We start from the raw sequence: 253,705 nt of genomic DNA on the forward strand, positions 1-253,705 counted from the left end.
AACCAAGTTCCTCTGCCGAGTTTAAACATACTCCGTGTTATCCTCAAGACTGAGGAGTATCAAAGGAAAGGGGGGGAATTGTAACAGAGCCACTGAGCACATCCAGTACTGGATGCAAACAGTCATTTCTGTGCGTGATTTCTCTGTACCCTGTACCAGACAACGGATGCTGCTCAGCCACTGGCTGATGCCTCATAAGCAACCAACCATCAAGAATTGACAGTGAACGGATTCAGACAGCGTGGAGTGGTGGTTCTGAGGAGGAGAATGAGGTAAGAGGCAGATCCCAGCCTTCTCCTCGAGGCCCTCCTGCTCACCCGGCCTTGGGCCAGCAGGTAAGCTGGGGGGTCCCAGGGATCAGCCTGGGGCCTGTGTCCTGCAGGGCTCTGGAGCCCTCAGCAAGGCCCACCCACAGGCCTTGAGGCAGCAGTGAACCTCTCCTCCATCCCTGTCCCTTCAAGCTAATAGCAGTGACCGTCTGCCTGGGTCACAGTTTGGGGGACCTGCTCTCCCTGTCTGGCGACCTGAGGAGCCTGAGGGCCAGCTGAGTTGGGGGCCTGGCTCCCTCAGCGATGATAGCTGGGCAGGGTCTGGGGACTTGGCCCTGAGGGAGCTGCCAGCTGAGCTCTGCCTCGCCTCCTCTAAGCCCGGATGGGGACCTTGGAAGGTGTCAGTTGTCTTGGGACCTGGCCCTTTTTTGTTAGGACGGAGAATGACATTCGTTTGGTAGAGATTTACAGGAACATCATTACCTGACCATGACCTGACTTCAAGAACAAAGAATCTGACACCAAGAAGTTTGCAACAACTCACCACACCCCTCCCTCACATTTTGCTTTAAAGGGGCTTTGGCACCCCGCTCCAGTACTCTTGCCTGGACAGTCCCATGGACGGAGGAACCTGGTGGGCTGCAGTCCATGGGGTCGCTGAGAGTCGAACACGACTGAACAACTTCACTTTCACTTTTGAAACTTCACTTTCACTGAGCAACTTCACTTTCACTTTCATGCATTGGAGAAGGAAATGGCAACCCACTCCACTATTCTTGCCTGGAGAATCCCAGGGACGGGGGAGCCTGGTGGGCTGCCATCTATGGGGTCACACAGAGTCGGACACGACTGAAGCGACTTAGCAGCAGCAGCAGCTGAAAGCTTTCAGTAACTTTGGGGGTTCTTAGGGCATGGCCGTCTCCTTCCATGGCCCTGTAATAAACCTTTCTCTGTTCCAGACTCCAATGTTTTAGAATTGATGGACCTCACTGTACGTCGGGCACACAGACTTCCATTTTTGGTAACATTCTGACCAGTGTGAGGTGGCACCTCATGGTAATTTTGATTTGCATTTCTCTAATGACTGGCGATGTTGAGCATCTTTTCATGTGCCTACTGACCATCTGTATTTCTTCTTTGGAGAAATGTTTAGTTAGATCTTCTGCTCATTTTTTGATTGGGTTGTATTTTTGTTGTTGAGCTGTATGAGCTTTTTGTATATTTTGGAGATTAGGTCCATGTCAGTTGCATCATTTGCAAATATTTTCTCCCATTCTGTAAGTTGTCTTTTCATTTTGTTTATGGTTTCCTTTGCTGTGCAAAAGCTTGTACATTTGATTAGGTCCCATTTGTTTATTTTTGTTTTTTATTTCTATTGCCTTGGGAGCCTGACCTAAGAAAACACTGGTACAACTTATGTCAGAGAATGTTTTGTCTATGCTCTCTTCTAGGAGTTTTATGATGTTACGTCTTACATTTAGGTCTTTAAGCCATTTTTAGTTTATTTTTGTATATGGTGTTAGGGAATGTTCTAACTTCATTGATTTACGTGTGTCTGTCCAACTTTCCCAGCACCACTTACTGAAGAGACTGTCTTTTCCCATTGTACATTTTTGCCTTTTTGTTGAAGATTGATGGACCATAGTTGTGTGGGCCTATTTCTGGGCTCACTATTCTGTTCCGTTGATCCATGTGTCTATTTCTGTGCCAGAACCATGCTATCTTCATTACTGTAGCTTTGTAATATTGTCTGAAGTCTAGGAGGGTTATGCCTTAATACAGAGTCAGATTTGTTCTTCCCAGGACTTCCTTTATGGTCCAGTGGTTAAGACGTCACATTTCCACTGCAGGGGATGCAGGTTTGATCTGTAGTGTAGGAACCAAGATCCAACAAAGCCCATGGTGCAGCCAAAAAAAATAAACAAAGACTTACGCTTCCCTATTACAAATGCCCTGCCCTGGTGGATACCCAGCCTCCTGGAGCCTCCGTCAGCCTGGAACTAACTGGATACTCAGATGGTGGGTGTCCAGGCAGCATGAAGCAGCCTCATGGACATGATTTCTCATCTGTGAACAGAGGAGTTGTGGTACGTGGGAGCCGCCCCTCGTGCTTTTACCCGCCCGCCGCAGCCTCCTCCTCCCAGCCTCCCTGCCTCTGCCCTGCTTCCCTCCCCTCCCAATCGTCTGTCCCCAACACGACAGCCTGAAAGAGCACCTCAAACAGGAGTCTGTGGTGGCGACAGCTCCACTGGAAGCTCCTCATGGCCCCACTGTCGCCCTGTGTTAAATGTCCATTTCTGACCACAGCCAGATGCAGCTCAAGGTGGCTGACCTCACTTCCTGCTCCTGAACACCCAGGCTTCCTGGATCCCCTCCAATGCTGCCACTCCTTGCTGTCTCAGGGCCTTTGCGCAGGCTGTCCCTTCTGCCTGGAAAGCTCTCTCATACTGCTTTTTAGTTAGAAAATTCTTTTAAAAAAATTGTTTTTATTTATTTGTTTTTGGCTGTGCTGGGTCTTCCTTGCTGTGCAAGCTTTTCCCTAGTTGTGGCAAGCGGTGGCTACTCTCTAGTTGCGGTATACTGGCTTCTCATCACAGCGGCTTCTGTTGTGAAGCATGGGCTCTAGGGTGCATGGGCTTCAGTAGTTGTGGCTCCCAGGCTCTAGAGCACAGGCTCAGGAGTTGTGACACACAGACTTACTTGCTCCATTGCATGTGGGATCTTCCTGTACCAGGAATGGATCATGTCTCCTACAGTGGTAGGCAGATTCTTTACCACTGAGCCACCAGGGAAGCCCTAGTTAGAGAATTCTAATGGAGCTTTAACCCCCAGCTCACACATCCAGGAGAAGTCCAGACCAGGCTGCAACCTCTTTTTTGCAATGTATTTAATTTTAGTATTGATCCAATAGACATTTTTAGAAGAGTATTTATTTATTCGGCTGTGTTGGGTCTTAGTTGGGGCACACAGGAGCTCTGTTGCATCATGCAGGTCCTTTTGCTGTGATTCCTTGACTCTCTAGTTGTGGCTCACAGGCTCAGTAGTCTGGCACAAGGGCTTATTTGCTCCACAGCATGTGGGATCTTAGTTCCCCAACCAGGGCTTGAACCTACGTCCCCTGCATTGCAAGGTGGATTCTTAAGTACTGAACCACCAAGAAAGTCCTTGCAATCTGTAATTTTTTTTTTTTTACAAGTTTTCTTACTGGTTATCTCTTTCACCCACTTGCTTCCTGCCATATTCTTGGGGCCTGACACAGCAGGTGCTCAAGAAACATTTCCTGGCTGAGATGGAATGAAGAGGTGGGATCTGTGGGAAGGGAGGGTAGGAGGCTTGAAATTCTCCTCACCTGCCCCTCCCCCACTCCAAGGAACCCCTGGTGCCCCCTCCCCTGCCACGGAAACCACTTTGAGAGCCAGTGATTTGGGTCAGCCCTTTCCCTTTATGGATGGGTCAACTCTATGCCCAACGCCATGAAAGCCTGGAGGCCACACAGGAGGTCAGGGCAGTGACTAGTCCCCAGTTCCCTCCACCCCTCCCTCATCAGGCCATGTGGGAGAGATTAGCCAAGTCCCACCTTTGCTATTAAACATTGGCCTGGCTTGCGTGACAGCATACCCTATATCATCTGACTGCAGGTGTGGTGGAGCTGGACTGACTTGTCCACTTCCTTCTTCCTGGAGTCGCCTTATCCCCTCCCAGCGTGACCAACTGGTCCTCCGCCCGAAGCCTCCTGGTCGGCTGCTGTCTGCCCTGCACACTGCCCCTCCAGGTAAGGCCTCCTGGGGAACACGTCCCCTCTCCCTGGAGGCAGTGATGCCCCCTGGGAAGGGCTTGCAGGCTGTACTCCCAGACATTTTTGGTGTTTTGGCTGTGCTGGGTCTTCGGTGCTGTGCACGGGCTTTCTCAGTTGCGGCGAGCAGGGTCTTCTCTCTAGATGTCGTGTGCGGGCTTCTCACTGTGGTGTTTTTTGTAGAACATGGGCTATAGGCACACGGCTTCAGCAGTCGCCGCTCGAGGGCTCTAGAGCTCGGGCTCTGCAGTTGTGGTACCCCAGCTTAGTTGCCTCACGTGGGATCTTGATTGAACCTGTGCCCCTTGCACTGGCAGGGAGATTCCTGTCCTTGGCACTGGACCACCAGGGAAGTCCCTCCCAGGGGTCTTTCTGGGTACCAGGTGCACCAGAGGTGGGGCAGGTGTGGGCAGTTCTGATTGATTTGCCAAACCAGGAGGAGCTGCGTTTCTCTCCATTTCTGTCGATCTGTCTCTGGCAAAGCTCTGGCTTAGAACCCCCACTGCTTCTTGGCTCCCATTAGCACCCCAGAGCCCTTCCTCTTTCCCACCCCATTCCGTGGGGAGAGGACCTGAGGTGTGGGGAGAAGGGGGTGGATTTTGTTCTGTTTATCTGATCTTTATGGTGTCCTGGCATCATGGCATTTTTCAATTCCTTTCTGGGAAAAAAATATCTCAGGTTCCACTTGGGTGGAATCTCAGCCCTGACCTCCCCAACCCCCATCCCCGGATCCAGGATCCTCCTCCCTGCCAAGGGCCTCAGTGCCTCCTAGGAGGAGTTGCTATAAACCCAGGACAAAAAAAAACTATATTCATTTTAAGTGCATTTCCACACACTAACCTTCTGTGCGTGACCCCAAACCCCAGCGGCATAAAGTAGGTTGTGGTCAGAGTTCAGCCTCCTGAACCTCCTCAAAGGTTTTGTCTTTTGGGTCTCTTTCCAGAAATTCTGGCATGAACATGTAATTCTAAATCCCACTCCCTTTTCATCACCCGAGGCCACCTGCCAGCTCCTCCATCCCACACTTGGAGGCTTATGCCAGCTGTGCCCAACAGAAGTAACCCACCAGCTATCAGAGTCTTCTTTAATTTTTTTGGCTGCCCTGCACAGCATGTGGTGTCTTAGTTCCCCGACCAGGGATCGAACCCTCACCCTCGGCAGTGAGAGTGCAGAGTACTAACCACTGGACCACCAGGGAAGTTCCAAACTAGTATTATCCCAATGTGAAATCAACAGAAGTATTGAGATAATAATTTTAATCTCATTTGCATCCCAAGTCTTGGAATGCGTGCTCAGTCACTCAGTTGTGTCCAACTTTTTGCAACCCTATGGACTGTAGCCCACCAGGCTGTGGGATTTTTCTGGCAAGAATACTGGAATGCATTGCCATTTCCTCCTCCAGGGGATCTTCCTGACCCAGGGATCAAACCCGTGTCTCCTGCCCTGTAGGCAGATTCTTTACCGCTGAGACACTGGGGAAGCCCAAGTCTTAGAAACTGGGTATCTTACACCAATAGCACACCCAATCCGGACACTTGGTTTTCACTGTAGATCCTTGATCTTTAATTAGACTTTGTAAAAATGTCCTGTGGGAGCAGATTTGCCCCTCCAAGGTGTCCCAAATATTCTGTCAGGATTTCCAGTTGTTGAATTGGCTATCAGACGCTGATTTTGGTGGGGTTTTGTTGCGGGGCAGGGGTGCGGGTGGACGTTTGGGTTTGTTTGTTTGTTTGTTTTTGGCCTCATCTTGGGCATGTGGGATCTAGTTCTCTGACCAGGGTTTGAACCCATGCCCCCTACAGTGGAAGTGTGGAGTCTTAAACCACTGGACCCGCCAGTGTTTTTACTTTTTATCTTGAAATTGTCTTCAATGTACAGAATAGAGAAGCTTTTCTTAATTTAATTTAGCTTAATGCTAACAGTTCGTCCAACACAGCTGCTATATTTCGAGGGCTTGAGAGCCAGAGGGGTGCACCCTATGGGGCAGACAAATAATATTTCCATGATAGCAGAACTTGTAGACAGCCTCAGGCTGTAGACTGGAGCTCCATGTGCAACACAGGAGTTCAGTTCAGTTCAGTTCAGTCGATCAGTCGTGTCCAACTCTTTGCGACCCCACAAACCACAGCACACCAGGTCTCCCTGTCCATCACCAACTCCCGGAGTCCACCCAAACCCATGTCCATCGAGTTGATGATGCCATCCAACCATCTCATTCTCTGTCGTCCCCTTCTCCTCCTGCCCTCAATCTTTCCCAGCATCAGAGTCTTTTCCAATGAGTCAGCTCTCCGCATCAGGTGGCCAAAGTACTGGAGTTTCAGCTTCAACATCAGTCCTTCCAAAGAACACCCAGGACTGATCTCCTTTAGGATGGACTGGGTGGATCTCCTTGCAGTCCAAGGGACTCTCAGGAGTCTTCTCCAACACCACAGTTCAAAAGCATCCATTCTTTGACGCTCAGCTTTCTTTATAGTCCAACTCTTACATCCATACATGACCACTGAAAAAACCATAGCCTTGACTAGACGGACCTTTGTTGGCAAAGTAATGTCTCTGCTTTTTAATATGCTGTTTAGGTTGGTCATAACTTTCCTTCCAAGGAGTAAGCGTCTTTTAATTTCATGGCTGCAATCACCACCTGCAGTGACTTTGGAGCCCAGAAAAATAAAGTCAGCCACTGTTTCCACTGTTTCCCCATCTATCTGCCATGAAGTGATGGGACCAGATGCCATGATCTTAGTTTTCTGAATGTTGAGCTTTAAGCCAACTTTTTCACTCTCCTCTTTCACTTTCATCAAGAGGCTCTTTAGTTCTTCATTTTTTGCCATAGGGTGGTGTCATCTGCATATCTGAGATTATTGATATTTCTCCTGGCAATCTTGATTCCAGCTTGTGCTTCTTCCAGCCCAGCGTTTCTCATGATGTACTCTGCATATAAGTTAAATAAGCAGGGTGACAATATACAGCCTTGACGTACTTTTTTTCCTATTTGGAACCAGTATGTTGTTTCATGTCCAGTTCTAACTGTTGTTTCCTGACCTGCATACAGGTTTCTCAAGAGGCATGTCAGGTGGTCTGGTGTTCCCATCTCTTTCAGAATTTGAGCCCGGTGGCTACGAAGGCGCACAAGCGCAGGTGCCGAAAGGAGCTACCCTGCGCCCGAGGTAAGGAGTGGTGGCTGCACTTTGCTGGAGCAGCCTTGAAGAGAGACCCCACATCCAAAGTAAGAGAAACCCAGGTAAGACGGTAGGCACTGAGAGAGGGGATCAGGGGGCAGACAGACTGAAACTACAGTCACAGACAACTAGCCAATCTGAACATGGGAGAGGAGTTTGCAATTACATTAAAAGAGGAGAGTTCGGATTCTGGATCATAAGTGCTCCAGCTTTGTGTTTTGGGGCAAAAGACATACCTATTGCTCAGAACCTCTGTTTTCTCATCTGTAAAAAGGGCAGCTCCATGGCTGCAGGAAGTGGAGGGGCACAGGGCTAAAGTCCTAGATTTCCGTTCCCGCGGTTGGGATCTGGAGTCTGGGAGGGCTTTGTGACCGCATGCAGGAACAGAAAGGACCAGGGAGTGGACCAAGAGACACCCAGAATCCCCTAGTGCATGACCAGGGGTGGGAGGTGTCTTGAGTGCTTATTCCCTGAGCTCTTCCTGTCCTCTCCCCGCAAACTGTTCAGGTTCTCTGTCACCTCCGGGCCTCAGCATTGGCTGCTCTGTCCACCAGGAGTGTCCTTTCCCCCAACTCGTATACTGCCTGGTGAGCCCTCTAACATAATTCCATTGTACTCCTCCCAGCCGGAGTCTTGGCTCCAAGCCTCAACTCCAGGGCCCTGGGGAGCACTCAGTAACCAGCCCTGTCTTCTCCCTAGGCTGGGGAAGACTCTGGGGAAGCTAAGAAAGGGCAAGGGCAAGGGCAAAGTCAAGGTCAAGGTGGGACCTGAGAACCATTAGAACCTATTCTCGGTCAAGAGGTTGCGTGACCTGGTGGGTAGGAGAGCGTGGACTCCGGGGCCGGCTCTGCTGTTTTCTCACTGAGTCCCCTAGCCTCAGTTTTCTCATCCGTAAAATAGAAATAACCCACATCTGCCCGCTAGGCATGTGTGTTATTGGTTTTTTTTTTTCAATATTTATTTATTTGGCTGTAGCAGGTCTTAGTTGTGACACAAGGCATCGTCAGTCTTTATCGCGGCATGCAAGGATCTTTAGTTGTGGCATGCGGGATCTAGTTCCCTGATCAGGGATCAAACCCCAGACCCCTGCATTGGGACCTCAGCATCTTAGCCACTGGACCACCAGGGAAGTCCCTTAGTTAGTTCAGTTGCTCAGTCGTGTCGGACTCTTTGCGACCCCATGAATCCCAGCACGCTAGGCCTCCCTGTCCATCACCAACTCCCGGAGTTCAACCAGACTCACATCCATCGAGTCAGTGATGCCATCCAGCCATCTCATCCTCTGCCGTCCCCTTCTCCTCCTGCCCCCAATCCCTCCCAGCATCAGGGTCTTTTACAATGAGTCAACTCTTCACATGAGGTGGAAGTCCCTAGGCATGTGTTATCCTTCTTGTCAAAGATGCCATATTCACTCTCCCCTCCTCCCAGCTGCTCCAAACCATGTATCCACCTGGTTGCGCCAAGGTGAAGTGTTCCTGGCACCACTGTCTTCCCGGGCTGTTGCTGCAGCTGCTTCTGGCTCTGTGCTTCTTCTCTTATCTGCGTATGTCTCAAGAGAAGCACAAGCCCAAGCCCATGTGGGTCTCTGAACTGGGGGCCCCTTCCCAGGCCACTGAGGGGTCCTCCGCCCACCTGCCTCTGCGTGTCCTGCTGTGGACATGGCCATTCAACCAGCCAGTGGCTCTGTCCCGCTGCTCGGAGTTGTGGCCTGGCACAGCTGACTGCCAGCTGACCGTCAACCGAAGCGAGTACCCTCAAGTGGACGCGGTCCTCGTGCACCACCGGGAGGTCAGCCACCGGCCCCAGATGCAGCTCCCGCCTTCCCCGCGGCCCCCTGGCCAGCGCTGGGTTTGGTTCAGCATGGAATCACCCAGCAACTGCTTGAAACTGAAGGACCTAGATGGTTACTTCAACCTCACCATGTCCTACCGCCGGGACTCAGATATCTTCATGCCCTACGGCTGGCTCGAGCCGTGGCCCAGCCAGCCCGTGGAGACGCTGCTCAACATCTCGGCCAAGACCAAGTTGGTGGCCTGGGTGGTGTCCAACTGGAATACAGACTCTATCAGGGTGCAATACTACAAGCTGCTGAAGCCACACCTCCAAGTGGACGTGTACGGACGCTTCCACACGCCACTGCCCCACGCGCTCATGGCCAAGCAGCTGTCCCAGTACAAGTTCTACCTGGCTTTTGAGAACTCCCTGCACCCCGACTACATCACAGAGAAGCTGTGGAAGAACGCCCTGCAGGCATGGGCTGTGCCAGTGGTCCTGGGACCCAGCCGGGTCAACTATGAACAGTTCCTGCCACCCAAAGCCTTCATCCACGTCGAAGACTTCCAGAGCCCCAAGGACCTGGCACAGTACTTGCTAGCACTGGACAAGGACTACGCCAGCTACCTGAACTACTTCCGCTGGCGGGAGACACTGCGGCCTCGGTCCTTCTCCTGGGCCCTGATGTTCTGTAAGGCCTGCTGGAAGCTGCAGCAGGAACCCAGGTACCAGACGGTGCCCAGTATCGCGTCTTGGTTCCAGTGAGCTGGCCAGCCTGGCACCTGCACTGCTGAGTATCTGGGGCTGGAGCTCTCCCTTACCTGGGGCTTCACCTACTGGGCACCTCTGCTGCCAGGGGTCTTTCCTCCCTGGGAGCTCTCTTGCTAGGAACTTTACCTGGTGGGGACAGGGGTGAGTTGCCAGGGGCTATGGCTGCCCCTGGGGAACTTGCCTTGGCGTCCTGACCACTGGTGATGGCTCTGGTGGACTGGTTTGTGTTTACTGCTGCTGTTGATGAACTGTCTCTGGGGTACTAAGGTAGGCAATACTAACACCATTTTCCAGATGGGAATGCTCTGAGGAAAACTGGCTTGTCCTCCCTTATTCCACACCAGCACTCTCCCCCCAGGGCAATTCTGCTCCCAGGGGTTACTCACAGGGTCTGGCGACATCTGTGCTTGTCACAAATCGGGTGGGCTGATAGCATCCAGTGGATGGGGAGCCAGACATCCTGCCCAAAAGTCTATGGCGCCCAGAACGGCCCTGAACTTGGGAGAATGGACCGGCCCCAAGTGTTCAGAGGTAGGAAAAACCCTCAAGCAGGGTGGGAAGACCGAGGCCTGGAGCAGGTGAGAGTGGGGGTGGGCCTATCTGGGAGGTCATGTAGGGCAAGGTTGAGACAAGTGAATCTTCTATACCCACTGCAGGGATATGGGAGGGGCAGGGCATGCCCCCAAAGGAGGTTTGCGCATGGTTCTAAGCCCCATGTGAGTGGCAGTCTCTGTGTCCTGTGAGTGTGTGTGTGTGTGTATGGCATGCACTGCTGAGAACCCCCAGCCCTGGGTTCTGCGAAGGCAGCTCTTATGTTCCAATTCTCTGGTGGGCTGGGCCAGCGCCTTGTGGTTGGATCCAGGTGGGAGACAGGGAGGCTGTGGTCCCAGGAGGCCACACACACACAAACACACACCCCCCAAGCCATTTCAGGGACCACAGGCCCAAGCACCCAAGTTGATTTTCCTGCTGTGTGTCCTGGGCTGAGCAATTTCCCTCTCTGAGGCTCAGGGCCTTCTAGGATGGGGAAACTGAGGCTCAGCTTCTTCGGCTTCTGGGAACTCTGGCCTCTCTGCCACGGCCGCCGGGCTGAGTCAGCCCGAATGGTGTAGGAATCCACCACCCCAAACCTCAGAGTCAAAAGACTGCGGGGGTGGATGGGGACCCCAGCCAGCCAGCGTGCTCTGAAACTGCCTTCCAAGCTGACCACCCACAGTCTGGGGCCTGGCCTCCAAGTGCTGCTCTTGGGTCTCCTTGGAAGTCCTGCCTATTAGCTGACTCCAGTGGGTCCAGCTGCCGCAATGGCAAAAAAGAAGACTGGAAAGCAGGGAGCTGGGGATGTTCCTGCCCAGCCAGGTGAGTCTCCCTGGGTGGAGCATCTGAGCTGAGTCTCCCAGCATCAGGATGGGGATTGGGTCTGCGAAGGACACCATGTTTAGTAGGTTCTAGAAGGTGGTCCTTAGCGCAGCAGAGAGGAGGCCAGTCTAGGAGACACAACAGTAAAGGAGAGGGTGGGGCTCTTCTTTTGAGAATCCCAGACTAGTGTGGGAGGATGGAAGAGAAGGGACTGTGCCCTTACACAAACTGGGCAAAGGGGCAACTGTGCCTTGGAGACATTCCCCTGCCACCCAGTCTGAGGGGAAGAAGGGTAGGAGTCCATCCATCTGGTCCCCCGTGAGCCAGTCCTGTGCTTGCAGTGGCCACTGTCTTACCCACCCTCCTCAGACCATTGACGAGCAGACCCCTCTCTGCCTGCTAGGAACCCAACACCCTGTGCCCATTCTGGGCGTGCCAAGCATCAAGGTGACACCGTGGGCAAATCTAAACACCGCATCACGCTTTTTCCATCCTCCACGGGGGCTCCTGGAAAATTCTCCCTGGAGCTCTGGCCAGAGCCTTTACGGCCCCAGGACCTAGGTCCCTGGGGACCCAGCTGTGCCCCAGCAGGCGCCGGTTTTGGGTTAGATGGGATTGGCGCCCGCCCCAGACCTATCCCCGCAGGGAGATGGGCAACGTGGATATTTTTAGCTAGTGAAAGGAGATAGTGGCTCCGAGTTCACCCTGGTGGGAGCTGACCAGGCCCGAAGACGTCTGTTGGGTGAGGGAGATTTGCACCACTTGGACCTCAGTTTTTCCATCTGCACTGTGGCTCAATCTTTCCTACCCAGAAGGACACCTTGTCAGGGAGTAGGCTAGGACACACCTGGAAGGGGCAAGAGAGCCTGTAGAGAGAAGCGAAGGAAGGTCCCTGTGGGCATCCCCCCATTCAGCCCCTTTGCTTCCTGCACGCCTGAACAAAACCGTCTTTCTTTCCCCCGAGCCCAAAGCAAACGGGATCCTCCCACTATAGTGCCGACGGTACCTGTCCCCCTCTTCCCAGTGGAGATGGCGTCTCCTCCCCGTAGGCCTTCAGCACGGAATCACAACCCTGGCTGGATTTTCCACACTTTATTTTGGTACAGTTAACGCGAGAGTCCTGAGCCCTGGACGGCATCTTCTGCTGGTGGGCAGTCTGTCGCGGGGCTTGCCAGGCGGGACCGTGGGTGCCGTCGGGGCGGGGGCCGTGGCCTCCGTCTCTCCGGGCCGGCTGAGGTAGGGTCACACGCAGGCGCACTCGCGCGCCGACAGCTCGTGGACCGTGTGGTAGCGACTGTGCGTGTCCAGAAAGGACACTTCGTCCTCGTAGGCCGTCGGGCGGCAGCAGGGCTGAGCGCGCACCCGCTCTCGCCGCACTCGCCGCCGCTGGCGCAGGCGTCGCAGCCCCAGGTCGTAGACGCGCGCGGCCGCCTCGCACGCGCCTGCGCAGTAGCGGAACAGCACTGTCTCTTCCGACGCGTAGCCCAGGCCCAGCTCGCTCACGCGCACCTCGAGCTCGCGCAGCCCGCATGGCCGTGTCCCCGACCGCGCACGCGCGCGCCGCCGCCGGGGCCCCGGCCGACGGCGCGGACCAGGGGACCGCCCGGCCCATGGCGTCAGTTCTCGAAGCTCCACCGCGTCCGGGGCGCCCTGCAGCAGTGCACGGTCTGCGAGGGGATGGAGAAGGGCCGAGGGGTCAGTGGGTGGATGCATGGGAAGGAGCGCCATATCTACGCTGTTCCTCTGCGAAAAGGGACCTTGGGGTGACTCAAGGCCTAGTGCACCCTCTCCCGACCACATCTTATCTTGCTCCCTGATTCCCGCTCATGCACCCTTTCTGGGTGGCGTGTGTGTAAGGGGAGGGTTGCATATCCAGGCCCACAGGCTGGGTCCCCAAGGCTACCAGCACTCTTCTCTGGAGCCTACACCTAAGATGGACTGCCCAGAACCATTTCCTGTACCACATACCAGTCTGCCCCAACTTGAGCTGAGCCGACCCGGTGTCTGTCTCCCTGTGGGCACACCCCTCCACCACTCTCTGTGGACCCCATCCCTATGCAGGGCAGCACTGGAAATTCTTCCCTTTTTCACTGAGCTGCTCTCACCTCACTGGAGAAAAAAAAAAAGGAGGGGTGGCGCTCAGCAAGCGGTGTAGTGAACCAAATCCCTGTCCCTCCTGGGCCCCAGCTGTCCCCACCCCATGCTGGTTGCCCCAGGAAACTGGCACATCCTCTCTGAGCAGCGTTGGGGGCCTGCTTCCCACACCCCAATGGCCCACTCTGGTTGAGTTGTCATGGGTCTCTCACTCCCTCTCTGGGATCCCCACCCAGATCTCCGCATCTTCCCTGAACCTCTGGCCTGTTCACAACGCCTCCCCCTGCCCCCATCCCTCCTGCTCCACCGTGTAGCAGTACTCAAGTTTCCCCTTTCACAACACCAAATCAGGGTGTGTGAGCTTCTCAAAATGCACAGAGGAGCCGCAGACACTGAGACCTGTGTGTTGGCCCCACCACATGGGGTGACAGCTACCATCAGGGGCTCCCCCCATGTTCCAGGTGAGGAAACTGGCATCCAGAGGGGAAAAGAGGTGCCTAAGACCCCACCACTGGCAGGTGACGGAGAGAAAACCAAACAATCTTCCCACCTCCATCCCGTGCCCAAGTTTGGTGCAAGTCCAACCCTCTTCTCCCACCAACTGCCTGGAGGTGCCCTGAGCCATAGATTCCCAGGACTCCATGGCCTAAATTTATTTCCCAAGCGGCTGGTCCTGCCCCAGTGCTCTTCAGCCCCAAGAGAGAAGTGTAGACATCGGAATGGTAGGCAGCACTGAACTGACATTGGGTCTGCAGATGGGGGGCTTCCAGCCCCTGAGCAGGTGGCAGTCACTCTTGTGGTTGAGAGAGGAAATCCCGAGTTTAAGCTCCCACCTGCCCCCAAGGCTGGCGCACCTGGCTGTCAAAAGAAACAGCTTCCTGGGAGGCCCAAGCGGGAAGGGCTGTCTGTCAGCCTGGGAGCTGTCTGTTCCCACAGGGGGTCTCAAGAGCAGACAAGCCCCAGCTCTGAGCCTTGCTCTGCCCACTCTGAGCCTTGTAGTTTCAGGCAGATGACAGCCCTACTTTCGTTGCACCCGCTGTACCCTGCTGTACCCTACTTTCATTGTTTGCTCAGTGAGACTTGCAGAGTCCCTACGTTGGCTGGGGCTGGGAGGGTGGAAATCAGGGGCCACCCAACAGCATCTTCTGGGAGATGGGTGGGAGTAGGGTGACAAACACTGCTTGCTCTGGGATCAGAGTGAGCCTAGCTCACTAACGATGCCTAAAATTCCACCAGTGTGCCCACCCCAAAGATGTGTGTCTAGAGTTAATTCATAGGATTGCCAGGTTAAGATACAGATCCCCGGTTCAGTGTGAATTTCAGATAAACAATAATCTTCTAGTATATCTGTTCTTCCAGCAGGCCTGGCCACGTGCACAGGATCTGGAATACAAGGAGATGATGCCCACATCTCCCTGGCCCAAGCCTGAGATTCCTCCATCAGTACATTAATCCCAGAATCTAGAACACGGACTCTGGGGTATGGAAATCTTTGTCCTTCCTCCAGTAGGGCTAGATCCAGGGACAGGATGCAGGGCAGCCAGGACCCGACGGTGGGCCGAGATCCTCCCCGATGCCTGAAATTCCACTGGGCCTTTGCCCCAGGGCCTGGAGCACTAGCTTTGGGGAGCCCGGGTCTCTGGGACCCAGTGTCCTGGGAAGGACTTAGCAGCCTGAAGCGGGGGAGCGGCGGGGGCGGAAGTGGAGCTTGCGCCGGAGGCCACCCTTGTCCATTGTGAAGACAAGAAAGAAGGATTGTGTGGGCCGGCAGGGCGCGTGTGGACTTGCACGCAGGCGTGCATGCACCCCCTACCCACAGGGGCCCACGCACACTCCCCCGCCTACACCTAATCCCCATCCACCCGTGGGGATGCACGTGTGGACACACCCGTGCACCCACGAAGTCAGGGCCCACGCACTGCTCTGGCCCCACAGAACCTGCAGGGGGCAGGCATCAGGGGCTAGTGGGGAGCTGGACCATGCAGCCACAACCCCCAGGGCTGACATTTCCACTTTTCTACCTCCTGGCCTTTTCCCACATCTTCTTGCTCATCTTCTGTCCCTCTATGTCTGTCTTTCTCCCCATTTCTAGGACTCGTCCTATTTCTCGGTCTCTCTCTGCCTCCCCTGTCACCCCCCGAGCAGGTCACTAGGGCCTCCGGTCCAGCCTCCCTCTTCCTCCACCCCCTGCTGCGCTGCAGGGGCCACCCGGGCCGAATGCCCAGGTCTAATCTCCATCTGGCCCCCGGGCCCCTCAGGGCTAGAGCCTAATTCCTTGTGACAGCTGAGCCGAGGGACCCCAGTTCCCAGCATCCATCCCCTCTGACACCCCTGCCAGGCCGTTGAGGGGATTTGCACCCTCCCTCCACCCCATCTAAAATAAGCCTTTGTGGCCCGCTCCACTGCGTACAACATTCCACCATTATGGTCGCTGTGACGTTGGGGGTATCTGACTCAAGACAGGGGGCGGGGGAGGGCTTACACTGGGCCAGACGGGCGATTCGGGCATCCAGGGTGCGAGGCGGCCGGCGCAACGGGGCCAGCGCAGGTCCGAGGCGGTGGCCGAGGAGCAGGCCCTCCCGACACATCCAGATGGAGAGCACGGAGCTGCAGAGCACCGAGGCCAGGGCCGCCGCCTTCCAGCGCTGCATCCTCAGCCTGCGTCCACGGGATGGTCAGCCACACGGCCTCCGTTGTCTGTCTGTCAGGCAACAAACGAATGGGCACAGGGTGCTGGACCAGCTAGTGGGGATACAGTGGGGCCCCTGGATTTGAACCACTCCTGCTTAATGACCAATAATAATATAGAAGTGATTCATCTAGGAACCACTGAACAAGGTTGTGGGAAATGCTGCCAAGGAGGAGGTGGGCACTGTGCCAGGGGTAACCTGGGAACCGCCCCCATGTGGGCGTCCCAGAGTGCTTTCCTGAGGATTGAAGAAAGTTGAAACTTGAACAAAGGTAGGAGCTAGCCAGGCAGAAGAGAATGGCATCTCAGGCAGGGGCAACAGCGGGTGCAAAGGTCCTGAGGCGTGACCTGGAGTGGCCAATCCAGCCAGGAGGCTGCAGTGGCTGGAATCCAGGGAGTCTGGGGAAGACTGGAAGGTGAAGACATCCCCAGCAGGGGGCACTGTGGGACAAGGGTGGTGAGGAGAGGTGGTGCTTAGAATAGGTAGTCTGGGAGGCTGGAGCCCTGGGGTTGAGCCATATTAATGTCCCTGGAAGTGACTTTCCACCCTGCTCTGGGCCTAGGTTCCCTGCCCCCCCGCCCCCACCAGACAAATAGATGCCCAGAAGTGGGCAGCAATGGACCAAAGCTGCCCTCAACCCACCTCCAGGCCTTTGTACAAGTGAGTCCTTCCGTCCAGAACATTCTCTCCTCCACTGCCGCCCACTCCTTCCACTTTCAGTCTTAGCTTAGACGGTACCTGCCCCAGGAAGCTTTCCCTGAATGCGCCTCCTCCTCAGCCCCAGGCCCGTGCAAGGGCACTCTCTGGGTCCCCATAATGTCTAAGCTTCCCCTACTGGCACCGATTACTCAGTGTTGTGGTTGCCTAGTCGCGTCATGCTCACAGTAGATGTTTAATAACTCCTGCGTACCCCCACACCCCCACCCTGTCTGTGAAGCTCCCCGCCACTGAGCGGCCTCCAGCCCGCGTTTACATTACTCCGCCGGCCGCCCGGCGCGGGGCCTGGCGGCCGGCCCGATGTAAACATTTACACGGAGCGATGAAAGCCGGGCTGGACGACGGTCAGCGCCCCGGCTCGGCCGCGGGGTGCTGGGCGTCCCCGCGCGCGCGCCTCAGGCCGCACGGGCTGACCTGCGCGCTGCCCAGAGCAGTTAATTGCGTGCTATTTGCATCTCATTTGCGTGCGATGTGCCTGTGTCGGCGGAGGGGGACGGGGCGTGGCTAAGAGCAGTAAGTTTGGAACCACCTCTCCCCTCGCCCCAAGGATGCACCCGCACAGGACCTACACCAGACAGTAAGTAACGGAGAACGCTTATTAACCCCCTGTTGTGTACCATAAGCGGTGCTGAGCCCAGGAAGGAGGCATTGTAACCTCCATTTTATAACTGGAGAAATTGAGGCGGGAAACAGAGTGGCTTGGTCAAGGGCACAGCTAGGAAAGGATCTAGAGACTCACACCCTGATTCTTTGACACAATGCACACCACGTGGGTGGAGCAAATGCTCTGGAGTCATTCTGAGGACCTGCCACTGTTGGTGGTATTGGATTTTTTTTTTTTTTGGCCACGAGGCATGCAGGATCTTCTCCAGCTAGGTGATGGAACAGGTGCCCCCTGCATTGGGAGCGCAGAGTCTTAACCACTGGACTCCTAGGGAAGTGGTTAAGTGGAAGATACTGCTGTTATTATTTACTGTGGTGATAATATTATTACTGTCAGTAGGGTGATGGATAATGAGGGCCCCAACCTGGGGCCATGTAAACAAACCCTGGGCCAGCCTGGAGTTCTGAGGACATGTGCAAAGGCCCTAGGGCAGGGCCATGCTTGGCTGGTTGAAGGAATCACCAAGGCAGCCCCATGTCGCTGGAGCAAAGTGAGCAAGAGGAGGTGAAGGCAGGGAGGTGACGAGGACAGGTTGTGCAGGTCATGCAGCCCTGTGGGTTGGGAGGAGAAGACTTCATTCTCAAGGTTGTGCAGCAAACAGGTCAGTCTTGGCCATTTGTCAAGTGCCCAAACCCCCCGCCTTTACTCTTAATGAGCCCCTACTTGATGCCAGATCCCATTGTACAAACTTAATGCATGTTATTAAGTCATTTTAACTTCACAAGAGTCCTTATTCCCATTTTACAGATGGAAAAACTGAGGCCCCAAGTGGCAAAGTGAACTGCCAGGGTCACAGAGCTAAGATGAGAACTCTGGTGGCCTCACCCACCCTGGCAGGGGGAGACATGGAAACCCCCCCAGGTGCAAGACCTCTGGTCATCACACCCAAGTCTTGGAGTGGCGTGCCTCAGTTTCCCTGTTAGATTGGAACAAGGTCCCTGTACAGCACTAGTGTAAAACAGGGGGCTGAAAGGATAGATGGGTCTCCAGTCCCGAGATGGCCCAGCCACAGGAGCCCATGGTGGCCTTGGAGCTGCAGACCTCCTGGAGCTTTGAGGGGGATGGGAAAGCAGGGGACCGCTGGTGGAGGGGACCTGGCAGGCACAGCTGATAAGCGTCTGCAACAATGGGCCTTTCTGTATGGGGGTCACCCAACTGGTTTGTCTCTGGCGTGGACCTGATGGGGAGCGGGTGTGGCGGAGGGCATGGAGGGGGAGACCAGGTGTGCATGAGCTGTGTGCTTGTGTCATGGGGAAGGTGGGCACTCACACAGCACACTTGGAGGCTCATGTTCACACCCAGCCTTCCCAGACTCACACACACTCTGACTCGCTCAGCACATGTGCACGCGCGCGCGCGTGCGTGTGCACACACACACACACACACACACTCTCTCTCTCTCATGTGTGCCCAATCATTGTTGCATGCACACTTTCAGACACTGCCCAGCTCACACATTCTGATATGCTCAGATGCTGTCCTGCTTACACACTCAGTGGTCTCACACACCCTCAAACAGAATTCCACTCACATGCTTGAACACAATCACACACTCCGGTGTTCTCCCACCTAGAACATGACCATGCACTCAAACGTTATCACACCCTCACACCTGAACATCACTGCATTCACCTGCTAGTGTGTTTCATACTCTCACATGTGGGCATTTTACTCACAAACATAGCATTCAAGCACTACCACTCACTACCACACACGTGCACACGCATCCTGATTTGCCCTTGGGAGATCCCCTGATCACACCCCTTACACTCTCTCATGCCCATGGGAGCTCTCGCACACCCTTGAGACTCACACTCCCACACAAATCAAGCACCTTCACACTCAGACACATTGTCTCTTGCACGCTGACACAGAGAATGGGCACTCCACACACGTGCTGCCTCCAAGCCACCCCTTGTGCACTTGAACTTGTGCGTGCACAGGCGTGCCTGTTATCACCTGCATCCTATATTCCAGCCACGCTCGTGCAAGCAGGCATGCAGACACACACATCCTGCCAGTGCTGGGGCCCTTGGCTGCCAAGATTCCAGGCGACATGGGGCAGTGGAGGCACAGCAGGTTGCGAGGGGGGAGAGGGGAATGTGGGAGGCAGAATGACCCAGAGGAAAAGGCCTGCTCTGCCCACACCTGCTGGCCTTTCAAGTGCCACCCATCTGCCAGACAGGACCTGGTCAGGGGTCCCCTCTCAAGCCAACAATGTCCAGACCCTGGAGAATTCTCATTGCCTAAGGAAGGGGGCATCTCCCTTCATGGGGGTCAGGTCAGCCTGAACTGCAGCAAGAGGGTCCTTGAATGACCTCAACTTCTAGCTGGAGGCCACAGAGTCCCCAGGGCTGGGAGGGAGGGGAAACTGAGGCTCAGAGAGGGGTGATGAACAGCCTGTAGACACACAGCCAGCTGGATCTTTCCAGTTATCCAAGGAGCAGACAATTAGGGTGAGGGTGTGAGGGTGTTCCTGGCAGCTTCTTTGATGGTGCCAGGAAACACTGCTCGTTATCTTGATGTCCCGGCAATGCTCCAAGTTTCCACCTTTCCACAGAGCTTCCCAGGGAACACCCACCAGGCATACCTGTTCCCAGGGTCACCAGCCTTTAGCCTGTGGAGCCGCTGGCCTCAGGGAGGAACCTGATTCATGCTTGTTCCCAAGGAGAGGTTGGAGGAGAGGGGAACCCTCCGCCCACACACTCATCTCTCTAGTCTGGGGGAGGCATCCCTGTCTCCATCAGGCAAACTCCTACTCTTCCTTCAAAGTCCTAGCTCCTATAGCCCCTCCTCCCGAAAGCCATGCCTGCTCCCTATCTTGACCATCCCCCCACAGCTGCAGGTCCCTCCCCCTTGCCCAGCTCTGCCAGCATAGTATGTGGGTCCATATCTGTCTTTGCTGGATAGGAGGAGCTTCTGGAGGGGCAGTCTGGGCTGAGTCCCCTCAAGGCAAAGATGGACATTGAGAATTCCATCCACAGTCACCAGGCTTTTGCCCGTGTGGTGCCTCCCTCCACTAGCACTGTTCTCCCCCTGCACCTCACCCCCAGATCTGTCTCTGGTCTTCCTGTATCTCTGTTTCCCCAACTTCAGAAAGGGTCCGAGGGGGTCCACCCCACACTATAGGAATGACCGGGTTGCATGTGGGGCTGTCATTGCCACCCACGGGCAGAACAAGCCAGGCTGGGAAGCCACGTGGGCAGTAGTGGGAGTGGCTGCCCCTGGAGAAGGGTATTTCTGGATGCTGCGGCACCTGGGGTCCAGACAGCTGAACTCACATCCATGTTCTGCCTCTTCCTGGCTGGACCACATGGCAAGCTCCTCCCCCTCTCTGAGCCCGTTTCCCATCTGTACAATGGGCTTCCCAGGACACATCCTCATCTGGAGGGCCATTTTTGTTCAGTGAAGCCCTGCAGGCCTGGCCTATGGCAGCAGTGGGGCCCGGGTGTCAGACGCCTGTGCTTGCACGCCCTTCTCTGCTTCCTCCATCAGTCTTCCAGCTCTGGGGCTGGCAGCTGGGCCCATTCCCCAGGCAGCCTTGCTCATTTTGTTTACCCCAGATGACCCCTGGGGGTTCCCTAGGGATCCACTGATGGGGAAACTGAGGCCCCATTTCATGATGGGGAAATGGGTGGGACTTGATCTTCTCTCCAGACAAGATTCAATGGTTCTGCAAAACGAGAAACAAATTCCACAGCCCACAAAAATGTGCCCCCTCCCTCAGAGGGCCCCAGGGCCCAGCCCCACCCTGTGGTGGGGATGGGGAGGCCGGGGCAGGCGGAAGCCAGCGTCGCACATCTGCAGATAAACCAGGAACATCTGGCTAGCACAGCTGGTTCCGATGTCGCGTCTGCGGGGGCCAGGGGCCAGCCTGTGGGGCGGCCTCGTGGGAGGGTGCAGGCACAGACGCCCCCTGCAGAACCTCCCAGGCCTGGCTAGAGGTGGGAGCCCAGCCTCTCCTCTTTTTCCTCCAACCCAGAAGCTGCCTGCTGGCCGATTGCTAGAACCATCACTGGCTCCCTGCTACTCTGAGAATCAAGTCTCGGGTCCTGAGCTTATCCTAAGGGGCTCTGGGTCTGTCTTCGCCAAAGTGAGGCTGAGGAGTCGACTTCTGGGGAGGACTTCTGTGTTGGTTGCTTTGTGATAATAGTATTAAAGAAAAATAGCTAATACTAACCCTAGTGAACAACACCATTGCTGCTGTTCTAAGTGCTTTACATCTTTTAGTGCCTTCGTAGAAAGGTGTGGACCATTTTATCCCCATTGTGTAGACAGAAAAACTGAGGTCCAAAAGACTGAAGTGTCTTCCTCAGGGTCAAACAGAGCATGAATGGCCAAGCTAGAATTTGAACTCAGGTGGCTAGGCAAACTCCTACTCATCCTTCAAAGCTCCAGCCTCAGTGCCCTCTGTTCCACATTCGTGAACACTGTGCCACATGGCCTTCCTCGTACAACCAGAACAGGAATAATAACATTAACACCTGGCGGTGCTGGCCGTTCCGTTTATTTAGTGCCGAGACCTCTGCTGAGTGCTTTCCACAAGTTTATTTCCGCCCCCCCCCGCCGCACAGTCCCTGGAAAAGATGTTCTTATTATTAGCGCCGTTGACCACATGGAAACTGAGGCTTGGAGAGGTAAAGTGACTTGCTCAAGATCACACAGAAATTAAGTGGCTGAGCTGCAGTTGAACCGGGATCTGACTCTAAACTTGTTCTCTCAATGTCTCCACAACCCCCCATAACAAAGGTAATGCTGGGGGGTGGACGGAGAGAAGCAAGGTCTTGCTGTTTAGGAGGGACTGAGGTCCAGGGAAGGAGAGTATTTTCTCAAAGACACAGAGCAGAGCAGCACTAGCAAGTAAACAGAAGACCCACTGTTCTGCCCCCAACTCATTCACTCAACACATATGGAGTGCCTACTAGGTGCTGGGCTGGCCAGGGAACACAGGATGGCCAAGGCCAACTGGGACTCCGCCTTGGCCAAGCTCAGACCATCCATTAAGGGAGATGGATAATAAAAAAGAGAGAAAGATTTTAGGGAATTCCCTGGCAGTCCAGTGGTTAGGACTTTGCACTTTCACTGCTGGGGCCCCAGGTTTGATCCCTGGTTGGGGAACCAAGATCTCACAAGCTGTGTGGCTACAAAAGTAAGAGAGAAAGGAGGGAGGGAGGGAGGAAAAAAGGGAGAGAGAAAGAAGAAAGCAGTAGAAACTAACACAACATCGTAAAGCAATTATACTCCAGTTAAAAAATAAAAGAAAAAAATAAAATTAAAGCCCAATAAAAAAGAAAGGGTAATTTAGAGGTTGTCAGTGCAACACCAGCCCCCAAATAAAACAAGGTGAAGCAATAGTGACCAGGGTTGCTTTTAGGCTGAGTGGTCAAGGAGGGCTTCTCAGAGGAGGCAGGATTTGCGCTGAGCCCACATGAAGATCTAGAACAGTGTTCTAGGCAGAGAGAAGTGCATGAGCAAAGGCTCAGACACAGGATGATAGCTTTTCAAAGGGACCGGGGTGACCAGAGCAAACTTAGCCAGGGAACAGCACAGGGAGATGAGGAGAGATGGGGGGGCTCCTATTCCCCACCAGTGCCCAGTGCCCACTTCCTATACTGGCCACTGTTCAGGCGTGTTCTTGGGGAGGCTGGGCCGGGGAGCGTGTATGTGGTGGGGCTGCCTGCTTTTCCGACCCGCTGTTTCTGGCCTGGTCCTCTGCGGCTGGCCCATAAAATTCCCACCTCGACCATACCAGGCTGGTCTGGCTTAGCCAAGCTGGCCTGGGACAGGCCTTACAGGCATCTGGGGCGGGCGTTGGGGGGGGACCTCCCCGGGGGAGAATAACAGGATCAACCTAATGAGGCCTGGCACGGCTGAGCAGCTGGCATGGGGCCCAGTGGGTGGCGCGAGGGACATGGGTCCTCTAGGAGGACGCCATACAAACCTGGCCTTGTGACAGAAAGGGAAACCAAGGCACAGACCTCTGACATGTCTCAAACTCTAACACAGGTGTCCTGGGAAGCAGGGGACCCGAGTCACCTTTTCCATGTCCCCAAGTTCAAATTCTGCCTTGGGGTCCTGACATACTGAGCTCTTTAGGCACGGATGGTGGGGCCCTTGCTCTGGGCTTTCTTTCCCCCACTGGGAAGTGAGGGCCACCTGCTGGATTTCTTCCAAGGCCAGACAAAGCCTGAGTCCTCTGGGATTGTTAGTTAAGATCTTTCTGCTCCTGAACACCGATGCCAAAGTGTCCCAGGTCCTACTCAGGCTTCCTTGGTGGCCGTTACACACTCTGAAAGTCCAGGAGGCTGGCTGGCTGTTTTGAGAGCCTCAGGCCTGCCCCCCACCCTCCCCCTCATGAGTGCAGCAGGCACCGGGCCTGTCTTATTTTCTGCTTCGTCCTGGTGCACAGCTTGGCACACGGTAGCTTAGGGCTCAGGAATTAATTACATGGCACATAAGGAAAGATCCCTCCAGCTTGCCCAGCCTCAGTTTTCTCAGATGTGAAATGGGGAGAACCAGCCTCCCACTGTGCCTGCTCAGTTGATTCACTGGGCAGAGGGAAGATCCTGTCTCCCTTCATGGGCCTTGACTCCCCTATCCCACCTTGGGGAACCAGGAAAGCTGCATCTGCAGAAGAATCCCAGAACCTCTCAGCAAAGATGGCTGCACCCGATGATGCCAGATGCATTAAAGGACCTGTTCCTCTCTCTGTGTCTCCAGCTCCCATCTCCAGGAATCTGTCCTTGAAGGCCCCAGCCCAGTTCTCTGTCAACCTTTCAGAATGATCTCTCCCTCCCACACTCAGGCCCCCTGGATTTTCCAAAACCACCCATGCACTTTCCTGCCTCCAGATCTTTGCATATGCAGTTTCTACTAGCTGGATGCTTTTACCTGTCCCACTTAGAAAACTCCTACTCATCCTGCACAGCCCCAACCCCAATGGCTCTCCTCTAGGGAGTCTCCCCTGACCCTCCTACCCGGAGGTAGTGCCTTTGCTCCCCACTTTGGCCTCCACCTTGGATTCAAGTTTGTCTTCCTGGAAGGACAAAGCCCAGGAGCCTGACCCCAAACAGAGTCAGCTACACCATGGCAGTACACGTTGGTGGAAGTGATATCTTGGTTGTGTTCTTTGCCTGGCTGCAAACTGTTTGGTTCCCTCTCTTGTCCCAGACTCTTGAAAGCTGTATCCATTTCTCACCCCCTGAAAACTGAGGCCTATCACCTGAGAGACAAGCAGTGATGGCAGAACCTCAGACACTGCGCCCAGCTGTAGGGAGGCATGATTTGGTTTCTTCCCTGCACCTTTGGAACTAGCTCTTTGCAGCTCTCTGGGAGTGGGCTGTAAGGCCTGGGAGTGGCTATGGAACCTCAAACCTCAGCAGTCCTAGAATGAAGGGTGTGGGGAGAGGTGTCCAAAGGGCCCAAAGCAAGGGGCTGGGGGCGGGGAAAAGCTGGCAAAACTCAAAGTGTCCCCCAACTGACATCCGCCTAGACCAGTCATGCCCTTTTAGGGCTTCCTCAGCCTGGGGCTTTTTTAAAGACAGACAAAGAATGCCATGCAACAGACAGAAAAGGATGTTGGACAGGGTGGACATGCACAAGTGAGGAAAATCAGGGGTCTGGCGTTTCATGCCCCCCACATAGGCCCTAGTTCTACTCCCCAGATCTGGGCTGCTGGCCTCAGCCTTGCAGGTAACCACAGACCCACTGAGCCAGGCCAGTGGCACCATGATATATGTATGCTGGTGCTTCCTGGGGAGGGGACTGTGGTGACACCCACCCCAGGAGAGAAGCCACTTCTGTCTCTGGTCCCAGCCCATATCTGCCCACTGTCTGCAGCCTCCTCCACTTAAAGACTGTGAACTGACAAACCACACTTTCTGGGAGAATTTTGGGACCATCCTGAATATGAGATGTCTTTAGTAAAAAGAGGAAGGAAGACCGCTCTTTCTTCAAATTTGGTCTTTGCCCTTAAGGGACACCCCCCCCCCAAAATGGTTTCGCGCCCTCTTGCGGCTGCATAAGGCTCCAGGAGCCTAGAGAGCTGGGCCCTTACCGGAGGACACCGTGTCCCCGGCGGCAGCGGCGGCGGCGCGCAGGGAACGCGGCTGGAACGCGCCACTGACAGATGTTTACTTCTGCGTGCAGCTGGGCCGCGATGGCAGCCCCCCACTCAGGGTCCGTGGGATCCGGTTGTCCCCCGCGGCCCCTTGTAGACCACAAGGCCGAAGGGGTGTCTGGGTCTCGCCCACCTAAAGGCTGGGGAAGGGTGTCCGGCTGCTCCTGTTTCCACCCCCTCTCCAGAAGCATACAAGGGGGTCCGAGGAGGCAGAAGCGCGCCCGCCCCGTCGGACAGGGACCACCCCCTCCCCTGGCCATACGCTAGCTTAGAGAGGCACTTACATCGCCCTCCCGACCCCCTACCACGCGCGGACCTGTCGCCTCTTGACCCCACCCTCATACACACGCTTGTTCTTGGCTCAAAGCGGGAAGCTACTGGTCTACCGGGAGTCCCTGGACGCCCCCGCAACCTCCGTCCATGGGGGCCAGTCCTTCCCCCGCGCCAGTCCTCTGCGGGCCCCCCTTCTTCCCTTGCTTACCTGCTCTGGGCGCCCTAATAGCCGTCAGTGGCGGCCGCGCCTGCCGCCCGCGCCGGCCCCAGCCCCTGCCCCGGCCGCCGCGACCGCCATCCGGGCCGCCTGGGCCCGCGGCGCCCGGGGGGGCCCGGGCCGGAGGGGGCGGCCGCGGGGGGGTCGCGGCGCGGGCCGGCCCATGGGGCCCCCCCGGGCTCGCTCAGCCGCGGGCTGCGGCCATCCCGGCCCGGCGGAGGCTGGGGCTGAGGGGGTGCCCTGGACGGCCTGCGGCTCGGAGGGCGCGGGGCGCAGGGGCGCACGGACGGCGCGGGCGGCCTCAGTGCGCGGCGCTGGGGTCCGAGGCGGCGGCGCGAGGGGCCCAGACGCTCCGAGCGGCTCCACGGCGCGCTCTCCCGCCGCCTCCGCCGCTCCCGCCGCGGACGGCTCGGCCGGCTCGGGGCCGGGGGGCGGGGCCGGGGGCGGGGCCAGGGGCGGTGGCTCGGATTTCCCGGGACTGGGAGACGCCCCCGCCCAGTTCCGCCCAGCCAGAGGGGGACCTGAACAACGCAGGTGGCAAGGGTGCAAGGACAGCAGCAGCCCCCTGGACGGCGATATCCGCTGGCCCCAGAGGCTCTGGCGGCGCACCTTTGTAAAGCCCCTCTCCAAGGGCCTCTTGCTGAGATAAGAGCCACAGTGCCCCCCATGCCAGTCCCTCGACCTTCAGCGTTCCCCACTCCACAGAGAACCGGTCTTACTGCCAGACCCCTCCCCCCCCCCCCCACGTCCTGCTCGGTCCCCTTCAGGAACGCAGGGCCCCAAGAAGTCTTCTCGCCAAGGGAGCCCCTCGGGGGATTTCCCCCGGGACAGCGTCCCTCCAGGTTAGCTATATCCCACTCCCACTTCAAGAACCCCGACGGCGCATCTTCTATAAATCCGAGACTTCTCCAGACCCCCCTAAGATCCGCCTCCGTGGAATTAAGAGCCACAGCACTCCCCCGACACGGTAATCATGGCCCACAATTTCCCTCTTCATCTCACTGGGTATTACGGGCCCCCCAGCCCCTTCCCAGGTCCTCATTCCAGAAAGCTAAAGGTCCCCTCTGGGACCTAGTTTCCCCCGAAGATAGCAAATGAGACCCTAAGACCGACGTCGGACGGTACCCGCTGTCCACAGAGCCTCTCATCAAGTGGCAGTTCTCCTTAGTCTGGCCTCCGAGCCAGATCCCGCGGGGGGATATCTTCCCACCCCTGGCTCCCTGCGGCGCTCCCCTGGGCACCAAGGCCCAGCGCGGCCCAACGAGCCAAACCCACCCGGCACCCTCCCCGACGGCTCCGCGTTCCCAATGCGCCCCCTAGCGGCTCCAAAGGGCTCAGGGGGCGGGGCTGGGAGGGTGGGCGGAGGCTGATCCGCCATGGCCCCGCCCCACCCCGGCCTAGTTACGGTGAAACACCCGCCCCAGAGTCCCGCCCCCTGCCCCAGCGCTCGGCTCCTGCCCTCTGGGTCCCCGCCGCCGCCTGCGTTCCTGGAGCCGGGTTCTGGTTCTCACTCCCGCGGCCTCCCGCGGCCTGATTTCTTGGTGCCTCCTCACTCTGACTCAGGCCGTCTGCATTCCCCTGATTCCAGCTGCCTGGGGTTTGTATGGCTATTAGGTCTTGAGGCCCCCACCCCCACCCCCACCACACAGGCACCCCAGCCATGGGGGTGTGGGGCGCACTGGACGCGCGAGCTGGGTGCAGCCTGGATTCTGAATTTGTCGTGGAAGGAAAAAGGGTGAGTGTGCGTCAGAGCCGGAGCCCCGCAGCTGCCCGATTCCAGTCCAGGATGCAAAGAACAGGGATCTGTGCTTGCCTCTCCGTGCCTCGGTTTCCCCGTCTGTAACACGGGATGTTAGCAGTAGATCCTGCAAGGGTTGCAGTAAGGATTGAATTGGTAAGTATGAGTAACCATGCCACTTGCTGAGCAATGTCCACGCGTCTGCCACTACTGGTGTCGTTAAGGACTCACTCTCAGCGACACACACACACACCCTGGCCGGGAGGGAAGGGTGAGGCACTGACCACCAAACCTTATTCCAGGCAGAGTCACACCCAGCGCCATGCTTGTTCTCACGCATACCCGCACACCCTTCTAGAACAGCGCCATCCCTACACACACACACACACACACACACACACACACACACACACACACAGAGTTCCCTGTAGAGACACAGACACACGTGCTATTCACGTGCTTAGCAGCCCACTGGCCCTCAGAGCAACCCCAGCGGATCTCCACGGCACGGAGTAGGATTGCTCCTGCACACACGTGTCCACTTGGTGGATTGTTACACATACACACACGCCCTAACCCTCTGACAGTCACACGCAAGGCCGAGCATCGTGTGCCCACTCCACAGCCATGAACGCACAGGAGTCGAGGAGACTCTGTTGTCATGCGTACTCAGGCGCACACGCACACACCGTGCCGGTCCGGGAAGCACAGCCCATCTGCATACCCGTATCCAGACCAGGAGCCCACCCCCACCCCGCCAGCTATCATTAAGCTGTTACCAGCGGCCCCTTGGCCGCCTCCGCTCACGGCACACCGCCTGGACCCCCTCCCTCCCGGCCTAGGCTGGGAGCCATGGGGGCAGGGGCGTACAGACACATGGGGTGCAGGACATACACATGTGCCCACCATGTGGACGCTCGTAAAATGGTTGCCCTGGTAACAGCGACTTGAAAGACCAGGTTCTTCCTCTGGGGTGGGCAGGGGGACAGGGGCGGAGTCGAGGGGCGGGGCCCCCAGGGTGTAGGACTCATGCCCACCTTCCACCACCGTGGGGAGACTCGGTCACGCTCCCCACTTAGAAGGAGACCCCTGCACACTCAGGGACATACACATTGACCCAAACACACACGGAGGAGGCAGCCCCTGTCACACTCAGGCACCCAGAGCCCCGACCCACCTCAAGGCCGGCCCCACGTGATCACACCAGACACAGATGTGACCCCCTCTGACATCAGTGCATGTCACCTCATACAACCCAGCACACTGGCCACTTTCTGTCGCCAACCACAGGCTTTGTCACCCCCTGGACAGGTGGTGACAGACACCCTGTCACACTGGCTGACTCACACAGCAGTGGGAACTGGTGCACACATGACATGCCCCCCCACCTCCGTCAAGGGAGCTGTCTGAGCCGGGCTGCCTGTGAGGCCAAGGGGATTCAGGGGTTGGTTCTATTTGCAGGAAACATGGATATTTACAATGCTTTATTTTTAAACCTTGCTTGTTCCAGACTGGGCTACTGTGGGGCGGGATGGGTGGAACCCAGCCTTGAACCTCCCACGCTAAAAGTCAGCCCGTGGCTAGGGACTGTGGTCTTTCAGTGCACGGATTGGGAGGGTGGTGAAGCTCAGTGAAGAGCAGGGGGCACTCAAAGGCATGTGACCTCTGTGACTGATTTGAGCTGGCTGGCACCAAGGTCAAGGCTGAGGCAGGGGCAGCCAGGCCCAGACACCTGCCCATCGCCACCTCCTCTCCCATGCTTACTGGGAAATTAGTTCTGCTCCTTTACTGACTCCTCCACAGCACATCTCCGCCAGGTAGCTCCAGGTGAGGCCTTCCCTTCCCCAGCGTGCTGTAAGCCCATGGGGCAGTTGTGAAACCTGAGAATCAGAGAGGTCAAGACATCAGCCCCAGGTCACACAGTAAGACAGCAGCTCAACTCTGGGGCTGGATGACTACCAAACATGTAACCACTGTCCCCCAGTGCTCCTCCAACCCTGTCCCTTCTGGTCAGAGGGCCCTCTGCACCCCCCACCCCCGCCCGATGGTCACTGCTTCCCAAGGGAGTGTTCTGTTCCTGGATAGAGGCTGAGGCAGAGGGTTAGGGAGGCTGGTGGCCATTGGCCAAGACGCAGAGACTTGGCTGGTAGAGAAGTTTCCATCTTAACTCCAGGAGCTGGTCCAGGCCCTGCAGCCCCATGGCTGCATTTCGGGGACCCCTCCAGGGACCAGCCCATGGAGGGTGAGGTGGCCTGGCGCCTTCTGTGTTCTCTGTCCCTCCAGCCACCCCTCCAGTCAGAGCATCCTCACACACTGAGTGTTACTCCATCCCCCCCAATATGCTGGTGGCTGAGCTCGCTGTGCCTCAGTTTTCCCATTTGTGAAATGGTTCCCGTGTTTCTTCAGCACAGGGTTGCTGATGCCCAGCCAAGAAGCTCCCTGAAACCAGGCTCTGGGGCTCTGGATTCATCAAAGTTATCCTCACCCTGAGCTGGACAATGCTGAGGGCAGAGAGAGGCCTCGGCTCCTACCGAGAACACAGCTGGACACCCACTCCTGGCCGAGGGTCAGAGCAAGGGCCCCAGGGACCAGGGAAGGAGCCAGCCGGACTGGCCAGGATGGGGACCCATGAGGCCTGCGGGCGGCAGGAAGGAGCAGGCTGATTCCAGGAGAGGATGATGGAAAAAGCAGGGCCGCCAGCTGTCCCTGCAGGGCCATTTGCAGCCCCAGGTCACAGGTCGAAGGCCCTGTCCCTGGGGGTCCCAGGTCGGCAATGCAGGAAAGCCATCAGGCTGGGGGGCGGGGCAGAGGGCTGGGGAGGCAAAGGGGCCTGGGCCTGGGGTTGGGGGACACCTAAGAGGTGGAGCCAGGGCTGAGAACCTTATGGCAGATCACAGACAACCCACACACACACAAAAGCCACAAATGTGTGGACATTGAGTGTGTATCCACACACACATACACGTACAATAGATACACACGCTCACAGATTCATAAATACGCACATCAAAACACAGACACCCCCCCAAAGTCAGTCATGCTCTGCAGATGTGTGTACACCCTCACTAATGCACACACACACACTCAGATGTGCACGGCAGCCCCAGATGCTAAGGCTCACAGGCACCCCACAGCACACACCTCCCAGCACCCTGGCCCTCACCACCCGCCAGTCTGGCCCTGCCTCCTTGCGTCCTTGGCCCAGGCTGCCCTAATCCTGGTCTCGTGTCCTGAAGCCAGAAGATAAGGGGCAGCTGCAGCCCCAGATAAAGGAGGCGAAAGCCGCAAATCCGGAGCGGCCCGGCGGCAGCGGGCAAAGAGCCCGGGCCACACCTGCCCTGCGCTTCCTCCCTCATCCGACCAGCCAAGAGGGACAGAGAGAGGGCAGGGGAGACAGTGGAGGGAGAGAGAGACAGAGTGGAGGCAGGGCAACCATGGGGGCTGGCAACAACAGCAGAGAGATGGAGACAGATGCAGCGAAAGATGAAGAGAGGGAGAGAGATGGAGAGCCAATATGTGGGGAAAAGAGCGAGGCAGAGAAAGGTATGAGATAGACACACTGAGAGAAGGAAATACAGAAAGAGAAGCAAAAAATGCTAAGCCAGAAACAGGAAGAATAAAAGGAAGGGACGGAGGCAGGGGGAGCCCCAGTGCCTGGGCAGAGTGCCAGCGGCACCTTCCCAGGCCCAACTCCACCCCCTCCTGAGTGCCTCAGTCTCCCTACCTGCTCGGGGGCCCCAGGGCAACCTGCCTCCCTCCTGCTTCCTCAGATCAACCAAGGTCAGGCATTTGTATGACTCAGGCCCAGTTCAGTGTTGCAGGAACATCTTTCTTGGTGTCCCCACACTCTCCAGGCTGGCACCTGGGAAGTCCTCAGCTCCTTGCCACAGCCTCAGTGAGGGTGGGACACCCCACCGGGCCAGAGGAGGTATGCCCCCAGTGCCTCAGTTTCCCTAGCTATGACAAGATACAATCACTCAGCAAGTGTTCAGGGAACCCCTACTGTGTGCCAGGCCTGGTACATGCATGCTGAAGACACAGAGGAGCCGAAGCCGACCCGATACCCACCAGTTCTGGACTTAGTTTAATGAGGGGAAGATCCTCAATGCCTCCCTTTTCTAGAGAAGATGATGCTGAGAACAGAAGAGTGAGTGGGGTACCCAAGGTGACTGGGTGTGGGAAACTGTTACTGGGAGAGGGAACCGCATATCTGAAGCCTGGGAGGTAAGACCAGCTCACGGGAATTCTGGCATTAACTTGGTACTTGAGTTCAGGGAGTGAGGAGGTGAAGAGGCATGAAGCTGGGGAAGGCAGCAGGGGCTGGACTATGCAGAAACCTTGGGGCTATAGTCTAGGACTAGGGAAGTAGGGAGCCAAGGCAGGATTGGGAGCAGGGGAGGGTCATGGTCAGATCTGGGTTTTAGAAAGAGGTGTGGGAGGCTGGGCTATTGGGGGTAGGTTGGGAGATTGAGGCCTGGAAGGGGAGTTGCCGGGAAAGGGGACAGGCTAGAAAGAGACTCTGGAGAGAAAGCAGATTGGACATGGGGACTGACAGGCTGTGGTGGGAGGAGAGGCTGATGCCCAAGGTCTCTGGCTAGGCAATGGGGCAGTCCCCAGACCTGGGACCTCTGCAAGCCATTGATTCAGGTAGAGTTGGGATGAATGTCTGTTTCCTCCACACAAGGTCAGAGACAGGAATAAAGGAGCTAATACATGAAAAGAGCTTAGAACAGAGCCCAATATACAGTAAGTGCTCAATAATTGTGCAGCTACTGGTAAATGATTAGTACTATGCCATTAAAATAATGCAATATTATAACAAAATAATAACAAGCAATTAATAATGTGTCACTTATATTAATACCCATATCATGGTTATTACGGATTCCCTGGCAGCTCAGCTGGTAAAGAATCCGCCTGCGATGCAGGAGACCCTGGTTCAATTCCTGGGTCAGGAAAATAGGGATAGGCTACCCACCCCAGTATTCTTGGGCTTCCCTAGTGGATCAGACAGTAAAGAATTCACCTGCAATGCGGGAGACCCAGGTTTGATCCCTGGGTCAGAAAGATCCCCTAGAGAAGGAAATGGCAACCCAGTCCAGTATTCTTGCCTGGAGAATCCCCATGAACGGGGGTGCCTGGCAGGCTACAGTTCACGCGGTCGCAAAGAGTTGGACATAACTGAGTGACTACGCAGAGCACAGCACATTGTTATTAATTGCCAGTCCACAATCTCCCTTTCTCTCCCTACAGAAAGGCTTTCTGGATCGCCTTACACAGAGAAGGCTCGTTGTCACAGGGCAAATCCAGGAAGCCCTAAGAAGGGTCTTCTTGAAGCCTGAGGCCCAGAGAGGGGAGTCCCATTCCTGAGGTCACCCCCTGTGGGCCTCAGTTCTCCACCTGAACAACTGTTTCCCCAGAGAGATCTGGACGCCTGTGGGACGATGTCCCGGGAAACGATGGTAGAACCTCAGAGGGCAATGGGGCGGGCACCTCAAGAAGAAGTGAGTTCCTGTCCCTGGAGGTGGGTAAGTGGGACAGAGTCTCCCAAGGACTGCTGTGGTTTCTTCCAGAGTCCCTGATTCCAAGTTTTATTTCCAGTTTGTCCTATAGAGGGCGGCAGAGGCCAGAGATGGAAGACAAGCTGCTCCCTGACCCCCATTCCATTTTCCCCCAGGTCTTAGAAAAGCTGGAGTTAAGCCTGTTGCGGCCTCAGGCAAATCCTTTCCCTCCTCTGGCCTCAGTTTGTCCCTCTGTCACTCAAGGAATTCAGTCTCTGTCTCATTTCCTTGTTCCAGGAAAGCTTTGTCAAGGTTAGCGGTAAAATGCACGGGTGGCCAAGAAATTGGTTATTGACATCCTGCACTGTGTTCACATAATTCGAGGCAAATAATAGTGATAAAGAAATAGCAACGTTGGATCCCTGAGTCAGGAAGATCCCCTGGAGGAGGACATGGCAACCCACTCCAGTATTCTTGCCTAGAGAATCCCATGGACAGAGGAGCCTGGCAGGCTACTGTCCATAGGGTCACAAAGCATTGGACACAACTGAAGTAGCACACAGTAGCAACAATAGTACTCTTTAATGTTTACTGACTGTTATTTATTGAGTCTATAATTTCTAAAACTGCTATTTTTATCAGCCCCATTTTTCTGATGAGGAGACTGAGGCACAAAGTTAAGGACAATGTTCTCAGTTGGTCAGCAGAAGTGCTGGGATTCCAAACTGGCAGGCTGAGTCCACAGCCCAGAGGTGCCTGTGCTGCACCAAGGCTCTTCCAGGAACAGGGAGCTTTAGGAGAGTGCAACAGGCAATGGTGGGGACTGTGGAAAATGGGGACTAGATTCTGCTCTCCTTGGGCTGTTTGTTCTCCACTTCCCTGGGATAAAATCCCCAAGCCCTCCCCAAAGCCTAGAGGGCCCTGCATGACCTTCACCTCCCTGTTCTCACCTCCTCCCTCTCTCTCCCTTGCTCACGCAGCTCCAACCACAGAGGGCTCACTGTATGTCTAACACACCAGGCAGGGTCTTGCCTCAGGGCTTTTGTACTAGCTGTTCCCTCAACCTGGAGCACTTTTCCTTCTGATATTCCTGTCTCTCTCACTCATCTCTTGCAAAACCATTAAAATGTCCCCTCAGTGAAAAAGCTTTCCCTGACCATTCTATTAAGAACCGCAACCACCAGAAATGGTTTTTCCACTTCCTCTTCCCTGCTTCATTACCGTCCAATATACAGTATACTTTACTTATGTATTATGTTGACTGTCTTCACCACTTCTATCTAAGCTCCTAAGCATAAGGATTTTTTGGTCTGTTTTATTCACTGCTGTTTTGCTGACTTCCTTGGTGGCTCAGATGGTAAAGCGTCTGTCTACAATGCGGGAGACCCGGGTTCAATCCCTGGGTTGGGAAGATCCCCTGGAAAAAGAAATGGCAATCCACTCCAGTACTTTTGCCTGGAAAATCCCATGGACAGAGGAGCCTGGTAGACTACAGTCCATGGGGTCGCAGAGTCGGACACGACTGAGCGACTTCACTTCACTTCGCTGGCGTCTAGGGTAGCATGTAACACATAGGCATTCAACGAGTTACTCGTTTAAAGAACACCCCAAATAAAAGTAGTAGTGTTTTAAAATTCCATCAGGAAAACAAAATAGTTCTGTAAGCCGACTGTGGCCCGCGGGAAGCCAGTTTGAGAGCCCCAAGAGACTCACTGAACATTTCCGTTTCCCGCAAAGGGATCAGAGGTAGAAAAGGGACCCGAGGCCCCAGCCCCTCCTAGGTTCCGCCCCATTACGTCGATGAGCGTACAATTGCGACACTTGGAGCGACCTGGGCATGCGCACTTCACCAGCAAGACCGGGGAAGACACACACGCGACCCGGAAGGCCTTTCCGCGGCACTCCAAAGCGGGCGTGAGGGGGGCCGATGGCGGAGGGAGCGGCAGTAGTTTCAGCAGAGAGTGATGGTGGTGGTGACCTAGGAACCGTCGAGCCGGAACGGGGAGTGGCGCCCATCAAACTTCAGTGAGTCGCTGGGTCAGGCGCGGCCCGAGCAGTGCTTGCCGGGAGCTGGGGCAGCGGCCCAGCATTGGAAGTTCGCCGGCTCTTGTGTTTCGGCCTTCCGTCCGCTCGCAGGGTCAGCGAGCACCTGAGATCACGCACGTTGGGAACTGTCACATGCACGAAGGGAGACCACGGTGCATGCTGGGGTGGGCGGGGTCTGGGGCGGAGGCCGCAGTGCATGCTGGGGACTGTAGGCCTAGCGTATGGCGGGAATGGCGCAAGAGCACTGTTGGCCAGCCGCCGCACTTACAGGTAGGGACTTGTGTCTGAAGCTAGTGCCGCGGGGCATGCTGGGTCTTGGGGTCGGGGGGTGGGGTGGCTGAAAGGCATGCTGGGAAATGTGGTGGCAGCGGACCCGTTGCAGAGCACGCTGGGACTTGTAGTTTCTTGTAGCCTAAGGTCGCCAGGGATGTTCACATCTGATATTTGTACTTAATTCAGTTCTCCAGTCTGGGCACTGGGGACTCAGGAACAAAACAGATCCTCCCTGCGGCCTTGAAGTGTTCCTCGGCTGGCAGCTGGCTAGTTCTAAGTAGGGAGTACCCCATCAACAGAGGCATGTAAACAGGGGCAAGTGTTCTCAGCCCCTTTCTCTAGCGTTCATGAATCTGAGCTCAAGGCAGGATACTTCTTTTACAAGCCCTCCTTTCTTCTGCCTCTCTGCTGGCAGATACCTCACCACCAAGGAGCAGTTCCACGAATTCTTGGAAGCCAAAGGGCAGGAGAAGCCCAGCCAGGAATCCGAGGCTGTAGACCCTGCTGGCAATGACCTGGCTGAGCCTGAGGCCAAGCGGATCCGACTGGAGGACGGGCAGACAGAGGACGGCCAGGCAGAGGAGGCAGCTGAACCTGGGGAGCAGCTTCAGGCTCAGAAGAGGGCCCGGGGCCAGAACAAGTGCCGGCCTCACGTGAAGCCCACCCACTATGATAAGAACAAGCTCTGCCCCTCTCTGGTCCAGGTGTGCGTCACTGTTACCGAACGTCCCAGATGCCTTGAGTGTGAGCCTGTCTGCCCCCTGTTCAGTCTTCATGACGTTATGATGTATCGTTATTGTTCCCATCTTCCAGGTGAAGAAACGGAGGCTTGGTGAGGTTTCTGCCTTGTCTGAGGACACACAGCCAGGAGGGGAGGGATCTGAGTTTCAGACCTAGGCTGCCCGACTGCCTTCATCAAGGTCTCTCTGTCCTCCCTCATTGCCTCTCTGTTTCCTTGCAGGAATCAGCTGCTAGGTGTTTCTATGGCGACCGCTGCCGCTTCCTGCATGATGTGGGCCACTACCTCGAGACCAAGCCTGCTGACCTTGGCCCCAGCTGTGTGCTCTTCGAAACCTTCGGCAGGTGCCCCTATGGTGTGACCTGCCGCTTTGCCGGGGCGCATCTGGGGCCTGAGGGCCAGAATCTGGTGAGGGAGGGGTTGGTCCAGGCCCCGCCTGTCCGCAACGGCCTGGACAAGGCCCTGCAGCAGCAGCTGCGAAAAAGGAAGATCCACTTCAAGCGTGCAGAGCAGGCTCTGCGCCAGCTGAGCAGGGGCCCGCTGCCAGGCCCCACCCCCGAAGCCACTGTCCCCGAGGGCAGGGAGGCCGAGGGTGCCCCAGGGCAGGACAACTGTGACATCCAGCTGGCCCCCCAGGAACCGGACACCGTTGGCCCTCCCAGTGGCCCTTTAAGGACCTGCGGACCCCTGACAGATGAGGATGTAGTCAGGTTGAGGCCCCATGAGAAGCGGCGGGTATGTGTCATGGGCCCCCTCTGAGGACACTAGCAGCGTCGGGGGCAGACAGAGCTGGACACACTCCCAGCTCCAGAGAGTCCGGGCTCTAACAGAAGGGGGCAGTGGAAAAGGCTTCCTAGAAGGGAGGGCATTGGGACTGGGGCTTTGATGGTTGAGTAGAAGCTCTCTAGCAGAGAAAAGCATGGAGAAAAGAACTTTCCTCTTGGAGGGATTAGGTGACCTGTGCAGAGGTGTGGAGGTGAAAAGGAACCAGACTTACTGGGGCAGGACAAAGCCTGTGGGAAGGCTTGAGGCTTGAGAGGCCTTGAAAGTCAGATTCGTGGGTGGAAATTCAGTGTGCTTTTTTTCCCTTTCAGCTGGACATCAGTGGCAAGCTGTACCTGGCCCCACTTACTACGGTAGGACCCACAGCGGGGTGGGCAGGTGCTGGCAATGTGCTCATCACAGCAGTACCCACTGCTCCCCCTGCCCTGGGGCTTGTGTCCATGTCTGGGGTCCTAGCCTGCCATGCCCTTACGTGTGCATTCCACTGTCCCCAGTGTGGCAACCTGCCCTTCCGCCGGATCTGTAAGCGCTTCGGGGCGGACGTGACCTGCGGGGAGATGGCTGTGTGCACCAACCTGCTGCAGGGCCAGACGTCTGAGTGGGCCCTGCTCAAACGCCACCCCTGCGAGGATATCTTTGGTGTCCAGGTTGGTGGCGCCCCGAGGAAGGGAAGGAGGAGGGGCTCTTGGCTGCCACGTGTCAGGTGCAGGGTCAGGCTCTCCTGGATCACCTCCCAGACCCCCTGCCTCAGCTACTGGCCACGTGCCAGCCTGACGCACCTGGAGGAGCTGATAGCCTCGGCACGGGGCCAGGCAGGACAGCCCCTCACTCTCTGCCCACCCACCCGGCCACAGCTTGAGGGTGCCTTTCCTGACACCATGACCAAATGTGCCGAGCTCCTGAACCGCACCATCGAGGTGGATTTCGTGGACATCAATGTCGGCTGCCCCATTGACCTCGTGTTCAAGAAGGTACCCAACATTCAGCTGAGTGGGTGAGGGTGGAGTTGCTCGGAATCTGTGGGGGCCTCTGTGCCTTGCTTTCTGCATCCGGACAAGGAAGGCAGTGGTAGGGTGGGAGCTGGCATCAGGCCCAGCCAGGGCCCGGCCTTCCTGAGCTCCAGCCACCTGTCTCTCCCAGGGCGGGGGCTGTGCCCTCATGAACCGCTTGGCCAAGTTCCAGCAGATCGTCCGTGGTATGAACCAGGTACTGCTCAAGATGACCACCCAGAGCCCTCACCAACCGACCCCAGGCCCTGCTGCCGACCACTCCCATTCCCACAGGTGCTGGACGTGCCGCTGACCGTGAAGCTCCGCACAGGCGTCCAGGAGCGTGTGAATCTGGCTCACCGGCTGTTGCCCGATCTGCGGGACTGGGGGGCAGCTCTGGTCACGGTGGGTCTTGGGGCGCAGTGGGCATCAGGGCCCCGAGGCACTTCCCTTTCTAACTATCCCTCCCTCCCGTCTCCTCTCCTGGTCTCTGGCTCGCCCTCCATCTCTTGTCTCCGTCTGTCCGTCTCTCTGTCTCTCTCTCTCTCAGTCCGTCTCTCCCGGGTTCTCTGGGTCTCTTTCTCTCTCTCTCTATGGTCCTCTGCTTCCCCGGCCCCTCCTTCCCTCCCCACACGGCCGCCTCTCCTCCAGCTCCATGGCCGCTCGCGGGAGCAGCGCTACACCAAGCTGGCCGACTGGCAGTACATCGAGCAGTGCGTGGCAGCAGCCCGCCCCATGCCCCTTTTCGGTGGGTCCCCACAGGTCACACACCCAGGCCCACCCCTCACCTGGGCCCCTCCCTGCCCCGATGGGGGGCTCCCGGCTGGCGAGAACTCCTCATGCCCTGGGACCCCTGCCTGACGTGGCTCCCTGAGACCCCGGCCTCTGTCCCTCAGGGAATGGAGACGTCTTGTCCTACGAAGATGCCAACCGGGCCCTGCAGACTGGTGTCGCGGGGGTCATGATCGCGCGGTGCGTGTGCCTCGGGCTGCAGCTGTGGCCTTAGTGTCATAGCGTGGAACTCTCAGGCTTTTTTTTTTTTTTAATTTGGCTGTGTCGGGTCTTAATTGCAGCATGTGGGACCTTTGATCTTTATTATAGGATGTGGGATTTTTAGTTGGAGCATGTTGGGTGTAGTTCCCTGACTAGGGATGAAACCCAGATCCCCTGCATTGGGAGCATGGAGTCTTAGCCACTGGACCACAAGCAAAGTCCCAAATTTTTTGGCTTTCAGCGTTGTGTGAGTGTGGCTGGGAGGCCGGGGACCGTGGTGTTGGGGGCCGGGGTTTCCCCAGCGGCCCACTGACTGCTGCCTGCCACCCACCTCCAGTGGCGCCCTGCTCAAGCCGTGGCTGTTCACGGAGATCAAGGAGCAGAGGCACTGGGACATCTCGTCATCCGAGCGCCTGGACATCCTGCGGGACTTCACGCATTACGGCCTGGAGCACTGGGGCTCAGACACACAGGGCGTCGAGAAGACGCGCCGCTTCCTCCTTGAGTGGCTCTCCTTCCTGTGCAGGTGGGATGGGGCGGCGGGGCGGTGGGGTGGGCCAGGCACAGTGTGTGGGGAGCCCCAGCCCAACCTCATTCCCGCCACCCTCACCCACAGGTACGTGCCCGTGGGCCTGCTGGAGCGGCTCCCGCAGCGGATCAACGAGCGGCCGCCCTACTACCTGGGCCGCGACTACCTGGAAACGCTCATGGCCAGCCAGAAGGCAGCCGACTGGATTCGCATCAGGTGCCCAGGAACTGAGGCCCTGGGGGACAGGGGGATAGACGACCTGGTGGGTCTGGGGTGAGCTGGACTGGGGGCTGCCCCGCACCAGGCCTGACCCCGGCTGCCTGCCTCCCTCCCACAGTGAGATGCTGCTGGGACCTGTCCCGCCCAACTTCGTCTTCCTGCCCAAGCACAAGGCCAATGCCTACAAGTAGCCACAGGGGCCGGAGGGGCATCTGAGTACCCAGAGAGCCCCCTAAAGCATGAGAAGACAATAAATTTTATTCTTCTAAAACTCAGGCCTTTCTGTGACCCTAATGCTGCCCTTGGCCCTCTGCCATCCCCACCCCCAGCCCCGCCTCACCCCTTCACTCATTCACCAGCCCTGTGCTGGCCACTGCTGGTTCCCAAAAGGCCTTGACAACAAAGAAGGCATCAGAGCCCATGAGATGGGGCCTCATCCTACCTGAGTGTGGATCAGGGTGGGCTGCCTGGAGGAAGGGGCCTCAGAGCTAACGGGCAAGCCATGCTGGCAGAGGTGGAAGGCAGCAGACCTCACCCAAGGTCCACCATACCCTCTGTGATGCCCGTCTCTGGCTCCCTTGGTTTCCTGGTCCACCCCTGCCCACTCCCCACTCCGCCATTACCCGGAACCTCGACTGGTGGGCGGGCCACAGCCTGGAACCCGCTGCCCGGAGTAACCGGACAAACAGAACTCCACAGGACTCTGAGCCTGTTCTCTGGGTGGGCCACCTGTGCTCCCCACCTGCTGCCCTCCTGGCCCACCTGGGTCAGGCCCCCGCCTCCCTATGCAGCACCCCAAACCCTTCTACGCACCCACAGCTCCCCAAGAAGGCTTCAGTCCCCAGGGCCTGGATGCCACTGATGGGCTGGACAGCCAGCCCACTCCCGCCTGCACAGAGCCTCTGTCCGCTGTGGGTATGAGTCGGTGGCGGAGGGCGTGGCCATGGGGGCAGGGACTGGGGCTCTGTCCGCCAACCTCAGGACCCCACCTGCCTGCCTGCTTTTGTCCACAGGTTCCTCCAACCTGTACCACCCCCCAACCCCGGAGAAGGAGGTGTTCCCAACCCCTCCAGCAGGTACTGGCCTCCCGCCAACCCTTGAGGACTGGGGAGTGGGCGGGGCCATCCCGTCCCCACCCCTAACCCTAGATGGCTTCCCACTCCAAAGCAAGGCCAGTGTCCCTCATCCCCTCGAGGGGGCCTTGACAGTAAGGCAGGCCTATGACTCCTGTCCCTCAGTCAGTCCCCAAAGCCAGGTCTGTGTCTCCAGTCCCCCATCCCCCCTGATGAGCCCCCAAAGCACATCCTGGGTCCCCAGACTGGTAGATAAACCCCCAGAGGCAAAGCCTATGTCCTCATCCCCCAAATGGACCCCAGGGTTGGTCCGTGTCCTGTGTCCCCCTGATGTGCCCCCCAGGCAGGTCCCAGGACCATCCCTCTGAGGGCCACCCTCCTGGCCACAGGTTTCCAGATGGCGCCCTGCGGGTGCTTCTTTGACCCCCGCATCTACCGAATCGAGTGGGCTGCCACCGACTTCGGCCAGTCATCCCTGTACAAGCTGGTGGCCGTGGGCGATGGGGGGCCAGCTGGGGCCCCCACCTCGCCAGGCACTTACCTCCTGGAGCCCCAGCACTACCTCAAGGCCCCGGTGCCACCCCCACCGCCCCCACCATACCCCCACTACCAGCCACCGCCCCCTGGGGGCCCCCAGTACCTCCTGCCGTACTTCCCGCCTGAGGGGCTGGGGCCCGAGACCCTGGGCTTCATGGGGGACGGGGGGCCACCCGCCTTCGTGGAGCTGCCCCGGCCCTTGATCAAGGAGGGCCTGGCACCACCACCACCCCCCAAGGAGAGCAAGCTGCCCCCGCTGCTCATCACGCTGCCCGCCGAGACCGCACTGCCCCCAGGCACCTATAGCCACCTCAAGGGCCGCCTGAGCCAACTGCATGGGCCCGGGGAGCCCTTGACCTTCCCAGTCAAGGAGCCGCCCCCCAGCCCGCTGTACCCACCGGTCTCCACTGAACCCAAGGCAGCCGATGCCGAGGTGGCCCCACTGGGGGCGGGCGAGGCCAGGACCCCGGAGGTGGCCCGGGCCTTCGCGCTGCCCGAGAAGGTGCTGCTGGAGGATGCAATGAAGCTCTTCGACTGCCTGCCGGGCAGTGCCGAGCCCGAAGGGGCCCCACGCAAGCCCCTGGGGCCTGGGCCAGCCCTGCCCGACAGCGGGGGCGGCGGTGACGACTCCTCTGGTGACATCCGCTCGCTGCACCTGCCAGACGAGCTGCTGTCCTTCGACTACAGTGTGCCCGAGATCCTGGACACTGTCTCCAACGTGGACTACTTCTTCAACTTTAAGGCACTGGACGAGGAGCCGCTGCCCCGTCCGGGGCCCCCTGCCGCCAACACCACAGCCTCTGCCCCCAGGGCCGAGCCCCCTGGCAAGAGGAAGGCGGGCAGTTCCACCACCAAGAAGGGGCGGCAGGGCAGCAAGGGCAAGCAGGCCACGGGTCCCACGACTGCTGCCTCCTCAGGGCCCCGGCAGGACCTGGGAGCCACCCCCCATTAAAGCGGATTTGACCTCTCAGTGCTGTGTCCGCCCAGTGGCATCAGGGCCATCCCCACATCCTCCCTGTTGTACAGTGGGCCCCAGGCCACGGGGTGAGGCCCTGCAGAACCCCGAGGGTGCTGGACTTACAGAGCAGAGTGGGGGAGCCCTAGATTCAGATTTGGGATTCTAAATCTAGCCATAGAGAATCCACGTCAGCCGGCACTTTGGAGAGGTGGGAACTGCAAGAATTTCACTTCTGTGTTTGGGAAAGTCAGGGCTGCCCAGAGATGAGCAGGGACTGGCCTGGAGACACAGCAAATGCGGGAGTTAGGGAGTGGCCTGCATATCCCGGACCATCCCTCTGAAACACACTATGGGTAGGAGGGGGGAAGGCCTTAGAGAGGCCTGCGGGCTGGGCTCAGCCTCTACCTACCTGGCAGGGCAGGTGTCGCCAATGGTGAAGGGGCAGGCCCCCACCCATGTTCATGCAGACAGCTGGGGTGTGGAGGTAGGTGCTGGTTGGAGGAGCGGCACCTGAGGCCTGAGGGTGGGGGCTGGGCAGGGATGCAGGAGATGGTGCCCGCCTGGTACACGGGTGGCTGAGAACAGGCCCGCATGTGATGGGGCGTGCAGAGTGCACCTGCAGCCCAGGTGAGGCCCGAGGCCTGGGTGGGCGTGCCTGTTCCAAGATGGGCAGGGGGCTGCGTCCCCTCATTGGACCCAGCTGCGCGTGGTAGGCACGGGGAGCCTGGGATTTCAGTTCTCACACCTGTTCCCTCCTGCCTGGGCTCCTCCCGCTGCATCTACATGGCTCCCACCCCTGTGGGTCCCAGGCCAGGCTCTCTTCAGCCCTTCCCACTGGAGAGTCTGGAGCAGCTGCTGTCCATACCCTCCCCTGAAATACTCAAGGTGACCCTGAAGGGGGTGACGTGCAAGGAGGTAAGGAGAGTTGGGGGCTTCCCTAGTGGCTCAGTGGTAAAGAATCTACCTGTCAATGCAGAAAACAAGTATTTGACCCTGGGTCGGCAAGATCCCCTAGAGACGGAAATGGCAACCCACTCCTGTGTTCTTGTCTGGAGAATCCCATGGACAGAGGAGGGTGGCGGGCTACAGTCCACAGGGTTCCAAAAGAGTCAGACACGACTTAGCAAGAAAACAAACAAGGAGAGATGGAGCACACCTCTGGAGTGGGCCAGCCCTGCCTGCTTCCCTCCCCTGCAGGAGTAAGGGTCCAGGTTCAGGGCTGCGTCTCAAGGGCTTTCACTCTTGGACTCTGCTGGGAAGCTGGGGGGCTTGACTGGGATCCAGGAGATGTCGGGGTGGGGGATGCCATGTGCTGGCACCACATCTCAAGCCTACAGGGCTCGTCTCCCTGAAGCCTGTTTCAAGGCTCAGGGAGGCGGGGGCAGCCCTAAGTCTGCACCTGCACTTACTGACTCTCCTCTGAATGGGACATGGGCCGAGAGAAGCCAGGAGCTCACTTCCCTCACCTCCCTTGGAGCCCTCCTCCCTGCAGCCGTGTTAACGGGTGTTTTTGAGATGCACATGAAGTGCCCCCAGTGACGGGGAGCCCCTGGCAAACAAGGTGGATGCGAGGGGAGGAGCTTGGTTTTCTGTAAGATTAATGTGGACTGAGGATCGTGAAGCATGGCATCCCATCTCATGACCCCCCCCATCAGGCCTGGAGGGTGGATGGGACAGAGCAACTCAGCCCCTGATGGTGGGACAAAATGACTAGCTTGAACCTGGGCCCATGTCAGTGAAAATACCGAGTCCTAACCACTGGACTGCAAGGGAAGTCCCCGTATTAGGCAATTTAAATGACCATGGCATGGAGGGGGTGCTTCCCTGGGAGTGGTTAAGACTCCAAGCTTCTTCTCTGAGATCTGCTCTTACTGAAGTGGATCAGTGATGAAAGTAGCCAAATCTGAGCATCAGAAGACCACCCAGTGTATCTGATGCATGATCTCTGTAGTTCTGAGAAGCAAAAGAATAATTTAAAATAAGGGGTATGAAGGGGTGTGTGTGTGTGTGTGTGTGTGTGTGTGTGTGTGTGTGTGTGTAGGTGACTGGATAATTAAGGGGCTTATTGGTGGGTAAGTGAGAGTTGGTTGTGGGTGTGCTTGTATGAAAGGCTGATCAGTTCTGACCAATGATGAAGATTTTACTGCAGAACTTTATATAACTATGAAGGTTTCTACACTTGATCTGAGCTCAGAAAAAAAAAAAAAAAAAGACTTCAAGCTTCCACTGCAGGGGGCATGGGTTTGATCCCTGGTCAGGTGACTATTAGGGCTTCCCTGGTAGGGCAGCTGGTAAAGAATCCACCTGCAATGCAGGAGATCCCGGTTCGATTCCTGGGTCAGGAAAATGACCTGGAGAAAGAATAGGCTACCCACTCCAGTATTCATGGGCTTCCCTGGTGGTTCAGACAGTAAAGAATCTGCCTGCAATGTGGGAGACCTGGGGTCGACCCCTGGGTTGAGAAGATCCCCTGGAGGAGGGCATGGCAACCCACTCCAGTATTCTTGCCTAGAGAATCCAGGACAGAGGAGCCTGGCGGGCTATAGTCTATGAGGTGGCAGAGAGTCACACATGACTGATCAACTAAGCACAGCACACACCACAGGGAACTGTTAATAAGATCCCACAGGCCTCCAGCCATGGCCCAAAACAAACAGAAAGCAAGTAAATGACCATGGGATGTGTTCTTTTAACCTAAGAGTGATCAAAAAAGTTACAGAGAAAATTTTCAGTAGAATGAGACGGTGTCCTGCACCATCTGGAATTTGAAGGATGTGTGGGAGAGGGAAGCCCACTGAACGGAGGGACAGACTGATCCAACATACATATACATCTATGTGTACAGTGCATATGTACATGTATACATGCCCATATATGTATCCACGTGTGCACATTTATATGCTTGTATGTGTGTACTTGTAGATAGGTGTGTTATTTACATCTATGTTCACATGTATTTATCCATACATGTACACATGTGTAATTGTATTATACATACACTTGTGTGACACATCACCCACATATATACGCATGTTTACATGAATGTGTATCATACATGTACACACATGTATGTATATTGCAGATATACATCACACACGTGTGCACTATCCACACAATATCCACACATATACAATATGCATGCACACACATGCACATTATCTACACACATGTATGTGAATGCCTTGCTGCTGCTGCTACTGCTAAGTCGTTCAGTTGTGTCCAACTCTGTGCAACCCCATAGACGGCAGCCAACCAGGCTCCCCATCCCTGGGATTCTCCAGGCAAAAATACTGGAGTGGGTTGCCATTTCCTTCTCCAATGCATAGAAGTGAAAACTGAAAGTGAAGTCGCTCAGTCGTGTCTGACTCTTTGTGACCCCATGGACTGCAGCCTACCAGGCTCCTCGGTCCATGGGATTTTCCAGGCAAGAGTACTGGAGTGGGTGCCATTGCCTTCTCTGATGTGTATGCCTTACCCATGCTATGTACATGTGTGTACATCTCTCTGCATATATATATGCACACCATCTGTACCTGTATGTATGCCTAACCCATGTACATATAAAGTATGTACTATGCTTCCAAATCTTATTCATGGACATCCCACAAGTCTACGTGTGTTCATTTGTATATACGTCAGGGTTTATCAACAGAGATGGACTCTCAGGTCTCATCCTTCTCTAACAGAACTTATCATGTGTCTGATATATCTCAGGGACTGGCAGATGAGCACACCACATGCCTGGGTGAGCTCATTTCTCCAAGCTCCTGTTCACTAGTTTTTTTTTTTTTTTTGGCCATGCTGAATGGCTTGTGGGATCTTAGTTCCCAAACCAGGGATCAAACCCCTGCAGCGTGAAGTCCCAACCACTGGACCAGCAGGAAGTCCCCACCAAGCTCCTGTTCACTAGGACTTGGGCTGTCCCCCTTATCCTTATATCCTTACACATGTAGGTGCTATAGTTAAGAGGGACTCTGATGCCAGGATGTCCAGGGAGGCTGATGGGTGTAGAAAAACCACAAAACGCGAGTGATACATGCTGCCACTAGCTATTTTCATAAACCCTTTACAACAACTCTGCCCTCTCCCTGGCATTCCCACCCTCCACAGGTGCTCAGCACCTGCCCCAGAGACATGCACAAGACTTCCTGCATCTTTGGTACAGTCTGACCCAGAAGCCGTTCCCCTCGAGGCCCTGCTCGGTGTGCAGCAGCTGGGGGATCATGTAAGCCAGCCAAATGGACAGCAAGGTGGCCGCCGTGAGCAGGACAATGGTGATCTCCGGCGGGAAGATGGACAGTGGGAAGGCCCCGTAGACGTAGACGCTGAAGGTGGTCTCCAGGCGACAGTAGCTGCGAGGGGTGGGTGGGTGGAGTCTGTGGGGCACCGCCTTCAGGGGCCCCGCCCTTCACCCCAGCAAGCTTTTTTGTTTTGGCAGCTCTGCTCAGCTCGTGGGATCTTAATTCTCCAACCAGGGATTGAAACCGGGCCCTCCGCCGTGAAAGCAAGGAACCCTAACCACTGGACTGCCAGGGAATTCCCCAGCAAAGATTTTAAAACCCACAGGAATGACAGCTGGGCCTGGAATGGTTACTTGGGACACTGAGTTCCATTCATACGCACTTCTCTCTCCTCTGATCTGTCATCCTCTTTGTATTTTGCAGAGGTCACATTTTTCCCCAGGGCCCCTGTGGTCCCCTGCTCTTGGGACAAGGGGTCTCCCCTCCATGCCCAGGCTATCTTGGGGGTGGGGCAGAAGAGGCCAAGAAACTGTTCATCACACAGAGGGGGTGTGACGGGGGCCACAGCATCCCTGAAGTGGGGGTAGCAGGATGGAGGGAAGGGCACCCAGGAAAGGGGACCCAGGGGGCGAGTAGCCAGGGAAACTGCAGGAGGCAGGTGGGGGGAGGGGAGGGGCTGAGGCTCCCAGGCAGGCCCCTTCCCCCCACTGGGTGCCCCCAGGGTTTCCCCAGCCTTCCACCCCTGACGTCCCAGAGGTGGTCTGGTCTGGGGCCCCTAGGGAAGGCAGGGTCCCCCCAAGCTTTTGAGGGTGGCTTTTGTGTCCATCTGGAGGGGAAATGTGATGGGGGAAAGAATGCCGCCCACGTTCCCCCTCCCAGTGGGAGATGCTCACGATTTGATCCAGCACAGTGGTGAATATTACTACTACTCAGCTCTTAGGGTAGAGGTGGGGTGCCTGGGAGGCCAGGCCCATAACCTGGGTCAGTTTCCATGGCATTAATACTCTGGCCAGTGCTGATTTCAAGTTACCAGTGGGAAGTCCGCCGGCTTGCAGACTCCCTGAATATCTGAGGGTTAGTGCTTGGGAGCCTGTCTGTGCCCACCAGTGAGACATAGCCATGGGGGTGACTCTGATTCCACAGGGTAGGGATAGGGGTGCTGCTGGGCATTGTTATTCCCCTTAGGGCCTGCCGTGGTCTCTGAATAAAGATTTACTTAGCCAGTGAACAAATGCCATCCACGACTTAAAATATCACTCTTCCCGGGGATGGTCTGAGCTGTTGGGGGATTCAGGTTTATCCAGGACCTGCCTAAGGGTGGCAGAAAGTGGGCCCCACACACGTGTGGGACCTGCCCTGGAAGCGCCAGCTGTCTCCCCAGAGGCCCCCGGTGCACAGCGACTCCCCTCATCCACTCACCTGTAGGATGGATCCACGATAGAAATGAAGAAGATGTAGATGCCATTTCTTTGGTCGAAAACAACCTTGTTCTCTGTTTGGCCTCCCAAGATCTGATATGGGACGTCAGGCCATCTCAAGGGTTCATGGTAGTTGGGGTCATGGCAGCTTATGTAATTCTGGGGAGGAGGACAAAGGTGTGCTCGCTGGCCCCGGGGGTTGGGGAGGACTGTGGAAGCCCTCCGACACACCCCATGGCACACTGCCATCTGCCAGCATCTGTGGCTGTGAATCTAGGGCCAGGTGCCCGCTGGGCAGGCCAGCCAATTTGTGAGTGTGGATCCGTCTTCCAGCCCTCCTCCTTCCTGGTCTGCCCAAGCTTGAGGTGGGCTGCAGGCATAGTAACTCCTCTCCCCAGGGTCCCCTGCAGCTCTGAGTCTGGGGGTGAGTCTGATACATGTGCTCTTGGTGTTTGTTATGAGCTGGGTTGAATTCCTCCCCAAATCATATGGGGAAGTTCTAACCCTCAGGGCCTTGGGCAGTGTCCTTATTTGGAGATGAGGTCTTTTAAAAAATTAATTTATCTATTAATTTTTGGCTATGCTGGGTCTTCATTGCCCCTTGGGCTTTTCTCTAGTTTAGGAGAGCAGGGGCTACTCTTTAATTGCGGTACAAGGGCTTCTCATTGTAGTGGCCTCTCTTGTTGTGAAACTTGGGCTCTAGAGCACACAGGCTTCAGTAGGTCTAGCTCGTGGGCTCAGTAGTTGCAGCTCCTGGGCTTTAGAGCACAGGTTTAGTAGCCGTGGGACGCACGGGCAGAGCAACTAAACCCGCACGTGGCAACCACTGAAGTCCATGTGCCCTAGAACCCATGTTCTGTAACAAAAGACGCCACTGTGATGAGAAGCCCATGCACTGAATGTGTGAATCCCCAACCCTATTCATGTTGATGCACCATCCCCTAGTGGGATAGTATTTGGAGGTGGGGCATTGGAAAGAGATTTGATGAGGTCCTGAGGGTAAGGCCCCTATAAAGGGATTGTTTCTTTTGTAAGAATTGACACCAGAGAACTAAAGCAAGGTCTCAAAGAGATACTTGCACTCCTGAGTTCACAGCAGCACCATTCACAATAGCCAAAAGGTGGAAGCAAACCAAATGTCCATGGACAGATGATGGATAAACAAAGTGCGGCTCATACACACTAATAGAGTATTGTAGGAGTTTCTGACACCCTCTACAACATGGATGAACTGTGAGGACGTGATGCTCAGTGAAATAAGCCAGACACACAAGGTCAAATACCATCTGATCCCACCCATGTGAGACCCCCTAGAGGAGTCAGATCCTTAGAGACAGGAGGTAGATAGTGAGGGTCAGGTGCCAGGGGGAGGGGACAGGAGTCAGTGTTTCATAGGGACAGAGTTTCAGTTTGGGAAGAAGAGAAAGTTCTGGAGATGATGGTGGGGATGGTTGCAGGACAATGTGAATGCGCTTAATGCCACTGAGCTGTGCACTTAAAAATATTTAAAATGGTCAATTTTATGTTATGTATAAGTAAGTGTTAGTCGCTCAGTCGTATCCGACTCTTTGCAACCCCATGGACTGCAGCCCACCTGGCTCCTCTGTCCATGTATGTTTGACCACAGTTAAAACAAAATTTTTTAATTATTTTAAAAATTTATTTGGCTGTGCCTGCTGTTAGTTGGCAGAGAAGGCGATGGCACCCCACTCCAGTACTCTTGCCTGGAAAATCCCATGGATGGAGGAGCCTGGTGGGCTGCAGTCCATGGGGTCGCTAAGAGTTGGACACGACTGAGTGACTTCACTTTCACTTTTCACTTTCATGCATTGGAGAAGGAAATGGCAACCCACTCTGGTGTTCCTGCCTGGAGAATCCCAGGGATGGGGAGCCTGGCGGGCTGCCGTCTGTGGGGTTGCACAGAGTCGGACACGACTGAAGCGACTTAGCAGCAGCAGCTGTTAGTTGGGGCTTCCCAGGTGGCGCTAGTGGTAAAGAACCCAGCTGCCAATGCAGGAGACCCTAGAAACACGGGTTGATCCCTGGGTGGGGAAGATTCCCTGCAGGATGGCATGGCAACCCACTCCACTAAGGTACGAAGGATCTGGTGACATGACCAGGGATTGAACCCCAGCCCCCTGCATTGGGAGCTTGTAATCTTAACCACTGGACCACCAGGGAAGTGCCTAACAATTAAGAAAAAATTTAAAAAATCTTTTGAGAGTAAAAGGGAAAAAAAAAAGCTGGATCACATAAAACCTATGTGAAATTTAATAAGGAGGACAGCTGCTTAGCCTAAAGACTCATTATTATTATTTTTTATAGCTAGCTGCACCCCATGGTTTGGCTAAGTAGCTACATAACTGCCCATCTAATGATCATGCTGGAAATGCAGGCATTGCCGCTGTATCTTGATAGAAAAACCCTCGGGGTTCTACAAAATCGCCCACCAGGGCTGATGGGAAAAAAGCAACTGGACAGTCTCTTAAAGGAATGTGTGCCACTTTGAATGAGACGGCTAATAAAAAATGTAAACACCAGCACAGTCAGAAAACAATAAAGTTACATGTGTGTGGCTTGTACTTTTTAAAGAAATGGTCAGAGAGGTGGTGCTTGGGTAACATCTGGAAGGCACAAAACGCCCAAGTTGTGAGTTGTACTTTTTACATTAAAAAAAAAATTCATTATAGGTTATGCGAAAGATTAAAAAAAAAACACCCAATGTCACCAACCAAATAAATTCTCAAACTCACTGGACGGAATGGGGAGTGAGGAAGGGTGAGGCTGCTGGCTCTGAAAACAAATAAAAATTTAAGGAGCCCGGGGTCGGTGCGGGAACCGGCTTCGGATGCGGGTAGCGCGCGCGCCCTGCTGGTGACGTGGCAGCATTGCACTGTGTTCGCGCCCTTGGTGTTGAGAGGCGGATGGCGCTGGAAACTACTGCGCACAAGCTCCCCTTCCGCACCAGGACCAAATCGACGTGTTCCTTTCATTATCACCAGAGCCCTCTTTGTCAGTCGTGTACCAACGCGCGTAATAGAAACAATCGCTGAGCAGAACCGTAAATATAATCAGCCCCTTACATAATGGGCATTTGGATGGTTTCAGAGTTTTGTACTCATCAGCAGTGTGCTCCATGAACGCCTTGGTCCTGACATCTCTGATCGTCTGGTCATTCCCTTGGTAGAGGTTCCCAAAGGGTTTGTGCATCTTACATTACCAGCATCCAACACCCCAGCTATTCAGGGACTAGATGTTGTGTCAACCAACTAGAGGTCATCTGCTGAACTGTACTCCCAAAGGTGATGAATTAGGAGGCGGGGCCTTTGGGAGGCAGCAGGTCATAGTGGTGGAGTACTCCTGAAGGAGATTTTGTCGTTCAGTCACTAAGTCGTGTCCCATTCTTTGGAACCCCATGGACTGCAGCAAGCCAGGTTCCTCTGTCCTTCATTATCTTCCGGACTTTGCTCAAATGCATGTCCATTGAGTGGTGATGCTGTCTAACCATCTCAGCCTCTGTCACCTCCTTCTCCTTTTGCCTTCAATCTTTCCCAGCATCAGGGTCTTTTCCAATGAGTTGGCTCTTCGCATCAGGTGGCCAAAGGATTGGAGCTTCAGCAACAGTCCTTCCAATGAATATTCAGGGTTCATTTCCTTTGGGATTGACTGGTTTGATCTCCTTGCTGTCCAAGGGACTCTCAAAAGTCTTCTTCAACACCACAGTTCGAAAGCACTAATTCTTTGGCCCTCAGCCTTCCATATGGTCCAAATGTCACATTTGTACATGACTACTGGAAAGACCATAGCTTTGACTATACTGACCTTTGTCGGCAAAGTTATGTCTCTGCTTTTTAATACACTAAGTTTGTCACAGCTTTACTTCCAGTGAGCAAGTGTCTTTTTAATTTCACCACTGTAATCACTGTCTTAGTGATTTTGGAGCCCAAGAAAATAAGATCTGTCACTGCTTTCACTTCTTCCCCTTCTATTTGCCATGAAGTGATGGGACCGGATGCCATGATCTTAGTGTTTTGAATGCTGAGTTTCAAGCCAGCTTTTTCACTCTCCTCTTTCACCCTCATCAAGAGGCTCTTTAGTTTCTCTTCACTTTCTGCCATCAGAGTGGTATCATCTGCCTATCTGACGTTGTTGATATTTTTCCCAGCAATTTTGGTTCCAGTTTGTGATTCATCCAGCCTGACATTTCATATGATGTACTCTGCATTTAAGTTAAATAGGTGGGGTGACAATATACAGCCTTGTCGTACTCCTTTCCCAATTTTGAACCAGTCAGTTGTTCTGTGTCCTTATAAAGGGACCTGGGCCTGGAGCAAGAAATGGCAACCCACTCCAGTATTCTTTCCCGGAGAATCCCAGGCCCAGAGGAGCCCTGGGGGTGGGGCGGGGTGGGGGTGGGGCGGGGCGGGGCGGGAGGCGGGCGGCAGCGTGGCCACAGTCCACGTGGTTGCAGAGTTGGACAGGACTGAACACGTACCTGGGCGCAAACGCATCTGGAAGAGCTTCCCCACCCCTTCTGCTCTGTGAGGACACAGGAGGCGTCACCCATGAACCAGACCCCAAATCTGCTGGCGCCTTGATGTTGAACTTCAACCTCCAAGATCCGTGAGAAACCCATGCTGCTCTTAAAAGCCCCTGGGGTCTCTGGTGTTCGGTTAGCAGCAGCCTGAACAGGTCGAGCCGGCTCCCAGCACACACTGCGCAGGACCGGAAGTCGCCTTCCCAGGCGTGCCCTGGGACTATTCAAGAGCGCAGGCCTTACCTCACGGTCCCAGGAGAAGGGCGCTGTGTCGCCAGCCATCTTGGTGATGGTGGTCCAGTTCTGTGGCTGGGCACTGCAGCCTGCCGTGCTGGCCGTCAGGGAGTACGTGTAGGTGAACAGCCCGTTCATCTCCAGCAGGACATACTCGGCCTCCACCACCTCCTGAAACTTGCCTTCGCGCCACCTGGGACAAGGCACGTACAGGCGAGGCTGTGGGAGGCCAGGGGGCCCAGCTATGCTGGGCTGGTGAAACCATCTCGTCTGGGGGCGGACGCCTTCTCCCACCACCACCCCAAAGCTGACGCCTCTGGGACATTCAACCCTGATTCCCAGTGGCAGGTAGGGACAGTGGGCACTGACCGGGTGAGGGTAAGGTGGGAGAGCGGGTGTCGATTTAATTCTGGCACCTGCAGATATTCTAGGGTGATGAATTAGAGTTGTTCTAAATCCTTAATTTTGAGAGAATTCCCTGATGGTCCAGTGGTCAGGGCTCTGAGCTTCTACTGCTGGGGACCCAGGTTTGAGTCCTGGTTGGGGAACTAAGATCCTGCAAGCTGTGCAGCCAAGCCCCATGCCCCCCCCCGCCCCCAATTCTTATTTTTGAATGCACATTTGTCTCCTGCCAGGCTGGGGCTTACACCCTCCTCTGATGGGAAAGTTGAGTGTTAATCGCCTCAATCATGTCCAACTTTTTGCGAACCTATGTACTGTAGCCCGCCAGGCTCCTCTATCCATGGAATTCTCCAGGCAAGAATCCTGGAGTGGGTTGCCATGCCCTCCTCCAGGAGATCTTCCGGACCCAGGGATCAAACCCAAGCCTGTGCAGTGGAAGTGCTGGAAGTATGGAGTCTTAACCCCTGGACCACCAAAGAAGTCCCTCCGGAGATGCTCTAATGAACCTAAATGTTTCCACGTGTTTGAGGGTCCCACCATCATTCAGTTCAGTTCAGTCGCTCAGTCGTGTCCGACTCTGAGACCCCATGAACCGCAGCACGCCAGGCCTCCCTGTCCATCACCAACTTCCATCATTCAGTTGTCAACAATTTAGTTCAATGATCCTCAGTGGGGGCAGGTTGGGGGTAGGATCAGATCAAAGAAGACAGAATCCATGGAAGGGGCCAGAGTGAGTGCACCTAAAAGGTGCCCCCCCAAATTCCTATGTGAAGTCCTAACCCCCCAAAATGTGACTATATTTGGAATTGGAAGCTTTAATGAGGCGATCGAGATGGAGCAAAGTCCTAAGGGTAGGCCCTGGTGCCATGGGAAGAGGTTGAGACACCGCAAGACACCTTGATCTTGGACTTCCAGCCTCTAGGACTGTGAGAAAGTCAGTGCCCGTGTGTGCCCCCACTACCACGCCCACAAGCCAGTCCAGTCCCTGGTGTGTTTTGTTAAAGCCACCGAGTTAAGACAGGGAAGGGGAAAGGTATCCAAGCTGGGAGCTGCGGAGGTAAAAAGGGTGAGGATGCAGCCTGGGCAGAGGGGTGGGGAGGATGGTGGGGGATTGGAGGGGTCTGGGGGGGCGTCTCACAGCTCCACCACTGGCTTCCACGGGATGTCATAGTAGGCGAGGAGGGGGCAGCCCAGCTTCTCATAGGGGTAATGCACCTCCAGGTCTTTCTTGGCCTGCTGCCCCTGGAAGTTGGGGTCATAGGCTTCCCTGTGGGAAACAGGACAGAGACATGGGTGAGCTCCCCCAGGCGCCCAGATGTCCAGCCACCCACCGCCCTGCTTCCTCTCTGCAGATGGGGTGGGCCACGGCCGTGGAGGGGTGTCTGAGCAGGGGACTCACAGCCATTGTCAACATGACCCCTGGGATGCCCCCGTGGGTGGTGGTTGACCTTCTAGGTCCTCTGAGCTTTGCTGTGGCACTTGATTGTGGGCAGATGCATTTCGGGATGTTTCTGTGAGCTTGTTCTCTGGGGCTGAGAAAGCAGTGCTTGCCCTAATGTGGGTACAGCCGGAGGGCCTGAGTGGAACAAAGAAGGGCCTCCCCCAGTGAGGAGGAAGTCTGCCTGTGGATGGCCTTGAACTAGAACAGCAACTTGTGCCAGAGCTGCCAGCCCCTCAGCCTCCCCCGAACCTCCACAGTCAGGGAACCAAGTCCTTAAAGTGAATCTCTGGCAGTCACTCTGTGTGTGTCTCTATCTTGCTCTGTGTGTCTATCTCACACACACATCCTGTGGCTTCTCTCTCTCTGGAGACCTTGATTCATACACTCTCGTGCACCCAGGAGGTCTGGCTGCAGCCTCATTGGTCAGTAAGCCCAGGAACATCAGTTTGTTAATAGCTTTTTTGTGTGTGGGGAGGGGGAGGTTTGATTATTATTATTGACTGTGCTGGGTCTTTGTTGCTGCTTGGGCTCCTCTAGATGCAGCGAGCGGGGGCTACTCTCTAGTTGCGGTGCACGGGCTTCTCACTGCGGTGAGAATTCTCTTATTGTGAAGCACAGGCTCTAGCACACGGGCTTCAGGACTTATGGCACGTGGGCTCAGTAGTTGTGGTTCCTGGACTCCAGAGCACAGGCTCAGCAGCTGTGGTGCATGGGCTTAGTTGCTCCGAGGCATGTGGGATCTTCCGGGATCAGGGATCGAATCTGTGTCTCCTACGTTAGCAAGCAGTTTCTTTAACACTGAGCAACAAGGGAAGCCCTGGCAGCACCAGTTTTGACTTCAGCTTTGAGACTTTGGATGGGGGATGGACTCTTGGCTTGTATTGCAGTGGGGAGAGCCAGGTCATATAAGACACACCAGTATCCTCCTATGCCAGGGGGATGGGCAGTGTGCACCAGTGTGGAATCGGCTCTCTGTGTCACCCTGCATAGAGGGTTCACCATGGCCAGCCACCCCCATTCCCCGCCTTGGCTAACTGTCTGATCAACTCCACTAGTTGGGGCAAGCAAGTGGCTGGGCTCCACGAGCTGGTGGCAGGCTGGGGAGGGGTCTGAGGCTGGCTCAGCAGGCAGCAGAGCCTGGGCAGACCTGGGCCAGGGACTCTGACACATCACACTGGTTCTCCCGCAGGCCTGGCCCCATCCCCTGCCTGTCTCCTCACCCCCTCGGATTCCTTGCTGGCCAGATAACAATTGGCATGGTATCAATTTTAAATCATTCTTTTTCTCTTTTCTTTAAATTTTTTTTTTCTTTTCCATTATGATTTAAGAATGATTTTTAGGACTTCCCTGGTGGTCCAGAGATAAAGACTCTGAGCTTCCACTGCAGGGGCACGGATTTGATCCTTGATCGGGGAACTAAGATCCTGCATGCTGCTCCAAATGGCCAAAAATTTAATTAATTAAAAAAAATTAATTGGCCTTTGGCACATGCACACCAAATGGTCATGGGTGTGAGCGCACGCGTGTGACTGTGTGTTGGGGGGCGGGGCTCACCTCTCAATGATGTAGCTGTAGTTGTCCTGAAGGGCCACAGGGTCGAGGACTCCGTGGTAACATGCTGAAAGTTCACTGTGGGCAACAGAAGATGGTGAGATGCCGCCTGACCCCGTGCAAGACCAATAAATCGTTCCCTTTGATCGCCCCCATTGGTTGGATGGGGCTCTCTAAGATGCTCCAGGCTCATCTAGCATCTTCCCTGCCTGGCCTAGGCTCAGCCGTTTCGCCAAGGAGCCCTAATTCCTTGGGTTGGAGAACGATGTTATACTTGGAAATCTGGGAGCTGGGTCTCCTGACTTTTGAGATGATGCTTTCCCTTTTTATCTTTGTACCATTACCATCTGTGCATATATCCTTAAGCAATATGGTATCAGCAGGGGGATTGGTTCTAGGATCTGCCACAAATAACAAAATCCCAGGGTGCTCAAGTCCCATAGTGGGGGCCTCTGTATGTGAGAGTTTTACATCTGCCAGTTCCACAGCCGAAGATTCAGTTAACCTAGAAGGTAAACACAATCCATCCACGGTTGGTTAAATCTGCGGATGAGGGACCCACAGATACAGGGGTCGACTGTAGTTTATTTTTGCCAGATTTTTTTTTCTTTTTTCCATGTTGCGCGCCTTGTGGATCTTAGTTCCCCAACCAGGGATCGAAGCCTTGTTCTCCACAGTGGTGCAGAGTCCTAACCACAGGACCACCAGGGAATTCCCCTGATTCTGGATTTTGTTTTTTTTAAAGAATAGAATCATGCTATGTGTTCTTTTCTGTCTTTTGCTAAGTCTCTTCAGTCGTGTCCGACTCTGTGTGACCCCATAGACGGCAGCCCGCCAGGCTCCCCCGTCCCTGGGATTCTCCAGGCAAGAATGCTGGAGTGGGTTGCCATTTCCTTCTTCAATGCATGAAAGTGAAAAGTGAAAGGGAAGTCACTCAGTCGTGTCTGACTCTTCGCGACGCCATGGGCTGCAGCCCACCAGGTTCCTCCATCCGTGGGATTTTCCGGGCGAGAGTACTGGGTGGGGTGCCATCGCCTTCTGATTCCATGCCTGTGTTTGTATGATCCATACAGGTAACCCTGTCTCATGCCTTTTCACTGCTGTGACATTCTGTTGGATCAAAACTTTTGCACTTGATTTATCCATCCTCCTGTTAATGGCCATTTGAGTTGGCTTGCTTCCAGCTTGGAGCTATTAAGAATAATGCTGCTGAGAACATTCTGGAACCTGGGTCAGTGCAAATGTGCATGAGTGGAATTGCTGGTGGAAAGATATACATTCTAAAGCAGCTGAAAAAACACCACCAGCTATGTCTGGAAGTTCCCGAAGCTGCCAGGGGGTTCCCACCCTCAAGTTCTACTGCTACCATCCAGGCTTTGTCGCTATGCTGGTGAATAACCCTCTATAATGTGTATCATTTTTGTTTTCATTTTCTTACTGAGGTGGACAACCTTTCTTGCACTTTTTATGTATTGATCAGCCTTTCCCCCCACCCTCTATTTGGGAGTGCCTGCTCAAGCCTTTTGCCCATATTTTTCTCTTCGTTTGTCATTTCTTTTTTTGATTCATAGAAATTCTTTATAAATCCTGGATACAAGTCTTTTGTTCATTACACATGTGGCAAATTATGTTCTGACCCTCTTTAGGGCAGAAGCTTTGAAAAGACTGTTTTAAAATGCTTTCCTGCAATATATTCTAAATACATCATTGACTGACTCAATAAAGTGTTTCCATTTTGGGGGAAAAATGTGGTAAAATCATCCCTTGAGTTTATTAGTGCCCTTCTTCGGTGAAGTGCTGAGGCTGGCTCTTGCTAGCCATAAAATCCTCAGGAATTTTGTGGGGCAGTAGAGACATGTCGGTAGCCATCAATGGGCTCAGTGGGAGCATTTATACTGTAAGAATGGCAAAAGCTACCAAAGCAGGCTTCCCACCTACCCAGAACTCGCTGTTGCCCATTGACCAGCACACCACCGCCTGAAGGGAAAACTATGGTGATCTGACCAATCTTCAGGGTTCTCTCTTTCTTTTTAAAATTTCATGCTGGTGATTTTTCTTTTTTAAAATGTAAGCCACTGATTTTAATTAATTATTTATTTGTGGCTGCACTGGATTTTCCTGTTCCTAGCTGCAAGTGGACTTTCTCTAGTTGTGGTGAGCAGGGACTACCCTCTAGTTACAATGCATGGGCTTGTCATCACAGTGGCCTCTCTCGTTGCGGAGTGGGGCTTCTAGAACTTGCAGGCTTCAGTAGCTGTGGCTCCCGGGCTCTAGATCACAGGCTCAGTAGCTGAGGTGCACAGGGTTAGTTGCTCCTTGGCATGTGGGATGTTCCTGGATCAGGGATCGAACCTATGTTTCCTGCACTGGCAGGAGGGTTCTTTACCACTTAGCCACCACAGAAGCTCCCTTTTCTTCTTTTTTTTTTGTGGCAATTTCATGCTGGTGATTGTTCTTTTTTTTTTTAAATGTAAACCACTAATTTTTTAAGAAAAAACTTTAACCCCAAAGTTGCATGTTAATATTACACACAAACTGAGACATACTGCCTTTTAGCACAGTGTGCACATCCTTACATAAACTCAAATATTTACAGTTAAAACAATTTCATTTCACATGTGAACTTTCTGAAATACATACAAGCATTAATACTTTCCTTGGCTGCATTCCCTGCGGTAACTGGAGGCAAAGTTCCCCCAAATGTTCAGCAGGTTATTAAACACAAAAACTCAGCAATTGTAATCAAAATGAAGAACTCAGGGATTAAAAGGGAGAAAGAGAATGAGCAGAGGCTGAAGGAACAGAAAGAACAGCTGAATATCACCCAAGTCCATGGCGGGGAGGGGCAGCCACCTGCAGGAAACTCAAAGTTAATCTATTATGATTCCTTATTGAGCTGTTCCTCATGGAAATGTTAAACATATACAAAAGTAGACAGCAGTGTCACCCACCTTTAGCAACTGTGAAGCAATGGTGACTGTCTCATACCGTCCTCAAGCCCCACTTTCCTCTCCCCACCCCTCACTTCCACCCTCCTGACACACTCACTTCTGAATGACGATCTTCTTCTCCAGGTCGCACCCCACTGAGATGAGCGCTGTCTGCAGGTGGGGAGACACGGGGCAGGGGAGAGGAAGGGGGTAAATGGGGATGCTGACCCAAGTCAGTGAGGACGCCCATCGCCTGGCCCCGGTGAAAGCCCACGAGGGGTCACACTCAACCCAACAGGGACTGGAGACCCTGAGCTTGGATGGAGATGCGGTGACCAGGTGCCTGGGACTCATGGAGTCATTCCCTAAAAACCTGCACCAGGTATGGGGTGCCATGAAGATCCCCCATTTGATAACTCCCAGCTGGTACACCTGCTCTGAGGATGGTGAGTCCTAAGGCACAGCCCTGGGGAAGATGAAGGGGAGGGGCAGCCACCTTGGCATCCGGGACAGGACAGCATCCATTTCCAGATCCTGAGTGTGAGCTCAGCCAGCCCCTTGGGGAAAGCTAGTGAAGGCCTGCTGCCGTTAGTCTGAACACGAAAGACAAAGAATATGAGATGGCAGAAGTTTGGGTCATACCAGTGGCTTAAGGTCCACACATGAAATTTCTTTGTTGGCGATGTCCAGAGTGATGGTAGATATTGTGGGTCTCTTTATGCTACAAGGCAATGGGAGTGTGTGTAACTGTAAAAAGCATCACTAATCCATCCATTCATTTTTCTATTCATCCATCTATCCATCTGTCCACCCATTTGTCTATCCATCCACCCCCCCCCCATCCATCCATTCATTCATTGCTCCATTCATTCACTCATCTTTTCTCCATTCAGTCCAGAATATTGACCAAGAACCATGGGCTCAGACATGGTGGCACCACCCTCCCTCTAGTTTCTACCTCTTCTTGAGTCAGTTTTTTTAATTGATATACAATAGCTTATTGAAAAGAACACCTGAGCCCCAATTGTATTATCACCTTGCTGCATATAATGTTTTAACATCATTCTTTTAACAGCTGTATCCAAACTTTTTTTTAAACCCCAAACTCCTGATCCATCCCTCCTTCCCGACCACCCTCCCCCACTCAGCAGCAAGTCTGTCCTCCGTGTCTGTGAGTCTGTTCCTGTTTTTTAGATAGGTTCATCTGCGTCATATTTCAGACTCCACGAGTCAGTCACATCATATGCTATTTGTCTTTCTCTAAAGAGTTTTCAGTCATTCTTGCTTTACTGCCCTTGGATTAGGGGAGCCTGGATCTTGGTTCTGTTTTCCCCAGCTCCTGCTAAGGGAACCCTACAGAGACCCTGGGGCCACCTGCCACTACCATCCAGGTGGTGACATACCTGGAGGTGAAGTTGGGGTCAGCCCTGCCCCAGTGGTGCTGTTGCTTCAGGGAAATGTTCTGTGGAACCAAGAGAGAAAATGCAAAATGCAGCTACCACTGTGGGACAGCCCCAGGGTAGTCCTGGAATGGGGTTCAGGAGGAGGGCAGGACCAGGTGTGGGTGGGTGGTGGGGATGGATGGGTGTAGGGGAGTTGGGAGGAGGAGCCTGGGAGCCACCCAGCCCATCTCTGGTTCTCATTTCCTTCTAGAAGCTCATGGAAATGGACCCTCTTCCCAAGCTCCTTCATTCCCTCGCTGCCTCTGTCCTGGGGACCCACCGTGGCGTATGAATCAGTTTCCCCTCCTGTTTAACTATGATGTGACAAGGTCTGGTGCAAAGAGTTTGTTGTGGTCTGGGGTCAAGTCCAGACTTCCTGGTGTGACCCTGGCTGTGGCCTGAAGATCACCCAGACCCATATTTAAGTCAAGCCCCTCCCTGCGGCCCGTTTTGCCTCCTGATGCCTCCTCCCATCCCTCTTCTGGGGGACTGTCACCTGCCTAGGTGGGGAAGAGGCAGGGGCTTCTTCATACCCTGCAGCACCTTATCTGAATGTTTGTAAGGGAGGGATGACGGATGGAGGTCAGACCTTGAGGGACATCATCAGGTGACCCTTGACATCTGCAGGTCAAGGCCGAGCCCCTCAGCCTGAGGGTTTGGTGGGAGTGGGGGGAGGGGTACACGGGGTGGGTGCGGGACAACGAGCTCACCAGTCTGTGCTTGGTGTTGCCATCGTAGGTGTAGCCGTCCTCACAGATGACCGCTTGCAGCCCCAGGGAGTGGGGGTTGCTCACCGATACCTGGGGGTGCGGAAACGGGAAGGGAGGCGCATGCGCTGTACGGGTGCTGGCAGGAGTGGAAGGGCACAGCTTGGGGGCGCAACAACCAGTGATCCCAGTGCCCCTTCGGACTGAAGACCCAGCTTGCTCCGCAAATACTACTGCAGGTTCCATCCCCAAATATGCCCTCCTTGTCATACATACCCCCTAACTGTGGCTCTGAGGCCCTCTGTGAGGACAGCCTGAGGCTGAAGTGCCACAAGACCCAGACTGGTCCCTCGTGCGCGGAGAGGCTCGTCCTGTGCAGGGAGGGGGCTTGAGGGGTACGGGTGAGAGCGCAGGACAAGATCCGGCGGCCAGGCCGGCTCCTCTCTCGGGCCCTGGTCCCAGCTGACTGGACATCCCCTGGAATCTTAACATTGGACCACTCCCCTGTTTTCAGCTTGATTGCTTGCACCCAAGGGTCCAGGTTTGGACACCTGGGTTTCAGGTCCAGGGATGCCCACTTTTTCTCAGGCATGCCCTGCAAGCGGGAAAGCCAACGCTGGCTGAGCTGGGAAGAAAAGGCGTTTTTGGAAAGGGTCCGGGGCAGCTCCGAAGGGGGTTGGAGGACCAGCATAGAGGTACAGAGAAAGGAGGCAGGGTGGGCAGAGGGACAGCCACGGCGACACGTGGATGCTGGTGTCTGGAGGAAGAGGAGAAGTCTCTGGGGGCTTCGTGAGCCAGTGTCTCTCTGGGAGGATGCTAGGGAATTTCCAGAGCCTGGGAACTGTGGGCACGAGACATGAGGCCAAGGATGGCAGATGTTGAGACACTTGTCAAACAGATAAAGTGTCCTTACTAGTGGGACAGGTAACATGCCTGGCCGGGGTATCATTAGGGCTGTCAACTCCAACTGGCTGTTCATGTCAATGGTGTACATTTTGTTTTCAAATTCCCCTTGCAGAAGCTCCACCTAGTTAGAAATAAATTATGTTTAAAAAGAAAAAAAAATAATCCATCAATCTTTGGATCAATTAAATCAAGCCTCTGTTCCCCAAAATACAGAGCAAGTGGCCAGTGGCAGGTGGGGGGTCCCTAGGGATGGACCCTTTCAGTCTGGTAGGTGCGGCAGCCTGGGCTGGCACTCAAGCCACTCCCCACTGGACCCTGCACCCCTGGAAGACCCTGGAGGTCTCCCTAGTCACAGCCCTTTTTCTCTCCAGAAGTAGCCTGCCCCGCTTCCCGCCTGACTTCTGCAGTAATCACTTACTTGCGTTTCTTCCTAGAATGATTTTTATGTCTTTATTTATTTTAACTGGAGGTTAATTACTTTACAATATTGTGATGGTTTTTGCCATACATCAGTATGTATCGGCATACTGATGCCGATAGGTATACATGTGTATACAGAGGTATACATGTGTCCCCTCCATCCTGAACCTCCTTCCCACCTCCCTCCCCATTTCCTAGAATGATTGCCGAGTGCACATCCCTAGGGCTTCCCTAGGTGCTCAGTGGTAAAGAAGCCACCTGCTAATGCAGGAGACATGAGACTCAGGTTCGATCCCAGGTTGGGAAGATCCCATGGAGTAAGTAGGGAATGGCAACCAGCTCCAGTGTTCTTGCCTGGAGAATCCCATGGCCAGAAGAGCCTGGTGGGCTACACTTTAGGCGGTCACAAAGAGTCGGACACCACAGCATAGCACAATGCATTCCCAGATGACGTAACTTAGTTTTTCTGTTTGTAAACACTGTCTTTTTCAGTCTCTTCAACCTACAGTTTTCCCTCCCTTCCTTTCTTTTTCATTTCTTTCCTAGGCATCTTTAAAAAAAGAAAACAAATGTATCTAGCAGCGCCGGGTCTTAGTTGTGGCACATGTGATCTTCGATCTAACTTGCTGCACAGGGGATCTTTAGTTGTAGCATGTGGGATCTAGTTCCCTGACCAGGGATTGAACCCAGAGCCCCTGCATTGGGAGGGTGGGGTCTTAGCCACAGGACCACCATGAAAGTCCCTCTATGCCATTGAACCTGTAGATTTCCCATCGTCTGGATTTTCCCTGGTGAGGTTCAACACCCGTTCCTCCATGCTCTGCCTTTTCTGGCAGATTGGCAGCTGGATCCATCAGATTAGGGCAGAATTGAGATGGGAGAGCAAGTGGGTGATCCATCTTCTGTAGGTGGCACCTAATGGCCGACTATCTCTCTTTTCCAACACTGAGCATCAGCGCAGGGCAATATTCTATCATTTTGTTTTCATATATTCACCAGAATAATTTTATGAGGAGACCCTTTCCCTGTGCTATTTGCTGACTCAGGAGAAGGTGTGGAGGACAAGTGGAGAAATTGTATCTTGTCTTTTTTTAACGTGGTTTTTGAGATCGTGTGTAGGCTGCCTGGTGTCCTAGGAAGAGAACCAACAAGTTGCTTCTGGTTCCAGACCTGGGGTTGATAAGGGACGACACAGTTAACTGAAGTGTTCTTTCCTGGCAACAGGGCTCATCGCTGCCCATGTGCATCCTGGTCTCCTGGTGAGGGTGGTGGTGTGAAGGTGGAGGTTCCTCCAACGCTGAGTGGCTGTCTCACCATCCAGACCCTGTTCTTTAAAAGTGAGTCACCGACTTCCCTGGTGGTCCAGTGGTAAAGAATCCACCTGCCAACTGCAGGGAACATGTGTTCTATCCCTGGTTCAGGAAGATCCCAGCTGCTGACGGAGCAACTAAGACTGTGCGGCACAGTTACCGAAGCCCATGCTGCACAGCCCGTGCTCAGCAAGACAGGCAACTGCAGTGAGAAGAGAGCAACTGGAGAGTAGCCCCAGTAGCACCATCATAAAAGGATATTTTGGACAAAATGTGCTTGACTGGGCTTCCCTGGTGGCTGCAGTGGTAAAGAATCTACCTGCCAATGCAGGAAACATGGGTGTGATCCCTGATCCAGGAAGATCCCACCTGCCGCTGAGCAACTAAGCCCGTGTACCACAATTATTGAGCCTGTGCTCTAAAGCCCAGAAGCGGCAACTGCTGAGCCCACGTGCTACAGCCACTGAAGCCCGAGTACCCTAGAGCCTGTGCTCTGTAACAGTAAGCCTGAGCACTGCAACTGGAGTGACATCCTCGCTCGCCGTAACTAGAGAAAAGCCCGAGCAGTTAGGAAGACCCAGCACAGCCAAAAACAAATAAATTTTTTTAAATGGCACTTCTTTTTTCTCATTCCACTGATTGCTGTGGTCCAAAGGCCCTTTGGAAATGGACGGTCTAATATCTTTCTGGAAACTGACCTTCTCCCTACCCCAAATCACGACCACATACTTTGCAGACGCCAGCTTGGAGTTGGGGATCCATGAGAAGGGCTTGGATATTCAGGCGGCACTTCTGGAAATCGAAAGCTGGAAAGAGCACGTCACGAAGCGGGGTCAGTATTTCCAGCATCCCCACGTCAGTGAACATCAGGACTGCCTCTTGGGACCAGATGTTTTGGTCTGCAAACTAAGAGAAGAGTGACTTATGAGATCAGCTCATTCTCATATTTTTTTGAGGATTTAACTTTCCTTATGATTCATATTTACAGAAGGTAGGCCAAAAACAAAACTCTAAGAAACCCCATGGTCTCTGCCACAGTCCATGGGGTCACAAAGAGTCAGACACGACTGAGCGACTGAACAAGAACCAAAAAGGCCAAGCTAAGTCTTAGATACCCTTTGTTGAGACACCTACTTTTCAGGTGTCAAATTAATTAAAATTCATGTTATATTATCATTATTGCTATTAAATGACTAACTGCTATTTTAATAACTAGAGCAATTTCTTTATAAAAAGGATCAGATGTTTGAGAACAAGACTGTTAGTCCTTAACAACTGAGTAACATCGGGATTTTACCCACTTTGATCAGAGAACTTGACTGGATTCCCAGGCTGCCATAATATAAATTATTCTCTTCAGTCAAAACTGCCAGTTCATTTTCATCTAGGGAAAGCCAACAAAACAGAACAAAAATTGAAACAGGGGTTGTTTCCATGGACAGAAGTATAAACATATTAAATATTAAAGTTTAAAAAGTTACCCCAAGTCCCATCATACGGACCAGGGGTCAGCAAGTTTCTTCTGTAAAGGACCAGGTGGTAAGAATGCTCTGCTTTGCTGGTCATGTGATGTCTGTTACAAGCATTTGGCCCCGGGAAAGCAGCTTATGGACACTTTGTAAATGGATAGGCAGGACTATGTGCCAATAAAACTTTATTTAAAACCCATGGTGGGTCATGGGCCACAGTATGCTGAGCCCTGACATAGGTACCACTGTTAGCATTTTAGTAAACATGCTTTTCAGTAGCTTTATATACTTGGGTATCATATTCTGGGACCCTTTAAGCTGCTTTGTATTTTTTTTCTTTTTTTTAATAGCACAAGTTGAGTATTTTTTACTCTGTGTACTTATTCTTAATTGAAGTAGCATGGAAATGTATGTTTATTTCCTTCCATACACATGAGTGTAGTTGACCCTTTGGCATTCTGTTACTTAGATGAATCATAACTTTGTGTAACCAATGCTCCACTGATGAGCACAGGTTGTTTCTGATCTTTGGCAGATATAGAGTTCCGACGAACACAAGATATTCTTAAAAGGCTTTTGTTGTTGTTGCACTGTGTGACATGCAGGATCTTAGCTCCCCAGCCAAGGATCAAACCCATGCCCACCCTGCGTTGGGAGCACAGTCTTAACCACTGAGCAACAAGGAAAGTCCCATTAAAAGTTTCCATGAGAAGGGGTAGCAAGATCCAATGTGTATTTTTATTTGGTTTAAAAAAGACAAGGGTGTTTCCTGCTTGTCCAGTGGTTAAGAATTCACCTGCCAATGCAGCGGACATGGGTTCAATCCCTGACCTGGAAGATCCCACATGCCATGAGCAACTAAGCCCATGCACCACAACTACTGAGCCCACGCATCCAGAACCCACGCTCCACAAGAGAAGCCGCTGCGATGAGACGCCTGAGCCCCACGACTACAGAGTAGCCCCAGTTGCCGCAACTAGAGAAAAGCCTGCACGGCAAAGAGGACCCAGCAGAGCCACAAATAAATAAATATATTAAGAAAAGGGAAATTTGGACATAGATACCACACAGGAGATGGTAGGAGACAGAGGGGGAAAATAGCCGCCTGCAAGCCAAGAAGAGAGGCCTCCAAAGAACCCGGCCCTGCCAACACACTGATCGCGAACTAAGAACCTGCAGCCCTGGGGAACAGTACCTGTCTGCTGTTCTGATTCACCCGGTTTTGGACTTCCTGATGGTACAGCAGTTAAGATTCTGTGCTCCCACTGAAGGGAGCTCGGGTTTAATCCTTGGTCTCGGAACTAAGATCCCACATGCCCTGAGAAGTGGCCAAAATAATCATAGTAATTCACCCACTTTGTGGAGGTTTGTTAGAGCAGCCCCAGCAAACGACATCCAACTGACATTCCATTTCATTGCGAAAGGGCACAGACGTTTCTGCCCCGAGTTGTTCTAGAACATGTAACAATCATGTTCTGTTTGTTTTGGCCAGGTGGGATCTGGCGGTGGGGGTGGGGCGGTGTGTGTCAAGAGTGAATAAGTCAGGTCTGAAGCGCTTCTAGAAAGTTACCCGGGGGTCAGGCACATACTGGCAGCAACGCTGTGGATGGTGATGTTGGCTTTGACAATGGAATTATACAAGATGCGTTGTCCTTCTCGCACCTGGACAGATTCGACCAGCTGACCTAGTAGACAACGGGGTAAATCCAGAGAGACCTGTGCACTTGTTGGCAAGAGGGTCCCCTGCCACCCACACAGCCCCTTGATTCTTGACTCAAAGGAAAATGCAGCTACGAGATGCAATGCTGTAAAATATCTCATGGAAGACATTAGGTTTAAGAAAACGTGACCTCCCCATCCCACCTAAATCTTGATGTGAGAACTCTTAGGGATGGACTGGATACCAGATGAACTTTAGGATGCCTCTTACTGTACAGGTAACATGTAATCAGGCAGAACTTTATTTCTGGAGTGGGTGCCCCCTGCATGGCCAGGCCAGCCCTAAGCCCTTTTCTTGCATGGGAAGGAAACAGCCATATTCAGGTGGCCTAACCGGTACTTGGGAGCATGCTGTGATTGAAGGTGCTCTGGCAGCCACAGTTGTGCCCAGAGGTCCTTGACAGCACCTTCTTCTAGGGGGCTGCCTTTTGCTTCTCTCCTGGGACTCATGTGTCATAGGCTTCAAAATAAGATCTCAGTTCTTGGATGTGGCCCCTCTGCCCTTGGGGTCTGGTGACTTTCAGAACCTGCCTACAGGGCCTAAATGTCCCAGGTGGCGTAAAGTGGGGGTCGGGGTTGCAATGAAGATGGCAAGGTAAGAATCAGCTTGTCATGGTCCACTAAAGTCAAGGGAGAGGGGAAAACAGCCACTTGCACTGGCTATGCCCCAACCCTGGGCCTTGCTCACCTGAGTTTCGGGAAACCAGCAGGTTCTTCTCAGACCAAAAGATAAGGATGCCTTTCTGGCCCGGGGCGATGAGGATGTCAAGGGCCCTGTCATAGTCAAAGGGCAGCCCAAAGCTGCGGTTCAAGGGATGGTCAGAGTAGCTGAACATGGCCTGAAAGAAAAATACTCAATCTTGAGTGAGAAAAGAAATCACCAAGGGGACTCCCCTGGTGGTCCAGTGGTTAACACCCTGCACCCACAGGTTGTATCCAGAGCCTGATTCCTCGGCCACCATTATATTCTTAGGATTTCCAGACTCTGGGAGTGTCTGTTATTCATGACGGGACCCTGGCAGTGTGTGCAGGTGCTTGAGGGGACTCTGGATGGGGGGGTGGCCCCACCGTGTGATTAGAGGGAGGGCCTTTTAGCTACCAGGTGCAGCCCAGCCTCTGGGAGCTTCCTGATCCCTGGGCCTCCCCCAGATTTCAAAGCCACACACTTTGTTCAGGGAATTTTGCAGCAGGGGTACCAACTGTACTTTAATCTTTGCCTGACTTAATAGTTTTTCTTCAACTGTACTTTGCATGAACTGATTCCTCTTCTTAGTCTTATCCTAAATGATACCAGTGAGGTCATGGTTTCCATGTCCCGATTTTCTCAACCCACGTGAAAATAATCATTAAAAAAAGGGGTGACACGAGGCATGTAATGGCCTCGGGTGCCACCAGTGACACATGCACCGTATCTTATATTCCTACTGAAGTATTGCTGAGTGCATGGCTGAATGAGGTAATGAAGGTGGGTGGTGGTGTGGGTGGGTAGAAGGGTAGATGGATGAGTAAGTAGACTGATGGATGGATGAGTGGATGGATGAATGGGAGAGTGGATGGATGGATGGATAAGCAGGTTAATGGATGGATGGAAGGACAGATAAGTGTTTTGTTGGGTGAATAGGTGGGGAGGTAGGTGGATGGATAAATAGAAAAATGGAAGAATGAATGGATGGAAGAGTAGGTAGGTAGATAGGTGGATGGGTAGGGGGATGGATTAATAGGTAAATGGGAGAATGGGTAGAAAAGTGGATGGATGTGTAGATGGGTGGATGAGTGGGTGGATGGATACATGGATGGACAGGTGAATCAAAAGCTAGATGGATTTCAGATATGATAATCTAAGTGTATGAGTTTTGACAAAAACCTATTTTGGGGTAAAGGTCACCAAAGTGGTTCTTCCCAGTCCAAATGGTACTTACCATCTGTTCATCAACAAGAAGCAGCCCGACCTGTGACAGGGAGTGAAAGGAGAAGATCCCCCCGAAGGTCCCGACTAGCTCTGCCTGTGAGACAAACGGAATACTGCATGTAAATAAGATCATCAGTGTGCTTCCTTTATAACTTAACTCTAGATTAGCTAGTAAGCTAAAAGGAAGGAAAGTCTTTTTTATTATGATTTTTTAAATTATGATCTGTTTCCCCTCTGTAGCATTGAGAAAGTCAATTCCTAGGCAGATTGATAAGAAGTCCAAGGGTCCTCAAGGAGGAGAAAGGGGTCTGGAATTCTCAAGGAGGAGAAAAGGACAAACTGTTTGTCCGTCTACATTCCTTCAGTCCACCACCAGTGAAGCTGCTCAGCTGTGTCCGACTCTTTGCGATCCCATGGACTGTAGCCTACCAGCCTGCTCCATCCATGGAATTTTCCAGGCAAGAGTACTGGAGTAGGTTGCCATTTCCTTCTCCAGGGGATCTTCCAGACCCAGGGATCAAACCCAGGTTTCCCGAGCCTTGCAGGCAGATTGCTAGTCTGAGCTAGTCTTAGTCAATTACACAATTCAGTTTAAACTCTGTACTAGGGATTATACAACAGTAATGTATCTGGCTGGAGGACAGTTTCTCCTTCCTGAAAACCTTCTGACTAATCCTGATATCTTAGAATGTATATCATGGGAGTGGGTCTGGTAAAGTGAAGTCGCTCAGTCATGTCCGACTCTTTGCGACCCCATGGACTGTAGCCTACCAGGCTCCTCCCTCCATGGGATTCTCCAGGTAAGAGTACTGGAGTGGGTTGCCATTTCCTTCTCCAGGGGATCTTGCTAACCCAGGGATCGAACCTGGGTCTCCCACATTCCAGGCAGACGCTTTAACCCCTGAGCCACCAGGGAAGCCCTGTGGGTCTGGTAGAATCTTCCTATTGTTAAATTCTAATCTTGTTATCCTAAAATGTAAATTGTGGGAGTGGGTCTGGTAAAATTTTCACGAACTTGAGACATTCTTTTGATTCATTGTAATAACTAATTAAAAGGTATATAACTCCATTGCTAACACTAGCAAGGGGGTACTCTTTCTGATGTCTGTGTCAGAAGCTTTCTCTATCCCTTTTATACTTTAATAAAACTCTATTACACAAAAGCTCTGAGCAATCAAGCTTTGTCTCTGGCCCCGGATTGAATTCTTCTCTCCTGGAGGCCAAGAATCCCGGCATCTTTCGTGGCTCAGCAACAACCTTTCAGCATCTAGGGCAGAACTTTGAATGAAGACAGCTTGGTGTGGGGTGCTTGAGGAAGTGGGGTGACCCAGACTCTGAGATGCCTGCCTAAATCCCTCGCTCCTGCCTCGGTTCCTCATTCCTGATCTTTGGCTGGGCAGCAAAGTGCCCATTGGCAGGCATGTTGGAGCATAAGGCCAAGGACCCCAACCTATGGTCAGTGGGACAAGTTGCCATGGCAACCCACCTGGCTCCCCCACCCCTCCCTGGACATCTTTCAGGTAAGAGAGAAAGACTCCCATCTTATTTAAGCCTCTGTTACTTGGTTGTGTTTGGGTGTGTATGTGGGGCAGGGGGGACAGTATTTCTATTATATACAGTGTTATGGACCAAATGGTGTCCTCCCAGTTCATAGGTTAAAACCCCAACCCCCTGTCTTAGTCTGTCCAGGCTGCTACAACAAAATATCAGAGACTGGGTGGCTTATAACAACAGAAAGGCTGTTGTTTGAAGTCCAAGATGAAGGGACCAGCATGGTCAAGTGAGGGCCTTTTCCTCGGTTGCAGACTTCTTGGTGTGTCCTCATATGGAGGAACGGGGTGAGCTGGCTCTCTGGGGCCTCTTTTTAAAATTTTTATATTTTGGCTGATCTGGGCCTTCCTTCCAGCACACAGGCTTTCTCTAGTTGCAGAGCACTGGCTGTAGAGCTCAAAGGCTCAGTAGTTGCAGCATACAGGCTTAGTTGCCCCATGAAATGTGGATCTTAGTTCCCCAGCCAAGGATTGAACCTGCGTTCCCTGCACTGGAAGGTGGATCCTTAACCACTGGACCACAGGAAGCCCTTCTGGAGTCTCTTTCATAAGGGCACTAATTCCATTCGTAAGGGCTCCACTCTCATGACCTAAGCACCTCCCAAAGGCTTCTAATACAGATCACATCAGGCATTAGGATTTCAACCTATGAACTGGGGTGAGGGAAGTGGGGGGACACAAACATTCATAGAACCTCCAAAATGATAGTATTTGGAGGTAGGGTCTTTGGGTAGTGATTAAATCTAGATGAGGTCAGGGTGGGATTAGTGCCCTGATAAGAAAAGACACCATGAAATTAAAAGATGCTTGCTCCTTGGAAGGAAAGCTACGACAAACCTAGACAGCATACTAAAAAGCAGAGACATCACTTTGCTGACAAAGGTCCATATAGTTAAAGCTATGGTTTTTCCAGTAGTCATGTATAGATGTGAGAGTTGGACAGTAAAGAAGGCTGAGCACCGACGAATTGATGCTTTCGAACTGTGGTGCTGGAGAAGACTCCTGGGAGTCCCTTGGACTGCAAGAAACCCATGCCTTCTGCATTGCCAGGTGGATTCTTTACCACTGAGCCACCAGGGAAGCCCCTATTTGTTCATTTTCTTACCACACTGAACATACACGTCTTTCCTGGGTGTACTTCTGAAATCTGTATCCTCGGGAGTTTGAGAAATAGATGTTGGCCTGAGACACCTGATCTCCACGCAAATAAGCAAAAACCGAGTTACTTATATCCTGGAAGAACACACACATAAAACAGTTACTTTAAAAGGAGATAAAAGGTGGAATGGGGTGGCAGCTGGGGAGATGTTCTTTAAGTAGGTAGATAAGTTCTGGAGGTCTAATGCAGAGAATAGTGATCACAGACAATACTAGATTAGAAACGTCAAAGTTGCTAAGAAACCAAGTCTTGGTTATTCCCACCATAAAAAAGAAATGATAATTTCATGACATGATGTGGTAATCATACCGCAATATGTAAGTGTAGCAAATCAACACATTGTATACCTTAAATTTACACAGTGTGGTATGTCAATTGCATCCCAATTTAAAAAGGGGGTGGGTGGAGAGGAAAAATCGGGGGAAAAAAGGGACTTCCTGGGCAGTCTGGTGGTTAAGACATCGCTCTTCCACTGCAGGGGGTGAGGGTTTGCTCCCTGGTTGGGGAACTAAGATCCTGCAAGCGAGAAAAATAAAAAGATTTTCTTTTTTTAATTAAAAGGGAGTGGGGAGACAGATGCCAATGATCACATTCCTGTGCATTTCTCCCAGGGGAATGGAAACTTGGTGTCCACACCAAAAAGCTACATGAACGTTTCTAGTGATTTTATTTATAAAAGCCAAAAAGTGGAAACAACCCAATTCTGGTACGTCCAGGCCATGGAAAATTACTCAGCAATGGAAAGGAACAGACTAGTGACATATATGCAACAAATTGGATGAGTCTCCTGAGAATTTTGCTGAGAAAAGCTATTCTCCAAAGGTTTCATATTGTATGACCTCATTTATAGAACATTCTTGAAATGATACAATTAGAGAGATGGAGAACATTAGTGTTTGCCAAGCGCTAGGGCAGGGTAGGGAGGTATGGAGAGCCTTGGGGCCATGGAACGGTTCAACATTTTATTTTATTATTACTGTTACTGTTTTTACTTTTCGGCTGTGCCATGCAGCTTTCGGCACTTTAGTTTCCCAGCCAGGGTTGAACCTGTGCCCCCTGCAGTGGAAGCACACGCCTTGACCCCTGGACCACCAGGAAGTCCCCAGTTCAGTATTTTGATGGCAATAGCAGTTCTCTGACTTGACACAGTTGTACCCAAATCAATTTCCTGTTTGTATCACTGTAGTTGGTCATGTAAGATGTAACCACTCAGGGAAACTAGCTGAGGGATACATGGGACTCTGTATAATTTCTTCAACTTCCTGTACACCTATAATTATTTCAAAATAACACATTAAGAAAAAAAAAGATGAATATATTCAGTGTGTCAGCCAGATGAGCCCCTCCCATCTCTCAGGTCCTCTTCTGAACCCAGTAAGATAACACAGCCTGAGTCCATCACACTCCCAGCCCTCAAGGCTTACACTGTCCTTATTTCCATTCCTAATTATCTCTGCTCACAGCAGAGTAGAAAATGAGATAATGACACGTGGTACTCACCATGCAGAATGAATTTCCACTGTAACAACAGTTGTCACCAGATACATGTGACACAGGGTGTTGTATGCCTGAAAGTAAAAGGGAACTGAGATGATCTCTGAGTTCCCTGAAGGTTCCAAGAGAGAAGCTTAGAGCGGGGCTTCCCACCCTCCCCACTGACATCTGTGGCCAGACTTCTCAGTTAGGGGGCTCTTGGACACTGCGGCATGTTTCACAGCATCCTGCTTCTGTTGTTGTTGTCCAGTTGCTAAGTTGTGTCCAAATCTTTCTGACCCCATGGACTGCAGCACACTGGGCTCCTTTGTCTTCCACTGGAGTTTGCTGGAGTTTCCTCAAAGTCATGTCCATTGAGTCAGTGATGCTATCTAACCATCTCATCCTCTGCTGCCCCTTTCTCCTTTTGCCTTCAATCTTTCCCAGCATCAGGGTCTTTTCCAATGAGTCAACTCTTCGCATGAGGTGGCCAAAGTATTGGAGCTTCAGCTGCCTACTTCTACTGACTTGTTTAGCTTACTAAATCACTTATGTAGTGACTTATTTGACCAGTGTCACTCTCCTCTAGTCTTTTTTTAAGATCTTTTTTTTTTTTTTTTTGGATGTGCATCATTTTTTAAAGTCCTGATTGAATTTGTTACAATATTCTTCTGTTTTATGTTTTTTGGCCATGCAGCATGTGGGATCTTAGCTTCTCAACCAGGCATCAAATCCCCATCCCCTCCATTGGGAATTGAAGTCTTAACCACTGGACCACCAGGGAAGTTTCTTTCCTCCAGTCTAGACAACTAAAAATGTCTCCTGACATTGCCAAGTGTCATCTGGGGGTGAGGGGTAAACTGTCCCCCAAAATAGCAGGAAGGGCACCTTTCTCTGAGCAAGGCATCCTTTGTTTCTGAAGGAGAAGCTTCAGCTCCAAAGGAAACACACATGTGGCCAAAAGCGTATGAAAAGATGCTCAGCATCACCAGTCCTTAGGGAAATGCAAAGCAAAACCACAGTGAGACCCCCACCTCACTCCCATTAGGACAGCTACCATGACAGAATCGGAAGACAGGTGTTGGTGACAAATGCGAACAACTTGGAACCCTTGTGCACTGCTGGTGGGAATGCCAAATGGTGTGGCCAGTGTGGAGGGTCCTCAAAAATGGGAAAATATGAGCCAGCAATTCCACTTCCAGGTACATACCTTCCCTCAAATTAAAAGCAGTATATACATGTTCAAACCAGCATTATTCACAATAACTAAAACATGGAAGCAGCCTGAGTATTTGTTGACAGATAAATGGATTAAAAAAAAAACGGGCCTAAGGACTTCCCTGGTGGTCCCTGGTGGCTAAGACTCCGCACTCCCAATGCAGGGGCCCGGGTTCCATCCCACATGTGGCAACTAAGACCCGGTGCAGCCATATAAATAAAATTTTTTTAAAAAAGAGTAGGCCAGCTGATGTCTCGGAGGGAGATGAGTGTTTGTGCTGAATGTGACCCTTTGATGAGATAAGCCTAAGCCTGGCCCCCAGGCCGCCTGGCTTCACTTGGGTTATACATTCTCTGTGGGCCATTTACGCTGTGTTTGCATGGCACCTCAGCCACCGGGCTTGAAACCTTCCAGCCGTCAATCACTAACCATCATCAATCAGTCACTTCCTGGAGGGACAGCCTGGAACACAGTGATGAGACACGTAAGCCAGAGACCAGGGCAAGGCACGGCTCTTCTCCCGTGCTTCTCTTTCCCTCCAGCGGGGAGGGGGGTGCTGTGATTGACTCTCCAGCCAGAGCTTAGCAAGCTCCCCCGCAGGCACTGTGGTGACGGACTGCAGGGCTCCATCTTGTTGGAGGGAGTGGGGACCACAATCTTTCACCACCAGGAATACAAGTGGAGCAGAAGGATAACAGGTTGCAAGATGGTGGTATACCACCCCAGTGGTTCTCCACTAAGGGAATTTCAAGCCCCAGGAGACACTGGGTGCTGTCTGGGGACGTGCTTGTTGTCAGGACTCAGCTGGAGGGGGGTCCTGGCATCCAGTGGCTGGGGGCATAACTGCTGCCCCCACCCATAGCACCCAGAGAGTGCTGCATCCCCAGTGTCAGCAGGGCTGGGGCTGAGAAACCGAGTACTGCCCCGTCTCTCACCAGTGGGGGCCCCTGTCCTCGTTCCCCGCGAGGGACGGGCCATCCCTGTCTGTGCTTCTCTTCTCTAGAAAGTACCATCTCCCTTTTCTTCACTGGACCCCGTCTCCTTGCCTCCTCCACCAGGGTTCTCGCTTTCTCTGTCCTTAAAGCCTGAGCTTCTCCACTGTTTCCTGTCCTGAAGGTGACATCTGTGGGACTGCATACGCGCCCCACTCCGGCATCTCGGACCCATCGTCTGCCTTCCCTGGTCCTCCCTGATTTCCTTGCCATCACAACTCCCACTGAATCCTCTTACTGTTCCAGTCAGTGATAGCACATTTCTGTGGCTTGTCACCACAATCCCCAATGGAAACAGTCCCCAACCTGTGGGATGGGGGCTTAGACCAGCTCTCACCGAATTGCAAAGGATCACGTAGGGAATTCCCTGGCAGTCCAGTGGTTAGCACTGGCCACTTTCACTGCCTGGGGCTCAGTTCAATCCCTGCTCTGGGAACTAAGACCCCTCAAGCTGTGCAGCATGGCCAAAAAAAAAAAGAAGGACAGCGTAATGTCCAGGGACCGATGTCCAAGTAAAAGCATTGTCTGTAACTTCCAAAACTTTTCTTTGATGTTGGACAAACGCAAACAAGGTTTTTAAAAAATACAAAATATAGGGACTACCCTGGTGGTCCACGGTTAAGAATCTGCCTTCCAATGCAGAGGACGTGGGTTTGATCCCGGATTGGGGGACTAGATTCCACTTGCTGCAGAGCAACTAAGCCTGTGCACCATAACCACAGAGAAGCCTGTGCACTGCCACAAAGATCCCAAATTTGGCCACTGAGAGCCAATGCAGCTAAATAAATATTAAAAAATTACAAAATACGGGTACCTGTAGATGCAGTCCAGAAGTTGGCTTCATAATCATAAACATAGACTTTTTGATTCACTACTAACAGCAATACCGAACCAGCAAAATGTGCTGACGTCACTTCCGGTGTGCCAACCTAAGAATAGGATATACACCAGGATATCAGTATGTGCAGCTTTTCAAAATCGATTTCAGAAAGCAGTACTTCTACACAGGCATCCCAGGAACGTCTAGGTCAGCGAGCGTTTGGGGTCCTAGATGCTGGGAACTGTGCGTCCTAGGGATCAGCTGAAAGGAGAACTGGGGGGTTGGCATTAGTGTTGGGTGTCCCTGGGAATACGCAAGTCACTCCATCTCCTCCCACATCAAAACCTCTGAGGGGACTTGCCTGCTGTCCAATGGTGAAGAATCTGCCTTCCAATGCAGCGGACCCAGGTTTGATCCCTCGTTGGGGGAGCTAAGATCCCACATGCCGTGGGGCAACTAAGCCTGTGGGCCACAACTAGAGAACCTGCTTGCTGCAACTAGAGAGAAGCCCACGTGCTGCAATGAAAGATCCCACCTGCTGCAAGTAAGACTCGACATATTGTTCTATGTCTGTATCTCCATTGCTGCCTTGTAGATAGGTTCATCAGTACTATCTTTCTAAATTCCATAAGCATGCATTAATATACAATATTTGTCTTTCTCTTTCTGACTTACTTCACTTTGTATAATGGGGGTCTAGGGTTGTCTACCTCTTTTTACAATAGCTGGGACATGGAAGCATCCTAGATGTCCATTAACAGATGAATGCTTACAGAAATTATGGTACATAAATAAATATTTTTTAAAGGACCTTTCCTGAGGATAAAGCCTAATGCATCAATAATGAATGATGAACATAACTGATCAATGTGTCACTTATCAGAAAAACTGAGACTTCCCATGTAGCTCAGCTCTTAAAGAATCTGCCTGCAATGCAGGAGACCCTGGTTCAACTTCTGGGTCAGGAAGATCTGCTGGAAAAGGGATAGGCTACCCACTCCAATAATCTTGGGCTTCCCTGGTGGCTCAGCTGGTAGAGACGTGGGTTCAATCCCTGGGTTGGGAAGATCCCCTGGAGAAGGGAACAGCTACCCACTCCAGTATTCTGGCCTGGAGAATTCCGTGGACTGTATAGTCCATGGGATCACAAAGAGTCAGACACAACTGAGCGACTTTCACTTAGCTATCAGAAAAACTGGTATTAATATTTTAACAGATGATAGAACCCTCTGGAGTATAAGTGCCAACCATCAGATTTCTCAAGATAGTTACTGAGAGGGTACAGGTGTTTCTGTTTTGGTTGACAGTAATTTGGGGAGGTCCTAAAATCAGTGCATGTCATGTATCACAAAACCAATTATAAAGAGCTCTTGGAAGACATCTGATTCTTTTTTAAGGGAAAAAGAATATTTGTTCTGGTAGTAAGGGCAGAATAGAATCAACACTCCTTCCAGATTAGAAATGACTCTCAGTGCCTTTAAGTCCCCAAACTACCAAACACAGAGCAGTATGTGCACGGCGCTTCCCAGCTGTATCTAGCCCTGTGCGCCTGCTCAGTCACTTCAGTTGTGCTGGACTCTTGGCAACCCCATGCACAGAAACCCACCAGGCTCCTCTTGTCCATGGGATTTCCCAGGCAAGAATACTAGAGTGGGGTGCCATTTTCTCCTTCAGGGGATCTTTTCCACCCAGGGATTGAACCTGTGTCTCTTGCATTAGCAGGCAGATTCTTTACCATTGTGTCACCAGGGATGCCCCTATATCTAACCCTAAGTATTACTATTTCAAGCATCTCTCAGATGGTTCAACAACATAACTACCTGCATTGACGTAGGGATGGAAAATGGAATGAGACTGCTCTCAAAGGTGTCCTTTGTGAGAAAAATTTGTCTTCTGAAACAAACAGGAAAAGGTTTCAATTAGGAAAAATTCACCCCAGCAAAGAAAAAAAGACAATGTCAGGCATTTTAAAAAATGTTCCATTCAAATAAAATTCCTTTCTTAACAAGGAACCAGAGATTGATTTATCTGTCTGTCTACCTATCGTCCATCATTGTCTATTTAGCTATTGCTCATCTGTTTATTTTTGCATTAGTAAACCTCTTTAGCATGGCTATTTGACTTCTAGAAATAACAGTTGAAAAGTGTGACTGCATCAAAAATAAAATTATATAAAATGTACATTAAGTCCCAGCTTGTTTTGCTGAGGGTGAACTTCAGGTTTGTCCTTTATTTCACGCTCAGCCCACTAAAGTAAAGGCTTTCATATCAGGAATGTGACAGAAAAAAGAAACAGTATGTTCCCTTAGGCAGGTAACTTTTAAGAGGCCAAAGGCCATCCATGAACATGGTATATTGTTGCCTTATCCAGATCTCTTTCCCTTGCCCCCCCTCTGGAAGAATTTTATGGTTTTAAACAGAGAGGAGTTACTGAGTTCACTCCTATGTATTTTAAAGTTTCTGTTTCTACTGTGAATGGCACTCTTCACAGCTGCCTTATATCAAGCCTCTGTGACAAGCTGTACTGTAATTATTTATCTTTTCACCTCTTTCTCTCCAGTTGGACCCCAACTGTGGACACCCTATAGGCTAGCATCTAGCAACAGAGGACTGAGCTGTCTTTTTTCCTAATGTTTGTGTAATCAAAGAACAAGGGTGAATGTAATGGTTTGATAAAAAGAAGGGAACGATATCTTACCCTAGATACAGGGCTAGGTTTTTCTTACAAGGATGCTTAATCAAGTGAGTTTTCCCAGATGAAAAATACAGGCGGTCCTAGAAAGAGAATCACAAAATTTTAATCCCTATCGATCCTAATAAACACCTGATGAAAACAGTTCCCTATGGGCAACGTGGAACTTGTAAAGGTAGAATCTGAGTTGGGCAGGTGGACTGCATTTATGTCATTTTCCTGATTTGATATTATCATCTGATTTTGTTAGAGGTCACCAATGGGAGAAGCTGGGTGAAAGGGACCTGGGATGTCTCAGCACTGTTTTGTACCTTGCTATGAATCTATAATTATGTCAAAAACAAAAAGTTTAGGGACTTCCAAGGAGGTCCAGTGGTTAAGACTCTGCCTTCCCAAGCAGGGGATGCAGGTCCAATCCCAGGTTGGGGAGCTAAGCTCCCACATGCCTCTTGGCCAAAACACCAGAACATACGATAGAAGCAATATTACAACAAATTCAATAAAGACTTTAAAAATGGCCCACAACAACAACAATGAAATCTTTTACAAAAACATTAGAACTTTAAAAAGTTTCACAGGACAATAATCCATATCACTTCGCCTCGTGTATGCTATTTGTTTACAGATTACTCATCATTTGAGAAGCTCGAGGACAAAAAAAGTTAGAAATCTGCTAATAAATAGTCACTTGGTTATTTAGCAAGTGCTGACATCACTTCTGAGATAACATGATGTCAATGGGAAACACATTTGAGCTGACAGAGTATTTTTTTCTTCATGCATTTTGGCACATGTGGGTGAAAGGAAGTTTCCTGCTTTGTTTATGTCGTGTAAACAAAGTAATTTGCCTACTATGCTAGTCTGCATTTAAAACCTCCTGTCAGGTGGTCTAAGGCTAAGACTGTGCTCCCAATGCAGGGGGGCTGGGATTCAGTCCCTGGGAAGGGAACTCGATCCCTCATGCCTCAACTAAAAAAGATTCCACATGCTGCAAGTAAGATCTAGTGCAGTCAAATAGATTTAAAAAAAAAAAAATAAACCACACACAACTAACCCTCCAATCAGATAGAACACTGAATAAAAACTCGGATGATCTTTTTAAACCCAACTCCAGCTTCTGGCTTTGTTGTCTTGTACTGTTGTGCTAAGTCACTTCAGCCATGTCCAATTAATTCTTTGCCACCCTGTGGATCGTTGCTTCTCTGTCCATGGGATTCTCCAGGCAAGAATACTGGAGTGGGTTGCCATGCCCTCCTCCAGGGGATCTTGCTGACCTAGAGATTGAACAATGACTCTTATATCTCCTGCATTTGCAGGCAGGTTCTTTACCACTAGCGCCACTTAGGAAGCCCTCGTTCTGTCTGAAAGTGAAAGAAAGTGAAAGTCGCTCAGTACTGTGTTCTGTCTACTTCATCTCAATTTTTAATAGCTTTTTAGTGACATGGGAGAGGTTACTGCCTACTTCAAAAGGCAATAGTAAGGATTAGATAAAGTAATATTCTATGCCGCCCACAACACTGACACCCAAGAAATACTAGGAAATACTCATTCTGATCCAGCAATAAAAGTAAAGAATGAATGTTAACTATGGAGCCATGTGTGTGCATGGTCTGTTGCTTCAGTCATGTCTAGACTCTTTGCAACTGCATGGACTGCGGCCCACCAGGCTCCTCTGTCCATGGGGATCCTCCAGGCAAGAATACAGGAGTGGGTTGCCATGCCCTCCTCCAGGGGAGCTTCCCCACCCAGGGATCGAACCCGAGTCTCTTGCATTGCAGGATTCTTTACCCACTTAGCCACCTGGGAAGCCCGCGGAGCCACATAAGGTGTTAGTTGCTTAGTTGTGTCTGTGTGCAACCCATGGAATGTAGCCTGCCAAGCTCCTCTGTCCATGGAATTCTCCAGGGAAGAATACTGGAGTGGGTTGCCAGACACATACCCCTTGTATTTTCTCTTCGACAGGAAACACCTTTCCCGTCCTCAACGTTCGAATACTAGAGGTGAGACAAGAAAATACCTGTCAGTATTTATTCAGTATTCAGCGTGACTCCTACCAAGTTTCCTCTGGGTTAATGGTGCAGTACCAGTTCTTGAAGCTTGTAGGATTAAGGGAGTCCCTGGAGAATCTGATGAAACAGTGAGCCTTCCTCACCTGGAAAGAGACTTATGTATAGGCAAGAATGGAGACATAATTCCCCAGAGCTCATCAAGGGTCATTTGCAGACTGACTCCAGATTAGGAATACTTACTCCTGGATTTTGAGGGGGTGGTTTTTGGCTAGGGGGATGGGAGGTTGTTGGTGGCTGGGAGAATGTTGGTCCAGTTTACAGCAGGTTCTTAGGACTTCCCTGGTGGTCCAGTGGTTAGAAGTCTGCCTGCCAGTGCAGAGGATGTGGGTTTGATCACTGGGTTGGGAAGATTCCACATGCCAGGGAGCAACTAAGCCCATGTACCACAGCTACTGAGTCCATGCTCTGGAGTCTGTGCACATCAATGAAAAGTAGGCCCCACTCTCAGTAACTAGAGAAAACCCACTTGCAGCAACGAAGATCGAGCACAGCCAAAAATTAAATAAAAAAAAGATTCTGCCGTCTACAGCAGGTTCTCAGTCTTGCATGTGAGTTAGAAGCACATGAAGGTCCTGATAAACTGTAGACTGCTGGGCTCCACTGCTGAGTCTCAGCAGATTCAAGGATCTGCAGTTCTAACAAATCCCCAGGTAACGCTGATGCTACTGTATCAGGACCGCACTTTGAGAACCAGTGTGGGGAAATGGGAGGATTGGATGGTACCAATCTTTGCAGACTTTGAGACACATCCAGCTAGCAAGTTTTACCTGAAAGTCCTACTCCCCACTGCCCCATTAAAAGCAAGTGTGTCTTTAATTTTACGGCGTATGTTTTTACTTCTATAAAGTAAGGTTAAGGAATCACTCTGCTATGAAATTTGTTGCAGTGATCAAATGGGAGTATGTACCAGAAATACACATTCTCTACTTCATCGGCAAACAGGGCTCTCTGAATGTACAGCTTATTACTGGCAGGAGTTCCCTGAGGGTTGAAACTGGGCTTTAGCATCTGTCCAGTGCCTGTGGCACCTCATGTATGATATTTACTAATCTAACATTTACTGAAATGAAAACATTTGGGGCAAGGAGTGAATAAGAGAAACAGTCAATACCCTATGGAGTTAATATCTTAGTGACAGCAACAAACAAGAAAAAATAAGTGTAACAGAAGTTAGTGATATATAGGAAGCAGCAGCTATAGGGGAGAAGTGAAGTGAAGTCGCTCAGTCCTATCTGACTTTTTGCGACCCCATGGACTGTAGTCTACCATGTTCCTCCGTCCATGGGATTTTCCAGGCAAGAGTGGTGGAGTGGGTTGCCATTTCCTTCTCCAGGGGATATTCCCGACCCAGGGATCGAACCCGGGTCTCTGGCATTGTAGGCAGATGCTTTACCACCTGCGCAACCAGGGAAGTCTATAGGGGAGGGGGGGGGTCTTTCAATAAAGCAGTGTACTATTTAAGTTGGTAACTGAATGAAGAGGTCACGGAGAAAATCTGGAAGCAAAGCGTCCCAGGCAGAGGGAGAAGCAGGCCCCGAGTCTCCCCTGTTCCACAAGGGACCGGTGGCTGGGAGCAGTGATTCAGGGGTGGGCAGGGGCGACATCAGTGGTTGTCACATCCCCTGCGGACCCTTGGTGATGCCTAGACACGTTTGATTGACTGTCAAGTCTGGGGAACAAGGTACTACTGGCATTGAGTGGATGGAGGCCAGGGACGCTGCTCAGCATCCTACAATGTACAGGACGGTCCCACCCCAGAGAGTGATCTGGCCTTAGATGTCAGCAGCGCTGTTGAGGAACCCTGGGCCAGACCATGCGAGGGAATGAAGGCTGTGCAAGGAAATTGGTTTTTATGCTGGGTGCCACAGGGAAGGGGAATTACGAGGTCAGATTCGTTTACAAACAACTTCTTTGGCTGCCAGGCACAGCCCAGGGGTAGTGGTGGCGGAGGTGGCTTGAAGGCATCGGAATCAGGCTAAAGTCTTTAAGTGGCAATGGGAGGACTTGGTGATGGGCTGGAAGGCATGAGGTGGGAGAGAAGAGTGGGAATCAAGTAAACTGGGAATCCTCAATGAGGTTGGGGAGCGGAGCATCTTTCCTAGTTTGCGCCCAGAGATGAGTCTGCCCCCTCCCCGACCCCTGGCAGTACCCCAGGCCCGGAAGGGCAGCCCCACCGGCACAGCGGCCGAGCTTTCACCAGCGGGCAGAGCCGAAAGGTGGTCGCCACCACCAACATTAACACCAGCATCTCGCTCCGGCCGTTGCCTCCAATACGCAGACTCATTTGCCGCGGGGAGTAGTTTCACAGTCTGGGCATGCGCACCTTGCTCCCCAGGAAGCCCGAAGCTGACCTTCTCAACAAGCCCCACCCACCCACCCCACCAAACCAAACGCTTGGGCATGCGCACACGGCCGCCCATAGGCAATCTACCTTTTCTGCTCGCACTTAGCGTCTCCCGGGAAACCCGAATCCATCAATCGTGACGCGTCCAGAGTCCGAGCATGCGCATATCACCTAAGTTCCTAAACCTGTTTGGACTGGGCTGCCCACTCGTTCCTAAAGCTGCGCTTGCAGCCACGGTTTTGTCTTTCTAGGGGCCATCATGCGTGTCCACAGCCCTCCCCGCGATTCGAAGGAGCCTTGAACACGCTGGCTCAGGTCAGTTCAGTCGCTCAGTCGCGTCGGACTCTTTGCGACAGTCCATGGACTGCAGCACGCCAGTCTTCCCTGTCCGTCATCAACTCCCGGAGCTTGCCCAAACTCATGTCCACCGAGTCAGTGATGCCATCCAACCATCTCATCTTCTGTCGTCCCCTTCTCCTCCTGCCTTCAGTCTTTCCCAGCATCATGGTCTTTTTCAATGAGTCAGGTCTTCGCATCAGGTGGTCAAAGTATTGGAGCTTCAGCTTCAGCATCAGTCCTTCCAGTGAATATTCAGGACTGACTTCCTTTAGGACTGACTGGTTTGATCTCCTTTGCAGTCCAAGGGACTCTCAAGAGTCTTCTCCAACACCATAGTTCAAACACGCTGGCTAGAAGATCGGAAAAGGTGGATGCGACGAGGTATCTTGAAAGTTTCTAGCTCCGCTGCGTGTAGGCCCCGCCTCCACTCTTCCATGTCCCGCCCCCGCAGCCATCTGTTTCCGGCCACCCCTCCCGCGGGCACCCAGACACGCGCTGGTCGTCACGTGCGCCCCAGCCGGGCCCGGGGAAATGACGCAAGTCTTACGCGCCGCCAGGATGGCCGGGCCATGGCGGGGGGCACAGGCTGTGTGCGGCTGTGGGGAGCTGCAAGGTGTTGGACGCTTCGGCGGCCGCTACTGGCCGCCGCCGGGGGGCGGGTCCCGACTGCGGCCAGAGCTTGGTTGCCCAGAGGCCGGAGGGCCTGCGACGCTTCGCCTCCCTGGGCGCTGTGGGGCCAAAGCCCCGCGGCCGCGGGCCACTGGCGGGGACTTTGGGAGGCGAACAACCGCAGCGGCGGCGGCGCCTTCTCGGGAGGCGAGGATGCATCCGAGGGCGGCGCCGAGGACGGGGCCTCGGGCGTGGGAGGCAGCGCGGGCGGCGGGGAGGGCCCTGTCATAACGGCGCTGACGCCGATGATGATCCCGGACGTATTCCCGCACCTGCCGCTCATCGCCGTTACTCGAAACCCAGTGTTCCCGCGCTTTATCAAGATTGTTGAGGTAATGAGCGCCCCGCCCAAGGCCTCCGTTTCCCCATGTCTGCAAGCCGCGGGTTGGACCGAGGGATCATTTACCACCTTCATACCCCAGCAACTTTTTCCAGGAGCGAAGCTTCTCCAAGGCCTGGAGTTCGAGTACGAGTCTTTTCAGCACTAGCTCCATGAGCTTGAGCTAGATTCCTTCCCCTTTCAGATCCCTTCAGGAAAGTTGAATCTAGTGAGCTTAGGATTGTCCAGTAGACTCCCAGTCATAGAAATTTGGTGCCGGGAAGGATCAGAACAGCCTTGCCGCTCAGTTACTTTTCTGCGGGTCTGTAGTCCGTAGCTGTTTTGTGACACTCTTCCCCCAGGGCTATCCGCCTTCCTCATACCTTCATTATATGTTCATTGAGGTCATGGGCCAGGTGCGGTTGTAAGTCTAAGGGATACAGCAGTGAGCAAAACGGGCACACATTCATGCTTTTGGAGCTTAGGTTCCAGCGGGGATTAGAGAAGCATAAATAAGAGTAGTAAGTTAATTCTGTATCGGGAGGTCATTAGTAGTACAGAGAATGATTGAGCGAGAGATTGTAGAGGAATTTTAGGAGGAAGGTGGCAGGAGGATGTTGTCAGGGATTTATTCATTCAGTAGAGTGTTCTTTGGGCTTCCAGGGTGCCTCGAAGCGGTAAAGAATTCACCTACACTGCAGGAGACGTGAGTTGAATCTCTGGGTAGGGAAGATCCCCTTGGAGGATCCACTCCAGTATTCTTGCCTGGAGAATCCCATGAACAGAGGAGCCTGTTGGGCTATATATATAGTTCATAGGGTCGCAAAGAATTGGACATGCCTGAGCAATGCAGTCAGGCAGAGTGTTCTTGACTTGTTACCATGCAGCAGGCTGAGGATTCAGCAGAACAAGTTAGACACAGCCCTCTGCCTCAGAGACTTACATTCTGGTGGAAGACACAGTAAGAGCCATGGCTTAGGGGGTGGGGCAAGTGGACCGGGGTGATGTAATAGAAAGCAAGAGTGCAAGGAACTTGAGCTTTTTTTTGTTTATTTTTTTGGCTGTGCTTGGTCTTCGTTGCTGCACTTGGGTTTTCTCTAGTTGCGTCAAGTAGGGGCTACGCTTTGTTGCCTTTTGAGGGCTTCTCACTGCAGTGGCTTCTCTCGTTGCACAGCACGGGCTCTAGAGTGTGGGCTCAGTAGTTGCTCTCGGGCTTAGTTGCCCCACAGCATGTGGGATCTTCCCAGACCAGGGATAGAACCTGTGTCTTCTGCATCGGCAGGTGGATATTTAACCACTGGACCTTCTGGGAAGTCCAGACCTTGAGTTTTTAGAGTAGGAAGAACCTGAAGGCCTGCTTTCTTCCCCACCCGCCCCCATCTTTTCTTTAATGATGTGGAAACGAATCTGTGGAGGAGGTTATCTGTTAACTGTCTAAGCAAGGTCATACAATGAGTCAGCCGTGTCTGCATTCACCCTCCTCCCCTCACACTCCCATCTTTGCTGCATAAATTTCAGGGATCCCTTGGAAAGCAGAGGGACAGCATTCAGTCAGCAAGCAGGGGACAGAAAGACATCCCCACCCTGGAACTGCTGATTGCATGCGTCTGAGCTGCCCTTCCAAGGGCGTTCTCTGATGTTAAATAGTGATTACTGGCAGGCCCTAAGGCCAGACCTTGGGGCTTCATATCCTGGTCCCTCTGCCCCCAGCTTGATAGCCTTGGGCAAGATGTTCTCTGGGCCTCCATTGCCTCATCCGTGAAATGGGCAATCCCTCATTTCTTAGAGCTGTGATGGGAGGTAGATAAGGTCACATGTAGGGGACTTAGAACCATACATGGTGCTTCATACACCTTCATAAGAAGTGGCTGCTGTTTCCTCTATGGTGTGCTCTGACACCTCAGAGATGACCCTTGTGGGTCTTTTTTTCATCCTTGTCTCCCACTGCCAGCTGTCCTCTACCCTCCAGGCCTCTGGGGCCAGGACTGTTTGGCAGGTATGGTCCCCTCAGCCTTGCAAAGTGGCACCTGCCTCCTGTCCCCAGTGCCCAAGCAGGGATAAGATTCTTCTTCTTTTTTTAATTTTTTTTATTTTTTTTGTTCCCCATCCTGAACCCTCCTCCCTCCTCCCTCCCCATACCATCCCTCTGGGTCGTCCCAGTGCACCAGCCCCAAGCATCCAGCATCGTGCATTGAACCTGGATGAAACGAGATGCCAGGGATAAGATTCTTTCAAGAGACCCTGTCTGCCCACCTAGGGCTAGCAAAGAGGGTTATAGGAGTTGATGCAGATGGTATGAGGCTGGCTTGTGGAACACACATGGAGTATTTCTATTGCTGTACTCAGTCACTCAGTTGTGTCACACCCTCTGCTGCCCCATGGACTGTACTCCGCTGGGCTTCTCTGTCCAGGGGATTTTCCAGGCAAGAATACTGAGAGTGGGTTGCCATTTTCTCCTCCAGTTCTATTGCTGTTACCTTGCAAATAAGGAAAAGGAGTCCTGCCAAAGGGAGGGGCCAGGTGTTAAGATGCAAGGGTCAGGGGACTTCCTTGGTGGTCCAGTGGTTAAGACTAGGAGCTTCCAACGCAGGGGGCACAGGTTTGATCCCTGGTCAGGAAGCTATAATCCTGTGCTGCTGCTCCTAAGTCGCTTCAGTTGTGTCCGACTCTGTGCGACCCCATAGACGGCAGCCCACCAGGCTCCCGTCCCTGGGATTCTCCAGGCAAGAACACTGGAGTGGGTTGCCATTTCCTTCTCCAGTGCTTGAAAGTGAAGTCGCTCAGTTGTGTCCGACTCTTCAAGACCCCATGGACTGTAGCCTACCAGGCTCCTCCATCCCTGGGATTTCCCAGGCAAGAGTACTGGAGTGGGTTGCCATTGCCTTCTCCGATAATCCTGTGCAGTGTGGTCAAAATAAAGATGCAGCAGTCAGCTGTTAACAGAGGAGAAATTGGGAGCTTCCAGAGTATTTAATAAGTAAATCTGAACTTGTTAGCAAAGTTGGGATTATCTTGATGTTGAAGTTGACCCTGTCTGTGGCTAACTTGCCCCAGTAGCATCTCCTTATCAGTAGCCTCTGAGTGTAGGCCAGTGACTCTTAAGTTTGGGTGGGTCAGGTATCCTCCTGATGGATGTCATGGGCCTTTATCCTGGAAAGAATGCCTTTAGAGTGTTAGGAATCCCCATAACATGTGGTCATGGAGTGAGCTAGCACTGCTTCTTAAAGTCTGGTCCCTGAAAACAGCAGCATCCCCTGGGAGCTCGCTTGAAATGCAGAATCCCAGGCCCATTCCAGCCCCCAGCAGATCAGATACTTCAGAGATTGGGGCCCAGCCGTCTGTTCTTTAAAAAAAAAAGTCCTCCCGGTGGTTCTGATTTGTGCCAAAGTTTGAGGGCCATTAAGTTGAGTTCAGGTCTGGCCTGGGAATGAACAGGGGCTTGAAGGGAATCGTCTGAGCCCTAAGGACATCTGTGCTCCTCCCCAGCAGCTGTTTCCTGGGAAACATGAGCCCTCTATCTGCCAATAAAACAACATGAGAATGTGCTGTGATTGAGGGGGGCGGGGTCGGATGATCAGTATATGGGATATAGATGGGATTGGGATAACTGTCCATGAAAATTATTAGCCTGTGGAGTGTGTCACAGTTGAGTTATGCACATTTACTGTTGTCCTCCTGACAAGAGCAGAAGGTTTAGACTTTCAAGCCAACGCATTTCCCCGCAGAACCAGCTCTGGGAAGGGGATGTGAAATCAATTTCTTGGCTTTGGCTATTCATCTCCTTTGAGTTTTCCTTTTAGCAAGAGGGAAAAAAACTAAGGAGTGCGGCTCGCCAGCACTGCCCCACTCCATTCTCCACACCCGTCGTCTCTTTTCTTTTTGGTTCAGGAGTTCTTGAACCGTGTAGTTTAGTCCTGGATCAGACTAGTGCATCTCTGGAGTGTAGCACTGAGAATGCTAGAGTTGCTGTCAAAATATCAGCCAGAAAAACCTACCCTGTGTTTCACTTTGGGGTTGTTGTCATACTAGGTTAAAAATAAGAAGCTGGTTGAGCTGCTAAGAAGGAAAGTCCGCCTTGCCCAGCCGTATGCTGGCGTCTTTCTAAAGAAAGATGACAAGTAAGTGTAATTTCCCCCTCACCCTTTTGTTGAGACCACCCTGGAGTGTAGCTCCCCACAGAGCCCGATCGGTAGAGTAGCCTGGATCTCTGGCCCTTGACCTGAAACAAACCTAGCAAAAGCTACAGGGGACAAGACCAAGAGCTGAGCATCCTTTTTTAGATGGGGCTAAGATTCCGCCCTGAGCCCTGGGCCTTGTGTGTAGTTCAGGTGGGGGGAAATTAACCTCAATGATCCCCCGTGTCAGACCAGAGCAAGGCCACTTCAGAGCAGAGCTAGGTGGGCAGGTATGGGGGCTCAGGACTCGTCCACCTCACTTCTGGGTAGGATTTAGTTCCACTTCAGAGTCAGAAGGCATGTTCTAGGCCGGCTCCAAAAGAGGCAGTATGGAACCAAAGGCCAGGTCCATATGGCCCTGTCTGCCTGTGTGCAGTAACCCTGCATCCCAGAGTGCCAGTGGGAGCCAGGTGGTCAAGGCCAGGATGGGTGTTTCTCTGCTCCTGAGAGAGCCAGAGCACCTGTGCCCATGTGCCCCGTGTCCCTCTCCCTCAGCAATGAGTCTGACGTGGTCGAGAACCTGGATGAGATCTACCACACGGGGACGTTCGTGCAGATCCACGAAATGCAGGACCTGGGGGACAAGCTGCGCATGATCGTCATGGGACACCGGAGGTGCGGGGGCGGGACGGGAGGAGTGGCCACAGCTGGGGGTGGGTCCCCATCCCCAATCTCAGGGCCCTTCTCTTAAAGCAGTACTTTGGGTGGTCAAGGAGAAGCCATCTCTCATGCTTATTAGTCCACAAAGCACCACAAAACGGAAGCTGGCATGTTGCCGTGTCTCCCACGTCTGGGTGTTGGCCCGCCATCCCTGCCCACGTCTGCAGCTCCATTCAACTTGGCAGGTTGCGGGGTTTTTTGGTTGGTTGGTTGGTTAGGGTTTTTCTTGACTGTGCCGCATGGCATTCGGGATCCAGTTACCTGATCAGGAATCGAACCCAGGCCCCTTGCATCGGGAGTGAGGAGTCTTAGCCACTGGACACCAGGGAAGTCCCATGGAGCCCTGTTCTCTGTCACCCTGCAGAGCGCATCTGGGAAACAATCTGGGCCGGCAGCGCATCTGTGGACCGTCCAGGTGGCTGCGCTGATTCCCATGCCCGTCTTCGTGTTGGGAGTCTGTTAGAGTCTGTTTTAGGAAAGAGCCTGCACCTTTGTCTCCTGGGAGGAGTCATGGCTCAGGAGAAACAGAATAAGGTGCAACCAGAATTAATAAAGACACGGCAGCTCCTCAATGCCCTGCTCACCTGCAGGGTGCCTTGTAGAATGAGTGCTGCTGGCCTTTGAGGCCAGGCCGCCCCAGGGCTCACCGAATCCCCACTGCCTTTTCTCTGCGCACCCTGGGTGTCTGCTGGGCGCTGAGTCCGCACCCCTGGTACCTCTCAGGCCTGCTCTTTAAGAGGGTGCTGTTGTCAGTTAGCCTGCAGGTAGAAAGGAGCCAGCGCAGCAGTGACGCCCGGCCTGTTGTCTGCTGGGCTATCGGGGTGGAGCAGCAGGTGAGGGACCCACCTTGGGGAGCTCACCCCGAGTGGGGAGAACAGGTCACAAGCTGAATTCTGATGGTGGCAGGTGCTTTGTGGGAGAAACAAAGATGGAGGGCGGTGCTGGGTGATTGTGCAGGTGGGGCTGGACTTCACATTGAGAGGTCAGGGAGAGCCTCTTGGTGGAGGCGCCCTTGAACCTGAATGGTGTGCAAGAGCCACTGAGGGGTGCGCTGGAGGCTAAGGGAGGGGCAGGCAGAGTCCTGGATGAACCCTGGAGGTGGGCTGCCACTGGCTTCCTTTTTCCCGGGGGGCCGTAGGTGTTGAAATGGATGGGTCGGCTGGAGTCCCAGGGTGGAGGTTCTTGGGTTCTGAGATGGCAGCGAGCCTCAGGCGTGGTGGCTGCAGGGGTCTGGGCCCAGTGGGCCCTTCAGTCATGGACACTGCAGAGGAGCGTGCAGGCAGAATCCCCCCACCCCACCTTGGTGGTGGCTTTACCCCCTCCTCCTGTCTTCAGGGTTCACATCAACCGACAGCTGGAGGTGGAGCCTGAGGAGCCCGAGGGTGAGAACAAGCAGAAGCTGCGCAAGAAGCCCAAGCGGGGCAAGAAAGAGGCAGAAGAGGACGGGGCCACCAAGCGGCCGCTGGAGGTGGTGGTGGGGCCTGGTCCCAGCCCCGCCGGCGAGGTGCTCATGGTGGAGGTGGAGAATGTGGCCCACGAGGACTTCCAGGTCACGGAGGAGGTGAAGGTGAGTGCAGGGGTGTTGGGGGGCAGAGGGCTGTGTTCCCCCAGAAGTCCTGGGAGGAGCCAGCGGCTGGCAGGTGGGAAGTGGGCCAGGGCTTCAGCTGCTGTGGAGGATCTGGGTCCAGGGCAGAGGGGAGGGGCCGGGGGCTGCAGCCCCCTCTGGTCCGGTGACCCACGCTTGGGGCTTTCCTGCTCACTAGGCGCTGACTGCGGAGATCGTGAAGACCATCAGGGACATCATCGCCTTGAACCCACTCTACAGGTTGGTCTCATGCACTCTCCCGGAAGCCGGGGCTGGCCCAGGCGTGTCCTGCTCGGGGGCTCCTGACGTAGCCCGGGTCGGGGCAGCGGCTTCATGCTTCAGTTGTCGGCAGATGGGAGAGCGCGTCAGGAGGTGTGGCCGCAGTGGCGGTCCGGTGCCCTGGTGCAGCGCCTGGGTCCCTTGCAGGGAGTCAGTGCTGCAGATGATGCAGGCCGGCCACAGGGTGGTGGACAACCCCATCTACCTGAGCGACATGGGCGCAGCGCTGACGGGGGCCGAGTCCCACGAGCTGCAGGAAGTCCTGGAGGAGACCAACGTGAGTGCGGCCGGGGGCCTCCCCCACTGGCTGCTGCTCTTGGGCCTTGCTGTGGGGCGGTTTCACGTTAGCCTGCCTCCTTCCGTCTGCCTCCGACCCCTGGTTCTTGGTAGTACTGCGCGGTGTGCTCCTGGGCAGTGCCCATCATTCAGTCGGTGGCGTGTTTGGGTTGTCCCCAGACTCAACATTAGAAGCAGTGCCCCTGCCAACGTCCTGGTCCCTGCGGGCCTGGCTGGAGCCCTGGGACCGAGGGGGCAGGCCTCTCGGATTTGGGGAGGCGTGGCCTGTCCACTTGCCAGAGCTCATACTTCCTGTGCCCTGCTTCCCCTGCCCCCCAACCCTCAGCCTGCACACATGATCTTCCCTTTCTCGGCAGATTCCAAAGCGGCTGTATAAGGCCCTGTCCCTTCTCAAGAAGGAGTTTGAACTGAGCAAGCTGCAGCAGCGCCTGGGCCGCGAGGTGAGCAGAGGTTGCAAACTCATGGCACCATCACACTGGGGCCAGGAGCTGTGCACAGTGAGAGCTCCCCTGACTGTCCAGGGAGCTCTGGGGGAAACCTAGAAATTGGGAGGCAGCCTAGGAAAGGTTGAAGGGACTTTCCCCATACTCGGTTGGTGGAGGCCTACCTTGGCTGCTCGGACTGTCCATTTAACCTTTTCCAGATTTAGGTCACTTTTATTGTTTAGTTTTTTTAAAAAAGTTTTACTAGAGTATAGTTGACTTACAGTGACATAATAGTCACTGCTATACACCAAAGTGAATTAGTTATGCAAATACTCTTATTTTAGATTCATTTCCAACATAGGCCATCATATCACTTGATTCTATGTTAGGTAAAAAAGTTGTATTGCATCTTTCATTGGAAAAGCCACGAGGCAGCTGTCAATATGCAGGGCAGCATGACTCGGGGCAGGCGCCAGTGTTGAGCCTGTGTCCTAATGTGTCAGCTTTTAGAGAGAGGGTGATACCGCTTTGATGAGTGTCGGGGACATGCTGGCATCAGGTCCGGCTTTCCCTGATTGTAACCAGGACTGAAGGGCAGATCCCTTCCTCCCCTGGAAGTTGGGGTCACTTATCGCGAGACTCATGTGCGGGGACTCCAGGTTGAAGGTGAGGGCCATTGGAGGCTGAGTGTCCCAGGTTTGTCTCCTGGGTCCCGAGGATATGGCAGGCCCACTCAGGCCTCGGCCCCCTCCTCTGGTCTGACAGTGGCCTGGGCCCCACAGGTGGAGGAGAAGATCAAGCAGACACACCGCAAGTACCTGCTGCAGGAGCAGCTGAAGATCATCAAGAAGGAGCTAGGCCTGGAGAAGGATGACAAGGACGCCATCGAGGAGAAGTTCCGTGAGCGGCTCAAGGAGCTCGTGGTCCCCAAGCATGTCATGGACGTGGTGGACGAGGAGCTGAGCAAGCTGGGCCTGCTGGACAACCATTCCTCCGAGTTCAAGTGAGCAAGTGCTGAGGGGCCTGGCGTGGGGGGCCAGGATTTGACCCTGGAAGGCCAGGACGGTGGGGGCCCTCGGGCATGTTCTTGTCACCACACATGTTTAGTGCTCTCGTGTGGTCCCTGTGGGGGCTGGGTCTCTCGTCACTCTTGTTTCACAGATGAAGGAATCACGGCTTGGAGAAGTTAAATCAGTGCCCCCGCCCCTGGGCTGGTAAATGGGGACGGATTTGAAGCCAGGGACGTTGGGCTGCAAGCCTGTGCCACCCGTCAGGACCAGGAGTCCCCAGGGCCAGTGCCCCAAGGCCAGCCCCTCCCCTGACCTTCTGTTCCCTGGTCTCCTCTGGCAGCTTTGAGAGTCAGAAAACGAGTGTCTTCCTGGTCTTGCCTGGCTGGCCTTCTTCTGTGCACGCTGGCTGGGGGTCAGAGTGGCGGCTAAGGGGTCAGGGCACCATGTGATGCTTCTGACTCTGCCTGGGCGCTGCTCCGGGACAGCTGTGTGGGACAGCTTCTCAAAGGGGCGGGCTTCCCGGGCTGCTGTGTTTGGCCCCTGTCTGATCAGGGTGTCTGGTGGGGTCTGCTCTCTTGCTCAGGGACCCTGGGACTCCCTGGTTTCCCCAGATGCCGCAGGCCTGTACACCAGAGAGACTCCCAGCTTCTCTCCCTGGGGCAGCAGTGCATTCCCCACATTCACATCAGGGTGGACCACACACGTAGTGCCCCAGACAGCATCGACTTCTCTTCGGGTCTGGAGGCAGAGACCCTCATTTCTGGTGTGATGAGAAGGATGGGTTCCTTCTGGAGGCCTCGGGGGAATTGTTTCTAGCCTCTTCCAGCTTCTCGGAAACATTCCTCGCTCCCAGCCCATCCTCCTTCAGAGCGTCACTCCCACCTCTGCTTCTGTTGTCCGGGTCCTCCTCTGATTGCCCTTCCTGCCTGCTCCTCCTCAGGCCCCTTGAGAGGGGTTCCTCTGTCCCCGGGTCACAGCTCCAGGCCTCAATTTCCCCACTTGGGCTGGGTCAGGTTGTTCTCATCGCTGGCCCCTCCTGAGCTGTGGGACTCTGAGCCATCCCCATGCTCACTGAGCCTCTGGGCCAGGAGCTGCACCCACACAGGCAGACCTCAGGATAGCGCAGGCTTGGTTCACGGCAGGAAAGTGAGTCACGTGAATTTTGTCGGTTTCCCTGTTGAATGTAAAAGTTATGTTTACCCTGTACTGTAGTTTAAGTATGCAATTGCATTCTGTCTAAAAAAACAAAAAAGTACGTTACATGCTTTAATTAAGAAGTACTTTATCACCTCCTGAGGCAGGGTTAGTACAGACCTTCCCGGTATGACACACACGGTGCCTGCCTGGAGCCGTAGGTGAGGCGGGCGGCCTGTCCAGCGCAGGCTGTGCAGTTCCAGTGTTGGGTGCCTGGGTCCCAGTGCCTGGGTGTGCAGCTGGGGAGGCAGGCGGCGCGCAGGGCCCGCTCACCGGCTCTCACCTGTCCCGTGGTAGTGTCACCCGCAACTACCTGGACTGGCTGACGTCCATCCCGTGGGGCAAGCACAGCGACGAGAACCTAGATCTGGCGCGGGCCCAGGCGGTGCTGGAGGAGGACCACTACGGCATGGAGGACGTCAAGAAGCGCATCCTGGTGAGGCCCCGCCCCCGCCCCGCCCATGCCCTCGTCGGGGCCTCCTGCTGGGACCCAGGACTCCCCGTGCAGCTGGGGAGACCCTGAGGAGTCCCCTGTGAGTCTAGGCTCTGGGAGGGGCTTGGCCGTGGCAGGGCTGGAGTGGCGTCAGCAGGGGCCTGAGGCACCAGTGCTGGAGTGGCTTAGAGGTGCCAGGGGCCGCTGGGGGCCCACATCCACCAGGGGGGATAAAAATCGTGCTCCTGAGCGGAGGAAATGGGGCAGAGGCATCTGGCTGAGGGCTGGTGGGCCTGGCATTGGGGTCACCCCTCAGTCAGTCCCCACATCCCCTGGTGCCTGCTTGTCCTGTTGGTGCCACACGTTGTCCATCCCTGTGACAAATCACAGTCTGGCCAGCTTGGCTCCTCCAGGCCAGGCGCTGTCCCTTCCCGCAGCCCCAGGTGCCTAGCCATGGGGAGCCTCAGGCCAGGTGGGGCCCCTTGCCCTTCAGAAAGTCCGGCACTGTCTCATACAGTTGCCTCTGCACACAGGAGTTCATTGCCGTCAGCCAGCTCCGGGGCTCCACCCAAGGCAAGATCCTCTGCTTCTATGGCCCCCCGGGCGTGGGCAAGACCAGCATCGCCCGCTCCATCGCCCGTGCCCTGAACCGGGAGTACTTCCGCTTCAGTGTTGGAGGCATGACAGATGTGGCTGAGATCAAGGGGCACAGGTAGGTCTGCCCCCCACACCCCTCAGAGCTCACCTCTCCTGTCAGCCTGCCTTTTCCTGGGTCTGTTCCTGCTCTGATATCATGATGGGGACAAGCAGCAAACTGCACACAGGAGTAGGTAATTGAAAAGGTGTTGACTGATTTCAGGCCCGGCTTGATCGAGGTGCTCAAACATTAGCTCAAAATCTCGGCTTCTCAGTCACTGGGAAAGCCTCTCGGCCAGGCTGTCAGTAGACAGCTGCATGGCTCCAGCTCGCATCCCACCAGCTCAGCTCCCCACAGCACTGGCCGAAGTTCGGGAGCTGTGTCGTGGCCAGGGCTGGGCACTAGAGTGGGAGGTCTCCCAGGTGAAGACTCAGGGCCTGTCTTGGTTCTTTGCTCCCTTGTCAGGCGCAGAGCGGGGGCTGGTGTTCCCTGTGTGCGGGCTCTTAACAGCCACCTGGTCCGTGCATGGCACCCTTCAGTGGGACGTTCAGGGTGTTGTGTTCCAGGGCTTCGCGCCCTGTTGGCCTCTGCAGAGGGTGGGTCTCTGAAAAGCCGGGCTCAGTGAGACACAAGCACAACAGATACATGAGTGTCTGCTCCAAGCTGACTTGGAGCATACCTTTATCTGGTGGTGTTCAAAGAAGGGTTAAATCTGTGTCTAAATTACTTTTCTGGTTTTTCTAAAAACACGGACAGTACTGGACATTGGGACCCGCAGGTCTTCCTGGCAGTAGTCCTCCTGAAAGCATGTGCCGGCTGGGCCCTGGGCCTGGGGACCCCGGGGACCCAGGCATTGGAGACGTTGCTGCCACAGGCCCCAGCTGCTCCCCACTCTGTCCTTCTGCTGAGTCAGGCCATGCAGGCTGGGTTTTGTTATCTAGAGGGATGAGTGAGACTTGGCTGTGAACCTGTTCCCTGTGCTTCCTGCCTGAGCTGGGGGAGGGGTGATCTAGTGCTCTGCCCACCTGCACAGCACAGAAGCATTTATCTTCTGCTGGGCCCCCTGTGCTGCAAGTCTCCTCTCTGGGCAGCTCTCGAGGGGGCCCATGTGTCTCACATGGGCGTCCTGGAGCTCCAGGGAGCTGGGCCTCAGGCGCTGGTGTGGCTAGCCCAGATGCTGGGGCACCCACCACCCCGCCTTGCCCTCTTCCCCAGGCGGACATACGTGGGCGCCATGCCGGGCAAGATCATCCAGTGTCTGAAGAAGACGAAGACGGAGAACCCCCTGGTCCTGATAGACGAGGTGCGTGGGGCTGGGTGGGCGGGCCTGGCTGGGCGCACACCCCTTCCCGAGGCTGGACGTGGGCCCTGGGCCTTCCTGGCCCCCAGCTCCAGGTGGCCCTGAGCAGACGGAATCTGTGTTCAAGGTGAAATCATGGCCTCTGCGGTTTCCATGGCGCCAGTCATGGGGTGGCCTTGCTGCTCCCAGGCTGTCTCCTGACACTGCCCCTGCCCTGCCCTGGAGGGCGCTGTCCCTGCCACAGCCTCACGGTCATGCCAGCCCCCCTGCTCTTCCTTCTGCTCCGGCCTTCCCGAGCTCTGACCCCTGGGTCTGTCTCCCATTGGGGTGTCTGGTGAGCAGGCGCTCAGGCAGGACAGGGGCCAATACCCCCGCCCACTTCTGCCGCTTCAGGTGGACAAGATCGGCCGGGGCTACCAGGGCGACCCCTCATCTGCACTGCTTGAGCTGCTGGACCCTGAGCAGAATGCAAACTTCCTGGACCACTACCTGGACGTGCCCGTGGACTTGTCCAAGGTGCGTGTCCTGCCCGGGGCTGGGCCAGCGGGGAGGGATGGGCACCCTGTCCCCCAACACCTCACGGCCCCACCCCCAGGTGCTGTTCATCTGCACGGCCAACATCACCGAGACCATCCCCGAGCCACTGCGGGACCGCATGGAGATGATCAACGTGTCAGGCTACGTGGCCCAGGAGAAGCTCGCCATTGCTGAGGTGAGACACCCACAGCCCGGCCCTAGGCTCAGGAAATAGCCAGGTGCTCCCTTGGGGCCAGGCCCTTAGCTAGAGCTCAGGGTACTGCTCAGGGGCTCTCGTGCCAGAGGGACAGATGGGATGGGGCGGGATGACGAGAAGCAGATGAGGCTGGTGTGAACCGTTCCTGCCAGTCACACCTCTGACACTGAGGTGCTGGGGTGGGGGTGCCTGCACCTGCCGGTTCCCGCTGAGGGGCGTGAGTCAATGTGGTCTTGACTCGGCATCCAGGAATAGCATGAGACCCAGGGTCAGCACTCAGAGCAGAGCACAGCCCCCGGCCTGGATGCAGGCCCAAGTCCCTGGCCTCTCCTACCTCAGGCTGACCAGGTGTCAGTCAGGGGTTCCCACCATCTGCTCCTCGGTTTGATAATTTGCTGGAACAGCCTACAGAATTCAGGAGATGGGTTTATTCACTGTTACCAGTTTATTATAAAGGATTCAACCAGGGAACAGCCAAAAAAGAGACACTGGGGCAAGGTGTGGGGAAGGGCCCATTTCTTGGGTTATTGATCGGATCCTTGGTTGTGTGTGATTAGCACCCCAGCACCCTCCCCTCCCTGGGGGCAGAAATTGTCCCTCCAGTCTCTCCGTTGGTTCTTCTGGCCCCTAGCCAGCTATGCTAATAATCACCTTGTTATTCTTAGTGTTCTGGAAGGGGCTTTTCCTGAATAAGAAGGGCTGCTCTTCTTGTCCCTGTCACTTGGGAAGCCCCACGGGTCTTGGAAGTGCTTGTGTGGGAATTCTCATGTCCCAACATCGCAGGCCGTAGAACAAGAACAGGAGACACCTCTGCAAGCACAGTGCTGAACACAGCACAGCCCTACCTGTGGCCTCAGGGCCCCACCCCATCTTGGGGTCCTGAGTTCCGCTCTGATAGGAGGCCCCCGCCTTTAATGTCACACATGTGGCTGGTGTCCAGGCCCAGTCACTCGCAGTTGTGGGCTTTACAGGGAGGCTGTGGTTCCCAGTTCTGTGACCGCCTGCCTGGCCTTTTCCAGGTCCCAGGCTCACCTGAGGTTCGGGCCTCTGCCTGCACCTGTGTAGGAAGCTTCTCCTGGGTGGGGGTCCTTCCCCTTCTGGTGCCCGGGGTGTGGCGGCTTCGCTAGCCTGCAGTCAGGAAAGCCGGGCTTCCTTTCCAGAGGACTGTATTCCTCACGGAGTGTTCTCTTTCTAGAATGGACTTGAGTGTACTCGTCCCCTTGAGCCTTCTGCAGGTGTGACCGGAGCTGGCTCCCAGTCTCTGTGTCCCCTGGTGGAATGGGCGGCGAGAAAAAGAGCTCTTGGCTGAGGTGGTGGCAGGGGTGCTGGACTCCCCCCCAGCCTGGAGACTTGACGGGACAGAGGAGGGGCAGGCTTGGTGGAGTGGGTGGAGGGCTTCCTTCAGGGCCCTGGAGGAGGAAGATGAGGACTATGGGATGCATCAGGCCTGTGGTCAGTGCTCAGGACTGACTGTCCGGCCACTGCTGTGTGGCAGGAGTGACCTTGGAGCCTGTGACCTGCTCCCCATCCCTGCCTGTACTGGGCAGCATCTACTAACCAGTCTCTGTATGAGGAGCAAGTCTAGGGGATCAAGGAGGCCTTCCTGGAGGAAGAGGCACCTACGATGACACCTGGAGGGAGGGCAGGAGTCAGATCTGGACAGAGGATGCAGCAGGAGCAGAGGCTGGAGCCTTGGGAGCATGCGGAGGTGGCAGGCTAGTGTCTGCAGGTCCCAAGCCCTCTGTTCAGGATCCTGGCACCTGCAGGGATTGCTGCCTGCACCTCACGTCCTGGCCTCGCGGATTCCTCACCCTTTGGGTCTTGGCTTAGGCATGGCCTCGTGGAGCAGCCTCCCTGACACCCTGTCATTGCTGGATGACTCCCAGTGGACAGGGGCTCCTCAGGGCAGGCCCAGGGTATACCTCGGTGACCGCATCTACACAGCCAGGGGTCTTGGAAGGCTGGGCGGGGGGTCCCAGAGAGGCTCTTGGGCCCTTGACGGCAGCTCTCCTCGTCCCTGTAGCGGTACCTGGTTCCTCAGGCCCGTGCCCTCTGTGGCCTGGACGAGAGCAAGGCCAAGCTGTCGTCCGACGTGCTGACCCTCCTCATCAAGCAGTACTGCCGGGAGAGCGGTGTCCGCAACCTGCAGAAGCAGGTGGAGAAGGTGAGCTGCCTGCCCAGCGGCGGATGGAGCCTGGGGCCGTGATGGCTAAAGTGGGCCCAGCCAGACAGGACACATGCCACAGTGGGTGCCCAGAGGAGTCACAGCCACAGACAGGAAGCAGATGGTAGGGTCAGGGCTGGGGGTGGGGAACGGGGAGTGAGTGCTTAATGATCAGAGGGTTCTGGAAGGGTGGTTGGACAAGAGCCCCCGTGCACTTTTGCCACCGAGCTGTCTGCTTACAAATGGTTCAGATAGTTTTAGGTCATGTGTGCTTTACAAACTGTAAAAAGGCGAGTGGAGATGAGCTGGGGTCAGGTTGGGGACGGCAGGGTCCTGTGGCCTGGCCACCCCCCAGCCCACTGTGCCCACGCAGGTGTTACGGAAGTCTGCCTACAAGATTGTCAGCGGTGAGGCTGAGTTCGTGGAGGTGACGCCCGAGAACCTGCAGGACTTCGTGGGGAAGCCGGTGTTCACAGTGGAGCGCATGTATGACGTGACGCCGCCTGGCGTGGTCATGGGCCTGGCCTGGACGGCCATGGGTGAGTGGCCTCTGCACCCCCAGGAGAGGTGGGCACGTCCACCGTGGGGTGCTCTGAACACCCTTCCCTGCTGCTATGAGTGCGCAGGGCTGGTTCAGGAACTTTGAGGCGGCAGCAGTGCCAGGAGCTTTGAGTTTCTGTTTTTCAGGTTTGCCTGAAGGAGAGCTCCTCACTGCAGGAGAGGCAGCTCTGGGTAGAGGGTTCAGGGAACCCTGTCCAAGTGACCTCGCTGAGCCCACTGGCCCTGAGGTCTGGGAGCTGCAAGGTGGTGGGAGAGCAGCTCAGGGGCTTATGTAGCTGAGATGCATGTCTGCAGGCAGGCAGGGGGTGTGTGTCAGAGGAAGTAGACTGAGGGCATGGAGTCTGCTGATTTGGGCTATAGTGAGAGAACCGTGCTCCTGAGCCTGAAGGCTCTGCGCTGCAGGCAAGTACTCTGGGAAGCCCAGCACAGAGGTCTTCAGGTTTTCGTTTAACTGGGTCCATTCCTGCAGCTCCACCTGCTGCCCCGAGGAGGTGGCTGCAGGGACAGTGTGAACATAGAGGGGTGAGGAGGTTCTAGGCCGGGATGAGCTGGTTAAGGAACTTTACTGGGAATGGCTGAGCAGGTGGTGGGGGCAGCTGTCCTGGAGTCTGGGGCTGCCCCGGTTCATGGCTCTGCCCTTGGGTCCCCAGGAGGCTCCACGCTGTTTGTTGAGACGTCCCTGAGACGGCCGAGGGACAGAGACAGTGACAAGGGGGACAAGGATGGGAGCCTGGAGGTGACCGGCCAGCTGGGGGAGGTGATGAAGGAGAGCGCCCGCATAGCCTACACTTTCGCCAGGGCCTTCCTGATGCAGCACGACTCCGCCAACAAGTTCCTGGTGACCTCGCACATCCACTTGCACGTGCCTGAGGTGAGGCCCACCCTGATCCCCCGCCCTGGGTCACACACACATCTGCCAGGCTGCCTGCCCACCTGCCTGTCTCCCCGCAGGGTGCCACCCCCAAGGACGGCCCGAGTGCCGGCTGCACCATCGTCACGGCCCTGCTCTCCCTGGCTTTGGACCGGCCAGTGCGGCAGAACCTGGCCATGACGGGCGAGGTCTCCCTCACAGGCAAAGTGTTGCCTGTGGGCGGCATCAAGGAGAAGACCATCGCGGTGAGTGTTGCACCGGCTCAGCAAGAGAGACCCAGATAACATATGGCCATCACAGCCATCACTCAGGGCTGAGCCCACCTCCAGGGGAAAAGGCAGGGTGACAGGCTGAGTTTAGATGGGAAAAGTAAGGCTCTTTGGGCTTGAGGTTGGACCCAGGGTTGCCTGGCCTGGAGCCTCTATTGAGCTGACAACCTGACTCCCCACCCCTTGCCCCCCAGTGGCTGATCCAGCCCATCTTAGCTCCTTCCTTGAGGTTGAGACTGGGGTCTCCATCTCTGCCCAGTGGCTGAGCAGTGAGAATGCGGCTGCAAGAGACAGTGGCAGGGGCCTGGGCTCAAGCAGTGCAGATGGACAAGAGCCCAGAGCCTGGAGTCTCCCCAGGTGTGTAGGTTGGACTGAGGGGTTCCTAACAGCGCCCTACTGTCTCTGAGCACCCACACCCCTCACTGTGGCACCCTGGTTCTGGCCCTCATATGCTCCACCCTGGTATCTCAAAGAGACTGGTCCCCAGAGGCTCTGACGAGGGAGACACCCCAGGCAGGCTGTGTGGGCCTTGCTTTCCTCACCTGTAGAGTGGGAGCTTCCGCGGGCCACTAATCCTTAAAGCAGCATATGGGAACCCCCATCCCCCAAGGAGCAGTCAGGCTGAGGAGCAGGTCGTAGTGTGGGAACTTTCAGCTCTTATGCACTTTTAGGTGCCAAACCTCAAAATGTAAAGCAGTGGGTGCGGTGATTGACCTAAGAAACCACGTACATCACACTGCATGTATTTCCAGGCCCACCTGTGGTATGGGAGCATCTGGGCTGCGAGCACCTGAGCAGAAGTCTGAGCCCTGCTCCCCAGGCTGCCAGAGTGGAGGCTGGCGATGGTACCTAGGGCCTGTTTCCTCACCTATGCAAGGCAGGGCGGGCACCGGGAGTCTGGCTCCCTGCCCAGCCCTCTCTCTCCTCCACACTGACCAACCCCTCCCTCCCAGGCCAAACGTGCTGGGGTGACCTGCATCGTCCTGCCAGCTGAGAACAAGAAGGACTTCTATGACCTGGCTGCCTTCATCACCGAGGGCCTGGAGGTGCACTTCGTGGAGCACTACCGCGAAATCTTTGACATCGCCTTTCCGGAGGAGAGGGCCGAGGCCCTGGCGGTGGAGCGGTGACAGCAGCCCTTGGTACTGCTGGGCCTGCCCCAGCCGGAACTGCGCCCCGGGAGGGGCTCTGGGCAGCTGAGCCCCAGGAAGCTTGGGGGAAGACTGGAAGCCCGATCCTACTATGACTCAATCAGTGTATTTAATTATGATTAAAAACCGTTTCCAGTACTGCTTGTCTGTGGCCTCTTTTGTTGCCCACCACCACCTCACCTGGATGCTCCAGGGGGTGGGACCCTCCCCCCAATTCTCAACGTGAACTACCCTTCAATTTCCAATGGCAGCAGAGAAACGCCGAGTTTTGGGCAAGATTTATTGTGATTGTGAACAGAGGAGAAGGGCTCAGTCCTTCTTGGCTGCCGCTTTCCTCATGGCGGCCAAGACGTTGCTCAGCTCCTCTCTCTTCCTCTTCGCGCGGATATGTGTCCCCACCTGCCGGGCAAGGAGGGCCGTGAGCCTGCGCCCCGCGTCCCAGACCGGGCCCCCGCACGGGAATCCCACCTACCCTTTTCTTGATGAACTTGAGGGCCCGCTTGTCCTTGGAGACCTTGAGCAGCTCCATGGCTCGTCGCTCGTAAGGGGCGAAGCCACACACCTCCCGGATCATGTCCCGCACGAATTTGGTGTGTTTGGTGAGACGCTGCGCGAAACAGGGGCGTCAGGGCCAGGGCTTCAGGGACCTGCCGACGACGGAAGGCCAGATCCCCCCCAACTCCTCCCACCTCCCCAGTCTCATTGGTATCAAGGCGGCGCGTCACGCCCGGCCCTTTGCACGGCCTGTCCTGGCACCCTGAACACTCGCCCTGCACACAGGCTGGGCACGGTGGAGTTGGGCCCGCTTAACCAAGAAACACACACACACACACACTCTCCCTTCGAGGCCACGATTCCTCAACATGAAAACCAAGGAATCCACTTTCCCTCCACGTTTCAACCCGGATCCAGGCACCTTCCTACTCGGCAAACTCCTGCTCATGTGTCAAAACCCGCCCCCAAGTCGCTCCCGCCCCAGCTTCCGAATCCACGGCGCGAGGGAGGGTCCTGCTACGTGGCCTCGGTGGGCATCCGCAGCAAAGGGGAACACACAGGAGGGTAACCAGCATTTCCACTCTCTCCTCCGGCCAGCCGCACATTCTTTTTTCCCCTGCTTAAAACACCAGGGTTCCCCCGGTCCTCGATACCCCGACGGAGCTCCGGGAGCTTCTGCCCAGGCCCTGCCCTCCGTCCGGGAGGCTTCCTACCCACTAACCGCGCGCCCTGGTACTCACCCCGCGGCGGCGGCTGTGCCTCGGCTTGCCCACGTTCTTGGTCACCTTGTGACCCTTGTTGAGGCCCACGGCCATGGGGTAGCGCAGAGCCATGGCTGCGGGCAGAAGAGGGGAGAAGGGATGTGGGTGAGCTCCGGCTGGGTCCCCACCGCCTGGAACACCGCGCTTCGGCTCCCACGGGCTCGCTCGCTGCACTCAGCCATCCCTTGAGTTGCCTGGGACCCCCAGGGTCCGGATGGCAACGGATGCTACTCGCGAGAGAGTTCACTAACCTGTTGTTCCACAATGGCTGCCGCGGCGGAAGGACTTCAGACGAGTGGAACTCTGGGATATCTACCAGCTCGCGGGCGGAGCGGGCCAGAGAGGCAAGAATGGCTCGGCCGCCCCCTGGCGGCTTGGAGGAGTCCCTGCGGGCTCTCTGAGCATGCGCGAACAGACACCCAGAGCAAGCTAATTTACCCAGCGAGCCTTAATCTTTAGTCGGACTGGGGGTGGGCGTGACTATGGCCACGGTGCTTCCCTCTGCAGGTGGGTTGAGAGTTGGAATCCTACCTCTTCAGCCACCCGGCTGGCCCAGCGCCAGGGACTCCACCTCCCACTACCAGAATTTCTCCATTTATAGAAGGATGACAAAAATAGTACCTATTCCGAACTGAGTAAGATATAATGACACCTGGCACAAAATAAATCTTCCACTAACGGAGGAATTGGTTTTACGATACATGAAGCCAAGTTCTGGACTAGCGCTAAGGAAAGTGTTGTGATATAGTCCCCGGAGGCACTTGATATGTGCGTGTGTGCTTAGGTCGCTTCAGTCGTGTTCGATTCTGTAGGACCCTAAGGACTGTAGCCCGCCAGGCTCCTCTGTCCATGGAATTCTCTAGGCAAGAATACTGGAGTGGGTTGCCATTTCCTCCTCCAGGGGATCTTCCCAGGGATCGAACCCTCGTCTCAGGTCTCCTCCATTGGCAGGTGGGTTCTTTGCCACTGGCGCCACCTGGTGTAATTTTAGGGGCAGAGATAGGAGGCATGGTGGGAACAAAACCTTTTTTCCCCCTCGTTTTTATCTTTCAATCCTGTTTATCACCAAGAGTCAATATCAGTTTGGGGCTGATCTGTTTGGGGGTTACCCCTTCAAACATCCGCTGATCTTGGCGCCTTGGAGAACCAACAGTAGCTTGCATTTTATAACACTGTTTTCATGCTACAGTTTTAATCTTTACAGTTACTTTTTCTTTATGCAAGCAGTGCTGGTATACCATTCTAAGGAAAGTCTCCATTTTAAATGCATTAATGTAAATATCAGTGGTGTGCAGATGCACACATGGCCTTAAAGAGGGATAGTCTGTTGTAGGAATCTCAGCTTCTACCACCAACTTCCCCTGTTTCCTCATCCATAAAATGATAATAATGATAGCACTGACCTCTGGTTGCGAAAATGCCATGAGGTCACAAATGTCAAGTGCATAGCGCTTGATGCAGGTGATCATTACTGGGGCATAAATCACGTGCTTAGTGCTGCAAATAATGCCTTTGGCCCACAAGCGGTTCCCTTCCCTTCCACCCCTGACTTCCTGGATGAGGTCCACCTGTCTTGAAGCCTCCATTTCTCCATCTGTGAAATGAAGTTGAGCATTCTGACATAAATATATCATAGACATCCCTCTCCACCTCATGCCACAAACAAACTGGAGGAATCTGAACAGCGGATGTGCAAGGGAAGAAGGATTTTTATTATCAAATGGGAGGTTGGACCTAGCCTAGAACATGTTCCTTTACTTCTCCCTCTCCTCAGACCCCAAGAGCAACTCGAAAGCTTCAGGGGCTCCCTTGCCTGGGGAAAGGGTTGGAGGATGCTCTGAGGCTGACTGAGTGGAAAGAACCAAGTGGGAGGCAGTGGATTCAGGTCACAGATAGAGCGCCCTCCAAGGGTGGCTCAGTGGTGGTATGAGCTGTTTGATGGGGCCGGGGCTCTGAGACAAGTCACATCACCTCTCTGAGCCTCAGTTTGTCCATCTGCAAAATGGAAGCAACTCTTCTATCATCAGTAACAGCTAAGAGGACTGAGGTAATTGACTTCTGACTTCGTGACAAGATGCCTGGTACACTCCGAGTTCTGCTTGTTTTCAAGTGCTGGTAGTTTTTCTCGGGTTTACTTTTTTGTGTCTTGATGACTTTCTCTTGGCCCTTGACCACCTGCTCAGAAGTGTCTTCAGTGTGTGTCCCAGCTCCAGGAGGGTTGGCTGGAAGGTCTTCTGGGAAGATGAAGGGGCTTCAAGCCCAGAGGCTCAGGCAGCAGCGGGCGTCGTTATATTGAGCTCCTGGCGGACGAACCAGGCCCTTGAGTGTGGCATCCAACTGCGGAGCAGGCAGAGCAGGTGGAAGCGCCACGGGTAGAAGACCCCAGAGGCACGCGTGGCGCCTCCGCGGATTACGGCCAGGGCTGCCTTGGGCCCTGGAGCGGCCCTGACCCTCGTGATGCCCCTGGGGACGGGAGGGTATGATGGGGACTGCGGCTGGGGCTGAGCAGCCCGGCCACAGCCCTTCCCAAGCCAGCCTGGCCCCGCCTTGCGTCCTGGACCTCACCTGACTCCTTCGGCGGCTGAGGCACGATCTCGGAGACCCAGAACGCACATGGTAATGGCCACGTTCACTTCCTGCACGTCCAGCTCCCTCCGGAGAGAACTGAAGAAGCTGTCCAGCGCGAACTTGGCTGCAGAGTAGGGGCTGGAGAAGGAAGTGGGCACCCGGCCTGGGGGCGAGGGAGGGCAGTGGCTGAGCGGCTGAAGCCTTCCTGCCCGCTCCAGGCTCTCCTGCATCAGCCCTTGTGGCTTCCCCACGCCCCGCCCCACGTACACGCACCGAGCAATGAGGACACCACCACCAGGGAGCCCTTGCTGTCAGTCAGGCTTGGCAGCGCCGAAGAAGTCAATTGCACGTAACTTAGGAAGTTCATCTGGAGGTGGCGACTGCGAGTCACCGGGCGGAGGAGGAATCCAAGCCCAGACGGGGAAGGGGTGAAGGCCTTGGTAGGTAGGGGCGGGGCTTGAGGACTGGGACTGCGCTCCGATGAGAGTGTGGGAGCATTGGCCGGGGAACTGAGCCAAGGCCAAGAGGGCGGAGCCTAGAACCAGGAGAGGCGGGGTCTGGAGCCCCGAGGGGCAGGGCCTGATGGGAACGGGGAGACGGTGGAGTCTGGAGGGAGGGCGGGGCCAGGGCCACGAGGGGGCGCAGCAGGGACCGCGGAGGGGCGGAGTACCTGCATGAGCCAACGTGTCGACTGGGAGCTGCGGACCCTCGTGCCTGCTGGGGCGGCGCCGAGGTGGTTCAGCACCAGGTAGTCCAGCCCCCCTGGCCCGGAGAGGCCCGTCAGCCTGGAGCTAGTCCTTGAGGCTCCGTACCCCCCGGCCCTATGAGACATCGCCCCGAGCCCTGACCCCTGAACTAGCGAAACTCCGGCTAGAGCATGGACTCTGTGAGTTCTAACCCAGGTAGTGCCACAACTAAGATCAAAGAGAACCCGTTCTACTCCTTAACCGGGCCTCAACCCTCATTCAATGGGCCGGGTCCAGAGTTCCACCCGCTGGATGGGTTCCACCCACTGGATGCCATGAGGCTCCACCCCTAGCCACGCCCCCGGAGCCATAAATCTCCACCCTCAGGCGGCTGTTACTACCACACCCCCGCCCCAATTTGGGTCTTGACCCTAAAGCCTAGACCAAGGTCCCAGACTCCAGGCCCCGCCCCTCACCCAGCTTGTCCACCGCAAACTGCACCACGCGCTCGGGCACCTCAGGGGAGGCCATGTCCGCAGCGATGTAGAAGACCTTGGGAGCGCCCAGCTTCCGGCAGTTCCCTACCACCTAGGGGGGCCAGAGCTGCCCGTGGGCCCCTCCACCCCAGCTGGTCCCCCTCCACCTGTCGGCTCCATGAGGGCCCCAGCCTGAAGCCTCCCCTCCCCTTCAGTGAGCCTCGGGTTCCATTTAACATCATCCCCAAAGCTTTAACACTGGGATAGCAATCTGGCAGCTCATGGGCCAGAATGGGGGACATTTTTGCTTGTTCAACCATCAAAATTTAAAACTCAGGAGATTTAAAATAAATCTTGAGATTGCTGGCCTCTTGAAGTTTTGGAAGGTTTGTCCCCAGGAGATGTATATTTCCTTGAAGCAATACTGGGCTGTTGCTAAGAAATGTCTACCCACCTCACTTTTGTCCTTGAGAACCTGAGCTGTCAGCACAGCCTTTGTTCACTATCATTACCCTCCTTCAGTGAGAAAAACTCCTCGCTTTACAACTATCTTACTGCTTCAGTCCCACACCAGAACTCAGGAGAAGGTACTTTTCTTGTCTGAGTTGCAAATAAGGAAACTAAGGCTCAGAGACATTAGGTGACTTGCCCAAGGTCACACAGGAAGCCCGGATGATTGCAGGGGTTCAAACTCAATCCCTGTTCTCCACTCCCCACCCCTACTTGAGATGGAGTGTCTCACCTGCTGCAGCAGAGCTTCGGTGTGGGCAGTGAGCACGAGGTGGGAGCCCAGGCGCGCGTAGTGATACGCCAGCTCTTCCCCTATGCCGGCACTGACTCCGGTCAGTAGCACACGGGCTCCGTGGAGGCTGGCTGGCGGTGAGCAGGGATGGTCAGCTTGGGGGATGGACAGGATAGCCAGACCATCCCTCCCTCCCCCACACCCGGGCACTTACCTGGGTCAAAGTTGTCATCCCAGTAATAGGCAAAGAACAGGGCTCCCAGCCCGGTAAGGAGCAGCACCTTCATGGCCCTCCCTGGGTCTGCAGTGGGAGAGAGGGCAGCCCACACAGGCCTGGCCCAGAGTTAAACCTCCGTCACACCCATTTCCCCAATGGTGTCTTTGTTCGAAAAGCAAGTGATGATGCCCCCAGCCCTGGCCCCTTTTTTTCTGTCCCCATAGCCACAACCTGGTCCAGGTCATCATCCAGCTCACCTGAGCCACTGCAGCAATCTTCTTACCAGCTGAAAACCCTGCCTGTTTCACTTAGGACAAAAGGTGGGTGACCAAAAAGACCCTGCTTGGATCAGCCCCTCTCATTCACTCTGCTTGGCCATACTAGCCTCGTCACTGATCACATGAACCAGCCAGTCACCATCCTGCCTCAGGGCCTCTGCACCGGCTGTTCCCTCTGCGAGGATGCTCTTCCCAAGTACAACCCAGTGGCTCTCTGTTTCAAGTCTCGCGGCAACCACCACCTCCTCAGAGGGTGCTTGCCTGGCCTCCTTCTCTACAGCACCTCTCTTCCTGATCCTCCTCTGTTCCTTACCTGTACAACATTCATCTCCTTCTCAGCACTTGTCATCCCCTGAAATGATGATTTATTACCTGTTCAGCTCCCTCTTTCCCCTTGGACTCACTTCCATGAGGGCAGAAAGGAAAAGGAAACCTGTTTCTGTTTTGCTCACTTTTTTTTTTTTAATGTTTTGGCCACGTGTCATGCCGCATGTGGGATTTTAGCTCCCCAACCAGGGATAGAATCCAAGCCCCCTGCAGTGGAAGCGCAGAGTCTTAAACCCTAGACCACTAGGGAAGTCCCTGTTTTGCTCACTTTTGATCTTCAGTGCCCCAAACCGCCAGACTTGTAGCAGGTGCTCAATAGATAGACTGATCCAGAGTGATATGAGGAATGTTGGGAGGTGAGAAGTTGGGGAGCCCAGAAAGACAGCTCTATCTGGAGACACCCAGAAGGAAGTGGACACTCAGGACTGGCTTGGAGATGGAGGTGTCCATGTCATCAGGGTTAAGATGTGACTTCATCTGTGGGAGTCGATTTACTTGTATCTCAGGTAGAAGGCATAAGAGAGAAAAGCCAGCTAATTAAAGTGCAGGTGGTCATGGGTTTCCCCTGAAAAGGGCACAGGGCCATTCCATCTTGGGGTTTCTATCCTCTGAATTGCATGGGGCAAAGATTACAGGGCATAGGGATCTCTGTCCAAAAAAATTTGGCATGTCTCTTGCTGCTTCAAACCCTTCCAGGGTTCACCACTTCCCCGAATTGAGACCCAGCAGGTCTGGCCCCTGCCTCCCTGTCCATGCTCATCTCCCCCACGTCCCATCCATAAATCGATCAATTCTCAGAGAAGTGAACTCCTCGCCTTAACCCAGTTATGCCAGCATCCCCTCAGCAAAGAATGCTCTCCCACCTCTCCCCACTTCCAGGGAAAGCCTTGAAGCCCCTCAGCTCAACCCTCTCCTTAACCAGGCCCTGATCACAGCAGCCCCGCAGGGGTTATCTGGCAAGCTGGGTGGGCGGGGGGGCGGGGGTGAATGGATGAATGGGTGGATGAAATAGCTAGGATGTGATGGGGGAGAAAAGGGAGAACCCAGATCCTCGCAGAACCCACTGGCTTCCTGACATCGCTGGGCCTCAGTTTCTCCTCTAGACAAAGGGGGCGTGCGACCCACTTGCACGTTCCCAACCGCGCATTCACTCACTCAGGTTTGTTTCTCCCAACGTCCAGAGGGGCCGGGGGCCGGGCTTAGGAGCCACGCGCGCGCCCCTCCACCCTCACTTTACGTCCGTGTCCCCGGGGCTCGGACCGCGCCCCCCTGCGTAGGGTCTGAGTCACGTGACTCTGAACCGCCCTCCTCGGGGGGAGGGGCTAGACTGTGTGTTGCTGGGGGGAACTCAGCTCCAGGCGTTGCCAGGCAACAGCCTCCGGCCTAGCTCTTTCCCTGACCCCACCCCTTAAGGAAGCCCCAACCCCGACCGGATCACGTGACCAAAGCCCCGCCTATCAGACAATTCCGCCCTCGTGTTGCCGTGACAACCGGGCGGCAGACACTCTCTTCCTAGGCCTGAGCCCTTAGTCCCTCGCGCGGGTGGATCTCCTGGGTTGTGGCTCTCTCTCAGGCCTCACTCAAGACACCTGACTTCTATTTCCCTCACGTCACCAGGGCCGTGCTGCGCCCGACTGCATTTCCCAGGAGGCTTGGCAGCTAGACGCGCCTCACGGGAAGTGCCGACTACTTTTCCCAGACAGCCTTGCGGCGGCCGGCCCTTGCGGACTAATCTTCGCGGAGACGTTTTTTGCAGTCGGACCGCAGCCCATCTTTGGTTTCTCGGAGCCGAGACTCCGACTCCCAGAAACCTTTGCGGCTGACAAGAGACTACGCGTCCCAAAGGCCCCTGCGGTGCCGCAACCGGAAGCGGCGGGCGAACCGAGTGTCCTTGCGCGCGGAGCCGAGCGATCATGGTACCCCGAGTTTGGTCGCTGATGAGGTTCGTGGGGTCACCGGGCGGGCCTCAAGCCCCCGAAGATGTTCCCTTCTGCGGGCACCCGACATCTGGTTTGCTCCCGATCGCCTCTTTGCTGCCCGTTGTGTCAGGTCTCCCATGTCTGTTCAGACAGGGTGGAGCTTCTCCACTTCCTGCTTCCTAGCGAGTCCTTGCCTTCGCACTCTGTATGCTAGAGTCCTCGGAGTCTCAGTTGCCGGCTCTATAATATGGGAGTGCCGCACGCATTTGTTGAGAGGTTAAATGGACACTTAGAAACCTCCCGCGGGTTCCTCTCGGAGCATTCCACGGGAACTGGAAGGTAGAAGGTGGTCAGACGTCTTAAGCCTTAACTTTTCCCTGGCCTCTGCAGGATCTCAAGTGACCCCGTCCCTCTCCATGCTTCAGTGTACCAGTTAAATGGCGCTGAATATTCCTGCACGCTCTAAATTAAGTGCTGTGTGTCAGTCCCGCCTCTGGGCTCCCAAGATGCCCCGCGCTTCCCCCATTAGCTGTCTGGCTTCAGGTGTGTCCCTCTTTGGACTGTGGGCACCCTTCCCCTAGTAGTCTAATCCCACCCTCACCTTTGCGGGCCTAGACCTGGGAGGTGGCCAGCAGTGTTTGTTGAGCTACTGTGGTTCCTTTCTCTGCCTGCAGGTTCCTCATCAAGGGCAGTGTGGCTGGGGGTGCTGTCTACCTCGTGTACGACCAAGAGCTGCTGGGGTCCAGTGACAAGAGTCAGGCGGTCCTTCAGAAAGCCGAGGAGGTGGTCCCCAATGCCGTGTACCAGTTCAGCCAGTATGTGTGTGAGCAGACAGGCCTGAAGTTACCACAGGTACCCTGAGCTGGTATTGAGGCTGTGCCTGGGAGGGATGTAATCTCGGGTCCTTCAGCCCTGCTTGACATCCTCGGCACTGGATGCTGCTCTCCTGGCCTGTGAGGGAGGCTGGGCCTGCCAGGTCTTCTTTCACCAGCCCCTTCTCCCCTTCTCTCCCCAGCTCCCAGCCCCTCCAAAGTTTAACTTTCACATCCGCGACTCTTGGAATTCAGGTAGGCCCTGGTCCATCTGCAGGCAGGGGAGGGGCCCCAGATACCTCCCATATCCCTTCCTGGCCATTCCTTTTCATCACTAGCTTTCCTGCTCTTTGTACAACCCCCCTCCCCAAGAGCTAAAAGAGACAAGGGGGTGGAGATTCCAGGGAGTGGGGAGCAAGTGTGACCTCCATCTGTTTCCCTGTGTGGAACTGACAGCTGGTAGTGGTACCTCTAAAAGTCTCTGCTCAAAGTGCCTGGCCCTTCCTCCTCACAGGCATCATCACCATGATGTCAGCCCTGTCCGTGGCCCCCTCCAAGGCCTGGGAGTACTCCAAGCAGGGCTGGGAATACCTGAAGGAGCAAACCAAGTAGCCTGTCAGAGAAGCTGTCTGCCCCAGGTGGGAACAGGAACAGGGGCGCCACGAACACCAGACTGGGACCCAACTGGTCAGCTCCTGGCCTTGCTGGCCCAATAAAGGACTTGGAAGTGTTTCTCAATCCATGTGCTGGACCCCTGGGAAATGGGCTTCTGGCTCCTGGGGGCCTGACCTTGATCGAAGGCCAAGGTCCACTCCTTTGTATCTGGACCCTGCCCACCAGTGGACCCTCGACCTGGTATGGGGAGTGGGAACAGACAATAGCCCTTGGGCTCAGGGTTCAGAACATGCTGAGGGCCCATCTGGGTCTGGGGTCTCCTTGGTTTCTGGAGGGCTGAGCACAGGGTGGGGCAGTCTGGGGGCAAGGGCTGATCCACACGGCCGGCAGTCCCCACAGCTACTGGTTCTCCTCCCTGCTCAGCTCCCTGATCTGCATGTCTAGTCAAGTCCCTGCCCTTCACCCTGTGTCCACTCCCATTCCCCCCTTTCCCCACAATCTGAGGATTGCTGGGGAGCACATTCTGCGCCCCTGGGAAGCCGCCTCTGACATCCCATGCCTACTCTGGGTCAGCTGCCTGGTGACCCACATGTCTCCCCATCCAGCCGGAGTTCTGGGGAGGGTGAACCCTTGAGATGCTCCCTGTGAGGTCCCCAGCACCCAGCCACAGAAGGCATCCCACCATGATGGCAGCAGAAGACCTCTGCCCCTGACAGGGTAGGAGGTGGATGTGGGTGGGAGCCAGCTGCCGGCCTGTGAAGCTACCCTGGCAGCAGGGAGCAGGCCTGGGTAACGACTGGTGTCCTGAGCTGGCACAGGATTGTCTGTCCCCAAGAGTTCTTGGGTTCATGTCACTCTAGGGGACGGAGCTCACTCAGGACTGTAAGCCAGGATGGCAGAGCAGTGTTACAGATGCGGGAGGCAGAGCTCAGAGGCCAGGGTGTCTCCTAGGCTTACCTGAGCGGAGGAAACTGCACATGTCTGTCCGTGCACTCAGCCAGTAATGGGTGGGGAGGACTTGTGTACTTGGGAAAGGGATGACCTGTGCCACCTGGTCATTATCTGACAGCCTGGAGACTGGTGCTGCTCTTAACCTCTCTGTGCCATCGTTGTCAGACCCAGATTCCTCTCCTTCAACTTGTATTTGTTGCCAGTGACCAGCTCCCTGCTGGCCCCAACTGTGGGGCCACTCCCTCCATCTGCTCCCCATAGACCATGTCTGATGACATTATGGACCTTGCTCACACACCTGTGGCTCCCCCACCCCTTAAGACTCCTCAGAGGGGCCCCACCTCCCCTCTGTCCTTCTGGGACACACCGGAAGCCCTCAGTTCCCAGAACACAGCTGCCTTTCCCCTGTTGTGCGGCCCCTCACTAGGCCTTCTCCCCTGGCTTAGACGCCTTCTCCAGGAAGCCTCCCCTGCCCCCTTCTTCCAGTGCTCCTCAGTGCCCTGTCACAGTGTCCATCACCTCGGGGCACATTTCCTCAACTCGGCATCACCGACATCCAGGAAGGATGAATCTGTGTTGGGGTCACCCTAGGCATGGTGTCCAGCAGTGTCCCTGCCTCCAACCCCCAAAATACCAGTGGCGCCTTACCCACCAATGTCTTCTGGTGTTGCCAGCTGTCTTCAGGGGACACAACTGCCCTATGTGGCTGGAAGTCCAGCGTGGGTCTTAGCAGGCTGGAAGCCAAGTATATAATGCTTCCTTTGGCAGACTGTGGGGTGTGGGGTCTGTTTTCTGTCTTTACCAACTTCTAGAGGCCATTGCCCCTTACCCACCCTCACAGCCAGCAGGGTTGTCTTCCTCTGTCATGTCTCCAGCTTGTCCCTCTGCCTCCATTTCCCTTGTAAGGACACTTCCAATAAGAGGACCCACCTGGGTGACTCCAGGTGCTCTCGTGTGAAGCTTAACTGAGTCCTGTCTGCCAGGTCCCTCTTGCCCAGTCAATATGGAAGAATTATGACAGGGATGTGCCTGGCCTGGTGGAGGTGTATTCAGCCAACAGGTGAAAAGGCCTGTCCCGTGTCTGTCTTCCCTTGACTGTGGGCCTGGGGGGATGGGCCTAGTCAGCTTTGGTTGTTGGTACATCTCAGCCTCCAGAGAGGGCCAGGCCAGACCCTACCTGAGTGTGAGAGATAGAACCAAGAAGCAGGGCTCTGACCACTATTCCCCTAGGAAAGTGGAGTGGGGTGGCCCCAGCCCCATCCACACAGACCCAGGGCCCCTGGAGACAAGGCACATAGTTGACCTAGGGAGGTGGCACTGCCCCATTACACACTGCATTCTGCAGTAAACCTGGCCACCCCTGGAGTCCAGGCAGCCCCTGATCCCTGAACATACCTGTACCTTTCGTGGAGTGAGACCCCTCCCCACTCCTCCATCCTGACAACTCCCCTTCCACTTGGGCCCTGCCCAGCCCGCCCAGGCCTACTTTTATCACCTGGTGTCCAAGAACCCTTCTGCTCCTGTCACAGAACATATGGTCATCTGTCGTTCACAGTAGGACACAATCTCACTAGAGGAGTCAGATTTCAGAGACAAAAAGTAGGTGGTGGGAGCCAGGGTGCTGGGAGTAAGTGCTTGATGGGGACAGAGTTGTAGTTTGGGAAGAGGAAGTTCTAGAGATAGACAGTGGGAACAGATGTATGACACAGAGAATATACACAATGCCACTGAATTATATCCTTAAGTAGTTAAAATAGTAAATTTCATGTGTATTTTTACCACACAAAACCCACATGGGGCAAGCATCTCATATATGGAGGCAGAATGTGGGCAATGGGATAAACACTAGGCCCCCAAGGAGAGACAGATGGCTGAGATGCACAGCCCAGACAGTCCTCTGAACTCTGGGCCTGGGCTCATGTTGGGTGTGCTGCTGGCAAAGTGCTTCTGGAAAATCCAACAGTCCCTGAAAGCTGCCCCCTTCCAGCCACTTTCCCTGAAAGAAGAGCTGTGGCTTAACATCGATGAGTGCAATTTCATTTTACTTGAGGTAAAAGAAAACACACAATGCTTTAAATAAAGGGTACTGGAACAGAAACACATTTATTACAAAAAACCAAAAAAAAAAAAAAAAAAACAAACAATTTCACATTGTATTGAGCTACAATATGGCAGGAGATTAAAAAAAAATTATTGTACACAGTTTAAGGGAACTCTTAACAGAACATATTCTTGTTGCCACGTGACGTGTAACACAGGAGCCCAAGCACTTAATAGCGGCGAGTGAAGTGGGCGTCGGTGGGTCTGCTCCCAAAGCCACCTCGCGGGATCACGTGGCCCCGAGAGGCCCCCCCAGGGGCAAAGCTGCCGCGCCTGGAACAAAGGCAGATTGTGTTTGTTTCCCCTCAGTGGGCTCTGCCCTGTGCCCAGTCTCTTTGGGGCTTTCTTCCCTCCAGGGTGGCACCACCAAGGGTCAAAGGTATACCCTTTGAGCAGCAGTGACACCCGCCAGAGCCTACAGGCAAAAACGAGACCAATGATGACAATCCTTACCCGGACATGCCTCCCCGGTTCATCATGTGACCAGACATACTCCTCTCACCACCTACAAAACAAGAAACACTCTTCACACAGTGCCCTGGGGCACAGGACAGAGAGATCAGAGGACACAGGGCTCAGACTCAGGGCTCCAGTCCCTGTCTTAAGACCCAGGTTCCTGGTGCATAAGTGAGCACATGGGTCACACATACCCACGGTCCTCGCTAAGTCGAGGCAGAGAGAGAGGCGCTACGGCACCCACAGCACCCCTCCCACCCACTCAGGAGCCCCCAGGCCCGCCCACTCACCCACCCAGTGCAGAAAGAGGTGGGAAAAACAGTGCTGCTCCCACCCTCAGGAGCAGGGGTGCCTCTAGCTGCCTGGTGCTTCTGCACAGACGCTGCAACTGCTGAGAACCGGCCCTCACCTTGCCACCTCCTGTGGTCCCTGTCCATCAGGCCTCCGTCAGCAGCGCCCTGCCACGCACGGTCCTCCTCTATTCTGCGGCCGTGGTCCCCCCACTCTCGTCTGCCCCTTGGAGAAAGACACCTCTGATTTGGATTGCCCCCACCTTGGCCTTCCAGGTCAGCAACAACACTAAGTTTGGCATTTTGTGATCCCAGCCCTCTGAGCAATGGAGGGCTGCAGGGAATGGAACTGGCACTTGGTCCAAGGCTCTCCAGAGACTGGAAACAGCCTGGGCTGCAGAGCCTACACTCAGCTTATCTCCAAGACCAGGAGTCCTCAGCTGGACACATCAATTAGGCCAGCTGAATGTGAGGCCCTGGTGGGGACCATGGGACATGGGTCACAAACCTGGGTGGAGGAGGGAGCCCCCGGCCTTCACTCATCCTCTTGTCGGAGCCGTAGCCGCCCCAGCCATCACGGGAGTCGCGACCATGCCGCTCTGGTCCTCCGTGGCGTTCAGGGTAATGCTGGATGTGAATGGGCCAAGAGGAAAGATTTTAGTACAACCCTGGATCCCACGGCCTCTGGGCAACAAGTTAATAATAACAAGGACGGTAACTCAGACAGAAGCCCCTGTGGGTCTGAGACAGTGCGAACAGGCACTGTATACACCTTCTGGGGTCTAGAGGCCTTCAGCTGGCATGACACAGCTGCACCCTGGAAATCTGCTCACATCCTGGGCAGAAGTGCTCGTGGAGCCCAAGACTGAATTAGATGCTCCCTAACCAGCAGGCAGAGATTCAGGCACCCATGGACCAAAGGGTGGAGGGGTCAAGTGGCTGACCCACAGCAGGAAATGATCACGATGTGCCAGGTGCCTGCATGCAGAACATAATCATGGAGTCACCAGGGATAAACAGCCTTTTGATTTCAGGAGGGCACTGTCTAATCAGATGACAGAAGCCATCCATGTTCAAGAGCAGCATGGCAGGACTGGATAGACACACGCAAGTCATCTTATTTAACACCCCCTGCTCCCTTACACAGCTGGAGAAACAGGTTCAGGAGGAGTGGGAGCACCAGGACGTGACCCTGCTCTGGATCCCAGAGAGGGACATGTAACTACCATGCTGCTGCTCAACGTGTCCATCACAGGAAACCCAGGACACCAGGGGCACATTCAGCTGTGTGTGAGATGTACCTCTGGGAGGAGAGAAACAGGAATCGGGAGAGGGTCATGAACTGCTCCTGAGGCGGCAGGAAAGGCCTCAGGAGCTTGGCCACTCCCAGCCACGTTCTCAGGCTCGGAGGGAGGTGGACAGTAAAGCAAGATGCTGTGGTCAGACAGCACCAACCCCCAGGGTGGCGACTCTGTCTGCCTAGTAACGCCTTGACCATACCTTCCCTCATCTTTTCCATTCTCCAAGGAACCCACTAAAAAGTCAAGGCTCTTTGGAGAAAGTTTCTCAAGCTAAATATAAGAGGAAAAAAAAAAAAAGGAAAAAACCGCACTTGTTTTCTAATGCGTTAACGCTGCTAAAGAAAAAATGAGTGGGCAACCACTGACACTCCAGGTGCACCTGGAGCCCCCATGAGGCGTCACATCTGGCTAGCACCGTGGGTCACACCAATGTTCCAACAGACCCTGGCAGGCTCACGCAAAGCTCTCCAGCACTTTAGTACCCATGTAGTCACAAAGATGTATAGAACCTCAGGGTCAAGGCTATACGAGGCTTCAGAATACCTGCTTGAATTCTGGGCCAGCACAAAGTACAAGCTATTCCTTCACGCTGTTGTTCCACAGGCTGCAGATGCCACACTCCCTTACTCCTCATCACTCTAACTTGGGTGGAGGAGGAAGCAGGCATGTCAAAAAAGGGAGAATCAACTGTACAGGGAAAATAGGCTAAAATCACAGCTTCTGCCTTACCTGTCCTTCTCTTTCTCCCATGATTGACCTTGAACCTTCTCTCCTGAAAAAGGCAATTCAAATGAAATCATGAGGCGGAATATAGGTTGGACAGATCCCCAAATGGAAAACATTTCCCAAGTTGAACTCAGGTAATTCACACACACACACACACACACACACACACACACACACACACACACTGCTGGTTCAACTGGGCTTGAGACCTAGAAGTGCCACTTGAGCTCTTCATTATGAATGGACCAAAAAAACAAAAACAGGACAGGCAATGTCCCTGTGGTCCAGTGGTTAAGACTTGGGCTTTCAATCAAGAGGATGGGGGTTCCATCTTTGGTTGAGGAGCTAAGATCCCACATGCCATGGAGCAATAAAACCAAAACATAAAACAGATACACCATTTTAACAAATTCAAGACTTTAAAAATGGTCCACACACAGAACAGAATGAACCAGGGCAAAAAACAAACAAAACCCCATGAATTAAGTGGCCAGGTGGCCAGGGTGAGTGGCTGACCTGTCAACGGAGTGGTCAGGGTAGCGGCCCCGGTCCCTGTGGTCAAAGTCGTGGAAGCGGTCCTGACGATTGAAGTCAGAGTGGTAGCGCTCATCCAGGGCTGCCCGCTTAGCTTCCGGCCAGTAAACATCATCTCGCCTGGGGTAGGGGGGCGGGAAGCAAGAAAGGTGGGCATACATTTCTCCTCCTTAATGGATGACCTCTGTGGAAGCTGGTAAACTAAACCCTCAACAGTCCAACTGCCCCATCACTTCAAAGAATGAGAACTAACTTTATCCATCGAGTCTATTCTCTGCTACTAGAGGGGACAGTGCCTGGAGGGGTGATGTGGAATGTGACTGAAAAGCTCCATTCTCTTATCCAACATACCTGAATCCCCCAAAGAGAAAGCTCAGGTCTCCTTACAGGAGGGGATCAGTGAAGTGGATGTCAGATCCCTTCTGGGAACCGCTCATGGTCACAAGGGTTGGCAAGTCTATTAGGACAGTTAGTGCACTAATTGTCCTGCCCCGTGCAGATTTGACTCAGCAGACACTCAGTGCAGAGGACTATTAGGAGCACTTGCAGTGTAGCGGTTCAAAACCATTTATATCACTGCAATGATTTCAAAGCCTGGAAAGTGTGTGTGTGTGTCTATCTGTGCTGGTACTCAAACCTAATGATTTAATAAGAACCACTTTCACCCACTGTTTCTCAAACAATCTCAAACCACCTCAGGTTTCCATATAAAGTACAGAATATCAAGTTAAACTATAGCAAATACTCATATGCTTTTTTTTTTCCTTGTGCTTCTTTTTAAACAAAAATCACTCATTAACAGGGTTCTGGGGAACACGGCAGAGTTCTAAACGCCACGGGCCACCTTAGGGGTGGCAGTGTGCTGTGGCATGGCTTACCGCCCATAGTCATAGGGCCTGCGGACGGCGGGCCGCCGCTCCTGCTCATAACGCAGCTCCTGCTGGCGCCGCAGCTCCTCACGCTCGTGGTGGATGCGCTCCTGCTCACGACGGCGCTCATGCTCCACCCGCCGGCGCTCCCGCTCCAGCCGCTCCCGCTCCATGCGCTCCCTCTCTAGGCGGTGTCTGTGGAAGGCCAGCCTCTCGCGGGCAATGAGCAGCTTCTTACGTTCCTGCCGCTCCAGCTCTGCCTGCATGGACTGCTCACGCTCGCTATGCTCACGCAACCTGCAAGCAAAGAGTAGAGGCTGCAGGGATCCCTGAGCTGCAGCAGTGCCCCCTGGTGGGATTGGGGGTGCCCTTGAACTGCAGATAAACTTAGTAACAAGCAAGTGCCAGAGGATGGTGGAGTCAGAAGGTTGTACAGGACCCACCCTCCCTCCTGGCACTAGGCTGAGACACTGACAGCCCAACTTTTGCAGAGATACTGATGATGCCCACCATCTACTTCCCTCCAATCTCCTGTCCATTCTCTGCTCTGTTTACTGACAGGGAATAGTACCAGCAGAAATGCCTTATCTAGTCTTGTTTTCTGTTTGTGTCAAGGACAAATATTTCTGTGATTTCCTTGCTTCAGGGACCATGTCTTGGACCCTGCGCATCCCCATCCAAAATAGAATAACACCAGGCTTTTGGGAAGGAGCCCATGAAGTGGAAAGGCCGGGATCACCTCTTCCAGTGCATTCATCTGCATGGTCCTGATCCTTGGTAAGACTCAATGATGTTTTATGACCCTGCTGAGCCACTTCTGTCAACCTGGCTATCAGGCTAATTTTTGTTTATTTATGTCAAATCACCTTTATTCCTATCTGTCACGTATCTTTGGTCTTTCAGTGCTCAGAAGGGAAATTTTAATTTAGTCAACTCCTTTATAAATTTTTAGTCATTTCAAAAGGTCAACTCAAATAGATTTACTTTTGCATCACACAGATGAATTTAACTTTTATGTTTCTGTGCAGCCAGCAGTTTATGTTGACGTGGGCGTCAGTAATGTGAGCCAGAGACCCAAATTATGCTCCGAAGGCACAGACCAGTGACCTGAAGCCACTGAGGAGAGAGCCTGTCCTTCTCTCAATACTGGAAAATGTCATGATAAATATTTTTATCATGTTAAAGTAAACATGCATGAGGGTCGGTTTCATTCATCTATTTGCCAGTTACTTCACCAAAACTGTACTTCTGGCTGATATGTGTGTCGCCCAAATCAGTCAACATCCCTGGATCCCAACTCACCTGCGAGACTCCGAGTCTCTCGACTTCCTCGACTCTTTGACTTCATCAAAGGAAACAACAGACCGCTTCTCTCTGCTGGCCGATTTGCGATCCTGGCTCTTAGATACCTGGTTCACCAAGAAGCATTGACAAGTTAAAGCAGGAAGAATCAACTGTGTCCAGGTCTAAGCATCCAAGATCAGAAATGAAGCTGAACAGCAAATGAAATAATCAAGTAACACTGTATTCTCTCTGGAGAAATCTGATCTTGGCTCACCAAAATCCAGTCATAGACTCACTACCAAGCTAAACTGGAATCCATTGCCTAATTTCAGTAGTCAACATTGAAAAGAGGATTTTCTCAGAAACTTCATTTAAGATAAAAAAAAAAACACAAACTTTTTTTCATTTTGTCAAGTGCATCCAAAACACATTCTTTAATATTAAACACCCAGTGGTGCCTAATCAAGGCCACTTCTGCCATGTCTGAGGATTCCTTATTTGTGCCGAGGGCATTAATTTTTGATATCTATTCATCTTAGCCCTTGAATCCACACTTCGATTTTTCCATTTGACATCTTTTGTTAGAAAGAAGGGAGAAATGATCTGATACACTAAAATATTTGAACACAGTGCAGATATGAAATGCCATACACAGAACTCGCAGCTTGTAATTGGTCCACAACATTCATGAGCTTAAATTAAATGGCTGGTCATCTGGCCAGCACAGGTTAACATGGCAGGCCTGAGGCTAGTGGTGGGAACTTTGGAATTCAGAGTACCCTCGCCAACAGTTAACTGGCAAAGATGGATCACTGTGCCCTGACCATGCAAACGATGGTTTATGCTGAACAACTGCTTTCCTTCTGGGAGTCAGGAGAAGGTACGTATGTGACCAGCCTCAGTAAAAAGCCTGGGAACTGAGGCTGTAACGGGGCTCCCTGGGCAGAAGCATGACCCTTGTGCTGCTGCACTGTCCCTGCTTGGGGAGCCATCTTGGGAAGGAGACCACAGGGAGCCATCAGAGTGCCCTCCAGACTCTGGGGCTTTCCCCACCTGCCTGGCTGTGTGACCTCCCTGCATCATCGCAGCCAACCTTAGGCGTAACTACAACTATGTGCTGAGCCCAGTGGACCCTGAGTGGCTCTGGAAATGTGGGTAGTCTGGGGGACCTGGGCCCACATCCATCCTAGTTGTAAGGCTGTCAAGAGTTGAATTATGAACATCCAGAGCTGCCCGTGACCCTAAAACAGCAGGCAGAGTGAAATGGTAAGAACCTGAGATGGGGACTCTGGATTCTGTGGCTCTATGCAGCAGCGTCTACACGGAGACAATGCACGGAATGAGTAAGATGGAGATTGGGCGCAGAGGCAGCCGGAGGGCCGGCTCTGCAAGTGTGGGTTACGAATGCACGATGGAGAGCTGCTGAAACCTGAGACCGGCAATGAACGTGGACTGCTGTGCCCAGATGCAGGCAAATAAAGCCAATCACATCCATAAAATGAATTTCAAAATAGTTTTTTTTTTTCTTAAAGGGCAGTAATTCTTACCAAAACTATAAAGGAAAGCCTTTAAACCTTCTCAATTTTAAAGTTCAAAAAAACCCTCCATTTTCAGAAGACTGACAAGCTTTTCTCAAATTACACTCAAGAATCCCCTAAAACACACAGAGAACTGTCAAAGGAAATAAATAACCCAGGCAGGAAAAGAATACTCACTCGCTCTTTGGATCCCAAGGTTTTGACACTGATAACAGGCACACCTTTAGATTTATCCATCACCACTGTCCGCTCAGTTCCTCGGCTTCCTATAGGAAGAAAGGAGTCAGGTAAGACGGGACACCTCGTATTGAGAGAAAAGTACTCAACTTCAAGGAAAACAAATGTAGTTTGTGTTGCCCATTAACCACACCAGCCAGGAACAGAAGCCAGGGTGCAGTCTCTCACACCCACTGGTCAGCTACCTGACTTTGTGGCTCGAGAGCGCTCTGAAGAGCCAGGTTTCTGATCATCCTGGTCTTCACTCTTCTCTCCACTCCCGTCTTCACCCTTTTTAGCGTCATCTTTTCTGTCAGCTTTCTCTTCCCTCTTGAGGTTGGCAGATCTGTAAATGGCATGCAGATACAGATATGTGTGAGATGAAACACTGAGGGAACAACCCAGCCAAGACTCCTGCAATGAGCACCGAGTGAGGATGGGGCTGCCTTGGAGGCAACCACAGGACGGAGAACATGCAGCCTAGGAGAGGAACTCGAGACACCTCTGAGGACTGGCGGGAAAATCCTCCAACAAGTGCACAGAAGGCAAGGGGGTAAAAGCCTCACAGCCTTTCCCACCCATGGAAAAGTGAGGAACAAGACATCAAGAGAAAGGTCATCTTGGCCATAATCCCCTCGAGAAAACTCATACCTGTCAGTATTGCTGGATTTTTCTTTTTTCCCCTCCCCTTCTCTTCTCTCAGAGCTTTTCTTCCCAGCAGGTTCATTTTTCGCCTAAAAAAAAGAGAATCAGGTAGAAGTATTACCTTATTTCCTAACGTGGCTAGATCCCAGGAGGAAAATGGCCCCTTACTTTTTCCACTGAGATCATCTTCCCATGGAGCTCTGTTTTGTGCAGGTGGTTGATGCATTTTGTGGCCTCTTCTGCCGTGGACATGGTAACGAAGCCGTAACAGCGTGCTCCGGGACTCCGGGCATTGGTCACAACTTTGGCGCCCACCACCTTGAAGGAAAACACATATGTACATCTCAGACACGAAGCCCCCACATAGACCCCTACATTGTGGTTCATGCCACTTTCAAGAGATGCCAAGAACAGGTGGACAACAAGTGGCAGGTAAAGGATGTGGAGGGCAATCCACATCCAATCTGGCTGCTCCTACTCCATCATGGCTGTTTCTCTAGGGGACCAGGATAACAGTGAGGTGGAGAGAGGAGAGTGAAGCTGAAGGCAGCGTCCTGCCAGAATTCCATTAATACTATGCAAACCTTGAAGGGAAATGTTTCTAAATATGCAGCCAGCCAGTAAGAAGACATACCTATAGAAGGAGAGGGACATAGGACGGGTTTACAAAGAGCACTCTGGAACGCAGAGCCCACCCTATTACTCACAAAACAAAATTCACGGGTATGTTTCAGGTGCTACAGATACATCCTCACGTGCTAGATGGTAGTTAATTGACCCAACAGCAGCAGCAAACTAAGGCTGGGTACGCCCATTTACGAGAGAAGGCCCATGGCTCAGGAGAAGTCCCAGTGTGTCAGGGGCCATCACTGGTATTCATCTTTATTGTGCCACATGAAATCTGAGCCCCGAAGTACGGATTCCCAGGAGTCTGGCCCCTATTCAATCCACATTAAGCCTGCAGTGTACCCAAGACACTGTAGGCTCCAGATGGACACTTCCCTGCAGAGCAGACATCTGCTCTGAGGGCCACTGGAGAATCAAGAGAAGGGTCCCACTCCGTAATGCAGATGTCCAGGAAGTTTTGAGTTACTGTGAGGAACATGTCAAGCTTTGTTTTCCTTGTTAGTTCCTGAACATCAACAGCCAAGATCAAAGATGTTGGTTTTCTCCGTTATCATTTCTGAATCCTAACTGTGAATGAGGGCCTGTGCTAAATCTTACTTGGCAAAGCAGACTGAAGACAAGGAGGTGTGGGCATGGCAGCTTATCTGGAGGTGAGTCCAGGAAGCACTGGAAGGGGCTGGGGGAGAAAGGAAGAAGAGGCAGCACTCAATGTGTATGTGTGGGGGCCCCACCTGGGCATCATGTCCACCTTTTCTGGGTGGAGGAGGGAGAGAGGGAGACAGGCAGGTGTGGCAGAGGTGGCTACAGTTACTCTGCCTATCGGGGAAAACAGGGAGCAGAGGCGGAGCTGCCACAGCTCTGAGAGCCCCAAGTGTAGAGACAAGACTCACAGGGGACTGGCAACATGCCCCAGGCACACCACTCTGTGCTGCACAGCTGAGGCCTACAGCTGCTCACAGGGGTCTAGTTGAAAGATCTTTTGTTCACAACACATATCTACCGCTTCTCTAAACACTATGACTCACAACAATGGGCTGCCCTGTCCTCCCCACCTAACAGCAATCCCCCAATAGGTTTAAGGCCAGATATGGACGCATTAAGTTATTAAATGATACGGTGGATTGGAGCCAAGGAAGCACAAGATATACAAAGTGGATGTGGGCTCTGGAAACTCCCGCTGGCCTCACATCTCTTTCAGTGAGGGTGGACCGGCCACAGGCCTTCAAACCTGTGAGTTCAAAGAACCACACGGTGTCAAAGTCCTCATTGCAGGAGACAATGATCTACACGTAGAGGCCATGTCACATGAGCTCACAAGCAGCTTTGTCGGCTCTTACCTTCCCGTACTTGCTGAAAAGATTCTTCAAATCTGTAGCTCTGGTGGTAGAAGAAAGTCCACTAACCCAGAAATTCCTTCCACAACTGCTACGACCTATTTTAAAAGAAAGTTCCGGTCAAAAACAAGATACAGACAAAATCCTGAGTCTTAAGTATCTTAGAATCATTCCCAACCAGACACTCTCCCTGCTTGCTCTAGAGGCCAGCAGTACAGAGAAGGCTGGGGCTGGAGGCCAGCCTGCTGTCCTGACATGAGTTCTAGGGCTGCACACAGGGTGGATAGAACCAGTGGCAATGTCCCTTAATGACTGGTCAGGGCCCACTGGGCCCGTGGCTGGGGTAGCCATCAGCTACCAGATGGCACCACCCATCCCAGTGAGGTGACTTTGGAATGTAAGACAGGAGCTGTCACTGTGGAGCCTGAGATACATCCTCTCCCCAGCTTCTGGCCTTCTTTGAACACCGATTAAGGATGAGTCTGGGGCAGCCAGCAAAACTACTTCTCAATCAGCAAATTAATAAAGGGCTCTGGTGTCGATAAATCTGCCACACCAGGGACCCACCAAACCCCAGTATCTGAAAACTCAAAGCATTTTCTCCATCTGCATGTGTCACTGTGTCCAAGAAGTTCACAAATCAGAGAGAAAGTCAGGATGGAGGAGCTCAAAGGACTCTGGCAAAATCAAGTGTCCAAATCAAATCGAAGTGACAATTCCACCCTGCAACCCAGAACCCGCACAGTGAGGAAGCAGGTGGCCAGAGTGGAGAAAGGCTTTGAGACAGGCTCACAGGCCTGTGAGGTGTAAATGGGTGTGTGACGGCTAGAGCCGACTAGAACCATCGCTCCCGGGGGTGCCACCCAGCTGACTTACCCTTCTCCTCTTTGGAAAGCTTTTTTGTATCCGAGTCATCTTCGACAGAACTAGAGACAAAAGACAATGTCACTCCAGAAGGAAGAAGCAGAGAGGAAACTAACTCAAAATTATAAAATATGTGCTGAGGTTGCATACCTACCCGAAATTTAGTTCTGAAAAAAATGATACCCCTACAAACGTGTATGGGAAATCTGACCTAACCATAAGATTTCAGACCCACAGGAGTTAATTAATTCTGCTGGGCTAAAGATAATTAGGAAGAATTAGAGAAAACAACCATGATAGGTTGAGAAAAGAAAAAAAGATTATGTAATCAGCTTAAAATACACAAAGAGAAATCAAACATTCTTTAGAGGTAAACTACAATTGCATCAGTCTGGCTGGCCAATTGCAGAAAAACAGCTCATGTGTGTCATTAAACGACCAATGAAAAGGAGATAGCGTCTGGTCTAAAACTGAGAAAAAACAAACCTCATTTTCTGATCAGCGCCCTCACTGGCTGAGGACTCTTTAGGAGCCGGAGGGACTTCATTACAAGCTTCAAAAGCAAACTTCTTCACGTCTTCTTTGCTATCCCCGGGGTCCGGGCTTGAGGCTTCCGGGGGCGCTTCCGCGGCCTCCTCGCTACAGGCTTCCGTGTGCTCTGAGGCTTTACTACTCTGCTCAATTGGCTTCTCTAGCCCTATAGGCTCACAGTCCGTCCTCTCGTCATCGCCTGTCTGCTCCACGGGCTCCCTTTTCACTACCGCTAACAGGGTGTCTGCCTTGCTCGACTGAGCGTGTGCTGTTGACTCGTTGGCCAAATCTAAATCACCCTCCTCCGGATGGGCGCTGTCAAAAAGGTCCTCTTCCTCCGCAAGTTTTCTGTCTGGCCCCACGCTACTTGTTTCCTGTGCAAATGGCTGCTCCAGCTCGGAACCTTCTTCTTTTACTGGCTCAGATTTACAAGTTTCCCCCAAAATGTCGAGTATTTTCTCATTTTCTACGGATTTAACAGGAATAGAATGGCACAAGGTTTAATTACCAGGGAAATAAAGCAATCACAAATGCGGAACTGGCACGGCGGCCACACTAACACGAAGAGAACTGCTAGCTACACAGAGATTGGAAAACCCGCGGGTACACACACTCAACACTGGTTACACTACCTGCACTCCGACCGACTATAGAGTAAGCCTCTATGCTACATGGAAGAGAAATGAATGCATCCCAGAGACTTATTTAACCCCCAACACCTTCTGGCTGATTCTTGACAGTCTTCATTCTGTCGGCGTGTATATATGACTCTTCCAAATTTAGCTTCCAAAGTCCAAGTTGCTTAACTCAGTGTATCACCATTCACTGAACAGAGCTCAATTTCCAAATTTCTTTGAATTTCTTTTAACAGAACAGTCCGACATGAAAACCAGAATCTCTTCCATCGGTGCTCTGAGATATTTGTAGTCCAGAAAGTGAATAGTATTTGTTTGGAATTCTTATGAAGAAACTTTTCCTTCTTCTGGAATCCAGTTATGTCTCAATGCTTTAAAATGTTATCTCCCTACCACTGCCTGCACTGCCTGAATTAAAAGACCACAAAATTAACACACTGCCCAATATCACAAGATCTGTTTTGTGGGGTACAGAGGTATTATCTTTTGAGAGGCATCCAAACTCTCTCTGTATCTGTTTCAGTGCCGTGTTCATTTAAAAAGGCATGAGATAGTCTCATCTCACCAATACGTTTTACAAAATGAGAAATCAGCCACTTTCACAGATCTGGTGATATGGCTGGGTTTCCAATCTCTATGATCCTGGTATATTTTGGATCGTAAACCTTTAAAACAATGTATACTATAGTAAGATAACTTTAATATTAAAGAATTCAAACAGAGAAGGCGGAAAACTAGAATGATTCCAAACCCCATTGCTAAGTTTTTCATTTAACAGTACCTGGCTCCAAGGACGGTTCTTCAATTTCCTGCAACAAAAAACATAAATAAAATTGTGCCAGATGGATGAAACTCAGAATTTATTTATACCCCAAAGTATAACAACTAAGAAGGGAATTTTTAAAAACACAGACAAGGAACCTCACAAATGCAACAGGCGAAGAAACCTGCTTGTTTCAGGCAAGAGCCTGCAGGGGCGTTGGTACCGCACTTCATCCACCTCGGACCCAGGGAACTGTTTCCGTGTTTAATGTAGTCCTGTGCTTTGCTGCATTTCCCAGCGCCTGGCAACATTATCACTTTTAATGGTGAGGAACCCATCACATGGCTGTCTTTTTCAACTGTCTTAAATGCCTGGATAGCTGTGCTTTAGTTTTATACTTTTATTGTCTAGCAGAATACCAGACACATTATACCAGATAATCATTTCTCACTAATGCACTATTAGTTTCCAAAAATTCCAAAGATCAAAGGGAAGAAGGCATGGGTGGCTTGACCCATGTTCTACATGCGCACGGTGGACTCACAACACACACATGCCCACCTACCTGGTCAATCGAGTCCCTACAGTATCCCGTGTACCTTCTTCCTTATCTCTTCCAATCAACAATCCAGCAAGCCAGATCTAATTCTTCAACAACTTTCAAGCCCTTCCCAGGAAGCTGTTGTCAAGTCATACCACTGTTACTCCTCACCAACATCAGCGCTTGATTTTACTACCCCCATTCCTACCTCCTCCGCAACGGGCTCATCTGTACCTCACCCCACATCAGGCCAAGTCCTACACATTTACTGCAGGGACTATGTGCTCACAGAGAGCCCGCCCAACTAAAGGAAGGGACTTGCAACGTGTGGTCACTGGCCCCTGTGTTCTCTCTGTTCAAGGGACAACATTCTAGAATTCCAGCCAATTCTGATAAGCAATCTAGGTTCCAGGCAGAAATTTAAGCACTTTACATAAACATATATTAACCAATCATCACACAGCCCTAGCAAGTTGGTTCTATTAGTATCATCCTTCTTTTCAAAGATCAGGAGTCAGGCACACTGTGGTTCACAAACTTGCTCGAGGACATACAGCAGAGCTAAGATCTGAGCCATGGCTGTGTGACTTGAGTCCATTTATCAGTCAGGCCCACGCATCGTTCTGTTTATACACAGGGAGGATTGCAACCAACCTCTCTCCTCGTGCATGAGACACCACAGGTGCTTAGCGTGTAAGTTACATGCACATGAATGGCTGGCACAGTCCACTGGGCAGTGACCTGCCATCCTGGGGAGCCCTAGAAAACGGGTCACTTTTATAACAATTTCATTTACTGGTAATCAAGTTTGTTTTTTTCTCCATTTCATGCTGGGAATTAAAGATTCTACACGGAAGGAAACAATCATTTTAGGCAGAACGATTCTCTCTTAACTTTCCCTAGACAAAAACATATACATTCCTATTTGTCTCTGAAAGGGGCTTGTATGTACTGTCCTGACCAGATAATGTACACAGAACTGTTAAACCTGAGGAGACACTCAAGAAAATAAGCCTGCTCCTCCTTTCCTTTCTGAGTCAGAACAGGCTTTGTCTCTGCAGCTGGAGAGACATCAATCTGAATGGTGAACCAAGTTTCACCAAGTTTTCTTGCGATCTGTACCCTCCTGGAGGCTGGCTTGTGGCTCACTAGTAACACACCCGGCCTGTCTGGCAGAGAGAAATGAAGGTGGTTTCTGAAAGGTGGTTTCCAATTAATCAGCATAAGTTACATTATTAAAACAGTAAAAAAACAAGGACTGGCATAAGCCTTTTTTTCATTTCCTCAAAAACGTTCTGAAAATCAGATACTCAGGTTTATTTCAACCGTTTAAACCAACATCGGCTGACAGAAAAAGTACAAGGAAACTTAAGATCCATATTAGTGCCAACTATACTTAAAAGTTTACCCACATCTTATTTGTTATTTAACTTTTAACACAGGTGGTAGTTTAACCTGTGTGTAATAGCCAATATGCTACAATCATCAAAAGAACTCTGTACTTTTTGAGGACAAACTTCCCAAAGGGAAAATCAGAACCCATCTTTCCCAGCTATGACGTCAGTGCTCTGGCCACTCCACCGCACCCTCCTGCACTGTTGTCCGAGCCCCATTCTTCTGTCCTGGGGAGGGGGCGCTGCCCTTGCAGTCTCATGTCTCACCTAGGAGTACTTCTGCTGCAGAGGAGGTCCTCCGGGACAGACCCCCATGGTTTGACCTGTTACTGATCAAACTAACAAGAGCCCCCCAAAAGTCCCGAGCCGAAACAATGAGCAATTCTCAACAGGCACATTCTATTCAGGAAAGTTGAAAGCAAAACTCCCTCTAGGAGGCCAAAAAAGGAAACAGACCTTGCAGTGACTTTTAGTGGGGACTGTATCAGAAGTGGATTCCAGAAACTGTAGTCTAACCTTTCATTTTAAAAATATTGAGCCATACAACAATTTACCTGTAATATAGTGAAGTCAGATGATGAAGTATCTAAATTGTTTATACTTTCTTTATCCTCTACCTGTAAAATAAACGGAGAATAAAATTTCCAATACCAATAACAGAAATGCCTTCAAAGATGTCTCACGGCTTCTATTTTTTAATCGCCTTTTCTGTCTGAGAAACATTCATCCTTTTGGAAATAACAATCCACTGAATTAATGGCACGAGAAAACGCAGGGTATGAGTTAAGTGCATAGAATCTGGAATTACCTTGGCTTTCATTCTTATTCTCATGAGCTACTGCCTGGAGATATTTACCCTGTACCTTTTTACCCTCCTATTTTCCCAACTGAAAAATGGGCATAATAGCATCTATATATCTGTGGTTAACAGGATGAAAGGAACTAATGCCTAATGTCTGGCAGACAGAATTCAGTAACTAATACTCACCATAATTGTATTGTGCCCTGGATTTCATCCTAACACAATTAAAGCTAAGGCTTTAAAAACAAGGCCACAGTATTCGAAGACTGACTAGGCGGGGTACCAATCCAATGACAGCAAAAGACCAACTTTCCACCTGTTTTGGTATTTCAGACATCACAGCTATTACATCACAGAGTAATCTCCTATAACAAGAAGGCTAGAATAGTGTCCTCAAGATGCTTAATGCCGCACTATTCAAATGGAGAGCAGATACAATTATTCCTCACAAGACACCATTTTTCAATGAAGCAAAGTGTGCCTTTTCAGACTCATCTGTGATGTGAATGGATCAGCCAAACATTGTACTGAAATGGCATTAAAAGAACATAATTCCAAATTTAGTTACTATCTGTTACGCTGTTTGAGGAATTTTTACATTTAGGGTACATCCTAGAGACCCTGCTGAGGTACCTACAGCATGTTCTTGAAGCTGCTCTGGAAGCTCTTTCATCTCCCCCTCCACAAGCTCTCTACTGTCAGACAGGGACTCCTGGAGGTTTTCAGCATCATCATCTTCCACACAGTCTGCAACACTCCCGTTATCAATCTCTGCTTCATCCAACACACTGATATCCATCATGTCGATGTCCTGTAAGTTCTCCAAACTGGTCTCAACATCCTCCTGTGACAAAGAAAAATACAAGCATCAGATGACAAGCCCTGGTCCATGTACGGAGCTGATCACTGACGAGGTTCACATACCTGTCCATCCCCAGAATTTTCCTCTAGCCCATTATCTTCCACACCCTCTTCTTCTGGTTTGCGTCCTGGAGGAATAATTTATAGTGTGAGATCAAAGATATGTATTTTTCAGAAGTGACAACTTTCACTTTTATACACCCTAAGCACTACAGAAAGACAACCTAAAACACCTGTGGGACTTCTCCGTTTAAGAACACAGTAATCCAGGAATAGTTATATCCAATCTGGATAAGGGAGTTACCTATGACCCCTAGTAGAAGTGGTTCTGTTTTTATTAACTAGCTGTGCAAGTACGAGGCACTAGAAATGGATTCTTAATAAGGTGGAAGCAGCCACACCTTTTCCAGGCCTGCCCGTCATGTTAAGTGGCTTTGGTTATGGGGAGAAGAGTATCACATACAAATGTGCTGCTGTGGGGAATTCCCTGCAACTCCAGTCGTTAGCATCTGTGTTTTACTACAGATGTTTCAGGTTCAAAACTTGGTAGGTGAACTAAGATCCCACAAGCCTGGCATTACAAAAACCAAACAAAACCCAAACTAACAAAAAGCCATACAAACCAAAACAATCAAAAAAGATCATATTTGCTGCTTTTTGGTTAAGGAATGTGGAACATCTTTACCCAGAGACAACCACATAAAAGGAAAACACAGAAAAGCAAAAAGAAAGTAAATGCCTTTCAGAATTTTACCATCTAAAAGTTAGTCCTGGAGCTATCATACAGTGGGCCAGGGATATCCTTCCATACTGTGCTACGAACATACAAATACTCTCCTTTTAAAAACTGTGCTGCCATTTTACAATCCTTTCACTTACTACCTTGTGAATAGCTTTCTATATTCTTTCATAGCATTATACGGTTTGTGTGAGTATGTGCACAGTCGTGTGCGACACTATGGACTGAGGCCACCAAGCCTCTCTATCCATGTGATCTTCAGGGAAGGATACTTGAGTGGGTTGCCATTTCCTACTTCAGGGGATCTTCCCAACTGAGATTGAACCCGCATTTCCTGCACTGGCAGGTGGATTCTTTTTTTTTTTTAATATTTATTTTTAATTGACTGATGATTGCTTTACAATTTTGGTTTGATTTCTATCATACATTAACATGAATTAACCACAGGTGTACATATGTCCCCTCCCGTCTAGGTTATTACAGAGCCTCAGTTTGAGTTCCTTGAGTCATACAGCAAATTCGCAGTGGCAATCTATTTACATACATTAGTGTATATGCTTCCATGCTACTCTCTCCCTTCATCTCAGTGTTTTCCTCTTCTCCTTTACCCTCTATGTCTGTGTCTATTGGCAAGTGGATTCTTTACCACTGAGCCACCTGGGAAGCACCATTTTTCTCCAAATTAAAGATGAATTTCTTAGGTACTAAGTGTTTATCTAGTAAGACATCACTTTGCACACGAAGGTCCAATTAGTAAAAGCTATGGTTTTTCCAGTAGTCATGTACAGAACTGAGAGTTGCACCATAAAGCAGACTGAGGGCCGAAAAAATGATGCTTTTGAACTGTGGTGCTGAAGAAGACTCTTGAGATGTCCTTGGACTGCAAGGAGATCAAACCAGTCAATCCTAAAGGGAATCAAGCCTGAATAATCACTGGAAGGACTGATGCTAAAGCTCCAATACCTTGGCTACCTGATGTGAAGAGCCAACTCATTGGAAAAGCTGGTAAAGATTGAGGGTAAAAGGAGAAGAGGGTGGCAGAGCATGAGATCGTTAGACAGCATCACTGACTCACTGGACATGGACTTCAGCAAACTCTGGGAGATAGTGAAGGACAAGGAAGCCTGACTTGGTGCATTCTATGGGGTTGCAAAGAGTCAGGATGACTTAACGATTAACAACAATCATTTGTACCATAATTCAGACTTTAGAATTTTCTTATACCATGTGTTACTTGATTTTTCCATATTCTAACTTCACTCATGTTTTCTGAATTCCCCCCCCCCCCCAGAAATATTTTAATTGCAAATAGCCTTGGTAGTTGGCTGGGAACCTCAGTATCCTATGGCAAAACATGCCTCAAGCTTCAGAAATGTCTGGAACTCAACCTAGTGGTCTTTATAAATATGCTAGGAAGATATACCAGCAACACTTCCACAGACTTGTACCATTCTAGAATATGCACATTGGCTTTTGCCCAATTCCATTGAGTTAGTAGGAAAAATCTAAGTAGACTACCAGAAACTTGCCACCCTTTCTACTGTCTTTCTCCCTTTCACAAGAAAGGCAGCAGGTTTTCATCAGGCAGATCCAGATCTCACTTCAACTAGTACACACAGGTACAATGCAGCCTGAAGCCCTCCCAGGGGAGAATTCTCCCAGGTAAGAAATGCCCTAACAAGCAATGTCAAGAGGATGTGCAGTCCTAAGAACATCCAGTCTTCACTATGGAAAGCACACCCCCATCGGGATGCTAACCAACAACCACTATTTGGCAAAGATACCCTGCTTTCCAAAGATGAAAAACAATGTGTCTCAATGAATCCAAAATTAATGTGAATGAGAATTACCACTGTGGCAAAAACTAAAGCAACTGTTTTTGGTACTACTAAGAGAAAAGGCACCCCTCAAATTCTTCCTCCAAAGAGTAAAAACGCCTCCCACATTCGCAATCTCCAAACCACAGGCCCATGCAGCCTCACAGTTCTTGTCTCTGTAACTTTCCCCCATTAAGCTTCTACTTCAGGGAGAATGTCCAATTCAACTGTTAGACCTCTCTGCAGACTCCTGCTGGGAACTCCCCCAGGCCCCAGTGTGGCTGGCTGCATGTGGGCAGGTATTTTAAAAAATCTGATTACACAAATACATTCACACAAGTATACTCATTAAAAGATTCTCACCACTTCATAGTAAATTTCACTTTACTAGTAAAAGATCCAGAGAAGGCAATGGCACACCACTCCAGTCCTCTTGCCTGGAAAATTCCATGGACGGAGGAGCCTGGAAAGCTTCAGTCTAGGGGGTTGCAGAGTCAGACACGATTGAAGTGACTTAGCAGCAGCAGCAGTAAAAGATCCAACCTCATAAATACATGAAAAAGTTCTTTTTCATGTATTTCATGTAAAAAGTTCTTTTCCTTTCTCCCCGTTGCACTTCTAAGAGGTAACCATTGTTGTCAGCTTGGTGGCCCTTGAAAACATCTTGTGGATTTACACAAATACCATTCAAATGGAAATGAACTTGTTATGTAAAGGAATCACACTGTGTATATATACATATTCTGTAACTTGCTTCTGTTAATAAAGGCCTTGGAAAATTGTCTTGCCCTATACGTTGACTCACCTCCATGGTTAGTTTCACAGTTTGGTCACCCCTGTCCAGAAAGCAGCTTTATTAATTTACCATCTCCAGTAACTACTCACTTCCTCACACCCTTGTCAATGTGGAATATTGAGAATTATGTACCTATTTACCAGTGTAATTGGCAAAAATGATAGTCATTATTATTTTTATTTGCTTTCCTTCAAGAATTTTTCTTTTTTGTATATAGGCCTTGTTTGTTTTTTCTTTTATCTGTGACCTGTCTATTCATGAAAATGAAGGGGAAGTGTTAGTTGCTTAGTTGTGTCTGACTGTTGTGACCTCGTGGACTGTAGACTGCCAGGCTCCTCTGTCCATGGGATTTCCCAGCAAAGAATACTGGAGTGGGTTGCCATTTCCTTCTCCAAGGATCTTCCTGACCCAGGGATTGAACCCAGGTCTCCTGCATTGCAGGCAGATTCATTACCGTCTGAGCCACCCGGGAGGTCTCTTTTCTGAACTCAATTGGCTATTTTCTTATTAATTTGTAGGAATATTGAATGCTTTCTGGATGTTTATATGCTGTAACATTTTCTCCCAATTATATCTATTTATGGTATCTTTCATTAAGAAAATCTTAATATTCTACCATTAAAATGAGAGCAAGAATGCAATAGTTTTTCAATTTGAGTTATACTTCTGTATTTTCTTTTTGATGAATATTAGAACAGACAAATCTCAAAGGTCTTTTAGGTTACTTTGAGGGGAATTGAGAACCTTATGCTATCAAGTCATCATATCTAGGAAAACTTTCTCAAAATTAGTTATGTTACACTACTTAAATATTTCCTTGTAGCTTTACCTATTACTTGAAAATACAGTATCTATTTTTAATGTCCTTTGGCAATACCTTAAGTCTTTGACTTGAAAATGATGTTTCATTGGCACATCAAAAACAAAGCAGACAATTAAAACCAGTTAGCAAGTTTTGCAAGTGCACTGTTCATATTAGCCATTCCCACCCCCCAACATTTCTTAAGCTGTCATTGGCTCATTTTGGATTGCTTCACTAGTATTTAATTTCATGAGGTACATGAAGACTAAAGGACCTTAGAGACCCAGCAGTGGCCAAGAATTTGACACCTGCAGCAAAGTCAATGCAACAGCACCCCACTCCAGTACTCTTGCCTGGAAAATCCCATGGACGGAGGGGCCTGGTGGGCTGCAGTCCAGGGGGTTGCTAGGAGTCGGACACGACTGAGCAACTTCACTTTCACGCATTGGAGAAGGACATGGCAACCCACTCCAGTGTTCTTGCCTGGAGAATCCCAGGGACGGGGGAGCCTGGTGGGCTCCCGTCTATGGGGTCGAACAGCATCGGACACAACTGAAGCGACTTAGCAGTAGGAGCAGCAAAGAGTAGGACTTCCATGGTAAAGAATTCGCCTGCAATTCAGGAGACCCCAGTTCATTTCCTGGGTTGGGAAGATCCCCTGGAGAAGGGATACGTTACCCAATCCAGTAGTCTTGGGGTTCCCTGGTGGCTCAGTCGGTAAAGAATCTGCCTGCAATGGGGGAGACCTGGGTTCAAGCCCAGGGTTGGGAAGATCCCCTGGAGGAGGGCATGGCAACCCACTCTCTTCTGTGGAATTCCCTGGTGGCTCAGATGGTAAAGAATCCGCCTGCAACACAGAAGACTTGGGTTCCATCCCTGGGTTGGGAAGATCCCTGGAGAAGGGAACAGCCACCCAGACCAAGTATTCTGGCCTGGAGAATTCCATGGACGGAGGAGCCTGGCAGGCTACAGTCCATGGGACTGCAAAGAGCTGAACACGACTGAGCAACTTTCACTTCAGCAAAGAGTACACTAGCACTCTGCAAAAACGAAGAAGGGCACCTGGAAGAGATGGTTGATTCCCAGTGCAGGGCAGGGAAAGCAAACAAGACACTGAGCACCCTTTTGTGCCACAAAGCGTTCAAAGAGTGATGTGAACATGTTAAGAAGATACTGGGGCCAGCTTGCAGGAGTCTCACAGCCAGAATTTGAACATCAAAATAAATAATAATCACAAAGGCTTATCACCTACTGAATAGGAATCTCTAAATTCACACTGATAAGTGGGGGAGAAGTGCAAGTTACTACCTCTTATGGCAGAAATCCAGCACTAGAGATGGAATGATGAAGTTAGAAAATCACCACTGGACAACTCAGTGGAATGCTGACACTAGTGGAGGGTGAAAGGTGGTATTTTTAAGTCTCTGAGTATCCTCCCCATAGATACAATTTCAAACTCTCCTGTGGAGAAACATCCAACCAACACCACCTCGAGTTACCTGCCCAAATTGTCAGGATGTGCCTCTAAGGAGGACACATAACAACAGAGGAAAAATAACACTTCCAGTGGTATTTCTGACAAGTGTGTGTGATTTGAACCTAATCATGAGGGGAGGAAAAACAACACCAGAAATACCCCCCAATAAACCCAAACTGAAAAACAGGCTTCAAAATAAGTGGCCCGTGCTCTTCAGAAAATGCTAATGTCACAAATACAAACAAAGGCTTGGGAACTGTTGTAAATTAAAGGAGAGCAAAAAGATGTGCCATGACAACTGAAGGCAAAAGACCCTAGAATTTCTTTCTTCTGAGTTATGAAACATTACTGGAATAAATGATTAAATAAGGTCTAAGCTTAGATAACAGCATTATTCCAATACTAATTTCTTGATTTTGGTAACTACGTACATAGTTATGTAATATCCTTGCTTTTAGAAAATACTGTAGTATGTAGGAGCAAAGAGGCACATACTTGCAACTTATTCTGAAACAGTTCAGGGGAAAAGGGAAAAATATATATGTATTACATTTGTTTTATCCTTTTCTTTCTCCCTCCTCCCCTCCCCTCCCTCTCTCGAGAAAGAAAAGGATAAAACAAATGTATTAAAATGATAGCATTTCGGGAATCTGAGTGAGAATATATGAAAATGTCTTGTATTTTTCTTGTATCTTTTCTAGGCATGAAATTATGTCTCCCAAAAAAAGATACACTGTACATTCATATTCAAAGTTTTTATGGATCCATGCTTTCATTTATCTTGGCTAAAGACACAGGAACGGAATAATTTGGGATGTATTAATATTTCAGTTGAATTTTTAAAAACTTTTATGTGCCAATTTTTCTCCCAAAATAATTGTATCATTTTATATACTCCACAGCAGTGTATGGGAAGTTTGTTTTTCTATGTCTTTGCCATTTTAATAGTTGTTTTCTAGTATTTCTCATCATTTTAATTTTCATTTCCTTGATAGCTAAACGTAACAATTTTTGATGTGGTCACTGGCCATTTACTTATATTCTCTTGTGAAGCATCTAGTCAAAATTTTGCCAATTATTAAAAAGTATTTGATTGCTTAAAAACATGCTGCTGCTACTGCTAAGTCGCTTCAGTCGTGTCCGACTCTGTGCGACCCCAGAGACGGCAGCCCACCAGGCTCCCCTTTCCCTGGGATTCTCCAGGCAAGAACACTGGAGTGGGCTGCCATTTCCTTCTCCAATGCAGGAAAGTGAAAAGTGAAAGTGAAGTCACTCAGTCATGTCCGACTCTTAGCAACCCCATGGACTGCAGCCTACCAGGCTCCTCTGTCCATGGGATTTTCCAGGCAAGAGTACTGGAGTGGGGTGCCATTGCTTTGCTTTTCTAGTTAAATTACTTTAAGTGATCTATTAAACAAAGTTTTGGTGTAAAACTAGTTTGGAAGCTTTCTAGGATTCTGATTAAAACCATAAGATTTCAAAGTATTTTGAGTTTGTTCAAACTGAACAGAAGAAAAAACTCTTATTTTCAGTAAAAATCTTAATAAAATTTAATAAGGCAGTTGTAAAATAATTCAAGAGAACTTATAAAGTAGTCCTATTGAATATGAAAAAGTACTGTAAAACTTCAGAATAGAATGACTGCAAGCATCTAAGAAACCAGACAGAAAAGAGTTTGTATTGGGAATTCCTGGCAGTCCAGTGGTTAGGACTCTGTAAGCTAGGGCCTAGGCTCAATCCCTGGTCAGAGAACTAAGATTCCAGAAGCCACACAGTGCAGAAACTCACGCCCAGTTTTTTTGCTTTGAATGGTTCTACTTCCCGTGAAGTTTCAGAACAGGCAAAACTAATCATCTACGGTCAAAGTAACTATTCTCCCCCCGCTCCCCGCCTGAGGGACAAGCAGGGATTATGACTGGGCAAGAGCACTAGGAATTTAGCAGAAATGTATCACACTGGGACTTCCCTGGTGGTCCAGTGGCTAAGACTCCACACTCTCAATGTAGGGGACCCAGGTTCGATCCCTGTTCAGGGAACTAGATCCCACATGCTGCAATAAAGACCTGGTACATCCAAATAAATAAGTAACAAATATTTTAAAAATCCCATTATTCTAATCACTATTTAACGTCACATCATATACAAAAATAAATTCCAAATGAACTCAAAATAAAACTATTAAATACTACTCTGCAGTGCAGATTTCTTAAAAAAGTAATTTTAAAGCAGAGAACTGCTTTTTAAAATACAACATAAAATCTAAACCCAAATAAAACAGGTTAATGGCATTGCCTGTATTAAAGATTAAAACTTGAAAGACAAAAACATCACAAATTAGTTAAGTCAAAACAAACTAGTTAAGTCAAATGAAAGCCTGGGGAAAAAAACAATCAACATTTTACAGAGAGAGCACTCTCAAAAGTGAGACAAGCATCAAAATGAGCAAAGGGCATGAAGAGACAATTGAGAAAATACAGATGGCCAATTATCAGAAATTTTCTAATCTGTGAAGAAATGTAAATGGACACTTTACCTGTGGAGAAATTCAGACAGATACAAGGAAAATAATATTTAGCATTAAGCAAGAATTTAAAGTAACAGGTACCTGCCCATGTTGCTAGTTATTAACCAGTAGAGCCTGTTGGAAAGCCACTTGCTAATAACTATTTTAAAAATAAATGTACATATCTTTTGACACCAGAATTCTACTTCTCTCAGTTAACAAAAACATATTGCTTCAGCAGAGGTAACTGGCACATGGACATGCTGAAAACCGGAACAAATAGTCTAGTGATAAAACTGAGGAGCTCAACTGTAATACAAAGGACGAATACTTAAGCCATTAAAAGAATGAGGTCTTTTTATTTTCTGCATTATTGAAAAAAGTAAATTAAAGGATGTTGTGTGTAGTATGGATTTTTTTTTTTAATGGAAAGATAAAACCACACTGGGTTTCTGGTTACATCTTTCCGCATTTGTTTTTAGGTAACGGTAGACACACAGAAAAGTCTGGGAAAACATGCCTACTTTTAATAATGGATCGTCTCCTTTATTTAATGCACATTTATGTTCCTAAAAACCCTAACATAAGGATTTCTTTTTCTTAAAAACAAAAACAAACAAACTCCACAGGCTATATCCTCTGCCCCAATAAACGTTTTTCTCTGATTTTTCAGTACTCTGCCCTGGCAAAAACATCGACTTAGGCAAAGTCAAAATGTACAACAAACCGTGGGTCACACAAGTGACGTCATCCAAGTGATGACACTGACTGCTATTCTCCCAGAACTAATATACCAAAGCGTGGTCCATATTGGTGCCTGCCTCTCAGACATTTCACACCCAGGTCTTCACCACTGGCCAGGTAAAAATATTTCATTTCGGGGCCTGAGCAATAAAACTTTCAATTACCCAGAGAACTTTCAGGATGGCCCAACTGGCCGGTTTTAGCTGATTCTTTCTTAAACCATAGTTGAATGTCACTGAATTCAATCAGGAATTCAATTTATTGAGTAAATACTAGCAGGAAAGAAGACAAAGAAGAAGCAAACCCTGTCCTCAACAACCTAATAAGGACACAAGGCAGGATGATGTCAGCATTGAAACTCAGGCCAGGGCAGTACAGAGGACCTAAGGAGAGAAGACTTGCTACTGGTGAGATCAGAAGTTGCCTCTTGATGAACTAGGACTCAAATGCAGACAGATAGGGAAGAGGAGTGGGTGGAGTAAACCACACGTCTGGGACCTGATTGCAGGTGGATGTAATAGAGGAAAGGTGGTAGGGGCGGAAGCGGGAAGGGACCATCTGGGGCAATGGTGAGGGTCATTAATGCCATGTGGAATCTGGCTTTTATGCGGTAGGCAGTTTCGAAAGCAGCATCTGTAAAAGTGACAACTCTGTTTTGGCCAGGCGGTATTTAAAAGGCAAGTTATTTTCCACAAGTCAGAGCAATAGGTCTGAGACTCAAGTAATCCTAAACACTCTCTACCTCAAGAAGGTTAAGACTCTGGATAAGCAACAGCTGCCGAGAAACCTACAGAAGAAAATAAGTAAAGGTGTCAGTACTTCTTCCATGCTGAGACTTCCCAAATCCCATGGAAACACCTTCATTCAAGGTACATCAAAGATTCACAGGGCAGTCCACAGGCACATTAGCAGAGGAAGCCAGATTGAAAGAAGTTCCTAGCATCACCCTCCATACCTTTGCTGGATCTCTTTGATGTCTTCTTATTTCCTTCAGAGGTAATTTCAATTTCATCAGGATTACCTCCCTCATCTTCAATTGCCTAAAGGGAAGGGAAAAGAAAAGTTCACCCAAAAAGGCAGCACACAGACTTGACTTCCACAGAAGCTTCAGGGGCTGATCTGGAAAGGGTCTCTCCCCACCTATTCATTCCATCTTTCTGCTGCAGCAAGGGCCCCAGAGGTAGACCGATTCTACCGTACTTTGGCTGCCTGGTCTCAGGCAGGCTTACTTAATTGTTCCGAGTTTGTTTTTCACTCTGGCATGAGGGACTAATTAAAGTTCTTACCCTGGAAAGCTGTCATGAAAATTCTTGTTAGTCACATAAAGCAAGCACTTATCAGACATCTGACTTATTTTTAATATTATCACCACAATCTGACAAATCCTAATCCTGGGTCCAAAAGAACTCAGAAAGGAAGAAGCAAACTCACTAATTACCTATGACGTCACTCGGCAATGTGTTATTAGACCCTCCCTGATCCCCTCTCAATTCCACGCCTGAATTAGCACCATCTGGACAGAATATGGGATGTGCAATGGATGGGACATTGCACTACCTCATCCCTCACAAATCTGACTCCTAAAGTCTTTCTCTCAACCACTAGGGGACCTGCTTCATTGGACACAGAACCCTAAGGATTTTTGAGTGAGTGCCGCCTCCCATCCCAAGACTGTGTTGCTCAGTTAAGCAGCTCCCAGGCTCGCTCAGCACCGTGAAGGCCACTAAGGAGGCACTCAGGAGGAAAAGAAACAAAAAACCCCCAACCCCCACAAAACAAACAAACAAAAGAAGATGTACTGAGCCTGTCAATGCTGATATCCCCAGACACCAGGCCTCAGATTTTAACTTTTGGAAACCTTTTCTGAATAGTCTTGGGAACCCATGTTCTATTTTTAAATCAGTTTCAAATGCTGTTTTGTTTGTAAGTAGTTTCAGAAGTCTCAAAGATTCTCAGGAATATTCTAGCTTGGTAAAGTCTAAGTTCAGAATGAAGCTTGGGGGCTCCACAACTAACCTGTACCAGGAACAAAGAAAACCTCTTCTCTGAAGCCAGAGCCAGAAGAAAGATTTGGAGTTATGCCCTGGCATGAAGAAGGGCTCAAACAGAAAGTGCCTTACCCTCTGCCTGGAGACAAAAGATTCCGGACCACCAGCAGCAGAAAACAACTACCTCGGACAGAAAATGGACCAGTCTGCCTCTCAGATGGTCTCTAGGTGTAGTGTTTACAGGGTCGTCCCCAGGGGGGGACCGCAGGCTATGAGTCATCGTTATAGGCCTTGCCAAATTAGACTGTTGTCTCCACCTTTCCCTGTTTTGCTTTTCTACAAAAATAAATAAAACAGAAAAGAGACAAAACACTCTGTGACAGAAGTAGAATAGAAGAATTCCAGTTACTTCCAGACTTGCTCGGGCAGAGTGGCAGATGGGTGTATACACTGATGGTGTTTGTGTATTTTGAGCACATCCCTAATAGAAGAGCAAGAAGGGATGGATTTCTCCTCTCAGAGATCCTAGTGGAGATCATACGAGCGTCAACCACCAACCTGACAGGGAGGTTCAATGCTCTATCAACATCAAAGGCCTGTGGATTATCTGGGGGAATAATGGCTAAAGCCCTCCAATTTGGCTTTGTTGACAGGAGGCCCTGAAGCTAGTAACACGGATCACAGGTCCCTGGGTGCCAACCATCCCCTCCTTGCATACTCTCCAGGTAAACACTTCAGTGGTGAACTGCCTGCCCTGTCGTCTTAGACGGGAGTCAGTATCCATAGTTAAAGAAATATACACTAGAGTTACAAATGCCCCACTGACTCGGGGCAATAATAACTCATCACTCTCAAGCCTGAACTTCCTCAACCGGATAATAGAAAATTACCCTCACTTCCTCTAAACAGAAATTAATAAATAAAACCCGGATCCTCTGTTTGTGAGGCAAGAGAGGGTGCAATGAGTCACAAACTGTACTGCTTGGGGAAGTAAGGTGGGGGGAGGATAGGTGACAAGGCTTAGAGATCACAGAGGAGAAGTCCTGGAACAAGAGTTGAGAGACGGTGAAACAAAGAATTCACCAGAATCAGACAGCACAAGGCAAGCGGAAGAGCACAAATTCTTAACTCCCTACTTTTCAAACGCATCCCTCAGAATCCCACCTGGCAAGAAGGCGTCAGAATCCCCAGTTTGCAAATACCAAACAGTGGTACCTCCGGTTGTTATAAGAGTTTAGGGCTTTCCTCATAGCTCAGTTGTTAAATCATGTGCCTGCAATGCAGGAGTCCCAGGTTCCATTCCTGGGTAGGGAAGATCCCCTGGAGAAGGAAATGGCAACCCACTCCAATATTCTTGCCTGGAGAATCCCATGGACATAAGAGCTTGGCGGGCACAGTCCATGGGATCGCAAGAGTCGGACACGATTTACCGACTAAACCACCCCCACCAAACAGTGATACAGAGAGAACAGTCAATTGTGGCAGCGATTGCCCCTCAAGCGTTCACATGTATCAGGCAGCGCGCCAAGCCCATTTCATGCCATCTTACTTAAGCCGAACGCGAAAGAATTCTTTCTTTTGGACACAAGGAGAAACAGGCCTAGAGAGAGTTAAAATGTCTTCCACGCTCAAGATCGAGTCACGGAGACAGGCAGAGTCCTTAGGTTCTAAGGACTAACTAGAAGTCTAACTGTAGGTTTCATTTCTAGTCTTTATTACAAACAGCACTTTCCCTGCCAGGCGGAGCCCCCGAGCCCGTGCTGGCAAATCCCTAAGCCATTCCCCCCAACCCCGCTCCCAATAAAATACCCTTTTAATACGGTTACTTCGTAAAGTACCCCCCTATTCTCGGCTTCTAGGCCCTAATGGATTAGGCAGCATCTCTAGCTCCAGAGGAGGCCCCGCAACCAGCACACGCTCAGAAAATCGCCCGGCCTGGGTTCAAATCTCGACCTCCCCTCCCCGGCCAAGTGACCTTGGCCGAGTCCCCTGACTACCCGGGCGGAGCGAGGATTTCAGGTTCCGCGTCCACTTTTAGACACTGGGATAAAAGCAGCCAAAGGAAACCCTAAAAAGCAGGGGCTGATGCGGATAACACAAGCCCTCGGCCCATGTCACCCGCCACCTCGAACTTCCCCCGTTCGCGTCGAGATTTTCTTGTTCTCGCTCCGATGCAGCGCTGGGCTTTGAACTTGGGCCCGCCGGGGTCGGCGATCTCGCTCGGGCCTCAGAGAAGCGGGGACAGGCCCGGGGCAGGCCGCAAACGGACCCCGAGGCCAGGAGGCCCCCCGAAGCTGCCGCCGGGGTTCCCCGGGCCACCTCCCACACACCCCAGGGTCCCAGCTCTACCTTTCTAAGCCGTTCCATCAAAGCGCTCTTGTTGCCGCTCGAATCCAGGTTCCGTTTTTTCAGCTCCGCCCGCAGATCGATCACCCTAAGGTCGGTGAGGCGCCGCGTCCCGGTCTCCGACGAGGCGGAGCTCAGAGCCGCTGCGCCCGCCGCACCAGAATCGCCTAAGCCGGACAGAGACTCCGCCATTCCAGGGACCCTGGCTCCACCGACTACTTCACAGAGAACCCGGCCGGGTTTACCTCGGCTTTCAGCACAAAATGGCGCCGCCTGCGAGAGAACCGCTCCGGCCGCCCCTGTGCGACTCGCTTCTGCGCAGGCGTATCCGGCGCGGGTTCGACGCTCCCGGCCGCGTCTGCCCATGCGCGGTGGCAGCCCTGGGAGGGACGCACGCCGGCGCACTACTTCTCGCCGGCCTCCCGCCGAGAACGGCCGAGGCGCATGCGTACCGCGGTCACACCGCCTGCCGGCTGTGGCCTGGGGCCAGAGCTGTTCAGCTTGATCAGGCCCGTCGCGCAGGCGCGGCCGGAAAAAGGGGGGGCGGGAGGAATGGAGTGCCTTTTCCTCTCAGGCGGCGCCATTTTGTGCTAGAGCCGCTACAGCTGCTGGCGGTGGGGAGTAGTTGGTGGAGACAAGACACCTAGGATAGTACTCTCGAAGGGGCCGCCGACTTTGGAATGGCCGCTTTCGTCTCGGAAATCGGGACGCGACGGCTTGGCGACCTGCGGGCGGAGCTGAAGCGGAACCTGGACACGGGCGGCAACAGGAGTGTCCTGATAGAATGGCTGTAAGGTGAGGCGGCCCGGGGGCCCGGGGTGGCGCCAGAGGCTGAGGAACTTCCCCGGCCCTAACTGCCAGGGACTGCGGGGCCGGGCTGTGAGACCCAGGACTGACACCGCCCCTCGCTGTGGCCGGCGCCTCTCTCCAGCCGGGGGCCTCAGAGCGCTGCTCCCAGGGCCGTATGACAGATAGAGGCATACACAGAATTGAAGAATTGACTGTACTGGCTACAATCACAGCCCCTAACTTACCTGTTCTTCTCTTTCTTCCATGATTGACCTTGAACCTTCTCTCCTGAAAAAGGGAATTCAAATGGAAGCATAAGGAGAAAGACAAGGAGTCAGATTCCCGAATGATAGACATTTCCCGAGTTGAACCCAGGTAATTCACAAACTGCTGGTTCGAGTGGGCTTGCAACTTAGAAACCTAGAACCCAGAAGGGCCGCTGGAGCTTTTCGTCATTAAGATTGAGCTTGGACCAAAAAAAGAATGAGCCAGGACTGGAATGTCTCTGTAGTCGGGTAGTCAAGGCTTAACCTTCTAATGAAGGGTTGGGGGTTCCTTGGTTGGGAAGCTAACACCCACCCCAAAAAACCCAAAAGGTAAATATTGTAAAAATTCAATAAAGACTTTGAAAATGGTCCAGGTTAAAAGAGAGAGAGAATGAACGAGGACAAAGACATGCATCAGGTGGGCAGGGTCAGTGGCTGACCTGTCAACTAAGTGATCAGGGTAGCAGCTCTGGTCCCTGTGATCAAAGTTGTGGAAGCAGTCCTGGTGGTCGAAGTCAGAATGGTAGCGCTCATCCAGGGCTGTCCGCTTAGCTTCTGGCCAGTAAACATCATCTCGCCTAGAGGAGAAGCAAGAAAGGAGGATGTACATTTCCCCCTCCTAATGGACGACCTCTGTGGGAGCTGGCAAACTAAACCCTCAACTGTCCAATTGCCCCATCACTTCACAAAACGAGAACTAACTGTGTCCATAGAGGCCATTCTCTGCCACTTGAGTTGCGAGTGCCTGGAAGGGTGATAAGGGATGTGACTGAAGGGCTCAATTCTCTTACCCACATGCCCAAGTCCCCCACAGAGAAGTTAGGTCTCCTTACAGAAGGGGATCAGAGAAGTGGGTGTCAGATCCCCTCTGAGAACCGCTCACAGCCACAAGGGTCAGCCAGTCTACTAGGACAGTTGCCCCATGCAGACTTGACCCAGGAAACACCCAGTGCAGAGGACTAGTAGCACTTGAGATATAACTGTTCAAAAACATTCTATGATCTTCACGAACTCTCCCATCAATATTTTGTAAAATGCACAAAAATCCTAAGACATCTTAAAAACCCTTTACAGAAGTCTCAATGTTATATTACACAGGGACAGATTAAAATGAACAAACGCACACCATGCAGCCTCCCCCAAGTCACCATGTGGAAAAGCTCTCATAGGATCAGCCCTAGGATTATTGCCCCAAACTCCTCACAGCAAGGTCTGAAACAGGCCTTTCTATTTTAGTATTTGTATGTCACAACAGTATGTCTGAGAAATTAAAATAAACCTCATTAATAGAATGAACCAACACAAATCACTACAATGATTTCAAAGCATGGAAGGTTCCCAGGAGGTACATTTTGGTCCCTCATCACCTGACCAGCACCCTGTGTTATGTGCTGCTGTGGGGGTCTGAACTTCCTCGGGGGGCTGGGGGGACAGCCTGTACTGGGACTCCAACCTAATGATTTAATAAGCACAACTTTCACCGTTTCTCCATCAACATCAAACCATCTCAGGTTTCCAAATAAAGTACAGAGTATCAAGTTGAGCTGTAGCAAATACTCGTGCTTCTTTTTAAATAAAAAGCCCGTGTTAACAAGGCTCTGGAGAGCAAGGCACAGTTCTAAATTCCACGGGACACCAAAGAGGCGGCAGCGAGGTGCGGTGTGGCTTACCGCCCGTCGTCATAGGGCCTCCGCTCCTGCTCATAGTGTAGGTCTTGCTGGCGCCGCCGCAGGAGCTCCACGCGCATGCGCTTGCGCTCCAGCCGCTCCCGCTCCATGCGCTCCCTCTCCAGGAGGCGTCTCTGGAAGGCCAGCCTCTCACGGGCGAATAGGAGCTCCTCGTGCTCCTGCCGCTCCAGCTCTGCCTGTGCGTACTGCTCTCGATCACCGAGCTCTCGCACCCTGCAGGCGAAGAGTACTGCTCTCGATCACCGATCACCGAGCTCTCGCACCCTGCAGGCGAAGAGTACAGGCTGCAAGGGCTCATGAGCTTGCAGCAGTGCGGGCAAGCCCTGGAGTGGGATCAGGACGCGGTTGGCGGGGGGGGGGGGGGGGGGGGGGGGGGGGGCAGCCTAGCCCTGAAGGTACACTTGGTAACAAGTAAGGGCCAACCGCTGGTGGAGGCAGGCTGTGCAGGACCCCGCTTCAAGCGAGGGACACTTGACAGGCCTTTTGCAGGTGACACTGATGGTGCCTATCACAGTCTCCTCCTGACTCTGCACAGCTGCCAGGTCATCTGTTCATCTTTGTGTTTACAGACACAGAATTGTACCAGCAGGAATGTCTAATCTTCTCTTTATTATGTGGCTGCCTTGCTTCAGGTACCATGGCCTGAACCCCATACATCACCATTTGTTCAGGTGCACTATGCTTTTGGGAAGGAGCCCGTTGAGTGGGGAGGTGGGGGTCCACATGACCACTTGCAGATGTCAGCCTTCTGGCTGTTCCCAGCCTCAGGGACATGGCTGCCCCGCCCCCATTATCATCCACACAGGTTCAGGTAGGGGGCTGTGGTGTTACTGGGTCTGGAACACTCTCCAGGCTGACTTGCCCCTGAACACGCCTCTCCCACCACCACAAGCACCATCTCCCCTACTGTAATTCCCATCCAACCCACAGATGGAAAACCAGTCTCACCGCACTTTTCATCTGCATGTTCCTGATCCCTGGTAAGGCTGAAAAGCCCCTTCTGTCATTCTTGCTATCAGATTAATTTTTGCTTATTTATTTCAAATCATCTTTACTCCCATCTGTCACACATCTCTGGACCTTCTCTTTGGTCTCTCAGTGCACTGAAGTGAAATTTAAATTTAGTCTACTTCATCATTATAAATTGTCAGTCCTTTCAAAAGCTCAAGTTCATAAATTCACTTACTTTTGCATCATGAGGATAGCTTTAATTTTTAATTTTATGTGCAGCCAGCAGTTTATGTTGACACTGTGTCAGTGATGTAAGCCAGCCACATGACCTGAAGCCATTTTGGGGAGAGACTGTCCTTGTCTCACTATGGGAAATGTCACTTTTATCATGTTAAGTCCCCACATGCACATGATCTATTTGCCAATTACATCATTTCTAGTGAACTATTTGTCAGTTTCTTTACCAAAACAGCATTTTTTCTTTGCTTGTTGCCTTTGCTTGTTCAGGAGAAAATTCTGTATCATGCCCCCTTTCTCACTCTTCTACTAGAATTTTTACTAATGGTTTTAATTTTTTTTTTTACAAAAAACATTAACTGTTGCTCAATATAATTGATACGATGTGTTTAGTTTTTTAAAATTATGAGGATATTGTATTGGGCTTATTGAAGGGTGGGACCTCTCAGTTTTCTGACGGGGTCTGTGCCACTGTTTTTTCCCTATTGACGGGTTCTGCAGCAAACTTGGTATGTTGTGTTAACTAGCTCCAGGGAGGCATTCCATCTCCTTGTCATTGCTACCTCCCAGAATCTTGAGAATATCTACCTGAGAAGATAGTTTGAAAAAAAGTCACAAGAAGAAAGCCTGTACACAGGACATCTGTGAAGATAAAGCCAAGGAGCAAAGGTTTAAAGCAACATTCCGCCCTCCGGGACATGAAAAAAATCCTCCCAGGATAGAGTTATCACCAGTCTAGGGCAACACCCAAACCAGCCATCATTCCTAGATCCTGACTCACCTGCATGACTCTGATTCTCTGGACTTCTTGGATTCTTTGACTTTATCAAAGGAACCAACAGACTGCTTTTCTATGCTGCCCGATTTTCGATCCTGACTCTTGGATACCTGGTTTACCAAGAAGCATTGAATAGTTAAGGTAGGAAGAAATCAAATGTGTCCTGGCCTAAGCATACAAGATCAAAAATGAAGCTGAAGAGTGAATGAAACAATCAGGTTAACACTGTTTCTCTCCAGAGAACGTCACCTTGGCTCACTAAAATCCAGAGTCACAGACTCATTACCATTTAATTCTAAAGTGGGACCCATCGAGTACTTTCAGTAGTCAACACGCAAAACAGGATTTTCTCAGAAACAATCCATATATTAGAAACAAGCAAACTTCCTTTCACTTTCTCTTTTCCATTCAAAACACATTCTTCAATATTAAACACGCAGTGATACCCAACTGAGGAGGCCGCTACTGTCATGTCTAAGGATTGCTGAGTGCCTTCATTTTTGAGGTTCTTCTTAGCCCCTGAATGTACATTTCTATTTTGCCATTTTACATCATTTACTATAAAGTAGTTAAAGAATTTGCCTGCAATTCAGGAGACCTGGGTGGAAATCCAGCTTCCCAGGTGTCTCAGTGGTAAACTGCCTGCCAATGCAGTGGATGCAGATTCCATCCCTGGGTCGGGAAGATCCCCTGGAAAGGAAATGGCAACCCACTCCAGTACTCCTGCCTGGAGAATCCCAAGGACAGAGGAGCCTGGTGGGCTACAACCCATGGTATCCCAAACAGCCAGACATGACTTAGAAACTAAAGAACAACAAAGGGGAAACACTCTGACACAGTAAAACAGTGGTAGAAACACAGTGCAATAATGAAATGCCGTAACAGAACTCTCAGCTTGTAACTGGTCCACAACATTCATGAGCTTAAATTAAATGGCTGGTCATCTGGCCAGCACAGGTTAACATGGCAGGCCTGAGGCTAGTGGTGGGAACCTTGGTATTTAGAGTACCTGAAGGCAATGGCACCCCATCCAGTACTCTTGCCTGGAAAATCCCATGGATGGAGGAGCCTGGTGGGCTGCAGTCCAGGGGGTTGCTAAGAGTCGGACACAACTGAGCAACATCACTTTCACTTTTCACTTGCATGCACTGGAGAAGGAAATGGCAACCCACTCCAGTTTCTTGCCTGGAGAATCCCAGGGACCGGGGAGCCTGGTGGGCTGCCGTCTATGGGGTCGCACAGAGTCAGACACGACTGAAGCGACTTAGCAGCAGCAGCAGCCAACAGTTAACTGGCAAAGATGGCTCACTGTGCCCTGACCATGCAAACGATGGTTTATGCTGAACAACTGCTTTCCTTCTGGGAGTCAGGAGAAGGTACGTATGTGACCAGCCTCAGTAAAAAGCCTGGGAACTGAGGCTGTAATGGGGCTCCCTGGGCAGAAGCATGACCCTTGTGCTGCTGCACTGTCCCTGCTTGGGGAGCCATCTTGGGAAGGAGACCACAGGGAGCCATCAGAGTGCCCTCCAGACTTTGAGGCTTTCCCCACCTACCTGGCTGTGTGACCTCCCTGCATCACCGCAGCCAACCTTAGGCGTAACTACAACTATGTGCTGAGCCCAGTGGACCCTGAGTGGCTCTGGAAATGTGGGTAGTCTGGGGGACCTGGGCCCACATCCATCCTAGTTGTAAGGCTGTCAAGAGTTGAATTATGAACATCCAGAGCTGCCCGTGACCCTAAAACAGCAGGCAGAGTGAAATGGTAAGAACCTGAGATGGGGACTCTGTGGATTCTGTGGCTCTATGCAGCAGCGTCTACACGGAGACAATGCACGGAATGAGTAAGATGGAGATTGGGCGCAGAGGCAGCCGGAGGGCCGGCTCTGGCAAGTGTGGGTTACAAATGCACGATGGAGAGCTGCTGAAACCTGAGACCGGCAATGAACGTGGACTGCTGTGCCCAGATGCAGGCAAATAAAGCCAATCACATCCATAAAATGAATTTCAAAATAGTTTTTTTTTTTTTTTTTTAAAAGGGCAGTAATTCTTACCAAAACTATAAAGGAAAGCCTTTAAACCTTCTCAATTTTAAAGTTCAAAAAAACCCTCCATTTTCAGAAGACTGACAAGCTTTTCTCAAATTACACTCAAGAATCCCCTAAAACACACAGAGAACTGTCAAAGGAAATAAATAACCCAGACAGGAAAAGAATACTCACTCGCTCTTTGGATCCCAAGGTTTTGACACTGATAACAGGCACACCTTTAGATTTATCCATCACCACTGTCCGCTCAGTTCCTCGGCTTCCTATAGGAAGAAAGGAGTCAGGTAAGACGGGACACCTCGTATTGAGAGAAAAGTACTCAACTTCAAGGAAAACAAATGTAGTTTGTGTTGCCCATTAACCACACCAGCCAGGAACAGAAGCCAGGGTGCAGTCTCTCACACCCACTGGTCAGCTACCTGACTTTGTGGCTCGAGAGCGCTCTGAAGAGCCAGGTTTCTGATCATCCTGGTCTTCACTCTTCTCTCCACTCCCGTCTTCACCCTTTTTAGCGTCATCTTTTCTGTCAGCTTTCTCTTCCCTCTTGAGGTTGGCAGATCTGTAAATGGCATGCAGATACAGATATGTGTGAGATGAAACACTGAGGGAACAACCCAGCCAAGACTCCTGCAATGAGCACCGAGTGAGGATGGGGCTGCCTTGGAGGCAACCACAGGACGGAGAACATGCAGCCTAGGAGAGGAACTCGAGACACCTCTGAGGACTGGCGGGAAAATCCTCCAACAAGTGCACAGAAGGCAAGGGGGTAAAAGCCTCACAGCCTTTCCCACCCATGGAAAAATGAGGAACAAGACATCAAGAGAAAGGTCATCTTGGCCATAATCCCCTCGAGAAGACTCATACCTGTCAGCACTGCTAGACTTCTCTTTTTTCCTCTCCCCTTCTCTTCTCTCAGAAGTTTTCTTCCCAGCAGGTTCATTTATCACCTGGGAAAGAGAATCAGGTGAAAAAAATCAGTTGGGAGTATTAACTGATTTTGTAACATGGTCACATCCCAGGAAGAAAATGGCCCCTTACTTTTTATCCCGGGAAGAAAATGGCCCCTTACTTTTTCCACTGAGATCATCTTCCCATGGAGCTCTGTTTTGTGCAGGTGGTTGATGCATTTTGTGGCCTCTTCCACTGTGGACATGGTAACAAAGCCGTAGCAGCGTGCTCCAGGACTCCGGGCATTGGTCACAACTTTGGCGCCCACCACCTTGAAGGAAAACACACAAGTATAGCTCAGACATGAAGACCCCACACAGACCCCAATTGTGGTTCATGCTAGTTCACCCCACTCTTCAGAGACACTGAGAACAGGTTGACAACAAGTGGTACATAAAGGCTGGGGACGGTAATGCTGTGGCCTGACTGCTCCTACTCCATCCTGACTGTTTCTCAGAGGACTAGGATGACAGCAAGGTGGAGAGAGGAGTGAAGCTGAAGGCAGTGTCCTGTCAGAATTCCGTTAATAATGTAAACCTTGAAAGGAATGTTTCTGAATATGCAGTCAGTCAGACGGACAGTGAAGTAGGAAGACACACCTACAGAAGGAGAGGGACACAGGACAGGTTTACAAAGAGCACTCTGGAATGCAGAGCCCACCCTACTCACAAAACAAAATTTAAGGAGATGTTTAAGGTGCTACAGATACATCCTAGATGCTAGATGTACACGCTAGATGCTAGTTAACTAGCCCAACCACAGCAGCAAGCTGATGCTAGGGACACCCTTTAATGGCAGAAGGCCCACAGCTCAGAAGAGGTGCCACTGAAGCCAGGAGCAGTGGCTGGTATTTGTCTTCATTTTGCCACATGGAGTCTTAGCCCCAAAGGAAGGCTTCCAAGGGGCCTGGTGCCCTATTCAAGCTGCAATAAGCCTGCAGTATACCCAAGACACTGCAGGTTCCAGACGGAAACTTCCCTGCAGGGAGCAGATGTCTGCTCCAATGGCCACTGCAGAATCAAGACATGGGCCCTACGGAGTTACACAGGCCAGGGTTTCATGAGTGTCTATGAGAAGCAAGTTTAATTTTAAGTCAAGTCAAGTTTAGTTTTCCTTGTTAGTTCCTCAACATAAACAGCCAAGGTAAACGATGTTGGTTTTCTCCATTATCATTTTTTAATCCTGGGAATGAAGGCCCAAGGCCTGTGCTAAGTCTGACTTGTCAAAAACTGATTGAGGTAAGGGTGCGGCAGCTTATCTGGAGAAGAGTCCAAGAAGCACTGGAAGGAGGAGGTGGAAAAAGGAGTAAGGAAAGGCAGCACTCAATGTGTGTGTGTGTGTGTGTTGGGGCGGGGGGGCTGTCCACCTGGGCATCATGCCCACCTTTTCATGCCAAGGGACAGAGGGAAACAAGCAGGTGTGGCAGAATAGACACAGGCAGAGGTAGTCAGGACGGGGTGAAAACAGGGAGCAAAGACAGGGCTCCTGCAACTCTGTGAGCCCCACGTACGGAAACAAGGCTCCCATGGGACCAGCAACTTGTCCTGGTGTGGCAGAGCTGGGGCCTAAGGCTGCCCATAGGGGTCAGGTCCACAGGCCTTGTTCGTAAAATTTCTCTACAGCTTCATGGTGTTCTGTAATCACCACCATCTCAGAAGAAGGCAGACTGTACCTTTGCTCAGAACTCCCCATGCCACAGTCTTCCCTCCCTAGGTTTAAGGCTGGAAGCCAGAGAAACAGACTCAGGAAACTATCAAATGACTTGGTGGCTTGGAGGCCAGGGAAGCACGAGAAACACAAAGTGGATGTGGGCTCTGGGAACTCCCGCTGGCCTCACATCTCTTTGAGTGGGGGAGTACCCAGCACAGGCCTACACACCTGCGAGTTCAAAGAACTGCAAGGTGTTCCAAGCTCTCACTGCCAGGGACAATGATTTGCCACATAGAGGCCATACTGCATGAGCTCACAAGTCTCCTCCCCTGGTCTTACCTTCCCATATTTGCTGAAAAGATTCTTCAAATCTGCAGCTCTGGTGGTAGAAGAAAGTCCACTAACCCAGAAATACCTTCCACAACTGCTACGACCTATTTTAAAAGAAAGTTCCGGTCAAAAACAAGATACAGACAAAATCCTGAGTCTTATGTATCTTAGAATCATTCCCAACCAGACACTCTCCCTGCTTGCTCTAGAGGCCAGCAGTACAGAGAGGGCTGGGGCTGGAGGCCAGCCTGCCGTCCTGACATGAGTTCTAGGGCTGCACACAGGGTGGATAGAACCAGTGGCAATGTCCCTTAATGACTGGTCAGGGCCCACTGGGCCCGTGGCTGGGGTAGCCATCAGCTACCAGATGGCACCACCCATCCCAGTGAGGTGACTTTGGAATGTAAGACAGGAGCTGTCACTGTGGAGCCTGAGATACATCCTCTCCCCAGCTTCTGGCCTTCTTTGAACACCGATTAAGGATGAGTCTGGGGCAGCCAGCAAAACTACTTCTCAATCAGCAAATTAATAAAGGGCTCTGGTGTCGATAAATCTGCCACACCAGGGACCCACCAAACCCCAGTATCTGAAAACTCAAAGCATTTTCTCCATCTGCATGTGTCACTGTGTCCAAGAAGTTCACAAATCAGAGAGAAAGTCAGGATGGAGGAGCTCAAAGGACTCTGGCAAAATCAAGTGTCCAAATCAAATCGAAGTGACAATTCCGCCCTGCAACCCAGAACCCGCACAGTGAGGAAGCAGGTGGCCAGAGTGGAGAAAGGCTTTGAGACAGGCTCACAGGCCTGTGAGGTGTAAATGGGTGTGTGACGGCTAGAGCCGACTAGAACCATCGCTCCCGGGGGTGCCACCCTGCTGACTTACCCTTCTCCTCTTTGGAAAGCTTTTTTGTATCCGAGTCATCTTCGACAGAACTAGAGACAAAAGACAATGTCACTCCAGAAGGAAGAAGCAGAGAGGAAACTAACTCAAAATTATAAAATATGTGCTGAGGTTGCATACCTACCCGAAATTTAGTTCTGAAAAAAATGATACCCCTACAAACGTGTATGGGAAATCTGACCTAACCATAAGATTTCAGACCCACAGGAGTTAATTAATTCTGCTGGGCTAAAGATAATTAGGAAGAATTAGAGAAAACAACCATGATAGGTTGAGAAAAGAAAAAAAGATTATGTAATCAGCTTAAAATACACAAAGAGAAATCAAACATTCTTTAGAGGTAAACTACAATTGCATCAGTCTGGCTGGCCAATTGCAGAAAAACAGCTCATGTGTGTCATTAAACGACCAATGAAAAGGAGATAGCGTCTGGTCTAAAACTGAGAAAAAACAAACCTCATTTTCTGATCAGCGCCCTCACTGGCTGAGGACTCTTTAGGAGCCGGAGGGACTTCATTACAAGCTTCAAAAGCAAACTTCTTCACGTCTTCTTTGCTATCCCCGGGGTCCGGGCTTGAGGCTTCCGGGGGCGCTTCCGCAGCCTCCTCGCTACAGGCTTCCGTGTGCTCTGAGGCTTTACTACTCTGCTCAATTGGCTTCTCTAGCCCTACAGGCTCACAGTCCGTCCTCTCGTCATCGCCTGTCTGCTCCACGGGCTCCCTTTTCACTACCGCTAACAGGGTGTCTGCCTTGCTCGACTGAGCGTGTGCTGTTGACTCGTTGGCCAAATCTAAATCACCCTCCTCCGGATGGGCGCTGTCAAAAAGGTCCTCTTCCTCCGCAAGTTTTCTGTCTGGCCCCACGCTACTTGTTTCCTGTGCAAATGGCTGCTCCAGCTCGGAACCTTCTTCTTTTACTGGCTCAGATTTACAAGTTTCCCCCAAAATGTCGAGTATTTTCTCATTTTCTACGGATTTAACAGGAATAGAATGGCACAAGGTTTAATTACCAGGGAAATAAAGCAATCACAAATGCGGAACTGGCACGGCGGCCACACTAACACGAAGAGAACTGCTAGCTACACAGAGATTGGAAAACCCGCGGGTACACACACTCAACACTGGTTACACTACCTGCACTCCGACCGACTATAGAGTAAGCCTCTATGCTACATGGAAGAGAAATGAATGCATCCCAGAGACTTATTTAACCCCCAACACCTTCTGGCTGATTCTTGACAGTCTTCATTCTGTCGGCGTGTATATATGACTCTTCCAAATTTAGCTTCCAAAGTCCAAGTTGCTTAACTCAGTGTATCACCATTCACTGAACAGAGCTCAATTTCCAAATTTCTTTGAATTTCTTTTAACAGAACAGTCCGACATGAAAACCAGAATCTCTTCCATCGGTGCTCTGAGATATTTGTAGTCCAGAAAGTGAATAGTGTTTGTTTGGAATTCTCATGAAGAAACCTTTTCTTCTTCTGGAATCCAGTTATGTCTTAATGTTTTAAAAGGTATCTCCATACCACTGCCTGCACTGCCTGAATTAAAAACCACAAAATTAACACACTGCCCAGTATCACAAGATCTGCTTTGTGGGGTACAGAGGTATTGGCTTTTGAGAGGCATCCAAACTCTCTATATCTGTTTAAGTGCTGTGTTCCTTTAAAAAGGCATGAGATAATCTCATCTCACCCAATATACTTTACAAATGAGAAATCAGCCACTTTCGCAGATCTGGTGATACGGCTGGGTTTCCAATCTCTATGATCCTGGTATGTTCTGGATCGTAAACCTTTAAAACATTGTATACTACAGTAAGGTAACTTTGTAAAATTAAAGATTCCAAATTAGAGAAGGTGGAAAATTAGAATGACTCCAAACCCCAAGATGCTAAGTTTTTCATTTAACAGTACCTGGCTCCGTGGATGGCTCTTCGATTTCCTGAAACAAAAAACATAAATAAAATTGTGCCAGATGGATGAAACCTAGAGTTTATTCACACCCTAAAGTGTAGTAACTAAGAAGGGAATTTTTAAAAACACAAACAAGGAGCCTCACAAATGCAACAGGTGGAGGAACCTGCTTTTACCAGGCAAAAGCCTGCAGGAGAGCTGCCACCCCACTTCATCCACCTTAGCTCCAGGCCCCATGTCCCAGGCTGATCTCAGGGGGATTGCTGTCCATCATTACTCTCGTCTGCTTCTGCAGTTCCCAGTGCCTGGCAACAGTATCATGTTTAATGGTGATGAACCCGTCACATGCTTATCTGTCCTTCTAAACTGTCATATGCCTGGAAATCAGTGCTTTCATTTTTCTACATTGAGTTTCTAAAAGAATGCCTAACATATATTAGGAAATTGTTTTTCACATAATCAACATAGCATTTGTTTCCAAAAACTCAAAAGATGGAGGGAAAGAAGGCATGGGTGGCTTGACCCCTGTTCTTACTTTGCCCAGTGGTCTTACTGTCCCTGCCCACTTGGTCAATCAGAGCCCTACAGTATCACACATGCCTCCTTATCTCTTCCAACCACCTACCCACCAGACCAGCTCGAATTCCTCAACAACCCCCAGGAACCCCTGTGAAGTCACACCATTGCTACTCCTCACCAACAACAGAGTTTGATTTTACTACCCCTATTCCACCTCCCTGCTAAACAGGCTCATCTGAACCTCTTTCCAAAGCAGGCCAAGTCCTACACATGCCTAAGCATTTAGTGCATGGACCACTTCCTCACAGAGAGGCTGCCCAACTACAGGAAGGGATTTTCTCTCAGTGTGGAATGTGGTTCCTGGAACCTACATACCCTCTGCATAAGTGACAATATTCTGGAACTCTAGCACATATTGCTAAGCACTGTCTAGGTTCCAGGCAGAAATTCCACCTTACATACACATACATTAACCAATCATCACACAGCCCTAGCAGGATGGTTCTATTAGTACCATCCTTCTTTTCCCAGATTAGGAGACAGGCACACTGTGGTTGACAAATTCGCTCAAGGACACACAGCAGAGCCAAGATCTGAGCAATGAGTGTGAGAACTGAGTCTATCAGTCTGCATCTACCCACCGCTCTGTTTACACAGGGAGGATGGCAACCAAGCTTTCTCCTCATGCCTGAGACAACACAAGCTACATGCACATGAATGGTTTGCACAGTCCGTTGGGCACTGACCTGCCAGTCTTGAGAGCCCTAGGAAACGGGTCATTTTCCTAATAGTTTCATTTGTAATCAAATTTTTTTTTTCATTTCATGCTGGGAATTAAAGATTCTACACTGAAGGAAACAACCATTTTAGGCAGAATGATTCTCTTAACTTTCCCTAGACGGAAATGTATACATTCCCATTGTCTCTGAGAGGGGCTGTGTGTACTGTCCTGACCAGACAATATACACAGGAGTCTCTGAACTGAGGAGACACTCAAGAAAATGACAAGCACCACTCCTCCTTTCCTTCCTATGTCAGGAACAGGTTGTGTCACCTGAGGAGACATCAACTCTGGAGAGACATCAACTGGGTTTTACCAAGATTTCTTGGCATTTGCACCCTCCTTGAGTCTGACTTCTGGCTCACTAATAACACACCTGGCCCCCGCCTGGAAGAAGTGAATAAATATCTTGTCTGAAAGGTAGTTTCCAATTAATCAGCACAGGTGACATTATTTAAACAAAAAACAAGGACTGGAATAAGCTGACTGTATTTTCATTTCCTCACAAAACCTTCTCCTGGAAATCAGATACTCAGGTTTATTCCAACAATTTATACCTACAAAGGCTGACAGAAAAAGTAAAAGGAAACTCAAGATCCACATTTATGCAAACTACACCTGAAAGTCAGTGCACATCTCATTTGTTCTCATCTAACATTTAACTTTTACATAGGTGGCAGTCAAACAGCCAAGACGCCATAGTCATCAAGAGAAATCTGTGTACTTTCTGAGAAGTTCCCAAATGGAGAACCAGACACCCTGAGAATCCACCTTTCCCAGCTGCGATGTCAGTGTCAGGCCTTCCTCACCCTCCTGCACCCTCATCTGTGCCCCATTCATCTCTCCTGGGGAGGGGGTGCCCCACCCTGCAGTCTCATTTCTCACCTAAGAGTATTTCTGCTGCAGAGGAGGCCCTCCAGGACAGATCCCACAGGCTGTCCTCCTAGCCATCATATTAACAAGAGTCTCCCAAATGGCCTGGGTCTTAGCTGCATGGGTCCACAGTGCTGGTGGGAGCCGAGACGACAAGCCCCTTTCACTAACACATTTTATTCGGGGAAAGTTGAAAGCAAAGCCCCCTCTTCAGAGGCCAAAAAAGGAAACAGACCTTCTAGTGACTTTTAGTTGGGATTGCCATAAGATATCAGAAGTAGTCTCCAAAAACTGTAGTCTAACCTTTGATTCTAAAACCATTGAGACATACAATTTACCTGTAATACAGTGAAGTCAGGTGATAAAGTGTCTAAATTGTTTATACTTTCTTTGTCCTCTACCTGTAAAACAAATGGAGAACAAAACTCATGACATCAATAATATGGTAACGTAACTACATCTATACAATGAACAGTTACAGCCGTGAAAAGTCACTTAAAGTGACATTCTAAACACAGAGCACGAATCAAAACAGCATTACATTGTGATTCCACCTCAACTGAGAGAAATGTTGTACATAAACATATACCTGCAGACAGTCTAGGAGACCCACTTAAATGGTATCAGTGGGGGTTCTCAAGACACAAGTCAAACAAAGAAAAACAAAAGTCTAAGTCAAGGAAAAAAGTACAGCTGGGTAGTACATACGTTCTCCCAGTAGAACAGAACACCAGGGTTGGGGCTGCTCTTCCAGGAACAATGTCTAGAATCACATTGCAGAGGGTGTTCTTGGACTTCATGGCCAACATGACTTCCCAAAGCCAGAATGCCTCCACTGCTGGGACTGCTGCCCCTGGGGCGGCTATGGCCTGCATGGGAATGGCATCTCTGGGACCACTGCCTCCTAGCATCATCAACTTTCAAACTGAATGTAGGGGACAGGAGCACAGGACTGGCAAAGCCCAGGTGACCCATCACTGCCCCACCTGCAGGGGAAGAATCACTGGTATGAACTGGGCTCTGTCCAGTGAGGTGAGGGATTCCTCAACACAGAAAGGGGGTTCATAAAATCATTGTTGTGTGACTCAATAAATTAGACTGTTTACTATTAAGTCCAGAATGTTAGTTTATTTTGGGGGGGGGGGAGGATATTTTTCAAATATTTTATGAGCATGTACTGTTATTACCTTTACATGACTAAGATTTTGCACCACTCCTTCCTTCCCCTGACACAATCATCTCAGGACATTCTATGCATGCTCCTAAGGGCATGGACACACACTCGTGTCAAAGACCATCTCCCCTTCTTCTGTCTACCTGATTGATAGCACATTATTCTGGTTCCTGCCTTACTTTTGCATCCATCTTAGAGATTATCATTTTAGTTCACACAAAGAAGCTTAGTTCACTGATATGGTATACAGGAGTAGTCACTGTATTACTGGAAGTCATAATAAATATCTTAGAAATAGTAGCAAAAACCCTACTGTGTTTGCTATACACTAGACACTGCTCTAAACCGAGGTCAAGGGCCAGATAGTAAATATTTTAGGTTTTGTAAGCCAGACAGTCTCTGTCATAACTACTCTACTCTGCTACTGTTGTCAGAAGTCAGCCATAGACAACTGTCACAAATAAGTGTGGCTGTGTTCCAATAACTCTTTGGCCAGCTTGATGACTTCTGCTTTAAGTTAGCAATAAACATTCATCTAATTAGACTTCCTCAAACCTATTTTTGCAAATGAGGCTCAGAGAGGTTAAGTGAATTATCCAAGGTCACATAGCAAGTTAAGTGACCAACCTCTAGTCAATGCTGTTACCGCTTAAACAACTGGGTCCACTAAACCATAGTTATTTAACCTTTCAGTTCAGTTCAGTCGCTCAGTCGTGTCCAACTCTTTGCGACCCCATGAACTGCAGCACGCCAGGCCTCCCTGTCCATCACCAACTCCCAGAGTTCACTCAGACTCATGTCCATCGAGTCAGTGATGCCATCCAGCCATCTCATCCTCTGTCGTCCCCTTCTCCTCCTGCCCCCAATTCCTCCCAGCATCAGAGTCTTTTCCAATGAGTCAACTCTTCACATGAGGTGGCCAAAGTACTGGAGTTTCAGCTTTAGCATCAGTCCTTCCAAAGAAATCCCAGGGCTGATCTCCTTCAGAATGGACTGGTTGGATCTCCTTGCAGTCCAAGGGACTCTCAAGAGTCTTCTCCAACACCACAGTTCAAAAGCATCAATTCTTCAGCACTCAGCCTTCTTCACAGTCCAACTCTCACATCCCTACATGACCACAGGAAAAACCATAGCCTTGACTAGACGGACCTTTGTTGGCAAAGTAATGTCTATGCTTTTTAATATGCTATCTAGGTTGGTCATCTTCCCTCCAAGGAGTAAGCGGCTTTTAATTTCATGGCTGCAATCACCATCTGCAGTGATTTTGGAGCCCAAAAAATAAAGTCTGACACTGCTTCCACTGTTTCCCCATCTATTTCCCATGAAGTGATGGGACCAGATGCCATGATCTTCATTTTCTGAATGTTGAGCTTTAAGCCAACTTTTTCACTCTCCACTTTCATTTTCATCAAGAGGTTTTTGAGTTCCTCTTCACTTTCTGCCATAAGGGTGGTGTCATCTGCATATCTGAGGTTATTGATATTTCTCCCAGCAATCTTGATTCCAGCTTGTGCCTCTTCCAGCCCAGCGTTTCTCATGATGTACTCTGCATATAAGTTAAATAAGCAGGGTGACAATATACAGCCTTGACGTACTCCTTTTCCTATTTGCAACCAGTCTGTTGTTCCATGTCCAGTTCTAACTGTTGCTTCCTGACCTGCATATAGGTTTCTCAAGAGGCAGGTCAGGTGGTCTGGTATTCCCATCTCTTGAAGAATTTTTCACAGTTTATTGTGATCCACACAGTCAAAGGCTTTGGCATAATCAATAAAGCAGAAATAGATGTTTTTCTGGAACTCTCTTGCTTTTTTGATGATCCAGTGGATGTTGGGAATTTGATCTCTCGTTCCTCTGCCTTTTCTAAAATTTAACCTTTACTGACAGACATTTAGGAGTTTTCAGGCTTTTGTTACTGAATATATTGTTTTCTAATCACAGGGAATAAAACAGCCTTAAATAAGCAGTCACTAGGAAGGGTTTCACAGTTTCATGTTTTTGGTGTTCCTTCTTAGGAAGCTAGTGAATGAGACTCATCAAAAGATAAACAACTGCATACCCTCCCTATCTGTGTCCAAATAACCTACACCACCGCACCCCTGCCACAGCCATTCAAAGATGACAACCTGCTACTGTGAAGGGTACTGAGATCAGTTCCAAAAGAAATGCAAACACATTTCAAGGAATCCGATACGTGGATGGATGGACTGGCGGAGCACATGGTCTCATTTCTCCCATAGCACTCATGAAACATTCCATAAAAGAACTGAGGCAGCTATGAAAATGAGGTGCCGCCTAGGACCGACCCCTAGAAATTCCTACAAAGAAGTCTCCTAGTTTCTATTTTCAATTGTCTTTTCTGTCTACCTGAGAAATATTCATCCTCACAGAAATAACATAATCCACTAACTTAACAGGTCTGACTTAATGTGGTGTATGAATTGTATATGTAGCTTAATGCTACACTATTCAGATGGAGAGCAGATACACTTACTCCTCACAAGACACCATTTTTCAATGAAGCAAAGTGTGCTTTTCAAACTCATCTAATTTTTTACATGTGAATGGATAAGTCAAATGTACTGAAATGGCATTAAAAGAACATAATTCCAAATATAAAGCTTATCATCTCTTAGGCTATTTGAGGAATTATCACACCTAGGATACATCCTGGAGACCCTGCCAAGGTACCTACAGCGTGTTCTTGAAGTTGCTCCGGAAGCTCTTGCATGTCCCCCTCTACTAGCTCTCTACTGTCAGACAGGGACTCCTGGAGGTTATCGTCATCTTCCACATAGTCTGCAATGCTCCCATTATCAATCTCTGCTTCATCCAACACATTTATATCCATCATGTCGATGACCTGTAAGTTCTCCAAACTGGTCTCAACATCCTCCTGTGACAAAGAAAAATACAAGCATCGGATGATAGTCACTGGTCCATGCACGGAGCTGATCACTGACGAAGTTCACATACCTGTCCATCCCCAGAATTTTCCTCTATCCCGTTATCTTCCAAACCTTCTTCTTCTGGTTTGCGGCCTGAAGGAATAATTTATGGCATGAGATCAATGATATGCATTTTCCAGAAGTGACAACTTTCATTTTTATATGCTTTAAGCACTGAAGAAAGATGACAACCTAAAACACCCTTCTCCATGGCCTTCTAAATGGCTCTTCTCCATTTAGAAACACAGTAATCCAGGAATGGTAGGGCCAATCTACCCCCTAGTAGAAGTTGTTGCTTAGTTGCTAAGTCGTGTCTGACTCTTTAGCACCCCGTGGACTACAGCATGCCAGTCTCCCCTGTCCTTCACTATCTCCTGGAGTCTGTTCAAACTCACATCCACTGAGTCAGTGATGCTATCTAACCATCTCATCCTCTGCCACCCTCTTTTCCTCTTGACCTCAATCTTTCCCAAATCAGTCATTTCCAATGAGTTGGCTCAGCTCATCAGGTGGCCAAATATTAGAGTGGCACTGGAGCTATTAGAAGTGGTTCTGTTCTTATCAACTGGAAGTTTGAGGAGATGGAAATGGCTTCTTAATAAGGTGAAGGCAACCAGACCTTTTCCAGGCCTGCCCTTCTTGTTAAGTGGCTTTGGTTATGGGGAGAAGAGTATCTCATACAAATGTGCTGCTGTGGGGAATTCCCCAGCACTCCAGTGGTTAGCATTCTGTGCTTTCACTGCCTATGGCTCAGGTTGAAAACCTGGTCAGGGAATTAAGATCCCACAAGCTGCATGGCAAAAAACAAACAAAACCAAAACAAACAAAAAACACACAAAAATCAAAACAAAGAAAAAAACAAAACCACAAAGTGCTGCTTTTTGGTTAAGGAATGTGAAATGTGTTTTCCCAGAGACAATCACATAAAAGGAAAACACAGAAAAGCAAAAAGGAAGTAGAAGCCTTTCAGCATTTTACCATCTAGAGTGAGCAGTGGAGCTGTCATACAGTGGGGGATGGATATCTTCCCATACGGTGCTACGTACATACACATACGCTGGTTTTGAAAATGGTACTGCCATTTTATAATCTTTGCACTTAGTATTTTGTGAACATGTTTCTATATTCTTTCATAGCATTATATGGAGATATCATCATTTCCCCGCAAAGTGAAGATAAATTTTTTAAGGTCACTAAGTATTTTTCAAGTAATATAAAACTACTAGACATTAATCCACCTATATTTAATGATTAATCTTAAGTGTACATAGAATGTGTAAAATGTGGCGGGGGGGATAGAGGGAGAGAAAAAGCTCAACCCTAAATCATTTATACCAAAATTTACACTTGAGAATTTTCTTACACTGTATGTACTTGATTTTTCCATATTCTATATTTCACTCATGTTTTCAGACATATTTTATTTAGGAACACAAGGAATTGTGACACTAATACTAGTATACAATACATTATGTGTAAATAGTCTCGGTGGCTGTCTGGGAATCTCAGTACCACTGTATAACATTCCTATGGCAAAATGCACCTTAAACTTTCAAAAATATCTGGAACTCAACCCAGTGGTCTTTATAAATATGCTAGGAAGATACACCAGCAACATTTCCACAGACTCGTACCATTCTAGAATATGCACATTGGCTTTTGCCCAATTCCATTGAGTTAGTAGGAAAAATCTAAGTAGACTACCAGAAACTTGCCACCCTTTCTACTGTCTTTCTCCCTTTCACAAGAAAGGCAGCAGGTTTTCATCAGGCAGATCCAGATCTCACTTCAACTAGTACACACAGGTACAATGCAGCCTGAAGCCCTCCCAGGGGAGAATTCTCCCAGGTAAGAAATGCCCTAACAAGCAATGTCAAGAGGATGTGCAGTCCTAAGAACATCCAGTCTTCACTATGGAAAGCACACCCCCATCAGGATGCTAACCAACAACCACTATTTGGCAAAGATACCCTGCTTTCCAAAGATGAAAAACAATGTGTCTCAATGAATCCAAAATTAATGTGAATGAGAAATACCACTGTGGCAAAAACTAAAGCAACTGTTTTTGGTACTACTAAGAGAAAAGGCACCCCTCAAATTCTTCCTCCAAAGAGTAAAAACGCCTCCCACATTCGCAATCTCCAAACCAAAGGACTGCATGGTTTTTGTCTCCATAACCTTCTCTCATCCACAACCTTCTCTTCTGCTGGGATTAACCCCCAGTACCCTGTGTGACTGGCTGGATGTGAGCAGGTGAATATTTTTCAAAATTTGTTTGATTACACAAATACATTCATACACACAACTCAGCAGTGGCCACAGGACTGGAAAAGGTCAGTTTTCATTCCAATTCCAAAGAAAGGCAACGCCAAAGAAGGCTCAAACTACCATACAATTGCACTCACTTCACATGCTAGCAAAGTAATGCTCAAAATTCTCCAAGCCTGGCTTCAATAATACGTTAACTGTGAACTTCCAGATGTTCAAGTTTTAGAAAAGGCAGAGGAACCAGAGATCAAATTGCCAACATCTGCTGGATCATAGAAAAAGCAGGAGAATTCCAGGAAAACATCTATTTCTGCTTTATTGATTATGCCAAAGCCTTTGACTGTGTGGATCACAATAAACTGTGAAAAATTCTTCAAGAGATGGGGAATACCAGACCACCTGACCTACTTCTTGAGAAATCTGTATGCAGGTCAGGAAGCAACAGTTAGAACTGGACATGGAACAACAGACTGGTTCTAAATAGGAAAAGGAGTACATCAAGGCTGTATATTGTCACCCTGCTTATTTAACTTATATGCAGAGTACATAATGAGAAACTCTGGGCTGGAGGAAGCACAAGCTGGAATCAAGATTGCTGGGAGAAATACCAATAACCTCAGATATGAAGATGACACCGTCCTTATGGCAGAAAGTGAAGAAGAACTAAAGAGCCTCTTGATCAAAGTGAAAGAGAAGAGTGAAAAAGTTGGCTTAAAGCCAACTTAACATTTAGAAATCTAAGATCATGGCATCCGGTCCCATCACTTCATGGCAAACAGATGGTGAAACAGGGGAAACAGTGGCAGACTTTATTTTTGGGGCTCCAAAATCACTGCAGATGTTGACTGCAGCCATGAAATAAAAAGACGCTTACTCCTTGGAAGAAAAGTTATGACTAACGAAGACAGCATATTAAAAAGCAGAGACATTACTTTGCCAACAAAGGTCCATCTAGTCAAGGCTATGGTTTTTCCAGTAGTCATGTATGGATGTGAGAGTTGGCAGATCAAGAAAGCTGAGCGCTGAAGAATCAATGCATTTGAACTGTGGTGTTGGAGAAGACTCTTGAGAGTCCCTTGGACTGCAAGGAGATCCAACCAGTCCATTCTGAAGATCAGTCCTGAATGTTCAATGTGTGAATGTTCAGGACTGATGTTGAAGCTGAAACTCCAATACTTTGGCCACCTGATGCAAAGAGCTGACTCATTTGAAAAGACCCTGATGCTGGGAAAAACTGAAGGTAGGAGAAGGGGTCAACAGAGGATGACACAGTTGGATGGCATCACCAACTCAATGGACATGAGTTTGAGTAAACTCCGGGAGTTGGTAATGGACAGGGAGGCCTGGCATGCTGCAGTCCATGGGGTCGCAAAGAGTCGGACACGACTGAGCGATTGAACTCAACTGAACTCATTAAAAGATTCATACCACTTCATGGTAAATTTTAGTTTACTAATAAAAGATCTACCCTCCTAAATAAATACATGACAAAGTTATTCTCCCTTCTCTCCGTTGCACTTCTAAGAGGTAACCATTGATAGCAGTTTGGTGGTCCTTGAAACCATTTTCTTTCAGATTTACACACATAACATTCAAAAGGAAATGAACTTGTTATGTATGGAATCATATTGTGTATACAGTCTGTTACTCAATAAAGGCCTTGGAAAAGTCTTGCCCTTATACATTGATTCAGCCCCATCATTTATTTCATGCTATGGAGTTCCTTAGTTTAGTCACCCCTGTCCCGAAAGCAGCTTTGTTAATTTACCATTTCCAATGACTTCCCATTTCCTCACCCCCTGGTCAATGTGGGATATTGAGAATTATGTAAATTTTTACCAGTGTAATAGGCAAAAATTATTATCTCTTTTTATTTGCTTTCCTTTAAGGAAATTTTTTTTGAACATAGGCCTTGTTTGTTTTCCTTTCATCTGTGACCTGCCTATTCATCATCTCTGTCCTTTCTCTACTGGACTGTCTATTTTCTTTATTAATTTGTAGGAATATTTCATGCTTTCTAGATATTAGTGCATTGCAGTATTTTCTCCCAATTGTATCTATTTATGGTATGTTTTATTAGGAAAGACTTAAAACTTTAGAACTTTCAAGTAGCTAAATTTATTTTTCTTAACAGTTTCTTTTAAAAAAAAAAATTTGGTTGCACTGCACAGAATATGGTACTGTCCCCGCAGACACAATTACAAACTTTTCTGTGGAGAAACCCAACAAATACCCTTAAGTCACTTGTGCAAATTGTCAGGATGTGCCCCTTGGAGGGAAACAGAAAAACCACACTTCCGGTGGTATTTCTGACAAAAGAATATAATTTGAACCTAATCATGAGAGGAAACCCCCCCCCCCACCAACAAAACCTCCCAATAAAACCCAAATTGAAAAACAGGTTTCAAAATAGGTGGTCTGTACTTAAAAAAAAAATAGTACTGTTACAAACACAAAGAAAGTCTTGGGAAGTGCTGCAGATTAAAGGAGATCAAGAGGACAAGATAACTGAAGACAATGCAAGACCCTAATGACCAAATCTAAATAAGACTAGAAAACAGTATTTTATCAATATTAATTTCTTGATTTTGATAACTACATATATAGTTATGCAATTTTCTTGTTTTTAGAAAATACTATAGAACGTAGGGACAAAGGGGCACATGTACTTGTAACTTATTCTCAAGTAGTTCAGCAGAAAAGGAAAAATATATATATTACACTTGTTTTATCCTTTTCTTCCTCCCTCCATCTCGCTCTTCTGTCCTCCCTCTCTCCGTTGAGAAAGAAAAGGTTAAAACAAATGTAAAAATGACAACATCTGGGGAATCTGGGTGAGGATTTATGAGAATTTCTTGTATTATTCTTACATCATTTCTAAGCATGAAATTATGTCTCCTAAAAAAAGATATACTGTACATTCATGTTCAAATTATTTTGTGGATCTACACTTCATTTATTTTAGCTAATGATACAGGAGCTGAATAATTTGGGTTGTATTAACATTTTAGATGAATTTTTAATTTTGGATGTGCCAATTTTTCTCCCAAAATAGCTGTATCATTTTACATATTCTACAGCAGTAGGGGGAAGTAGGTATGGAAGTTTGTTTTTCTATATCTTTTAAACAGTTGTTTTCTAGTATTTCAAATCACTTTAATTTTCATTTCTTTGTTAGCTAATGATAAGCAATTTTTGATGTGGTCATTGGCCATTTATTTATATTTTCTTACAAAGAATCTATTCAAAATTTTGCCAATTATTAAAATGTATTTGATAGTCATTTTTAAAAAAGAAAGAAGGGATATCATGTCAAAAGAAACAAAACAACCCAATAACCCAGTGGCTTAGAGGTAAAGAGTCCACCTGCAATGCAAGAGATGTAAGAGATGTGGGTTTGATCCCTGAGTCAGGAAGACACCTTGGAGGAGGGCATGGCAACCCACTTCAGTAATCCCGCCTGCAGAATCCCATGGACAGAGGAGCTTGGCAGGCTGCAGTCCACAGGATCACAAAGAGTCGAACACAAGTGAAATGACTTGGCATGCAAGCTTGCAACACACAATCAGGCAATAGTTTAAAAAGCAAACATGTTGACTTTGCTCTTCTAGTTAAATTACTTTGTTGCTAATTATTTTAAAAGCTCTAAAAGAACTAAACAAAGTACTGGTGTAAAACTACTTTGGAGGAATGCTGAAATTACCTGAGGTATGCTTTCTAGTCTGCCTGATAGTGCAGGAGACTGGCGTTTGATCCCTGGGTGGGGAAGATCCCCTGGAGAAGAGAATGGCTACCCACTCCAGTATTCTTGCCTGGGAAATCCCATGGACAGAGAAGCCTGGCCAGCCACAGTCCATGGGGTTGCACCGATCAACTAACACTTCCACTTTTCATGCTTTCCAGGATTCTGATTAAAACAACCAGATTTCAAACAATTTTGAATTTGTTCAAACAGGGCAGGAAAAAAAAAAACACCTCTATTTTCAGCTAAAATCTTAACTACAAAATATAATTACTCCAAGCTAAGACACCAGACACAAAAGAGTTTGTACTGAAAATTCTCTGGCAGTCCTGTGATTAGAATTACATGTTCTCACTACTGAGGGCTTGGGTTCAATCCTTGGTCAGGAAACTAAGATTCCCACAAGTGGCATGCACCTGCCCAACTTCATATTGAATGGTTCTAGATGAAGTTTTAAAACAGGCAAAACTAATCATCTATGGTCAAAGTAATCATTTTTTTTTCCCGAGGGACAGGTAGGAAGTATGACTGATTGGGCAAGGGCACAAGAAATTTAATAGAAATCCCATATTGGAACTTCTCTGGTGGTCCAGGGGCTAACACGCCACGCTCCCAATGCAGGTTCAATTGTTGGTCAGATAACTAGATCCAACATGCTACAACTAAGACCGGTACAGCCAAATAAATAAATAATATATATACTTTTAAAAATCCATGTTTTGATCCCTACTTACTTCACATCACATGCAAAAATAAATTCCGAATGAACTCAAAATAAAACGGTAAATACTACTCCATAATGCAAACTTTTTAAAAAGCAATTTTAAAGCAAAGGACAGTCTTTCAATATACAAGAAAAAATCTAGGTGCCTGGACAGCTCCTAAAATAGGAGCCTGGATAGCTCAGTAGGTAGAGTATCAGACTTTTAATCTGAGGGTCCAGGGTTCAAGTCCCTGTTCAGGCACGCTGTCCTCTATTGTGGGGCTTCCCCAATAGCTCAATTGGTAAAGAATCCACCTGCAATGCAGGAGACCCCAGTTCAATTTCTGGGTTGGGAAGATCCACTGGAGAAGGGATAGGCTACCCATTCCAGTATTCTTGGGTTTCCCTTGTGGCTCAGCTGGTAAAGAATCACCTGCAATGAGGGAGACCTGGGTTTGATCCCTGGGTTGGGAAGATGCCCTGGAGAAGGGAAAGGCTACCCACTCCAGTATCCTGGCCTAGAGAATTCCATGGACTGTATGGAGTCGCAAAGAGTCAGACATGACTGAGCGACCTTCATAAAATTTAGAAACCATATAGGTTGACTGCATTGCCTGTATTAAAGATTAAAATTCTAAAGACCAAAACACCACAAAGTAGTTAAGTCAAATAACAAACTGGGAAAAAACAATTGTAACATTTTATAGAGAGAAAGCACTATCAAAAGTCAGTAAGACTAACAACCCAGCAGAAAAATAGGCAACAGGCATGAAAAAGCAATTCAGAAAATAAAGGCAGTCGATTATCACAAACTGTTTAACCTGTGAAGAAATATAAATAAAAACTTTAGCTGTGGAGAAATTCATACAATGAGATATTTTTCTTCTATATATGAGGCAACATTAAAAAGACATAATATTCAGCATTAAGTGAGAATTTAGAGAAACAGGCACCCTCTGCCATTCCCTGATGTTGCTAGTTATTAACCAGTATAGCCTGTTGGAGAACTATTTGTTAAGAACTATTTTTAAAATAAAATGCACATATTTTTTGACCCAAGAATTCTACTTCTCTAGTTAACAAAAACATATTCCTTCAGCAGAGGTAATTCTGGTTCACGGCCATGCTGAAAACTGGAACAAATAGTCTAATAATAAGACTGAGGAGCTCAACTGTGGTACAGTCATACGAAGAATGATTATTCACTGTTAAATAAATGAGGTTTTTATTTTCAGCACTATTGAAAATGCCATTTACAGGCTAAGTAAAAAAAGTAAAGAATACTGTGGGGAGTAGGAACAGTTTTTTAAGGAAAGACAAAGGTACACAGGTGTGTGAAAATCCTTCTGTATTTTGTTTTTAGGTGACTTTAGACACACAGAAGTCTGGGAAAATATGCCATAATCTTAATAATGGATTGCCTCCTTTATTTAATGCTTATCTGTGTGCCTAAAAACTTTTAACACAAGGATTTCTTTTTTTGTTAGAGAAAAAGAAAGCAAAAAAGGAGCTCCACAGGCTCTATTTCTCCCCTGCCCCATAATAGTCTATCTGTTGAATTTTTTTCCCTTAATTTATTTATTTTTAATTGAAGGATAATTATAATATTGTGCTCTCTGTTGATTTTTTAAGTACTCTGCTTTGGAAAAAACATTGACTTGGGCAAATTGAAAAATGCATGATTAACTGTGGACCACACAGTGACTTCATTTCAAAGTGAGGTCACTGACTGCTCTTCTCCCAGAGCTAATACACCACACAACCTGGTCGACACTGGTGCCTGCCTCTTAGACATTTCACACCCAGGTCTTCACCACTGGCCAGGTGAAAGAATTTCATTTTGTTTTGGGGCCTGAGCAACAAAACCTCCAATTACCTAGAGAACTTTCAGGATAGCCCAAATGCCCAGTTTTAGCTGATTCTTTCCTAAAACAGTAGTTGGATGTCATTGAATTCAATTAGGAAGTAATTCATGAGCAAATACTAAGTAGGAAAACAAGGAAGACACAGCTTCTGTCCTCAACAACCTGAAACTCAGGCCAGGGCAGTACAGAGGACCTAAGGAGAGAAGACTTGCTACTGGTGAGATCAGAAGTTGCCTCTTGATGAACTAGGACTCAAATGCAGACAGATAGGGAAGAGGAGTGGGTGGAGTAAACCACACGTCTGGGACCTGATTGCAGGTGGATGTAACAGAGGAAAGGTGGTAGGGGCGGAAGCGGGAAGGGACCATCTGGGGCAATGGTGAGGGTCATTAATGCCATGTGGAATCTGGCTTTTATGCGGTAGGCAGTTTCGAAAGCAGCATCTGTAAAAGTGACAACTCTGTTTTGGCCAGGCGGTATTTAAAAGGCAAGTTATTTTCCACAAGTCAGAGCAATAGGTCTGAGACTCAAGTAATCCTAAACACTCTCTACCTCAAGAAGGTTAAGACTCTGGATAAGCAACAGCTGCCGAGAAACCTACAGAAGAAAATAAGTAAAGGTGTCAGTACTTCTTCCATGCTGAGACTTCCCAAATCCCATGGAAACACCTTCATTCAAGGTACATCAAAGATTCACAGGGCAGTCCACAGGCACATTAGCAGAGGAAGCCAGATTGAAAGAAGTTCCTAGCATCACCCTCCATACCTTTGCTGGATCTCTTTGATGTCTTCTTATTTCCTTCAGAGGTAATTTCAATTTCATCAGGATTACCTCCCTCATCTTCAATTGCCTAAAGGGAAGGGAAAAGAAAAGTTCACCCAAAAAGGCAGCACACAGACTTGACTTCCACAGAAGCTTCAGGGGCTGATCTGGAAAGGGCCTCTCCCTACTCATTCATTCGTCCTTCTTTCTGTTGCAGCAAGGGCCCCAGAGGTAGACTGATTCTACCGTACCTTGGCTGCCTGGTCTCAGGCAGGCTTATTTAATTGTTCCGAGTTTGTTTTTTCACTCTGGCATGAGGGACTAATTAAAGTTCTTACCCTGGAAAGCTGTCAGGAGAATTCCTATTAGCCATGAAAAGCAAGCACTCATCGAACAGTCAGCTTATTTTTAGAATTATCACCACAATCTGATTGACCCTATTCCTGGGCCAAACTACCTATGACATTATTCAACACTGTACTGTTCATCTCTCTCCCTGATCCCTTTTCAACACCCGCACTAGCACCATCTGGACAGAATATGGGACATGGCACGGGATGGGACACGGACTACAACATCCCTCGCTCATCTCTCTGTCGGATTCCTGAGGTCTTGCTGTCAACCACCAGGGAACCTGCTTCATTGAACAGAAAATTATAAGGATCTCTTGGCAAGTCCCGCTTCTCATCCCAAGAGCCTGTCCTTCACTTGACTAGCTCCCACTTATGTTCAGCACTGTGTAGGCCACCAAGGAGGCACTCAGAGGAGGGGGAAAAAAAAAATGCCACAAAACAATCAATCAAAGGAACACCGACCAACCCTGTCAATGCTGATATCCCCAGACACCAGGCTTCAAAATCAGATTTTTGAAAACCCTTTCTCTACTGCATAGTCCTGGGAGCCCACATTCTGTTTAAATCCATTTCAAATGGAGCTCTATTTGTAGTTTCAGAAGTCTCAAAGATTCTCAGGAGTATTCTAGCTTGGTAAAGTTCAGAATGAGGCTTGGGGGCTCCACACCTAAACTGTACTAAGAAAAAAAAAAAAAAACCTCTCCCTTCTCTCTGAAGTTACAGCCAGAAAGAAGATTTGGAGTTATGTCCTGGCCTGAAGAAGGGTTCAAACAGAAAGTCCTTACCCTCTTTATAGAAACAAAAGATTCTGGACCACCAGCAGGAGAATGCAACAACTACCCCAGACAGGCGGCCCAGTCCACCCCTCAGGTCATCTCGTCCAGGTGCAGTGTTTACAGGGTGGTCCCTGGGGGACTACAGGCTATGAGTCATCCTTGCAGGCCTGGCCAAACTACTCTTTGTGTGTTGTTACCTCCACCTTTCCCTCTTTTGTTCTTCCTAAAAGAATAAATAAATACACAAACCAAAGAAGGGACAAAACAACAGGTGACAGAAGTAGAAGAGAAGAGCGCCAGTACTTCCAGACTTGCTCGCGTAAGATGGCAGATGGGTATATACGCCAGTGGTGTTTGTGCATTTTTGAGCACATCCCTAAGAAACTGAAGAGGAGAGGAATAAGGAACGGGTTTTTCCCCTCAGAGATGCTGGTGGAAGATCATACCAGCTTCAACCAACAGCCTGACAGGAAGGTTCAATGCCACCCTATCAACATCCAAGGCTTGTGGACTATCTGGGGGAACAATGGCTAAAGCCTCCCACTCCCACCCCCACCCCCCCACCAATTTTCCTTTACTGACAGGAGGCCCTATGGCTAGTAATACCATGGATCACAGGTCCCTGGGTGCCAACTCTCCCCTCCTTGCATCTTCTTCCGGTAACACTTCTATGGGTGAACTGCCTGCCCTGTTTGCTTAGAGGGAGTTAGCGTCCATAGCGAAAGACACACACACTCGAGTTACAAAGGCACTGCTGACTTAGGGCAAATAACTCACCACTCTCCAGCCTGAGTTTCCTTATCTGGGTAACAGGAAATAATCCCCACTTCCTCTAAACAGCAACTAACAAACAAAAACCCGATCCTCTGTTGTTTGGGAGGCAGGAGAGGGTAGAATGAGTCACAAACTGCACTGCTTGGGGGAGTGGGGGCGGGGGGGAATAGGTGACAAGGCATAGTTAGAGATCACAGAGAAGTCCCAAGACAAGAGTCAGTGAAAGAAAGAAGCCACCAGAATCACATAGAACAGGGAGTGCAGAAAAGCACAACTAACTCTCTGCTTTTCCAACGCATCCCTAAGAACCCCGCAAGGCAGGGATCAGTAACACCCAGACTGCAAATACCACACAGTGTATACAGAGAGAAAAGTTAATTGTGACAGCAATTGCACTTTGAATGTTTATATGCTATAGGTAGCATGCCAAGCACATTTTGGGCCATCTTCCTTAACTCTAACGATTAAGAATTAATATTTTTCTCTTTTGGACACAAAGAGAAACAGACCCTCTAGAGAGGGTTAAAATAAATGTCGTTCACGCTCAAGATCGGGTCAAGAGACTGGCAGAGCCCTTAGGTTTTCTTCAAGTCTAACCGTAGGTTTCATTTCTGGTCTTTATTACAAGCAGCACTTTTCCTGCCAGGCTGAGTCGCCGAGCCATTCTCCCTCAACCCCGCTCCCAATACCCTCTTAATAAGGTTACTTCGTAAAGTACCCCCCTATTCTAGACTTCTAGGCCCTAACGGATCAAGCAGCATCTCTCGCCCCAGAGGAGGTCCCCGCAACCAGCACACGCTCAGAAAATCGCCCGGCCTGGGTTCAAATCTCGACCTCCCCTCCCCGGCCGAGGGACCTTGGCCGAATCCCCTGACTCCCCGGGCGGAGCGAGGATTTCAGGTTCCGAGTCCACTTTCAGAGATCGGGATGAAAGCAGCCGAAGGAAGCCCTAAAAAGCAGGGGCTGATGCGGATAACACAAGCCCTCGGTCGATGTCACCCGCTACCTCGAACTTCCCCCGTTCGCGTCGAGATTTTCTTGTTCTCGCTCCGATGCAGCGCTGGGCTTTGAACTTGGGCCCGCCGGGGCTCGGCGATCCCGCTCGGGCCTGAGAGAAGCGTGAAGAGGCCCGGAGCGCCAGGCCCCCGGCAGGCCGCGAACGGGACCGGGGCGGGGGTGGGGGGCGGGACCTCGAGGCCAGGAGGCCCCTCGTCGCGGCCGCCGGGGTTCCCCGGCCCACCTCCCACACACCCCAGGGTCCCAGCTCTACCTTTCTAAGCCGTTCCATCAAAGCGCTCTTGTTGCCGCTCGAATCCAGGTTCCGTTTCTTCAGCTCCGCCCGCAAATCGATCACCCTAAGGTCAGTGAGGCGCCGCGTCCCGGTCTCCGACGAGGCGGAGCTCAGAGCCGCTGCGCCCGCCGCACCAGAATCGCCTAATCCGGACAGAGACTCCGCCATTCTAGGGGCCCTGGCTCTGCCTACCACTTCACACAGAACTGGGCCGGGTTAACCGCAGCTCCCAGGACGAACTTGCGCCGCCAGTAAGAGAACCGTTCCGACCGCTACGGCGCTCCTCTCTTCTGCGCAGGCGTACCCGGCGCGGGTTCAACGCCCGGGGCCGCTTCTGCTCATGCGCAGTGAGAGCCCTGTGAGTGAGGTACAAGGCGCCTTACGTCTCGCCGGCCTCCCGCCGCGAACTGCCAAGACGCTGACATACAGCAATTACAGCGCCTGCGCACTGTTGCCGAGGGCCTGCGGTTGGTCGATGCGCGAGCGTCCGACTGCGGCCAAGAACGCCTATTCGGGCGGCGCGCGTGCGCGGCCGGAAAAGGGGGCGGGAGGAAGCCAGTGCGTTTTCCTCTCTGGCGGCGCCATTTTGTGCTCAGAGCCGCTACAGCCGCCGGCGGTGTGGGAAGTAGTTGGCGCGGACAGCATACCCGGGATGGCGGAGACTCTAGCAGGGTCCAGCGACTCGGGTTCTGGCACGGCCGCTGTCGTCTCGGGCGTCTCAGAGGTCGGGACGCGGCGACTCAGCGACCTGCGGGTGATCGACCTGCGGGCGGAGCTGAAGAAGCGGAACCTGGACACGGGCGGCAACAAGAGCGTCCTGATGGAGCGGCTCAAGAAGGTGAGGCGGCCCGGGGCCCTGGGGTGCCTCCAGAGACCGAGTAACGCCCCCGCGCGGGCCTGTCACTGCGACTCCCTACTGCGAGGCGCCCCCGGCCTGCATCGCTCGTTGCGAACTCCGGTCCGAACTGTCAGGAACCTCGGGTCGGCTGTGTGACCTTGGCCCGACACCGCCCCTCTCTGTGCCTTGTCGCCTCCTTCCATTCAGTCATCTCAGTGTTGGGAAAGCCCGTCTTAGTCTTAGGGTAGCCCCTGGGTTTTTCCCAGGGTTGTGTGACCTTGGACAGGTGCTCTTCCCTACCAGCGCCTCAGTTTTCTCCCCTACGGAACGGATGATTGAAGAACCTTTGACATTGCCCGGGAAGGGGAGATGTGCCAGTTTTTGCCCCAGGACGTTTGCGTTCACCGTGCCCTGCACCTGGCGGCTTCTCTCCCAGGTCTCCATCTGGCTGGCGCTTTGTTGTCATTTTGGGGTCTGTCTTGAGATGTCTCGTTGCCCCCTCCCCCCCCAAGTGAAGACTTGCTCCAAGTCCATGACTTCCTGTATCGCACCATCCTGTGTTCATTGTCCCATTTCTCAGCATTAAACACAGAATTGAGTATGGCGGGTGGTCATCTCTCATGGAATCAGGCTGTTGAGGGTAGGAACCTGGTGAATTCACCGGGGAGTCCCGAAGCACGGGTAAGAAGACACTGTTGCCGTGAACCACCAACTTCCCCCACTACCCAGGATGTTCTTTGTTCTTCCCTGCCCTGGGTCAAAGGTGGCCTTTTTGAGCAGTGCTCAGCCCTTTGCCCACTGCCAGACCAAGTGTAACCTGTTTGTTACATTGTTGACTTAAAGTTGAGACAATGTGGAGGTTAGGGACCATTTTGGAACTTCATCAACCCTGACTGTGAGCCCCAGGCTCTTTTGGGTGAAGGGCCCAGAGAGAACCAAGTGGTACTGGGTTCACCTACTGCCTGGGGACCTGACAGCCCAGGTGGCAGAAACAGAGTTGCTCTTTGCAGGGAAGTGTTGCCTTTGTTGCTGGGAAATTGTTACAGAGGAAGAGCAGTGTGTGCCCCACAGCTCTTAACAGTGTTGTCAACTTTGTCTCTTCCCAACAGGCGGTTAAGGAAGAAGGGCAGGATCCTGATGAAATTGGCATTGCCTTGGAAGCCACAAGCAAGAAGACAAAGAGATTCGTGAAAGGTATCCACTTTAACTTTCTGCTGCTTGGGGTAGCTACAGCAAGAGAGCTTATGTAGAGAACTGTTTTTTTAGCCTTCTTCTAGCCCTTCAAGTCAGGAGAGCTCCTTTGGCCCTCACTGTCCTCCATCTAACAGGTTGCTTTTCCACCAGCTAACGTGTAAATGTCAGTGTGCTGCGGAGGATTTGTAGGTGCCAAGTAAAAGACCCGTGGCTCATCGGTAAAGAACCTGCCTGCCCAGGCAGGAGATGTGGGTTCGACCCCTGACTCAGGAAGATCCTTTGGCAGAGGGAAATGTCAACCCACTCCAGTATTCTTGCCTGGAAAATCCCATGGACAGAGGAGCCTGGCAGGCTGCATTCCATGGGATCTCAAGAATCGAACTTGTCTTCATGACTGAACAACAATTAAAAACATTACAGCTTTCGTTTCTAGGATTAAAAAAGAACTAGCGTAAGGCACAGTCTTAAAAGCTGCCCCGGCTGACCTGAGCAACCAGATGCACCTACTTGTCTTCCTGGTTCAAAAAATAGGACTTAAACCAAGGAAAATGACAGCAGGCAGAGACCCAATAGAACCCAACTTCTTTAGGGTCCAAAATAGGTTGTTGGAACATTTGCATGTTTTACTAGTGTGATATTTTGTTTTCAAATCTAAATATAATTCATGTAAAATTCACATTTAAAGTGTATAATGCTGTGCTTTTTAGTATACTCACAAGATTATGAGGTCATCACTACTCTTAGTTCTCGAACATTTTCATCATCTCAAGAAGAATCACCTATCCCCCATTAGCAGTCAGCTCCCACATCCCCCTGCCCCCAGCAGTATCTAATTGAGGTTTTGTCTCTAAGGATTTGCGCATTCTAAACATTTCATGTAAGTAGAATCATACAGCATGTGACCTTTCATGTCTGGCATCCTTCACGGAGCATCGTGTTTTTAAGGTTTATCCATGGTATAACATGTATCAGTGCTCCTTTCCTTTTTATGGTTGACAGCAAAAGCTTGGGAACCTCACTAACAGTGGTTCTCATTTTCAGAGTTTACTGTGATAAGGATGGTATAATTTGCAACTCCCATACGATGGGCTCGTTGTCTTGAAGGGTGCTGCACGAAAGTTTTTACAGCTGTCCATGTCCCATTCACCTAAAAAAGTGCTAATTTCAGGCAGTGGGATACAGCTGCTCAGAAAGTAGAAAGAAAAGACTTTGTCTTTTCTGCAACTTCTATTTATATTTTTCACAGCTTTTTCTAACAGGATGACTTTTCCACAACTCAGTGAACTGTTTAAATCTTATGCACATATTTTGAAAGGTTAAATTTTTGAGTTAGGTTACATTTAAAGGGGTTTACATTTAAAACACTGGTATCTTTTAAGTGCTCGTGAAACTGCCTGTATTTCAGCAGAAGACATGGACCGTTGAAACAAACCAATCATGAGGGATGGGTCTACAGCAGGAAACATACAGATAGCCTGTTTGTACTTTTCTGTTAAGTTACCCATATCTGAAAATTTGGTTTTGAATAGCTGAAAGTTTAAACTTTTTTGTGTGTAGATGCTCATTTTAAACTGTGAGGTTAGGCTTATTCATCAGAATGATTTTGGCTCCTATAAGGAATCTTTGAATCGTTAGAAAAACTTAGTTGACTGCTTCCAATACATGTCTGAATGGGTTAAAGCATAGGTCAGCTCAAAGCTACTTGGAGTTAGCATTGTGTCAGGGAAGCCTTGATAATAATTACTTTTGGTGTAAAGTGAGTGTACCAGTACAGGTTGGGGTTAGAAAGGCACTGGTACCTTTCTTTTTCACAGAAGTCCCCAAAGCCCAAGATCCTGGGGCAGAGAACAGCTCCTCCAGGTTGTAGAGCTAGTGTGTTTTCCAGAGGGGTCTGGGCATGTGGTTAGTTATACGAAGTGCTAGGTCCTCATGGTGTCCTGGTTGAAAATTAGGTCCTCAAGGTTACTAGGCATCAGCCAATGGATTTCCAAAGTCCGCCACAAAGTTGGACTGATTCTGGGAATTCGTGAGTAACCACTGCCTTTCAAAAGTGAAAGGAAGCTGAACTTTGAAAGTTTCATTGCAAGTCAGAACTTGAGTCCTTTTCCCCAACTCATCTAAATGGGCAGAATTGCTGAAAACTGGGTGTGTTTTGAAAAGATCATTCTAAATTAGGTTACATTTGGGATTAAAATTGGATAGTCTGTGCCATTCCCCTGTTCTGTTCCCCCACCCTTCAGTTTTTAGTCAAGACCCATCCCTTGGGATTGGGGTGCAGCCTGTGTGCCCAGCGTTTATCTTTGTCGCTCCCACTTAGGGTGCTTTCTGGTGAGGTTTTTTTGGTCTGCCTCTCTCCTGTTTACCTTCTTCATGGGCACTTCAAGCTACTGTTTGAGGCTTGAGAAATTGGGTGCGGTTATCAAGCATTTTAAATAGTGTGTTTCAAAAGGATATGCCCAGTTCAGATATAATGGGAGGTGGGACAGCTCAGTTTTTGAGTCCCAGCTTTGGAGCAGAACCAAATTCTCCTGTCAAATGCAGATAATAAACCTGCTGGCATTGTGAGGGGTATTAAATAATGTGAAGAGCGCAGTGTGTAATAAAACCACATTTCTTGAGTAATCATTGATAATAATGGGAAATGAAATACTTAGGATATTGCAGTTGGCATCTTTAATAAATGATTGAGGTTTCTTCAGACTCAACAAACATAGAGTTATGGTTGTGGAGGGTGGGGTGTGTAGGGAGAGCGATGGAGTGGTGGTTTGGGATCAGCGGATGCAAACTACCATGTATAGGTTGGATCAACAAGGTCGTACTGCGTAGTGCAGGCAGCTATATTCAGTATCCTGTAATAAGCCATAATGGAAAGGATGTGAAAAAGAATATATATATGTGTGTGTATAACTGAATTATTTTACAGCAGAAATTAGCACAACATTGTAAATCAACTAAACATCTATAAAATAAAGACTGAGGCTTCTTAAGTTGCAAAACTGGCATGCCACAGCATTTTGCAGACTCAGCAATGTTAATAGTTGAACTTTGTGGTAGGGTGCTGTCCTTCGTGTTACTGTGTGCTGGGCAGCATCCTTTGCCGCTGCCCACTACATGCCTGTAGCACTGCCCGTTGTAACACTAAAAATGTCTCCAGGCATCACCCTGTTGCAGCCCACATCCCCACTGACCCCCCCATACTGGCCTCCCACATGTAAACATACGTGCCATGGTTTGCGATTCTTGGGGATATTAGTCTGTATACGCCCTTTAGAACAGGTCACCTTTGTTTTGCACGTCCTAAGGGGAATTCTAGAATATAGGTATGTACATTTTTAAAGCTGTTGATAACAGGGAGCCCAAAGATTTTACTTTCCTTCTAAGAGTTTCCACTTTCTTTTCCTTCCAGCCCCATTGGGAATACCTGGCATCGCTCTCAATAGTCCTTTTGCATTCGCAGAGCCCAGGGTGAAAATAGACTTTATGGTAGCCTTTGCCTTTTTGCCTTGAGTGGAAAAAAGCTTCTGGGCTGAAGAATGTCAGAAAGCCAGAGGCTTGATGCAATGGGGTGGAGCAAAGGGGAACTCACAGGTCTGTTGTCCAGCACACACTCTTAGGGTGTAGTTCTTTGGGTGCTGTATGGACATGACTTTTTTAATTTAATCATTGGGAAATGCCTGTTTTTATCCTTTGCTCATTTTTGTTTGAGGATGTTTGTGTTAGTGTGAAGTGGTTTGGAAACCTTTTGAAGCTTTGGCTATTTTGTTCAGAATCAAAATACTTTGATGGTATTACAGAAATTCTAGATCTTACGTTCCAGTTGAGACAAAACTGTACGTGATAGACGAACAGTCACATTCAGCTTCCTTGTATCATGTTCTCACCAAGACTGAGCTGCGTCGTCCTGCAGAAGCTAATTACAAGGCCAGAACCCAAGTGCTCTCTGACTGAACAATTTTTCTGTTATTAGAACAAAAGGCAGAAGAGGAAGGCACTGAAGACAATGGCCTAGAAGAAGATTCCAGAGATGGGCAGGTAGATGCCATGACAACAGAGGGGGCGGCAGGAGCTCTGCGTCCCGGTCCACCTGGTAGTTGATGCCTTTCGTCGTCCCTCGTTACAGGAGGATATGGAAGCAAGTTTGGAGGGTTTGCAGAGTATTGACATGATGGACGTTAATGTGTTAGAAGAAACCGAAGTTGAGAACAGCGCTGTTCCAGACTTCGGGGAGGATGGCACTGACAGCATCCTGGAATCCCTTTGTGAGAGCAAAGACTACGTGGCCACGCAGCTGAGGGAGCTCCCGGCTCAGTTCACAGGACACGCTGTAGGTAACGCAGTTGCGGTGCAGCACGCTACAGCCCTGGGGCTCCTCACTGTTTGTGTGCGCTTCAGCCAAGACGGAACACGCTGATGGTTGGTTAAATAACACGCAGCTAAATCACCATTTGGTGTCTAAATCTTGGCGTTAAATTGCATCCATTTAAACTCAACACAGATCAGATGTTAACTAATGGATAACTTCTCTGTAATGCTGGAGAATATTTCTGTAATTGGGTAGGGGATACATTCTTAGCATAAGTCAAAAGTCTGACACTGTTGTTAAAAGTATTTTCTTTGAAAAGAAAAGAAGTTTAAAAAAACTATAGAAAGATAAGAAAACAGAAACAGTTCATAATCTCACCATGCAGATAATCCTGTTGATAGTTTAAATATGTATTCCATGTATGAGTTGACAGTTGTTAATTAAAGGATGTGAACTACAGTGAAGAAAAGTCTTTGTCGCCTAGAAGAATCCCTCCAGTTAAAGGGATCCACTGTTAAACTTCCTGTGTATGAGGGAAGACTTCAATTCTCTTAAGCAACATCATAGTGCCAGCTTTTCACTTTGTGTTTTTGGCATAAAATTTCGTGGTGGTCCTCCTGGAACTGGTTGCCAGTTTAACCTCACCACTTTGGCATGCCCAGCTGTCTTAGTTTGGTTTTATTTAAGGCATTCTAGCTTTAAACTGGAAAAGAAGTACCCTTAAAGGACTGAGCTTTAAACCTTTAAGGTCAAAAGTCACAGATTCCACACATTGCCACAGCTTGACATAGGCTAGCATGGAGCTTTGGTTTATTCTCTCTGTGTGATCCTATTGTGTGTTAATTATTTCCATAGCATAGACTTGACTTCTTGGTTAATGGAAACATCCTGGTCATAAGTTTCAAACCTGGGGTTTTCCTGGCGGTCCATTGGTTAGGACCCTGTACTCCTAGAGCAGGGGGCATGGGTTCAGTATGTGATTGGGGAACTAAGATCCCGCATGCTGCATGACCTGCCTTTCCCACCCTGCCCCCAAAAAAGTTTCAAACCTAAGAAAAAATCTTCAGGGAGGGATATTTTTGTATTTCACTTAAAAAGTTAGAAAGCTTTCAGATTTAATAACCTTTAAGATACTAGTTTTCCTTTAGCATGCTGTGCTGTGCTTAGTCACCCAGTCGTATCTTTGTGACCCCATGGACTGTAGCCCGCCAGGCTCCCCTGTCCATGGGGATTCTCTAGACAAGAATACTAGAGTAGTTTGCCATGCCCTCCTCCAGGGGATCTTCCCAACCCAGGGATTGAACCCAGGTCTCCCACATTGCAGGTGGATTCTTTATCATCTAAGCCACCAGAGAAGCCTAAGAATACTGGAGTGGGTAGCCTGTCTCTTCTCCACGGTATCTTCCTGACCCAGGAATTGAACCAGGGTCTCCTGCGTTGCAGGCAGATTCTATACCAGTTGAACTACCAGGGAAACCCTTTGTTTAGTGTAGTAGATGATAAAAAGAAAACAAGTTAAATATTTGTTTTAAAGTACACTAGGCGAAAGTGCCAGGTTATTGTTATTTTAAAATAATTGCTACCAAGTAAAATCAGGAATGTGGAGTTCACTTTCCCTTTGAGTCAGCTTCAGAAATCTGAGGCTGGGTAGTGTATACTGACCACCAGTGTGGGGAAACTGCCTGGAGAATGAATCTGCTCATTCTTTCAGTTGGTGCTGCCAGAGTGCTGTCAGAGATGCTGGGGCTGCCTAATCCTGGAGCGGGCCTAGAAACAGGGAGGCAGGTGATCAACAGAGTAACATCGTCCCCCCCTTTACCCACGGTTTTGCTTTCTGAGGTTTCAGTTACCTGTGGTCAACTGGGGTCTAAAAATATTAGATGAAATAAACAATTCTTAGTTCTGAATTACACGCCATTTGGAGTAGCATGATGAAACCTTGCGCCATCCTCACCGGGACAGAAATCATGCTTTTGTCCAATGTATCCATGGTGTGTGTACTCCCTGTCTGTTGGTATGGAAAAACATGGTGTTTAAGGCCTGATGCTGTCTGAAGTTTTAGATAGCCACTGGACTTTGGGGACATATCCCCTATGGCTAAGGGGCAGCCACTGGGATCCAACAGTGGGTTTGCAGATGGCGTTTGGCATCGTGAAGAAAACAGATCTGTAGGTGGCCTGGAGAGTGGTGAGGTGTGGGCCTTGGCACTCATAATTCTGTCTCTGCAAAGAGGTCTTGGCGTTTTTTCTTTCAGGTTGATGGCGAAGGCTTCGAGAACACTTTGGATGCTTCATCATTGGACTTCAAAGTGCCTCCGGTAGGTTACTCTCTGGTTCTGCATGGCTAGAAACCTGACATGAGTGGTGAATTTTCCACAGTGAAAAAGAATGAGTGAGCGTGTGTGTGTGTGTGTGTGTGTGTGTGTGTGTGTGTGTGTGTGTGTAAACAACCCATTGCACTTTGGTCCTGAGGGATGCTTAGCGTAAGCAGGTGAGCTAAATTGTCAGGGTCAGGGTTTGCAGCCTAGTGGGCATGGTGTTAATGACCAACGAGAATGTAACCAGAAGGAAGAAGTGCAAGTGATTGGGTTACACAAACACTAGAGGGCTTCCCAGAGGAGTTTCTCTGTCAGAGTTGAGGTCTGGCGAGCCATTCAAATTAGCCAGTTGAAAGGGTAAAGAAGACTTTGGGGCCTGTTGCAAGGATGGACAAAACAAGGTGGAAGCGAGGTGGAGGGCTGCAGAAATAGGTGGGCTGGACTCCCAAAGCGCCGGAGCTAGTGTCTTCAGTCCAGGGTGGAGTTAGGGAGAGCTGTCCAGCAGGGTGGAGAAATGGTTTTGTTGACACGTTCCAGTTACACATAAAGTTCCATGTTGGGAGAGAGATTTTTCTCAGATCTGGTGTGATGTCTAAAGCAGTCATCTGTGTGATCTCTGCCTGGACTGGGAAGTTGTTGCCAATTGCAGAGGCCTAACTGCAAGGGGGGATTGGACGGGCTAACATTAAAGTGCTCTGTGAGTTTTGTCTTTTCTTTTTCTCAATAGGATATTGAAGAACCTCTGTTGGAGCCAGGTACTGATAAGAGAAACACAACAGTTATGGTTTGAAAGTCTTCCCACTTTTCTTTTAAAGCTGTTTATATATATTAAGCTTTTTTATGGTCTTATGAATTATTTTAATGGTGGACAATCCAGATCGTACAAGGATCAGAGATTGGAAACCCATTCGTATCACCAGATCTATGGAAGTGCTGTTCTGGTTTCTGGAGGTCAGATATGTTAAGTGAGATGTAGTGATGACTTTCATCTCTCTAACCATGTAGAGTGGCATTTAAGTACTTCCCCTGCCCCACCTTCCCCGGTGATTCTTCCATGTGTTTCTACACATGAAGCAGATCTTGTATTATTTCCTGCAGTCGTTTAGATTAATGCAGTGAAGGTAGGACAAAGCGATGGTCAGGGCACTGATTGCCTGAGAAGTGACTGAATTCCAGAAGAGGAACCAGAGTTTCTCCACGAAAATTCCCAACGTGTTGGTCCCCTTCTGGACTGCATTTGTCTCCTCCGGCGGAAATTTCTGGTTTTCCTATTGGACTGTAATGTTAAAAGAAATTCAAAGAAATTTGAAGGTCGAGCTGTCCTTGAATGGTGATCGCGTTCAATTCAGCACCTTGGACACTGGAAAAATAAGGAGAAGACCCATACTTGAACAAAAACATGAACGAGACTGTCGAGAAGCTGTCACACTGTTGTAGGTGTTTAAATCTGTGGGGGCCTTTTCTCTTCCATGTAGCATAGAGGCTTACTCTATAGTCGGAGTACAGGTAGTGTAACCAGTGTTGAGTGTGTGTACCCGCGGGTTTTCCAATCTCTGTGTAGCTAGCAGTTCTCTTCGTGTTAGTGTGGCCGCCGTGCCAGTTCCGCATTTGTGATTGCTTTATTTCCCTGGTAATTAAACCTTGTGCCATTCTATTCCTGTTAAATCCGTAGAAAATGAGAAAATACTCGACATTTTGGGGGAAACTTGTAAATCTGAGCCAGTAAAAGAAGAAGGTTCCGAGCTGGAGCAGCCATTTGCACAGGAAACAAGTAGCGTGGGGCCAGACAGAAAACTTGCGGAGGAAGAGGACCTTTTTGACAGCGCCCATCCGGAGGAGGGTGATTTAGATTTGGCCAACGAGTCAACAGCACACGCTCAGTCGAGCAAGGCAGACACCCTGTTAGCGGTAGTGAAAAGGGAGCCCGTGGAGCAGACAGGCGATGACGAGAGGACGGACTGTGAGCCTGTAGGGCTAGAGAAGCCAATTGAGCAGAGTAGTAAAGCCTCAGAGCACACGGAAGCCTGTAGCGAGGAGGCCGCGGAAGCGCCCCCGGAAGCCTCAAGCCCGGACCCCGGGGATAGCAAAGAAGACGTGAAGAAGTTTGCTTTTGAAGCTTGTAATGAAGTCCCTCCGGCTCCTAAAGAGTCCTCAGCCAGTGAGGGCGCTGATCAGAAAATGAGGTTTGTTTTTTCTCAGTTTTAGACCAGACGCTATCTCCTTTTCATTGGTCGTTTAATGACACACATGAGCTGTTTTTCTGCAATTGGCCAGCCAGACTGATGCAATTGTAGTTTACCTCTAAAGAATGTTTGATTTCTCTTTGTGTATTTTTAATGGGTGATTTCAGTTCCTTTTGTTTTCCTCAACCTGCTATGGTTGTGCTCTTAAATTGTTAAGTGTTATCGTCAGCTAAATAGAATTGATTTTTAAGAATCTGACATTGTATTGGGGGGAGGTGAGATTTCCAATATAAGCTTGCAAAGGTTCCTGTTAAAATTTTATTTCTGACTAATTTTCTGGTAGGTATTCAGTCTTAGCACATACCATACTTTTGATTTAGTTCTCTTTTATTTTTTCTGTACGAGTAATACTAACTTTTATCTCTAGCTCTTTTAAGGAAGAAAAAGATATAAAGCCAATCGTTAAAGATGAAAAAGGTATGATTCAACTTACATGTCAGGGAGTCACCTTCGGATCTCTTATTTTGGGAGGGAGGGGTCTGCAGGAATCCACAATTTGGATCCAGTACTTGGTTTTTTTATGGATTACGGAAATTAATCAGCTAGCTAATTGTATCTTGAGAGACTAATTTTTAAATGTTGGTGAGCTTCTGAATGTATGTTTTTGTTGAGACTCATTTATGGAATGGTGAAAGTCCTTTTATAGGACAGGTATTTTTCTACCTGTAAAATGATAGAATTTTAGAAACTGTTATCTTGGTCATGAGCTGATCATTGAATGCCATTTCAGTTTGTAACTGACATAGGTGTGATTAATCCTCGAGTAAGAAAATTCAGTTTTGTGATCTAGATTTTTCATTTTCTGTCCCATGTGTTGGCAGTAATTAAATTCTTGAGTCAGAGGAATCAAGGTTGGATTGCGTTAGGGTTTAAGAGAGGGCTGCAGTCTCAGGAGGCCAAGCATAATCATCTCCCTCCTGCAGGTCGAATCAGCAATAGCTCTGGAAGGAATCTGTGGGTCAGTGGACTGTCTTCCACAACTCGGGCAACAGATCTGAAGAACCTCTTCAGCAAATATGGAAAGGTACGCTCCCCTAATGTGCTGCCACCCACCTGGGCTTGGCATATAGGTTCTCATTTCCAGTTGGGGGAAAAGAAATAGACAAGAACAAAAACTTGGAGGTGAGTGGAACTTAACCAGTTGTGGGTAGTAAACCTTGTCTCCTGGTTGAGAGTGGATGACAGGCGGAGCAGACAGCTTGTAGGTGCTGCTCAGAGAAGGTGTGTAAAACTACAGTCTCCGTGTCCCTGCTGTGCTTTCCAGCTTCTCTTGAACAAACTGTCTTTTAGCCAACACCAAACTGGAAACTGGGACTTCCCTGGTGGTCTAGTGGTTAGGAATCTTCCTGCCAATGCAGGGGACACAGGTTCGATCCCTGATCTGGGAAGATTCCACGTGCTGTGGAGCAACTAGAAAAAAACACTGGCAGCTGGCATGCTGAGTTTCTTCCCCTTAACAGTAAGTGAAGAGTTGGTCTCCATATATCTCCTAGCATCTTAAGTACATAGTTGGAGAATTTGAACAGGATGGTGGCTTAAAAATAAATCAACTCCTGGTCACGGTGGCAGGAGGAAAATATTACAATTCAAAAACTTCTGAGAAACATTCAAGAATGATTCTGTTGTCATGGAATTAGCTAATGAAGCAGTCTCCTGGTCTCCTGGGGGTCCGTGGTGGGTGGGAGAAGTCAGCAGAGTACCACTCAGCAGCAGGAAGTGGCAGGGCTTCCAGGTCGCTGTGCCATCTTGGCTGCCCGGTCATCATTCCTTTGCTCAGGGCTTTGTTCCTTGATGAGAAATTAGGGACTGAAGCGGACAAGACCCTGAAGAAGCATTTGGAAGGACGTAGAATGCTACTATGCCAAAACCTATTTATTCACTTACTTACAGTCAGGCACTGGGCTTCTCTTGAGGATTCAGTTGGTAAAGAATCCACCTGCAATACAGGAGACTCTCGATTTGATTCCTGGGTTGGGAAGATCCGCTGGAGAAAGGATAGGCTACCCATTCCAGTGTTCTTGGGCTTCCTTTGTGGCTTAGCTGGTAAAGAATCCGTCTGCAATGAGGGAGACCTGGGTTCAATCCCTGTGCTGGGAAGATGCCCTGGAGAAGGGAAAGGCTACCCACTCCAGTATTCTGTCCTGGAAAATTGCATGGGGTCTCAAAGAGACATGACTGAACGACTTTCACTGATTGTAAAGCTGAAACAGATAACAAGGCATTGTTCTAGGTCTTAACATCTGCTGGAAAATAACTTACTGCAACATGTCATATGTATGCATTTTTAAGTATATTGAAGATTACTGTCTGCCATCATTGTATGGTAGAAGGACCTAATTTAGACTTGGAAGGTGGACTCAGTGATTATCACTGAGGATGTGATGTTTAGGCCAAGACCTGAGTGTTGAATGTGCCTGGCCGTTGGACCAGGGCAGCAGGACTCAGGAAGGCCCTGCAGTGGAACTGGGCCCTGGAACTGGGTGTGCAGACAGAGGCTTGATCTTCAAGAAGCTTGATGGCTGGGGGTGGAATCGGGGAAGGGGCGCCGACAGGGAACTGGGCGCTTTCTGTGCTGTCTTTTTTCACTTGGGCTTACCTGCCGTCAGAAGTGATGCCTTGGCATGGCTAATTAGTTGGATGGAATGCTCAAATGACCCAACCCCTCACTTTGAGGAGAGGGGAGAAGGCAGAACTTCATCTCTGATGTGAGAACTGACATCTGTGTCCCTCTCAGCAAAGGCTCTTTCCCTTTTGGCCCTATATGGGGTGCTTTGGATATATCGGGGCTTCCCTTTGCAGGCTGGGCAGTGGTTCTCTATCCCTATGTGGAAAACCATGAATGTCAGGGTCTGCTGGGACCCTAGGAAGCATGGGTCCCCTCACCGTCTTACAGCTGGATACAGGAGGTCCAGAGAGGAGCAAACTTGTTCTCATTGACCAGCTGAGTCAGAGAAGGTCAGAGCCAAAGCCCAGGCTCACGTGTCTCAGGCGCTCTGTGTGTCCCAACCCTCATTTCGAATGTCCTTTGGGAATATTTACATTTGACACGAGCATTGGTATAGTGGGCTTTAAGTCTGTCGTCTTGCTTTGTGCCCTGTTTTTTTTTTTTGGTGGGGGGGTGGCTTATACTTGTTTTATCTGCTTGACTTTGCATTATGTGTTTTTGATGATATATGGCTAATTAGCTGTATCTGGTATATGTGACTAGTTTGCATTCTGATTCCTTTCATTATTAGAGTTTTTTCTTGTGTCTTGATGTGGGCATTCATTGCAATGAACTTTCCCCTTAGAACTTCTTTTGCTGCATCTTGTTGTATTTCTAGTTTCATTTGTCTCAAGGTTACTGAAGTTGTGGTTACTGACGTCTGTCTTTAGCTTTTCTTATTTATATTGTCACTGTGAGAGTTGATTTTGTATCAAAAGCAATTGTATTTTGACAGGTCAGGATTAATTAGAAGTACTTTAATAAATCCTTGCAAGGAACAACAATTTCAGAAAAGTGCAAACAAGTAGAAATAATTCTGATGATCAATTAATTGCAGGTAATTTTTGACACATAGTGTGGTTATTTTTATGAGAAAATTAGAGTACCCTTTCTCATGAAGGTTGTTGGAGCCAAAGTGGTGACCAATGCCCGCAGTCCTGGGGCTCGGTGCTATGGGTTTGTCACCATGTCAACATCTGACGAGGCCACAAAGTGTATCAGCCATCTCCACAGAACTGAGCTTCATGGAAGGATGATCTCTGTTGAGAAGGTAAGGCCGTCCTTGCCTCTGGAACTTGCAGGATTCACAGGCCAGAAGACCTGGTCCCTGAGCCATTTCTGTCTATGTTGTGTTTTAGGCCAAAAACGAACCTTCTGGGAAAAAGCTGTCTGACAGAAAAGAGTGCGAAGTGAAGAAGGAAAAATTGTCTAGTGTTGACAGACATCATTCAGTGGAGATCAAAGTTGAAAAGTAAGGTGCTTTTTAAAAACCTTTCTTTTGGGAGGATGCCAAGTGGCAGCCACAGGGTCATCAGCTCCTCATTTAAATCTCAGGTGGTTCTTGCATCTTAATATTCATGTTCAAATCACTGAGCCAGTGATTTGCTGTGATAAAGAATCCGCCTGCCAATGCAGGAGATGAGGGTTTGATCCCTGGGTCAGGAAGATCCTCTGGAGGAGGAAGTAGCAAACCACGAAGTAACAAACCACTCCAGTATTCTTGCTTGGAAATTCCCATGGACGCAGGAGGCTGGCAGGCTGCATGCAGTTCATGAGGTCGCAAAGAGTCAGACACGATTGAGCACAGCATAGAGATTTATGTTCAAACAAGTTATTTATCTGTTGAAACAAATAACAGACTGAAAGACCTTTTGGCAAGGCAGATTTGAACTGAGTGGGTCCACTTACACGGGGAGCCTTTTCAGGAGTAAATAACGACAGCACTGTGGAGCCGGAGTTGATTGAAACTGCAAATGTGGAACCATGTGGATAGGAAGGGCTGATTATGAAGTTAAAAGTTGACTCTTGACTATGTGATGGATCAGCACCCCAAACCCCACATTGTTTAAGAGTCAGCTATATTTTTACTTCATTCTTGACATTCTGAGCTGTTGCACGGCCTTGCAAACCTTGAAATCTTTCCTGATCCACATTGATTTTTGTGCAGTTCTTATATTTTATCACAGTAACTGCAGAAGCCCAGCTTTCCAAAGCCAGTGTTACCCAAAGGAGTATAGCCTGATTTCATATTGAGATGAGTAACCAAAAGCTCCTAGTTCACCTAGCATCTGACATAAAGCGAATATTTGTCTTCAAAATTTAAAATATCCCAGGGCACTTGTGAGTTGGCCCATCCTGGTGTGCCTTGAACTATAGTTTGGGAACTGCAGGTCTGAGGTACTATTTTTATAAAGGAGGTGATCTGCATCTTTAATCAAGATGAAAACAAGGACAGATCTTTCAAAGCAGGCATTCCCTGTTGATACTTTTATCAAAACAGTAGGTTTATGTCTTTTGAGGAGGTAGACTGTTGATGTGCCTGACAGGGTGCCTTTCTCAGAAGGTAGAGTATCTGCCATGAGTTTGTATTGGCAGCACAATTTATGTTCATTTCTAGGTCCACTTACACTCTAAAAGTTGAATCCTTTGCTGAGAATGTTAGTCTTCTGTAATTCTTTTCTTCTCCTTTTTTTTTTCATGTAAGAAAATTTATGGTTAAGTAAACATGCTTAGGGGCAAAATTATATTCATAAGTTAAACTTAGTTTTTAAAGATGTTCTTGTTGATCTTCATTGGAAATGAAATAGCCAAATTGGAATTCATAAACCCTGGAGAAATGCATGTCAGGTGAGCCTTTTTGTATTAGAGGTGAGATGGTAATTTTATCGGCAACTTCTCCTAAGAGACACATCCCGTCAGTGGTGCTGAAAACCAATTCTGGTAGAACACGGGAAGCCACGGGGGCAAGGAAAGGAGTGCAAGCCCCCTTAGTGAGCCCTTGTCAGGTGGATTCCACAACCAGTGGAATGATGCTGTGAGCCCTGTGCTCTGCGTGGAAGGAGGCGCAGCTGGGAAAGGAGTGGAATGGGCCTGTGGCAAGCAGGGGCTCTTCCCCCTATATAGGGGCACTTAACTGGGTGACAAACTTAAGTTGTTTGAAACCAAACTGCTCTCACATAGGTGATGTAGGAGCATTTTATAATTTGATTTTAATCTTACTCTTTCTTCAGTGGACACCCTTGTTGACCTCTCGTTTTGAAAATTTCTAGGTTTGGTAATCAGCCTAAGGGACATAGAGAAGCTTTTCCTGAAGAGGGGGCTGGTCTTGGATGAGTTTTTATGAAATTGCCTTTTCGAAAGTGCACTCAGATGTCAAGTATAACCCCACTACCCAGGGCTGACACTTTTGGTGTATATATGCATCTAGTGTTTTAGAAATTGCTTTTTAGGAAATTCCTTGGTCCAGTGGGTAGGACTCTTGTGTTTTTACTGCCAATGGCCCAGGTTTAGTCCCTGGCCGGGGAACTAAGATCCCACAAGACACACAGCGCAACCAAAAAAAAATAGAAGAAAAGAAATCCCTTAACTTTGTGATACTGAGAAGTCCCTTTGTGTCTAGGAGGTGGCATGTGAGTTTGGAAGAAGTAGGAGCCATCTCCTTTCAAGATGTTTCTTAGGTCTGCTGGGAGGGAGAGGGTTCCCACACCAAGAGTGGAAGAAGCATGTCAAAGGCGCTTCCTGGGGACTTCTCTTGCAGTCACATAGTGACCAGGAAGCAATCTCTAGTCTGTCAGAGGAGAACCAGGTGAATAACAGAGGACTGGGGTGCAGCAGGTGAAAAGACCCACATCTGTGCAGTGTGTCTACACAGCTTGACGGGCAGAGCGTGGGTTGGAAGGTGTGATAGAGCAGCACAAGGACCATTCTGCTGTGTCAGTCTTAAGAAACCTAGAGCATCGCTGGAGGGCGTCATGGTTATAGGGACATGCATGTAAAGCCAGCAGAGGCGGAGCCACATGATTGACAATAAAGGCATCCGTGGTGGCTGTCTCAGGGTGCAGACTTGAGCTGTATCTATAGTGTTTTGTGTTGTACATTACAAGCATTTAGAGTGAATGGTTCCAATTAAAGATGACAGCTTCATGTGTGAAGTTTAGGAGGAGGGAAGGGTGCGCTGCGGGGCACCTGGGAGAGGACTCCTTGGGCCTCCCATACTCTGCCTGGTTGGTGGGAAGAGAGGGCAGGGGGTGCCTGTTAGCAGGTCTCATGGGGCCTGGTTTTCCCAGCCTGGACCCTAGCATGCAGCGGGCACTCAGTAAGCATGGACTGAGACGAACACCAGTAGAGGATATGGGAGACATGTTTGAATGGCAGCCGTGATGTGTTTGACTTCTTAGCGGGAAATTGCCTTCAGCTGAAATAGCACTAATGGTTTTCATGTTTGCTGGCACATCACATGGCATTGTCCCTCCCCCAGAGTGTGGTATGCAGGTGGTCTGGGTGGGAACCACTGCTCCATGCGGCAGGCACCACCCATCCTTGTGCTGAACCTCCATTCGGTTTTACACTCTACTTACTGGGAAAAGTGTTTTTTTCCTACAAAAGATAAAAATAATATTCCACAAAAACAAAAGGAAGCATTTGAAATTAGTCTTTAACAGGCTTTTTAATACAGTTGGAATGTTTCTTGTGTCTGCTTGTGGGTCTGTTGATGTACTGGTGCATTTAGCCTTTGGGAAAAACACCCTGTGAGCCTTCAGTGTCATGCAGCAGGTTTCTAGGTGTAGCAGGGAATTTCAGTGGGAAGGGGCTGTATCTGAAGAGGGTATTATCTTTCCCATGGTTTTCAAATAATTCTATCCCTTTGACTGCCAGCGGGCAGATTTGCTGTGTGTGGAAGTATGACCTGCCCCTGAGGGACTCTCAGGAGCTCAGGTATGGTAACTTTGTTTCTTTGTACACAGAACCATCGTTAAGAAGGAAGAGAAGATGGAGAAAAAGGAGGAAAAAGAGCCTGAAGACATTAAAAAGGAAGAGAAAGATGAAAACGAGCTGAAATCAGGACCTGAAAATCGGTCCAGAGTCACGAAATCAGGTGATGAGTCTGTTATGTGTTGACAGGACGGGAAGAGATGGCAAGGGCGGCGAGTAGGCGTGTGGAGCGAGGGCCCAGCAGGTGCCCTTTGCTGAGCTGAGCTGTGTACAGGAAGCGGTGAGAGCACCAGAGCCTCGGTGATGAAGTGGCTGAAGGGAGTTTGCAGATCAGAGATCCGGAGCTTTCCTGGTCAGGGTCTGTGTTTGTTGGTGGCTCAGTGACCTGGGTATTTGCTTTCCCTGAGTCTCTGGCAGAATAAAGTGTGGGATTTGCAAGAGCCAGGTGTCCTGGGTTCCTGTGACTGATTCCGTGAGATTCTGCTCTTCTGTCATCAAGTTTTTCCTGCATTTATGTTAACACTAGATATAGTTTAAAAAAAAAAAGAAGAAAAAAACCAGGAAACGGAAACCTCAGAGGATGTACATCCATTGCACCATTGCAGCAGCCACACTTGGGGCACTTCACCTCAGTTGTCATTTTATTAAAGTTGATTGTGCTCTGACCTTTGGGTTTGCATGAGTCCACAGAGCACTTTGTTGAAAAAATAAAACCAACGTGTGCACCCTCCCCCCCCCCCGCCCCAAATAAACAAAACCCAGCCAGCTGGAGCCTAGGAATTTGGTACAGCACATTACAAGTTACATCTCAAGTGTTTGGGATACTTTGCCAGCAGTTTCAAGACAGGCATGTTTTTTAAGATGTTCCTCAAGTATTGTAAATCCCTAAATCAGTCATTGTTGGGGTGGTTAGAGCCTGCTAATTGTGTCGTTGAGGGAAAATCAGTTTGGAAGCCTTCATTGTGGGAGATGAATAAAGGGAGCTCACCCATCTGGCAGGGCGCATGAGCCCGCAGGCAGCGTCTGACTTGGAATATGGGGCCCTGGGTTGTGCAGAGCTTCCCAAGATGTGTGGGCGGAACACACGTCTAAGTGGGTTCACCTTGAAGCTGCTGGGGTTTAGTGTGGGGGTGAAGGAAGCCCACAGGTGGCAAATGTTTGCACCCATATTGCAGAATGCACTTTGATCCTCATTTATGCCGTAAGAATCGAACAGATCACCCCAGATGAGTAAAGGCCAGTCGGGGGACACTAGCCACCTCACACCTAATGTTGCCATGTCAGCAGCGCTTTTTATCACATCGGAGAGGCGAGTGGGGGCACCAAGGCTCCAGAGCTTAGCAGCAGTCTGTGGAAGGTGTGTCCAGAGCCCCCAGTCAGCCTGGGGCCCACCTGTGGTCGGGGAGGGAGGGTGTCGACATGCGTTCATAGACGGTGTGTTTTTCCTGAAGGAAGCAGAGGAATGGAACGAACTGTTGTGATGGATAAATCCAAAGGGGAGCCTGTCATCAGCGTGAAAACCACAAGCAGGTCAAAGGAGAGAGTGAGTATTGCCCTTGCCCTCTCGAGTCCAGCCGGTTCCAGTGACGGTTTAACAACCACATTGATTTGTGTTAGGAGAACAGCGTTGTTTCACCCTTGAAATGTTAAGGTTCTTTGAAATACTTAGGAGACATGTTGCTATTAATAACTAGACTGTGCACAGACACGGATTAAGTTCTGAAACTTAGTCTGAAACAATCCTTAACTGTGTTTGTAGCCCATAAACGTGTTGACCCTTTGCCAATCCTATTACTCTATACCTAATCTTCCAGGAGAGTTGATTTATGAACTGGATAGAATGGGCAAGGCCTAGGGCTTGTCAGGCTGGAAGGCAGGTTCTGCTCATTTTCTGTAGCTGTTTTTCCTAGTTTTTTATTAGATTAACCAAAAAGACAAGTTGAGCCCACCTGCCTCTCTTCCACGATCAGAGTGAGCTCCGTTGCCTATGTGTCCTGCACCACAGGACAAGCTTATTGCTTCTTGTTTTACTTTTTCTACTCTGGCAAACTGAACCCTTTGCTTCCCAGCTGAAGGTTCTAACTAAAACATGAGCGAGGAGAGCAGTTCCCTTTTAGTGAGTATAGAGCTAGCAGTGTTCACCCAAGAGCACTTTATGATGTTGAGGCTTAATTTTGAAATGAGCACTTGGGGTCCATAAAGCGGCAGTTCCCAATGCTGTGTTCCCCTGAGGAGAACCATAAAATACAGAGAAAAATCAAGGAAGGCCAATAATCTCACCAGCCAGATAACTCTGATGTTAAACAAAAATGTAAACTTGATGAGAAATACAACTAGTACAGAAAGAGATGAGGTAAGCAAAGCGGAAGCCTCCACTCTGCATGGGCCCCTCTCAGCGGCCAGTGCACCCGCCACTCACATATCTACACGCACAACACCATGGGGCCTGGGCTCCTGGGACTTGGAGCTGTGCACATCGGTGCTGTCTTGTGGAGCTGTATGTATGGGACAAAAAGGTCGGCTTTAAAGTTCAAGTTTCGAAGTGATTATAGATTGTTAGGAAGTTGTCAGAGATAGTACAGAGGTCCCAAGAACCTACCCGGTGGTTCTGTCCCAGTTAACTGTGTGGAGGTGGGGCAGCACCAGGATACTTTGTCACCAGTGTAGACCTGAGTCCTGCCACTTCAGTCCACACGCATACCTGGTCCCTCAGCACAAAGATGTCCTCCTGGACACCCCTGTAACGTTGCCCCACTCCACCAGTCCATCCCCAATGCTGGAAGCCTGTAAGCGGTTTTTTGTCACCAGCATGGTGTCCTGAGAATGTGTGTGAATGAAATCATACAACCATGACCTTGAGATTGGTCTTTGCCCTCAGCATAGTATCCCTGAAATCCATCCAGGTGTGTGTGCAGGGGTGTCCTTTTCCGCATAAAGCTTTCTTACTGAGCTGTGGATGTACCGCGGTCATTTTGACCAAGTCCTCTGCTGGCGGACACTGGCTGTCTCCACGTCCCCTCTGGATGCAGCATTTGTGGGTATACTATTTGTCAGGGCAGGTCCAGAGCTGCAGACACATTGTTTGTTGTGGTAGATGCTCATTGAGTGCCCTTCAGAAAGGTTATGGAGGACACTGGCATGTGCCAGGCCACTAAGAAGTGACTAGGGCAGGCTGTGGACCCGGGAACCCAATGTGAGACACAGACCTCTCCCCCCGCCACTGCCATGCCACCCTCCCCAGCAGATGACGTCTGTACCTCAGGATGCAGGCCGTCTGTCCTTCCCTCCTCCAGCCTGCAGTGTGTGCTCAGACTCCCAGTTCTGCCCTCCTTGCAGATCATTGCTGTGTTTGGGGTTGTGAACCTGTCCTTGTAATGAGCGTGGACAGGTCTCTGTCCCCTCCTTTTTTTTCCCTCTTCAGTAAAATGTTTGGTTATGACCTTTGACTTTCTTTTGGATTGCTTTGTTTTTCATTGATATTTTGCCCCTCTGTGAGCCAGTTAAGACTGCTGAGGACCTTTTTAAAAAATGTGTCCCAGGCTCCTTCCCTGGGAATTGTGAGGCAGTGGGTCCACAGGAGGCCCTGGGTTCTGAGTTACACGAAACCCTCCAGGAGAGGCTGGCTTGTGGCCAGTGTGGGAGCCCAAGCCTTGGAGAGCCTCAGAATGGAAGTCATTTGTCAGTGTTTCCTGCCTTCTCCCAGAAATGGAAGAGCACAGAAGTGCCCACAGTACTCTGCTTTACTGTGCTGGTTTACACTTGTGGGCCTTTGGCTTGCTGTGTATGGAGGCCTCCTGCCTGAGCCCTGAACCAGCAGTCGAAGGGTGACCCCACCGAGCAGAGTGATTGCTGCCCTGGCTTGTGCGCCTGCCCTATGCCTCTGGGGAGCCTGGTTTTGTTGCAGATAATGCAGAGAGCTTGGCTCTGCGATTCCAGAGAAACTGCTTGCTGAGGTTTTACCCTACTCCTTCTCTTTCATTAATGCCCTTTGCAAGATTTGAAAGCAAGGCTGTAGCACCCAAACTCAGGCAGTGTGAGGCAACCCGTGCTGGGGCCTCCCTGTAAACCCCAGGGGACCCAAGGTTCTTAGTCTAGTCCAGACATGCTAATTTCACTTGCCTCGTATATTTGTCATCATCAGTTCCCTGACATTCATAAGCCAGTTTTGGTCAACAGAGCTCAAAGAGTCAGGATCGCAAGTCGGAAAGCAAAGAGAAGAGAGACATCCTGTCGTTTGATAAAATCAAAGAACAGAGGGAGCGAGAGCGCCAGAGGCAGCGGGAGCGGGAGATCCGAGAGACAGAGAGGCGGCGGTGAGTGGGGTCTCTTCTCGGGGGGATTGCCCTTCCTCCCGAGCCAGCCGCCTGGGCTTGCTGGCCTCCTGCTGTCCGTGCTGCACCCGCCCATCCCGTGACGTAGTCGTCCCAGCATAGTCATCCAAGGCTGTTTCTGCTCAGCAGCATCTCCTCTGGCTGAAGTTGTGCCCTGGCCCAGGTAGCACGCATACCCAGGCCACCTGTGGCTTTGACAGAGGAGGGTCTCTGGGGTCGAAGATCACCAGCTTCTCCAGTTTGCTTTTCTAAAATAGTGTGACTTTAGCTTCTGCATGTGGGCTTTAGAAAGTCAGAGTTTCTTGACCCATTTGAAGATGTTTCACTTCCAGCTGGCTTGCCCTTGGTGTAGAGCCTTCCCTGGCGCCCTGGGAGCGAGTGAGGAGAGCAGGGGGGCATATCCAGCTCCCTCACCAGCTCCTATGTGTGGTGGCCAAGGGGCAAGACCTGTGATTCTTTCACTGGTGCCTGGCTTTCTCCTGTCCCCACACCGTCTTAGGTCCCTTTCAAAATGCCATATGTTAAACGTACACCCTCGGAGAGGGAAGGGGTGACAAAAAGGAGCATGAGTTGCGTCTCAGGGAGAGTGGCTGTCATCCGTGTCTCCAGGGTTTTATCTGCTCAGGAACTTCAGGGTAGTGGTTATCCTTTGCTTTTTTTTACTTTTCTGCCCTTGTTTACCTGTGGTTTCATTCTGGTGCTCTTTGAGCAGGTCCTACTGGTCTGGACCTGAGGCTCTGTGTCCACTCGCCATCATCCCTCCCTCCCAGCTCACCCTGGTTTTGCTAGTTGGAGAAGGGGAAAGGATGGAGTTTGGGGTTTCTGGACAATCAGAGCCGTTCAAGGGGCAGGTTGGAGCCTGTGAGGGGGTAGCCAGGTCACATCCAGGAGCTTGATGTGTCCAGGCTCCCTCCGAGGACCTCAGTGCCACCATGTGGACTGGGCGCCACCATGTGGGAAAGTCAGGGTGGCCTTCCTGTGTCTGCAGAGAGCGTGAGCAGCGGGAGCGGGAGCAGCGCCTGGAGGCCTTCCACGAGGGCAAGGAGAAGGCGCGGCTGGAGCGGGAACGCGAGCAGCTTGACCGCCAGTGGCAGCGCCTCGAGCGGGAGCGCCTGGAGCGCGAACGGCTGGAGCGGGAGCGGGAGCGCGTGGAGCGGGAGCGCCGGCGTGAGCAGGAACGTATCCAGCGGGAGCGTGAGGAGCTGCGGCACCAGCAGGAGCAGCTACGCTATGAGCAGGAGCGGCGGTCGGTGGTCAGGAGGCCCTACGACATTGGGCGGTAAGGCCGCAGTCAGAGTGGGGAGTGGCTGCGGCCACCTTGGTGTGGGGAGTCGGGAATGCTGAAGATGGACACCTGGGCAGAGCTCGTAGCTGCCGCCTCCGCAGCTAGTAGAGTATCTCCAGAGCTGCCACTTGCTGGAGGCTTGGTGATGCTCTTGCCTTGGCAGTCCTTTCGTTGGCGCTGTGGTTCCTGGGGGAGCTTGACACTGTCTAGTGGGGAGGAGACAGGCAGGCAAGTGTTAGGCTGTGTTCCCTGCCATCTCCTTCGGGCTCACATGTCCTCCTGGAGTGGGAGGCACAGAGTCGGTGCTGTGGAAAAGTAGGTTGCCTTCCTCTAAGAAAGGAGGTTTCTCTCTCTCCGCCTTCTCTGAGCTGCTTAACTGACGGTCTCCCATCACCCCACCACCTTTGAGCCTAATTTTTTAGTAAAAATCAGGAAGAAGATAATTGGAGACCATCCCAAATTGTGTGTAGTTCGCTGTCACCCGATCTAATTCCCTTTGCTTCTGAAAAGCGCGGAGGGAAGTTCGGGTTACCATAGACAACGAGTTGGAAATGTGGTAACTCAGAATGTTGTTTCTGGAGAATCAAATATTTCATTTCACTTGCATTTGAGCTCTTGTGGGAGCTCAATACCTTGGGATCAAGGTATTAACATCCTTGTGATACAATTAGTTCACAGTGGTTCTTCTTTCAGGACTGTCAAATGAGAATGCCAGGGTGCCTTTTGGTAGTTTGGGGTTTTTAATATATCAAGTCAAAGCGATAATGACTGAATGTTTAGAGATTAGCCCTGCAGGACATTTTAAACGATACTGTGTCTGGAGAGAGCCTTCCACCTCCACCCTCTTTTTTTTTCTGCTCATTCTCTCATAAGTGAAATTTGCATCTTTTTAAAAATGAAAAACAGGCGAGATGACGCCTATTGGCCAGAAGGAAAGCGCATGGCCATGGAGGACAGGTACCGCCCGGACTTCCCTCGGCCTGATCACCGTTTCCACCACTTCGACTACCGTGACCGGGGCCGGTACCAGGAGCATGTAGCTGACAGGTCAGTGCCCCACCCCTCTCCAGCAGGGGTGGGTCTCCATCTCTTCTCATACTGGAGGTTCCTAGTGACCGCCACACGTGGGATTTAGAGACAGACCCTTGATCGGGATGTGGGAATCAGTGGTCCCTTAGGGCATTTTCTCTTTGACTCTGGGGAAGGCCTCATGGTGTATGTTTCGTGCACTGTCCTCTTACAATGGGCGGGTCCCAGGCTCTGGGTTGCAAAGCTCCCTGGGGTCTCCGTGGCCACTCTTCCTTCTTGTCCCTCCCCCAGCAGGAGTTGCACTGGAGCACAGGTCTTTGAGGAGGGGAGGGCATGGCCCAGCCTCCTTGTTCTTAAGGATGAGGAAGTGGTTTAGAGAAAGGCCGTGACCCACTGGAGCCATCTGCAGGGGTCACTGACCTACATGGGGCCCGAGCCAGCGGGCACCAAGGGGGCTGACTGCAGGGTGTGGCAGTGGCCCTCTCAGGCCTGCTTTGTGTTTTAAGGGTCTGGGGGTGTAATTTTTTTTGCCAGTGCCTCTTTAATGAAGACTATCTCATTTATTAGAAAGGCAGCCCTTGGTTTTCCAGTTTAAGCATTCTTTCTTTAAGTTTCTCATTGCGCTTGCCCAGGCTGCATATCCTTGAGCCATTTCACTGCTCATTAGCTCCTCCATGAGCGAAGGGAGATGGGGGTGAAGACAGGCTGAGACACCACTCATTTATTTAATCATGGCCGGACTTGGTTTCCGATGTGTTAGTCACATGGGTTAGATCATACCAGAGGTTAAGACCACCAAGGCTTTCTTATTACCCAGTTTGTCAACAGGCCACAGATTAATTTGGCATTGGCTTCGTGGGTTGGATCTCTACTTTTGAGACCCCTGTGAGGGACTTTAGTTCAGTAAAACCTTCCTCCCCACTTTCTTAGGCTCCGACTTCACTCCTACCCCCAGGGAGCTGCCAGCCAGCTCTTTTTTCAGGCCTGTCAGTCAATTAACTGTTCTCATGTGGTGAAAGAGGATAAGTACCCCAGTTGTTGGACTCTTCCGTGTGGTCTGCAGCGGTATCAGAGAGAGCTGTCAGCTGCCACTGGAATGAGATACTTGTGTTTTGCAGGAGGGAAGGTTCAAGATCAGTGATGGGAGAGCGAGATGGGCAGGTGAGTAAAAGCCAGACCTCAGGCTGGGAGCATGGCTGCTTCTGTGCAGTGGGCAGACATGGACATTAAATACATAGGGCTTGTTCATCTTATTCAATGGGAAGTGAATAAAGAGGATTGATTGTCTGCTTGTGTAGAATGCCTTCCAGTCTAGACACATGGGATGTCCCAAACAGGGGCTTAGCAGCCTGCCGGGGTCATTAAGCCTGTGTTTTAGGGCATCCCTGTCAGGTACTGGGGTGGGTGCCTCTGTCTGAGGGCCTGCAGGTACCCTAGGGTGTCAGCTCAGAGGAGAGCTGATGCCACCCCCATGAGAAAGGTGGTGGCAGTGTCAGAGTTGTGGCTGTTTAAATGGGGTCAGGGGGCAGAGGGGGTGGTGAAAGAATACATAGCGTCTCTTGCTCCCAAGATCTCTTGCTTCCAGAGCACTGACTTGGTTGGCCAGGGGCATTGAACCACTCCCAGCAGCATTGCTGGCTTCCAGGCCTCCACAGTACTGAGCTAGGGGTCTGAGGGCGCTGGCCTGCCCTAGTGGTGTAGGGGGAGCTTCCTGTCACCAGCAAGGTGCAGGTGTTTGTCGTCTTCAGGGAAGACAGGTCTGAGTGATGCCTTGGTGGACCCAGAGCCTGGGACTCTCCATGCTCACAGGGTCAGGGGCCCTCTGCTGGTCCTTCATGTGCATCAGTGATAGAGCGTTAGGGGTCCTCAGGGTTCTCAAGTGAGGAAGGGATCAAGAAGTGTCAGAAAGGGCCTGGGCATGTCCTCTTGGGTGGCAGGGTCTGCAGGTTGACCAGACCCAGAGGGTGGGCCTGCCACAGGCCTATCCAGGAACCGTGAGGCTGGAGTCGCCCTGTCCCTCTTGGCCTTCCAGCACTACTCAGACGAGCGCCACAGCCATGGAGGACCACCAGAGCGCCACGCCCGCGACTCCCGAGACGGCTGGGGCGGCTACGGCTCCGACAAGAGGATGAGCGAGGGCCGGGGGCCGCCACCTCCACCCAGGTTAGCGGGCAGGCCATGCCAAGCCTCCCTGGGGGCATCACTGCCCTCACTTGGTCCCAGCTTGGCTTCTGTGCAAGGGATCCAGGTGTATGTGCCCGCCAGGTCACCCGGAACAGTGTCAGCCCTAGGTGTGAAGGTCCCTATCGCAGGCCCTGGCTGCTGAAGCAGGTAGCCCTGAGGCTGTCTAAGGCTTGTCCCCTGTCAACAGTAGAGAAGCTTCACTCGGCCCTGTGCTCCAGAGTTGTCTAGGTGTCTTGTCAGGCTGGTGTCACAATCACCAGAAGTCTCTGCCACATCTCTAGGGGTGTTTCGGATGTTGATCAGAGACTAGGGTGCCAGTTGGATAGATAGTGACCTGCTTAACACCGAGTTCTCTTAGGCTGTTCAGCCACAGTCTTCAGTGTAAAGGGGTGAGTTCGTGCTCTGGCAGCAGGCTGTGTGGAGCCGCGTCACCGTGGGACTGGGCGGCCATCACACAGCCTGGGGCCAGGTGGCTGCACCTGCACATGGGGACTGGGTTTGGATCGTCAGTTCCCAGGGTTTCTGTCTGAAACAGCTGTTTGAAGGTGCACTGTGCAGTTCGTTGTCGACAGCGCAGTTGGATGGCTTTCAGTTGATCCATGGAGCCATGCGTCCATCCCTACGACCCATTTCAGAGCATTTACATCACCCCCCAAAGAAGCCCCCATCAGCAGACCCTCCCCATCTCCCTGGCAACCACTAACCCACTTTCTCTCTCTCTGGATTGGTCTGTTCTAGATGTTTCCCATCAGTAGAATCACACACTGTCTGTCTGTGTCTGCTTCTCTCAGTGAGCATCATGTCCTCAAGGTGCATCCGTGTTGGAGAGAATGTCAGGGCTTTTCTCCTTTTCCAGGCTGATGAATCTCACAGTTTATGGAGGGACCACATTTTTTGTATCTGTTCATGAGTTAGTTGATGGACACTTTGGTGGTCTCCACTTTGGGGTGGTTGGTGTACAAGTTTTTGTGTAAATGCAGGTTTACCGGTCTCATACACCTTGGAGTGGAATCGCTGGGTCACATGGCCGTTCTACATTTAACGTTTCAAGGGACCACTGTGCTATTTTCCAATGGGGCTGTACTGTTTCACATTGCCAGCAGCCCGGTGTGAGGATCCCTGTGTCTGCACGTCCTCACCTGCACTTGACACCGTCGTCTGTCTTTTTGATAGTAGCCATCCTGACGGGTGAGGTGGTTGTGACATTAGCTGTGCTGAAGACCTACTCATGTGCTTACTGGCCACATGTGTTTCTCTGGGGAAGTGTCGCTTCCTGTTCTTTGCCCACTTCTCTCAGAAACTCTTGACAGGAGGGCACAATCGCCCAGCCACAGCCACAACCTCTCCCTGGAAGCATAGTGGGACCTTTGTGTGTCTGCCTTTTGTTTTGGCAAAGAGGTGGCCGTGACTGGTCGGAGCACAGCCAGAGGCTGGAGGAACATCAGGAGCGCACCTGGCCGGGCACAGTGGACACGGACACAGCAGGCCGGGAGCACTCTCGGTGGCAAGGTATTGGCTGACCCCCGCCTGCAGGTCTGGTAGGGCTTCTGGGCAGGGGCGGCCAGGGTTCCGCCAGCTTTCCTAGGGTTTCTGAGAAGGGAGTGTTAGCAGACTCTTCCTTCTCTTCCAGGTGGTGAGAGGGGCCTGTCTGGACCCTCGGGCCCCGGGCACATGGCAGATCGGGGCGGAATATCGGGGTAAGTTTTATCTGCCCATAAAGCTGATTTCTTCTCGCTCCTCAGTTCCTCTCACTTTCTGCATCCTTGATCAGCTTTCTGGTTGAGTGTTTTGAAAACACTCCCATAGCAGCCCTCCCCAGAAGGCAACCTGTGGTTATGAATTTTCTCCTCTGGAAAAAGCCAGGGGGCTCTGAGCCTGCTGTTGCGAGGTGACACGGTGAGAACACACGCGTGCCTTTGTTCCTAGGCGAGGCGGCTTTGCACACAGCGGGCACACCCAAGGTGATGTGGTGCCTGCCGGAGGCCTCGACAGCGACGGACTGGCTGGCCAGGACCGGGGCGACAGAGACCCCCACCCCCACCAGTACCCCCACTTCACCCGCAGCTACTAGACCCCACCCGTCCACGCGTCCTGGTAGGCGGACAGACGTACTGTTGAACTCTTAGCGGAGTTACCTTGAACTTGTGGAATCTTTTAAGAAGCAAAAGCAAATCCTGCCACCGTGTTGTAGCTCAATCCAATGTGAATTCACTTTTTTTTTTAATAAATGTGTTCTGCCATTTTTAAGACAAGGTTTCTGTTAATGAGGCATTCCATTTTCCATTAATAAAAGTTTATGGTTCTCACCCGTGTATATGTATCGGTGATTACAGAGCAGAGAACAGGGTCAGCCCTCAGCGGCATCACTGTTCGGAAAGCAGAGGCCGGCTCACATTCCTGAATTCTCACAGCTCCTGTCCCCATCTTACAGAGAAGGAAATGGGTGCAGGGGTCAGACTGCTCACGAGAGTCCTAGAGCCCTTAGGTGGCAGAGCTGGGAAGGAATTAGGAATTCTTCACCAATGGGGAGGGAGTGTTCATCCGGGACCCCTGGGACCAGTCACTTTACCTGACAGTTCTGTGCGATTTGTGGGTCTGGCTGAGCGGCGGGGTTGGGCAACCCTTGCTTGGCACAAGCTCAGCGGTACTGGATCCACCCGTTTTCCTGGAAATGCAAGTTCATAGGTGAAATCTCATTTGTGATTATAAATAGCAGTGATCTTAATTAAGGGCTTCCCTGGCAACGCAGTGATAAAGAATCTGCCTGGAATTCAGGAGACACAGGTTCGATCCCTGGGTTGGGAAGATCCCCTGGAGAAGGAAATGGCAACCCACTACAGTATTCTTGCGTGGGAAATCCCATGGACAGAGGAGTCTGGCGGGCTACAGTCCATGGGGTCTCAAAGAATTGGACATGACATAGCACACTCACAGCAGCAACCTTCATTGAAAACCCCTGATGCCAAAGGGGTTGTTCACGAGCTTCTCCCAGCTCCATCTAGGCCCCTGCGGTGTGACACCACAGTGAGGCGTGTCTCTGGAAGGATCGCTGGCCCTGCCCTTCTCAGGGATGAGATGACCTGGTGGCCATAAGGCTGACCCTGGGGGGCCTGTGCAGGGCTTGGGGGCGAGAGGGAGAGCTGCCTCCCTGAGTCCCAGCCCTGGACCTGTGTGGTCTGGACTGGCGAGTGATGAGTTAACCTGTGTGCAGCCTGCTGGGAACATGATTCCCTCCTTCCCCTCCCCTTTCTCTGTAACTAGGACAGCCACCCACTGGCCCCAGAACAATTGCCAATTCTCCTGGAGTCCCCTGTGTTCCTGCTGGGTTGGTGAAGCAAGGGTTTAAAAGAGCAATCTGAAAACCCGACCCAGCTTGCCTTGAAGCCTGCATCTGGTGGTCCCTGTCTGTCTGAATTGCCCAAATAAACACCTCCCTCACCACGGGGGCTTTTAGAGTCGTTTTCCAATGACAAGTTGACAGGATGCCATCTCCATGCACTGGGGCCCAGTGTGGCATATTTCCTCCTGCACGGACAGCCTCATTGCACCCCCCAAACTAGTCTGGAAACCAGGGTCCAGGGGGTTCAGAGTTGGCTGGGAGAAGCCAGATTGGGATTGGGACCTGGAGGTGTCACCTGTTCACAGATCTTGTTACAAGGTAGGAGCAAGTCCTAAAGTTCAGAACTGGTGCTCCTGAGGGGGCCCCAGGAAGTGTGGAGAGTGTGGGCCTGTATCACCCCACAGCCTGTGAGGAAAGACAGGCCCCTTCCTCATTACCCAGGCCTAACACCAGGCTCCATGGTACTTGGATACCCTACAGGATAGGTAATGTAATCATTTATTCTCTTCCAGTTGTAGAGGTCAGGAGTCCAAAGTCAAGGTGTCAGCGCAGCTGGTTTCTTCTAAGGCTGTTGAGGGGGTTCTGTTACAGGCCCTTTCCCAGACTCCAATCCAGTCCAGTGAAAGTGAAAGCTTTAGTCACTCAGTCACGTGTGAGTCTTGGCAATACAGTGTCCCCATCGACTGTAGCCCACCAGCCTCCTCTGTCCTTGGAATTCTCCAGGCAGTACTGGAATGTGTAACCATTCCCTTCTCTAGGGGATCTTCCTGACCGAAGGATCAAACCTGTGTCTCATGTTTTCTGAATTGGCAGACAGGTTCTTTACCGTTAGTGCCAGCTGGGAATCCCCCTGACTCTGGTGGTCATCAGACTTTGACGGTTGCTGGCAATCTTTGGCATCTTTTTTTTTAAGTCTTTATTGAATTGATTACTGTTTTGTGTTTTTTTTTTGTAAAAGGTCTTAGTTTATTCTCTCAAGAAACATCTGCACAGTCACCACAGATACAGCCACTGCAGAATCTTAACTCCTTTTTTTTGCCAGCACCAACATCAGCCTTTGTAGTCCCCCTGACTTTCTTCATTCTGTTCTTGAGTTCCTTTGGCTGTTTTCTTGAGGTCTTTTTCTTCTCATTTAGGCCATATTTTGTCAGCCTGTGTTTGGGCTCACTCTTCGTGTAATCCAAGGAATCATAAATCATTCCAAAGCCAGTTGTCTTGCCACCACCAAAATGGATTCACAATCCAAATACAAAGATGACATCTGGTGTGGTCTGGCACATTTTGGCCAGTTTTCCCCAAATTTCTGTTTCAAGTACTGTTGCCTTTCCAGGGTGAAGAACATCTATGACCATTTGTTTCTGCCGAAGTAATTGGTTGGTCATGAACTTCCTGGTCCAGATAGTTACTATGTCATTCACAATGGCAGCTGATCTTCAAGCAGCCAGGGAGGAAAAAAAAAAAACAATACTTTTTTTTATGTTTTATTTTTTTGTCCAAAGAGGTATGTGGGATCTTAGCTCCCCAACCAGGGATGGAACCCACACCCTCTGCATTGGGAGGCAAAGTCTTAACCACTGGACCACCAGGGAAGTCTGTAATCTTTGGCATCTCTTGACTTGTAAATGTCTCTCTGCCTCCTTCACGCAGCCTTCTCCCTGTGTGTGTGTGTGTGTGTGTGTGTGTGTGTGTGTGTTTGTGTGTTGTATGCGTGCTTATGTGTCCAAATTCCCCTTTTTATAAGGTCACAGTCATGTTGGATTAGCACCCACCCAAATGACCTCATTTTAACTTGATTACCTCTGTGGACATGAATTTGAGCAAACTCCAGGATAGAGTGAAGGACAGGAAAGTCTGGCATGCTGCAGTGCGTGGGGTCAGACACTACTGAGCAACTGAACAACAGCAACCTCTGTGCAGGTCTTGTCTTCAAGTACAGTCACTTCCTGAGGTCCTAGGGGCCAGGACATCAACATGTGAATTTGGCAGGGAAAAGAGGTCACAGTTTTCAAAGATACACAGATTTTTCAGAAGCGCAACTTCTGGGAAAATTGAGGAAAATGGCTTGTCATTTAGTCCAGAACCTTACAAAGAGTTGTTCACCGTTTCTGTGAACAGACCTGCAGGGTCTAAACACCCCCCCTGCTGCTTCTGCCTCAGATGAGCTGTCTCAATAGGCCCACGTGTCTGAGCACTTCATCCTGTGCTCAGTGTAACCAGGACTGGTACCCAGCATTCACAGGCTGAATTAGTATTTATCAGACATTATTTTCTTTTTATTTCTTCTGTTTATATCTGATAGAGCATCATATGGTTGGGCTGCTGTTTTGTTGTTGTTTTTTTAACTGTATGTGGTTAAGTCATAATGGGCTTCCCAGGGGGCACTAGTGGTAAAGAACCTGCCTGCCAATGCAGGGGACAGACGCAAGACACACGGGTTCGATTCCTTGGTCAGGAAGAGCCCCTGGAGAAGGAAATGGCAACCCATGGTATTCTTGCCTGGAAAATCCCTTGGACAGAGGAGCCTGGCAGGCTACAGTCCATGGGGTTGCAAAGAGTCAGACACCACTGAAGCGATGGAGCGCACAAGTCATATTAGCTCTGATTTTTATTTCTGGAGACAAAAGGGAGGTGGAAGAAAAGACTTGTTATAAAAAGAACCTGCAGGGACTTCCCTGGCAGTCCAGTGGTTAAGATCCCATGCTTCAAATGGAGGGGCTGCACATTCTAACCCTGGGTGGGGAACTAAGATCCAGCATGATATGCAGTGTGGCAAAAAAAAAAATAGAACCTGGGACACTTAGGCTGTGTCCACCTTTTGGCTGCTGTCAGTCGTGCTGCTGTGAAGATGAGTGTGCCTGGATGTCTCTGCACACCTGTTTTCTACTCTCCTGAATGTATACCTGGGAGTGAAATTCCTGGCTCCTATGGTAATTTTAGACATTTAACTTTTGAGGAACTGCCAGGTTGTTTTCCATCGCGGCTGCCCCATCTTAACATTCCCACCAGCCCTGCACGGGAGTTCCGAGTGTGTCTCCCATCTTCACCACTTGTTTTCTGAGTGCGTTTCTTGTTTTAAATAATAGCCATTCTGTTGGGTGTGTTAGGCCTTCCTTGGTGGCTTAGTGGTAAAGTATCTTTATCTTTAGTGGTAAAGTATCTGCCTGCCAATGCAGGAGCCACAGAAGATGGGAATTCGATCCCTGGGTGGGGAAGATCCCCTGGAGAAGGAAATGGGAACCCACTCCAGTATTCTTGCCTGGAGAATTCCGTGGACAGAGGAGCCTGGCAGGCTACAGTCCAGTGGGTAGCAAAGAGTTGGACACAACTGAAGTGACTGACCCCCACCACCAATGAGTGTGTTAGTAGTGTGGATAAGCAAATGGTGGTCCAGCCATACAGTGGAATGTTGTTGTTGCTTGTTGTTTAGTCGCTCAGTTATATTCTTTTCCATTGTGGTTTATCACAGGATATTGAGTGTAGTTCCCTGTGCTATAGAGTAGGACCTTGTAGTTTATCCATCTTATATATATATATATGCTAGTTTGCTAATGCCAGATTCCCAGTCCTTCCCTCCCTCATCCCCCTCCCCCTTGGCAACCATAAGTCTGCTCTCTACTTCTGTGAATCTATTTCTGTTATATAGATACATTCATGTCATATTTTAGATTCCATATATAAGTGATATGATATTTTCATTTTTTGTCTGACTTAGTATAATAATTTCTTCTTCTGCTGCTGCTAAGTCGCTTCAGTCGTGTCCGACTCTGTGCAACCCCATAGATGGCAGCCCTCCAGGGTCCCCAGTTCCTGGGATTCTCCAGGCAAGAACACCGGAGTGGGTTGCCATTTCCTTCTCCAATGCATGAAAGTGAAAAGTGAAAGTGAAGTTGCTCAGTCGTGTCCGACTCTTAGCGACTTAATGGACTGCAGCCCACCAGGCTCCTCCGCCCATGGGATTTTCCAAGCAAGAGTACTGGAGTGGGGTGCCATTGCCTTCTCCATAATAATCAACCTATATTGCTGCAAATGGCATTATTTCATTCTTTTTACGGCTGAGTAATATTCCATTGTATATATGTACCACATCTTTATCCATTCCTGTCGATGGACTTTTAGATTGATTCTGTGTCATAGATACTGTAAATAGTGTTGCTATGAACACAGGTACATGTATAGGATGGCAAGAGTTTTTAATTAAACTGTCTATTTTTTACTGGGGTATAGCTGAGTAACAGTGTTTTTGATAGTTTCAGGTGAACAGCAAAAGGACGCAGCCATATGTATTTAATGGTAACCATGCATGCGTGCTAAGTCACTTCAATTGTGTCTGACTCTGTGATTCTATGGACCGTTGCCCACCAGGCTCCTCTGTCCATGGAGTTTCTGTCCTGGATTTTCCAGGCAAGAATACTGGAGTGGGTTGCCATGCCCTCCTCCATTCTCCCCCAAACTCCCCTCATATTCAGGCTGCCATATAACATTGAGCAGAGTTCCCTGTGCTATACAGTAGGTCTTTGTTGGTTATCCACTTTAAATATAACACTGTGCACCTGTCCATACGAAGGCAAATTTTTGTGTTACATATATTTTGCCACGATTTTTTAAAAATGTTTTAAAGGTCAGGGTAGGGGCGGTTGGGTGTCATAGGAATGAGAACCACGGCAGTAGGCTTGGGAGACAGACTTGGAATCCAACCTACCTGTCTGCCCATAGGAGTTACTAGTTCCTCTCTGTTTTGGCTTTGTTAACTGAGAATAGGACAGTATTTGTCATAGAGGGTCTTTGCCAAGATTAAATTAGTTAATAGATGTAAAAAGCTCCTAGAAAATGTTAAGTGTTCAATAAATGTTAACAGGCACTGGGAGGCCTACAGGAATAGGGCCTAAGGTACTCATGTTCTCCGGGAGACCCATAAAATGTTTTCTGAGGCCCAGAGAGAAAGAGGGCAGAAATGATCAGCTCCGAAAATGCAAAGAGAAAACTGCAAAATCAGAATGAATACCTTATCACATGTCTCCACATTTACAAAAATGTGTCAACTCCATCAACCGCTAAATTCTGTATTCATAAAGATTTCATTACATTTCAAAACAGCTCCTAGGTTAAATTTTCTCACTTTGCAGGAATTCCCCAGCCTGCACAATGATTGCCAGTCTCAAATTGCACGCATTCCTCTTCGTTAAATATTTTCACATGCAGTGCTCTAAAAAGGACTTTTGAGTTTTTAAAAACACAGGCATAGAGTTGTCGGTTCCTGGGGATATGGTGCTTTTTCACTGGTTTGCAGATCGAGGGGCGGGGTCTCCACTGAGACCTCCCAGTGCTGCCCCTCCCCAACCCTCCAGAGGTTAGCCCATCCCTCCCTCGTTAGTCACAAGATCACAGGATGGTGAGGCCAGTGGGTTCACATCTCAGACTCTCCTTCTTTTGTCAACTGTGTGTCCTTGGAAAAGTGACTTACCCTCTCTGGAGCTCTCAGAGTTGTCATTTCTCAAATGGGCATGATGCCTCCACCCCAGGTCGCTGGGCAGATTCTGGTGGGTGACTATGTCAGGTCCAACCTTATGAGCCAGAGGCCTCATTGGCTCAGCAAGATGCCAGTTTCTCAGCATCTCCTCTCCCCAGAGTAGCGCTGATTTTTTTTTTTTAAGGGGGGCGGGGGGGGGGCGGTGCTTGGCATGCAGTTTGTGGGAATCTTAGTTCCCTGATCAGGGATCAAACCTGGGGCCTCAGCAATGAGTGTGCTGAGTTCTAAACACTCATTACCAGGGAATTCCTAGTATTGCACTGATTTTATGATTTGAGAGTTTCACACAATACCTGCAAGAGAATTAGGTGTGTGTTTCCTCTGGCTGTCATAACAAATTGACATAAACCTCTCACCTCAAAGTCTGGAGGCCTGAAGTCCTCCAATTCAAGGTGCCTGCAGAGCTGTTTCTTTCCAAGGCACTAGGAGAGCGATCTGATTCCCTGCCTTTTCCAGCTTCTCCAAGCCACCCACACTCCTTGCATCCTGGCCCCTTCCTCCAGCTTCAGAGCCAGGAATGCAGCATATTTTTCATCCTTTTTCCACAGTCACATCTCCCTCTGACTATTAGGGGACAATTTCTGAAATCATGAGCCTTGGCCAGGCCTGCTTGCCTGAATTGCCTCGCAACAGTAGGTCCTGAAAAGCAAAGTGGTGCTGCCTCTGAAAACTAACCAGAAGAATTTGAGAGGGGCCAAAAGGAGGGAGGAGATACCAGCCCATAATATGTCCTACCAACCTCCCAGAATCCTTCATGCTTGAATCCATCTTGAACAAGAGATGCACACACCACCTGGAAGAACCAGGGGTGTGTGTATGTGTGTGCATGTGTGTGTGCTCAGTCACTCAGTTGTGTCCAACTCTTTGTGACCCCCTGGACTGTAGCCCACCAGGCCCCTCTGTTAAGAGAATTTTCCAGGCAAGAATACTGGTGTGAGATGCCAATTCGTCCTCCAGGGGATCTTCCTAATTTAGGGAATCGAACCCAAGTCTCTTTCATCTCCTGAATTGGCAGGTGGATTCTTTACCACCAAGCTACCAAAGAAGCCCTAAGCCTGGTGACTCAGACTAAATGTGGGCCAAACAAGATGACTGGCCAGAGGCAACTCAGAAACCAACCTCATTACCATAAACCCTGAGCCTTCGAGCCACGTAGCAGAGCAGTTCTCCTGGGTTCCTTTATTTGCTATTTTCTACCCCCACCCGGCGCCCCCTTCCCAACAAAGTCTCTTGCTTTGTCAGCCCGTGTGTCTCCTCAGACAATTCACTTCTGAATGTTAGACAAGAGCCCACTCTCGGGCCCTGGTAGGGTCTCCCTCCCTTCCTGGTACATGATCACAGTCAGGAAGGGATCTCTGATGTGGACTTCTTTGGGTAGGGGGAGGGGGCGTTATTTTGCCTTTCCCACTGGGATGGGAATCTGTGTTGGGGGCGGAGGTTCACAGGCGTGAGTACTGACCAAGGAAGTGAGACAGTGGCTACCTGTGGCCTCAGGCTTGTGGCCTGATGACTCAGATGGTGAAGAATCTGCCAGTGATGTGGGAGACCCAGGTTTGATTCCTGTTTCGGGAAGATCCCTTGACAGAGGAAACCCACTCCAGTATTCTTACCTGGAGAACCCCATGAAGAGAAGAGTCTGGTAGGCTGTGGCCTAGGGTCACAAAGGGACATGACAGACGCGAGAAAAAGCTGCCTGGCACTGACCCTGGGGTGATTAGGGCAGGGGGATAGTGACACCGAGTGTGAGAGGAGCCAATTGGGATGTGAGCTCTGAGTCGACTGGTTTGCATGTGAAAGGCACCCTAGGGCAACTTGTTTGCTGTCTCTGGGAATTAGCTGGTCCTGGGAGGGGCTGAAGCCCCAGATGTCAAAGCATCAGAAACAAGAAAATAAAGACATGGGTAACACATCCATGTCTAACTAATACACCCAGAACGCGGTTGTTGTTCTAAGTCGTGTCCGACTCTCTGTGACCCCATGGACTGCAGCATACCAGGCTTCCCTGTCCATCACTGTCTCCCAGAGTTTGCTCAAACTCATGTTCATTGAGTCAATTATGCCATCCAACCAACTCATTCTCTGTCGTCCCCCTTTCCTCCTGCCTTCAATCTTCCCCAGCTTCAGGGTCCTTTCAAATGAGTCAGCTCTTCACATCAGGTGGTCAAAGTATTGGCGCTTCAGCTTCAGCATCAGTCCTTCCAATGAATAATCAGGGTTGATTTTCTTTAGGATTGGCTAGTTTGATCTCCTTACTGTCTAAGGGACTCCCAAGAGTCTTCTCCAGCATCATAGTTTGAAAGTATTCATTCTTCGGTCCTTAGCCTTCTTCATGGTCGAACTCTCACATCCATACGTGACTACTGGGAAAACCATAGCTTTGACTATATAGATCTTTGTCATCACAGTGATGTCTCTCTTTTTTAATACGTTGTCTAGGTTTGTCATAACTTTTCTTCCAAGGAGCCAGCATGGTAGACACAGTAAATTCTTATCAAATCTATGCAGAGGAGAAAGAGAGAAAGGACACAATAATCCTGTATCTTATGGACTTCCCTGGTAGTCCAGTGGTTAAGACTCTGCCTTCCAATGCAGGGAGTGTGGGTGCGATCCCTGGTTAGGGAGCTGAGATCCCACATGCCTCACAGGCAAGAAACCAAAACATAAAACAAAGCAATATTGTAACAAATTCAATAAAGACTTAAAAAATGGTCTGCTGCTGCTGCTAAGTCACGTCAGTCGTGTCCAACTGTGTGCGACCCCATAGATGGCAGCCCAGCAGGCTCCCCCATCCCTGGGATTCTCCAGGCAAGAACACCAGAGTGGGTTGCCATTTCCTTCTCCAGTGAATGAAAGTGAAAAGTGAAAGTGAAGTCGCTCAGTCATGTCTGACTCTTCGCGACCCCATGGACTGTAGCCTACCAGGCTCCTCCGTCCATGGGATTTCCCAGGCAAGAGTACTGGAGTGGGTTGCCATTGCCTTCTCCAAAAATGGTCTACATTAAAAAAAATCCTTAAAATCCTCTGTCTTCATGTTTTCATTCCTGGTCTGGCCTTTTGGGTCTTCTGGGGCCCGGCAGAATGCTAGCTTAGAGTGTCTGACGGGGACACCAAGCCTTGTAGTGTCTTCAGTCAACACCAGGTGGCAGACCATCTCCACTGAGATTGGGAGGGAACCTGGCATGTTCGGACACGTGCAGTAGTAAGGCTGCTGCTATTCCTGAGGAAGGTCCAAGGAACACCTCTAGTAAGAGTTACCTGGCGGTGGAGGGATGGGCTTATTTATTTTTTAGTCACACCACCACGGTGGCTTGTGGGATCTTAGTTCCCTGACCAGGGAGAACCTGGGCCATGGCAGAAAAAGCGCTGAGTTCTAACCACTGGACCTCCAGGGAATTCCCAGGGAGGGGCTTCTTTAAAATGCAGGTTCCCAGCCCCAACTGACCCATTGACCCCTGGGAAGCTGACTGTTGAGAAGTGGCTTCCAGGGGCTCCTCACCATGGTCCTGTCAGGGAGGCCCCCGTGAGGGCTGGGTGACTTATGTGAGACCAAGCCAGGCTGGAGAATGTTATCCCAGCTCTACCCTTTGCCACCTGGATGACCTGGAACCAGTTACCTTGAACGCCTGAGTTTTTTCTTGCTGTCTTTTTTTTTGGCCATGCCCCGCAGCATATAAGATCCTCCCCAACCAGAGATCGAACATGTGCCCCCTGCTTTGGGAGCACAGAGTCTTAACTACTGGATCTCCAGGGAAGTCCCTGAGTCTTCTCTTTGTAAAACGGGCTGGGGGATTTCTGAGGATGCAAGGAGCTGATGCATTTAAAGTGCTTTACAGGCTTCCCTGGTGGCTCAGTGGTACAGAATCTGCCTGCCAGTGCAGGAGACATGGGTTTGATCCTTGACCTGGGAAGATCCCACATGCTGCGGAGCAACTAAGCCCTCACGCTACAACTGTTGAGCCCGTGCTCTAGAGCCCAGGAGAAGAAACTACAGAAGCCAGCACTCTAGAATCTGTGCTCCACAACAAGAGAAGCCCCCGCAACGAGAAGCCCGTGCGTCACAAGTAAGGAGTAGCCCCCGCTCGCCGCAACTAGCGGAAAGCCTGTGCGTCAACCAACAAAGGCCCAGCAGTCAAAAATAAATAAAATTATTATTATTTTCTTTTATTAGGTTGTACCAGGTCTTGGTATATGCAAACTCTTAGCTGCAGCATGCGGGATCTGGTTCCCTGACCAGGGGGTTGAACCCGGGCCCCCTGCATTGGCAGCATGGAGTCTTAGTGACTGAACCACGAGGGAAGTCTCTAAAATAAAAGTATTTTTTTAAAGAGTCAAAAATAAAGGGCTTTGCACAGGACCCAGCATCTGTGGGTGCTTAGCCAGTGATTGTGGTTGCAGTCAATTCTTCTAGAAGAGACAGGTCTAAACTGGGGCCTTCCGCCTCCTTGCAGTCTTGGGGAGGGGGTTCGATCTGCCCCCACGCCCACCACAGCTGTGATCTATAACCCTGTGTTTGCAGTTTTTCAAAGAAGGGGCCCTGTTCGGGTATCTGAAAGCTGCACGCTGAGGGGTTAAGTGCCAGGAGCCGCTGATGATGCCTCACGGCTGCCTCCAATCTCACAGTCAGACCCACCTCGTGCCAGCCAGCCGTGAAACTGCCGGGCGCCCCACATAGCCAGCCACAGAAACTTCGCGCTGGGCCCCATGGGGAGGCTCGTAAAACACACTGAAGCTTCCCCTGCCGGCCCCGGCAGACCGAATATTTACAGACTTGGCTGAAATGAGACCCAGCAGAGCAAATTTCACAGGCAGCCCAGAAAAAGTCTCCTCGCCCCCTGTCCCTGGGAAAACAGGACATAGGGTGAAATGTAGTCTGTTAGGTCAAGGCCCACACCCTCAGCAAGACAAGATGTGACCTGGGCTTGACATAGTTGCTCAGTCGTGTCTGACTCTCTGCAACTCCAAGGACTGTAGCCTGCCAGGCTCCTCTGTCCATGGGATTTCCTAGGCAAAAATATTGGAGTGGGTTGCTATTTCCTTCTCCAGGGGATCTTCTGGACACAGGGATGGAACCTAGGTCTCCTGGCATTGGTAGGCAGATTCTTTACCACTGAGCCACCAGGGAAGCCGGAGAGAGCTCTTCTGTTTAGCAGCAGCTTCCAGGGCATTTCCTGTGTGCCAGGCTCTGTGCTAGGGACACAGCAGTGACCATGACCGAGACAGATTTGCTCTGTGGAGCCCATGGAGAGTGTTTTAAGCAGGAGGTGGAGTGAGCCTGGCTTCCTGAAGGAGCTGACTGGAAGGATATCCCAGGAGAGGGAACAGAATGTGCAGGAGCCCCTGGGAAGGAATGGGTGTGGCAATCTGGGAGGAACCTAGCAAGCAGGAATGTGTGTGAGTTGGGTTCAGAGTGACCTGTGAGGTCCCAGTGGGGTCAGGGATCAGGCCAGCAGACACAGGCAATTTGAGGGCACTGGGGGTGGGGATGGCAGGCTTTAGCAGTTGAAGGGATCCTCAGGCTCCTAGTAGGGATAAAGGTGTCTGTTATCCCAGAAAGGCAACCAGCACTTTCTGTCTCTAGGGAACTGGCAGCAGCCAGTCCTGGGGAAGGGACAAGCCAAGGTAGGCTCATGGCCAAGTTATCTGGACAAAGGTAACAGCAGGGGGAGCCTCCTGCAGACTCCAGGCATGAGGTCCCCCACCCCCACTCCAAAGACCTGAATGTAGGTGGTAGGAGCACGCTGGCTAGCAGAGCTGATAAGGTTGGTAGTTCATGCCCAACCTGGACTGAGTCACAGCTGCAGGCTAATGAGAGAGGCGGCTAATTCATGGAAGAGCAGTTGGGGGAGGGGGGAGCGGGAAGAGTGGGAGAGAGAAAAAAAGATGGAGAGATGAAGAAGGAACAGAGCTTCAGAGAAACAGAGACAGACAGACTCAGAAGGAAAAAGAGACAGCAACGCATAGAGAAGACAGAGAGACTGAGATGCAGAGAGAGACACAGATCCAGACAGAGACAAAAGCAGACGCAGAGGGACTCGGAGACGCAAAGATATTGAACCTCAGGGGCTGCTGCGACCCCTGCGCCCCCACCACATAGCCACTGGATGGTGCCAGAGAGCCACACTCTGCCCCACGGTTGTCCCTACCTGGCCTCTTGGCAAGCCCCAGTCCTTTTCTCTCCGCCTGCGGTTCCCCTACTGGTCCACTGGCACGTTAGCGGGAGGCCCGACCCCAGCAGGGAGATGGAGATGGAGATGAAGGCTGCAGCAGAGTTTCGCAGGAATCAAGGATGTCCAGAATCCCTGTAACCTTGCCACCCCCATGCCAAGGCCCTGAGCATATCTCCTGTGCATAGCACTGCTTGTCCCGGGGTGTGTTTTCATTGGTCTGGGTGTGTGTGTGTGCACAAGTGTTTTGAAATGGGTGTGTCTGGTTTTATCTTGGGAGTGTGTATCCAGCCAGTCTCGGTCTCATTTTGTCTCAAGGTATGTGGTGTGTGTGTGTATGTGTATGTGTCAGAGGCTGGGGGGCGGTGTCTCTGTGTGTCTGATATTTCCAGGAACCCAGAAACTTGCCACACTCTCCTCTCCCCTCACCTTTCCCAGCAGTTCTGCATGGAGTCACCCAAGAAACTGGAGAACCAAAACATTCAGGAAAATTTCCTGGAATGCCAGAGGCAATGCTCTCTGGAGAGACAAGAATGGGTGTCCACAGAGGGGACTGAGCAAATTTTAGGTTCTGCTAAACCCAAGCACTTACTTGGTGCTGCTTTTCATGCTGTGGACCCGGTCTCCTCATCTGTATAATGGGTCTGATATGATAGCAGCCTCATAGATTTGTTGTTCAGTGATTAAGTGAGTTACGGTTTGTAAGGCTCTTTGAACCCTGCCTGGCACACAGCCTAAGGACTCAGTAAGTTTCAGAAACCATCTCTTTGATCCTTATAACTACAAGCACATCCATTAACCTGTGGGTCAGTGGGATCCTCTGAGAATTCTCCACTCACCACTAGGGATCTGAGGGTCATCTTAAAGACTCAAATAAAGCTGCGTTGGCTCTTACTGCAGCACATGAAGATCTTTGGGATCTTCAATCTTTGTTGCATCATGTGGAATCTTCTGTTGTAGCATGTGGGATCTAGTTCCCTGACCAGGGATCAAACCCCAGCCCTTGGCATTGGGAGAAAGGAGTCTCAGCCACTGGACCACCTGGGAAGTCCTTAGAGTGTCTTTTTTTTTTTTTTTTCATTTTTAATCAAAGTATAGTTGATTTATAATGTTGTGTTAATTTCTGCAGTACAGCGAAGTGACTCAGTTATACATGTTTCTTTTTAATATTCTTTTCCATTATGGTTTATCGCAGGATATAGTTGAATATGGGCTTCCCAGGTGACTCAGAGGTAAAGAATCTGCCTGCCCAATGAGAGGAGATGCAGGACACATGGATTTGTTTCCTGGAGTGGGAAGATCTCCTAGAGGAGGAAATGGCAACCCACTCCAGTATTCTTGCCTGGAAAATCCCATGGACAGAGGCGCCTGGGAGGCTACAGTCCATGGAGTCCCAAAGAGTCAGACATGACTTCGCAACTGAGCATGTTCATGCATAGTTGAATATGGTTCCCTGTGCTGTTCAGTAGAGCCTTGTCATTTATCCATTCTCTATAATAACTTGCATCTGATCAATAACCTCAGATATGCAGATGACACCACCCTTATAGCAGAAAGTGAAGAGGAATTAAAAAGCCTCTTGATGAAAGTGAAAGTGGAGAGTGAAAAAGTTGGCTTAAAGCTCAACATTCAGAAAACGAAGATCATGGCATCCGGTCCCATCACTTCATGGGAAATAGATGGGGAAACAGTGGAAACAGTGTCAGACTTTATTTTTCTGGGCTCCAAAATCACTGCAGATGGTGATTGCAGCCATGAAATTAAAAGATGCTTACTCCTTGGAAGGAAAGTTATGACCAACCTAGATAGCATATTCAAAAGCAGAGACATTACTTTGCCAACAAAGGTCCGTCTAGTCCAGGCTATGGTTTTTCCTGTGGTCATGTATGGATGTGAGAGTTGGACTGTGAAGAAGGCTGAGCGCCGAAGAATCGATGCTTTTGAACTGTGGTATTGGAGAAGACTCTTGAGAGTCCCTTGGACTGCAAGGAGATCCAACCAGTCCATTCTAAAGGAGATCAGCCCTGGAATTTCTTTGGGAGGAATGATGTTAAAGCTAAAACTCCAGTACTTTGGCTACCTCATGTGAAGAGTTGACTCATTGGAAAAGACTCTGATGCTGGGAGGAATTGGGGGCAGGAGGAGAAGGGGAAGACAGAGGATGAGATGGCTGGATGGCATCACTGACTCCATGGACGTGAGTCTGGGTGAACTCCGGGAGTTGGTGATGGACAGGGAGGCCTGGCGTGCTGCGATTCATGGGGTCGCAAAGAGTTGGACACGACTGAGCGACTGAACTGAACTGAATCCCAAACTCCCATTCCATCCCTCCTGTATCCCCTCTCCCCCTTGGCAGCCATAGATCTGTGCTCTATGTCTGTGAGTCTCTTTCTATTTTATAGATAGGTTCACTTGTGGCATAGTTTAGATTCCACATATAAGTGAAACCATGTGGTATTTGTCTTTGACTTACATCACCACTTAGTATATAATCATCTCTAGGTCCATCCATTGTTGCTGCAAAATGGCATAATTTCATTCCTTTTATGGCTGAGTAGTATTCCGCTGTATGCACTGAAGCTCTTATATGGAAAAAATTCATTCACCAGTTCTTGTAAACATTATGTGGGCCAAAATAACCAAACAACAACAGAAACAGCAGAAAAAACAGATTCAGCCCCTGGGCTTCCAGTTTGAGAGACCCTCTGACCCAGGGGAAAAGTTTCACCAAGAAATCTGTGTCACTAGAGGCCAAGGATTTGTGATTCCATAAGTTGGCCATGCCAAGTTCAGTGACTATGTCACAGGCTGGGGCAAGCTAGCACAGCATTCTCCCTCCCTATCTGCCTGCAGAACTGGTGGGGTGCAGGCCTCCACCTACACTCAGGCCTTCTGCCTCTGACTGCCCACGTATTCCTCTCCCTGCCAAGACAGCCAGAGTGATGTGTTGATTGCCACTCAGGATCCTGGCTCTAGGATTCTATTTTTTTGTCCACATGGTGCAGCTTGGGAGATCTTAGTTCCCTGACCAGGGATTGAACCCAGGCTCTGGGAGTGAAAAAAAATGTGGAGTTCTAACCACTGGACCGCCAGAGAATTCCCACTAGGATTCTAGAACGTTCAGGAAGAGGGGAGATTATTCTGAAGATCTAGAATGCCGGGCACTCTTAGATTCTGGGTGTCCACGATTTCAGAGATTCCACAATTCAGATCTGCCCAGGTTCTAGAACTCAGGGATTCACCAGGCTTGGCACTGCCTGCCCGGGTCTCCCATAATTGCCTGTGACAGATAATACAGTGTCTCGAGGCAGAAACCATGATCCCTCTAATCCAGCGGCCGAGGCCAAGGGCCTACCGCCTGAGGCCACCTGGCTTTTCCTGACGGCTTAATGAGAAAGTCAGAATTAATTGGAACTGGCACCCAGCACTTGCAGGGCTCGGCCTGGCCGGCTCGGCCTCCATATGTTGAAGCTGAGCGTCTCTGGTTCTGCTCTGACCTGTTCTGCACACCGACAGGTGTGTTGCCTGAAACTTGGAGGCTGGCCTGACAAGGGAGGTGGCTGGGGCTGTGGTGGCCAGCACCACAGGTGAAGTGAACCCCACCCCACCCCTGCCTGAGACAGTGCGACCAGCATTCTGGACCCTCATTCTCTCCCTCCTCTGGGCCTCAGTTTCCCTCCTTTGCTCAGTGAGACCAGCCTCAGGATTCTTTGTGGATTACATGTAAATTGCTCAGCCTGTGTGCTGTGCTATAATCTGTCCTTGGGCACCTGGATAGATTCCCAGAAGGGATACAGCAGTTTCTCATTTTAATAGCTATTATCAGAGAGATTAGAACATTTCACACATATAATGAGAGAGATTAGAACATGCACCCCCCAGTGCATGAGACTGCTCTTTTCCCCAAACCCCAGCAACATGGTGAATTATCAAACTTTTTCATCATTAGCAACCTGATAGATTTTTTTTTTAAAGTATTTTGTGGTAGTTTTATTTTATATTTAGCTGATGACAAGTGAGAATGAACTCCCTTTTATATGCTTAGAAGACATTTGTATTCCCTTTTCAGAAACTGTTCATATCATTTACCTCTTTTATTGGATTTTTGGTCCTCATTGACTTCTGAAAGCTCTTTACATATTAAGGAAATCGTTCTGTTGTCTATCATGTCTTGGAAAAGTTTCTCTGACTTAATCTATTGACCCTTCTAGTATTTGTGTGTGTGTATAGGAATTCTATATTTGTATGTAGTCAGTTACTAATCTTTTAAATCATTAAAGGTGTAATGTCGTGCTTCAACACACTGCGATTATTATTAACCTTCCATGTTTTCTTCTAATAGTTTAATAGTTTCTTTGTCTCTCTCTCTCGTTTTTTGCTGGGTGGGGGATGATCCATCTGGAATTAAATTTCCTCTTCTTGTTGTTGTTCAGTTGCCCAGTTGTGTACAACTCTTTGCGACCCCATGGACCGCAGCATGCTAGGCTTCCCCGACTTTCCCTGTCTCCCAGTGATGCCATCTTCCCATCTCATCCTCTAACACCCTCTTCTCCTCTTGCCCTCAATCTCTCCTAGCATTAGGGACTTTCCCAATGAGTCGGCTGTTCACATCAGATGACTGAAATACCGGAGCTTCAGCTTCAGCCCTTCCAGCCCTGAGTATTCAGGGTTGATTTCCCTTAAGATTGACTGATTTGATCTCCTTCCTGTCCAAGGGACTTTCAGGAGTCTTCTGCAGCACCACAGTTCAAAAGCACCAATTCCTTGGCATTCTGCCTTCTTTACGGTCCAGCTCTCACAACCATACATGACCACTGGGAAAACCATAGCCTTGATTATACGCACCTTTGTCAGCAGATGCTGACACAACACACTGCTGCTTTTCAACACACTGTCTAGGTCTGTCATAGATTTCCTGCCGCGAAGCAATCGTCTTCTGATTTCATGGCTGTGGTCACCATCCACAGTGATTTTAGAGCCCAAGAAGAGGAAATCTGTCACTCAGTTCAGTTCAGTTCAGTCGTTCAGTCATGTCCGACTCTTTTCAACCCCATGAATCGCAGCACACCAGGCCTCCCTGTCCATCACCAACTCCCAGAGTTCACTCAGACTCACGTCCATGGAGTCAGTGATGCCATCCAGCCATCTCATTCTCTGTGGTCCCCTTCTCCTCCTGCCCCCAATCCCTCCCAGCATCAGAGTCTTTTCCAACGAGTCAACTCTTCGCATGAGGTGGCCAAAGTACTGGAGTTTCAGCTTTAGCATCATTCCTTCCAAAGAAATCCCAGGGCTGATCTCCTTCAGAATGGACTGGTTGGATCTCCTTGCAGTTCAAGGGACTCTCAAGAGTCTTCTCCAACACCACAGTTCAAAGGCATCGATTCTTCGGCACTCAGCCTTCTTCACAGTCCAACTCTCACATCCATACATGACCACAGGAAAAACCATAGCCTTGACTAGATGGACCTTTGTTGGCAAAGTAATGTCTCTGCTTTTGAATATGCTATCTAGGTTGGTCATAACTTTCCTTCCAAGGAGTAAGCATCTTTTAATTTCTGAAAGAGATGGGAATACAAGACCACCTGACCTGCCTCTTGAGAAACCTATATGCAGGTCAGGAAGCAACAGTTAGAACTGGACATGGAACAACAGACTGGTTCCAAATAGGAAAAGGATTAGGTCAAGGCTGTATATTGTCACCCTGCTTATTTAACTTATTTAATCTGTCACTACTCCCACCTTTTCCCCTTCTGTTTGCCACGAAGTAACAGGGCTGGATGCCATGATCTTACTTTTTTTAATATTTAGTTTTAAGCCAGTTCTTTCACGCTCCTCCTTCACCCTCATCAAGAGGCTCTTTAGTTCCTCTTCACCTTCTGCCATTAGAGTGGTATCATTCGCATATCTGAGGTTGTTGATGTTTCTCCCACTTATCTCGATTCCAGCTTATAACTCATCCAGCCCAGCATTTTTCATGATGTGCTCAGCGTATAGGTTAAACAAACAGGGTGACAGCAGACAGCCCTGTCGTACTCCTTTATCAATCTTGAACCAATCAGTTGTTCCATACAGGGTTCTGACTGTTGCTTCTTACCCCCATACAGGTTTCTCAGGAGACAGGTAAGATGCTCTGGTAGTCCCATCTCTTTAAGAGCTTTCCACAGTTTGTTAACACACACAGTCAAAGGCTTTAGCATGGTGCATGAAACAGAGGTAGATGTTTTCCTGGAATTTCCTAGCTTTCTCTATTGCTGGCAATTTTATCTCTGGTTCCTCTTCTTTTTCTAAACCCAGCTTGGACATCTGGAAGTTCTTGGTTCACATAATGCTGAAGCCTAGCATGCAAGATTTTAAGCATGTCCTTCCTAGCATGGGAGATGAGTGCAATTGTCCAATGGTTAGCACATTCTTTAGTACTGCCCTTCTTGGGAATTGGGATGAGGATTGACCTGTCCTGTGGCCACTGCTGCTTGCCCCATCCAATTAAATTTGCTCTTAGCCACCTTTAAAATCGCCATCTGAAATCTGATGGTTGTCTAAGAAGCTGCATAGAAAGCGGACAATAGCAGGATGGCTGAAGCCAGGTGGCTAGGGTTCAAATCCTGGCTCTGCCATTTTCCTCTGTGTATCCTCAAGGAAATTACCCTCTCTGAGTCTCACTTTGTTGCTGTTGTTGTTCAGTCACTGAGTCATGTCTGACTTTTTACAACCCCATGGACTGTAGAGCTCAGGCTCCTCTGTCCATGGGGTTTTCCAGGCAAGAACACTGGAGTGAGTAGCAATTTCCTTCTTCAGGGGATCTTTCCGACTCAGGGATTGAACTCGTGTCTCCCACATCTCCTGCATTAGCAGACGGGTTCTTTACCACTACCTTCACCTGGGAAGCCCAAGCCTCACTTTACTGATCTGTATAATGGGAGATAATAGTGCCATGTGAGAATTAAGGGAAGCTTTCTTTTCTTTTTTAAAATCAAGTATTTAGAAGGCCATCTGTCACTGAGCAGGGTTTTTTTTTTTTTTTTCCCTCTCTCTTTCCTGTTTGCTATTTTTGTTTTTATTTGCTTTTCCTTGAGGAGTTTAATTGCACTTGACGATTCTTTCCGCATAGCCAATTAGCCAGTGACTATGTTTCAGGAACATTTCAAAGTGCTTACGTGCACTAATTCATTCCTTGTAACAATCCCATTGGACAGATGGCAACATTGAGGCCCAGACAGGTTAAGTTCCTTCCTAAGAAACATACAAGGGTCAGGGTCGGGCTCAGAACTCTCCATCTGTCCACTGCCCTGTTCTAATTTCAGCCTCCCTCCCCGGCTTTTGGTCACTGCTGAAAGAGGAGCCCCCAAGGGGCTCCACAGTAACTGGCTTCTAAGTACAGACAGCCTCTCTGAGGTCAAGTCAACATTCTGGACACCCAGAACTGGTCAGTCCTGTCCTGGCAGGTATGGCGATGGATGGGGGCAAGCAGCAATCAAGGAAGGCTTTCAGGAAGACGGCACTTGGATAAGACTGGAGAGGCTGGTGGAGCCTGAGAAAGGGGTTGCCAGGGTGGGGGAACTGTATGGAACTGGGAGTAGGTGATTTCCTGCTTACAAGCCTCCCCTGACCGTCACTGGCCACAAGCCTTGACTCTTGCTTCTCCCCACTAGGCACACAACTAAATAGTTGTTGATCATGGACAGGTAACTCCTTGTCAGGAGTGTTGAACTCCTACTCATATGCCAAAGCCCTAGTGCTCCATGCCCACCCATTTGGAAAGCCATCTATCCCTACTGGCCTTTTCCAGCTTGGGGTCTCTTCTACCACTCAAACCCTGACCGCATAGCACTGGGAATCTGTGTGTCCAGCTCTGTGTCTCTGACCTTCAGTTGGGTGACCCTTTAAGGCATAGCCCTAAATTGAGATTTCTCTGGTGCACAGCATCACTCACCCAGCCTGGACACAGAATAAATACTGGTTGAATGTATCATCAAGGAAATAAGGACTAAATGAGAGTCAGATATAAATACAAACCTCAGTCACTTCCCTCCAGGGCTCCCATCTCCCTTGGGGTAAAAGCCCAAGTCCTCCTTGTGGACCCTCAAGGCCCTGCACGACCTGCTGCATTCCGCCCCCACCGTCCCCCCGCCCCCTTAGCTCACTCTGCTCCAGCCCCACTGGCCTCCTCATTGTTCCTCCAAGACACTAGGCAGGGTCTTGCCCCAGGGCTTTTGCACGGGCTGTTCCCCAGCTCAGTATGCAGTAAGCACTCTTGATTGTGACCTTTTGCGTGGCTGGCTCACTCCTCCGTCAGATCTCCATTCAAATGCCACCTCCACAGAGGGGCCTCCCTTGACCTTGATCTCTGAAATAGCCGGCCAGTCTGGAGCTCTGGTCCCTGCCTGGCACTTCCCACGATCGGATGCAGTGTGCATTTACACAGTGATCTTTATGATGCGGCTGTTTTCTGTACATTTCATTCCCTGGTTCCCTGGGCGCCTCCATCTGCCTGGCGCGCAGTAGGCACTTAATACATCTCGGCGTAAACCGAGGGTGAGGGTGAGGGTCTGCGGGTGAGGGTTCAGGGCCGGCGAGTCTCCCGCCGCTCCCCGCCCTCGCGGAGCCTCCAGCCTGCGCGCCGGGCGTGCCCAGGAGGGCGGGGCGGGGCGCGGCCGCGGCGGGGGCGGGCGGCCTGGCCGGTCGGGTGGGTGCGGAGGGCGGGCGCGCGCGCGCGCGGGGCCCTGAGCCGGGTCCGAGCGCCCGGTGCGGGCCATGGAGGGGCTGCGGCGGGGCCTGTCTCGCTGGAAGCGCTACCACATCAAGGTGCACCTGGCGGACGAGGCGCTGCTGCTGCCGCTCACTGTGCGGCCGCGGGACACGCTCAGCGACCTGCGCGCCCAGCTCGTGGGCCAGGGAGTGAGCTCCTGGAAGCGCACCTTCTACTACAACGCGCGGCGGCTGGACGACCACCAGACGGTGCGCGACGTGCGCCTACAGGACGGCTCGGTGCTGCTGCTCGTCAGCGACCCCAGGTGGCCGGGGGCTGGGGCGGCGACCTGGGAACTGGGGCGGGGGCCTGGGGGCGGGGGTCAGGTGGCCCTGGCAGGAGTTCCGGGTGAGGGGTGAGTCAGGGCTCCGGGGAGACGACGGGGAACTGGAGTGATGGGTTGGGAGGTGGGTCAGGATTGATGGGGCCTGGGGGGCACTGGTGGGCCTGGTTGGGGTGGAAGATGGGAGGTGGTGGGTCAGGGCTAGGGAGGGAACAGGGGGCCTGGCTGGGGCCCAGGCGACGGGTGACTCAGGCCTATGGGGGAGATGGCAAGGAACTGAGAGCCTGGCTGGCATCCCGGGTTGGGTGGGAGGTGGGTCAGGATGGATGGGACCTGAGTGGGCACTGCTGGGCCTGGCTGGGGGCCTGGCTGGGGGTGCTAGAGGAAGATAGCAGGGCACCCCAGGGCCTGGCTGGCATCGCCAGTGCGGTGGGAAGTTGGGAAGTGGGTCAAGCTGGGGGGAGGCGAGGAGAGAGCTTGGCTGGGATAGGGAGGAGTGGGATGGTGGTTGCTGGGGAGGGTGACTAGGGGCCCTTCTCACCCCTGTGTTTGCCGCCCCCATTCTCCCCTCCAAGCACTGGCTATTCTGGGAACCTGCTGGGAAGGAAAGATGGAGGGAGCCAGGTGCCAAGAAAGGTCAGGAGGGCTGCTTGATCCCCCTGTGGGCTTTCTTCTTTTATCACTCTGCCTCTCTGAAGCCTCCCCTGCATTTCTCTTGATCTTTCTGTTTTCCGTCAGTCTCTCTCTGGGGGATGCTGTCCCTGTTAAATTTCATTTCCTTTCCTTCTTCCTGTCTCTGTTTCTCTGTGTCTCTATTCATTTCTGTCTCTGCTGTTTTTCTCTATGTATGTATGTATGTCTCTCTTCCTTCTCTGTTCATCCATTTCCCCCACTACTCCTGTCTTCCCCACAAACTCCTGCTGCCCTTGCTGCCCATGCTGTGATCTGGCCATCTGGGGATATCCAGAGAGGTCCCCTGGCCAAGGTGACCTGACACGAGTGGGTCTCCCAATTCAAGGAGGGTGGGGGTTGGGCAGAAGGGCCATGGGAACAGCACACGCAGAGCCCTGGGGCAGCTTTGGGAAATGGTGAAGGCTGATGCTTGGCTAGATGGACAATGAGATGGAGGAGATGGGCAGGGGCTGGTCCCAGAGCCCAGGATAGACATGCTGGATGGGGGAGGAACTGGAACTTTCTGTGTTATCTTGGAGTTTATGGGGGTGATGCTTGCTGGGCCCCTAGAGGCTTGATCCACCAAGCCCAGGGTGGCTTTTTTAAAATATTTATTTGACCGCACTGGGTCTTGGTTGCAGCACTTGAGATCTTTGATTTTCACTGTGACATGCGTGATCTTTCAGTTGCAGCATGCAGACTCTTAGTTGCAGCATGTGGAATCAAGTTCCCTGACCAGGGATCGAACCCAGGTCCCCTGCATTGGGAGCTCAGAGTCTTAGCCACTGGACCATCAGGAAAGTCCCTGGGGGATATATTTTGAGAGCAGTAGTCTCAGATGACAGTCCTGAAGGCTCAAGATGCCGTAGGAGGGCTTGCCTCTCCAGGACCTCTCGAGGGAGGGTCTCGGGGTAGGAGGAGATGGAGGTGCGCTGGGAGAGGATGTTCCTGGCAGTGGCCAGACAAAGCCTAGCAGCTGAATGATGCACAAATGCCCGCACAATCAATGTTCAATATACAATAAGCATTCATTAATTGCCTACTGTATGCCAGGTCATGTGCTGGGCACTGGCATTCAGCAGGGACCCAGACTAGGCTTGCCCTCATGGAGCACAGTCAGTCTAGTGGGAGAGACAGACAAGGAACCAAATAAATATGTGATTAAAACATCAGGCTGTAATAAGTGCTGTGGAAAGTTGCAGGAAGGTCAAGAGTGATGGAGGTGCTGCTGCCTTATCAACAGTGGCCAGGGGAGGTGTCTCAGAGAAGGTGACATTTCAGAGTACCATGTGAAGGAGGTGATTAAACAGAGAACAAGAGTAAGCAGGAGGCAGAGGGCACCACATATGCAAATGCCCTAGGGCAAGACCTAGTATGTTGGAGGAACATTGAGGAGGCCCCTGTGTCTGGGGCAAAGTGAGCGAGGGGAAGAGAGGGAGGAGGGGAGGGCAAGGAGGGGCTGGGGCAGGTCATGCAGGACCTTGTGGGCCATGGGGAGGACTTGGGCTTTGACCCCCCCAGGGAGATGGGAGCCCTGGAGGGCTATGGGCAGAGGAGGGGTGTGGCCTGACTCAGGTGCTCACAGGCGCCCTCTGCAGGAAGGATAGACTGGTGGAGGGGGGAGGTCTGGTGATGGAGAATGATGGTGGCAGCTGAACTAAGACAGTCAACTTGCTGCTCCTCCAACTCTCTAGGTGTGGTCCTACCTCAGGACCTTTGCACTGCCGTTCCCTCTACCTGGAATGCTTTCCGCTTCCCTCCCTCAGCTCCTTCAGGGCTTGGTTCAGTGTAGAATATCCTCAGTGTAATCTTATCCTGTACACTTATCCTCAGTGTAATTTTCCCTGACCACCTGTTTAAAACTGCATCCCACCAACACCTGCTTTATCTTTCTCCCTGGAACTAACTTGTCTATATTTCACTGATTATTTTTGCTAATATTTTACTAATTCTTTTCACCCCATCTCCCCCACTAGACTGTAAACTCTGTGAGGGCATTGTTATCCATCCTATTCACTGCTGTCTCCCCAGTTCAGTGCCTGGCACACAGTAGGTGCTCAACAAATGTTTATTGACTGTATGATTTCTGGAGGTGAGGAATAGGATGCTCAGAACATCTTCCTGGAGTCCTAGTGGCTCCTGGAAGCAAGAGAGAGGATCTCTAGGGTGGAAGCGCGTCATGGCAGATGCAGAAAGATGCACTGGCTGGATACCAAGCAAACCAGGAGGCCTTAAGTGCCAAGGTGAGGGCTACATTGGCCTGTAACCTATGTCCTTCTGTATCCCTCCTGCAGGTAACCTGGGTTGGAGGATGTGGAGCCATGGCCGAGGGGATCAAGGGTGCTGGCTGAAGGAGCAGGCTGGGATGGGGAGGGGAATCTCCTGGGAGCCTTGACCTCACTCAGGGTAAGCCTCTCTAGTACTTGGGACATGGAAGGGACCCTGGAGATAATGGAGACCATAGATAGGTAAACTGAGGCCCAGAGACGAAAAGGAACTCTTCTCTCTGATGACCATCACCCCTCTCCATATTCCTACACTTCTAGACCCTGGGGTAGGGTCACTGGCCTCATTCTCACTTCCCTTTGAACTAACACGTGGCCCTGAGTAATGCTGCCCTGACTTGCTGTGTGTCCTTGGGCAAATTGCTCACGTGCTCTGGGTTCTGTTACTCCTTCTCCTACCATTGAAAGAGTGGGCTTTGGTTGGCATGTTTGGTGTAGTTGCACTCTTTGCCTGCAATTCCTGTGACTGCCACCAGGTGGCTCCAAGTGCCAAGCTACCCTGGCTACCAGGGTGATGGAAGGGGAGGAGCTGGTGGCAGGTATTAGGGGAAAGGTAAGAAGGAAGACTGGTCAGAGAGCTGGTCTTTCATCCTTTTATTGGGGCCTGGATTGAAATTCTCTTATTCCCTCCCTCCTGCTGTTCCAAGGTTCTGGGCTCCCAGGATAGATGCTGAAACACTGGCCTGCCCAGCTGCTGCCCACCACCTGGGACCTTTCTGACGGAGCCCTAGTCCTTGACACCGACTGAGGACATTGCTGCTCCAGGGCAGCCAGCCTTCCAGTTATGCTGTGTGATCCTGAGGCCATGGCTCCCACCTTGGAGCTTCAAGTGCCCAGGGGGATCCACAGTGTCATCTTGGGAGGCAGCCGGAGGATGTCACACATGGAAAAGCGTAGAGCGGAGAGGAGGGGAGCTTGTGGGCATCACCAGCTCCTGCCTTGGACATTCTCTCAGGCATGCCTCTGCCCAAGCTGTGCCCCTTGCTGGAAGCACTTTTCACACCCCTGTCTTCAGCTCCAGTCCACCGGGGATTGCAGCCTCCTCCAGGAAGGATTTCCTTCTTCCCAGACAGTGAGCACCTTGTCTTCTTTGGGGCCCCCACAATCCCCCTCTACTGTGAACAGCCTCAGCTGGTGGGTGTGGCTGGTTACTCACGAAATCTCAAATGACTGAAGGTGGAGTACCCCAGCCCTCTCTCAGCACTCCAGTGTCACACTGTGCCCCTCCCCCAAACCTCTCTGCATGTTGTACCCAGGCCCTTCCCTTGTCGGCGTCCTTCACTTGCAGCACAGGGTCTTCCGGTTGAATGGGTGGGGGTTGGGGGTGGGGGTCTGTGCCTGGCAGAGTGCTGAGACATTGATGATAATCATGGGGGGTGATCCGGACTATTCCAGGCAGTGCGTTGTAGGAATTCTGGGTACAAGACCCTCTGGGTAGGGAACTCCCTGTGGTCCAGTGGTTAGGACTCTGCTTCTGCTGTGCTTCCAGCCAGGGTTCAATCCCTGGTTGGGGAATTAAGATCCCGCAAGCTGCAGTGTGGGGACAGAAAAAAGGCCCTTCAAGTAGAACTCGGCAACTCAATTGTATTTCTGATCTTTGGCCACAGGGCATCGGGTCCTCTATGCAGTCCACCCACCGCCTGGGGTAGCCCATTCACATGCACCCTAGGGGGCTGCATTCACGCCCTGGATGCTGGCATCACAGGGCAGAGGCTCAGGAGTCTGGGAAGAAATAATGTTTTAATTAAGAGTTTTGTTGGCTGCAGGGCCGAGAGTAGGGACAGATGGATAATAAATCATGGCCAAGGGGAGAGTAGCGCTCAGATCGGACTTTGTCTTCCACTGGTTGGGGACAGCACCAGGCCTGCGGGGCTCCACTAGGCTCCCCTCAGACAAGCCTCTCCGGGACTGGCGTTCCTCCTGCTGGGGCCAGGCAGCTCAGGCCCCTGCTCCTGCCTGCTTTCAGCCTCAGTGGGTCACGCAAACGCTGAGGGACATGCCCACTCCCCATCCCCCACCCCCACCCCCAGGACCCAGCAGGAAAGTGGGGCTTCTAATAGTCATCCCAGCTCCATTCTTTGGTTCTCACTATGTCCCAAGGTCTGTGCCTGGCCTCCACTTACTCTAGTCTGCCAACTGAAAGGATTGTCAGTGGTGGTGAGGATTATGACCCATTTTACAGATGGAGCATCCAAGGTCACCCCATTCTCCTCGGGTCTGCTGCCCTGGCCATCCTTGAACTGAAGGGTCCCCAGCCCATGCACAGGTCCCTGATAGAAGAAGGGGGAGAGTTTCCTGCTTCTTGGCTGAGGTGGGGGTGGGAGAAAGCATTTTCAGGCCTTTTTTGACATTTCACAAACAGTATGCAAATTGCATGCAAATCACATGCAAATCACCACTCATTTCTTAATCCTCGACAGCTCCACCGCGTTCTAAAATAATAATGTTGGACCTGTCTCTTGGTATTGGCCTGGAGGAGGGGTGCAAGTCTTTTTCCCTTCCATTGTTCTCTCTCTCTCTTTCTTCCTGTTATCTCTTTACTCCCTTCACAGTGTTTGTTGGAGTCCTCCCAGTCCTGAGATGAACACAAACAGCAAAAGTGGCTTCTGACATTCCCATTTTCCAGATGGGAAAACTGAGGCACAGAGAGGGCCAAGCCTGGCCTGAGACCCCAGCACCACTTGTGGAAAGCATCCCCACCAAGTGCTGCCATAGACCAAAGTGGACAGTACCTGTGACCCACGGAGGAGAGATAACAGTGGTTGGAGCAGGCCTAATACAGCTTGGAGGAGCCAGGGGGAATTCTCCTTGGGTTTCTTGGCCTTGAGTGGCAGCCTGCTTGGATCTGGAGAAATCTGGCATCTACTGATCTTACTCCTCAAGTCATTTCTCCTGCTATGCCATCATCGTGTTCTTTGAATTCGGGCCACAGCCTCTCTGCTCAGTTTGCATGCCTTACTGTTTCTATTTGCAAACTCCTCTTCATCCTTCAAAGTCCCAGCTCTCATGCCCCCTTCATCATGCAGCCGTTTCTGATCCGTCTGAGGTCTGATCTTTCTCTCTGGTCCAACCTGACCCTTTTGCGTACAGCAGCATTATTGTACACTCTGGATTGTTCCCAGCACTTTTCTGATGATTATTTTTTGTTTTTGGTTGCACTGGGTCTTAATGGCTGTGCTCAGGCTTTCTCCAGTTGTGGTGAATGGACACCACTCTTTGTTGCGGTTCACAGGCTTCTTACTGCAGTGGCTTCTCTCGCTGTGGAGCACAGGCTCTAGGCACACACGTTTCAGTAGCTGTGGCACATTGGCTTAGTTGCTCTGCAGCATGTGGAATCTTCCTGGCCCAGGGATCGAACCCATATCGCCTGCATTGCCAGGTGGATTCTTATCCACTGTACCACCAGGGAAGTCGAACACTTGTCTGATTTATACACACCTCCAGACTTGTATTTTCTGCCCAGGAAGTGCTTTCGGGTCTTTTTCACCTGACGTAGTCCTACATTTTCAAGGTCCTGGCACTAACTCCCAATCTCCATCGGGTTCAGCAGCCCTCTCCCAGTTGGCCTCTGGGTCCTAAGCCTCCAGCCCGCCTGGCTCACTCCTGACCCACAGAACAGGGAGGTCTGTTTGTCCTCCCAGTCTTAGGAGTCCCCTCTAAGTCACCCAGGATCACTCAGGCTGGAACTAGGTACAGAGGGACCGAATTGAGTGTGTATAGAATAACAGATTAAGTGTTTGGACACACGGCCAAGTTCAATCTCCCTAACTTGGCCTTGAGCTTCACCTTCCATTGACAGTTCAGCCCTAAGCACGTCCTTTCCTCTTCCCTCTTTACTCATCTCCAGGAATGCTTTTCCCTTGACTCCTATTCTGGGTGACCCCAAGCCAGCCCCCTCCCATCTCTGGGCTGTGAAAATAGGGGACGCCTGGTCCCCGCCTCAGGGCCTCTCAGGTTCCTGGCTCCACCCCAGAAGCAAGTCTGGGCTGTGAGGAGTTTCGGGTGAGACTTGGCAGTTACCATCTCTCGCTGGGGCCCGCGGCGTCCCGGGGAGGGGCCACCTCCCGCCTTGGCTGCCCACTCACTTTGTGCTCTCAGAAGTTGGAGGGGAATTTTCCTGGGTGGCAGGTAAACCCAGGTGGTTCCCAGAGGAGGCATCTGTGGCTCAGCCAGAAACTTCAGGTGCCCGGACTTCCCACTTCGGTTTTGCTCTGCCTTCCTCCCTTCCCTTCTCTCTCTGGGACTCCAGACTGGATTCTGGCATTATCTAACTTTGTCCATTACTTCAACGGGCATATGTTGAGCGTGCTCTGTGTGCCTGGTCTGGTGCTGGCTGCTGGAGATACCAACACAGAGCTTGCTTTGGCTGCCTTAGATGGCGGGGCAGGCTGTTCACTGCACAAAAACATCCAGCTGGGGTCAGAGGGTCTCAGGAAGGGGAATCTTTTTGAAATTCACACAGTGTCCTATACCACTGAGTGGTGGTCCTGACCCTGCTGCCTCCCTGCCTGCCCCCAACCTGTGTGTCCATCCACTCAGTCTCTTCTGCACGTATCTGCCTCCCATTTATCACTTCTTTCTCTGTGTCTCTTGATCTCTGCTTCTCCACTGTCTCATTCCAAGTCTATCTGTCTCCATTGCTGTCTCTCTCTCTCTCCATGTCTCTGGCAGTTTCTCTGTCTCTTTCTCTCTCCATATTCCTGTATCTGTCTCTCGTATCCACTCTCAGAAAGGATACCCTTTCCTGCCGATCCTCTGAGCGCAACCTCTGGGGTGTTTCCAAAAGCTGCTGGGACTGCCCATTCTGTAATTGTGGATGAAGCACCTCCTGTTTGCAGGCACTGAGGACAGCATGGTGACCGGGACACCCAGCTGTTGGCCGTCTTGGAGTTATAGATCCAGCAGAGGAGACAGAAGCCACAGGGCGGTGCTCCTGGGACCCTGGAAACCCCTCCTCTGAGCTTCCCCCCAGCCCTCTTCTGAATGACCTTGGGTGGTCCTTGTTCCTCTGTGGGCCTCAGTCTCCAAACCTGCCCAAGGAGGGAGGGAGGTGTTTAAGGTGGCTGGGCCAGACTGCTTGCACGGTCTGGGCTATCTGTAGGCAGAGAGATCCTGACTCATCCCCAAGCCAAAAAGGGTTTGAAAGAATCCTCTAACGGAAAAACAGTTCTAAGAAAAAAGAAAACAAAAAGTCACAGTCACCTGCCCAGGCTGCTGTCTGACTCACCTGGGGTGGAAGCAGCCTCACTGCCATCCCCTGGAACATCTGAGAAACTTCCCACCTCTTCCCCTGATGGCCCCTGGCTGCTGTTGGCCTCACCGTGATGGCTCCAGACCTGGCACTGACCTCACGCTTGTGCTGTGGGCTCCAGTCCCACTTAACCACCTTGCTGACCTCTGAGTGGGAGAAACTCTTTCTGGCCACAGGACCTTTGCATGTGCTGTTTCTGTATTTGGAAGACCCTCTCCCCACCTCTCCCCTTTCACTCTCCGCTTTGCGGGTTCAATATCACTTCCTTGGGGAAGCTCTGAACAACCACGTCCCCTTGGTTTTGCATTCACAAAGTATCCTGTTCTCTTCCTTTGTAGCATTAATTATTTATATTATTATTCATTCAATGTGTTATTTTCCCCACTAGCCTCTGGGCACCAAGAAGGCTGGGATGAGGTCTGGTCTGGTCACTGCTGGATTGTGCAGCATTTAATAACCCAGAGTAAGGGAGTGGGAGCCAAGGACACCCTCCCTTCTCAGGCTCCATAAGGGTCCCCCGCCCTGGTTTCTGCCACCACTGGGTCTAGCTCCAGGTGGCTGCAGGGCACAGAGCCTGGGGATTGGGATTCCACGCACTCTGGCTCCTGCCACTTTGATAAATGGGGGAAATTCAGAATTAATTATTGACTGCTGCACCGAGCCGGCCTGATCTGGACAGATAAAGAGTGTCCTCACTGTCGCGGCTACCCAGCACTTCTCGGAGTTTATTAGAGGTTGGGAGGCGGCTGGCCAAGGGGGAGAAGCCCAGAAGGCATGGAGCCAGATGGAGCTGGTTTGCAAAGCCTGGCTCGGCCAGGCCACTTCGGAAGGCCACAGCGGTCCGCGGATCTCATTGCCCTTTGGGGAGGTCGTGTAGAAGCCGGGGCGGAGGGGAGAACTTGGGCTTTTACACTGAGGGAGGCGGGACCCTGGAGGGCTGTGCGCAGAGGAGGGGCGAGGCCTGACTCAGGTGCTCACAGGCGCCCTCTCGTGGCTGCTTCTGGGAGGCCCGACTGTGGGGGCTGAGTTTGGGAGCCAGGACCTGAGGGTGGAGGCAACTGCGCTGGTCCAGGTGAGTGATGATGGGGGGAAGAGCGTTCCAGGCAGAGGGAACATGCAGTGCAAAGGCCCTGAGGCAGGGCCATGCCTAGTGTGGGAGGAACAGTAATGAGGCCCATGTGGCGGGAGCAGAGTGAGGGAGAGGGGAGCGGGAGGGGGGCCGGCTGGGAGGAGACAGGGCAGGACCTGGTGGGGAGGGTGTGGGCTTTTCCTCCTAGACGGATGGGATGTGGTGGGCTTAGCAAGAACAAGAGCTCTGACTGGCGAAGGCTGGTTGTACTGCCTCTGGATCCAGGCACTCCAGCTGAGTGCCTGAGGTTAATGGACTTCCCAGGTGACTCAGAGGTAAAGAATCCGATTGCCAATGGAGGAAATGCAGGTTCGATCCCTGGGTGGGGAAGATCCCTTGGAGAAGGGAATGGTAACCCATTCCAGTATGCTTGCCTGGAGAATCCCATGGACAGAGGAGCTTGGGGGGCTACAGTCCTTGGGGACGCAAAAGAGTCAGACACAACTTAGTGACTAAACAGCAGCAACAGTGAGCCTAATGACTTGCCCTTCTGGGCCTCAGTTTCTCATCCATAAACTCAGTCCAATAGTAGGACACCCTCTCATAGTTCAGTTCAGTCGCTCAGTCGTGTCCGACTCTTTGCGACCCCATGAACCGCAGCACGCCAGGCCTCTCTGTCCATCACCAACTCCCAGAGTCCACTCAAACCCATGTCCATTGAGTTGGTGATGCCATCCAACCATCTCATCCTCTGTCATCCCCTTCTCCTCCTGCCCTCAATCTTTCCCAGCATCAGGGTCTTTTCCAATGAGTCAGCTCTTCGCATCAGGTGGCCTAAGTATTGGAGTTTCAGCTTCAACATCAGTCCTTCCAATGAACACCCAGGACTGATTTCCTTTAGGATGGACTGGTTGGATCTCCTTGCAGTCCAAGAGACTCTCAAGAGTCTTCTCCAACACCACAGTTCAAAAGCATTGATTTTTCAGTGCTCAGCTTTCTTTATAGTCCAACTCTCCCATCCATACATGACCACTGGAAAAACCATAGCCTTGACTAGACAGACCTTTGTTGGCAAAGTAATGTCTCTGCTTTTTAGTAATGCTGTCTAGGTTGATCATAACTTTCCTTTCAAGGAGTAAGCGTCTTTTAATTATAGTGGTGAGGCTCAAATGAGCTCGGGATAGGGAGGAGCTACTGGTGCCATGAAGCAGCCGTGACAGGGATTAGGGTTAAGACAGCAAGCCCCTGGCCTTCACACAAAACTTAGGAGGCTTGGAGGAAGGTAGACAAAAGGTACAAACTTCCGGTTATAAGAGAAACAAGTACCAGTGATGTAATGTACTCTATGACTGTAGCTAACACTGCTGTATGATATATAAGAAACTCGTTAAGAGAGCAAGAAATCCAGGGTCTTCCCTGTATGTCTGGTGATTGGGACTCCATGTTTCCACTTCAGGGAGTTCACGTTTGATCCCTGGTCAGGACACTATCAAGCCATGAAAATAGAAAAAGAATAAATTCTAGGAGTTCTCAGCACAAGGAGAAAAAAATGTTTCCCTTTATCCTTTTCTTTATTTTCTTTCTGTTGAATCTATATGAGAAGATGGATGTGAGTTGAACCTATTGTGATGATCATTTTGCAATATGTGTAAATCGAACCATCACGGCCTTAAACTTATGCATTGATGTATGTCAATTATTTCTCAATAAAAGTGGGGAAAAAAACTTTAGAGGAGCTGTCAAACTCAGTCATCTGGATAAATACGATTTTAATGTAACATTGGAAAGAAAACTCGAATGCAAAAACATCTACAATGAACAAAGTATCTAAGTGTTAAATATTGACAGGCTCTGACTGCGCGCAGTGGCTCCGGCCTTCACACTCACCTCACCCATTCCAGGCACTACAGCACTTGGGAGGCCTCCCCCCCACCCAGCCTCCCCTCCCTACAGTAAAGGCCTCTGATTAAACCTTAATTCCAGATGATTAAGCCCAGGGGTCTGGGGGCCTGGCAGTTCTGCAGGAGGGAGGCGCTGGCAGGGGTGGGCCAGCCTGGGCCTCCCTGGGGGAGAGGGAAGGCCAGGAAGGAGGTGGCTGAGTGGCTGGAGTGGCAGCTGGAACTTAATTAGCCCCTCAGGATTAATTACTAGGCCCAGGAACAGGCTGAGAAATCTATTACTCGAGTGGCTCCCGGCTCCAGGCTTCCCTCATTCGCTCCATCATTTTTTCTCTACACCTCCTTCTCATTCTTTTCCAACAAAATATATTTGTTTAAAAAATGCACCTTTATATCCTATCGTGAAAACAAAGATAATATATTTTTTCAGCAGAGTAGATAGTATATAAATTTGGGGGGATATACATTGAAGGAAATATTTAACTGTTAAAAAGTGATCTACGTGGTTCTGGTTGGAACCATGGCAACCACTGTGAGCACTGAGCCTGTACTGAGAGCTTATACACCCTTCTTAGCTCACCTTCTCCTCACAATAGCTCTGGTAGGGGGGTTGCTAGAAGGAGGCGGGAGGGCAGAGAGGAGATGGTGCTGGACTTGCTATTTTCTTCTCCAGGGGTTCTTCCCAACCCAGGAATTGAACCTGCGTCTACCTGCATTGTAAGTAAATTTTTTTTTTTTTTTTTTTTTTTTACCACTGAGCCACCTCGGAAGTTCATTTTGCTAGAGCTTTCTAACTCTATGATCTGTGCTCTGGGCTCCATGGAATACCCTGGAGTGGGACTTGAGATCTCGTCCTGCAAAGCCCTGACAGGCTGTTCTGTGAGCCTCTTCAGGTTCCACTTGAGCCCACTTCTTGCTACTTTTTGCTTTCTGCCTCCAAGCTTTCGCCTCAGTTGCTCCCCACCCCAGGAATGCCCCCTCCTTCCTTTGTGTGAATCTGCCTTATCTTCAAAACTCAGGGCAGGGGACTTCCCTGAGGGTCCAGTGGCTAAAACTCTGAGCTCCCAATACAGGGGGCCCGGGTTTGATCCCTGGTCAGGGAACTAGATCATGCAGCAACTGCTGAGCCTGTGAGCTCTAGAGCCCTCATGCCACAACTAGAGAAGGCTGCACGTGCCCACAACAAAGACCCTGTGCAGTCAAAAGATAAAAATAACAAAAGCCAACCAAACCGAACAACCCCCACCCACAAAACCACAGGGCACTTGTCTGCAGGAGGCTTTCTTTGTGAACCCCCAAATTGAGACTTCACCCACTCTACCATGGCCCTCCCCAGTCCCTGCCCATCTGGGGATTCGCTGTATCCTCCTTTGAACCCTGCGTAGCTGAGCTCAGGTCAGATCTCAGTCATGGGGGGGACACTGGGCTCTTTGGTTCCTCCTCTCACCCCTAAGCACTAGCATCATCCTCCTGTTTTAGAGGGAAGGAAACTGAGTCTGAGAGAGAGAGCCAGTGGCCTGACTCTCACACCAGGGAGGGGACAAACTCTGACACTGTCATGAACTGCCTCCTATGTCCACTGTCCTGAACTGGCCAGAAGGGAAACCATCCCCAACAGACAAACTGGCCTTCCCCAGGTCACATGGCTGGTCCTGGCGATGGAGTCAGGGATGGGTTCCTCCTCAGAATGGAAGATGAGGGCTTCCCTGGTGGCTCAGTGGTAAAGAATCCATCTGCCAGTGCAGGAGACACGGGTTCCATCCCTGATCTGGGAAGATCCCATAGGCTGTGGAGCAACTGAGCCTTGGGGGCCACAACTATTGAGCCTGCGCTCTGGAACTCAGGAGCTGGAACTACTGAGCCCATGTGACGAAGCCCATGAGCCCTAGAGCTGGTGCTCTGCAGCAAGAGAAGCCATCACAATGAAAAGCTCTCACACCACAAGTGGGGAGTAGCCCGCGCTTGCTGCAACTAGAGAAAAGCCCGCACGGCAATGAAGACCCAGCACGACCATAAGTAAATAGATAAAATTATATATATATTAAGGAAAATGAGTCTGGATGGAAGGTGAGAAAGGCAAGGTCACAGCAGGGCTGGTGTGGGGAACTGGCCTGGGCAAAGGTGGGGATGCCAGAATGAGTGGTTGAGGGGTGGGGGCCGGAGAGAGGGGGCCCGGCAGGGTACAGGGAGGGCGTGCCCTCGGACTGGGGGCACTGAAGCTCCCAACCCTCCCCTCAGTCTCATCCCCATCTCCCACCTCCCTCTCCTGCTGCAGAAATATTTAAAGGAACCCATCACTTTCTGGCTGGCTTCATTTGGTGGACATTTCATCATTTCCTGGGTCCAGGGTCTAGGGAATTAATTTAGCAGGTACAGGGCTGGGACCAGGAGAGGTGACCCTCAGAGTGAGAGCCTGCCACCTGTCCCCCTACCCCAAGGCCCCCTCTGGCCACAAGAGGTCCATTACAACAGGTGAGAAGACTGAGGTCCAGAGCGGAAGGAGCAGGCGTGAGGACTCTTGACTTCATAAGCCCCCGCATCTTGGTGCCTCTCCTTGCCCCCTTCCAGAGCTCTGCCCTGGGCAGGTGTTCATGCTCACACAGGTGAGAGCGGCTGATAGAAATTTTAATGGTGGAAACTCAGGCATGTTAACAGGAAACTGGAGTAATGGGTCCCCAGAAAGATGCGATGCTGGGTGGCAGGTGTCAGACCTGACAGCTTCACCCCGTCAGCTGGGTCCCCTGAGTCCCCAGCCTTCTCAAGGCCCAAGGGGCACTGCTGTCCTCTGACTGTTGAGCACAGGACACATGTGGGCACACAGCACGCCCTATGGACCACGCCGGTGCCTGTGGGTGGTATATATCTCCCCACCTCCCCTCGCTTCACACAGCAGCCTTATCCTCTGCCTCTTGCCCAGGAACCATTATAGTGTCAGAACAATGATGTCGCCCAAGATGGGCTGGCCTCATGTTTAATTCATCCTGGGGCTAATTATAGCCAGGCTGGGGGAGGGGCGTGGTAACCTTGGCCTCCCCTCTTCAGCCCTTCCAGCCAGCCAGAATGACTGGGGAAGGATGAGGGGATGGGGGCTTGTGACCTCCTGTTGGCCCCAGCTCTGGGCTGCTGGGCCAGCCCTCTGGCACCTCCTTCTAGCGTGCGGCCTCGGAGGAAGATGGAGGCAGCGCCCATGGCAGGCACGGGGCCCTGCAGGATGACAGGAAGGAGGCATGGGGATTCCAGCTCAGGGCCATTGTGTGCATGCCTCAGGATGGTTCTTTCCTTCCCTCCTCCCTCTATCCCTCGGATCAGAATTGACACTAGTATTGGGGTTGATACAGGCGCTTACATCATCTTCCAGGTGGGCCCATCAAAGCCTAAGGTCCCAGGGCAGAGCCAGCCAGCACCTGACACTGGGATCACGTGACATTCCTCACTGTAGCGTTCAGCCCTCCGTAAATGTTAGCCTCACTCTTTGGCGGTGTCCTTGGGTGCTCACGATGCACCCAGAACAGTTCTGAGCAACTTACATGATTGTCACCAAACAGAGATGAGCATCTTGCTCACCTCCAATGCAAAACTGAAGGAGGCACCCACAGACACAGCCAGCAAGGTAAATACCATTTTAAGCATATTTTAAAGAATCCAAAGCAGTGTTAAAAAAAAACTCACACGGAACAAGACGTCCAGATAGTAAGTATAGGTGGATTGGACCCTACACTGGATATTCTTTTCATGTTGACAGCCCCTAGGAGGTGGGGACTGTGATGGTCAACATCCCATTTTACAGATGGGGAAACTGAGGCACGGAAGATCAGGAGGCATGCTCTTGTCTACTCTCCTCCTCCCCCGCTCTGCCCCCGCTCCATGTCCTGGCCCAAGTTAGGGCTTTGTTCTCCCTTCCCCAGCTTGGACCCCTTCTTCCTGACACCCAGCCTGTCCCCATCAACTTGAACGAGTGACACGGCCCAAAATAGCTTTGGGTGTCAGTCGCTGGCAGGCTGCCCTGGGCCACATGCCCACAGTCCTCCATAAAAGCTCTTCCCAGTGGGTGGGAGAGACCCATGCTCTCTGCCTGTGCCTCAGTGTCTTCATTTGTCCCCTGAAGGAGTGAAGCCTCTCATCTCTGGCTTCCCGTCCTGCAAGGTAGGTGGTGAAAACCAGGTTCCCCCTGCTTGAGAGGCCACCATGCATGAAGCCTTCCTTGAGGGATAAGCACACGCCCCACCTCATTCCAGTTTGAATATATGTGTAGTTTGATGAGTGCTTTAGTGCTGGAATTCCAGAGCCAGCTGGCCTAGGTTCAAATCCTGACTCCACCACGTGCCTGTTGTGTGACCTTAGGCAGACCACTTAACCTCTCTGTAGCAACAGCTCCATCAGTAAGAATCACAATCTGGGGAAATGCCTCTGGATTCAAGAAATAAAATGAATGCTTGGAAAGCTTAGGGCAATGTTTGGCATACACACTAGGTGCTCAGGCCTTGCTGAAGTCTCTTGAAGTACTGAGCTTCAAGATCCAGGCCTCCAGGTCTTGCAGTCATGTGAGTCACGTTTTAAAGATGAGGCTCCAATACAAGCCTAAGGTCATGCCCCAACCACTAGCTGCGAGCTCAGCAGGGATTCGAACCTGAGGCTCACCCTCCAGCTCCAACGCTGACCCCCATCACCCTCTAAGGCCCAGAGATGGCACCAAGTGTGCCTGAGTCACACAGCGGCGGTGCGAGAGGGCAGGGCGTGTCCCTCCTGGCAGCGGCGGCAATCGCCCCCGCAGCGCCCGCGTCCTGGCCCGGGGCTGGGGGGCGGGCAGCGCAGGCCGGGACCGGGGACCCAGCTCCCGGCGGCGGCGGCGCTGAGCGTTTCCATGGCAGCCTGGCGGGAGCAGGCCGTAGCGATTAGGCGTCCTGAGGAGCGGCTGCTAAAAATAGCCCGCACCGCACCGGGCTCATTAGCCGCTGGGCTTTTGACTGCCAGGTACCCTCTCCCGGCTCTCCTTCCTGCCCGCGTCCGAGTTCGCAGCGCGCGGCTGCAGGGGGATGTGACATGGGAGGCGCAGCCCGTCCTGCACCCTCTCGGGCCTGGACTGGCCTCCAGGCTTGGCCTCTCCGGGCCCTCCTCTCCGGGACCTTCATTAAAGGCAAATTTGGCCACACTCCTCCCCTGCTCTAAATCCTCCATGGCGCCCCCTTGCCCTTGCTCCCACGTCCCGTGTATTTCACCCTCATTGCCTCTCTGGCTTCATCTTCCCCTGGTCTGGATGCTCTCAGGGCTCTGAGCCTTTGCTCCTGCTGTGCCCTTCATGTGGATCCCCCTGCCTTTCCCTCCTCATTTTTCGCATCTCAGCTTACATGTCACCTCCTCCAGGAAGCCTGAGGCTCCAGCCCAGCTCAGGAGCCTCTTCTGGGCTCCTTCCTCACAGCTCGGACACTAACCCGTGAGCGCTGAGAGGGAGAGAATGAATGGGTTTTGGTCCCGATGTCTGAAATAGAACCTGGTACACAACAGTTGCCTGATAAATGTTTCTAGAATGAATGAAAGAATGAAATCAGCCAGCTTGATAGAGGCTTTACTTAGGTGGGCACTCAGTGGGTTCCCACTGTCCTCTGTTCCCAGGCCAGAAGGTCAGTGTCCATCCTCTCTCAATTAGGTTGATTCTTCTGCTCCCTTTGGACAGGATATCTGAGCTGTGTGACCTCTCCATGTTACTTACCCTCTCTGGTCTCCTTTTGCCCTACGGAAATGCCATAGACATAGGACTTAGAGGTCAAAGGTTTTGGTGGAGCTGTGATAATTTGGAAGAGAGGAGGAGATATGAAGGTGAAGAGGATGTACGGAAAAGTGGACATTCACGAATATATCTTGGAATAAAACTAAGTCTGTTGGAAAACCAGTGGGCAGCCTCAGATGCTTAGGATTTCCAGAGAAGCCAAGAAGGGCAGTTTTCAGGCTGGCCACAAGGTGGCGCATTTGTCTAGCACAGCTTGGTTGTGGGAGGCCAGGCTTCAGCAATACTGAAGTTCAGTGAACCGTGAACTTCCAGATGTTCAAGCTGGTTTTAGAAAAGGCAGAGGAACTAGAGATCAAATTGCCAACATGAGCTGGATCATCGAAAAAGCAAGAGAGTTCCAGAAAAACATCTATTTCTGCTTTATTGACTATGCCAAAGCCTTTGACTGTGTGGATCACAATAAACTGTGGAAAATTCTGAAAGAGATGGGAATACCAGACCACCTGACCTGCCTCTTGAGAAACCTTTATGCAGGTCAGGAAGCAACCGTTAGAACTGGATATGGAACAACAGACTGGTTCCAAATAGGAAAAGGACTACATCAAGGCTGTATATTGTCACCCTGCTTATTTAACTTCTATGCAGAGTAGATCATGAGAAACGCTGGGCTGGAAGAAGCACAAGCTGGAATCAAGATTGCCGGGAGAAATATCAATAACCTCAGATATGCAGATGTCACCACCCTTATGGCAGAAAGTGAAGAGGAACTAAAAAGCCTCTTGATGAAAGTGAAAGAGGAGAGTGAAAAAGTTGGCTTAAAGCTCAACATTCAGAAAATGAAGATCATGGCATCTGGTCCCATCACTTCATGGAAAATAGATGAGGAAACAGTGGAAACAGTGTCAGACTTTATTTTTGGGAGCTCCAAAATCACTGTAGATGGTGATTGCAGCCATGAAATTAAAAGACTCTTACTCCTTGGAAGGAAAGTTATGACCAACCTAGATAGCATATTCAAAAGCAGAGACATTACTTTGCCAACAAAGGTCCGTCTAGTCAAGGCTATGGTTTTTCCAGTGGTCATGTATGGAGGCGAGAGTTGGACTGTGAAGAAAGCTGAGCGCCAAAGAATTGATGCTTTTGAACTGTGGTGTTGGAGAAGACTCTTGAGAGTCCCTTGGACTGCAAGGAGATCCAACCAGTCCATCCTAAAGGAGATCAGTCCTGGGTGTTCACTGGAAGGACTCTGACGCTGAAGCTGAAACTCCAGTACTTTGGGCACTTCATGCGAAGAGTTAACTCATTGGAAAAGACTCTGATGCTGGGAGGGATTGGGGGCAGGAGGAGAAGGGGATGACAGAGGATGAGATGGCTGGATGGCATCACCGATCCGATGGACATGGGTTTGAGTGAACTCCGGGAGTTGGTGATGGACAGGGAGGCCTGGCGTGCTGCGATTCGTGGGGTTGCAAAGAGTCGGACACGACTGAGCGACTGAACTGAACTGAAGAGCAGAGTCAGAGGGAAGCTGGGAGGAGGAGGGTGAGTAAAGGGTGATTTGCACCAGAGCAGTGTCAGCTTTTGGCTTCCCAGGTGGTGCTAGTGGTAAAGAACCCGGCTGCCGATGCAGGAGACATAAGAGAAGTGGGTTTGATCCCTGCGTCTGGAAGATCCCCTGGAGGAGGGCACGGCTACCAGCTTTAGTATTCTTGCTGTGTAGAATCCCATGGACAGAGGAGCCTGGTGGGCTACAGTTCATGGGGCCACAAAGAGTTGGACATGACTGAGCACACGTTAAGTTTGGAAACAATATCTGTAAATCTCTAAGCACAGTGCCTGGCATATATAATTTAAGTCTTCCCTGGTGCCTCAGCAGTAAAGAAACTGCCAACACAGAAGACGTGGGTTGATCCTTGGGTCAGGAAGGTTCCCTGAAGAAGAAAATGGCAATCCACTCCAGTATTCTTGTTTGCAAAATCCCATGGATAGAGGAGCCTAGGGCTACAGTCCATGGGGTTGCAAACACTTGATCATGACTGAGCAAGACAACAACAAGTGTCAGCAAGAAGAGAGGAAGTCTGGGGAATGCAATGTGGGTAGTGACAGTGCTCAAAACTCTTGATTATTTGGGATCTATGGAACCATGACCATGACTTCAAAGAGGAAGCCATGGTTTAAATGCAGCCTGTCCTCACAGGCTGTCCTCACCTAGTCCGCATCAGCCTAGGTCATGGTGCTGGCTCTGCAATCACCGGGAGTCCAGGCTTCTACCCATGTCCTACCTCCTCAGCCAAGCTTCCGTCTTGTGGACCACAGTGGCTGCTCTAGCCCCTGCCATCACAGCCCCCTTCCAGATGAGGGCAGACAAGAGGATAGGGCTAAAGGAAGGGCTGTCCCTGTCTTTTGAAGTTACAATCTGCAAGTTACGCACATTGTTTATGCTCACACCCTATTGTCCACCACATAGTCAAATGGTCCCTTTGAGTTTCAGGGGCAGCTGGGAAATGTAGTTTTTAACCTGGGTGGGTTCTATTTCTAAAGGAGAAAGTAGAGCATGAAATGTGGGGACCAGCCCATAACCAAATGGTTTGGGAAGGAGGAGTGAACATTTGTTACTGTTGCGGCAACCCTAGCAGGGAGGTGCCCTTAACTGTCGGGACTTGCCCCATGCCTTCTCTGCTTCACCTCCTGCCTCTGTCCCCCTGGCTCATTCTGCTCCAGACACAGGTCTCTCGTTGTTCTTCCAACACACGATGCACAGTCCTGCCCCAGGGCCTTTGCATGTGCTGTTCCCCCCCCCAACTCTGCTTGGAAGTCCTCTCCCCTATTCAGCTCTCTGCTCAAGTCTCACCTTCTCAGAGGCTTTCCTTGCACATCCTGTTCCAAATTGCACCCCGCCGTCCCTCCCCAATTCTCGTTCCTTCTGGATGCCTTTCCTGCCCTAGTTTCTTCTCTAACACTTAGCACTCTGTGAAGCCAAATAGAGACTTTCCACATTTCTTTGCTCATTGTCTGTCTCCTTCATTAGGCTTTGAACTCTAAGAGCAGAGATCTCTGCCTCTTGTTCTCACAGCTGCATTCCTGATGCCCAGGACAGAGCCTGGTGCTCAGTCAGGGCTCGGGAAACATTTTGAATGACTGCATTGCATGACTAAAGCAGGTACAACGATTCCCTCTTTTAAAGCTATGGAAACTGAGGTCTCGAGGAGGAAAGGTGATTCCCCCCAAGGTCACAAACTAGTGGGTGGCCAAATACGGTAGCATTACCTGCTGAGCTCCCATTTCTTCTCTCTCTGGCTGGGCCTCTTTCTCCAGCTTTCCCCTCCACACCGAGGGTTATCTGTAAATTTTGGTTCTGCTTCTGTTTCCTGGAACACATTTCTGTTGCTTGCAGCCAGGAACCCAGGATGACCAGAGGGACACCCCCATCACACTGGGCACAGTGCCCAGTCCATTAGCTGCCGTGCCACATTTAATTGCCACGCAAGAAAGAACAAAAGCATTTGCAAATTTAAAATCATGTAAAATGCTCTCAGTCCCAATTTTAGAGGAGTGGAAAGACTGAGGCCCCAGTAGGGGAAAGGGCTGATACTGGTTACAGCCAAAAGGCAGCAGAGAGAGACGGTCCACACTCTCTCTTCCTGTCCTCTGTGGGATGAGGCTCACTGTCACCCATGACATTACAAAGCTAGTCTTGGGTTTGAATCCTGCCTTGTGCAGCCTTGGCATCTCCTCTCCCTCTCCAGACCTCAGTTTTCTCTACTGAGAAATGGGATCCTAATAACTGTCCTGGGTATATTCCACTGTGCCCAGAACTGGTCATACAGAATGTGCTCCCAGGAGGCAGGAAGTCAAGAGCATCCGTTAGCTGCCTGGGGGCTGCAGACGCCCCCACCCCACCCGACCTACAACTCCAGACCCTTTCCACCTTCCCAGCCTTGCTCTCTATTCCCTCGGCCGCCCCGTGCCAGGCTTCTGTTTAGTTTAATAATCTCCCGAAAGTTTAATTGTTGTTTTATTCATCCGTGACCTTTCTCTCTCATCTGGAGACGTATTATTGCTAATCTACAAATTTCAAGAACCAGATTTATTTGCAAAACCAATTACCTGCCTATGCAAATGACCTCTTTCAGCACCCGCCTCCCCGGCCAGCTGTCTGGTGGGGGGAGAGGAGGAGCTGCCTGTCCGCCCCCGTTAGAGCCACTGCTCAAACACTTGGATGCTAACTTATCTCTAATTCCTCTAAGCAGGGCAGCCCTCTCGGCCCTGAAGTTAATTAGAATCTCAGTAATCAAGGGAGGCCCTGACCCCACATCTCTCAGCTCCGACCTCCTAACAGGGCCTCTTGAAGTGGACGGAGGCTCTGATTGTCTTCCCATCTGGCCCTTCCGATGGGAATGATGCCTGTTCATTCATTCACTCATCCATTCAACATCTCACATTGACTGCTGTGTGTCTGGCACTATTTAGCCTCTGGAAGCAGAGCAGGAAATAGGAAGCCCAGAGAAAAGAAGTCCCCATCCTTATAAAGCGGACAATTGGAGACAAAGAAAATAAGCAAGATTTTTTTTTTTTTTTTAATGTATAGCAAGGCACAGGGTATGGATTGTAACAGAGGAGAAACAAGCCATGCCAGGGATGGATGGCCAGAGGTCATGACTCCTTTCTCTCTCTCCCTCCACTCGAGGCACAAAATGGAGCTGATTCTTAAAATGCCATGCTTGGTCCTGCCTCAGGGCCTTTGCACTTGCTATTCCTGCTGTCTGGAACATTTTTCCAAAACCCCTTGGCCAGGGACTTCCCTGGTGGTCCAGTGGTTAAAACTCCAAGCTTCCAATACAAGGGGTCTGGGGTTCGATTCCTGGTCAAGACACTAGATCCTGCTGCCACAATGAAGATGCTGCATGCTGCAACTAAGACCCGGCACAGCCAAATAAATAAATACATGTTAAAAAAATAACTTTTGGCCAGACCAACACTTCCTCCCACAGTCTCCACTAACACGTCACCTCCTCTGGGAAGCCTTCCTTGACTACTCCAGACATAAGGCATTTCCCCTGACCGTTTCTGTCCCATTCCTTCTCTGCTTTAGAATCCTCACTGCCTCCTGGAATTTGGCACTGATATCTCATTCTCTGTCTTACATGACTTTTCTTTTTTTTTTTAACCAAGCTTCATGGCATGTGGGATCTTAGTTCCCCAAGTAGGGATTGAATTCTCACTCCCTGCAGAGACAGAGTAGAGTCCTAACCACTAACCTGCCAGGGAAGTCCGAGTCTTGCTCTACTTTGACGTCAGCTCCTCGAGGAGAGAGGAACTGAGTCTGTCATGCTCACAGCTGTATCCTCAGCACCCAGAACAGTGTCTGGGTGCTCAATAAACATTTGTTGAATGAATGAATGAATGATGCAGGGGCCAAGAGGCCATGCTAGTTATGGTGGAGAGTAGTGGTCCTCAACTTTTTTGGCACCAGGGACCGGTTTCGTGGAAGACAATTTTTCCATGGACCAGGGAATGGGGTGGGGGGATGGTTTCTGGATGTTTCAGGTGTATTACATTTATCGTGCACTTTATTTCTATTATTATTACATCAGCTCCATCTCAGATATCAGGTATTAGGTCCTGGAGGTTGGGGACCCCTGGAGAGGACACAGTAGCTTCTTGCTGTGGTCACCTTGGCCTCAGTGTTTTCCCACGGCCTCATGGAATGGTTGAAAGGTTCCCATTTTACAGCTGAGAATGTGGAGGCTGCTAGATTAGGTGTGTGGCTTAGCCAGTGAGGGCTGGCAGGGCTGAGATCAGGAAACCAGCTACTGAGGAATTCCCTGGTGGTCCAGGGCTAAGACTCCATGCTCCCAACGCAGGGGGCCTGGGTTCGATCCTCATCAGGGAACCAGATCCCACGTGCTGCAGCTAAGTGTTTACATGCTGCAATGAAGGTCAAAGGTCCTGAGTGCTGTAACCAAGACCCGGCACAGCCAAATAAATAAGAAACCAGCTATTGAAGTGCTCTGTCAGTGGTCCTCAGAGCCTCTGCAACTGTCCCACGTGAAGAAGGGACATAGTGGTCATTGGTGGAGACTGGACTGGGGGCGGGGCCCCACCATCCCTGGACCTTAAGTTCTCCATCTGGGCAAAGCGGCTTTGCCACTCACCACCCCTGGTTTCTCTCTAACTTCTCTGGCTGTACTTGCTCATCTCCTCTGCCTTCCTGTCCCCTGCTTTTGATTCCTGTCCATCTACCCAGGACATGCCCAACAGCACTCAATCTGGGGCCAGTAACTTCCCTTCCAACCCACATCTCATCCATGGTCCTTACTTTCTGTCCCAGGCCGACTTCACGTGCCCTGCCCTTGATCAAGACATTGGACGCTGGCTTCTCCTTTGCTTATGCTGTTCCCTCTGCCTGTCACACTGTTCGCCCTGGGAGCCCTTCCACAGCCCCAACCTCTTATATGCCATCCTGAGGGTATCTCCAGGAACTGTCAAAATTTCCATGATGGAGTGGTTCAATTGTTTGTTTAACATCTATCTTCGCAGCTAGACACTAAGCTCCTAATTGAGCAGGGGCCTCAGCTGTCATTTTTTAAAAAACATTTATTTATTTTTGGCTGTGCTGGGTCTTCATTGCTCTGTGTCGACAGTAGAGCATGTGGGCTTCAGTAGCTGCAGCTTGCGGACTCAGCAGTTGTGACGCAGGGGCTTAGTTGCCCCGAGACATGTGGAATCCTCCCGAACCAGGACTCGAACCTGTGTCCCCTGAACTGGCAGGTGGATTCTTAACCACTGGATCTCCAGGGAAGTCCTCAGCTGTCATTTTTATCCAGCACAGAAATGGACCCAGACAGAAAGGCAGGGCTCTGCAGAAGCTTAGTAAGTGTTGGTTGAATGGTTGACCTGTGAGTTGGGTGGTGGGGGAATGGATGGATGAATGAGTGGGGTGAGTGAGTGGGGCATGCAGGGTGGGGATGGAGGGTGGCTGGGTGGTTGGGTGGGTAAGAGGATGGATGGAAGATGCGTGGGGCTATGGGTGGTGGATGGGGATGAGGATTATGTGGAGGAATGAATGAATGGGTATTGAATCCATGTTGATGGCTGTGGGCTGCCCCTGGCACTGAACCTTGGTGAAAACCCACCCCCATCCCAAACCTGCCAAGTGGTGTAAGGATTCAGCAGACTCTGGTGTTGAGGGGCCGGAAGGTGGCTGGGGCACAGATCTCTAGCTCTTCAGGGCTCAGAGTGTCTTGGTGGAACGGAGTGGGTGTGGAGGTGGTTGTGGGGGAACTGCTCTGAGAATTCATGGCCCCCTCCCCGCCAGGGCTGTGCTCCCACTGCTCAACGCTAAGTGCACCCCCTTCCCCAGCCTCCCTGTTTCACCCCCTCACACTTGATTCAATCCTGGCCGCCCACTGATTCAATTATTCTGCTGCTGGGGTGGCCAGCAATTTTCTTTCGGGACTGAGAAGCTGTGTCAGTATCTGTGTGACTTTGAACAGCACGGGACCCAGAAACAGAAACACAGACACAGAGAGAAAAGGAGAGAGAGGAGAGAGAGAGAGAGAGACAGACAGACAAACTGTGTGTGAGAGAGTGAGAAAGAGAAAGTTGGTCTGGACCAACCTCACCCCCAAGGCCTCAGAAGGCTGTCCAAGTATTCAAAACAGTGACCATCCTGTAAAATTCCAGATTTTTCCACTCATGACCTCATTTCACTCCTCCATCCCTCAACACAGACACATACAGGACACCACACACACACACTTCAGGGCACAAAACTCAGCCTGGATTTTGCAGAGGCCCTTGCTAATGACCAGGAATGAAAAGGGAGCCTTGGGGAGGTAGTGCCCTTGTCATTCAGAGAGGAATGCAAACAGAGGCTCTGGACTAGAAGTTCCTTTCAGAGTCTAGAGGCATTCCAGGTGCCCATTAGTTCTACATCGGTTCTTTCATTGTGTGTGTGTGTGTGTGTGTTTCTGAGCATCTGCCAAGTGCTAGGGGGCTGGGCTGGAGGGAGTGAGGGGGCAGAGGGAAGAGGTGAGGGTAGGTGCGGAGGACTACGTGGGTTGTGAGGAGAACTTGGGCTTTTACCCAGGGACCTGGGAGCCCTGCAGGGCTGGGGGCAGAGAGGACTTGACTCAGCTTTTGCCATGGCTGGCTATGGGGGAGTATCTGTCTGGCTATGTCACGTTAATGGTGTGGGCTGCCCCTGGCACTGAACCTTTGTGAAACCCCCCGCCCCCATTCCAACCCTGCCAAGTGGCTCTGAGGATTCAGTAGACTCTTGTGGGGGCAGATAGGGGGAGGTGGCTGGACTTAGACCTCTAGCTCTTTCAGGGCTCAGTTCCTGAAGGAAGGGTAGGTTCCCCCTCCTTTGGCTCCTTAGCCCCCTCCTCTGTATGAAGGTAATGGATGGGGCCACTTTCAAGCACCCTCCTGTCCTTGACACCTTGGCCAGCGATCCTTGACGACGCTGGGCCCTGTATCATAGGCGATTATCTGTAAGCACCAACCCTCCCGAGAGCTTTGCAGACAATAATGAAATCACCTAATCTTGTGATCAGAGACTTACCAGCCGCACTTCTCTCCAGGGAGGGATTCCCGTGGCTCTCGCCAGGAAAAAAAAAAAAAACAACTTCCTTCTCATTTGGCTTCCCCGCCACCCTGCAGAAGCTTAAGCAAAATCAGCTGTTCCCTAGAGAGGATCTTGGGGGACTATTTCATTCATTCGGGCTCTGTTGGAGTCTCTTATGTTCTGGCTGAGCATCCTCATTGCTGTGTGGTTTTGGGCAATTCCCCACCCTCTCTGTGTCTTGGTTTCTCTAAACTGGTTCCTGCCACTGCTTCTAAGCTGACTGTGAAGGGCTGCAGGGTGGAAAGCACAGAGTGGGATCAACCCTTGAGAGACAAAACCTTTCCTTCCCCTACCCTGCTTTTCAATTGTGGCAAAACATCCATGACGTAAAATTTACCATCTGAATCATGGTTAAGGCACCACTGAGTGGCTCTATTGCTCTTGTTGGCTGAGTGGGCAGCCAACACCACCTTCCATCCATCCACAGAATTTTCTTTTTTTATCACCCCAAACAGAAACTCTGTATCCATGACGCTTGCTTTTTTATCATCACAAAGTATCTTGGTGATCCTGTCATGGGAGACCTTAGTCTTTTACACATTTGCATAGGACTCCCGTGTGGAATGTTCATCACTCCATCCTTTTTTCTAAGCATTCTCAGTTCAGTTCAGTTCAGTCACTCAGTTGTGTCTGACTCTTTGCGACCCCATGAATCGCAGCACACCAGGCCTCCTGTCCACACCAACTCTCGGAGTTCACTCAAACTCATGTCATTGAGTCAGTGATGCCATCTAGCCATCTCATCTTCTGTTGTCCTCTTCTCCTCCTGCCCCAATCCCCCCAGAATCAGAGTCTTTTCCAATGAGTCAACTCTTCACATCAGGTGGCCAAAGTATTGAGTTTCAGCATCAGCATCAGCATCAGTCCTTCCAATGAACACCCAGGACTGGTCTCCTTTAGGATGGACTGGTTGGATCTCCTTGCAGTCCAAGGGACTCTCAAGAGTCTTCTCCAACACCAC

General features: G+C 50.7%; 12 protein-coding genes, 2 long non-coding RNA genes, 4 other non-coding genes and 1 pseudogene across 59 annotated transcripts; 13 read left to right on the top strand and 6 right to left on the bottom strand.

Annotated features, from left to right (window-relative positions):
* Positions 1–249: 249 nt before the first annotated feature.
* FUT6 (fucosyltransferase 6) lies at positions 250–10,097 on the top strand. Of its 3 annotated transcripts, NM_176851.1 has the most exon segments (5): positions 250–335; positions 1,229–1,312; positions 3,908–4,041; positions 7,160–7,300; positions 8,667–10,094. In NM_176851.1, a coding segment is annotated over 1 exon segment (1,098 nt). In that variant the 5' UTR covers positions 250–335; positions 1,229–1,312; positions 3,908–4,041; positions 7,160–7,300; positions 8,667–8,678; the 3' UTR covers positions 9,777–10,094.
* A 2,118-nt stretch (positions 10,098–12,215) lies between these two features.
* On the bottom strand, positions 12,216–40,248 carry NRTN (neurturin). Of its 5 annotated transcripts, none has more exons than XM_059888212.1 (4): positions 40,165–40,248; positions 29,415–29,530; positions 15,715–15,933; positions 12,216–12,805 (listed from the first exon to the last, which is right to left on the bottom strand). In XM_059888212.1, exons 3-4 carry the CDS (start codon positions 15,881–15,883, stop codon positions 12,381–12,383), a joined length of 594 nt encoding a protein of 197 aa, XP_059744195.1. In that variant the 5' UTR covers positions 15,884–15,933; positions 29,415–29,530; positions 40,165–40,248; the 3' UTR covers positions 12,216–12,380. The 5 variants fall into 5 exon arrangements, with proteins under 5 accessions (XP_059744195.1, XP_024850054.1, NP_001192848.1 ...); XM_024994286.2 differs by lacking the exon at positions 40,165–40,248 and adding an exon at positions 34,962–35,047; NM_001205919.2 differs by lacking the exons at positions 29,415–29,530; positions 40,165–40,248 and adding an exon at positions 25,904–25,950.
* On the top strand, positions 34,990–39,993 carry DUS3L (dihydrouridine synthase 3 like). Of its 3 annotated transcripts, NM_001206318.1 has the most exons (13): positions 34,990–35,176; positions 35,886–36,174; positions 36,432–36,944; positions 37,304–37,345; positions 37,487–37,639; positions 37,847–37,963; positions 38,133–38,198; positions 38,276–38,386; positions 38,633–38,729; positions 38,878–38,953; positions 39,312–39,500; positions 39,591–39,719; positions 39,841–39,993. In NM_001206318.1, exons 1-13 carry the CDS (start codon positions 35,079–35,081, stop codon positions 39,911–39,913), a joined length of 1,953 nt encoding a protein of 650 aa, NP_001193247.1. In that variant the 5' UTR covers positions 34,990–35,078; the 3' UTR covers positions 39,914–39,993. The 3 variants fall into 3 exon arrangements, with proteins under 3 accessions (NP_001193247.1, XP_059744025.1, XP_059744026.1); XM_059888042.1 differs by having other exon boundaries at positions 34,993–35,176; positions 38,276–38,729; XM_059888043.1 differs by lacking the exons at positions 39,591–39,719; positions 39,841–39,993 and having other exon boundaries at positions 34,993–35,176; positions 38,532–38,729; positions 39,312–39,403.
* On the top strand, positions 40,139–42,302 carry PRR22 (proline rich 22). 2 transcript variants are annotated; one of them, NM_001205382.1, is made up of 3 exons: positions 40,139–40,637; positions 40,736–40,798; positions 41,185–42,284. In NM_001205382.1, exons 1-3 carry the CDS (start codon positions 40,508–40,510, stop codon positions 42,282–42,284), a joined length of 1,293 nt encoding a protein of 430 aa, NP_001192311.1. In that variant the 5' UTR covers positions 40,139–40,507. The 2 variants fall into 2 exon arrangements, with proteins under 2 accessions (NP_001192311.1, XP_059744372.1); XM_059888389.1 differs by having other exon boundaries at positions 40,546–40,633; positions 41,185–42,302.
* Positions 42,303–44,169: 1,867 nt separating this feature from the next.
* LOC112447617 (small nucleolar RNA U2-19) lies at positions 44,170–44,249 on the top strand. Its single transcript, XR_003035810.1, has one exon. It is a non-coding gene; the product is annotated as a small nucleolar RNA U2-19 (small nucleolar RNA).
* A 164-nt stretch (positions 44,250–44,413) lies between these two features.
* LOC112447616 (small nucleolar RNA U2-30) lies at positions 44,414–44,483 on the top strand. Its single transcript, XR_003035809.1, has one exon. It is a non-coding gene; the product is annotated as a small nucleolar RNA U2-30 (small nucleolar RNA).
* A 1,840-nt stretch (positions 44,484–46,323) lies between these two features.
* On the bottom strand, positions 46,324–84,014 carry CATSPERD (cation channel sperm associated auxiliary subunit delta). 11 transcript variants are annotated; one of them, XM_015472063.3, is made up of 22 exons: positions 83,075–83,249; positions 80,771–80,825; positions 78,838–78,914; positions 77,960–78,032; positions 76,134–76,248; positions 73,136–73,203; positions 71,596–71,709; positions 68,937–69,020; positions 67,706–67,856; positions 66,888–66,983; positions 65,131–65,213; positions 64,559–64,735; positions 62,107–62,220; positions 61,197–61,286; positions 60,448–60,506; positions 59,687–59,765; positions 59,163–59,215; positions 56,118–56,192; positions 54,261–54,389; positions 52,730–52,913; positions 47,951–48,108; positions 46,324–46,642 (listed from the first exon to the last, which is right to left on the bottom strand). In XM_015472063.3, the coding sequence occupies exons 1-22, from the start codon at positions 83,182–83,184 to the stop codon at positions 46,405–46,407; spliced, it is 2,382 nt and encodes a 793-aa protein (XP_015327549.2). In that variant the 5' UTR covers positions 83,185–83,249; the 3' UTR covers positions 46,324–46,404. The 11 variants fall into 11 exon arrangements, with proteins under 11 accessions (XP_015327549.2, XP_059744623.1, XP_059744624.1 ...); XM_059888640.1 differs by lacking the exons at positions 46,324–46,642; positions 47,951–48,108; positions 83,075–83,249 and adding exons at positions 79,886–80,105; positions 80,916–80,983; positions 83,332–84,014 and having other exon boundaries at positions 50,203–52,913; XM_059888641.1 differs by lacking the exons at positions 46,324–46,642; positions 47,951–48,108 and adding exons at positions 79,886–80,105; positions 80,916–80,983 and having other exon boundaries at positions 50,203–52,913; positions 83,075–83,103.
* Positions 84,015–84,123: 109 nt separating this feature from the next.
* Positions 84,124–102,453, top strand: LONP1 (lon peptidase 1, mitochondrial). Its single transcript, NM_001015569.3, is given in 18 exon segments — positions 84,124–84,584; positions 88,601–88,689; positions 89,242–89,361; positions 90,742–90,973; positions 91,170–91,231; positions 91,418–91,547; positions 91,924–92,007; positions 92,775–92,995; positions 94,494–94,632; positions 95,163–95,341; positions 96,482–96,569; positions 96,960–97,082; positions 97,162–97,278; positions 99,323–99,463; positions 99,837–100,002; positions 100,675–100,895; positions 100,976–101,140; positions 102,118–102,453. Coding segments are annotated over 18 exon segments (2,886 nt in total). The 5' UTR covers positions 84,124–84,152; the 3' UTR covers positions 102,295–102,453.
* RPL36 (ribosomal protein L36) lies at positions 97,726–103,858 on the bottom strand. 2 transcript variants are annotated; one of them, XR_003035408.2, is made up of 5 exons: positions 103,823–103,858; positions 103,551–103,645; positions 102,547–102,922; positions 99,329–99,442; positions 97,726–98,569 (listed from the first exon to the last, which is right to left on the bottom strand). XR_003035408.2 is itself a non-coding variant. In NM_001078139.2 (4 exons), the coding sequence occupies exons 2-4, from the start codon at positions 103,641–103,643 to the stop codon at positions 102,625–102,627; spliced, it is 318 nt and encodes a 105-aa protein (NP_001071607.1). In that variant the 5' UTR covers positions 103,644–103,645; positions 103,823–103,855; the 3' UTR covers positions 102,582–102,624. The 2 variants fall into 2 exon arrangements, 1 of the variants encoding a protein (NP_001071607.1); NM_001078139.2 differs by lacking the exons at positions 97,726–98,569; positions 99,329–99,442 and having other exon boundaries at positions 102,582–102,714; positions 102,788–102,922; positions 103,823–103,855.
* A 1,404-nt stretch (positions 103,859–105,262) lies between these two features.
* On the bottom strand, positions 105,263–110,136 carry HSD11B1L (hydroxysteroid 11-beta dehydrogenase 1 like). 17 transcript variants are annotated; one of them, XM_024993885.2, is made up of 9 exons: positions 110,021–110,136; positions 109,134–109,366; positions 108,258–108,376; positions 108,044–108,174; positions 107,302–107,413; positions 106,810–106,901; positions 106,413–106,506; positions 106,137–106,302; positions 105,263–106,034 (listed from the first exon to the last, which is right to left on the bottom strand). In XM_024993885.2, exons 3-9 carry the CDS (start codon positions 108,328–108,330, stop codon positions 105,839–105,841), a joined length of 864 nt encoding a protein of 287 aa, XP_024849653.1. In that variant the 5' UTR covers positions 108,331–108,376; positions 109,134–109,366; positions 110,021–110,136; the 3' UTR covers positions 105,263–105,838.
* Positions 110,137–110,724: 588 nt separating this feature from the next.
* On the top strand, positions 110,725–112,334 carry MICOS13 (mitochondrial contact site and cristae organizing system subunit 13). Its single transcript, XM_002688889.4, has 4 exons — positions 110,725–110,807; positions 111,459–111,636; positions 111,800–111,851; positions 112,111–112,334. Exons 1-4 carry the CDS (start codon positions 110,779–110,781, stop codon positions 112,206–112,208), a joined length of 357 nt encoding a protein of 118 aa, XP_002688935.1. The 5' UTR covers positions 110,725–110,778; the 3' UTR covers positions 112,209–112,334.
* A 2,905-nt stretch (positions 112,335–115,239) lies between these two features.
* Positions 115,240–176,305, bottom strand: SAFB (scaffold attachment factor B). 5 transcript variants are annotated; one of them, XM_059888331.1, is made up of 37 exons: positions 175,991–176,305; positions 172,821–172,905; positions 163,506–163,570; positions 163,221–163,425; positions 159,697–159,755; positions 157,186–157,213; positions 155,724–156,234; positions 155,250–155,299; positions 154,377–154,471; positions 152,509–152,658; positions 152,304–152,386; positions 151,859–151,998; positions 151,614–151,702; positions 149,398–149,504; positions 147,411–147,641; positions 146,181–146,318; positions 145,720–145,762; positions 141,307–141,391; positions 131,537–131,601; positions 131,246–131,456; positions 130,365–130,423; positions 127,894–127,921; positions 126,433–126,943; positions 125,959–126,008; positions 125,086–125,180; positions 123,290–123,439; positions 123,128–123,210; positions 122,683–122,822; positions 122,438–122,526; positions 120,741–120,847; positions 119,448–119,735; positions 118,552–118,689; positions 118,039–118,081; positions 116,517–116,635; positions 116,128–116,228; positions 115,716–115,767; positions 115,240–115,535 (listed from the first exon to the last, which is right to left on the bottom strand). In XM_059888331.1, exons 1-37 carry the CDS (start codon positions 176,177–176,179, stop codon positions 115,433–115,435), a joined length of 4,785 nt encoding a protein of 1,594 aa, XP_059744314.1. In that variant the 5' UTR covers positions 176,180–176,305; the 3' UTR covers positions 115,240–115,432.
* Positions 119,351–122,225, top strand: LOC132345712 (uncharacterized). Its single transcript, XR_009495196.1, has 2 exons — positions 119,351–120,215; positions 120,467–122,225. It is a non-coding gene; the product is annotated as an uncharacterized lncRNA (long non-coding RNA).
* TRNAE-CUC (transfer RNA glutamic acid (anticodon CUC)) lies at positions 139,068–139,140 on the top strand. The gene has a single exon. It is a non-coding gene; the product is annotated as a tRNA-Glu (tRNA).
* Positions 145,268–147,283, top strand: LOC104969097 (uncharacterized). The gene is made up of 2 exons (XR_807685.4): positions 145,268–145,480; positions 145,772–147,283. It is a non-coding gene; the product is annotated as an uncharacterized lncRNA (long non-coding RNA).
* On the top strand, positions 170,380–170,452 carry TRNAK-UUU (transfer RNA lysine (anticodon UUU)). The gene has a single exon. It is a non-coding gene; the product is annotated as a tRNA-Lys (tRNA).
* Positions 176,306–176,562: 257 nt separating the features above from the next.
* SAFB2 (scaffold attachment factor B2) lies at positions 176,563–205,458 on the top strand. The gene is made up of 21 exons (NM_001256554.1): positions 176,563–176,849; positions 177,959–178,043; positions 182,011–182,075; positions 182,164–182,367; positions 184,601–184,663; positions 185,391–185,418; positions 186,336–186,846; positions 187,274–187,323; positions 187,830–187,930; positions 190,512–190,661; positions 190,750–190,862; positions 194,356–194,486; positions 195,775–195,866; positions 198,500–198,636; positions 199,643–199,933; positions 200,846–200,986; positions 202,087–202,129; positions 203,001–203,131; positions 204,549–204,661; positions 204,783–204,849; positions 205,079–205,458. The coding sequence occupies exons 1-21, from the start codon at positions 176,664–176,666 to the stop codon at positions 205,221–205,223; spliced, it is 2,847 nt and encodes a 948-aa protein (NP_001243483.1). The 5' UTR covers positions 176,563–176,663; the 3' UTR covers positions 205,224–205,458.
* Positions 205,459–206,397: 939 nt separating this feature from the next.
* On the bottom strand, positions 206,398–226,936 carry LOC132345844 (small ribosomal subunit protein eS24-like; annotated as a pseudogene).
* TINCR (TINCR ubiquitin domain containing) lies at positions 226,728–238,219 on the top strand. 2 transcript variants are annotated; one of them, XM_024994981.2, is made up of 4 exons: positions 226,868–227,194; positions 230,179–230,290; positions 230,817–231,241; positions 232,722–238,219. In XM_024994981.2, exons 1-2 carry the CDS (start codon positions 226,935–226,937, stop codon positions 230,180–230,182), a joined length of 264 nt encoding a protein of 87 aa, XP_024850749.1. In that variant the 5' UTR covers positions 226,868–226,934; the 3' UTR covers positions 230,183–230,290; positions 230,817–231,241; positions 232,722–238,219. The 2 variants fall into 2 exon arrangements, with proteins under 2 accessions (XP_024850748.1, XP_024850749.1); XM_024994980.2 differs by having other exon boundaries at positions 226,728–227,194; positions 230,817–238,219.
* Positions 238,220–253,705: the final 15,486 nt, after the last annotated feature.

Source organism: Bos taurus, chromosome 7 (genome assembly GCF_002263795.3).
Source record: "Bos taurus isolate L1 Dominette 01449 registration number 42190680 breed Hereford chromosome 7, ARS-UCD2.0, whole genome shotgun sequence".
Classification (NCBI taxonomy): domain Eukaryota; kingdom Metazoa; phylum Chordata; class Mammalia; order Artiodactyla; family Bovidae; genus Bos; species Bos taurus.

Bases quoted from the DNA above. Each gene is read 5' to 3' on its own strand.
- DUS3L (XM_059888042.1), top strand. From the start codon at position 35,079: ATGGCGGAGGGAGCGGCAGTAGTTTCAGCAGAGAGTGATGGTGGTGGT. The intron at 37,964-38,132 runs GTACCCAACATT...TGTCTCTCCCAG, and splicing joins TTGACCTCGTGTTCAAGAAG to GGCGGGGGCTGTGCCCTCAT. The intron at 38,954-39,311 runs GTGCGTGTGCCT...ACCCACCTCCAG, and splicing joins GCGGGGGTCATGATCGCGCG to TGGCGCCCTGCTCAAGCCGT.
- HSD11B1L (XM_010806895.3), bottom strand. From the start codon at position 108,330: ATGAAGGTGCTGCTCCTTACCGGGCTGGGAGCCCTGTTCTTTGCCTAT. The intron at 106,675-106,809 runs GTACTCCGCCCC...TCCTGGTTCTAG, and splicing joins CGACACGTTGGCTCATGCAG to GCTCCGCCCTCTTGGCCTTG. The intron at 106,035-106,136 runs GTGAGGTCCAGG...TCCCGTCCCCAG, and splicing joins TCAGCCGCCGAAGGAGTCAG to GGGCATCACGAGGGTCAGGG.
- TINCR (XM_024994980.2), top strand. From the start codon at position 226,935: ATGGAGGGGCTGCGGCGGGGCCTGTCTCGCTGGAAGCGCTACCACATC.
- CATSPERD (XM_059888635.1), bottom strand. From the start codon at position 83,184: ATGAGTCTGCGTATTGGAGGCAACGGCCGGAGCGAGATGCTGGTGTTA. The intron at 78,915-80,770 runs GTATGTGTCTGG...TTCTCTTTCTAG, and splicing joins TCGAAGAGAAAATACAAGGG to GACCGCCTGTATTTTTCATC. The intron at 69,021-71,595 runs GTATGTTCAGTG...TTTGTCTCACAG, and splicing joins AGTACACCCAGGAAAGACGT to GCAGAGCTAGTCGGGACCTT.
- NRTN (XM_059888212.1), bottom strand. From the start codon at position 15,883: ATGCAGCGCTGGAAGGCGGCGGCCCTGGCCTCGGTGCTCTGCAGCTCC. The intron at 12,806-15,714 runs GTAAGCCCTCCC...ATCCCCTCGCAG, and splicing joins AATCGCCCGTCTGGCCCAGT to ACCGTGCACTGCTGCAGGGC.
- PRR22 (NM_001205382.1), top strand. From the start codon at position 40,508: ATGCAGCACCCCAAACCCTTCTACGCACCCACAGCTCCCCAAGAAGGC. The intron at 40,638-40,735 runs GTATGAGTCGGT...TTTTGTCCACAG, and splicing joins AGAGCCTCTGTCCGCTGTGG to GTTCCTCCAACCTGTACCAC. The intron at 40,799-41,184 runs GTACTGGCCTCC...TCCTGGCCACAG, and splicing joins GTTCCCAACCCCTCCAGCAG to GTTTCCAGATGGCGCCCTGC.
- RPL36 (NM_001078139.2), bottom strand. From the start codon at position 103,643: ATGGCTCTGCGCTACCCCATGGCCGTGGGCCTCAACAAGGGTCACAAG. The intron at 102,923-103,550 runs GTGAGTACCAGG...TGTTTCGCGCAG, and splicing joins GGCACAGCCGCCGCCGCGGG to CGTCTCACCAAACACACCAA. The intron at 102,715-102,787 runs GTAGGTGGGATT...CTTGCCCGGCAG, and splicing joins TCAAGTTCATCAAGAAAAGG to GTGGGGACACATATCCGCGC.
- FUT6 (XM_059887946.1), top strand. From the start codon at position 8,679: ATGTATCCACCTGGTTGCGCCAAGGTGAAGTGTTCCTGGCACCACTGT.
- SAFB (XM_059888330.1), bottom strand. From the start codon at position 176,179: ATGGCGGAGTCTCTGTCCGGATTAGGCGATTCTGGTGCGGCGGGCGCA. The intron at 163,571-172,820 runs GTATGGAGGGTG...TTATTCCTTCAG, and splicing joins ATCAAAGAGATCCAGCAAAG to GCCGCAAACCAGAAGAAGAA. The intron at 131,457-131,536 runs GTATGTGAACCT...TCTTTGTCACAG, and splicing joins AAAATTCTGGGGATGGACAG to GAGGATGTTGAGACCAGTTT.
- SAFB2 (NM_001256554.1), top strand. From the start codon at position 176,664: ATGGCGGAGACTCTAGCAGGGTCCAGCGACTCGGGTTCTGGCACGGCC. The intron at 176,850-177,958 runs GTGAGGCGGCCC...TCTTCCCAACAG, and splicing joins TGATGGAGCGGCTCAAGAAG to GCGGTTAAGGAAGAAGGGCA. The intron at 194,487-195,774 runs GTGATGAGTCTG...TTTTTCCTGAAG, and splicing joins GTCCAGAGTCACGAAATCAG to GAAGCAGAGGAATGGAACGA.
- MICOS13 (XM_002688889.4), top strand. From the start codon at position 110,779: ATGGTACCCCGAGTTTGGTCGCTGATGAG. The intron at 110,808-111,458 runs GTTCGTGGGGTC...CTCTGCCTGCAG, and splicing joins CGAGTTTGGTCGCTGATGAG to GTTCCTCATCAAGGGCAGTG. The intron at 111,852-112,110 runs GTAGGCCCTGGT...TCCTCCTCACAG, and splicing joins CCGCGACTCTTGGAATTCAG to GCATCATCACCATGATGTCA.